Here is a 288,358-nt window from a genome sequence, read left to right as displayed (position 1 = left end):
GCAACTGTAAAGTCGATGCATGGCAACAGAGATGAGCATCTTATGACAGCAACTCGAAAAGCTTCGATATTATCTGCTGTACGGATGGTTCCCACAAGGCCTCCAGGTTTCTTTTTCATTGATGAACCAGAAGAAGAAGAAGAAACCAACTTCCATTTGTCTCATTTATTGTGCTGCAATATGAAAGTTTCCACGCTGTGCAATCGAATAGTACTTGTCACTGAAGGTTTAATATTAAACTTTTTAACTAAGCTTTTTTTCTTCGAAGGAAGGTTATTTTTATTTTTTGTTGGAACAAAAGGTGCATTTGGGTGTAGACATTACAGCATCGTTCACACAAATTACACTCCTGGAAATGGAAAAAAGAACACATTGACACCGGTGTGTCAGACCCACCATACTTGCTCCGGACACTGCGAGAGGGCTGTACAAGCAATGATCACACGCACGGCACAGCGGACACACCAGGAACCGCGGTGTTGGCCGTCGAATGGCGCTAGCTGCGCAGCATTTGTGCACCGCCGCCGTCAGTGTCAGCCAGTTTGCCGTGGCATACGGAGCTCCATCGCAGTCTTTAACACTGGTAGCATGCCGCGACAGCGTGGACGTGAACCGTATGTGCAGTTGACGGACTTTGAGCGAGGGCGTATAGTGGGCATGCGGGAGGCCGGGTGGACGTACCGCCGAATTGCTCAACACGTGGGGCGTGAGGTCTCCACAGTACATCGATGTTGTCGCCAGTGGTCGGCGGAAGGTGCACGTGCCCGTCGACCTGGGACCGGACCGCAGCGACGCACGGATGCACGCCAAGACCGTAGGATCCTACGCAGTGCCGTAGGGGACCGCACCGCCACTTCCCAGCAAATTAGGGACACTGTTGCTCCTGGGGTATCGGCGAGGACCATTCGCAACCGTCTCCATGAAGCTGGGCTACGGTCCCGCACACCGTTAGGCCGTCTTCCGCTCACGCCCCAACATCGTGCAGCCCGCCTCCAGTGGTGTCGCGACAGGCGTGAATGGAGGGACGAATGGAGACGTGTCGTCTTCAGCGATGAGAGTCGCTTCTGCCTTGGTGCCAATGATGGTCGTATGCGTGTTTGGCGCCGTGCAGGTGAGCGCCACAATCAGGACTGCATACGACCGAGGCACACAGGGCCAACACCCGGCATCATGGTGTGGGGAGCGATCTCCTACACTGGCCGTACACCACTGGTGATCGTCGAGGGGACACTGAATAGTGCACGGTACATCCAAACCGTCATCGAACCCATCGTTCTACCATTCCTAGACCGGCAAGGGAACTTGCTGTTCCAACAGGACAATGCACGTCCGCATGTATCCCGTGCCACCCAACGTGCTCTAGAAGGTGTAAGTCAACTACCCTGGCCAGCAAGATCTCCGGATCTGTCCCCCATTGAGCATGTTTGGGACTGGATGAAGCGTCGTCTCACGCGGTCTGCACGTCCAGCACGAACGCTGGTCCAACTGAGGCGCCAGGTGGAAATGGGATGGCAAGCCGTTCCACAGGACTACATCCAGCATCTCTACGATCGTCTCCATGGGAGAATAGCAGCCTGCGAAAGGTGGATATACACTGTACTAGTGCCGACATTGTGCATGCTCTGTTGCCTGTGTCTATGTGCCTGTGGTTCTGTCAGTGTGATCATGTGATGCATCTGAGCCCAGGAATGTGTCAATAAAGTTTCCCCTTCCTGGGACAATGAATTCACGGTGTTCTTATTTCAATTTCCAGGAGTGTAGAACACACTACATGAACTGCCAACAAGATTACGTAAACTTTGTAGTCTGTCTTCTCTGCCCACAGAAACCGCTAAAATGTTATAAGAATAAGTGGGATAAGAGTCGATCCAGCACATCTCACTGCAATAAACTGCAAAAATTATTTGCTTTTTAAATTAGAAAGACAGTGTCAAGAATATTCAGAACATATTTGCATGCCAGCTAAAATTCCGGCGACGCGGGAAACAGAAGCCAAAAAAGGAACTGTCCCCTTTTCTTTACGAGACGAATTCCAGCCGGCAGGTGTGCTTTTACTGTTCACTGACAACAGAGAAACAGGCGAGAATGAAATTAAATTATTCTGCAGTGTCATTCTTACATAGCACAGTTACGTCGAGTAATCCGAGTTGGTCAGTTCATCGCTCCGTGTTTAAAGGAAAAATCTTTATGTTCGTGCGCCGTGTTTAAAGTAAAAACCATTGTGCTTATGTGCGGTGTAGTACGATTGGGACTGGATACAGTCTTTTTTTCTTTCCTTTTACATTTTTTTCTTTTGTTTTGACTATTGGTTGACAATTTTGTAAGTGCCTTAACATGACTAAGAGTGAAAAAAGCAAGGGTGCAAAATTACGAGGGGTGGCATTTCGGAAATTGTCGAAGGAAAGGCGAGAACGAGAAGCCAGTGTTCTAAAAACGCTTGGCAAAGTAGATAAGTTTTTCGCAAAAAACGTTACTGTTTCGACTTCGAGTTCAAGTAGTACAGATGATATTTCTGGTACTGTAACTGTTGTAAAATAAGTGAATAAGGACGAAAGAAAAGTTAAAAATGAAGAAAAGCAAATTGTTCCTGATTTCGAGTTTCACGAAAAACTAAGCGTCGAGTCAGACATTACAAAAAGAAATAACCCCGTTAGTGATGATCCTGCGGAATGGTGTGTCAATTAATCAACAATCGACAGTCTCTTACAACGTGGCATTAATCAACATTGTAACGGTGATTTTTCTAATTCAAGAAGATCAGTACGCGATAAAACCAGATATTTGAACAAAAATGTATTTTACTGTAAACTTTTAAATGGTGAATCAACTTTGAGTGGTTTTCTAGTATACTCCTGTAGCACCGGTGCTGTTTTTTGTGCATTATGTAAATTGTTCAGATTGCTGCTAATGGTATTGCAGATTGGAAAAATATTTCTGATATTTTATCTCATCATGAGAATTCACTTGAACACAAAAATTCTGAGTTATCATTCTTAACAAGAAAAAAGTCGCTTGGAACAATAAATAACCATTTCGAGTCATCTGTTGAGACAAAAAAAATGTACTGGCGCAGTGTGTTGAAAAGGATGTTTGCACTAGTGAAGAAGCTAACAAGTCGTGGACTTCCCTTACGTGGACATGTTGAAAGATTCCATTAATTATATAATGGTCAATTTATGATGTCTCTTGAACTTATAGCCGAGTTTGAGTCTTTTCTCGCAGAGCACATTGAACGATATGGAAATCCAAGGCAGGGACATACAAGTTATCTTTCTTCAACAATCTGTGGTGAAATAATAGAGCTTCTTTCTGAACGAATAGAATGAATTATCATAAGTGAAATGAAACAGGCCAAATATTTCTCTATAATAATAGGTTCTACAGCGGACATTTCAGATATTGATCAATTATCTTTCATATTAAGATACGTGAACGAGAATGGTGAACCTGTTGAACGTTTTCTTCCGTTGTTACCAAACTCGGGACAGAAGTCGGAAAACTTAGCTGAGCCATACTAAAAGGCCTGTCTACAAATTCCGTTGATATTACTCACTCTAGAGGCCAAACAATATGTCAGGAACCTACACTAGTTTGCAGGCACGCATTAAAGAACGAAATCCGAAAGCGCATTATGTGCTTTGTGCAACACTTTCTTCAAAATTCAGTCGGCACTAGTGCTGCAAGCTGTTGTCGGGAAGCATATTAATTTTTCAATGTAGTGCAAAACCTTTATCATTTTTTCTCTGCTTCGACATAGCGCTGGGATAAACTTCTTTCTTTCATGAAACCAGGGTGCAAAACAGTAAAAAGTTTATCAAAAACACGTTGGTCAGCAAGAGAAGAAGCGTGTGTAAGTATATGATAACTGAGAGGGCGTTGTCAATGCCCTCACACATATTGCCAATAATAAATTTGAAAAACCACTTGTGCGAAATGAGACTTCAGCTTTGTTGAATCAACGCAGAAACAGCAATCATGATGACTAGAAACAGTATTCATGATGACAGTTTGGATGGACATACTCCAGAGATTTAATAATGTAAATCTGAAATTGCAAAGTGTAAATATTGGTACTAAAATGGTGCATGAATTATATGAATCACTTGTAGGATTTATTGCATCTATTCGTGGCATGTTCGACTACTATGAAAATAAATCCACGCAGATTGTGACTGATATAGACTATATGAATGCAACTATAAAAGATCACGAAAACGCAAACTTCATGATGACGAAGAAGCGGACTCTAAAGAAGTTTTTCTGACTGGAAGGGAAAAATTTAGGGTCCAAACATTTCTCCCAGTACCCGACAGCCTGTACGCCGAATTAGTGAGGAGGAAGGAAAGCTATAGAACACTGTTGGACTCCTTCAGTTTTCAGTAACCTTAGAAACTGTTCACCTGACGATATTACTGAACGTGCAGCAAAACTCCAAGCGTCATATAACACAGATTTAGAGCCTTCCTGCCCTACTGAATGTGTACATTTCGCGGAACTTCTGAAATCTTCTGAGATTAGTGATATACCAGTCGAAATGAGTAAATTTTTACGAAAAGAGAGGTTGCAGCCTGTGTTAACATTGCTCTTCGAATATTTCAATGTATGGCACTTACAAATTGTTCAGTAGAACGCTCGTTTTCGGCTCTTAAAAGACTGGAATCGTATCTACGTTGTCTGAGGAGAGATTGAACGCCTTGTCCATTCTTCACATTGAAGCCGACGTCCTAACTGATAACCGTCTGAACTATGAAGATATGGTCGACGAGTTTTCTGCTATCAGAGCCAGGCACAAACTTTGCTGACTGGAGAGTTTGTTTGCTTATTCATATTAGTTTCAAAAACTAAGATTATAATGTGATTTTCACACAGATCAAAAAAACTTTTGCATCACCTCGGTTCCGAGATTTCATGAACCTGTATAGAAAATTGGAATAGAGATCAATATAAACATCATTTCCACCCTTTTTATTGCTCAGGAAAACCACACACTGCATGTTGCACCACCATACAGCGAGATCTTCAGAGGGGGTGGTCCAGATTACTGTACACACCGGTACCTCTAATGCCTAGTATCATGTCCTCTTGCATTGGTGCATGTTTGTATTCGTCGTGGCAGACTATCTACAAGTAAATCAAGGCACTGTTGGTCCAGATTGTCCCACTCCTCAACGGCGATTCGGCGTAGATCCCTCAGAGTCCATAAACAACCCTTTTCAATCCATCCCACGAATGTTCGATAGGGTTCATGACCGGAGAACATGCTGGCCACTCTATTGGAGCGACGTCGTTTTTCTGAAGGAAGCGACTCACAAGATGTGCACGAGGGGGATGCGAATTGTCGCCCATGAAGACGAATGCCTCGCCAATATGCTGCCGATATGGTTGCACTGTCAGTCGGGGGATGGCATTCACGTATCGTAGTGTCGTTACGGCAACTTCCATGACCACCAGCGGCGTACGTCGGCCCCATATAATGCTACCCCAAAACAGCATGGAACCTCCACCTTGCTGCACTCGTTGGACAGTGTGTCTAAGGCTTTCAGCCTGACCGGGTTGCCTCCGGACACGTCTCAGACGATTGTCTGGTTGAAGGCATATGCGACACTCATCGGTGAAGAGAACGTGATGCCAATCCTGAGCTGTCCATTTGGCATGTTGTTGGGCCCATCTGTACCGCGCTGCATGGTGTCGTGGTTGCAAAGATAGACATCGCTATGAACCTCGGGAGTGAAGCTGCGCATCATGCAGCCTATTGCGCACAGTTTGAGTCGTAACACGACGTTCTGTGGCTACATGAAAAGCATTATGCAACATGGTGGCGTTGCTGTCAGGGTTCCTCCGAGCCATAATCCGTAGGTAGTGGCCATCCATTTCAATAGTCTCCCTTTGGCGACTTTAGCGAGGCATGTCATCGACAGTTCCTGTCTCTCTGTATCTCCTTCATGTCCAAACAACATAGCTTTGATTCACTCCGAGTCGCCTGGACATTCCCTTGTCGAGAGCCTTTCCTCGCACAAAGTAACAATGCGGATGCGATCGAACCGCGGGTATTGGCCGTCTACGCATGGTTGAACTACAGACAACACGAGCCGCGTACCTCCTTCCTGGTGGAATGACTGGAACTGATCGGCTGTCGGACCCCTCCGTCTAATAGGCGCTCCTCATGCATGGTTGTTTACAACTTTGGGCGGGTTTAGTGACATCTCTGAACAGTCAAAGGGACTGTGTCTGTGATAAAATATCCACAATCAACGTCTATCTTCAGGAGTTCTGCCAACTGGAACGATGCAAAACTTTTTTTGATGTGAGTGTTATAACTTGGAGCACATTCATTGGATTTACAAACTACATATACATAAACCTCGTTTATGTGCAGCCGTGACCGAAGGCGCCCGACAATGCTAAACAATACCCGAATGACCCAGGCCGCTCGGCGCTGTACAGGCAAGTCATACTGATACTGTAGTATGTTACAACTGATGCATATTTTTGGCGTCAGCTGAAATATATTAATATCGCGGAAATATACGTTATCGGAGAGTACGTTCAGATGAAAAAGTGTTAATAAATAACGTAGCTCAGTTCAGTCGATAAATACGTAAAAGCTTTGCTAATACCGTTAGAAAGAGCTGTGATGAGAGCAGCAGCTGCAGCGCAAAACTATTCAGCCCTTACATGGATTAAAGGTATTATGCACACTTATTATGCAGCTTCTAACTACACAGACCCTAATGCTTTACACATTAAATATTATATTATAAAACAAATTAGATTTTTCCACACTCGTCTTTAAATTATGTAATACCAAATCCAGTTCTGTGTTTGCTCGTCTGTGTTTAGTTATTAGTTCGTGCACCGAAATCTCTATTTCATTTACATTTCTTACGCTTTCCTATAGATTCACGTATTAATACCGAACGTGTTTTTTTCATGTGCTACACATTCAACTTAGTAGATCGTAAAATGACAGTTTAATTCTGATCTTGAACGCATCTCTGTAAAAGTACGTATTAATTTCTATGTTTGACACGTTCGCTTCAATTTTTAAATCGTAACACAAATTTTTTATTTTCATTTTCAACGGTTTCGTGTAAATGAACACATTAAAAGTGAATGTATAGCAAAAATCCGTTGTCTCCTACACGCTCTACTGAATTTTTAGGCCATAAAAGAAAAGTTATTTTCCTTGTATTCGTTTCTGTTGTCTTTCGACAGAAGAATGTGTTAACACAATGCAGTTTTAAGTTTGTTTTAACCACTGCCGTAGACCAAGTACAGTTCAGGAACCATATTACATTTTGATTGAGCGCGACTAGACAGCTCACGTGTCCTTCAGAACAACGAATAGCAGAGTACGGTAACAGCTCACAGCGGTGCCACCCAAAATTGTGAAGTGATTGGGTAATAGTTATTATTTAAAACATGTTTTTTTGGGGGGGGGGGCATATAATATGGTGTGCGTAGGGGCGCAAAATTTTTAAATCCGCCATTGTTTGCTCTGCATTACAGGCTTCTTTGGCAGCGTGGATGACATAACCTGTTTTATAGCTACTGAAATGAGTACGTCAGTCTGTGTGGACATGGTAACTCTTTGCAATAGTTCTTCCACTAATGTCGCAAATGGTGTTACTTGGGTTTGCGGGATTTGCATTTTGTGTATTTTGCTATGGGAAAGCTGTTCTAGTCCCGGCTTCTATTGAGATCCTCAAGGACCAAGATCTACAAGAAAGTAACACAACCTGTAGTCTTATATGGAGTAGAGACCTGGACCATCACCCAAAACATGGAGAGAAAACTCCTAACATTTGAGAATGCCATCCTCAGACAGATTTTTGGGCCAGTGAAGGATGGAGATGAATGGAGAAAAAGAAAGAACTATGACTTGCAGGAGCTATACAAGTCGATGGACGTCGTGGCAGTGATCAAAGAAAGAAGACTGAAGTGGTATGGAGACGTTATACACCGAGAAGGCCAGGTCACCAGGCAGGTAGTGGAGGAAGATATTAGAGGCAAAAGACCACGGGGAAGACCACGACTCCGATGGATTGATCAGGTCAGAGGGGATTGAGTACGCTGGGGCTGTCTGAAGAAGAATACGTGGACCGAGGACGCTGGAGGAGGCTGATTGGAGAAACCAAAGACCGACTGCGGTTTGTGTGGTCAACGCAGTAAGTATATTTTTTCGCATCACGATGAGGCACTAAGTTTGTGCTTTCATTTCCTTGGAATTTCTTCTCCTCAGAGTAAATGGGACACTCTCGACTCCACGCAGCGTAGATTTCCACCATAATTTACTCATAAGAGCAGATATGTGAGTGAGGCGACAAGTTCATGAGCAGCTTTGTCCCGATTTCCGCATGTTTTCTGATCAGTGTAATGTGTTTGAAATGGTGGCATTTAAAGCACATTGAAGGGTTTGATATGTAGGATCAGGCTGTTAAGTGGATAATCCCTGCTATGATGTATTCAAGAAGAGCAGCCGTATTAGAGGTCAAAATAAATACAGCTGTCTTTTGCAGTCTCCTATTGACTTTTTTCATGATGTTACAAACATCACTGACTTCATCAGCCTCCTTTTAATTCGTTTGTGTCTACATGCATTATGCCCCTGTAAGTCATAACAATTTTGCTACAATTTAGGATACTATGCAGCTCCATCATGATTGCATAGCCATCAAATGATGATTGACTTGAAGAGCAATTTCCCATGACATTCTAACACTGTCCCATTTCGCACACACTTAAATGATTTCAGTGCCTCTGCTATTCCCTAAAACGCGTCCGTACATAGAATGGTGACAACTTTTCTAATATAATGTTTTCTCTCTGATTAGAAACGTGTTCTGGGAGTTGATCAGTATTGTTTTGTTGTTGTCTGGACTCATCTTAGCTTGTTTGTATACAGGTTGCTGAACTCCCGGCTTCTCTTAATGGATTCGCTGTTATTGCTACTCAATGTCCCATCTGAACTGATGTGAGCGTGTTTTGAATATTGTAAGTTTTATGGACGTTTCATTGGTGTGTGGCAGGCGTCCCAGAGGTTGCCCACTAAATACTGTTCCATCTCAACAGCCAAACTTTCCATTATCACATCGCACACCTTGAGAGTTAGCTATTTTTGTAGAGATTTCTACCATCCTCGTTGTTTGGGCTGTTAGCCACAGTACCTGCTCCATGTCTTGCACACTGTTCCACAGTCGCATCATACAGCGGCCGCTAAACAATGCATAGCTCCTGCGGTTGCAGAGGAATGGTCTCGCAGGTTCCCCAAACCCCTAACCCACCAAGGATGATTGAGCTCGCTAAAGTTCTTGCTGTTTGGCACGGCGCAGAAGGGATGTGGGGCATATCGAATGCCAGTGACATGGCGAACGTTGTCCGCTTTGTTTGTAGATGGCTAATTTGTAAACTGCTATACCAGCACTCTTTTCCTGGTGTTATAGACTAGTAAACATTCAATGGCTCACGACAAAACAGTCGATGGTATAGGAATATGTTTCTCTTCATTCAGAAGTTTTCTAGTCATTCTGAGACTCTGAAATATTGGCTAACAATAATATTCAAGCACAGGTCACTTCGGACTTTTTCAGACACACATGCGGTCTTTGTGTGTGTACAGAAACTAATTTGTACACATTACGTTTGATTTGCATAGATTGTTAAACATCTCATCTGGAATACCTCCTCCTCTTCCCACTTACGAATTCACTGATATCTGTAAGGAAATGATACTAACCCCATTAAACCTAACTTCATCATGGCGGTGAAATCGGAACAATAGATTTATGCACGGAATTCGTGATAGCAATTAACCCTTGGAAAACTAAATGGACTGGCAAAATATATTGCGGCCTGTCGTGTTAACTGGACAGCTAACTCAGTTTCCAATGTGCGATTTTCGCCTTGTATACGTTCTGTCGCGTGTAATCGTGGTGTGAAATTGCTCAGAGTTTATCAGATATATACAGAAAAACCGCAGCATTAAAAATTGTTGTGAAATGGAGGAGGAACTAGAGAGTATTAGACTATATTATGTGGAACAATCTCAAGAAAACTATCTAAGGAAATGAGGAAGGGGCCGAAATGATATTTTATAAATTAATAGCTGCGTTAGTTTTGCTGGATAGATTTAGAAATGGCAATGTACAGAAATAAATAAGCCTTTTTAAAATGATGACAAAATTAAATAAAATAACGAAAGATGTCTGTTAAACCAGAACAAGAAAGGTGAATATCAAAAGAACTTTTATCATATAGACCAAATGGAGATGATAAACATAGAGCCCAAGAAAATATTGGTGAAACGACCTCTGTAACTGGAACACTGGGATGGTTTGTTTGTTGAAAGAAGAAGATGTCTGTGATATGGATAGGAAATTTTCAGAGAAAGACTGCACACTTTGGAATTTATTTGTTTGATCATCAAAAGACTGTACCAGAAGTGTAAGAAAAATACGGGAAATAACCTGTTTCTCAAATCTGACTAAGATTTGTCGCAAGGCACATTAAGAAACTGTGACACTCTCTCATATATTGTAAACCTTACATACTGATCAGTGGCCGCAATCACACAGAAAACAGAGACCACAGATCATGTGATCCGTACGGATATACAACGGACAAAAACATGGAAACACGAAATAAACAAAAATTACCATGCCTAATATGATGAACGAAAACAGTTGGCATCCAAAACAGATTCCTGTCTTCTTGGAAGTGATAAATACAGCTCCTATATGGTGTTCAAGAGAATCTTACACCATTCTTCCTGTGAAATAGCGGCAATTTCAGGGAATGGTGATGGGGAAAGACGCATCGTTATCTCCAAATTAGACCGTTAATGCTGAGTAACATTGAGATCCGGCGACTGTGGTGACCAAGAGAGATGCAACAATTCATCCTTGCATCCTTGTGCTCAAAAAACCAGTCCTGGACAATTTGAGCTGTGTGAATGGTATCACTCTTGTCCTGGAAATTAGCATCACTATTTCAGAACAAATAATGCACCACACAGAACGATATATATATATATATATATATATATATATATATATATATATATATATATATATATTTCGAAACAAAAACGTCAAATAAAGATGGGCTCTAAAACGCATACCGTAAGAGCTGCGAGCAATTTTTGATTTTCGATAGTGTGAAACAAATCTCTTCTACTGCAAGCTCTTTGCTTTCAATATTTTGGGATGTGGTAGTATGGTCCAAAACAAAGAAACAATGTCCGGTAAACATGTGCTCAAAAATACATACCTTAAAAGTTATGAGCACTTATTCATTAGAAGAGTTGTGTTTCAAAGTAGCGAAGATGAACAAGTGCTCATAGCTCTTAAGGTATGCATTTTAGAGCACATGTTTATTGGACATTTTTTCCTTGCTTCGGTCCATACTACCACTTCCTTAAATATGGAAAGCAAAGAGGTTGCTGTAGGAGAGACTTGTTTCGCAGTATCGAAGATCAAGAATTGCTGATAGCTCTTGGGGCATGCAGTTTAGCGCCCATGTTTACTTGATTTTTTGTTTCGAATGATCATTTCTATCCCTGAATACTGACCACCACGTCTGAAACACCCTGTATATGGTTTGTATGGTAATTGACTGATCACCTGATTTCGTACGGAATAATCGATTGAGGTGAGCCAGTGGCGCAGTTAGGGATTTAATCTCAAGGTTAATTAAACATATCTCCATCATCCTCTAATTCTCCTTGCTCGGCGATAAATAATTTACATTTAACAAGCAGAGGATAAGCCTCTATTGCCAATGGTTTGTGCGCATTCAGATACTGGTTTTTCTGGATGTAGGGCTGATTGAAAGTAGTCGACTCACAGTTTAAATCTATCATTACTGGAACAATCAATCTCTTGCACTTTATAAAATGAATCTTTACTTAATAAGAAAATAAGAGAGTGGGCCTGTGTACATTGCACAAGGAAAAACGATGTAGGATGTATCCTATAAAACAGAAACTGGGATGTGTGGGCTAAATCACTAGCAGTAACAGTGAAATTCAATTGTAAATGGACTTAACATTTATTCTATTCAGACAGTTAGAAAAACATGACACATCTACATGAAAACATATGGTATGGTGCCTGGTGCCTGCTTTGGATAACTGACTGACTCCAAAAAATAACGAGAATCCTGTCCTGATGGACATATAAATCATTAGATACTAATAAAATAGGAATAATTTTATGCTAGGGGAATCACATACACCTTTCACATTCATACTAACACCATACAGAACAAGGAAAAGAAACTAGAAGGAGTATGTACCACAATCACATACAATCGGCAAAGGTTTCCTCCACCTACCTAACACTTCAACGATGAAGACCTAAAATCCATACCATAGAACTGAGTTAAAATTACGACACAAAATGTTATTTAGATTGGAAATGGAGACTCAATAACGCAAAGAAATATGGATAAACCTAATGAACCAGGAAAGAACCATGTGGCCCAATCCACGTAAATCCAGAGCAAGAGAAAATATAAAATTTCTGAAAATCATTTATTCTGGTGAAACAATTACCTACATATACGAAATAATAGCAAGAGGAAACAGATTCTGAGAAGTGAAGCCTCTCTAAACCATACTGTAGCACGTGAATTAAGAACATAAGAAACTAAAGTGCAGGCACATTCACACTGAGAAAAACGAATTCTAACTGATACCAATCATAGTTTTTACACCACCCTCCCACATTCTTAATTCCTGACTGAACAAACTAACTACCTATTAATTCGAACGATAACACAAACCCCGTCACTTCAGATGCCAAATAAAATATTCTGCATAACTATTAATATCTGGAGCTGTAAAATAAATGGGTCAACATTTCAGCTAAGCTGAAACTTATACAGACTCACTTACCATACTCTTCTACTGCAAACGAGCTTCCATAAGCAACTTCATTCACCAAAATCCCAGGAAGAGTAAAGAACACCCTAAGAAAATCAGTGTCCACACAGGTAACGGAAGTGGTTAGAGAAAACCCTTTCAGCACCCTGTCAACTTGAGCGCAATAGCGCCTCGACAAGAAGGAAGCAACCCTCTTTGTCTCACTGTAAGCAAAACTGGCACAGTAGTTGACGAGAAGTTTACACAGCACCCAACACTATGCAAACCTAATACACAGACGTGTTCACTCGCCCTTTCATTCAAGGAGAGGAAGAGAGGGAAAGAATGGCGGGAGTGCAACATTAATACATTATAATCAACTGTGAGGAAGGTAGCGGAAACACAGACACTTAAAAGGACGACATATTTGCGTGTAAAACAGATACAGAATAAACCGAATTCAGATACTGGATGGAGTTGTGGCTGATAGGGACATACTCAGCTGCTGGCGTGCTTCATTAAATACACCGAGAATATGAGGTGGCAAAGGCATTACAAATGAATTTAAAATTTAGTGAAACGTTATGAAATGGCTCATATACAGACCTGCCAGTGGGATGGACCTGCTTATCCAAAATGGTCACATGATCCTTGGCAGTAATGCGACACTGCAGAGTAACTATGGGGCCCATAAGATACCACGATGTGAGTGACGAATGCATCACCATCCCTGGCATTTTTCACTCCTGGCAGCAATCAGTCTGCATCATAGGCCTGGGACGCGTATGCCAAACATAAACTCCATCGGGAGCTGGAAACAGTGCAAAACAATACTCATCTGATCAAATTACTCTCTTCCATTGCTCCATTGGTCAGGTTTTATGGCTTCAGTACCACACTTTCCTGTTATGGACTTCTGAATCACCGATGTGTGATTTTGAAATTCCAGTTCGCCCTACAGTTCCCAGCTATCGGAGCTCTCTATGTGTTATTTGGTGCTGACAGGGTTCCTGAGTGCGACATTTAGCTCTGCATTGACCTTTGCGTCTTTTCTTCTCGCATTTTCCGTCACAATACTGTTCAATGAATGTCTTTCACGATCACTCAATACACACTTTCGTCTGTGTTGTGACTTAGTGGATGCTGTTTTTCATCTTTTTCTGTATGCGGTATAAATCTTCGATATGGTGTCTTTTGAAATATCAAATCCCTCGGCTCCCTTAGTTACGGATGCACCCAAAATTCGAGCACCAACAATTTGCTCACTTTGGAATTCATTTAGCTGTGGCATAGTCCACTAACAATACGCAGAACACTGTTCAGACCACGGCTGACGCTTGTAACATATTGAGGGCATTGCACAGGTACCGTTGGTGGTCAAATACAATAGCGACGTCAGCATTTTGCTCAAGCATTCATTTCTTGCATTTTTTCCATATTCTTGATCTCTATACTACCTCGACGCGAATCATGGCTGTGAGAGCACTCTGTCCAAAGATCCTCTCGTTTCTTGACTAACAACAAGACGGTGGCTATGAAGTGCAAGTAGAACACAAAAGGAAATATTTCTGCGTACACACAAGACCATTACAGCAATAGTTCTAGATATCTGCAGAAGGATTAAATGAGCTACTTGAGCAAAACTTTTTGTGATGACGCTCTTGCATTAAATATCCTCAGACTACTCAGTGCATAAATTCTGGATAAAACTTCACGTTTTCAATTATTGCCACCGTCGTCTTCGTCATGAACAACTGACTGTTGTGACTGATACTGTGGTGGCTTTATAGAGCGCGTGGACTGCTTCTGATTGATCGGTAATTATGTCATGCTGCCTTGGATAGTGTCAACGTCTGCGCTGGTGTTGCCACCGGTCCCATAAACAATGTGGCAAATTTCTGTGTGTCTTCTCAGCGTCGAGAGCTCGCTTCCACGTAGCACTAAGATTATATGAAGACCTCCGCTGTAGACAATGGTAAGTGACATTTTGGCTGCTTCGAGAAATTGCGCAGTAAAGTTTGAATCAAATCTCATAAGTAAGATATTGCATGTACATCCAAAGTGATTTTTTTATCCAGATATGCCATTGTTTTCACATATATCCACTGTGGAAACGTATTTTTAAAATGATAAATTCTACCCACAATTTTATTCTTAAAATTTCATCAGTAGATACTTAACAATGTTTACTAGCAAACGGAATCCGCTTAAGGGGACTTGTATATGAATAACTGTCAAAAAATCGGTTTTTAAATTTTTGTCTAAAAAATTCTCTGTGGTTTTCTGAACGAGGGAAAGTTTACTTCCAGGAAAATGGTCCGCAGAAAGTACCAAAATTAAAGGAATTTAAAAGTGGCTGCACGCATCACGACGTTCCCATGCACACAATCAGCTCCATTAAAAATAAAGTTCTGCTCTCATTTGTTTCGTTTTTATGGCTTTTTAGGCCCTTAAGTTGGCTAACCTGCGAAAGTTTTACAGTTGCTTATCTTTTGTTTGTACAGCTAGTTTTTCATTGTTTGCTGTTGTTTTGGCGCGAATATTTTGTTTACAGCGAAGTAATTGCGTGCATGAGTTTTTTATTCCACTTGAAAGCAATGGGAAGAATTAAGAACTTCAGCGTTAAAGAACGTAAATTTTATTGTAATCGCTTCACCAAACAGATTAACTCTGCTAATACTGAAATAAAACTTGATACAACACGCTTCGAAGCTCAAACTGAAATATTTGGACAATGGGATTGACAGTATTAATGCTGATAATATAGAGGTTGTGTTATTGTTGAACTCTCTGCTCCATCTGAATTAATAAATAGAGTTTTGCAGTATAAGGAATGTGGCAATAATGGTGTGGAGGTAGTTGAAGAGATACGTACAACAAGTGCGTGTGCATCAAAATTAAGAGTTGTTTGTAATTGTTGTGTTTTAAGTGAATGTGGTTATACTTGTGGCATAACTAAACAGAGAGTGTATACCACAAATATTAAACCTGCTTATGCCATGAGGTGTATAGGCAAAGGGTACAGAAGTGCACAAATTTTCTATGCTCTTGTGGACATACCTTCCCCTACAAGGTTTGACAGGTACAATAAAATTATTCTACAGACTTTAGAAGCAGTAGCAAATGATAGTATGGAAAATGCTATTCAGGAAAGTGTAGACATGAATGACAGCAGTACATATATGTGTGCAGCCCTGGATGCATACTGGCAACAAAGAGGCTGTAGTTCCCTAAATGGTATAGTGATAGGTACCTACTTGGAAAATGGTAAAATCATTGATGTGGAATGTATTACCAAGTACTGTCATGGCTGTACAAGTGGAACCGAAAATCATAAATGTTTGATCAATTTTAGTGGTTATAGTGGAGGGATGGAATCTGAAGGTGCTGTGAAGATATTTCACAGGACAGTGTAGAAATATGGTGTGATGTATCTCTTACCGATGAGATGGACACTCAAAAGGATACCAAAACGTTTTTGAACCCAAACCATATGCTGACACAAAAATTGAAAAACATGGAATGTGTTGAACTTGTCTAGAAAAGGTTAGGTACAAGATTGAGGAACTTGAAGAGGAATTTGAAGGGAAAGAAATTAGCTGATGGTAAGTGCATTAGTGGACATGGTCGGCTTGCAGACAAAGAAATAGACAGGTTGCAGTATTATTATGGACAAGCCATAAGACAAAATAAAAATGACCTCGAGGAATGAAAATGCAGTATGGATTACCTTCTATCATAAATCCTCCACAGATGACAATCCATATCATGCACTCTGCTCACCTGGCAGTGATTATAAAACTTATTATAGTGATCTTAGTTACATAAGATTATTAGAGAAATGTTTACACAATAGGACTCAAAATCTAAATGGTAAATTCAACAATTGTATATGGGAACGGATACCAAAAACTATTCTAGTAGGTCTAAATACACTGAAAATAGGTGTGCTAGATGCTGTCCCATGTTCCAATGATGGTACAGTGTCAAGGCTTAATGTTATGGAACTGATTCGGGTGCCTGATTGACTAAATATACATAGAGCTCTAATAACCATTCACTGAAGCAGACTCTTCGAAGAAGAAAAATCAGTGTTGGACGCCACCAAAGAAGCAAGACAGAAGAAGTGTGAGAAAGAGCAGGGAGGACGAACAACACAGGAAACAAGATGAATATAGACCTGGGATGCATTAGAAAGCAAGTTTTAACTTTAACTTAAGCTTCTCGAAAGTTAAATTATTTCATGTTATGGTAAATTATTAAAGATAGGCAGCTGAAATTCTGTATACTGTGTTAAAACATACTTAACTACAAAGTAGACTACTCTTGCGACTTAACTTTGAAAATAAAATGTTTTTTTTAAAGATAAACCCTGAATTCACTTCCAAAATTTTTGATAATCATATTAAAAATTTTTTTGGACCACAATTTTTGACAGCACCATCTTTTCAATAGTCTGCTTTAAAGATAATAGTTTAAAAAAACTTACAGGAAAAAAATAAACCTTCTCCTTTGTTTGTATTTCGATTAACGTTTCTCTATGATGTACATAAATAATTAGCATGATTTATTTCAGTTGCAGCAAAAAATTCAGTTAAGAAAAATGTGAGAGCTAAAGCTCATACAGAGAAATATTCCAAAAAGACATCTTGAAATATTGTTAGCGTGGTATGGGCCTACAAATCTTATTTTTTCAGTTACACTGTTTAAAAACTGACAGTTTTTTCAAGGTTTCTCCTGGTATTGACAGACCAGTTCCCTTAACGTCAGTTACAATTGACCTACACTGTTTACTTCCTGAGCGAGTTAACAAAACATTACTGTGAATCCTCTCCAAATTTCAAATTTAAATGGTCATTTTACAGAAAACACTTTTTGATCATAAACAGCATTTCACAACACACACCGTGAGTATTGGGACAAAGCTTAGCCACCCTACTCTCCATTCTTTCCAGATGTATCCAAGATGGCGGCGATGACATCATCCAAGATAGCGGATTTTGGCGGGAATATAGGTCAATTGGGCTACCTCCACTAATCTAACCCCCCTCCCCTCCCCTTCCCCAGAAAAATGGCGGGAAATACAAATTCCAACGGGAAAATTGCGGGAAGATAGGTCACTTGGGCTACCTCCACTAATCTAAATCATCCGACTGCCACCTCATCCTAGGAACTGGTGCCAAGTTTGAATGTTGGTGGGAAGATAGGTCAATTGGGCTATCTCTACTAACCTAAGAAAATGGAGGGAAAGAAACGGCATTTGGGCCACATTCATTAATCTAAGTCACCTGGCCGCCACCTCCTCCTAGGGATTTGCAGGAAATGGACTCAACCTGTGCTGGATGTAAGTCTTTATTTTCAGTCTTTATTTAAACAATCTGATGCACTACCAACATCCAGGGTGTTCACCATGAGCTCTGGACTCCAACTGACCTAGTACACAGTACCACTGTCAGAGTGTGGACTCATCCATGACATAATCCAAGATGGCGGTCATGATATAAGCTGATGACGTAAGTACCGTTATCCAAGATGGCAGGAAACAGTGTGTTCACCACGAGGTCTTGACCTAGTACACAGTACACCACCAGAGAGTGCTGTCATCCATTCCCTGATGTACTTCAAGATGGTGGGGGGAAATGGCAGGAAACAGTGTGGTTGTCATAGGGTCCAGAGTCCAGCTAACCTAGTACACAGTACTGCCACCAGAGGGTGTTGTCATCCATTCCGTGACGTAACCCAAGATGGCGGTCTGGAGAGGGGGGAAATGGTGGGAAAACCACTCTGCCTGTGCTGGGCATAAGTCTTTATTTCGTAGGCAGTGTCTCCACCACCAGATCTAGACTCCAACAGACCTAATACACAGTACAGCCACCAGAGAGTGCTGTCATCCCTCCTGCGATGTAATCCAAGATTTGTGGTCTGGAGCAGGAAAATGGCGCGTAAATGACTTAGCCTGTGCTGGGTTGCTGGAGAGAGTAAGGAAGCGGTGGACTTTATTTATTTTTGAACAATTTATTTAGGGATGGATTTTGAGAGCTAGTATATTTATCACACTGATACAAAAGACAGGCTCTGACATGCTTGGAGTCTCGCCACACATCCCACAGATCTGTAAACTATTCCTAAATAACGCTCTGCAGACACGCAGACAACTCCTAAATGACCAAAATAATTTCAGTACAGACATGCAGACTCCTCCTAAATAATGCAGTACACTGATGTGCAGACACGAAATCAACTTGTAAACTGTCCAAATAATGCATAGCGCAGCCCACAGACCCATTCACAAAATAATGTAACATACATGCAAACAACATACGCAGACACTGCCCGCTGCCCTCTCTCCATTGGACCGTACAGGAGGCTATCGCACATGCTCTCAGAATTCGGGATGCACTGACACCCTCTGTGAAGTGACGCACAGATGTCCGTTCAGGTCCCACACGCATGAGGTGGCGTCATCCCTTTCATACTTGCTACCTGAGAAATTCCTCTCCAAATATGTGTTCACCTAGGCACCATTGCTGATTCGACTGGACAGGAGTGAAGACCTATTTGCAGAGCGCGTCGCCACCACTGTTAGCCACTGCTGGATGCAAGCCAGCGTTAGCCATCACTCTCATGCCACTGCTACCTGCAGCGAGCAGGTGAAAGTTGCTTCTATTTTCCGGTATACACGTAGAGACCTCTGAGTGTTATACTGACGTCACAGAACTCCAACGCATGCTCAGACTGGTCCCGTATGTGAGGCACCTCTGGGCAGCACAGGTGTTTTACCATTGCTGATGCAATACTTGCGGATACTAACATTACCGAATAGCACAGGGTGCATTGTTCCTAGCGTGACATGCGAGATGTGTCTAACCATGCTTAACGGCCCAGTGTGACTCACGCAACACCACGAATTGTGCACGCATAGCTACATACCATAGCAAGCGCAGTAGACCCGAGTTACCATTCCAGTGTGTATCCGCCGTGCATTATATCGGAGCGATGTTGGGATGCAGATCGACAATATGCTGTGCACGGAATAGGGTTTGAAGGTGGATCTGCCACACACAAAGCACGGAGCGGTGTTGGGATGCAGATCCACGATATACCACACCTGAGTGCAGGTGAACCAATCACGCATTACATACAAATATGTGCTCTATGTTCGAAGTTGGGTCCATTAGCGGGAGGACTGGGTCCTCGAAGCCTTCTGCAACACACGCACATACACAGACATACAGAAAACAGATCAAACAGTCTGCAAATGTGGAGGTGACTGAATACAATCGAGTTCAGTGCTATACCGCACCTCCCAATCAGAAAAAATAGTGAACTCGCGCTAGGTATCGGCAGCTGTACTACATTTACAAGCAGTTTTAGAACACGGAGCGAGAGGTTATGTCATGATTGTACGGGTAGAAGTGTCATAAAAATCGACAGAATTTCGGAAAATAAGTATATATTGAAGGAAAATACTCTGAAACCCAGGGAAATTGAAGAAGTACATGCGTGCCTTCTGCTTGATGCAGAACAATTTGTATATGGGGGTAAGTATTTGACAGCAAGAGAAATCCAGGAAAACGTCGACATGGAAGCGATCTAAAGCAGGGAATGAGTCACTTTTTCTTGTATTGAGGCGGCATTCAACTGTACGTCTATTGAGGTAACAGTGATACATGTGAGTTGACTGCTGTATTTGACGATGGTATACATCTTTGGAAAGCTATATTGTCCATGTATCACACAGAGCTGGTGTTTTCAGTTTGTTACCATAGTTTATCGTAGAGAAACCTGCAAGATGGATGTATGTCATGTGCAGGAAATATTTTTCTTAGACTAGAATATTAACAGCGCTGCGTTCCACATGACTGATAGATCAGAAACGCAAGCGATCTAACAACATGTAGTTGATTTACGTGAAATGCTTCGAACTCCATTTGTCTGTAGCTCCATCATGCATAAAAATCACCCATTTCTTGTTCTTCTTAACCTTGGGCTATTTCATCACAGCACTTTCGAATCTGTTAGTATACACCGATAAGGGATGCTAACCTCCTCGACATGGATGCATCTGGGTAAATCTTGTGTACTTGGATGGGTGAGGACTCGGCAGACACCACTCATTCACGAGATGTGGAATGTAGGTGTCTATTTCTGGTCAGCTGCAGATTAAATCAGTAATGGTGCTGCAGGGCGAGCTGGTCAAAGACAGTGCAGTGAGGCATTGCAGTCTCTAATTTTATCCTAAGATTCCAAGAATGCTCTATGACTCCCATCCACAGAGAGATAGATCATAAATTATGCACTATGCTTGAGGTTTAGAAATATGTAGAGTGCTGTCTGGTATACATTGATGATTTATGTGTTTGACAATTAACAATGAATGGACGTACTGCACAGTCATCTATCTTCATTCGCAATGATACTCGCAAAGTAGAGAAAGGGTGGTTTAGTTATGATACTGAAATTGGGAGAACATGCTGTCACATCATTGACCGGTGTTGAAATTACTGTAATGTTGCTAAAATTGTTCACACTATCAACTGTGATGCTTATTATTACGGCACATCGGCTGTGCCTTTTCTGGGGGTTGCTGCCACTGCAACAGGCATCGTGTAAAAGGTTCAAATGGCTCTGAGCACTATGGGACTTAACATCTGAGGTCATCAGGGAACATGGATTGTGGTGTGTGAATCTAGCAGGTGAAAGACATGTTTGCCAGTTCTCTAGACATGAGAAACACCTTAGTTGACCTTGTAAATTATATTGATGATTTGCAATCTGCTACATCATTAACATTGGTATTCGCAAGTGGAAGTATCAGTTTCCTGTATTTGTTTCGAGTTCCCACGCAAAGGTCTTCACAGAAGGGATATGCGCTAAAGTTTTGGGTTTGTAGAGAAATAATTTCAAGTCTATATCTTTGGAATTATGTTGCATGAGCGTTCGGTAGGATACTGCTGTGTGCCTGATATCGAGAAGTACCTTGAAAATGGTATAATATTATCGCAAACCATGCGAAAATACATGTGTTCTTGTAATCCTAGAGTCTGGAGAAGCATGTAGAAAAGCAAGCAAGGAAGCAGGTTCAGACCAGAAACATTAACGCGTTTGTGCCGAGGGTGAATGAGCCCGAATTTGTAGAACAGTTCTGACAGTGACTTCAGTCCGCTGAGGACGTTCTGGTCACCCAACGGGCGTGGATGACTGCCGACCTCACAGGGAAATATCTAGTGCTAAAAGGGGTATATACAGCGCTGTCTGTCTTCGCGGTATATGTACAAGTGATGTAAAAGGGATGATTTTGTATGACGCAGGATACGAATTGTATGTTTACTACATCGAGATGGTAGGTGGTGATATTTTGCTGGATTGGAGATAGGTTTCACGCTCTAATATTCAAGCACCTGTCCTCAGTGGGAGAGCAGTGTAATTGAGTAAGAGTCTTTCCGTATTTGAAGATATGTAGTGGCACTCAGCACCGTTTAATTGTCGATACAATACGGAAATCTGTGTAAAATAGTTTTTTTGCCTCTGAAAACCCCATCTGCAGAAAGAAAGAAAAGGCAGATGGTGCTACCACACCAGCGGCATCAGTAATTTGGAGAGTAAGTTCGATAAGAGCCAAACATAATGCTCGATTCATTCACAAGACATCCTTTGAGCTGGGATATAGGAGTTTCTACGTTGTGGTGAGAACGTTTGCGTATGTTGAGAGCATTAAGGGTAACACATAATGGATGGGGTACTACATTAGGACCGCGAGGAAGAATGCATTCGACGTTATTATGAAATATTTTCGTAAACAGGTTCAGTTAGGACGAGAATTTCTATGCAGAGAAGCTGAAACATCAAGAAAGTGGATGTTAAGTATTTCTGGGGCACTATACAATTTCCGAGAGTTCGACTTGGTTCTTATTTTAGATAGTTACGTGGTTTGAGTATACCATTGAGAACGTTGCTAGATGCACTTGCAATGGTATGTAGTAACGCTCTCACAATTCGCGGCGTTGCGTCAGTCACGCTGGGCAGTTAAGCACTGTTAGACATGTCTCGCTAGGAACAATGCACCCTGTGCTATTCGGTGACGTCATTATCCCCACGTATCGTATCAGCAATGGAAAACACATGTGCTGCCCAGAGATGTCTCGTATATGGGATCGGTGTGAGCATGCATTGGAGTTCTGTGACGCCCGTACAACACTCAGAGGTCTCTAACTGTATACCCGAAATTGAAGCAACTTTCATCTGCTTGCTACAGATAGCAGTGGCAAGAGAGCAATGACTAACGCTGGCTTGCATCCAGCAGTGGCTTGCAGTGGCATCGGTGTGCTCTGTGAAAAGGTCTTCCCTCTCATCTGGTTGCATCAACAATGGTGCCTGGGTGAACACATATTTCGAGAGGAATTTCTCAGGTAGCAAGTATGAAAAGGATATCGCCGTCTCATGTGTCCGGGACCTGGATGGGTATCTGTGCGTCACTAGACTGGGGTGTTGGTGCATCCCGACTTCTGAGAGCGTGTGTGATAGCTTCCTGTGTGGTCCAATGGAGAGAGGGCAGCGGGCGGTGTCTGTGTACGTTGTTTGCATGTCTGTTACATTATTTTGCGAATGGGTCTGTGGGCTGCGCTATGCATTATTTGGACAGTTTACAAGTTGATTTCGTGTCTGCACATCAGTGTACTGCATTATTTAGGAGGAGTCTGCATGTCTGTACTGAAATTATTTTGGTCATTTAGGAGTACTTTGCGTGTCTGCAGAGCATTATTTAGGAATAGTTTACAGATCTGTGGGATGTGTGGCGTGACTCCAAGCATGTCAGAGCCTGTCTTTTGTATCAGTGTGATAAATATTCTAGCTCTAATATCCATCCCTAAATAAATTGTTCCAAAATAAATAAAGTCCACCACTTCCTTACTCTCTCCAGCAACCCAGCACAGGCCAAGTCATTTACGCGCCATTTTCCTGCTCCAGACCACAAATCTTGGATTACATCGCAGGAGGGATGACAGCACTCTCTGGTGGCTGTACTGTGTACTAGGTCTGTTGGAGTCTAGATCTGGTGGTGGAGACACTGCCTACGAAATAAAGACTTATGCCCAGCACAGGCAGAGTGGTTTTCCCACCATTTCCCCCCTCTCCAGACCGCCATCTTGGGTTATGTCATGGAATGGACGTCAACACCCTCTGGTGGCAGTACTGTGTACTAGGTTAGTTGGACTCCAGACCCCCTGGCAACGACACTGTTTCCCGCCATTTCCCCCCCCCCCCCTCATCTTGGAGTACATCATAGAATGGAGAACGGCACTCTCTGGTGGTGTACTGTGTACTAGGTCAAGACCTCATGGTGAACACACTGTTTCCCGCCGTCTTGGATAACGGTACTTGCGTCATCAGCTTGTGTCATAACCGCCATCTTGAATTACGTCACAGATGAGAGTGGCCTCTGGCGGTGGTACTGTATACTATGTCAGTTGGAGTCTGGACCTCATGGTGGACACACTTGATGGTGGTACTGCATCAAATTGTTTACATAAAGACTGAAAATAAAGACTTATGTCTAGCACAGGTCGAGTCCATTTCCCACGAATCCCTAGGAGGAGGTGACAGTTGGGTGACTTGGGTTAGTGGAGGTGGCCCAACTGCCCTTTCTTTGCTGCCATATTCTTAGGTTAGTGGAGCCCAATTGACCTATCTTCCCGCCAAAATTCAAACTTGGCACCAGTTCCTAGGATGAGGCTGCAGTCAGATGCTTACGATTAGCGGAGGCAGCCCAAGTGACCTATCTGCACCTGATTTTGTTAGGTTGGTAGAGATAACCGTGGTGTGACGCATTATCCTGTTGGAATTTGAACTTTCCGCCATTTTTCTGGGGAAGGAGAGGGGATGATGTCATCGCCGCCATCATGCATACATCTGGCAACAATGTTGAGTGGGGTGGGAAACAGATTTGTCCCAATACTCCCGCTGGCCTCTCTATGTTCTATGCTCTTTCCTTCTTTTCTTTTTTTCTTTATTTATTTCTGGATACTTCCACGTTCTACCCTCTTCCAACATCTCTTTCGACTCTGCTCATCATTTACATCAACCGTATCTCTTTGTAGAACGTCAGGACCTCGTACATCTTTGGAAGGAAACACTTATGTGATGTTACTGTGAACCTACAAAAATTCGGAGCTATTAACATTCTCATATTTCACAATAATTTTATGCACAAAAACAAAATACATCCTCTTATAGTTTCTATTATGTACCTGTTAGCACCCTCAAATATACGCCAAATATACATGCAACACAGGCCTCATCGAATATATAAATGTAGTAATAACAGTGTGCATAAGCGGGTGGATAAATAATGGACTTTGGTTTGTATGATTTTCCAAGTATATATACAGACATAGATAATGCAAGCACCTTACTACAGCATGTCAACATCTTTATTAAGGATGATGCTTAATTTGCCTACCATCCCACTGCCAAGTAAATGCACGTTAGCTATGCTAAGTGATTTAACTGAATATTATTTACTTGCTTCACGAAATACAGGGCGTTTCAAAAAGAAAGAGCAGATTTCAAACATTTATTTCTCAAAAACTACAAATGATAGAAACACAATTCAAACGTTTCTTGTCAGAGAAAGGTTCAAAGTTTTTCAATGGTCCGCGCAGAAGTTCCATGCAAATCCGCAGTGGCGCTGGCGTTTGTTTGTAGGAAAATGGCGACGACACCACAGGAACGATCATTTTGTGTGCTGCAATTTGCAAAGTTAGAGTCCATTGTTGGTGTGCAACGTGCATTCCGCCGTCAATTCAACAAACAGCCGCCTCGTCATAAGCAAATTTATGAGTGGCATCACAGATTCGTAGAAGATGGTTGCATCTGCAAGCGAAAAAGCACGGGTCGTCCACGCACATCGGATGAAAATGTCGAGCGTGTCCGTGCAGCTTACGAAAGGAGCCCTAGAAAATCCACGACACGGGCAAGTCACGAACTAAACATGTCTAAAACAACGGTATGGCGCGTTCTGAGTAACCGTCTGCACATGAAGCCGTACAAACTGCAGTTATTGCAAGCATTGCGTCCTGACGACCACAACAAAAGGTTCGAATTTTCAACTGCAATTCTACAGGACATGGAAGAGGACAATTTTGCCGAACGATTAATTTTTTCAGATGAATCAACGTTTCACATTTCTGGTAAAGTTAATCGGCATAACGTACGAATTTGGGCGAGTGAAACTCCGAGGGACGTTATTCAACATGAAAGAGACTCACCAAAGGTTAACGTCTTTTGTGCAATTTCGGTAAACAAAGTTTATGGACCTTTCTTTTTCATGGAGAAAACTATCACAGGAACCATTTACCTGGACATGTTAGAAAACTGGCTATTTCCTCAACTTCAGGAAGATTCAAATCACTTCATCTTCATGCAAGATGGCGCCCCACCACACTTCTCTGAACCTGTACGACGGTACCTAAATAACACCATTCCAGGACGGTGGATTGGAAGAGCAGGAGCACAAGATCAATGTCATCGTCTGTGGCCTCCCAGGTCACCAGACCTTACTCCCTGCGATTTTTATTTGTGGGGGTACATAAAGGACTGTGTTTATGTCCCACCTATGCCCGCTACTCTTCAAGAGGTACGACATCGAATTGTTGCGGCCGTGAATTCGGTAACTAAAGACCAGTTGCGTCGTGTGTGGCAAGAAATGAGATACCGGTTTGATATTTGTCGTGTAACAAATGGTGCTCATATTGAGGTACAGTTTTGATATTTGTTGTGTAACATTTGGTACTCATATTGAGTGAAGGACCGTTGGAATTGTGTTTCTATCATTTGTAGTTTTTGAGAAATAAATGTTTGAAATCTGCTCTTTCTTTTTGAAACACCCTGTATGCAAGTTTACCTGATTAGTAACACTTTTTCAAGCTCATTCCCTTTCAGCGACATATACAGGTTCTTTATCGTAGCCGTACATATCCACATCATCCTCTGATTTGTACAGGTCGCTTATGGGAAATATTTTCTTGGCACAACCACAGCACACGTAATGACTATAGACAGCAAGTTGGAAGCACTTACCATTGTTTACATGCACACATCCTGCCACTAGCTAGAATCTGATTTTCGAGACAGAGCTGTTATGTCTCAGATAACTGTGGAACTTTCAACTAAAAGGAAAACCACATCACTTACTATGTTTTGCATGCAATAACTCGGTTTCACATGGAATGTCACTTACTACTGTTACAGCCATGGTCTTCATATCCACTGTCCTGGTTACAGCTGTTCTTACACATTCTTATTGCTACCACCTCTTTAGTAACATAAACCCAGTATGTAGAATTCTAATGCAAAACTTTGTTTCGCGGAACAGTACTTTTGTTTATTTGTGAGACTGTGCTCAGCAACTCCTGATTCCTCAGGTTTCCAATCTTCCTAATACGTCTGTGATGTTCTGCACAGTGGTCGGAGATGGAATGGATGGACTGACTGATGTAGTTGCTTCTTCACTCGAGGTGGATATTATAAATCATAGGGACCTTATGGCCAAGTCTGTCCTTAACTAGGAACGCCATGTCTGTCATCTTCTTAGACTGTCAAAACTAGGTAATATTTCTCACCTTCCTGGGATATCTAAAAATGGCAACATTTCTTCTCACTATGTCTCGACAGTGAACTGGAGGTTTGGGTGGATACTGTTCATGTGTTCAAGGAACCGTTCAACGATATCGACGCTTGATGGCCAAAACATAAACACGTTGTCAACATGGGTATAAAGTGAAGATGTGAGAAATGGAGACAAATTTAACGCACAGTCCTCAGAATGTTCTGTTGGCTACTGCTGGAGACAATGGGGAACCTGTAGCCATTCTGTCTGTCGTTTCATAAAATCTGCCGCCATATAAGAAGTAGGAGATTGTCATAGCATGCCAGAACAACTTCTACTTCTACATCTACATCTACGTGATTACTCTGCTGTTCACAGTAAAGTGTCTGGCAGAGGCTTCAATGACTACCTTCAAACTGTCTCCCTACCGTTCCACTCTCTAACAGTGCGGGGGAAAAAGAGCACTTAATTTTTTCTGTGAGAGCCCTGATTTCTCTTATTTTATCGTGATGATCATTTCTCCCTACGTAGGTGGGTGCCAACAGAATGTTTTCGCAATCGGAGGAGAAAACTGGTGATTGAAATTTCATACAGATATCTTATCTAAATCATTCTACAATTCGTTTTGTTCATCTGATGACTTTAACAAGACGGTAACTGACAGCATCATCTGCAAACAATCTAATAGGGATACTCAGATAGGGCTATGTCGTTAATATAGATTAGGAACAATAGATGGCCTATAATACTTCCCTTGGGGAAAGCCAGATATTGCTTCTGTTCGAATCGATGACTTTCCATTTATTACTACGAACTGTGACCTTTCTGACAGCAAATCACGAATCCAGCCGGCTAATGTGGGCGAGCGGTTCTAGGCGCTTCAGTCTGGAACCGCGCGGCCTCTACGGTCGCAGGTTCGAATCCTGCCTCGGTCATGGATGTGTGTGATGTCTTTAGGTTAGTTAGGTTTAAGTAGTTCTACGTTCTAGGGGACTGATGACCTCAGATGTTAAGTCCCATAGTGCTCAGAGCCATTTGAACCAAATCACGAGTCCAGTCGCACAACTGAGGCGATATTCCATAGGCACGCAGTTTGGTTAGAGGACGCTTGTGAGGAACGGTGTTGAAAGCCTTCTGGAAATCTAAAAATATGGGATCAATTTGACATCCCCTGACGATAGCAGTCATTACTTCATGAATAGAAAGAGCTAGTTGTGTTTCGCAAGACCGATATTTTCTGAATCCGTGCTATGTGTCAATAAAGCGTTTTCTTCGAGGTAATTTGTAATGTTCTAAATCAGTGTATGTTCCAAAACCCTACTGCAAATCGACATTAGTGATATGGGCCTGTAATTCGGCGAATTACTCCTACTTCCCTTTTTGGGTATTGGTGTGACTTGAGCAATTTTCCAGTCTTTAGGTGCGGATCTTTCTGTGAGCGAGCGGTTGTATAGATTTGCTAAATGTGGAGCTATTGTATCACCATACTCTGAAAGGAACCTGACTGGTATACAATCTGGACCAGAGGCTTTGCCTTTATTCAGTGATATAAAAGCTGCTTTGCTACACCGAGGATATCTACTTCTATGTTTCTCATCTTGGCAGTTGTTCTTGATTGGAATTCAGGAATATTTACTTCGTCTTATTTGGTGAATTAATTTCGGAAAACCGTGTTTAATAACTCTACTTTAGTGGCACTGTCATCAGTGACTTCACCGTTGTTATCGCGCAGTGAAGGTATTGATTGCGTCTTGCCACTGATGTGCTTTATGTATGACCAGAATCTCTTTGGGTTTTCTGCCAGTTTCCGAGACATAGTTTCGCTGTGGAAATTATTAAAAGCATTGAAGTTCGCGTTATATTTTGAACTTCTGCAAATCTTTGCCAATCTTGGGATTCTGCGTTCTTTTAAATTTGGCATGCTTTTTTCGTCGCTTCTGCAACAGCGATCTGACCCGTTTTGTGTACCACGGGGGATCAGTTTCATCACTTACTAATTTATGTGGTATATGTCTCACAATTGGCCGGCCCGTTTGGCCGAGCGGTTCTAGGCGCTACAGTCTGGAGCCGCGCGACCGCTACGGTCGCAGGTTCGAATCCTGCCTCGGGCATGGATGTGTGTGATGCCCTTAGGTTAGTCAGGTTTAGTAGTTCTAACAAGAGAACCTCCCCATCGCACCTCCCTCAGATTTAGTTATAAGTTGGCACAGTGGATAGGTCTTGAAAAACTGAACACAGATCAATCGAGAAAACAGGAAGAAGTTGTGTGGAACTATGAAAAAAATAAGCAAAATGTACAAACTGAGGAGTCCATGTGCAAGATAGGTAACATCAAAGAGGGTATGAGCTCAGGAGCGCCGTGGTCCCGTGGTTTGCGTGAGCAGCTGCGGGACGAGAGATCCTTGGTTCAAGTCTTCCCTCGACTGAAAAGTTTATTTTCGTTGTTTTCGCAAAGTTATGATCTGTCCGTTCGTTCATTGACGTCTCTGTTCACTGTAATAAGTTTAGTGTTTGTGTTTTGCGACCGCACCGCAAAACCGTGCGATTAGTAGACGAAAGGACGTGCCTCTCCAATGCAAACCCAAAACATTTGATCGCAAGGTCATAGGTTAACCGATTCCTCCACAGGAAAACACGTCTGACATATTCTATACGACACTATTGACGGCATGTGCGTCACATGACAGGAATATCTTGTCGACCCACCTAACTTGTACACTTGGCGAATGGGTAAAAAGATTCTTCTACCTTGCCCGATTTACGTTTTCTTGTGGATGTGATAATCACTCCCAAAAAAGTGATGAAAACATAAGAGTTTGTCACATAAACTGCAACAAATGAATGCAACAGTTTCACAGTCGCACGGTTTTCCCTGTGCTCTGTCAGAACATATGTTTTTAGCGTTTTCAAATTTTTCCGTGTGTAGACCGTCAAATCCTGCATATGTACAAGCAAATCTGAACATGTCCTGGAATTCTGGAGAGCGAAGTTGATTATGTGTAAGTGCCTGAATTTTCATGATTGTCTGAAAATAAAAAATTAAACTTTTCACTCGAGGGAAGACCAAGGATCTCTCGTTCCGTCGCTGCTCACGCTAACCACGGGACAACGGCGCTTCTAGGCTCGCACCCTCCTTGATGTTGCCTATGTTACACGTGGACTACTCAGTTTGTATATTTTGCTTATTTTTTTTCGTAGTTCCACACAACTTCTTCCTGTTTTCTCGATTGATCTGTGTTCAGTTTTTCAAGGACTATCCACTGTGTCAACTTATAACTAAATCTGAGGGGGGTGCGATGGAGAAATTCCCTTGTAAGTTCAAGGAGATTGATGACCACAGATGTTAAGTCCCATAGTGCTCTGAGCCATTTGAACCATTTTGTCTCACAATTGTCGTCGATACTATCTCTTCGAAATCATTCCACATCTTTTCTACGCTTACGTGATCAGATCGGAAGGAGTGGAGACTGTCTCTTAAAAAGGCGTTAAGAGCATTTTATCAGCTTTTTTAAGTAGATTTACTTTGCGTTTCTTTTTTATGGTTGTTGGTGTTACGGTATCCAGCCTAGCAGCAACTGCCTTGTGGTCGCTGATCCCTGTATTCGTCATGATACTACCTATTTGTCAAGGATTATTTGTTGCTAAGGGATCAAGTATGATTTCGCAGCCATTTACGATTCGAGTGGGCTCATGAACTAATTGTTCAAAATAATTTTCTGAGAAAGGATTCAGTACAATTTCTGCCTGCCGCCGGCTTTAAACGTATAATTTTTCCAGCATATCGAGGGTAGATTGAAGTCACCACTATAAGTGTATGAGTGGGGTACCTATTTGAAATGAGACTCAAGTTTTCTTTGAACTTCATTGCTTCAATAGGAAACTGCTCTGTCAGCAGTTTCAGTGTGTCCTCCACAGGGAATTTTGCATATAAAGAGACTGAATCCAGGCTGACTAAAGTATCATTTGGGCCAACTCTAATTTGTTTGATTTCCTCAGTGAACTTCTAAGAGCTTTAATGGATTTTCGCAGTGGCCAGCTGTTGAAGTCATTAACTTGATTGGATATTTAAGTGATAAGAGTCATGGGATACCTCCTAATATCGTGTCGGTGTTCTTTTGCCTGACATAGTGCAGCAACACGACGTGGCATAGACTCATAAAAGTCGTGAGAAGTCCCCTGTAGAAATATTGACCCACGCTGCCTCTGTAGCCATCCATAATTGCGAAAGTGTTGCCGGTGCAAGATGTTAGGTACGAACTGACCTATCGATTATGTTCCACAAATGTTTGATAGGATTCATGTCGGTAGATCTGGGTGGCTAAATCATTCGCTCGAACAGTGTAGAATGTTTTTCAAACCAATCGCGAACAGTTGCGCACCAATGACATAATGTTGTTGTTTGGGAACATGAAGCCCATGAATGGTTGCAAATGATCTCCAGGTAGCCAAACACAACCATTGCCAGTCAATGATCGGTTCAGTTGGACCAGAGGAACCAGTCCATTCCATGTAAAAGCAGCGCGCACCAGTATGGAACCGACAACAGCTTGTGCAGTGCCTTGTTGACAACTTGGGTCTATGGCTTCGTGGGGCCTGCACCACACTCGAACCGTGGAATCCGCTCTTACCAATGAAAGCGGGATTCATCTGAGCAGCGCGCGGTTTTTCAGTCGTCTGGAGTCCAACCGCTATGGTCACGAGTCCAGGAAAGGTGTTGCAGGTGATGTCATGCTGTTGGCATGGGCACTCTCGTCGGTCGTTTGCTGCCATAGTCAATTAATGACATACTTCGCCAAACTGTCGTAAAGGATATGTTTGTTGCACATTCCACATTGATTTCTGTGGCTATTTCACTTAGTGTTACTTGTCTTCTAGCACTGACAACTCTACACAAAGGCCACTACTCTTGGTCACTAAGTGAAGGCCGTCGGGCACTATTTTGGTGAGAGATAATGCCTGAAATCTGGTATTCTCAACACACTCTTGATACTGTGGATCTCGGAATATCGAATTCACTAAGGATTTCTGAAACTGAATGTCCCATGCGTCTAGCTGCAACTACCTTTCCGCGTTCAAAGTCTGTTAATTCCGTGCGGCCATAATCACGTCGGAAACCTTGTCACATGAATCACTTGCGTACAAATGACAGTTCTGCCAACGTGCTGTCCTTTTATAGCTTGAGTACACGATACTGCCACCATTTATATACGTGTATATCGCTATCCCATGACTTTTGTTATCTCAATGTAATCTACGTCTCAGGTGGGAGAACAAATAGCAATAACGATAGTCCTTTTTGGCAAGCCTTCTTTGTGGGCTTTGGGTTACCATACAGACTGGGAGCTCCAGGAGCTCGAGCTCTGATATTTTTCGTTCAAATGGTTCAAATGGTTCTGAGCACTATGGGACTTAACTTCTGAGGTCATCAGTCCCCTAGAACTTAGAACTACTTAAACCTAACTAACCTAAGGACATCACACACATCCATGCCCGAGGCAGGATTCGAACCTGCGACCGTAGCGGTCGCGCGGTTCCAGACTGTAGCGCCTAGAACCGCTCGGCCACTTCGGCCGGCTGATATTTTTCGTGATATTGTCTAATGTACCAAAATTCTACAGCAGCTACACCATTTTTCTGATGTGTGAAACACCAATGTCCCCTTTTATGCATTTGTACACGTTATACTTTTGTATGATGTTCAGTAGCACTAAGAATAACAATGGCATTTGCCTTGTCAGTCCGAAGCATAACTAGATCTTCATCTCTTCACAATGCATGAAGTCCTCTCTCTCTCTCTCTGTTCTGCTGATACTTGACTTGCGAGGCTGGGCCGTGTTTGAGATGTGAGAGGTGGCAAGGCTTACCTCATTCGCATCGTGCACCTTAGCCACATACAAGCCTCCCAAGTCAAGCATCAGCAGAGAAGAGAGAAAGGGATTTGTGCATTCCAGAGAGATGATGATCTAAAACGATATTGCAGTGCCTTTGTTATTCTGAATTACGATGCCAAGTTCCTGTGGACATGCATGTGTGTCCAAAGGAAGAGGCACTGCGGCGACTGCGACTGCAGCCGTTATGAAATACCTTAAATATATTCTCAGTTGCGAATATGGACAACCATCATCTGTAGAATGGAATGACAACAATGAAAATCTCTGCCAGACCGGGAGCCGAACCTGGATTTCCCGATTATCGCGAGCAGCCGCCTCACCATTTGGCTCTCCGTGCACGTCTCACGGCCAGACCCAAACTTCATAAGTCAGCAAACATGGCGTCTACAACATGTATTATACAGCCATTATGTATATTCCCGTACAGGTGAGACATTTTACTTGAAAGTCGCTTGCTTGGTGTCAGCGGATAAATACGATATTCCAGTGCCTGCGTTATTCTGAATTACAATGCAAAGTTCCTTTGGACACACATGCATATCCAACGGAACAGCCACTGCGCTGACTGCAGCACCTACGAAATACGTGAAATGTATTCACAGTTGCGAATGTGGACAACCATCAGCTTTAGAATGGAATGACAACAAAGAAAATCTGTGCCGGATCGGGGTTGGAACCCAGATTTCCCCTCTTATCGCGAGCGGTCGCCTCAATACATTTTTTAAGCAATGAAAAAAACTTTCGTATCTTCTCCTGATAATAAAAACAATTTCATGTAACTGCTTCTTCGCAAACGGAATTAAAATTTTCTTCAGCAGTGAAAAGAACTGAAGTAGGTGGAACTTCTTTAATTGCAAGTAAAATGCCTTTTGTTCCCTCTTGTTACTTTTCTTTTACATTTTAATGACATTGTATTGCTACCCTCGTAGCTTCTATGGCTAATCTACGCCTTGCTTTTTAAAGATTATATCCATCATATTTCCAACTGTTTATTTAAGGTTCTGGTTCAAAATGGTTCAAATGGCTCTGAGCACTATGGGACTCAACATCTGAGGTCATCAGTCCCCTAGAACTTAGAACTACTTAAACCTAACTAACCTAAGGACATCACACACATCCATGCCCGAGGCAGGATTCGAACCTGCGACCGTACGGTCTCGCGGTTCCAGGCTGTAGCGCCTAGAACCGCACGGCCACTCCGGCCGGCTAAGGTTCTGGAGCTGTTTTACATTCTAGTATGCTGTCTGCATGTAAGCCATGAAACTGAAGAAGTTGTCTTCTTCCTGTCTTGTGATGTTGTAATGTATATAATTTCCTAACAGCCAGATCACCGTATTATTCTTTGTAATCGGGCAGAATTCTTCTTCTGTCTTCGTGAGTATCGCGGTGGTGTAGTTAGATACCGAGCTCCTTGACAATAAGGCAAGTTTTTCTTTCATCCATCGCTAGTTGTGAACATGACCGCAGCACGTGAAGCGGTGAGATAATGTGTCAACGGGACCGCACTTCTGAGACATATCGGTGGTCTGTATTCCTATTTCATTTGTAAAACCGAACTTAGACGTATGCTCCTGTGCTTTGACCTGCGACGAAAATATAGAAATTTTAACTATTGAGCTACATTTATGTACTGTAACATCCGTGTACAAACCACCCAGTGCGAGGTTCAAATTTACGGAGCCTGGAAATTTCCATTCAAAAAACATTAAAGTTGTACTAGGAGATTTTAACTGTCACGGTCTCGCATGGGGCTATAAAGAGACAAATGACGATGGCGAAATGCTGGAGATCTGGGCAGACCAGGCTAAACTGAAATTGATACATGACCCAAAGTTGCCTGCATCATTTAACAGCGGAAGATGGAAACGAGGATATAATCCAGATAACATCTCTGTCTCCGACAAGGTATCCCTGCAAACTGTAAAGCAAATCGAGGACCCAATTCTAAGATCGCAACACTGAGCAATAACTTGCTGCATTACGGCTGTAATCAAATCAGGTGGAATGTCCTTCAAGAGATGCTTCAACTTCAAAAAAGCTCATTGGGAACTCTTCACAGAGGACATTGATAAGGAGGTCTTGGAAATTAAACCAGAAGTACAATCATATGAAACTTTTATAGACCTCATCAAGAAAATCTCTCGACGGCGCATACCTCTCTGAAAAAGTATGAAGAACTTTACAATAAGGACCCCTTCTCAGAGGAAACGATCCAGGCAGGTGAGGTACTGATGTCTGGTATCTCCGAAGCGAGAAAGGAAAAGTGGTGCAACCTCCTACAAGAGACGGACGTGAAGCACAGCAGTAGGAAAGCATGGAAACTGCTCAGAAGTCTCAGCAACGACCCAACAGAACCACAAGCAAATTACAGTGAAGTTACACCTGATCAGATAGTTCACCAACTGCTCATGAACGGAAAAACTAAAAGAAAGATCAGAAATGGCAAAATCAAAAGAAAATTGAACGAGGAGATTAGCTTCCTAGCTCGCCCGTTCTTCATTCAGGAGCTACAAGACGCCATCAACGATTTGAAAAAACAATAAGGCCGCTGGCCTCGACGATCTGAGATCTGAGCAAATTAAACATTTTGGACCGAGAGTACAAGCATGGATCCTAGAGCTAATGAATAACTGTATTATAATAATGCAAATCCCTAAACTGTGGAGGAAAGCTCGGGTTGTTGCGTTACTAAAACCAAGGAAAAACCCAGCTGAAGCTAAAAATTTCTGGCCTGTCTCTCTGCTTTGTCATCTATTTAAAGTGCTGGAGCGAATGATCCTCAAACGCATAGCTGATTATGTGGACAAAGCCCTCATTAACGAACAAGCTGGATTTCTACCAGGAAAATCATGCTGTGGCCAAATCCTTAATCTCACACTGTACATCGAAGACTGCTTTAAGAGAGGAGAAGTAACTGGGGTCGCATTCCTGGATCTCAGTGCCGCATATGACACAGTTAACCATGAGTTGCTTACCCAGAAAGTGTATAATGTCACTAAGGACTACACCCTTTCTATGTTCGTGCAATGCGTGCTACAGAACAGACGCTACTATGTAACCTTACAATCTAAAAACAGCCGATGGAGGACACAGAAAAATGGAATTGCATAGGGTAGTGTCTTGGCTCCAATATTATTTAACATCTATACGAATGACCTTCCCATCAGCCACAGACAGGAATGTTCATTTATGCCGATGATACAGCAATGGCCACACAGGATAAAACCTTTGAACAAGTGGAGGAGAATCTCACAGGAGCCTTAGAAAAACTTGCTTCCTATTGCGAAGGCAATAATCTCAAATCAAACCCTAGTAAATCTCAAGTATCCGCCTTCCATCTTTGGAACAAACAAGCCAAACGGGAACTCCGAGTCATGTGGCAAGGGGAAGAGCTGAAGCATACAAACAGCCCAAAATATCTGGGACAGAGCGCTTACTTTTAAGCAGCACTGTCACAACACTAAAAACAAGGTCTGTGCCTGGAACAACATACTGCGGAAGCTAACGGGTCCATCGTGGGGAGCTCAACCACACGTTTTGCGCACCACGGGTCTGGCGCTGAGTATCTTAGCAGCGGAATACGCGGCGCCAGTTTGGAGGAACTCTGCTCACACTAAGCAAGTTGACGTCGACGTAAACGAAACTGTACGTATTGCCACAGGATGCCTCAAAACAACTCCCAAAGACAAAATTTATCTCATCATATGCATAGCACCACCCACTATCCGCAGACAAGTAGCCGCTGAGATATAAAGATCAAACCAAAGAATGATCCTCGACACCCGATGCATATGCACCGAAAACAACGTGTTTGGCAGAAATCCCGCAGGAGTTTCATTGAAACTACTGAAGAGCTCGCTACCAAGCCCGTCGCAAGGCGGCTATCTCTTTGGGAAGAAATGGTGCCACACTCCACAATGGAACTAGTTGAAGAGGGATCTGCAGGATTTCAACTACCTTTTACAACTTGGAGGTCATTAAACCGGCTGCGCACTGGAGTAACTGGATGCAAATTAAACCTATGTAAATGGGGCTACAGTGATAGTGATAGGTGTGAATGCGGAGCAATACAGGACTTGGACCACCTATTGATTTGCCCAGATATGTCTATAACATGCACTAAAGACGATATTTTGAAAGTAAATGGCAAAGCAACCTACGTTGCTAATTACTGGGAATGGAAGATATAATTGGTGCATCCGGATACGGAAGAAGAAGAGTTCCTATTCTATATAATTTTTCATTCGTAGCTATCGTGTTGTGTACCACATGGTATCACGTTGACGCTACTTCCATTCTGTGGATCTTCAGGCTCACGTCCTTCCGTACTACCTTCCAGTGCCAAGACGGATACTTCGTTTGAACTGTCCGGGGGTTATTTCTCCTAGGGCATTTCTGTGTTATGTCATTGGTGATTAAAAAGGGGTTTCCGCAGCAGGGCTTCATCTACGTCACTTGCTTCAATGTAAAGTTTACGAACGTACTTGAGTTGCAATCTTATTGTGTGTAAATCGACTGGCGGTTTCGTACTTTCTGGACGGATTATCTGGAAGAGCATTGCAGTTATGTTTCGTTGAATATTGTATATTATTTGTGAGGTTCGTTTCAGGGAAAGAGTAATGGCCTTTTTTTGTATTCAACTCCAACCCTTCCGATCTTGATTTTGTTAGTGTGCTGGGGTCCAGTTAAAAATATTTCCCTTCCACGGGAACCTGCTCGCTAGTGTCATCTTTCTAGCCTGTCATAAGCTTTTGGAAATAATACGTGTATTAATAATCTTCATTTTTTCAATCAAGGACACGGCTCGCCAGTTGCCTTCTACGAGGAGAACCTGCATGCTTGCTGTTATTGCTTTCCAATTTGCGGCCGCCATCTTTAGTGAACGCCTGTCAATTATAGAGCCAAGGGTTTTAACATTCTCGACTTTCTGGGCGCAAAGAAACTAATGTACTTTTCCCTTCATTAATTATAGCACATGATGCCGTGCAGTATATGTCAATCTCCATTTTAGTAGTTTCTTAGTCATCTTCACCGCATATCAGGACAGCAACAATCAAAGGTTTTAACATTCTCGACTTTCTGGGCGCAAAGAAACTAATGTACTTTTCCCTTCATTAATTATAGCACATGATGCCGTGCAGTATATGTCAATCTCCATTTTAATAGTTTCTTAGTCATCTTCACCGCGTATCAGGACAGCAGCACTCTGATAGCGAAACATGCACCCGATGAAAATACGCCCGTTAATTTACACAGCAGTCTCAAGAGAAAGGGTTCCAACGAGAAAGCGAAGAGCATCGTTGAGGGTGGTATCACTCTCTTGAGTGGTATTGCTCTCGTTATTTTCTCGCTAACGACAATCCTTGCTGTGATACCCAGGAAATGTTCTGGAGTACGTGAACTGCTTTGTGTTCCAGACCAACCCTTTGCATGGCTTGCATAAGATACGACTGACTGTATCAAACGCTTGAGAAAAATCGACAAACAGTAAGACATCTGTAATAGTGGTTGATGTAGCGATCGATACAATACACCTGATTTCTGTCATCGTGGACATAGTAGTCGTGCCTGGAAGACATGACTTGTGGTTTTGGATGACTTTTTTTGCTCTAAGCTTCAGTCCACTTTTAACTGCCCTGGCTATAGTATTACAATCAAAATACAATAACATTATGGGCTGGAAGTTGTCAGTGGTGTAATGACCTCTCTATTTCGGTACGAGTACTACCTTAACCTCTTTCAGCCATGTTAGTTCACGCCCACATATAATTTCATTTAACATGTCTGCAAATACGGGGCTGGTAATATGCCAGAATTTGTAATAAAGCTCTTTAGGAAGACCATCTGGTCCAGGGGATTTGTTTGCTGGCGACTGAATGATTAATTTTAAAACGCCAGCAACATCAATGTCTACCAAAAATTCCACGTTCACCTCTGCTGTAGCGTCAAAATTTAGTGTCTGAATCAGTTCCGCCGCCATAGTGTTGCCGGTTGGGACTTTAGAATATACATTTTCAAAGTAATAGTGAAATTCCTGCAGGATGTCGTTTTGAAACACAACTTGCTTACCAGTTTCAGCAGCAATCACCTCGTCAATGAATGAGTGTACACAACTGGCACGATGTATGATAAGATGGAATAAGGATGCATGCATGTCCAAAGGAACATTGCATCGTATTTTAGAATAACGCAGGCACTGCATATCGAATTTATCCGCCGAAACCGGGCAAGCAACGTTGTACGGGAATATATGTAAGTGATGTACGGGTACAGGTTGTAGACGCATGGTTGACGATATATGGAAGTAGGGTCCGGCTGTGAGTCGTGCACCGATAGCCAAATGGTAAGGCGACCGATCGCGGTAAGCGGGAAATCCGGATTCAAGTCCCGGCCCGGAACAAAAATAATTGTCATCATTCCCTTCTACAGCTGATGGCTGTCCATATTCGCAACTGGGAATGCATTTAATGTATAAGATGAGAATATATTTGAGTTTTTGGCTGACAAGGGAAATATCATGATTGTTCTTAATGCTATTTAGTATCATAATAAAGTAATGTCGCTGTTGGAGGATGATAAGTACAAATGCATAAAACTAGCACCTACACTGTCATGCAATAGAAAAGCGGTAGAGCTGCTGAAGAATTCGGGTCTGCCATATGTTGTCGTAAAACATCTCAGAATTCAACTTCCTGTAGTTCTGCAAAGAAGGTCTATACCTCTACAAAGGAGGCCTGCTGTTGTAACCTTTCGTTAATGCTACTGGTTCTCCCACCGACAGACTAGCCAAATATTTAACTAAGTTAATGACTAAGACAGTTTGTCACTGCAAATATCACATTCAAAAAGCCAAAGTACTCATAGAGAAAATGAAACAAACTAGTATTGGCCCAAAAGATATTTTACTCAGACTGGGTGAGGTGTTTCTGCTCAAAATGTTCAAATGTGTGTGTGAATTTCTAAGAGACCAAACTACTGAGGTCATCGGTCCCTAGACTTATGCACTATTTTAACTAACTTGTGCTAAGAACAACACACACACCCATGCCCGAGGGAGGACTCGAACCTCCGGTGGGAGGGGCAGCGCAATCCGCGACATGACGCCTCATACCACTCGGCCACTCCACGCGGTGAAGTGTCTTTGTATATGAGAGCATGCTGGAAAGTAATAACTCAGAATTTTTATCTGAAAACTCTGAAAGCTTTTTAAATAAAGCTAACATTATTACATTCCACATCTTTATTCTTCATGTCTATGCACATGCAGAGCTCTGCCACTAGAGGCCTCGAAACTGTTGCATGTACAATGGCGGTATGTAACATAACAATGGTGATGCGAGAGAAGCAGCATACTATAATCGAATTTCCATCCACACATAGGGTATCCTCTACTTCAGCATGAAAATGCCGATAACTCGCTGACCACTGTAGGCACTGAGATGATGGATACATAAGAGTGCCCAGGATACAAACAAAGAGAGCGTATGATACCCTGGAATTGCTGGAGAAGATTTGATCTGCATAAAAAGCTTAGCAGACAATTACAAATATACTTATACACGACGAACACCAACAGGTTCTTGGACAAAGCACAGACACAAACTGTCCAGGCCTCACACAGACTCAGTCATCACAAGCAAGTGAATCGGTTGTGGGGCCACTTTTATGACAACTTTGGAATGCAGAAAAATGTCAGAACTATGTGCTGGATTCATTGTGGCCAACGCTGGGAACAGCCATGACAGAGAACACCTGAGAAAATTCCAGATTCCCGAGTTACAGACCAGCCAATACAAGATTGTAAATTTCCACCTTGCAATGGGAGATGTGGTCATCCCATTCGGATGCTCATTGTCAGTTTATGACTTATTATTTTCCTTCTCCATGTTGAGTTGATGAATCAGTGTCGATCAGTGCTCGGGACTTCAGCATGTCTGCACATTGCAGTTTCTTTCTCTGACATCTGCCTCACAACACTGCCGCAACGCTACTTCTGTGAAACAACCACAGTGGCCAGCTGATGCGAAAACAGTCCCATACCTTGCCAAAAAGCTGTAGAACACGGAAAGTGCAATCTCCCAACTAAAAAATTACCTCCCCACAGCTATGAGACGGTCTGCACGCTGTACCGACCTTGCATCTACTATACATGGTGCCATGCAATGAATGACTACAAAGAATGGAGAGGTGATTGAGCCCCCCTCCTGTATCTCAATAACTGAGGCTTCTCAGCGCCCAGTCAAAATAGCCCTGAAATTTGTCTTTGTATAAAGATATTTTAATGAATGTAAATACTCAATGTCTTAACCCTTTAATTAATCTGTTTGATTTGAATATCAATTCTTAGTATTCACAGCATTTTTGTGCCCAATGTGGGGCGATCTCATTAGTGATTTGTTGATTTACTATCAACTGTTTTTAGTGAGAAGCATCTGGACTCAAAAAGTAATCATCTGAAGAACATGTCCCAAAGGAATGGCTATGACTCACATGATATAAAGTCAGCACTCTCCAAGAAACGGAAAAATGAAAATATTGAACAATCACATGATGAACCACCGATTGTGTTCCGTTCATTCTGTGGTGCTAAATCTAAAAAAATAGTCAGAGTCCTGTGTAAAATATCTATTTGCGAACAGAAAAGAAGATGAAGGAGATGCTGAGGCTGGTTAAGTCTCAGCTCCTGGATTCCTGGATTTATAACATCACCTGTGAGTGCAGAGGCAACTACATCAGTTGGTCCATCTATACCGTTTACAAAAGCTATGTAGACTATCAAGGACACAATAGAAACTGGGAATTTGAGAAATCAGATGTTGCTGAGCACAGTCTCACAAATAAGTACAAAATACTGTCTGATGGAAGAAAAGTTTTTCCCCAGGATTATATAAAGTGGGATTACGTTATTTTCAGCCATAATGGCTATGTTTCTGGACCATGACTGTGTGGGATAATTATTTATTTCAAGATTCTGCTACCAGTCACTTTTTATTTTATTTTATGCTTAATCTAACATAACATAACGCGTTTCGAACATGTTCTGTTCATTTTCAAGCGTTAATACATACATAGAGAAATTTTACTTAAAAATAAACAGTCTTAAACTAGATTAGTCTAAGCACTTTGTCGATTGTTTTTTAATTTTGTTAATGTAGCTGCTGGTGTGGCATTTGGGGGGGAAGGAGGGGGGCAGTGTATACATAGAAATCGAAATCACTGATGTCCTCCGCTGGTTTTCTTCTATGTTGTTGACTATGTATATTACAGCAATTTCATTGTCTTGCTGCTTCACTTGCATCACTGGTGTAATGGCGGATTACGTTATTCAAGAGATCATAGAATTAAGAATGTGCAAGAACAGCTTCACCTGGGGAAATGCAGATATAATCTTAGTCATGGATGGAAGTGATGTCTCGATACTGAGAAGAAACAGCGTAATTTGTGTCTTTTTTTAACGCTCCTACTGGAATGGTGGCGCCACCAACACAGACGTTAGCACCATCTATGGCACTGTGACGTAACTGCTGGCAAATTGCAGTCCGTCCATGGGCTACACCAGGCTACGACAGAAGCAACCATGAGTCAGTTGCTACCAATAAAGGCTGTGGTAGTAATCGTTGACAACCTGAGGTCTTACCTAAAACTGAAGTGGCAAAAAGTCCAAAATATTTTATACAGCAAAATGAATTCTTATAAAACAGGTGCAAGAAACTGTGTGAGTTCTGCTTAGAATTTCAAAATTCTACTGTGATCCAGACATTCCCAGCTTGAGCTGAAATTGATTCTGCTTCATTTCACTAATGCTTTAATCATACATTACCTTATCATTCAGAATAATCTCGTGAGATGCAGCAGAAATGGTTAAATTATTACTATGTTAGTAAAAACCTTTAGGCACATGTAATTTGTAACATAAAGTAACATGAACAATGGAGACACCTCTTCAACATTGCTTGTTCAAACATGCCACTATTAATGACAAAATTATGGATGAACTAAATTATTACTCAGTAAGTGTAAAATGGTATTAAAATCTGCAAGGACAGTATCTTCTCAATCAAAATGAAATACAGCTTGACATCTTAAATGATGTATTTTGTATTAGCATTTATGTTGCCATTCACTGTTGTAGAGTGGAAACTTCAAATGAAACAAAGTATTTATCTCAACAGTACATTTTATATAGAGTTTTCAAGAAGGGTATCTGCACTTCTGGGAGCTCCATGTGATCTATTTTGACAACAGGCAACAATGTGACAGGTAATGAATTTCGTCAATAACATTAAAAACCCTGTCTCTTTACTGTAGGGTACACACAGGAAAAAAGCAAAGAATATGAAATATTTCTGTAGTACCATAAAATGGTGTGAACAGAAACAGTGGGATGAACAGAAGCGAAACTGCCAAAAAGGTTCTATGCTATGTTGTCAGAAGTAAAATGGGAATGTCATTCAAAGATTTGTTTGTCTACATTCTTAGTGAACCGGTCTAACTCAAATTACGAGTTTCAAGCTTGATTGACAGTGCTGTTTCGTTAACCCTACAACAAACATCTGATGGGGTACCGACTTTGCTTACTTCAAAATGTATTTATAAGTACCAATATTAATTGTGTTGTTTTAATTTAAGTGCATAATAAGCAAATTTGCAATCTCATATAATTAATCAAACTTTTAGTGTTAATGTGTAGTTTAATTTGATGTTTAAAAGGCAAATGTTATGTTGGTATTTTCTAAAAAAACAAGGCCAATTAAATATGTTTATTTTAACACATAAGAAGTCATTTTTTAGTCAAGATATTCGAATTCTCTTTATTACTTACAGGGATATGAACTGTAGATTCAAAGACATCATGTTAAAACATGATGTTGGTGACTTAATATATTAACAAACAAATCAAGTTCATCAATTTAATGTTACAATATAGTAATTAGAAATATAACAGTTTTCATTTGGAAAACAGAGTAACAAACCACAACTGATGCAATGTTTTTTGTTTTTGTACTGAATAAAAATTTTTGGAGACAGATAAATTTCGTTCCTTACTCTCCTAGATTCAAAACAGGTTTTCAGACATCCCTATTTACCCCAAAGACCAATAAAAAAGAAAAATAGTAAGATTAACACGTGTTTCTGTTAGCCCTTCTCTGCAGGGTGAATGGAAACACAGAATTGTTATTTTTTATGTTATAAAAGTGTGATCTACGTCCAAAATCTATTTATGAGTTTGAAGTTTGGCACAATTCCTATAGTTCCATATAATTTTGATTTCAATATTTCCTTTTAAGCTTATCAGTTTATCCTTTTCAAGTTAAAAACCATTTCCATTCACCCCATTTTATAGTACTAAATTTTCTGTTTCCATTTGCAGGAACAAAACCGCAAGAGTGACTGTAAAATTCATGGATTATGTGAAGAAAAGAAGTATTCCTCTACTCAATTAAGAGCAGTTCACACTAGATGTTAATGGAGCATCATGTCACGTGACTGTCACATCATGGTGTATTCACACTGGACGCATGATAAACCATGTCACATCACATTGCCTCAGTGCGCTTAAGCCCAGTACCAAACGCCGAAAATGAGGCTATAAGGTACATCTGTGGTACATGAAATTTGACTGTAATATTGGAATTGAAGAACTAACAGTGATAAGATTTATTAATGGCCACAGCAAACTTCATAATCTATGCTCTTGATCAGTATTGTGTCATAATCTCCTGAGAAGTGAAACAACATTTCAAAACATCATATATTTGCTAGCAAAAATATATATTGACTTTATTACCAGTTTTTTTTTTCATTCACCATCCATGGCAGGACAAACAGCATCAATTTTATAATAATATTACCACATTAAAATTAATAAAAATTTCAATTTGAACTATGATACTGTGGCGGCAGCACCGTCCAACGCACGAAGGGCTGAACTACGGCACTGCCGACACAAGTAGGGGCAGCTGTACCGTTACGCAGAATTTCGGCAACGGCGCGTCGCACACCGGACCGCACGGGAACAAAGCAGGCGGCCAGTGCGAGCTAGTCGACGCGACGCGAAACACGTCTCCTACGTTCGTCACAGCTCCTGGACCCGCGTTCGCGTCGTTTACCTCCGCCGCGTCGGGCGTTGAGGCCGGATCGGCATCCGCGCCGCTTACCGCATTCGCTTCTCCGTCGAGCTCCGGACATCGCGCTCCACTCCGCCCGGCTTGTCCGTAGTAGCTCCCGGACCCGCGTTCGAGTTCCGACGGCAACGCACTCGCGCAAGCGCCTTCGAGACGTCACCACCAATGACCTGCAACGCGCGCCTTCACGCGCATCGCTACGGACAGTCGCAGCCAGTGCCTGCTGCCGCTGTCACTAGCCGCCAGCGCGAGTACACACCCACCGCACGCTCGCCGGTCCGGCGCGCTGACGTCTCGGGCCGCCACCAAAGCTGCCGCACTGCCATCACGCAGCGCGCGAACTTTAAACACACGCGCGCCACCTAACGATCGCCGCGTTTTCGCAGCTACGGAGCTTCACTCTCCAAGGGGGGATCTGTGTGGCGGCAGCACCGTCCAACGCACGAAGGGCTGAACTACGGCACTGCCGACGCAAGTAGGGGCAGCTGTACCGTTACGCAGAATTTCGGCAACGGTGCGTCGCACACCGGACCGCACGGGAACAAAGCAGGCGGCCAGTGCGAGCTAGTCGACGCGACGCGAAACACGTCTCCCAGTTCTTCCGCCGCGGACCACGTGCGTCGAGTCAACGTGACTCCGCCGTAAATGCGTACGCGCGGTCGTAAGCGTAGTCGCCGTTAAAGTGTCTTCTGCTCCTTCGCGGACGTTACGGCGCCTCCGGTCGCGCCAGGAGCAGAACATTCTGTGAAGCAGCCTTTTGTCGCGCTCGGTCCACGCGGTCGCGCCACGGCTCGTCACTGGAGTGTACACCCTCCGGGATCGATGATCGAGCAGTGCCGCCAGTGCAACGCACCTGTATAGACGGACATTAGCGAAGAATGTTATTTGTCATTTATTGGAACGGTAGGAAAAATGAATGCGTCCTGTCCCGAAACCGCTCTAGTCGTTTATTGCCACAAAGCCTCTCCCTTGAGCATAGTGCGTAGGCGCGGCGATAAAGCCGGTTCACTGCACATGAGCGATTGTAAGCAGAGAAACAACACGTTCCCGCTTCAATACTAAAGTAGGTACTATAAAAGATATATTTAACAAATAGATTACAATACGCATTACAGTAACAGTACAATCATGTAATTAAACAGCCGAGTTGCTGCTGTTGTCATTGGTACTGAATTGTAACTCAGATAGACACTGTTCTGTCATCAGAGAAGTATTCTTTTACACTGTACTAAGGTTGCTCTGTTAGTATACACGAAATTTTAGTCCTAAATTGTTTAATTGGTAGTGACTGTATATTCTTAAGCAGAACATTAAATAATTTTAGGGCCATCATTGGGAAGCTGTTCTGCATCTTAGTTAATCAACATCTTGGCCTGTCTATACTGTCATTATAGATAGTGCTGTGTTGATGAACTTTATCGCTCTTTCTGTAGAGCCCATGATTTGTCTTTGTGTGAACAAGGTAGATGAAAATATACTGGCTGAAAACAGTCAGCACTCCTAACAGTCCATTATAATTTTTGTGCAATACTCACATCTCCATCAATAACTTTCTTTTTAAGATTTATAGATTTTCTTTACATCTTGTAACTGGACTCTAATAGTTTAATTGTCTTATTTATACTGGGGTTAGCTAGTGAAACCACATGAATATTGACAACTGACATTTCCAAAACTGCTTCACACACAATCCAGAGAGCTACTTAACAATAAATAAGCCTGACATAAAAATATATTTAACCAAACAACTCTTAATACATTACTTAGCCTACACTGCCACTGTTGCAGGGTCTGAAGACTTCAGTCCATTTCTTTATGAAACATTACAAATACGTGACAACATGCAAATAAATTACACTTACTAATCAATCTGATTCTACCCACAGCACTTTTTCAACTGCAAGTTGCATCCATATTGCAATGTATTTCATGTCATTTATTATAAAATTATAAATCTTGACAAAAGAAATAACTAATGAACATCAAACAACTGATATCTGCCATGAAAACCACTATCAATAGAAATATGCTGATGTGTGCATGATGATGTATCAGGAGGAAATGAACTTGTGAGTTACATGATTAACAGTGGATAGATGACATCCACGGCCAACTCCAGGGGCTGGCAACCCAGCCATTTGTCCTGGACAACAAAATTTAAGAGTGCCATTTTGGCTGTCAGTGTGAGAAAAATATTGATGTGTTAAATACTCAATACCAGGAAAATATTACTGTATGCAAGCATAAAATAGAAGTAGTAGTCATGCAAGTGGTTTCCATTCTGTCTGTTATCTACACTTTCATTATTATGGTGATGTCACCCATTGCACAATCGGAGTGTCCGTATGATCTTTGTTGTGTCCTGAGGTGGCGAAGCTTCTCTGATGCACCACTGTCATGGTTGTGTGGCCTATATTGATATGTGACTCATGCTAAAGTGAGTGACAGATGTATGTCATTGATGATATGGAACTCTCAGAGCATGAGTCCTATTCACACTTACCCATTTTTTTTATAAGCTAAGTGCATCTATACTTTGATAGATATTAGTTTGCCTTAAATCGATTATCGAATTGAAACAATTGGACTTTTAAAATAAAACAAATATTTAATTTATACAGAGAAACTGTTTATTGAATGAATAAACTATTGCATAGAATTTGAATGTGCTCATTATGTATAATTACTTATATTTTTGTTTTATAAAAATAATTCTTGAATCAACAGTATAAGAAATTTATTAAGTTCACAGCTTTGATAAAACACGGTTTACAGTAATATATTTGATTAATGAACTAAATGAAATCCGAAAACCAAGAATTATAAAATTGTTTTTAATGACTATTATCTGCTGAAATATTTGTTATTATAAAATACACATTTAATAACACTAGATTTTCTTTAGATTCACAGGATATGAAAAAATTTATGTAGGCCATAAATATATTTCTGTTGATTTTTTGATTATAATTTTGAAGTTATGTTAATTACCGTTTTAGCTTATTTAGAAGAAAGAAAAATTATGATTTCTTATATTTCTTACAGCTTCCATTGTTTATGTGTGTGCCTTATCCAGAATGCCTAGAGATCAGAGAAAACTCTGGTAACCCATACATAAAAAGGGGGCTGTAAAATGAACCCAAAAGTCAAAAACAAATAAACAGATTAACAAATTATATCCAGAGTTGTCCTAAAACAAATGACAACTCTGAGAAACAAACATAAAGCACGGTTATAAAAGAAAGTACAGAACAGTGAAAGGATGAAAATGACCAACAAATGTTTGAAGTTTCTAAATCAATTGGAACTTATGAGATTCTTACTCAGTGATCACCAAATGAAAACACTGAAAAAGTTCACAGAAAGCATTCTACAAACTTTGAGTACAGATGCATCATTGTGGTCAAGAGTTTTAGAAGACTTCCAAATAAGTTTTCAAGTGAGACAAGGTCCACCAAAACCATTGTATGATTACTAATTTCTTTCTAAAGACACTGGTTGACATTTTAGAGCAAATTATTATACATGAATTTAAGCAATGCAGAGCAAGTTTTACAAGAATGACTAGTGTACACACTTTCACAAAACTGCATTTACTGTTTCTGTTGCAAAATACTGGGCTGTATAGTTAGTACTCTTTCAAAGATAGGTTTTATAAGTTGGAAGCACGTCGGCGAAACTTTAAAAGAGCACGAAGAAATTCTAAAATCATAGTGTGACCTAAAAATCGTGGCTAGTAGTAAACCGAAGGATAAAGTGTTGTAAAACTACAGATGCAGACTCTCAAAGAATTATTAATGTAGAAATAAATCGTTGGAATGAAGTTCTTCTGAGAATCATAGCAATTACTAAAATGCTTGGTGAAAGTGGTCTGGCTTTTCAACGTGCAAGTGACAAGTGGTTCGAGTATAATAATGGTGATTTCTTAAAAACAGTTGAGTTGCTATATGACTTTGGTCCCATTATAGAAGAGCACATCCGTATACTGCTAAAGAAAGAAGAGAATGAAGCTCACTCACTACCTTCAGAAAAATATACAAAAAGAGATAATAAATCCGCTGCATCGAAACGCAACGTGTCATATTTCTGACGAAATAAAAAAATTCGAATATTTTTCCAAGACTTTTAACTGTACTCCTGACATTAGTAAGATCGAGCTGATGACTCTTGCAATCATATGTATGTTTCAGGCAATAAAATTTAAGCTGATGTTGAAATTACAATTAATGAAAACTTTTTGGGTTTCTCATCAGACGAAAGATCCACAGGAAAACAAATATCTGATATTACAACTGAAGAATTTAATGACTTGGTTCAGATTTGCAGAGGGTAGAGTTACTACAATGGGTCCAATATGAGGGACGATATAGCAGGAGTACATTACAGAATTGAACAATATAACTCCTAAAGATTATGTTCTCTATTTTGTTATTAACAATGCCGCAAAAGCATCCGTGGATGACGCTAATTTCTTCAACTTTTCTGTTTCAAAAATATGTATTTATTTTTCTCCACAAATGGGCGGCAATTTGTTTTTTGAAATAACTACTATACGGACCCTGATAACTTTACAACTTTCTTCTCCAGAAACCTTGATTGTGCCATGATTTGATAGGACAGTCAGTGTGAATGCCGTCATTTGAAATGCATTCCAAAATGTTTTGTCAAGATATGACGTGACATGACAGCCAGTGTGAATTGGCCTTTAGGTTCCTACCAATTCACATACCCGGAAATCGCTGCATATTCGGAAATAAACAGCCAAATATTATTTCATCCTTTGTTTTCTAACCAGGTGGAAATGTAAATAACATGAATATTGAAGAACATACGATTACTTGTATTACATTAATATATTAAACGTTAAGATGGAAAATAAAATGAGCGTATAGCGGAATGTGAATAAACATCATTCGACTCTGCGATTCACGACATTATTTGTTATGCTATACCAATGGTATGAACATTTTTGTCGTTTATCTCGGTTATTATAGTATCTCTGGAAAGGTTATATAGTTAATGCACCTTCGACTCACAGTTAATGATAAGGGTAAGGTGTTTGTGCCAAATCTTCGATGCAACATTGTCTTGAAACGGCCTACTGAAAATTATAATACAAAACAGCTTAATACGCCAAAACGAATAATGCTTTTGTCGCATCGAGTCAAAGACGGTACTAGTATGATGTAAAAGTCTGTGGCCCAAAACGGAAGCGGTATAATTCTGCCGTTGCGTATATTAGCGTGACGTGACGCCCAATGTGAATTGGCCTTTCAAGACTCTGTCCTGCACAACCACGCGAGTTTATTAGGAAGGTTCTTCGCCATGTACTCTATGACCCCATGAAGACTAGTGTCTGTGTGCAGAACAATTTTTTTTAATTTTTTTATCCGCTCTGATGACTAAAATTCTTAGTAATGCCAGAGGTAATTTTACCGTAGTTCATACGTTGGCTACCCTGTCATATCAGCTGGCGGTGACATTTGTTTGTGATGGAGGTGTAATGTTGTTGTTTGGTTCGTATGTACAGAACCCGATGAATGTGTCATTTTGTTCCGAAATATGAGTGTGAAAGCATTTGAGTGTACCTCTGTCATAGACTCCTTTCACGGCCCGGGAGACAGCGAAATTTCAAAGGTAGTGTGTCTGCAATCTGTCTGTCAGTATGGTAGAAATTTCAAAATGCTGTAAGAAACATTGTTCTTAATCAGGAGAGGGGCGATTGCTACAGTTAATGCAGTTTTTAGTTTGAAACAGCCATTAGTGTATGCGGTTACTGTTCATTCAGAATACGCTTCAGCTGATTCCATTTGGAGATGTGAAAAATTTCTGCGTCTTTCGCTGCAGCTTTTGTAGTACACGGCCTTAAAATTAGTCTACAAGCCATGTATGGAAACCTTTCTCACGAAATTGATAGTATTTGTTTATAAATGTATTACCTCATTAAGGTGAAGAGAAGTTAACCGATTTAGGTGGTAAAGTCGTGAAGTTCTGACGCATAGATATATATTGTGTTTATGTATATTTTGAGCAACTTCTTTTTGTTGTATTAAGTTGACAGTTCCTATAACATTGTTGAGGTGATCCCTGGATTAGTAAATAAAACCTATTTTTTGACTTCCACCTTCCTGTCCTAATTCTTATTTTCTTAGCTCTCCTTAGTCACTTGAAGCAAGTGCTAAGGTGCCACTTCAGTTATTTTCCTTAATGATCAAACTTGAATATCACATCTTCAGTAATACTGCTGAGTGTGTAAATTTACTAGGATAGATATTAAGTGGAGAGGTTGTTCTCTTTATAAATTTGTCCACCCATGGGTAAATAATTAGGTGTTAGAACCTTAACAGAAATGTACCATGGAAAAATATTAAAAGTGCAGAATTTTGCTGCGCTATTGTTCCATAAATGGAATGAACACACAATTGCTAAGCTGGTAATGGCTGTTACATTATCCCTAAAATTAGAAAAATCAAAAGAGGAAAGCAATTTCTGGGCTTAGCAAACAATGCTATACTGTGCTGGTGGATGTCTCAACGTAGCAGGGTTATTTAATGTCAAATTAACAAGTGCTACAACCTGACCCTCTTAAATTTATTTTATGTTAAATATGTGGGTAGTATTAGTAGATGGTAAACAAACCAGTTGAATTTTTGAATTGCAGAACTGTATTGATTCGTTCACAACTTCTAATCAAGCTATAACAGTGAAACTGAGCTCATGCAAAAGTTCTGTTAAAGAGCTTTCATATTATATAAAACGTAATTGGTCGAATATAACTATACAGTTTTTTGTAAAAACATCATTTGAATTTACTGAATTTTGAAAAACTGTGTTTTTAAAATTCTCAAGTATATGTGAAATATACTGTTTTCCACCACATGTCCAGAAAGCCTCAACTTTCAATGAGCATGGGATCACTATCAAAAGTAATTTTATATTTGTTATGATTCTGTTAAATGTCAGTTATTTTACTACCCATAACAATTTTACAAATTCATAGTTGGATTTATTACTTTTGCTACAAAATTGTTCTTTTCATAGAAATAACTGTCTTTTAATGTGTAGCACTAGCTAAATTAATAACTCAAAATTAATAAATGGACCTACATATTTAAAATATATATTCTAATATGAGCAAAAAAAAAAAGGAGGCTGTATACAAAAGCCTAGTAAAGGAAAGGGTTTGGTGAAGGCCAACAGTGTTTTGTCGTCTCCCACACAAGAACCTGGCAAGACTCTTAGACAATGTTTGTTTGTTTGTTTGTTTTACTCAACAAAAGTTCAAACTTGTGTGGATTGGGTGTAACATTCCTCTGCTCACAGAAGAATGATACTCCAATAAGACCTTACAAAGATGGCATTGCAAGAGGTGTGTGTAACCTTTCATTGCATGTTTGCCACATTTTGATGAATGTTGGTTCTGTCCAGGAACAGAAACACTTAAAAAGTCTTGTAAAGACTTGTTAGATGCTGGTAACAGCCAGATAACATACAAACAATGGGTCTCTATTGATTGTACATCTCTATAAACCATCAAAAAATCATCAGATGACTTCTTTTTAGAAATTAAAATGATTTACACGGCTTTTCTTTGTGGTCAGTCAGCAATCAACCCCCCAAAAATATTGAAAAATGAACTTACAGAACATGAGTTCTTGGGTTACCATTGGCCCAACACACAAGCAACAATTCATACCTTTGTAGCTTATTACAAAGATGGCGACAAACTAGAGCGTGTCTTATCGTGTCTGAATGCCTCACACGACGCTTGCTTTGCCTGTGTTCCAGTCATACTTGATCGACTTTGAGCAACCAAATTTAACAGATAACCAAGTAAAATATATCACTTCACTGGCGGAGTGTCAGTTCCATATGAACATAGAAATAAATTCATCAACCTAAGTTGTTCTAAAGACTTCCACGTTAAAGCCCAGTGGCACTTTCAGCCACCTCTTGTGGTAATGGAGCTAATTGTGATGGTGGTGGAACAGTCAAGTGACTGGCTGCCCAAGCAAGTCTGCAACACCCATACACTGATCAAATCATGACACCCAAACAGCTTTTATTTTTTAATCCAACGCTGGTAAGGCAAATACAGTTTTTTCACCTGTTAAAGCTATTTATTTTGATGTCCGTGTAGATATATGTGATAACACACAGCTGAAGAGAATTAAACCTAATATTTAAAACAAATTAATTTTTGAAATTGTTTTACAGCACAATCTTAAACATAAAATTACTTTTAATAGTGATCGCATACTCGTGCCAAGATGAAAGTTTCAGAATATGTGGAGAAAAACAGTATCTTTCACACATATTTTTCTTTGAGAATTTTAAAAATCCAGCTTTTAAAAGTTAAATAATGATGTATTTATTTAAGAAGTGTATATTTATATACAACTAATTATATTTTATCATATGAGAGCCATTTAAAAGAGCTTTTAAGTGAACTGTTTCATTGTTCTAGCTTAATTAGAAAAGAAGTTATAAACAAACCAATAATGTTGCGCAAGTCAAAATGTCGATTGTTTTTACATTTTTGAACACCCATTACTCAGTTACCGTTAATCACAAAAATGTGAAAAAAATTGTTGTGTTACTATTTATGAACGCTACATGGACATTTAATTTCAAATAAATCCAAGAGGGTAAGGTTGAAAATCACACTTTCATTTACGGTATTGATTTGATATAGACGTGAAGAACTGACAAATGGTTCACATCACTAACAACACGTAAACATTTGCAAAATAAAATTCAATGACCTAACGGAAATAGGGGTTTTGTGCATGGAAATGTATTTGCTATTAACATCTTCAAAAATATTTGGTGACTTATAAAATTGGACTGAAGTGGGAAAATTCAGGGTTGTAGATGTAACTATAGAATGTGTGATGTATATAAGAGGTATGTCACTACATATTCATTATTTTTCCAACTCACAATTAACATTCCCCTTGCAACCTCACTTAGACTGTGGACTAAACAACTGTTCAGTCTGTTGTGACAGCCTCACAAAATTAAAATATGTTAGTCTAGTTACAACACAATCCAAAATATTGTTCCTATCAGTGGATTGCCATCTCCACTAGACATATGTGGGTCTAGTAAACCACCATCTAAGCCACCAGACACAAGAAATGCTATTTTTAAACAAAACATAGAAACAAGAAGGTCCCAGATGCCATCTGTGTAATACATGACACTGAAATTTAAACAATTTACGAAGGGCTTTAATTGTTCACTAAACTCATTGATTATTTTCAAAACGAGTAGCCTATATGACAGCATGGGCTACACACGCTCTTTCTCATCAACAACCACCCAAGTATGACATCACTCTTTCCATACACTCATCAGTTTTCTACATTAACACAAAACTGACACTTTGCGATGGAAAGGTGCCAAACGGATGCAAATACTGAAATCTTTCAGATTCAAGTGGATGAACTTCCAGGGGACATTACAGCCAACAGTGCCATATGACATTTCCATTTCCATGCTTCAACCATAGCAGCTATGTACTGTATAGTGAAATCTTAGTTGCAGTGAACATTGGTCCCTTCAGTGATAAGAGGCTTTTGTAAACCAAGAATCCAAATATTTACTGCCACCGTTGTAAGAAAAGATGACAAAACTTTTTTTTTTTTACCCAGTGCTTCTGCAGTTTGTAACTAATTGACGTCTCCATTATTTGATAATGAATATTCCAGAATGGAAACAGAAAACAAAATTGAGGGAGGACAGCCCTTTATCTGCAGTTGGCTGGTGGGTGGTGATGCACAGAAAACACCTTGTAGTAACTGCGGGATTAACAGCTCATTCAAGATACAGTGATATTTGCTGAGGTGATATGTGTGCGCTATGCACTGCCTGTCAGTCAAGTGTGGGTGAGCAGTTTCCTACTAATCATCCATTCAATTTTTTAACTATACATTGTCATACCAAACAATCTACTAAGTTAATAGAATAGAAATTTAGAGCATAATTTGTATCTAACATTGCACCACAGTGCATGTGCGTGCACCCCCACACAGTCAATGTAGAGTATGCCCAATTGCTACTCACTATATAGCAGAGATGCTGAGTAACAGATAGGCACAACAAAAAGACTGTCTCAGATAAGTTTTCGGCCAGCAAGGCCTTCGTCAAAAACAAACACACACACACACACACACACACACACACACACACACACACACACACACACACACACACACGGCCAGCAAGGCCTTCGTCAAAAACACACAAACACACACACACACACAAAACAAAAAACAAAAACTGCAGCCTCTGGTAACTGAAGCCATACTGCGCCAGCACATGATGAGAGGAGCGACGGGGTGGGGGTAAGGAGGAGGCTGTGGTGGAAGGGGGAGGAATAGTAGGGTAGGGGTGGGGGACAGTGAAGTGCTGCTGGGGAGTGCACAGGGATGACATGAAGAGAGGCTAGGGCAGCTATGTGCAGTCGGGAAGTTGGACGGAGAAGTGGGGGGCGGTGGGGGTTGCAGAAAAGGAGAGAAGTAAAAAGATTGGATGCGATGGTGGAATGAAAGCTGTGTATTGCTGGAATGGGAACAGGGAAGGGGCTGGATGAGTGAGGACAATCACTAACAGAGGTTGAGGCCAGGAGGGTTATGGGAACAGCGGATATATTGCAGGGAAAGTTTCCACCTGCGCAATTCAGAAAAGCTGATTTTTGTGGGAAGGATTCATATGGCACAGGCTGTGAAGCAGTCATTGAAATGAAGGATGTTGTGTTGGGTAGGATGTTCAGCAACAGGGTGGTCCACTTGTTTCTTGGCCACAGCTTGTTGGTTATCGTGCCCACATAGAATACAGCACAGTGGTTGCAGCTTAGCTTGTAGATCACATGATTGGTTTCACAGGTAGCCCTCCCTTCGATGGGATAGGTGATGTTTGTGAGTAGACTGGAGGAGGTAGTTGGGGGAGGATGTATGGGACGGAGCTTGCATCTAGGTCTATTGCAGGGATATGAGCCATGAGATAAGGGGTTGGGAGCAGGGGTTGTGTAGATATGGATGAGTATATTCTGTAGGTTCGGCGGATGACGGAATACCACTGTGAGGTGGGGTGGGAAAGATAGCGGGCAGGAAATTTCTCATTTCAGGGCACGACGAGAGATAGTAAAACCCCTGGCAGAGAATGTAATTCAGTTGCTCCAGTCCTTGGTGGTACTGAGTTACAAGGGGAATGCTGGACAGTGAGACTTTGGTAGGTGGTGGGAGACTGGAAAGATAAGGCACGGGAGATTTGTTTCTGTACAGTTGTGAGGATAATTATGGTCTGTGAAGGCTTCAGTAAGACCCTCCATATATTTTGAGAGGAACTGCCCTACCCTCTCTCCACCTCAACCCTGTGTGCTTCCCAGCAGCACTTCACTGTCCCCCACCCCTACCCTACTATCCCTCCTCCTCCTTGTCCCAGCCTCCTCCCTACCCGCACCTAGTCGCCACTCCCGTCATTCACTGCTGTTCCTGCTCGCAATGTGGCTCCAGTTACCAGAGGCTGTAGTCATGTGGAAATACTGAACCATACAATGGCAACCAACTGTTTTGCCCCACTGTTTCTTCAAAATGGTGGTAATAAGCAAGGTCTAAATCCAGTATGCTGGTTGCGATGTCACAAACACAGTAAACATGTAACAGCAATTACACATTATTTATAACAAAATTATTCTGGCAGAGTGATTAAGAACCAGGCTACTGCCCCAAAGAGCTGGGATTTGATACTTGGACAATCCTAGGATGTTTATCTTTTACTTCTTTCACTTCTGGCAAAGTTTCTTGATGTGAAAAATGCCAAGCAGCACTGTGATTCAGAGTATATATTAAACCATAAATCCTTCTCGAATTGATTAGGTAAGTCAATTCAAAGATAGAAGTAAGTAAAGGGCATACCACCCCCAAAAATTAAACACCATTATTTCTTGAAAATAAATAACATTGAATGAAAAAAGAGACAGAACCAAATTAAATACACAAGGGAAGGCTGAAAATGGAACGAATAAATAGAAAGACTATACAAAGGAAATGGCTTAAAGGCGGGGAAAGTAAGAGGAAGTAGATGAAGATCACATGGTACATATGATACTGCAAGAAAAATTTGATTGACCACTGAAAGATCTAAATCATAAGAAGTCATAAAGAGCAGACAATGTTCCCTCAGAATTGTGGAGGTCCTTGGGAGAACATACTGTGGAAAAACTACCTCACTTTTTGTGTGCAAGATGAAAGAGACAGATGAAATACTCTGACATACAAGAAGATTATTATACTTCCAGTTCTAGTGAAAGCAGGTGCTACCAGGTGCAAATGTAACCAAACTATCAGTTTAATAAGCCATTGTTTGAAAATACTGACACACTATATTTGCGGAAGAATGGAACAACTTATGAGAGGTGACTTGGCAAAGATCAGTTTGGACTTACGAGAAATGTAGGAACACATGAAAAAATACTGACCCTGAAACTTACAATAGAAAACAGGCTGATAAAAGGCATGCCTATTTTTAAAGCATTTGTAGACTTAGAGAAAGCTCTTGATAATGTTGACTGGATAACTCTCTTTGAAATTCTAAAAGTAGCAGGAATAAAATACAGGGAGCAAAATGTTATTTACAACTTGTGGTGAAACTGACTGCAGTTATAAGACTCCAAATTCATGAAAGGGAAGTGGTAGTCTGGAGGGGAGTGAGACAGGGTTGCAGTCTATCCCCAGTGTTATTCAGTGTCGACATTGAACAAGCTGTGTAGGAAACCAAGGAGAAATTTGGAAAAGGAATTAAAGTTCAGGAAGAAGAAATAAAAAAGGTTTTAAGGATTGCCAATGACATTGTACATCTGTCAGGGACTGCAAAGGAGTTGTAAGGTCTTTTGAATGGAATTAATAATGTCTCGAAAAAAGTTATAAGATGAATACGAACAGGAGTAAAACAAGGGTAATGAAATGTAATTATATTAGATCAGGCAGTACTGAAGGAATTTAATTAGAAAATGGCTGTAGGTTGCAATAATTCTGCAGAGATGAATGGTCTTGCTCAGTATAGACTAGCGTGGAGACCTGCATCAAACCAGTCTTTGAACTGAAGAAGAAGAAGAAGAAGAAGAAGAAAGAAGCAGCAGCAGCAGCACTCTTCTTCCTCAGCTTGCCATCCTTAGTTTCATCACCCTCCTCTCCCCCTTCTAGAGTTGTACTTGGTGGAGATTTCAGCCTGTAAGCCCATGTCTAGTGCTTTGGCCCATATGGGTCAGAGGATAGCTTGTGTGGTGAGTTGAGTGCCACATACAGTGCCTGAGGCAGTGGGATATCATTCAAGCCTGTAAGCTTACCAGCCCACTGCACTGTGTGCTCTTCTTACATCATTTGCCACTTCAATCTGTTGCCCCGCCAGGATACCTCTTTTTTTGAGTACCTGCTTGGCCACCACAGGGCCTCAGCCTTTGCAGTGCTACTTCCCTTTCCTTGCTGCATGTCTGTCATTCTACTATCCTTTTTCCTACCTGCCTTTCCATTGTTGATGGTCTTTCTGCACTGATTGTGCTTGAATCTGATTTGTGATTTTGGACAATTATTTTCTCGCCTGCTGGCATTCAACAACTTTTTGTTCTTAGCTATATGGTCCCCTGGTTAGGTCTGACTTGCTACTCCTTTCCAAAATTTAACGGAAGTGCAGATTGTGCAAGAAAGTTCACCCAGCATAGTGTATATTTCACATTTTGTGCCTTTCTCTCTTTGTACCTTTCCTTTCTTGCACCCAGCTCAGTTGTATAAGGTTTACTCAGGCACATGGGGCCCTGTGTGAGTGGACCCTTATTCCTTAGCTGCTCGTGGGACCAAGATGGAACCCTCGAAATCATCTTCTTATCCTCCCAGCGGGAAGGGAGTACTGCCTGGGAGTATTCACACCCATTCATACAAAAGAATGGGAGAGGCTAGTCCTCTTGATGATAAGAATACTTTGGACTGCAGTAACAAGGATCATGGAGTCATGAACAACAATGTGTTTATGGTGATAATGAGGAAGGATTTCTCCTTTTTGATGAGTGTCCCCCATTTATATTCACAAGGGTTTGCAAGGCCTTGCTGTAACATTAAAATCTATAAAATGATAGCGTAATGGCTCACTGTTGGTCGAAACTAACAGGTCAAAGTAGGTAGACCTTCTTAAGAAATCGCAGAATCTGGATGACAATGATATCATCGTTGAGATGCACACCTCTCTCAACTCCAGTAAGGGCATGGTCACATTCCGAGATATCATGGACATGGACATAGCAGAACTGAAGCAAGAATGGACATCCCAGGGAATAGTCAATGTGGAGCAACTAACACGCAGGAATAATGGGGAAACTGAAAAGACTGCCAGTTTCATTGTCACATTCAATTCTCCAACACTGTCTGAACATCTCACAGTGGGTTTCCTTTGACTTTAATGTTTGGCCTTACATTACAAACCCTATGTGGTGCTATATATAAATGCCAGCATTTTGGCCATACAACCATGAGTTATGGAGGTGATGCGATATTTGGGAACTGTGGAAAAGCCGCTCATGATGCTGGGACTGACTGCATGTTCCCGGCGATCTGCATCGACTGCTCTGGGAACCACCCAGTCTGGAGCCAAGACTACCCAGATTTTGCTGAAGAACACAAAATACAGGAGATAAAAGTGACCAAGTGGATTTCCTATGCTGAAGCCAAAAAAGAATATAAGACAATGAAACCGCCGTCTTTACCACCTCATATTCTTCCATGGCGGATGCTTTGACACAGACGGCGCCTAGTATGCCTGTATCCACTAGAAGCACCTTTACTTGCATGTGTACATGTCAAAGGAAAAGAGTAAGGACAAAGCAATCCAGGCAGTTGCACCAGGAAACACCAACAACAGTACCACAGCAAGCGTCCAGAAGGTACAAGAAAAGCAGAGTGCCTCTCAGTGCCCCCATTCCCCCTCAGCCAGGAAAGGACAGGGTTCAGGGGAAAGCTCATAACATTCAGGTCAAAAGCTGTCCTGAGTGCCGTCAGATGTCATTCTTTCCCATCTGACTGATGAGGAGGATATCATGGAGTTAGATTCCTTGAATCCAGGCAGCCCCTCCACTCTCCCTTGCTCTTCAAGTGCTTCACCTCCTCGCTGCAAAGATAGGGGTAAATTAAAACCACACCAATGACATGGCTTCCATACTACAATGGAACATGAATGGGTTCAGGACTCATAGGGGAATTGAAACTCCAAGCATAGGCACGTCCCTTGTGCTTTTGTTTACAAGAAATGGATTTTAAAGATACAGGGATATACACTGTACCGCAAGGATGACCTATCAGGGGAAAGGGCCAAGGGCGGTGTCCCAGTGTTTGTCACTAATGCGCACCACTCCTCTGCCCTCTCCTTGGCTACTGACCTGCAAGCAGTTGCAGTTCAAAATCATGTGTGTCAAAGGATCACAGTTTGCTCACTGTGTTTACCTCTGCAAGATGCACTAGAGTCTGAGGCTCTCACGGATCTTATCTAGGCATGGCCTTCACCTCAACAGGAAGGGCAAGGGTAAATTGGCTGGGGAAATAGCAGGAAAGTTAAAGGGGTGAGGCACTGTCATGAGTGGTAAAATACCAGTGGTTATAGGATTCAGAAAAGACCCTTTTTTAGGGTAGGGAGGACAGAAAGAAAGCAAATTTTGAGAGAGGTTAGAACTGAGACAAACCTTCAGTTTGAGAAAGAAATCAAAAAACATAATTCCAGCTTATTACATCAGCATAAACAGCCATTGGTTAAGAAATTTAAACTGTCAGCAGATATTTTAACTACACCCAATTTTAACTCAGTCAATGTGAAATGTCAGCTATCTTTATTGCATCAAAATATTCGAGGACTGAGAAATAAAATTAATGAATTAACTATCGGCAAAGATGAATTAGAGTCTTCAAACCCAGCTGACATAATCTGCCTCTCTGAACATCATGTGACCACTGGTATAGAACTTTTAAGTGTTACAGGATTTAGGTTAGCATCTCACTTTTGTAGATCAGAAATGGAGAAAGGAGGAGTTGCCACATTCATCAGGAACTGTCTTAAATTTAAGAACATAGACGTTCATAAATTTTGCCTAGAACAGCATATGGAAGCATGTGCAACAGAATTAGAATTTCACAAAAAAATCCTTCATAATATTAAGTGTATATCGAGCACCTGCAGGTAACTTTAATCTGTTTGTAAACCACCTTGAGGCTGTACTGGCCCATTTAACAACCAAAAACAAAGAAGTAGTGGTTGCTGGTGATTTCAATGTAGATTTCCTTAAAGACTCTCCCAATAAGAACTTATTTGAGTTAGTAACACTATCATTCAACTTAATTCCCACTGTACAATTCCCCACTAGGATAGCCACTTGCTCACAAACAGCCATTGATAATATCTTTATAGAAAAGTCCAATGAACAAAATTATATTACAAAACCAATAGTCAATGGCCTCTCAGACCATGACATGCAGTTCCTTCTGTTAAATGTTAATACTGAACAGGATATAAAATCTGTTAAATCTGAGCTCAAGAGGGTAATCAGAAAGCCAAAAATTGATTATTTTAGGACACTCCTCAGAGACATTCACTGGACTGATGTTTACAGTGCTCATGGCATGAATGAAAAATATAACATTTTTGCTAATAACGTGCTTACCTTATTCGAACACTGCTTTCCCCCAAAACTTACCAAGGTTAGAGCAAAGTCTACAAAGAAGCCATGGATTACTCGAGGAATTAGGGGTATCTTGTAAAACAAAAAGATAACTGTATATGTCAATCTGAAACATTTCCAATGTTGATGCTATAGCACATTATAAGAAATACTGCAAAATATTAAATACTGTAATACGGATGTCAAAGCAAATATACACTCCTGGAAATTGAAATAAGAACACCGTGAATTCATTGTCCCAGGAAGGGGAAACTTTATTGACACATTCCTGGGGTCAGATACATCACATGATCACACTGACAGAACCACAGGCACATAGGCACAGGCAACAGAGCATGCACAATGTCGGCACTAGTACAGTGTATATCCACCTTTCGCAGCAATGCAGGCTGCTATTCTCCCATGGAGACGATCGTAGAGATGCTGGATGTAGTCCTGGGGAACGGCTTGCCATGCCATTTCCACCTGGCGCCTCAGTTGGACCAGCGTTCGTACTGGACGTGCAGACCGCGTGAGACGACGCTTCATCCAGTCCCAAACATGCTCAATGGGGGACAGATCCGGAGATCTTGCTGGCAAGGGTAGTTGACTTACACCTTCTAGAGCACGTTGGGTGGCACGGGATACATGCGGACGTGCATTGTCCTGTTGGAAGAGCAAGTTCCCTTGCCGGTCTAGGAATGGTAGAACGATGGGTTCGATGACGGTTTGGATGTACCGTGCACTATTCAGTGTCCCCTCGACGATCACCAGTGGTGTACGGCCAGTGTAGGAGATCGCTCCCCACACCATGATGCCGGGTGTTGGCCCTGTGTGCCTCGGTCGTATGCAGTCCTGATTGTGGCGCTCACCTGCACGGCGCCAAACACGCATACGACCATCATTGGCACCAAGGCAGAAGCGACTCTCATCGCTGAAGACGACACGTCTCCATTCGTCCCTCCATTCACGCCTGTCGCGACACCACTGGAGGCGGGCTGCACGATGTTGGGGCGTGAGCGGAAGACGGCCTAACGGTGTGCGGGACCGTAGCCCAGCTTCATGGAGACGGTTGCGAATGGTCCTCGCCGATACCCCAGGAGCAACAGTGTCCCTAATTTGCTGGGAAGTGGCGGTGCGGTCCCCTACGGCACTGCGTAGGATCCTACGGTCTTGGCGTGCATCCGTGCGTCGCTGCGGTCCGGTCCCAGGTCGACGGGCACGTGCACCTTCCGCCGACCACTGGCGACAACATCGATGTACTGTGGAGACCTCACGCCCCACGTGTTGAGCAATTCGGCGGTACGTCCACCCGGCCTCCCGCATGCCCACTATACGCCCTCGCTCAAAGTCCGTCAACTGTACATACGGTTCACGTCCACGCTGTCGCGGCATGCTACCAGTGTTAAAGACTGCGATGGAGCTCCGTATGCCACGGCAAACTGGCTGACACTGACGGCGGCGGTGCACAAATGCTGCGCAGCTAGCGCCATTCGACGGCCAACACCGCGGTTCCTGGTGTGTCCGCTGTGCCGTGCGTGTGATCATTGCTTGTACAGCCCTCTCGCAGTGTCCGGAGCAAGTATGGTGGGTCTGACACACCGGTGTCAATGTGTTCTTTTTTCCATTTCCAGGAGTGTATTACAAGGAAAAGATAGTCATATCAGATAACAAAATAAAGACAATATGGGATATAGTGAAGGAGGAGACCGGTAGAACCAGACATGAAGAGAAACAAATAGCGTTAGGAGTACATGATACATTGGTGACAGATGTGTATAGTGTTGCAGAACTTTTTAACAAACATTATGTCCATCATAAAATCTTTAAAATTAAAAGCATCTAGTGGGTATGATGAAATATCAACAAAGTTAATTAAAGAATGTGATTCTGAGCTAAGTAACATATTAAGCTATCTGTGTAACCAGTCGTTTATCAGTGGAATATTTTCTGAGTGGCTGAAATATGCTGAAGTTAAGCCACTGGTTAAGAAGGGAGATAAAGAAAAAGCATCAAATTTCCATCCAATTTCACTGTTGCCAGCATTCTCAAAAATTTTCGAAAAAGTAATGTACAGTCGTCTTTATAACCATCTTATCTCAAATAACATACTGTCAAAGTCACAGTTTGAATTTCTAAAAGGTTCTGATATTGAGAAGGCTATCTATACTTACAGTGAAAATGTGCTCAATTCATTAGACAAAAAATTGCAGGCAACTGGTGTATTTTGTGATCTGTCAAAGGCATTTGACTGTGTAAATCACAATATCCTTTTAAGTAAACTAGAATATTATAGTGTAATGGGAAATGCTGCAAAATGGTTCAAATCTTATATCTCTGGCAGGAAACAAAGGGTGTTATTAGGAAAGAGACATGTATCAAGCTATCAGGCATCATCCAACTGGAAACTAATTACATGTGGGGTCCCACAAGGTTCCATTTTGGGGCCCTTACTTTTTCTTGTGTATATCAATGACCTTTCATCAGTAACATTACCAGATGCCAAGTTTGTTTAGTTTGCCGATGATACAAACATTGCAATAAATAGCAAATCAAGTGTAGTCTTAGAAAGATCAGCCAATAAAATATTTGTGGACATTAATCACTGGTTCCTAGCCAATTCTTTGTCACTAAACTTTGAAAAAACACACTACATGCAGTTCAGGACTTGTAAGGGGTGTCCCAAGAGTATATGTCTAACATATGATGACAAGAAGATAGAAGAAGTGGACAATGTTAAATTCTTGGGATTACAGCTTGATAATAAATTCAACTGGAAGGAGCACACCACAGAACTGCTGAAGCGTCTTAACAAATCTCTGTTTGCAATGCGAATTTTGTCAGACATAGGGGATATAAAAATGAGAAAGCTGGCATAATATGCTTACTTTCATTCCATAATGTCATATGGGATTATTTTTTGGGGTAATTCATCAAGCCAAGCTAAAGTTTTCCGCGCACAAAAACGTGCAGTAAGAGTTATATGTGGTGTGAACTGAAGAACACCCTGCAGAAGCCTGTTTAGGGAACTAGGGATACTAACTACTGCTTCCCAATATATTTATTCCTTAATGAAATTTGTCATTAAAAATATATCACTTTTTCAAACCAACAGCTCAATTCATGGAATCAATACTAGAAATAATAATCTTCACAAGGATTTAAAGTCACTTAGTCTTGTACAAAAAGGTGTGCATTATTCAGGAACACACATTTTCAATAACTTTCCAGCAGCCATAAAAAGCTTAACAACCAATGAAATTCAGTTTAAGAGAAGCCTAAAGGATTCATCGGTGGCCAACTCCTTCTACTCCATTGATGAATTTCTTAGTAAAACCAACTGATTTGTATATAAGTACAACATAACTTCTGCACCATTTCAGTGCAGTAATGTGTTCATTGTAAATAAGTATTACAGTAGTTGTGTTACATGTTTATTACCTTATAAATAAATAAAAACTTTTATTTTAAATTCAGTGCATTAGTATTTGTAAAATGACTCTTAGTGTTCATTAAAAAATGACGATCATTCCACTTGGGACCTGCGGAATGGTACATTAGCTTACTTGTTTTAGTTGTAAATATTTGTCGTGTATTGTTGTTTTTCTGACATGTTCCACATCATGGAGGACCTCCTCACTACGGATCAATTTGGAATGAAAGTAAATCTAATCTAATCTAATTTAATCGAATCAACTCCCACAACCATTCCTCCTCCTAGGAGACTTCAATGCCCATCATGACCTGTGGGGCTTGACCAATACTTGCCCTCGGTGTTGGATTTTGAAGGGCCTCATGACGTCTCATGAGCTGTGCACCCTCAACACGGGTACTCTTCATTTAGACCTCTCTATATGTACTACCCAACTTGCATGTCGGTTTGAGTGGTATGCTCTTTCTGATACGTATTCAAGCGACCACTTCCCTTGTGTTATCCATCTCCTGCATCATACCCCATCTCCATGCTCAACTAGTTGGAACATCTCCAAAGCCGACTGGGGGCTCTTCTCTTCCAGGGCGACATTTCAGGATCAAAACTTCACAAGCTGTGATAGTCAGGTCGCACACCTCACGGAAGTCATTCTCACTGCTGCTGAATATTCCATCCCTCATACTACTTCTTCTCCACGTCATGTACCGGTCCCCTGGTGGACCACGGCATGTTGAGACTCTATAAGTGCTCGTTGACGTGCTTTACGCACCTTTAAACACCACCCTACGATGGCGAATTGTATTAATGATAAACGATTACGTGCGCAGTGTCATCCTGTTATTAAAGAAAGCAAGAAAGCCAGCTGGGCTGCTTTCACAAGCTCCTTCAACTGTTTTACTCCTTCTGTTGTCTGGGGTAGCCTGCGCCAGCTGTCTGGCACTAAGGTCCACTCACCAGTTTCTGGCTTGACGGTCGTGAATGACGTCCTTGTGGCCCTTGAGGATGTCTCCAATGCCTTCGGCTGATTTTTCGCAGAGGTTTTGAACTCTGCTCATTACTACCCTGCTTTCCTTCCCTGAAAACAGGCAGAGGAGGCAAGGCCACCTAACTTCCACTCCTCGAATCGTGAAAGTTATAATGCCCCATTCACCATGCGGGAACTCAAAAGTGCACTTGCCCGGTCACGGTCCTCCGCTCCGGAGCCTGATTCTATTCATATTCAGATGCCGAAGAACCTTTCTCCTGCGGGTAAAGGTTTTCTTCTTCATACTTATAAACGCATCTGGATTGAGGGTCATGTTCCCACATGCTGGCGCGAATCTATTGTTGTCCCGATTCCTAAGCTGGGTAATGACAAGCACTTGCCTTCCAGTTATCGACCCATTTCCCTTACCAGCTGTGTCTGTAAGGTGATGGAATGGATGGTTAACTCTCGTTTGGTTTGGCTGCTCAAATCTCGACGCCTACTTACCAATGTACAATGTGGATTTCGTAGGTGCCGCTCTGCTGTTGACCATCTGGTTACCTTGTCGACCTTCATTATGAATAACTTTTTGCAGAAGCACCAGACAGTGGCTGTGTTCTTTGATTTGGAGAAGGCTTAAGATACCTGTTGGAGGGCAGGCATTCTCCGCACCATGAATACGTGGGGCCTTCGCGGTCACCTCCCTGTTTTTATTCGTGCATTTTTAATGGATCGAAAGTTCAGGGTACGTGTGGGTTCTGTCCTGTCAGACGCCTTTCGCCAGGAGAATGGGGTGCCACAGGGCTCAGTTTTGAGCGTCGCTCTCTTCTCCATAGTGATCAATCCAATAATGGATTGCCTCTCAGCTGATGTATCAGGCTCCCTTTTCGTGGACGATTTTACCATCTACTGCAGCGCGCAGCATACACGTTTCCTGGAGCACTGTCTTCAGCATTGTCTTGACCGCCTTTACTCCTGGAGTGTTGCCAATGGCTTCCGTTTTTGTGCCGAGAAGACAGTCTGAATTAACTTCTGGCGCTACAAAGAGTTTCTACCACAGTCCTTACATCTTGGTCCCGTTGCTCTCCCATTCGTGGAGACAACAAAATTTTTAGGTCTTACATTTGACAGGAAACTTAGCTGGTCTCCACATGTCATATTTGGCTGCCCATTGTACCTGTTCCCTAAATGTCCTCCGTGTTCTCAGCGGTACGTCGTGGGGAGCGGATCGCATCGTCCTACTTCTCCTATATCGGTTGATCGTCCGCTCAAAGCTGGATTATGGGAGCTTTGTATTCTCCTCTGCACGGCTGTCCATCTTACGCCGCCTCAACTCTATATAACATCGGGGGTTATGTCTTGCGATCGGAGCATTCTATACTAGTCCCGTCGAGAGTCTTCATGCTGAAGCCAGTGAATTGCCACTAACCTACTGGCGCGATATACTGCTTTGTCGGCATGCCTGTTGGTTATTATCAATGCCTGACCACCCGTCTTATCGTTCCTTTTTTTATGACTCTCTCGACCGTCAATATGGGGTGTATGTATCTGCCCTGCTAGCCCCTGGAGTTTGCTTTCGTAGCCTCCTTCAGCACCTTGATTCTTCACTCCCTGCAACCTTTAGAGTGGGCGAGAGCCAAATGCCACCTTGGCTCCAGGTTCAGGTTTGCGTTCACCTTGACCTCCGCTCGCTCCCAAAGGAGGTTACCCCAGCTTCGGTATACCGCTCGCGGTTTGTCGAACTTCGTTCAAAGTTCAATAATATGATCTTCATTTATACAGATGGCTCTAAGACCAATGACGGTGTCAGGTGTTCTTTTATTCTTGGGGCACACAGTTTCAAATACTGGCTCCATGGCCATTGTTTGCTCTTCACAGATGAGCTCTTTGCCCTCTATCAGGCTGTTCTTGCTCTGATTACCCGAGTGCCATCCAGAGCCTCAGTGATCCGTATCCAGTTCACCCTTTCATGCACCGAATCCATCGCTCTCTTCAGCAGCTGGTGGATGACGGTTCTCCGGTTACCTTTATGTGGGTTCCTGGCCATGTCGGTATCCCTGGGAACGAAGCTGCAGATTCCGCGGCCAAGGCTGCGGTCCTCCAGCCTCGGACAGCTTGTTGTTGTGTGCCTTCATCTGATTTTAGCAGGATCATTTGTCGGCGCATTGTATCACTGTGGCATGCCGATTGGTGTACACTTACTGAAAACTAGCTTCAGGCCTTGAAACCTCTCCCCATGGCTTGGATGACCTCTTCTCGCCCTTCTCGGGGGGAGGAGGTTGTTTTGGCCCGGTTATGGATTGGACACTGCCGGTTCAGCCACCGCCAACTGCTGACAGCTGCGCAGGCGCCGTTCTGCCCATGTGGGCAAGTGCTGATGGTATGCCACATTTTAACATTCTGTCCAAATTTTAATACACTGCGCATTGATCTTGGCCTGCCATGTACTCTGGATGCAATTTTAGCTGATGACCCAGGAGCAGCTGCTTGCGTTCTTCGTTTTATCCACTTGACAAACCTGTCTAAGGACATTTGATTACGCTGTTTTCTTTTAATCCCTTGCCTGTTAATGTGCCTTTTATAGTGCTGTCCTTTTTAGTTGCTGTTTTAACATTGTGCCTCGCAGTGCATTCATAATTTAGTCTGGGATCTCTTTCTGTTCTCCTGCCCTCGCTGACTCTGTTCAGTGGGACTCATTGACAACCTTCATTCCAGTGACCACTTCCCAATCCGCCCTCACCTACTAAATGGCTCACCATTGAAGCTAAGCCCTCAAAATGGATGGTCAGCAGGGCTAACTGGACATGTTTTAGCAAGCTGGCTGTGTTCAAACACTGTGATGGCATCCAAGGATGGGTGGACCACATCACACTAGTGATTCATCATGCCGTTGACCTCTCCATCCCACCATCCTCAGGTCATCTTAGGAGATGGACAGATGGTGAACAGATGAGTGCTGTTCGTGATGCAGGAAAAGTGTGCGGCTCTTCAACATTTTAAATGCCAACCGACAGCAGGCAACCTTAGGGCCTTTCGAGTTATGAGGGTCAAGGCTCAATGTGTCATTAGGGAGACTAAGAAAAGGTCATGGCAAACGTTCCTGGACTCCATGAATTGTTCCACTTCTTCTATAAAGGTATGGGAAGCCATTCGGAGGATTTCTGGTAAATGCGGCAGTGCTGAAACAGGGGTGTCTCCAAACAACACCCAGAGACATTGCTCTGGCACTGGCCAAACATTTTGCACAAACTGCTGCCAATGCAAGCCAGGATCCGGCTTTTTGTCACTATCGTGCGACTGTAGAGAGGGAAAAGTTGGACTTCAGGTCCAACAGTTCTGAGGCCTACAACGCCCCTTTCTCGATGTGGGAGCTCGAATTGGCACTGACTGAGATTTGTGACACAGCACCTGATCACAACCAAATCCGGTACTACATGCTTCGACATTTGCCAGTGGCTTCAAAGGAAATCCTCCTCGAATGTTTCATTTTAATGTGGCGAACAGGCAACTTTCCCAACCCATGGAGGGAGGCAATTCTGATCCCTCTCCTAAACCAGTAAAGGGCTGAACATGTCCCAGTAGTTATCAGAGTATTGCCTTAAAAAGCTGTGTAGGAAAGACCCTGGAGTGAATGGTTAACCATCGTCTGATCTGGCTGTTAGAGACCAGGCAACTCCTTAGCCACTCTCGGTGTGGATTCCGAAGATTTTGGTCCACTGTCAACAGCCTTACCCTCTTACAGGTGGCTATTTGGCAGGCTTTCCTCTGTAAGTATCACTGTATCAGCATATTCTTCGATATGAGTAAGGCATACAATACTCCTTGTAGACACTGTGTTCTCACACAACTGCATCCATAGGGCTTTCGTCTCCACCTCCCCATCTTCATATGATTCTTCCTGTCTCAGCGGTGTTTTAGGACCTGAGTTGGTGACACACTGTTTAATCGATTTGAGCAGGAGAATGGTGTTTCTTAGGGCAGTGTTTTAAGTGTCATCCTCTTTGCCATAGCCATCAACAGTATCACATCTACTGTAAGGAGCCCTTTGCAGTTCTCTTTATTTGTAGACAATTTTGCTGTTTTCTGTTCCTCCTCCAGTGTTGGATTGGTGAGCCATCAGTTGCAACTTACAGTGCGGAGGTTAGACGAGTGAGCTGCAAAGATGGGTATCCAGTTTTCTGCATATAAGTGTGTGTGTGTTCATTTTAATCATTTTCATTGTCTTTTTATTTGGTCTGCCTTGACTATGGGGGACACCAACCTACATTTTAGATACACAGTGCGATTTCGGGGCCTCATTTTTGACTCCTGATTTTCATCGTTACCACACCTGCAAGACCTGAAATCCAGAACCCTGAAGGCACTAAATATCATCAAGTGCCTTAGCCACAAGTCTTGCGGAGCGAACAGGGTGCATCTCCTTCAGTTTTATAGGGCTTTTGTGCATTTACTGCTGGACTATGGTTGCACGATGTATGGGTCAGCGAGGTCCTCATACTTTCGGATTATTGGCACTGTCCATCATGAGTGGATTCGGCTGGCCACAGGTGCTGCAACCACAGCCAGCTTGCTGAACAGTGTCTTGTTAGCTTTGAGATGATCCACTTCAGCAACTTTCTTTCAAGGATTGCTCCATTCAGAAGGTGACTCGAGAGTCAGAAATAGTCACTGAAATGAAGGTCATCAGTAAATTCCCACTAAGAAGAGTCTGTGGGGTCAGTGGACCAGTAAAAGAGGTCTTTGGCTGAGTACGACGCAGCAGTAGTGGAGAAATGACTGGGATTGCCCGTGTTGTGGATGCATAGCTCCTCAGAGATTATCTTAAACTTGACTCCTGGAGTGAGGAGATTTCCCTAAATCACTTCAGGTGAATGCTAGGATGGTTCCTGTGACAGGCCATGGCTGACTTCCTTCCCCATCCTTTCCTAATCCAATGGGACCAATGACCTCGCTGTTTGGTCCCATCCCCTGAACCAACCAACCAGACAACCTGGAGCAAACCCCCTGCGGGTCCAGGGGTTAGAATAGGCCCGAGGTCTTCCTGCCTGTCGTAAGAGGCGACTAAAAGGAGTCCATCCCCCTCAAGGGGGTAGTTAGCGCCTGCGTCCGGAGACGGACGGTCCCACGACCTATATTTGTGGTCTTTATGGTTTTTCACTTCTCGTTTCTTCCTTCTTTGGTTGGTTCCTTTCTTTGTTCTTCTCCATCTCACTGTCTTCTTTACTCTTTCCCTTGCCTTCTTCTCGTTGCCTTCTTCTCGTTGCCTTCTTCTCGTTGCCTTCTTCTCGCTGCCTTCTTCTCGCTGCCTTCTTCTCGCTGCCTTCTTCTCGCTGCCTTCTTCTCGCTGCCTTCTTCTCGCTGCCTTCTTCTCGCTGCCTTCTTCTCGCTGCCTTCTTCTCGCTGCCTTCTTCTCGCTGCCTTCTTCTCGCTGCCTTCTTCTCGCTGCCTTCTTCTCGCTGCCTTCTTCTCGCTGCCTTCTTCTCGCTGCCTTCTTCTCGCTGCCTTCTTCTCGCTGCCTTCTTCTCGCTGCCTTCTTCTCGCTGCCTTCTTCTCGCTGCCTTCTTCTCGCTGCCTTCTTCTCGCTGCCTTCTTCTCGCTGCCTTCTTCTCGCTGCCTTCTTCTCGCTGCCTTCTTCTCGCTGCCTTCTTCTCGCTGCCTTCTTCTCGCTGCCTTCTTCTCGCTGCCTTCTTCTCGCTGCCTTCTTCTCGCTGCCTTCTTCTCGCTGCCTTCTTCTCGCTGCCTTCTTCTCGCTGCCTTCTTCTCGCTGCCTTCTTCTCGCTGCCTTCTTCTCGCTGCCTTCTTCTCGCTGCCTTCTTCTCGCTGCCTTCTTCTCGCTGCCTTCTTCTCGCTGCCTTCTTCTCGCTGCCTTCTTCTCGCTGCCTTCTTCTCGCTGCCTTCTTCTCGCTGCCTTCTTCTCGCTGCCTTCTTCTCGCTGCCTTCTTCTCGCTGCCTTCTTCTCGCTGCCTTCTTCTCGCTGCCTTCTTCTCGCTGCCTTCTTCTCGCTGCCTTCTTCTCGCTGCCTTCTTCTCGCTGCCTTCTTCTCGCTGCCTTCTTCTCGCTGCCTTCTTCTCGCTGCCTTCTTCTCGCTGCCTTCTTCTCGCTGCCTTCTTCTCGCTGCCTTCTTCTCGCTGCCTTCTTCTCGCTGCCTTCTTCTCGCTGCCTTCTTCTCGCTGCCTTCTTCTCGCTGCCTTCTTCTCGCTGCCTTCTTCTCGCTGCCTTCTTCTCGCTGCCTTCTTCTCGCTGCCTTCTTCTCGCTGCCTTCTTCTCGCTGCCTTCTTCTCGCTGCCTTCTTCTCGCTGCCTTCTTCTCGCTGCCTTCTTCTCGCTGCCTTCTTCTCGCTGCCTTCTTCTCGCTGCCTTCTTCTCGCTGCCTTCTTCTCGCTGCCTTCTTCTCGCTGCCTTCTTCTCGCTGCCTTCTTCTCGCTGCCTTCTTCTCGCTGCCTTCTTCTCGCTGCCTTCTTCTCGCTGCCTTCTTCTCGCTGCCTTCTTCTCGCTGCCTTCTTCTCGCTGCCTTCTTCTCGCTGCCTTCTTCTCGCTGCCTTCTTCTCGCTGCCTTCTTCTCGCTGCCTTCTTCTCGCTGCCTTCTTCTCGCTGCCTTCTTCTCGCTGCCTTCTTCTCGCTGCCTTCTTCTCGCTGCCTTCTTCTCGCTGCCTTCTTCTCGCTGCCTTCTTCTCGCTGCCTTCTTCTCGCTGCCTTCTTCTCGCTGCCTTCTTCTCGCTGCCTTCTTCTCGCTGCCTTCTTCTCGCTGCCTTCTTCTCGCTGCCTTCTTCTCGCTGCCTTCTTCTCGCTGCCTTCTTCTCGCTGCCTTCTTCTCGCTGCCTTCTTCTCGCTGCCTTCTTCTCGCTGCCTTCTTCTCGCTGCCTTCTTCTCGCTGCCTTCTTCTCGCTGCCTTCTTCTCGCTGCCTTCTTCTCGCTGCCTTCTTCTCGCTGCCTTCTTCTCGCTGCCTTCTTCTCGCTGCCTTCTTCTCGCTGCCTTCTTCTCGCTGCCTTCTTCTCGCTGCCTTCTTCTCGCTGCCTTCTTCTCGCTGCCTTCTTCTCGCTGCCTTCTTCTCGCTGCCTTCTTGTCGCTGCCTTCTTGTCGCTGCCTTCTTGTCGCTGCCTTCTTGTCGCTGCCTTCTTGTCGCTGCCTTCTTGTCGCTGCCTTCTTGTCGCTGCCTTCTTGTCGCTGCCTTCTTGTCGCTGCCTTCTTGTCGCTGCCTTCTTGTCGCTGCCTTCTTGTCGCTGCCTTCTTCTCGCTGCCTTCTTCTCGCTGCCTTCTTCTCCTTGCCTTCTCTGGTCTCCGCCTCGGTGTTTGAGTCAGTCTGTCATCTCTCTCTTCCTTTTCCTCTTCTTCCTTCCTCCCTGTGCGCGCCTGAAGGCCGACCCACGCGTTCGCACGTGTAGCCGGTGATGGGGTAACGCGTAATTCCCCACCCTGGGTAGACAAGTAAGGCACGCACGTACCCCCTGGTAAAGGCCAGGCCCAGGGAGGGGTGATTGCCTGAGCTGATACCTTCTGACCATGCCGATTGGTCCCTCCGTCTGTTTCTCGGGAGGTGTGACCTGAGGTGTAAACATTCACCTAAGGCGGGAGTGCCCTCTGAGAGGGTCCCCATAAGGAAGGAGCGCGCCATCGGAGATGCTGGCAATCATGGGGGATTCCTCCACAATGGATTTCTCTTCTTCTCTCTCGACTTCTGCCCACAAAAGGAAACATGACCAGCCCCCAGTGACAAAAGTACTACCGCCTACCCCACAGTTCCTCGTCATTTCTCGATCTGAGGACGGAAAGGATTTTTCCTCTGTCAACCCTTTCGTTATCCAGAAGGGCGTAGATGCCATAGCTGGTACTGTTAAGTCTTGTACGAGGTTGCGTAATGGTACCTTGTTACTAGAAACTGAGAGCGCCTTTCAGGCACAGAAACTGCTTCGAGCCACACTCCTGTACACGTTCCCTGTCCGGGTGGAGGCTCACCGAACTTTGAATTCGTCTCGTGGTGTGGTCTATACTAGATCCCTCGATGGATTTACTGACGAGGAGATACAGTCTTTCCTCGCTGAGCAGGGCGTGACGGCTGTCCATAGGGTCATGAAAAAGGTCAACAATGACCTTGTACTGACCCGGACACTTTTCTTGACCTTTGATAGTGTTAAGCTGCCATCGCGCATCAAAGCGGGCTACGAGGTTATTTCTGTTCGCCCCTATGTCCAGACACCTACGCGCTGCTACCAGTGTCAGCGTTTCAATCACACTCGACAGTCTTGTTCCAATGTGGCTAAATGTGTCACTTGTGGCAGGGATGCCCATGAGGGTGACTGTCCACCTCCGTCTCCTCGTTGTGTGAACTGTCAGGGTGACCATGCAGCATCCTCCCGCGACTGTCCCATCTATAAGGAAGAACGCTGTATCCAAGAAATTCGGGTCAAAGAGAAAGTGTCCACCTCGGCTGCTCGCAAGCTATTGGCTAGTAGGAAGCCCACGTTGCTCCCAGCGGGGAAATACAGTACTGTCCTCGCCTCTCCTCGGACTACCAGGGAGGTGGCAACCCAGACATGCGATCTGACCTTCAGCACCACGGTCGTCCGTTCGGCCAGTGCTAAGATCGCGCGGTCGACTTCTCCTCTTCCTCCCATCACCCCACAGACACCAGCCCCTTCATCAGCTTCTGCTAAGACGAAGACCCAGAAGTCAGATGCACGGGCCTTCAAGAAGGAACCGTCCCATGCAGACTTCCTACGTACCTCGACCTCCCAGCCATCAACCGGTACTTCCACCAAACGACCTTCCAAGAAGGCTCATAGGAAGCACAGTTCTCCTTCTCCGCCACGGCGCATTTCTTCTCCTGCGCCACCCAGCGGTTGCCGCCCCAGGCCATCATCCGTTTCGCCTGGCCGCACCGCTGGTAGCCGAACATCTGGCCGTTCACCGGCGGAGGAAGCTCCCCCTCCCGGCCATCTTACCAAGATGGCCGATGAACCTATAGAACCAATGGACGATGACTGTCCACTTACTGATAGCGGCGGCAGTGCTCGCTCGAAGCCAGGCGCTCAGCGGCCTTCGAGGTGACCCCTTCTTTCATCTTCCTTTTCTTCTTACAATGGCACTTATTCACTGGAATATTCACAGCATTTGCTCCAACTGAGAGGACTTGAAGTTGCTGCTCCGCTTGCACCGTCCGCTCGTCGTAGCCCTCCAGGAAACGAAGCTACGCCCATGCGATCAAATTGCCTTGGCACACTACACCTCTGTGCGTTTTGACCTACCCCCTGTGGTAGGTATCCCGGCTCATGGAGGGGTTATGTTGCTGGTCCGGGATGATATTTACTACGATCCCATCACATTGCACACCGGCCTGCAGCCAGTTGCCATCCGAATTACTCTCCCCACTTTTACATTTTCCATTTGTACCGTTTACACTCCATCGTCGTCTGCCGTTACCAGGGCAGACATGATGCAAATTATTGCTCATCTACCTGCACCATTTTTGTTAACTGGAGACTTCAATGCCCATCATCCCCTTTGGGGCTCTCCAGCATCCTGCCTGAGGGGCACTTCATGTGTGTTATCCATCTCCTGCAGCATACCCCCTCTCCGTGCTCATCTAGTTGGACCATCTCCAAAACAGACTGGGGGCTCTTCTCTTCCTGGGCGACCTTTCAGGATCAAACCTTCACAAGCTGCGATCGTCAGGTCGCACACCTCACGGAAGTCATTCTCACTGCTACTGAATATTCCATCCCTCACCCTACTTCTTCTCCGCGTCGCGTACCGGTCCCCTGGTGGACCGCAGCATGTAGAGATGCTTTACGTGCTCGTCGACGTGCTTTACGCACCTTTAAATGCCACCCTACAGTGGCGAATTGTATCAATTATAAACGATTACGTGCACAGTGTCGTCGTATTATTAAAGAAAGCAAGAAAGCCAGCTGGGATGCTTTCACAAGCACCTTCAACAGTTTTAATCCTTCTTCTGTTGTCTGGGGTAGCCTGCGCCAGCTATCTGGCACTAAGGTCCACTCACCAGTTTCTGGCTTGACGGTCGCGAATGACATCCTTGTGGCCCCTGAGGATGTCTCCAATGCCTTCGGCCGCTTTTTCGCAGAGGTTTCGAGCTCCGCTCATTACCACCCTGCCTTCCTCCTCCGCAAACAGGCAGAGGAGGCTAGGCCACCTAACTTCCGCTCCTCGAATCGTGAAAGTTATAATGCCCCATTCACCATGCGGGAACTCGAAAACGCACTTGGCCGGTCACGGTCCTCCGCTCCAGGGCCTGATTCTATTCATATTCAGATGCTGAAGAACCTTTCTCCTGCGGTTAAAGGTTTTCTTCTTCGTACTTACAATCGCATCTGGATTGAGGGACATGTTCCCGCATGCTGGCGCGAATCTATTGTTGTCCCGATCCCTAAGCCGGGGAAGGACAAGCACTTGCCTTCCACTTATTGAACCATCTCGCTTACCAGCTGTGTCTGTAAAGTGATGGAGCGAATGGTTAACTCTCGTTTGGTTTGGCTGCTCGAGTCTCGACGCCTACTTACCAATGTACAATGTGGATTTCATAGGCGTCGCTCTGCTGTTGACCATCTGGTTACCTTGTCGACCTTCATTATGAATAACTTCTTGCGGAAGCGCCCGACCGCGGCTGTGTTCTTTGATTTGGAGAAGGCTTACGACACCCGTTGGAGGGCAGGCATTCTCCGCACCATGCATACATGGGGCCTTCGCGGTCGCCTCCCTCTTTTTATTCGTTCCTTTTTAATGGATCGACAGTTCAGGGTACGTGTGGGTTCTGTCCTGTCAGACACCTTTCGCCAGGTGAATGGGGTGCCACAGGGCTCAGTTTTGAGTGTCGCTCTCTTCGCCATAGCGATCAATCCAATAATGGATTGCCTCCCAGCTGATGTATCAGGCTCCCTTTTCGTGGACGATTTTACCATCTATTGACCTCGCAGCGTACATGTTTCCTGGAGCGCTGTCTTCAGCGTTCTCTTGACCGTCTTTACTCCTGGAGTGTCGCCAATGGCTTCCGTTTTTCTGCTGAGAAGACGGTCTGTATTAACTTCTGGTGCTACAAAGAGTTTCTCCCACTGTCCTTACGACTCGGTCCCGTTGCTCTCCCATTCGTGGAGACAACAAAATTTTTAGGTCTTACATTTGACAGGAAACTTAGCTGGTCTCCACATGTGTCATATTTGGCTGCCCGTTGTACCCGTTCTCTAAATGTCCTCCGTGTTCTCAGTGGTATGTCGTGGGGAGCGGATCGAACCGTCCTACTTCGCCTATATTGGTCGATCGTCTGCTCCAAGCTGGATTATGGGAGCTTCGTATACTCCTCTGCACGGCCATCCATCTTACGCCGCCTCAACTCCATACAACATCGGGGTTTATGATTTGCGATCGGAGCGTTTTATACTAGTCCTGTCGAGAGTCTTCATGCTGACGCTGGTGAATTGCCACTCACCTACCGGCGCGATATACTGCTTTGTCGGTATGCCTGTCTGCTACTGGCAATGCCCGACCACCCGTCTTATCGTTCCTTTTTTGACGACTCTCTCGACCGTCAATACGGGTTGTATGTCTCTGCCTTGCTACCCCGTGGAGTTCGCTTTCGTCGCCTCCTTCAACACCTTAATTTTTCACTCCCTGCAACCTTTCGAGTGGGCGAGAGCCACACGCCACCTTGGCTCCAGACTCAGGTTCGCGTTCACCTTGACCTCAGCTCGCTCCCAAAGGAGGTTACCTCCGGTTCGGTCTACCACTCCCGTTTTGTCGAACTTCGTTCGAAGTTCATTAATATGACCTTCATTTATACAGATGGCTCTAAGACCAATGACTGGGTCAGGTGTTCTTTTATTGTCGGGGCACAAAGTTTCAAATACCGGCTCCATGGCCATTGTTCGGTCTTCACAGCTGAGCTCTTTGCCCTCTAGCAGGCTGTTCTTTACATCTGCCGCCACCGACTTTCTGCTTATGTCATCTGCTCCGATTCCCTGAGCGCCATCCAGAGCCTCAGTGATCCGTACCTGGTTCACCCTTTCGTGCACCGGATCCAACGCTCTTTTCAGCAGCTGGTGGACGTCGGTTCTCCGGTTAGCTTTATGTGGGTTCCTGGCCATGTCGGTATCCCTGGGAACGAAGCTGCAGATGCCGCGGCCAAGGCTGCGGTCCTCCAGCCTCGGACAGCTTCTTGTTGTGTCCCTTCGTCAGATTGTAGCAGGGTCATTTGTCGGCGCATTTTATCGCTGTGGCATGCTGATTGGGCTGCACTTACAGACAACAAGCTTCGGGCCTTGAAACCTCTTCCCGCGGCTTGGACGTCCTCCTCACACCCTTCTCGGCGGGAGGAGGTAGTTTTGGCCCGGTTACGAATTGGACACTGCCGGTTCAGCCATCGCCATCTGCTGACGGCTGCGCCGGCGCCGTTCTGCCCATGTGGGCAATTGCTGACAGTCCGCCACATTTTAACGTCCTGTCCGGATTTTAACACACTGCATCTTGATCTTGGCCTGCCATGTACTCTAGATGCCATTTTAGCGGATGACCCACGAGCAGCTGCTCGCGTTCTTCATTTTATCAACTTGACAACCCTCTCTAAGGACATTTGATTATGCTGTTTTTTTAATCTTATGCCTGTCAGTCTGTCTTTTATCGTGTTTTCCGTTTCGTTGCTGTTTTAAACTTGTGACTCGCGGTGCATTCCTAACGTAGTCTGGGCGCTAATGACCGTTGAAGTTGTGCGCCCTAAAACCAAAAAAAAAAAAAAAAAGAAAACCTGGAACAAGTAGAATGAAAGCCTCATAATGCATTATGGACATTGAGGTCTCCCAGTAGGATGAATGGCCCAGGCAGTTGACCCAAAAGATCTGTGAGGGCCTTGGAATCTACAGCTTTCTGAGATGGTAAATACAAAGTGCATACAGTGATCCTTTGATCTACATGAACATCAGTGGCAACTGCTTGCATGTTAGTAACTGGATTTAGAGCAGAGGAGTGGTATGTGTCATTGACAAACACAGCTACCCATCTCTTGGCCCCTTTCCCACTTGTCATCCTTGCAGTGGAGGGTGTAGCCTAGTAGTACAGGGGTGTCAGTTAGTTTAAAATGTGTTTCTTTTAAACACAAGCACAGGGGACATACCTGTGCTAGGAGTTTGGTCCTCCACACATGTCCAGAACCCATTGCTGTTCCACTGTAATATGGGAGCTATTTTATCAGTGAGATTTTTCTTCCGCCCCGTCTATCCATTGGTGTAGAGATCCTGCAGAGTATGGAGGCTTGGTCTGGGGGTTAGATGGTTATCCAAACAGACTTCATATTCCATTATATCTGAGACCAAATCATTAGAACCGTCAGAGGGAATGAGTTCTGTATGGTCTGACAGTTTATGACCTGTCTTCTTATTCTTCTTCTTCTTCTTCTTCTGCTGCCGATGCGGGCCATTTGGTTTCTTTTCCAGAGAAGACTACATAGGAACTTCTGCAGCAGTATTAGTAACAATGCTGCCCTGCTTACTAGAGTCTACCTTTTGAGGTGCTGGAAGCTCTACTATGTTGGCATCTGTGGCCTAGTCTTATGTTCTGGGAGAGCTATGGGCACCAGAATAACAGCACCTTTACAGCACTGACAAACACAGATGGCAGTGCCCACACTATCAACCTCTGTTTGTGCAGAGACATTGGCTTTTGGAATAGGCTTTGTTAGAGGTGAAGCAAATGAAGTAGTGAAAGTGGGAGGCTGCATGGCCTTACAGGACTTTTTGACATCATATGTGACATGCTTTGTTGCTGCGAGCTCCTGTATCTTCCTTCCCTTGAGGTAGATGCTGCAGTCTCTGCTACAGAAAGATGATTCCAAAGAGAATGACACACTTTGGAGAAGAGCAAACAATGCTTTTGTGGGCAGCCTTATCACATTTACCATAAGTGGCTTTTCCCTTACAAGCTACAGAGGTGTGCCCGTAGTGCTGGCATTCAAAACAGTACATTGGGTTTGGAACAGAATGCTGCACATTTAAATGAAGGAAGCCGGTCTTGACACACCCGATAAGTATTGGGCTACTAAAGGTAAGATTGAAGGGATCTGTTTTAACCAGTTCGCCATCTACCCATTTCATTATATTTTACATATCAGTGACACTTTTGTGAGCGCACTCATCTCTCAGTTCATTTGTGGCAATTTCAACAATATCTGTGCATGACAGAACACCTTCACTGTAGTTCAAGGTGTTGTGTAGCTCCATTTTGATAACATATTCCACAAGGCATTTAGCTTTCTGGAGTTTTGCCACTTGTTGGAAACTAGAAGTTTTAACCAACATTATCTCACTTCTCAATTGCTTAACAGAGTTTAAAGTGACCGAGCACCATCTCAACCCTTTTGAATGTAGAAAGGTGAAACTTTCTCAAAGCTGCCCTCTTTCCTTGTAACTGTTGAAACAGAATTCCAACAGCATGTATTCTGTTATTATACATGGAAACACCATGTGTTATGATGACTGTCTGCATGAGCCATCTTTTTAGGTTGGATATTGTTACCCACCAGCAATACACACATTCTGCTGGGAATTGAAAGGGATAAGTTCGAGGGTCCCATGTCAGTCCCATAAGCAGTTAGGGAAATAGGGGAGTCCACTCAGAGCAGGCCCGGTATGTCTGGTAGGAATTATACAATTGAGGTGTGGCATTTTACCCAGATGTTTCCCACTTATGACCATTCCACCTCTAGTTGAGTATCTCATCGACACACAGCACACTTTGAGACTCAGGGTTTTATATACATTTTGACCATACTTACAAACTAGATGGTTAAGCCAAGATCCCCATTCCATGTGACACACAAAATTTCACCATTGTGCCACATGGTGGTTGCTGAAGCAGGCTCAGAGCTTACAGGTACACAGGATTGGTGGTGCTCATCATTCTCTCCTAAGGAAACCAGGGTTTGCCAAACCCATACCTAGCAAATGATTGCTGGTGGGGTGCTCGCAATTTAGGACACCTTGGGGCCATGTGTGGCTTTATCACAAATAGCATGGATGCGGAAGGTGATTCAGTACAGCCTTAATGTGTGGTGCACCAGTCTCTTGCCTTACGTAGTAGTTTTTACTCTTCAGTGATTTCATAATTGCTTAAATTTCTTCCTTTCCTATTTCTTGTATCTCTATCGTGTAATTGTCTGTAACTCCAGTTTCTAAAAGTCCTGCATATTTGCATGCACAAATCAAATTTATACTTGGCGGTTCTGTAACTGGAATGTGCCTGTCCTACCTATTATAATACAGCTCCTGTTTCCTTTTGCATGGAATTAAACTGCATTTAGCTAACTGAACTGGCTGCTTATTACTATATCATTTATGACTGCAAAATTTGTCATGTAAATAGGCAGTCAAGTAAAATAATGAATGAATGGATGTATACATGTGTTACAATCATAGTAAAGGAGCTGAATTATTGGGCACAAAATGGCTTGGGTGGAATAAGCAAATAGATTATGTGAACACAAAATTATAGAAGAACTGTCAGTTGCTCCATGTTACGACCTCCTACAATAAGGAGTAAACTGTTGGTAGTAGTTACTATGCATAATGTTAGGCTCACTTAAAGTGTGAAATTACATTTAGTGTTAGCTGCAGTCATACCCTGGCATTCTATCATGAAGAATCATCACATACACAAGAATCATCAGACATGTGAAGTGTATTACACATACATGCCAAAATTAGATCACTGTTGGGTGAGATAAAAGTCAACAGTGTACAAAATAGTTTATAAATGCAGTGAGATGTATGGTTCATATCATAAGAACAATTTCTCTCCTACCTCAACATCAACTCCTCACCACCTCACTCTAGTCTGATTAATCTATTTACTAATTTACGCTGGTAAGAGTTTAATATACACTGCAGAACACAATCAAAGGGCCACTTTTTTTGAAACCCCACAACTGTCTCCCATTTTGACACCAAAGTTTGAAATTTGGCTCAAAGGTGCTTACAATCTTCCTCTGTAGTGGTGCAAAAGAATGGCACTCTGCAACATCATCCTCAGGCTTAGCAATGCTCCATACACCAGGATGTCGACATATGCGAAATAAAAGGCCAGAGCTCAGAAGTTCACGTGAGGTGAAGGTGAGTTAATAATGTCACATTGGCACCCTACAATTCAGCCTAATGCCACCATGAATGTGTTGCACAGCGGAAAAGTCATCACACCCTCTCATGCCCACATTTCACTCCTTCCTTTGGTGCCTATGTGATGGAGCTCAGGACTGCAACATCGAAATCATGCAATTTTTTATGGGTGGTAGGGGAAAACATTTCAGACATACCTGTGCTCAGAATCCCCATGAAAATGCCTCAGGAAATGACGTAAAGGACATCAGTGAAACTACCCCTTCCCTAGGGGCATTCATTCCCACACATTTCGTTATCAAAAATGACAATTTGCAGTGTGGTGCTTGACAACTTTGGACACTGCTGAGACCCCAGATGATTCAACCTTTTATTAGGAATGTTGTGGGGCTGGTTTCCCATTGGATGTGATCTGACCCTATTGGAGTGTAGTGCAGCCGAGGGTGTTGCTGAACTGAGTGCTCTTAGAAAGACCAGTGTGTCTGAAGTGTTTTCCTCGACCAGCCATGAGAAAACTGTGTGATTTCAAGGGTGGACGTTGTGATTCTGACTTGCATCACAGAGGCGTTGAAAAATGGGATGAAGTGTGTGTAAGAGGCGGTGTGATGATATTCCTATAGTGTGATGTTTGCAGTGGGTTTGGGTGTTCAACAGTGGTGAGATTTGGAGCCAATGTGACATCATTAATCCACCTTACACTTCACATGAACTTCTGAGCTCTTGCCCCTTTTTGTATGTGTCAGTACCTTGCTGTCTGAAGCATCGCTGATACCGAGCGTGACATCAGAGCTGCCACATATTTGTACCATTGCAGAGGAAGATTGTAGGCACATTTGAGCCAAATTTCAAACTTCTGCTTCACAGTGGGAGAGAATTATGGGATTTTGAAAAAGTAATCCTTTAATTGTGTTGTACAGTGTAGTGTACGGACCTGTCTTTATCAGAAATTGATGCATTGATAGCGAGTTGTGTGTGGCAGTGGAAAGTGAACCTGTGTTGGGACACACTGTCCAATGCCATGAATTGTGGAAGGACCTAAAAAGTCTACAGATACAATCATTCTAATTCCAAAATTTCTAGCAAATTAGTCATGAATATCTGACTTTTCACCTGACACTTTACCATTGGTGTACTCTAAGAAATGCTGAAAAATCACAAATGTTCAAATAATTTTGACAATTTAATGTTAAGAGAAGATGACAAGTACATTGTCACTTCCCTCATATGTATGTTCTAAGCCTGAGACATGGACAATGAAGTATGTAATTGTTTGGTACATAGTTTCTTTTCATTTTTTAATAACTTTTGATGCAAATGTGAAACTTCATATTATGGTGTATGATTCATGATTTAAATGTTATGGATTTCTCTAATTATACTCTTTAATTTAAAAGGTCCATAAGTGTGCTTGTAAAAGCATTTCATCACATATTGTGAAATGGATTACAAGAGATATTTTAATTTATTGCAAATTTGTACTGAGTGGGAAATATTCTTGTTGCCAAAATATTTGCATAAACATGTGGGGCAGTTGTTTATTGGTTTTATTTGTGAACTTCGTCATGCAAATGCTTCTATTGGACTTTTGAGATAATTATTGACCTCTTTATTTTGCAGATTGAATCCATAGAATGCTGTGGCAAAGATCTTTACTTGGGCACGACTGATAGGTAAGCAATAGATTTTCCGCATTTCAAACCTAGATTCTTCTTGTAACCTCTGCGCCAGTGTGAACAATTCATTACTAGTCCTCAGGTGTTTGAATTTAATGTATCTTAATAATTAATTACGTTATGTGATATGTATATTATGTATGAAATTTTCAGCTGCACAGGACTCATTCTACCTGTTAATGTAGTGAAGTGGTGGTGAGAAGTATTTGTGGTTGTAACAGGCAGAATACAGTACTGATTGAATGTCAGTCTCTGTTTTCCCTACCACTCTCTCCTCAGTGATCCAAAGTACAGAATTCTGGTATGTGATATTGTGGTTTTTAGATGATTTCTTACATTGGCTTCAAAAACATGGTACCATATCTTCATTTCTCCAAGATTTGTATATTTCAAAATAATCACATAAAGGAATTTTAAAACCTGCCAGAGTTAAACTGAGTGTTTTTATGTCTTACAGTAATAAAATTAGTGTGGAAGATCGCAGTTGGCTGGAATGCTTATGTATTATGGGCAAGTCTCCTCTCCTCCATCATGTTTACCATGTGCTTATTCTCAAACAGTCTTAATAACCCATTTTGTTAGTTTAAACTATTAGAACAACTTTTTTGTGAACTTCATACAATGTCAACCATGATAATTGATTGTTTAGCCTACATTTAAGAAAATGCAACATAATTTGAGCAAATAGCAAGAAGGTAGCATATAATTTAATTAAAGCATTATGATAAAACATTTAGCCAGTTACATTAATAAAACACCTTGGCATAACACAGCCATGAAAAGGTCAGTCACCATTTTGAAACTTAAAGAGATTGAAAGACAGCTGTCAGCCAACAGTGATCATTCAGATGTATGAAACTGACAGCTTACAATGTACTATCTTCCAATATTGTTAATTTCTGATTTGCGTCAAGTCATATAGACTGTAGTAGCCCAAAGAAGACTTTTGTATTCTGTGAAAAGCCATTTTTGAAATTCTGAGAACCTGCCTTCACTGAAGATTCTAATAGTCTGTTATTTCAACATGAACACATATTGTACATGGATCAAAATGACAATGAGAGGAATTAAGACACACACACAAGTATACAAGCTTTAGAGGAGAGAGAGGTGTTCACCACTCTGTTACATTTGATAATCGACACGTGTTCGTTAGATCGTACCAAATGGAAAGCATCCCAGTTAAAGTCCCCACATCAGCTTCAGCATTTACTGCTCCCCGCTGGCTCCACCAACTGTGCATCACTTGCCTAGCACATGTACCTCCCACCCCTCCACCCTGGATTCCTAGCTGGGAAACTGGCTGCCTCCATCTGAGCCACAATCCACCCATCCCCAATCCCTTTCCCTGCCTCCCACCTGTCTCGTCCTCTGTCCACCTCATTGCATTTTAAAAAAGCAAGAGGGACATTAGTAGGAGAAGGAAGGCAAAAGATGATTAAATATGCAAATGACAGAGCAATGTTCACAGAATCAGAGGAATGACTGCAATGTGTGATAGAGAGGACATTAAAAATGAGAAAAGACACTGGAATAAATGTAAGTACAGGAAAAACCAAAATGATGAAAATTAGCAAATATGAAGGTACCATCAAAGTATCATTCAAAGGAAAATCCTTGGAACAAGTGAAACTTTGAAGTATTTAGGAAATTTGGTGATGGAAAGTGTAAGCTGTGTGGTGGAAATGAACAGACTATCTATGGGCAGAAAGCTTTTGAAAAAGATGAAAGCTTTATTGACAGCAAAAAAGATTCCCATTGAACTATGAGACAGATTTGCAGAGTATTTTATTTGGAATGTGGTCAATCACAAACAATTGAAAAGAAGAAGAAAAATGCTTTGGTAACTCTGACTGCATTTCTGGAGAAAAATACATACAGTGAAGTAAGACAAGATTGGACGAGGAATGAAATACTTGAAAAGGGGGAAAGATAAGACAACGAGTGGAAATGATACGAAAGTGAAAATACATTGCCTCGGACATACAGTGTGAACAAATTGCCTGCAGTGAAGAGTCATCAAAGGTAAGAGGAGAGGAAGGAGGAGGCTGGACATCATCAAAAAGGAGTGGAACAGAGGACTGGAGAAGCAGAAGCTCATAGGAATGACTTTGTTAATACTTATTCAAATAAAAATTCTTCCAATGCTGTTTGTGTGTCATATCAAATTAACAATTTCCAAATGGGGCAAAGGGCTTTAGACACTCCACTGTGAGCTTTAACTCAAAAGCGTATATTTAACAGTAACAGAACACTATGTCTCTTAGAAAGTGTTCTTGATTATGGAATGAAACTTAATTCACCAGCAGAATGTGTGCTGATTTTAAAATTTGTGGCTGATTAAAACTGTGTGTCAGACTGGGCTGGAACTGGAGACAGGTGCTCTACCAACTGAGCTATCAAGGAATGATCCACAACCCACCCCACGGCACTACTTCTACCAGTACCTTGTCTCCTACCACCCAAACTTCTCAGATGCAGGATAGTTACTATGAGGTTTGGAAGGTAGGAGACGAGGTACTGGTGGAAGTAGCACTGTGAGGGAGGGTCGTGAGTTGTGCTTATCTGTGAAAGGCAGTGGTGTCAGGTTTGAGACCTGGTCTGTCACCCAATTTTAATCTGCCAAGAAGTTTCAAGTGTTCTGGATCTCATGACCAATGTATGAGCACAGGAAGTTGGAGTTCCTGTACATCACACACAGTGGCAAATGTAGGTTGTGTGACTTGTGGGGCTCTTTTTACTTTATTCATTTTTCTTTTTTCTCAAAATCCTGGCCACCAAAATCTCAAATAAGAGCTGGGAGAATGTATGACATTGTTAGTTGACTGATATCATCCAGGGTGATGGACCTGTTGTAACATGCAGCATTTGTAATGTCTCTGTCACAATTAATGCTAAGTGTCAAAGGCCTTTAGACAGCACATGGCAATCACTAAGGGTGCCAAGAATAAGAAACTACAATGCGGCAATGTGTGACAGTAGTTGATTGGTGAGACACAGGCATCTTAATGTTCAATAAGTAGAAATAATTCTTTTGACACAGTGGTGGCATTCCTACTATGTGGTATTTCCCTTCCAAGCTCAGCAATCTCATTATGAAATTGTATTTGTGGAGGTATGTCAGAAAGTCTGTTCCCTGTGAGATTACTTTAAGAAAATTGTATCTTCAACCTTTATATGTAAAAAAGTGTCACAAATCATCTGATGATCTGGTGTATTTTATTCTAGTTGAAACCACTTGCAAGCAGAATAGATATGTAATGAATATTTTAGTGGGACCCCTGAATGGACAAAAAGTCAAACCCATGTGTCTGTTAATTTGCCTTCATATAAAAACAGACAATACTACCTTATGAATGGTTCGTGTTGTGGCCTGGTGGAATAAAATATGATTGAGTATGATTAGTGCTTACATATCATCCTTCTTACCAATTGCTTGCGTTTTCAGTCTAAAGTCTGTGTTCTGTAAGTTAAAACACCTGACCTAATTGTCAAGTTTGCAAGATGTTAAAAGAAGATGACTCATTTGTGAACAAATTTGTATCTTTCATTGAGAAAATCATTATAAAGGAACCTACCAGAATACAAAAGTACATATGAATTAAAACACTTCCCTTAGCATCTTCCTATATCACATAAGCTTGGGGAAACTTAATTGGAATCAGTATTGTAGATCTGTAATATTATTCAGGCTATATGCAGATTTTTAGATGCTTTGTCAGATGATTCTTCAGCTGTAAGATAGATGATAGAACTAGTAGGAGTAAAAGAACTGCATGACGATTGTCATACACTAACACTCCTTCGTGACTTCAGCCATGAGAACAATGGAGGAGAATTTTGAGAAAGAATCCCAGTGAATCTTAGTGACAGTAATGAAGGATGTGCGTAAAGGTGTTGATAAACAGCAAATCTTCGGCAAAAATTGTGAAGGGGAAGATGTAGCAATTAACAAGAATAGTGCTTGCTGTTTAAAAACAAAATCCACATATATTGTGTCTGTTGATGTAAGACATACCTTTTCTATTTACAAATTGTTGAAGTGTCCAATTTTGTTTGTTTCAATAGTTTTTTGAGTGACTGATAGAAGTAAGTCAGTGTGTTCAGTGATGTGTTTCAACAGATTTTTCAATGCTTGAGTGAACTGTTTCAGGAGTTTTGTCATTCAGTTACTTGGAAAGTGGTAGCTGAGAAGGGAGTAAGACAGGGCTGTAGCTTATCCCCAATGTTATCCAATTTTTGCATTGAGTAAGCTGTAAAGGAAACGAAGGAATTTGAAAAGGGCTTTAAAGTTCAGGGAGAAAAAATAAAAACATAGAGGTATGTTAATGACATGGTAATTCTGTCAGAGGTGGCAAAGGACTTGGAAGAACGGTTGAACAGAATGGGTAGTGTCTTGAAAAAGATGATAAGCTGCATATTAATTACAGTAACTTAAGAGTAATGGAATGTAGTCAAATTAGATCAGGTGGTGCTTAGGCAATTAGATTAGGAAATGAGATACTAAAAGTAGACAAGTTTTGTTATTTTGGCAGCAAATAAGTGACCAAAGCCAAAGTAGAGAGGATATGAAATGCATACTGGCAATAGTAAGAAATCTGTTTCTGAAAAAGAGAAATTTATTTATGTTCAATTTAAATTTGAGTGATTCTTTCCTGAAGATATTTGCCTGGAATGTATCATTGTACATAAGTGACATATGGATGATAAACAGTTCAAACAGGAAGAGCTCTTGAAATGTAGTGCTACAGAAGAATGCTGAAGTTTAAATATGTTGTTGTTGTTGTTGTTGTTTTTGTTGTTGTGGTCTTCAATCCAGAGACTGTTTTGATGCAGCTCTCCATGCTACTCTATCCTCTGCAAGCTTCTTCATCTCCGAGTACCTACTGCAACCTACTTCCTTTTGAATCTGCTTAGTGTATTCATCTCTTGATCTCCCTCTACAGTTTTTACCTTCCACGCTGCCCTCCAATACTAAATTGGTGATCCCTTGATGCCTCAGAACATGTCCCACCAACCGATCCCTTCTTCTAGTCAAGTTGTGCCACAAACTTCTCTTCTCCCCAATCCTATTCAATACCTCCTCTATGTGATCTACCTTCTAATTTTCAGCATTCTTCTGTAGCACCACATTTTGAAAGCTTCTATTCTCTTCTTGCCCAAACTATTTATCATCCATGTTTCACTTCCATACATGGCTACACTCCATACAAATACTTTCAGAAACGACTTCCTGACACTTAAATCTATACTCGATGTTAACAAATTTCTCTTCTTCAGAAACGCTTTCCTTGCCATTGCCAGTCTACATTTTTATCCTCCCTACTTCAACCATCATCAGTTATTTTGCTCCCAAAATAGCAAAATTCCTTTACTACTTTAAGTGTGTCATTTCCTACTCTAATTCCCTCAGCATCACCCGACTTAATTTGACTACATTCCATTATCCTAGTTTTGCTTTTGTTGATGTTCATCTTATATCCTCCTCATCATAACAGTATCATAAGTTCATAAAAAAAAAGTCACGATGATGTCCAGAGTTCATTCACAGTAGATTAGCACTCACATGGTTTCACAATACCACTGAAATTAGTATTGCTTTTCTGATTCATCCCAGTTGCCATAAAATATTAAATGTTGTCCCATTTCATACGAAACTAATATAAATCAACAATTATTAATGTTCGCACCTAATTTCCTTCCTCCAATCTGTGATTATGCACATCACACTCTCCTGCAACTTATTCTGCAGCTTCCCTCAGACCAATACCAAAGTGCCAAATCAATAGGTGTCCACCCACTCCTATGCTCAGATGATGAGGCATTGCTGCGCAACCTGTGGGCTTAAGAACTGTATCAATATTTGTAATCTCACAAGTTGAGTGTGTGAAAACATTTTACAGCTGTTTACTCTAATGAATTACATCAATATAAATTGTTCGACTAATTTTTCTAATGAGCTTTGATTCTTGCTTTGTTTTCATTGTTATGTTGAGTGATTGTTATTGAAATTTTCCCATTTAACTCCTTTTGCAGTTGCATCATAAGTTACGTTTTGGAAGAAAAATACCAGGAAAATGGTAACATTGTGTACAACTGCAGGAAGGTGAAACATAGGAATCTTGAACAGGTTTGTATCAGCAACATTTTTAACACTTTCTGTTGATTAATTACTATTTATTTGCAAGCTTTACTATCAGTAGTGGGGTATTAATGTACTGTGATAAACTTTCCAAAACTTTCAGCTGTTTTGTGGCACAAAATATGGACCGTATTGTAGTATCAATTCTTAGGCCCATACTGTGACAGGTGCTTGAGAAATATGGAGACTACTTAAGCTTTGTGTGTGTGTGTGTGTGTGTGTGTGTGTGTGTGTGTGTGTGTGTGTGTGTGTGAGGAAGTGTAGCAAGAAATATGTTCAGTTTAAATGAGTAGAGACAGGTGGAAAGTAAAATGTTTCTGTTCAAGAGAAGGCACAGTATTCATCTTGGGACTGGCCAGAATGAAATTCACAAATAATGTTTTTGGACTGATCATTATCTCATCATTCAGAACAGTTTTCTACACCGGAAACAGCAATTTTGGGGGGGGGGGGGGGGCAGTGGTACCCATGACGATACTGTTGTGGTGGAAAGGTAGGTTGTATAAGAAGATGTAAAACTCTATGCTGCTATAAACCCTAACATTGTGGATATGGAACTTACAGAGGTGTGGATGGGGAAAGGGGTGGGGGGGGGGGGGGGGGTGAGGGAGGAAATGGAGATGTCAGTGCAAACAACATGAGATGGACTGAAATTGGTAAATTTGATTAGAGTCCATGGGCACATAATTTTGATTTTTATCTGTAAATGATGTCAGTATACCATTCATCAAGATATCTTTGTACTGAAACAGTAGGAATATCCTCTAGGACAAACACACTGTCCGTTAGTACAGCAGAACATGTACTGTTTGTTTGATGATCTGACAATGTAATGACTCAAATGTACAGACTATATAAATCTACGAACCTGGAGACGCCAGCTCATCATGCAAATCTGAGTATAACGGAGGACAGTTGTGCACACTTTTGAAGACATGTGAGTGAGTACAGACAATTGCAGCACCAGCTGTGCATGTGATACTCCACCTCGATGTGTAACATCCAGGGAAGTGGTTTATATGTGCCAGTCAGTTGTATGGAATCAGTGCAGTAAGGTGTGGAGCCATCACAGAATGAAGCTGTTATGTTTCAGACATGTCTATACCACACCACAAATGAAGTCACCTGATTTGTTAATGTATCAAAGTGAACTGTCCAGTTTGTATGAGGTATGGTGTACCACCAACTGCAGCAATTTAATGTGGCATAAGACTAGGTGCCTTAAAAAGATCCTAATCATCTGAGAGTGGATAAGAGTGTTACACTTTGTCAGGGACAGTTGGTTTCAAAGCTTATAGGAATTTTTGCTTTAAGTTGATGCATGTCCATCTCTGCTAGTGTCCAAGCTAACTTTGCGAAGGAAACTGCATGCGCTGGGCGTTCGGAGTCAGGTACATTAAGCTGCATGCCTTCAGTGCACAATACAACACAGAAACTGGGTGGTTACTGACTGGGAGCCAGTAGTGTGAAGTGAAGAGTTAAAATTTTGTTCCATTGCAAATGATACAGGGTGTCAAGTGCATCAGTGACCCAATAGATGTGGAAGGTGCAGTTCAGATCGGAGTCAGTTCTGTAATGTTTCTTGGGACCACCCATTCATGTTACCTTGAATATGAACCTGGCTGTTTATTTTAAATTCCTTGACTGCCAAGTGTTATCCTTTCTTGCACTCAAAGGAAAAGGTAATTATTACTTTCCTGAAACTGGCATGTCTGCTGTTTTGACTACATTACAGAAGTTTTGCTGGGAAGCTGTAAGAGCCGTCCATACAGTCCCAATCTCTCATGATGTGATTTCCACATTTTTTGAGCCTTGAAGAAAGACATTTGTAGCTGTAAGTTTGCTTAAGGTGGGGAAGTGTCTCTCTTCATACAACTGGGGTTCTTTATGCAACTGCAAACATTTTTCCACAAGGCATTAACAGTCGTGTCTCATAGTGGGCTAAATGTTTAAATGGTTATGGTGATTGCTTTCAGAGTAATAAACAATTTACTTACTTTTTTTCCATCTGCCTCATTTTTATTTGACTGCCCCTTATACATAAATGCAAATATTAAAAAGAAATGGTAAAATGCCCATGACGGAATATGATATACAATTTACAGAACAGTAGTTAACAATTGTAGGGCATGAGGTGAAAGATGAAAAAGTCAAAAACGTAATTTTTCAGGAAAGTCTAATAAGCCTTTATTTTTATTGTTATAGTACAAATTTATTTGAAAAGACTCTAATAGTTTACTAACAGGATTCAGTATATCTTTATAATACACATATATGAATGAGGACAGCTCTAGGTACTTTCAGTGTGGATGCACCCTGCAGAACTTCGTGAATGCTATGAGCAGTGGGGTTAATGGGAGGGGCACTACTTGCACATTATGGGTTAAATATTTGTGTCAGCTGTGAAGTGTGTCAGTATGGCTGAGGCAATTGAGACAGCCATTCTAGAGAAGCAGAACACCTGGGTTCGAGTCCAAGTCGGGCATAAATTTTCAACCTTCACCACCCATTTATATCAGTGCCCGTAGGCAGCTGAAGACCTGTTTCTCTTAAAATTGTATCTTTATGGCTACTGTATCACCAGTAGTGTCTGTTCTGTTGGACATGTTGGGCAGAGCAAACACCACATTTCAATATACACTCCTGGAAATTGAAATAAGAACACCGTGAATTCATTGTCCCAGGAAGGGGAAACTTTATTGACACATTCCTGGGGTCAGATACATCACATGATCACACTGACAGAACCACAGGCACATAGACACAGGCAACAGAGCATGCACAATGTCGGCACTAGTACAGTGTATATCCACCTTTCGCAGCAATGCAGGCTGCTATTCTCCCATGGAGACGATCGTAGAGATGCTGGATGTAGTCCTGTGGAACGGCTTGCCATGCCATTTCCACCTGGCGCCTCAGTTGGACCAGCGTTCGTGCTGGACGTGCAGACCGCTTGAGACGACGCTTCATCCAGTCCCAAACATGCTCAATGGGGGACAGATCCGGAGATCTTGCTGGCCAGGGTAGTTGACTTACACCTTCTAGAGCACGTTGGGTGGCACGGGATACATGCGGACGTGCATTGTCCTGTTGGAACAGCAAGTTCCCTTGCCGGTCTAGGAACGGTAGAACGATGGGTTCGATGACGGTTTGGATGTACCGTGCACTATTCAGTGTCCCCTCGACGATCACCAGTGGTGTACGGCCAGTGTAGGAGATCGCTCCCCACACCATGATGCCGGGTGTTGGCCCTGTGTGCCTCGGTCGTATGCAGTCCTGATTGTGGCGCTCACCTGCACGGCGCCAAACACGCATACGACCATCATTGGCACCAAGGCAGAAGCGACTCTCATCGCTGAAGACGACACGTCTCCATTCGTCCCTCCATTCACGCCTGTCGCGACACCACTGGAGGCGGGCTGCACGATGTTGGGGCGTGAGCGGAAGACGGCCTAACGGTGTGCGGGACCGTAGCCCAGCTTCATGGAGACGGTTGCGAATGGTCCTCGCCGATACCCCAGGAGCAACAGTGTCCCTAATTTGCTGGGAAGTGGCGGTGTGGTCCCCTACGGCACTGCGTAGGATCCTACGGTCTTGGCGTGCATCCGTGCGTCGCTGCGGTCCGGTCCCAGGTCGACGGGCACGTGCACCTTCCGCCGACCACTGGCGGCAACATCGATGTACTGTGGAGACCTCACGCCCCACGTGTTGAGCAATTCGGCGGTACGTCCACCCGACCTCCCGCATGCCCACTATACGCCCTCGCTCAAAGTCCGTCAACTGCACATACGGTTCACGTCCACGCTGTCGCGGCATGCTACCAGTGTTAAAGACTGCGATGGAGCTCTGTATGCCACGGCAAACTGGCTGACACTGACGGCGGCGGTGCACAAATGCTGCGCAGCTAGTGCCATTCGACGGCCAACACCGCGGTTCCTGGTGTGTCCGCTGTGCCGTGCGTGTGATCATTGCTTACAGCCCTCTCGCAGTGTCCGGAGCAAGTATGGTGGGTCTGACACACCGGTGTCAATGTGTTCTTTTTTCCATTTCCAGGAGTGTATAACTTGAAGTAACTTGCAACTAAAGAGCACTGTTCTCCCCTCAGTCACATACATAATTCTCAACAATACATGGGTACTTAAGTCACTTATGTAATATCTCAAAAATGCGTGGTATTTACAGTATTGATATAATTAATATTTTGTGTTATGTGCATGAAGAAAAATTCATAGAGAATTATTTATGCATGAAAGTGTGCTCAACAGAAAATGTGCATATTTGACATAAGTTGTTTCATAGTGTTAAAGTTTGTAAAATATGAATTATTAACAATTAGTTCTGAAATAATTTTCTATTAAACAATGTCCGCACCTAGTAGCTGAGTGGTCTGCACAATGGAATGTCATATCTAATGGCCCGGGTTCAATTCCTGGCTGGGTTGGAGGTTTTCTCCGCTCAGGGACTGGGTGTTGTGTTGTCCTTATCATCGTCATTTCATCCCCATCAACACACAAGTCGCTGAAGTGGTGTCAACTCGAAAGACTTGCAACAGGTTACCTGACAGGAGGCCCTAGCCACGCAGCATTTCCATTTCCATTTATTAAACAATGTAATTATTTTGATTACCAATAATTACAAATGTTTCTGCACAAGAATTACATTTTTTAGTTGTGGAAGTTACTTTGTACTTTATGTTATACATTACTAAACAGTCTTGATATTTCTATGCGGATGTGCTGGAACCTTTAAAATGATAATTTTATATGAAAATAATTGCATTACAAAATGGAGTTAATATTCCTTTAAATTTGACAGTTTGTTTTAGCCAAATGTAAACTTGTAGACATTATTAAAAATTATTAAAATTTGTGATTGTGTTGTGTTTAGAATGAGTCAACATATAATCTACAGTTCTTCCATACAACATTACATAATGAATAATAAATTTGAAATTTGGGCATACAGTAGTAAAATACTCAAAATCAAGAAATACATTAAAAGCTGTGTATCACACAGTCCAATATCATATTAAAGGCTGTTATGTTATACAGCATCCATCGCCTTTCACCATCATGGTGAAGTTAAAGCAAAACTAGATAGATTGTTAAGTATGAGAGTAATATCCTCATTTATTTATTTATTTATTTATTTATTTATTTATTTATTACTTGTCATTAGCCAACATTTGTTGAAATAGACAGTTTTGACATTACATTTGATAGTGCATCTAAAATTGGGAAACTATGTACATTCAGATTACATTACGTGAGGATAAAGAGTTATTCTCTACATTATAATTCCTTAACATCATAGTTACTCTCTACTACATTCCAGTTCCTTAACATCATAGTTACTCTCACTCTCTACTACATTCCAATTCCTTTACATCATAGATACACTTATCAGCTAACAATTTGTGCAGCTGCTTCTTGAAGGCATCACCTTGTAGGTCTTTCAGTGATGGTGGTAACCTGTTATATAATTTTAATCCTGTTTGCTTAAAGCTACTTTGGACCTTAGACAGCCTAGTAAAGTCTACATCAAGATTGTTTTTATATCTGGTATCATGTGAATGAACATCTGTTCTGGAAGGTAAGGTATGTATTTGTTTTTTTATGGAAAGAAGACACGTTTTTATATACTGAGAAGGTAATGTTAAGATGTTAAGTTCCTTAAAGTGCTTTCGACATGATTCTTGGCTTTTTGTTGTCTAGCCAATGAGCAACACCCATGGTAGTATCTTAAGAAGCCAAATAGATCACTTTGAATTTGTGACCACTTCAAGTCTTCCATTAATACTCAAGCTAATGTAGGTATTTATCTAATTTCTTGGACAGAGTATTTGTTGACAAAATTAGCTGGGGGCCCTTCTTTCTCCAAGACAGATCTCACTTATGCCTATTTACAATTACCTTTAGATGATCAGACAAGACAGTTTTTAGTGATTAAAACACAATTTTGCAGGTATTTTTATAAGAGACTTCCATTTGGGTTGCAAGTGCCCCACAATATTTCAGAGAGATCTTGAACAACTCATCTGAGGTATCCCTAATTGTGTTAATGATTTAAATGGCTTGTTAATTACTGGGGCCACTTGGGAGAAGCATCACCAAAACCTGTGAATGTTGTTTGAGCCCCTTCTGGTCTATTGTATGCATTGTTGCCCCTTTGAGCCAAGTGTAGAGTGCCTAGAACATACTTTTGGTAAAGAAGGGCTCATACCCACACAGGATCATCTGGATGCAATCAATAACTTAACAGCTCCAAAATAACTCAACTGCCATTATTCATAGGTAGAGTTCATTATTATGCAAAATTCATTCCCTTCATGGCCCAGATATAACTGCTTAACCAATTGTGTATAATAATAAAAAAAAAGGAAGAAATTAAATTCGTGTGGTCATAGGTGTGTGAGGAAGCTTTCTTACAATTTAAAAAGTGCCTTAAGTCTGCCCCCTGATGTCCGGGAGCAATGTTCAATCCAGGAAAATTCTCAACACTTTGCACTGATGACTCAAATTTTTTCATTGCTACAGTGCTGTCCCATAAAAAGGCCAATGGCATAGGAAAGCACATTGACTTTGCATCTAAAACATTAAATGTGGCACAGTGAAACTATTCGAAAATCAAGAAAGTGGCGTTGGCTATTGTATACAGCATCAAGAAGTTTCAGGTCTCTCTCTGTGGTACCAAGTTTCACCTAATCGCTGATCACAAGCCCTTCATTTCACTATTTGGCCCCCACTTAAAACTTCGTGATAAGATGCCACAGCAGGTACAATGGCCGCTGCTGCCACCACCCTCTCCCCCCCCCCCCCCCCCCCCCCCACCCCCTCCCCACCACCACCCTGGCAGCTACCATCTGTGCCACGTTCATCATATTTGCATTACAGAAGACATGTTCCACCATGGTTTCTGACAATGGCCCTCAGTTCAACGGTTCTGTGTTTCAGGATTTTTGTTAAGGTGATGTGTCTCTACACCTGACCACCACCTTCCCATCCAGTATCCAGTCCAGAAGGTGAACTGATGGTCAGAACCTTCAAGCCATCCTGCAACATCTTTGATGTGCTGCACCTGACTCAGCAGGCCCAACACTGTTGCACTCCCCCTTTCCCCCTCAGTAGGTGATCGAGCATGTCTCGCACAACCATGCCCAGAACAAACCTCCCCAACAGCTTACTTACCTCTGTTACAACCTTTCCCCTCATTTTAAATGCTGATAAGGAGTTGACAATGACCATTGATGGGACCTGTTGGGGAAGGAATGCCGTCCACCCCCTAAGCCACTTACAGCTCTCACCAGCAGCATAGGCTCCTCACGAAACATCTGGGGAGGTTGAGCATTCTCAGACTGAGGTACTCATGGAGGCTGAACCTTTGTTCTCATCTGAATTACGTCTGGCACCCTGCAAGCAGGATTGAGCAGCACTCTGGAAACCATCGATTTGCTGGCATTTCCCACAGGCAGCACCGTCATCCGACCCATCCGACTGCGATGAGGAAATGACATGGGTGCCTTTTTTGGGGAATCCAGTGTGAAGTTGGCTCAGGCTAGCTTTCCGGCCCCATGTGCTAACTAAACCAGGTGAAGCGTTTGGTATCTAACAATGATTCAGAGTCCCTGCCCAGCCCAAATATCGATATGAAAGAGACCATGGAGATACTTGTGCTTCGTACCATAGCTGCAGCTTACTTCCACTGAGGGCACCATTTCCACCATGTGTATATCATGTGGGCTCATCCATTTGTGTGACATAGTCTAATAATGCTGTGCCCCACACTTGTGTGCCAGTTTTCGCATTTCTCTGAAGCCTTCAGTATGCACCAATACAGTAACTGACCTTCCCTTTGTTTACATTTTTCGAATCGGATCACTCCCTCAGCTTTTCCTTTTTTTTTCCCCCCTCCCACACTTATGACGACTTGTGTTATGTTGTGGACTGTGCTTCTGGCTGGCCACTCACTGTGGGAGCTCTGCTGTCATCAACATACAGGGTGAATCATAATTAATGGCATAAATGCATAGAGTTGAAAGTACACAATAGTAGAAGCAAAAAAGTCTCAATAAACATAGGGTCAAAAATGCATACCTTAAGAGCTACGAGCAATTTTTCATCTTCGATACTGTGAAGCAAATCTCTCCTACTGTGGGCTCTTTGCTTTCCATATGTTGGGAAATAGTAGTATGCACCAAAACAAGAAAAAAGAGCCCAGTAAACATTTGCTCTAAAATGCATATCTTAAGAGCTATGAGCACGTGCTCATCTTCGCTACTTGGAAACAGATCTCTTTTAATGAAAAATTGCTCATAATTTTTAAGGTATGCACTTTAGAGCAAATGTTTATTGGGATTTTTTTTCTCGTTTTGGTTCATACTACTACTCCCCAACATGTGGAATGCAAAGAGCTTGCAGTAGAAGAGATTTGCTTCACAGTATCGAAGACGAAAAATTGCTTGTATCTCTTAAGGTATGCATTTTTGACCCTATGTTTACTGAGACTTTTTTGCTTCTAGTATCGTGTACTTTCAGCTGTATGTGTTTGTACTATTAATTATGATACACCCTGTATCAGTCATATGTTTGGTCCCTGTCTCTGCATCACCACCAGTGCAGGTTAACATAAACTGTGTTACCAAGAGAGGTGGCGCAGTGGCTAGCACACTGGACTTGCATTCGGGAGGATGATGGTTCAATCCCATGTTCGGCTATCCTGATTAGGTTTTCTGTGGTTTCGCTAAATTGTCCCAGACGAATTCTCTTTTTGTAGTCTCTTAGTGTTGCATACACAGTGTGGCTGTAAAATAATGTGACTGATGCCGTCACAGAGTAAGTACACATGTGCCAAAGATGAATGACCAATAGCTGTGAAGCCTTATCAGTCAAATGCAGTATCTCTGGTGTCTGTAGACAGATCACTGTGGCAGTGGCCTTCATCTGTGTAAGATCTGCTGTTATTTTTTGCTAGAAAAATGGCAAGTGTAATAATAGAGCAACAAATTGTCATTAAGTTTCACGTGAAACTTGGAAAAACTGCTACCGAAACCTATCTGTTACTAAAAGATGTGTAGGGCAAAAACTATTTATCCCATAGTGACTTTTTGAGTGGTTTAGCATTTCCAAGATGGCCGAGAAGATGTTGAAGATGACTCCTGCATGGGATGCCCTTCAGCATCCAAAACAGATGGAAATATCAGAAAAGTGGGTAATCTGAGTCATCTGACAATTGGTTAAGTATTCGGTTGATTGCTGAAACTGTAGGACTTGACAAAAAATGCATAGGGCAAATTTTGCATGACAGGTTTAACATGAGAAACATTTGTGCGAAACTGGTGCTGAAAATTCTCATCATTGAACAAAGAAAAGCTTATGAAAATGTTTGTACTGACTCCCTGAATACCACTGAAAATGATCCTGATTTCTTCAGAATAGTAGTAACATTTGTAACATGTGATGAATCTTGGTTTTTCACCTATGGTCCAGAACCCAAGCACCAATCCATGCATTGGAAGGTCCCAACTTCATTAAACGATGATGATTGTTTTATTTTTTCATTATTTGTGGAATTGTCTCTTCACTGGGTTCCTGAAGGTCAAACTAATAATCAACATTACTGCCTTGAGGTTCTTGCTCAATCCGTGATGGGTGGGGGGGGGGGGGGGGGGGGAGGCGGAGAAACCTGAACTGTGGAAGAACAAGTACTGCATTTTTCAGTTCAGAGGTTTCTAGCAAAGTAAAACATCCCAGTGTTGGACCACCCACCTTATTCACCTGACCTAGCACCATGTGATTTTATCTATTTCCCTAGGGCAAAAAACAAGATTTCAGTCTGTTGAAGTAGTGAAAGAAAACGCAGGACAAGTCATCATGACTTCCAGCACTGTTTCCATCAATGGAAAATTTGTATGGAGCATTGTAGGGATGGAAGAGGGGAGAGGGGGTGTATATTGAGGGTGATTATAACTAAATATGTATGTTTTTTAAATAAAATGTTTTGCACCAACAGTGCCCTTATTTTATAGCCACATCTCATATACTCGTCTCTTAACCACCCTGCGCGCGCGCACACACGCACACACGCACACGCACACACACACACACACACACACACACACACACACACACACACACACACACACAGAATGAACCATAGACAAACCATTTTCCCAAAGATTTGTTATTTTACTCATTCCAAATCTCACAGACAGTGAAAATTTCTCGCTTTGATGCTGGTGAGTTGTAATTGCACTTGCTTTTGTGTTTCCATTTCATTTTTATGACACTTCATTGATGGAATGTGTGCAGGCACTGAGCTATTGGGCCATGTATTACAGGGTGTTGCTGGGGCTATAAGTATGTAGCATCTCTGCAATATCAATCACTTATTGCTGAGTCATTGTTCTGCAACCTTTGCGTTTGGATTAATTTGGGACATTCTTTGTGAATGTTGTGATTAGTGTATTTACAATATTTTCATGTAATTCTTGATAATAGGTTTGGGTTGTTTGGGGAAGGAGACAAGACAGCGAGGTCATCAGTCTCATCGGATTAGGGAAGGATGGGGAAGGAAGTCGGCCGTGCCCTTTCAGAGGAACCATCCTGGCATTTGCCTGGACTGATTTAGGGAAATCACAGAAAACCTAAATCAGAATGGCCGGACACGGGATTGAACCATCGTCCTCCCGAATGCGAGTCCAGTTTGATAATAGGAAATAATTGATAGAAATGATGTGAAATAAATTGATTTGTTTTGTGACATGTAAGAACCAATACCAGAAACTTTCATAAATAGATACGTTGCAAATGTTAGCGCTATTGCCATTTACTTGGCTCTCTTATTTTATTTCTCTTTTTCCTTCCATTTTGAGCCTTCACATCATTTTATTTGCTGTAATGGGCAGCCACAATAAAATGGCATATTAAAACTTATTTGTTTTAGTCTTTGTATGATAGGTATTTAAAGTTTCAAAGAGAGGTATTGCACATAGTTTGGAATTTATATGTAAATTTTGTTAACAGTGAACACCTGTGATTCAGTGTGCCTTAAATCTTCATTCAAAATTGCTTTTGTATGTACGCCATTATTGATAGTAAATGTGGTTTTCTTGATTTCAGAGGAAGCCAATACATTGCATTAAATCACTATCAGCAATAAATAGACTGCTTGTTCAATGTGATACCTCTCTGCTACTCTTTAATGTTCCTGAATTGGATATCATTGGCAATGGGCCAAGGATTCGAAGTGTAACAACATTTTGTATGAACCAGAACCCAACATCTTGTCCATTTCCACTGGTACAGGTATGTTTTAGTCTATACTACTTGAAACTGGTATCAAAGTTAACTGAATGTGCATTGAGAATATTTAAGTATTTCAAAGAATTCCTGTGAACCAGACCCAAGCCAGTTAGCTTGGCACACTAACTGTTATTGCTGGTGTTCTAGAAATGTGTTTGAAATTTATAGAGAACTATTTGGTCAAGCTGTTGTTTTTTTTCTTCTTTCTTCTTTCATTTGCTTCATTTTTATACACTGCAAGCATAATTTGTTTCTTTGCATATGTGATCATTTTAATAAAAGTTTTAATTGGCGGCAAAGAGTAGTGAATAAAATAGATTCCAGTTAAAAGTTTCAAAAGCAATCAGCTCTTGGTATGGTTACTACAACTGTTCAAAATGGAAAATTAACTTTGAATTGGGGCCACAATAGTGGTAGAGAATGTGCTAAAAATAGACTGGAAAAAGTTGTAACTGTGCCAAGATGACAACTTAGTTGACTCTAAGCTTTTTATGTTTAGTATCTCCTTCAGTTTGGAAGAGTTAAATGGTAACATGCAAAAAGTACTCATAATTATTAGTGGTAATAGCAACAATATAGTGATTGGAATGGATAGGTTATTAATGTCAAAAGTATGTAGAAGTGAGAGCATTAATTCCAAATAGAATATACACTGAAGCACCAAAGAAACTGGTATAGGCATGCATAGTCAAATACAGATATATGTAAACAGGCAGAATACGGCACTGCTGTCGGCAACACCTATATAAAACAACAAGTGTCCGGCACAGTTGTTAGATTGGTTACTGCTGATACAATATCAGGTTATCAAGATTTAAGGGAGTTTGATTGTGATGTCATAGTCAGCGCATGAGCGATGGGACACAGCATCTCTGAGGTAGCGATGAAGAGGGGATTTTCCCATATAACCATTTCACGAGTGTACTGTGAATATCAGGAGTCTGGTAAAACATTAAATCTCCAACATTGCTGCAGCCAGAAAAACATCCTGCAAGAATGGGACCAGTGCCGACTGAAGAGAATTATTCAACATGATGGAAGTGCAACTCTTCTGCAAATTGCTGCAGATTTCAATGCTGGGCCATCAACAAGTGTCAGAATGCGAACCATTCAATGAAGCATCATCGATATGGGCTTTCAGAGCTTGATGACTGCATAACACAAAACTTTACGCCTTACCTGGGGCCGTCAACACTGATATTAGACTGTTGATTACTGGAAACATGTTGCCTGGTCGGACGAGTATCATTTCAAATTGTATCGAGCAGATGAACATGTATGGGTATGGAGACAACCTCATGAATCCATGGACCCTGCATGTCAACAGGGGACTGCTCAAGCTGGTGGAGGCTCTATAATGGTTGGAGCGTGTGCAGTTGGAGTGGTATGGGACCTCTGATATCTCTAGATATGACTCTGCAGGTGACATGTACGTAAGCACCCTGTCCGATCACCTGCATTTATTCGTGTCCAATGTGCATTCCGACGTACTTGGGCAATTCCAGAAAGACAATGCAACACTCCACGCGTCCAGAATTTCTGCAGAGTGGTGCCAGGAACACTCTTCTGAGTTTAAACTCTTCCGGTGGCCACCAAACCCCCCTGACATGATCATTATTGAGCATACCTGGGATGGTTTACAATGTGCTGTTCAGAAGAGATCTCCACCCCCTCATACGCTTACAGATTTATGGACAGCTGTGCGGGATTCATGGTGTCAGTTTTCTCTGGTACTACTTCAGACATAAGTCAGGTCCTTGCCATGTCATGTTGCAGTACTTCTGCGAACTCGCAGGGGCCATATGCCACATTAGGCAGGTGTACCAGTTTCTTTGGCTCTTCAGTGAATATCAGAAAGATATACTGTTGTGCTGTTGAATGGGGTACATATACTACAGTTTTTCTTAATTGTCGACAGATGTGTGTGGCACGAAAACGCCAGTTGCAGGTTTTCAACTTGGCAGATGACAGGCTGGCTCTTGTGAAAGAGATAAATGTATCTGAACCAGTGCAAAAGATGGCAATGATTGGTCCATACATATGTACAGCTCTGCAGAGTCAGTATTTGTTGTATAACTTTGAGACAAATGATATGCAGCAACTGTTCACATATGGTGGAGATAATTTTCTTCCACTTATTTGCTCAATATCACAGGTAATACACTTAACAATAATTTCTGAAATCTCAAATGTTTTGTCAAGTAGAAATTATCTTACACCCAGTAGCTATTATTTGTATTTGTATAAAATTTGGTATGTTCTACATTGCTTGGTTTCAAATTTTTGTAGTTATGATTTCTTTCTGTAGGATGAATTTCTTGTTAGTGCACGTGAGGACTTAGGAATGTTTGTGACGACTAAAGGTATGTCAGAACGTCCTCCCGTGAGATGGCCATGCCCTCCTATATCTCTGACATACTATCATCCTTACATTCTTGGCTTGAATGAGGAAGTGATTGTCGTATATAGGTACGTAAATGCTGAAGAACTAATGTGTGTTTTTATGTAAATCATATGTAAAAGAATTTCATGTATAATTTTAATAACTGCTTTATTTAATATTAAGAGCTTTTGTCTTGGGGTGAGACAGTAAAGACTACCAAAGAAGAGTAAACTTTTAATTTGCATTGAGATTAACTATTTTAACCCTTTTGTTTCCATTATGTAAGATATCGTCAGTTTCATTTTTTTAGCATCTGAAGAGAGTGATAATTTGCAGCACCTTGAAGAATGTCTTGATACAGATTTTCAGAGGGAACTCAAAGAGGTCTTTAAACTGAACTGAAGTAAAATTTTTGATAACTAGGCATACAATGACAAGCTCTGACATGTTGCTTCATGTCCACTGTTTCACTTAAGGTTGCATGTCCAATACTGCTGCTGTATCTTTTAATGTGTATAGAAATTTAAAACTATTGAAAGCATGTTAACAGAAAAGTGAGAGAGCTATCAATCAAACGAGAAGAAGAAAGGATCACTCATCTGACTTTGAAGTTATAAGAGATGGAAGGGAGAACTGAGTGGGATCTTATTGATGAACTATGCAAGTATTTGCCTGTAGTGATTTAAGGAACCTGCAAAAAATTTAATTCAGGGTAGTTCTTATGGGGATTTAATCTTCCCTCCTTCCAAATCTTACTCTAGTAGCTTAACCACTTCTTTATCTTGTTCCCTTGGACAAATGAAGATAATTTCAAATTGTCTAGAATTTCTTCGTGAAATTATGGTATCAGCAAAAGATAGGAAAAAATATTTTTTGATATCATATAGTCCAAATTTTTACTATGTAATTGTTCTTTGTAAGAGATAAATTGAAAACAATTTACAGTGCAACATAAAATCCTCAACAAACAGTATGTTTGTCTCCCTGTCATTCTGACTAACCAATAGACCATAGCTTCCAAAAAGATTTACAGTAACCAGCAACAGGCTGTAAAATTTCTCCAGTTCATTGTTGTTTAATGTAGTAATGCTGTAAGAAAACCCAGAAATATGAAACACTTTGTAGAGGGTGGTTAGTTATGCTTAATTGTTCCATAGATAATATACATTATAAATGTGTTATTGGAAAAAATGGAAATGCCAGTATAACTCCTATGTTGTTATGAAGCTGAACAGGTGGAGAAAATGCTATATTGTAGATAGTTTGTGAACAAGCATGATGCAGTAATTTAGATGATTAGTGCAATGTTACACTTTTTTACACTCATGAAACTAATTAGGGGTCATTCTTAGTAGCTAGATTGTTTTCCTGAAGTGTATCATTACAGTTGAGCTTCTAAACAATTGCATTGTTTAAAACTAAACTAATTTGGGAGGATGATGGTACAGACCTGTGATCAGCAATTTTGTAGAGAGGAGTATTTATCCCACTAAGAATATTGCTGCCAGCTGTGCTGCATGCTTTGTAGAGTAATGGTGCTGCAGATAACCAGTTCAGATGTGACCACCAGCAAATATTTGTTATTTAGTATTTATCATTTCTGTACGGTTTTAAAAATTTCTTATGTTTTTAAAATTTGTATATTCTGGAATAGTCTACATTTGTATAAATAGCAGCACTTTCCATACAAGAGTTCAGTTCTGTTCTGTTTGCATGTTGGTGTCTGCAATAAACATGCTTCAAGTGCAACGTGTTGTACTCAGTTGAGAACACTGGTTTTGGATTTGGGCTTGATTGTTTGGTGGAGGCCCAGGGTACTTCAAAAGTCTTACATCACCATGGCTCCAATTAGACAACATAAAAGCCATCACCTGCATGGACAGGAATTGGAATAAGTGTTTTTTAAATGGTTCATTTGCTGATACGAGTTAAGTGACTTGAGTAAAATAGCTTTTTAATGTAGAATAAGCTCTGTTTAATTGCGTATGAGGTATTATTTGTGTGGGTGATTGTCGGTCACAGATATGTAAACTGCTCAACTCTCTCAAATTATAATTGCCCAAAGTCATTGAGAGTGCCATGTTCTCCTTACATCTCTCCCAGGAACCATATATTTTGTTTTATGTAGTTACATATTTGATTAGAGATTACTAATGGTCTGTGCAAGTGCAATGAATGTCTCTTCCATTGCCTCCAGAGTTCTTGCAAATATATCCATATCAGTGTCATAAATGAGAATCTGTACTGCTTAGGTCTCCATCCCTCATAACCTTCTCCAAGGCAACATTAAAAAAGACATGCCAGCACATCTCTTTGCCTTACACCATCTTGTGTATGTGATGGATCAGACATCAATCCTCCCATTCTTATACTACTCTGTACCTCGTTCATTGTAATTCTCACAAGTCATAACAATTATCCAGGAGTTTCTAGTGCAGCCAAAGCACACTACAGTTGCTCTCTGTCTGTGCAATCATATGCTGCCTTGAGTAAATTTTCTCATGAGTAGACCAAAGGAGTGATCTCTTGTACTTGTTTTTTGCAATGTGCTGTGTTGTAGTCAATAAAGAGGCAATGCATTCCAATCCCATATATAACTGTCTTTCCTAAAATTTACTTTAGGGTGAAGATCTGATCTACAGCTGATTTCCCTGGAAGAAATCCACACTGCTGTGTGTCAGTCTTTTTCTAAACAATTGGGACAGTCGAACACCATGATAGAGAATGCTTGATATCCGAAGTTCAACACCAAAATTCCTTGATAGTTGCTATGGTCCAGCATATCTCCTTTCTTGTATGCAGGGAATATAATTCCTTGTCTCCATTATTGGAACATTTCATATTGAAATGTCCAGCTTTAGGAGCTTGAAACAGTTCTGCTTGAATATTATCTATTTCTGGTGACTTATTGTTGTTCAGTTTATTCAAAGCAGTTCTCATCTCTTCCAAAGTTGGTGAGCCAGGAATTTTATGAGTGATTCTTTCCGTACACTCGTATGAGATCTCTTGGTATCATTCTGGAGTAGAGGAGTTTATCAAAATGTTAGCACAATCTCTTACAGATCTCTTTCCCCACCCCTTACAATTTTCCCTATTTTATTCTTTACCAAGCTAGTTTCCACACTGAAGGGATTTTGAGCAGGATTTACTGTGCTATAAATTTCTATATCACAATTTTATACCTCAGAAGTTCCAGTTCTTTGAAGTTTCCTTTCATCCCCCCCCCCCCCTCTCTCTCTCTCTCTCTCTCTCTCTCTCTCTCTCTCTCTCTCTCTTTCTTTCTTTCGTTCTTTCTTTCTCCCTTTGTGGTTGATGTATCCTCTTTTCAGTCCTCCATTTTTCTTTATAAACTTCCTCCAGTCCTCATGTACAGTTTGATTATATGATTATTTTGTATGCCTCCTTCTTTTCCACGTGTTGTCTCATGCACAGTATCAAACCATGGGAGATCTTATGCTCCTAGTTCACTCGAGCCCTTTCAAGAATTTCCTGGTATTGGTTCCTAATTTAAGATGATTCCAGGGCTGTTATGTTGTATTTGTGTTTGTTTATTTGGATTCCTTTTGATGGATTGGATGTTCTAGCCCTCGCCCATGCCCATACCAAAAAGTGGTCTGAATCTAAGCTCACCAGCCAAAAAAATCAGTCGCCCCTAGAAAAATTATTACAAGAATAATTTAACACTATGCAGTTCTGCCCCTGGAATTCATAATTGCCTTGATTCAATTAGGTTGCAAGTCCACAAGGTTGTGCAGGTATTTCACATCCACATTAAGCAACTCACGGAAGAGTTGATTGTGCAATTCCATCAAATTGCGGGGATGTGGATGTCAGCGTTTTACATACTGTTCCTAGATTCCCCATAGATTTTGTATGGGGCTCAGGTCAGGTTATTTTATAGGCCATTCAGGATGTAATAGGATGGTGCAGTGTTCTCTTCCAGCTTGATGAACTGTGCCGTCATCATCCTTCTGTGTTTGTGTGAGTAATGGCCTCTCATGAAGTGACCAACTCCAAACGTTCATTGCATGCAGTTCCCATCACAATGTTCTCCCACTAACGGGTTGGAATGGACTTTTATTGACAGTCTTCAGCAATTCCTGTTTGTTTGTAAGTGATTTTGATTCACAAGCGGTGAAATGAATCTCCCGACCCTCTCAGTCAGTATCTTTTTCTTACCACAATTCTGACATTGTGTTTCGTGCCCACGTGTGCTACACCACTGCTTGTAGACATGTTGAACAGCCCACCATGAATAACCAACAAATCCAGTAACTTCACACACCATATGGCCATGGGCACGGTCAAATGCAGTTGCACCTTGTTGCATCCTTGCATTTACCCATGTTTATGTACAGTGTCCACTTGCAACATAAAAGTCTCACTGATTTCTACTACCTTGTGCTCACATAGAGACAGTGCACATGTGGTTGAGTATGTGACTTCATTGCTGCACCATCTGTAAAAGTTTAATGATTCATCTGTGAGTGCACTCTAGTGTGACTAATTTTTTGTCCAGTGAGCTTACACTTGTGTTTCTGCAGCTCTTCACCTTCAAGAGATCCAACTTGTGCCTTGCATCATTCAAGTCTGACAATTGGTCTGACAGTGGTATGGAGTGGGTCAACATGTAATTATTACAATGTTGTTGTCAAGATCACTGTGTGTTGTTTGAATAAATTTTGTTTTGATACAGTGAAACCTCACTAGTTTGGAGTAATTGGGGGCAAGTTCCAGACTAAATTATGAAAAGCTTGAATTATACATAGGTTTACTAAAATATTTACCTGAACATTAGTTAGGAATATAACCCATATTGTACGATGGGGTTAAATAAAAACTGGATGAACAAATAAAAACTTGATGAACAATAGGATTAAAAAAATTTAAAGTTGCAATACATATTCAAAGATTATATTACTATATAAGTTTAAAAAAATGTGTATCAGCACTTTACTGGAAATTTATATGGTGTGTTAACTGAAGGATGATGATTGCTTTACCAGTTATTTGCTGCTGTCATCTGGATCTATAATAATATGGTAAATAGCAGCCAAAGATGCACTATTACCTGGTGTTGATGCTATAGCAGTATGTTCAGCCACAATATCTCTTGATAATGGCATAAATAACACGTACACAGCATTGTCATTGGTTGCAGTTTTGGCTCACATGCCTGTTTTTTTCCCCAACTAGTTTATCTTGTTTTAGTATAAAGTCTGAAGTTTTGATGTGATTTTCTGTAATGTCATAAGAAGTAGACTTGTTAACCCATTAATGCCCATTGTCCTCAGTTGATGACAGTCCATTTTTCTGTCACTATTACAATGTGTGCTACTCCAAACCAACAGTGGGCTTTTGTTGTTGTAAATCAAGCTTTCTGTCAACAATGGATACCATTGTTATCTCTCTACTACAGTTATTCAGTTGAAGACTGTTAACAGAAGTGGAGCATTTTTGCAGAGCCTGCTGGTTATTTCTATTTCTGTTTTAGTGTCTGCAGCTAAGGTAATGAAAAATCTCACTTTCTGGCTGCTGCATAATTTAATACTGTGAAATGATTTGGTACTTATGAAGGCAAAATAGTTTATTACATTTTGTGTCCCAGTGCATGAAAACTTGCTGTCCTTGTTTGAGGGCACTGGGCATTTCCATGGTAAATGTTAGATTTTTCGGTCTTTTCAGATTTCTTTTCCATGGCTTGCCATGTTTTTTATAACTGTTTTCTGAGGAAATAGGAGCAGAAACACTCACTCTATCTCCAGATGTAGAGGAGCAGACCGACGAGGAAAATATTGAAGATGATCTGTTGGGAAATATGTATTTAAGCGATATTGCAGGTACTACTGAAATTTCACGTGAGAGAGACAACAAAGACATTCCTCATGTTTCTTCTAAAAGAGGAAGTTAAATGGCATGATCAGGTTCAGAAATTTTCATTTCCTGACTTTGGAGAGAAAGCTTCTTGTTTGTCGCATGAACTGAAAGAAAAGTTGTAAGGTCTGTCACGTGTAGGTTTTTGAAGAACTCTCTGCAGAAGAAATTGTAAGCATGGTTGTAGAGGAAACTGAGGCATATGCTAGGGAATGTAAAAACAAATAAATTTTTCAGTTTTACCTGATGAAATTGGTGCATTTGTTGGGTTCTTGATCTTTACTGGGTACCATAAATTGTCCATTGAAAGAGTTTATTGGTCTGAAGAGGACAATCTCGGTGTTCAGATAGTGAAAGATGCAATGACTCATAACAGTTATCTTGAAATGAAATCTGTAATACATTTCAGTTATAATAAAAACGCAAATGAAAACAATAGTGACATATCTTTCAAAATAGAACCATTAGCAGAGGCTCCAGTAAAAAAAAATTATCAAAAATGGAGAGCCTTTGAGGAAAATCTGGCAGTTGATGACATGATTGTGAGATACTATTGACATCATCCTATAAAGCAGTTTATCAGACTTAAGACCACAACAACAACAACAACAACAGACTGAAGCCCATACACTTCGGATATAAACTTTGGGCCTTACGTGGTACTGATAGCTACTGTTAAAATTACTGACTGTATTGCAGGAAGGTCCAGAATGATGATGATGGAAAATCTACCATTAGGTTCCAAAGTAGTTTTGAAAATGTTGTCTATTATTGATGAGCCAAACAGTTACGAGGTGCATTCAAGTTCTAAGGCCTCCAATTTTTTTTCTAATTAACTACTCACCTGAAATCGATGAAACTGGCGTTACTTCTCGACGTAATCGCCCTGCAGACGTACACATTTTTCCCAACGCTGACGCCATGATTCCATGGCAGCAGCGAAGGCTTCTTTAGAAGTCTGTTTTTCGACACATCCATAACTCCATCACCACGTGTCTCCTTCAACGGTCGATGAATTTCAATTGGTTTCACACCACGCAAATTCAGAAAACGAATGATTGCACGCTGTTCAAGTAAGGAAAACGTCGCCATTTTAAGTATTTAAAACAGTTCTCATTCTCGCCGCTGGCGGTAAAATTCCATCTGCCATACGATGCTGCCATCTCTGGGATGTATTGACAATGAACGCGGCCTCATTTTAAAACAATGTGCATGTTTCTATCTCTTTCCAGTCCAGAGAAAAAAAATCGGTGGCCTCAGAACTTGAATGCACCTCGTACAAAGTATTTTTTGGCAATTACTTTATTAGTCGTAACCTGCTAGTTCAACTGGAGGAACTGGGATTCTGTGCAAGTGGACCTATAAGAGAAAGCAGAACAAATAAGTGCCCCTGTCACCAGATAATGTTATGAAAAAGAAAGAAAGGGGACATTTTGAGTTCAGATTTGGCAGAGAGTAGGAAGTTTAGATTATAAAATGGAATGACAACAGGTGTGTTACACTAGCAACTAATTTTGACACTGTGCTTGCTACTGTCAAAAGTCCAATGTTGGAAGTTATCCTAAAAATAAAGGAAAGGTCAGTGTTCTACAACCACATGCATTGAATATATACAAGAATCTCATAGGAGTCATCGATGTTCTTATGTTACAAAATTATCTGTCAGATTCTTGTAGAAACATACCACTTCAGTGCTTGTTAAAAAGTGGTACTAGTGTCTTTGTACAAGGATGCTAAATTTGACTGTTGTGAATGCATACTTGGCTTTCAAAATATGCAATGAAGGAGATTCTCTTTTGGTGAAAGAATTCAGATGACGGATTGTGAGAACATACCTGAAGAAAGGTCTTGAAATGATGTCAGCTAAGGGAAGACCAACAAAGCTCATCTCATCTTCCAGGGGTAATGTACCAGATCTACAGTATGACCAGAAGCCGCATGTCATCCAGAAGCGTGAAAAGTGAAGACAGTGCCAGTATGAGAACTGCAAAGGAAAGCTGAGAACATATTGTGAGAAGTACAATGTTATGCTCTGTATGGAATGCTTTCCCAAATATCATATCAGGCCTTAATGAAATTTCAGTTTTGGAGAGTAGGTTAAAACTTCCGTAAATGTTACTTATTGTAAAATAAATAATAGTTTTGGAATGTTATTTAAGGTTTATTACTACAAATTTCTTTATCCCTTGTTGTTTTTCATAGTAAGCAGTGTAATGACAAAACAACTGCCAAGTGCCCAACATCCTCAAATGGGAACGGCCAAAAATTTCACATTTAGGCAACAAGTGAACAAAATTTCTTCATATTTCCATAAACTGGATTGTCAGGATAAAGTTTTCCAGAAATACAGAATATACGTTAACTAAAAATAAATTGGGCACTAATGGGTTAATGCTGAACTCAGTCATAGCACTGTGGGCAGAAATTTTGGATTGGTTTTTATAAAGCATTCTCAGTTTATCTTCTAAAATTAATGATTTATGTTTCCTCCTAACACTCTTGTTGGTTACTGTATTTTAGTTTACAACACTTTAACACACTTTCAAACGATCACAGAAATGGATTTTAACATGACTTGTGTTGTGGGCTTCACCAAGCAAACAGAGCAGTTTTTGACTTTGTGGTTGTGACCAATAATGATACTTACATTGCTGTTACTCATTATTGGCCACACATGAAGGAAATGGGAAGGGTGAGGATGCAGTCAACATCTTACAACTAATGAGCTAGGTGCAAATTGTGTCAGGTATAGTAAGGCAGTGTTTCACTTCTCCTGAAATAGAAAAGTCTTAATTATTGCAAATTCTGAATTAGTGAGGGCTTACTGTTGTAACTGCTATAGCAAAAAGTAAGAACTCTAATTTGGTTTATTGTGTGACACCTTCCCAATCACAGCATGTATGTAGTAAAATGTTACTCAATTACTTATCAGTGACTGAAATAATTTGTTATAAAATTATCTGTCAGATTCTTGTAGAAACAAACTGCATAATCATTTTTATGTAGTAAATTCTAGCAGGAGGCAGATTTAGCCTGTAAATATAAAAACAGCATAATAATAATTCAATTTAGGATCATAGTAAGCAGTTTTTTTTTTTTTTTTTACGTTTCAGTATTCTTGATCAACAACAGAAGCAAGTGATACCTTTTAGTGGTGGCAGGACTATTGGTAATTTTGATGGTAGACTCTATGTTAGTTCTGTCACTTCAGTTAATGCCCTAATTGCAATATCATGGGAAGAACAAGTTGAGGTAAGTCATGTTCTGCATAATTTTCTAGTGTGTGCACGGTTAATATTTGCTGGTACTATCCCCCTTGGTAATTATCAGCACTGAAGTACATTAGACTCTCAACACACACACACACACACACACACACACACACACACACACACACGACTATACAGTAGTTCTTACCTCCTCATTCCCTTTCAAATTTCCACATAATGCTTCTAAAGAATTATCATCATTTGAGAGCTATAGTGTTTGCAAAAGGTTCAAAAGCATGTCATTAGTGGTTCTGTGCAGAGACAATTATATTAATGCATAACATACCTGTGCAATGAAAAAATTGTTTTCGCATTGTGAGAGACAGAAAGTTTCTCTAAGAAACCTCAGAATGCAGTACACTTTGAGGACTGTGAAACTGTGTTTTGTTGCTTGAACTAGTACAGATTCTAAATTAATATGGGTCCAAATACTTCACCACTTCTGCACCTAACTGTAGAATATGTGATTATGCAGTCTTTCTACAACTTTTCAGTGATGCGGAATTGCTTGTGTGCTTCAGTGTCTCGTCAGTATTTTTCACTTCGTCACACGTCTAGGTTAATGTGGAAAAAGTCTTAGTAAATTAATTTTCTGAAATTACGTAGACAGCAAATTTATCCTCATTTAGTAGCAATGAATGACATAGTTTCCTTTTAAAATAATATTTAAAGCGTAGGTATAAAGTGAGCTTTCATTAGGACAGACACTGAACTGAAGTTATCATCTGCAGTATCACAGATATAGATGCATGGTGAATAACATAGCGCAGTTATTTTCAGTAAGGTACCTGTATAAAATATTAAATTTTTTGGGAAACTAAACTAACATATTTTGTACACTGAAATGAAAGAAAAAAATCTTCAGGAGCATGTGTATTCCACGTCGAAATCATTTACATTCCATGATTTAGAAACCTGCATATATTTACATCTATCAAATTATCATTGTTGTGTACATTAAATTGAATAACAATTTCCACTATTCACATAATAAAATAAATAAAAATTATTGGCTCCATACCTATCATTTAAAGTTAGTCTCAGCCACTCCCTCCTCCACCCAAAAATATTGAGATGAAAATCTATAACACATTAAAAAGTATTCTAAACCTAGGTCCACTGAAAAAATGGAGGAGATATGCATGATACCCTGCCTTAGAGATGTAAAGACTCGCAGAAGAGTTCATGAGGGATGAATTGATGATTTGTGCAGGATGTGCAGTGCAACATTAGACTGTATTGAGTAGACAATGAAAATTACACTAATATTAAAATACTGCCACCTCTTATTACTTGTATCTGTAGGCCATGAAGTTATGTTATATATTTGGAGTCTCTCCTGTACCCTGATCAAACAATTTGTAAACATAAGTGGATGAATAAATCAGAATTCACTGTTCAAATCAGAGGAAAACTTGATATTTAGAAATATAGAAAATCTGATGCTTAAAAAGTGATGAATAAAAATACAGGCATTTTAACTTTATAAAAGTCCAGGTACTCGCATATTTTACCATTTTACTCAGATTTTGAAAGACTACACTTATTTTTTATGAATGTTTCAGTTTTTTTCTGTGGACTCTATACCCTCAAACTTTGATAACCACAACCTTTTAATACCATCCCTTAAGACACTTTTACTATCAAAAATTTGCTATAACTATTTGGCTTTATTGTACCATACATGCATTTAATTCTTTGTGGGCTGAAAAGGACAGAGCACTGTAATATCTGACAAGTGAGAGCTCTCACCTTCCCTTATTGTAAGTTTGTGAAAATGAAGCTGAAAATTTGAGACTTAAACACAGATGGTATGACCTGCTCACAAGACAAGAGTGCACTTACTCATCTCATGTGTAATCCTACCAGATGAAGTTTGTGAACTTTGTTTGAGGAGAGACCCTATGGAGAATACCTGCATCTAATCCTCAAGCTGCAGTGGCTGATGACAGATAAGAAGGTCCTGCTGCAGCAATGACTGCAACAGGAGGCTTCCCAGTGTGTCATCTGTCCAATCCAGTGCTGCATCTACATGGAGGTGACAATAGGAGATTAGAGTTAAATGTCCTGTTGACAGTGTGGTCATTAGAGATGGAGCAAAAATGCAGGTTAGGAAAGGATGGAGAAGGTAAGCAGTCACGCCATTTTGAAGGAACCATACCAACATTTGTCTTAAATGATTAGGGTAATGGATGTGGGTTTAAACCTTCATCCTCCTAAATGTAAGTTCAGTGTGCATTTCCATGGAGCTCCTGTCAAAGGGCATGAGAGAGATGGTTATGCTCATGATATCATTTCTGCATTTCCAATAGCAGCAGATGCGCGTGCAGATTCAGTATCATCTGTGGATAACCCCCCTATATCCACATGAAGTGGAATGTGGTGAACATGTTAAACTGGCAAGTATAAAAATCACAAAATGGTGAAATGCAGTGAAAATCAGAATTTCCTGTCTAATACAAAAATATTTCCAGCATTTGGAGCCCTACTAAAAATGATGTTCAATTATGAGCTGACTAACTTCCAAATTATCAAAAAGTTTTTATGTCCGGTTGGAGGATACCATTACTCTTAAACACCTTATCAGAGAGCTAAGCATCGTATAGGGAAATACCGAGCAAGGTGTCGGTGGTTATCACACTGGACAGTTGAAATCCCCATCTAGCCATCCAAATTAGGTTTTATGTGATTTCCCTAAATCACTTCAGGCAAATGCTGGGCTGGTTCCCATGAAAAGGGTATAGCTGATATCCTCCCCCATCCTTGACACTGTCTGCGCTTGGGCTCCATCTCTATGATCTTACTGTCGATGGGATATTAAACAATAATTCCCATTCTCTTCCTCCTCCTCCTCCTCCTCCTAAAGGGAAATCTGTTATGCATCCCACAACTGAGGCATCAGATAGAATTAATTTGAGAGTGAATAACTGTCAACAGAGTTTAAACCATCATGTGATCTTCAACAGGTGTTCACAAGAAGAAATTAGCCATTCAGCAACAAGCAATTATATGTGGATTTTGTAAAAGAATATGGATGTGTGTATTTTGCCCCAGCTTTCTCCTCTCCAAAGTGCTTTGTTCACACTCAGTACACATAAAGGGATAAATATACTACAGATGCATGACTGAAATACAGAAACTAATATGGTTGACAAGCTGGTGTTGATGTAGTCTGTTTGTGAGAACCATATTGTAGAAACAATAGGCTCCCACAATTTCCTGCATATATTTTAACAATTATTGGCCATAATGAGACAGTGCCAGTCATTGTCATTACAAATAGGAAGTTCACTGTGATTAAATTCAGGGTGTTAGCTCTGTATGGACATTGCGTGTGCCTCCTTGTGGCAACAAATGTGAATGCAAAATCCTCTCTGTGGCACAGCAGGCAAACTGATGAATGAGATACTAGAGGATGCAGTACAGGAACTGCACTTACTTTTTAAATGTAGAGGACCAACTGAGTACATTTGAGGGACAAGCAGATGTTGCCACTAATATAGCTGTCACTTTAGCAAACCAGATGGCAGCATCTAAGATTAATAGCTGGCAATTGCTTTGGTACCTGACAGCCAGTGACCATAATGCAGTTGTCATCAAAGAAGAAAGTGGCAACAATAGAGGGAGACAAGCGGAGGAAAGCACGAGTGAATTAGATATCAGGAAAATGAACTGGCGTAGCTCAATTGCTTACATTTTAGCATTTCCAATGAAATAGCTACTGTTACATGTAGACTTGGGTGTGCAGCTACTAACTGAACTCCTGAAAAGAGTACAAGACATTTATAGCCCAAAGAAAAAGCCAGCTGCGGTGGCCGAGCAGTTCTAGGCGCTTCAGTCCTGAACCGTGCGACTGCTGTGGTCGCAGGTTCAAATCCTGCCTCGGGCATGGATGTGTGTGATGTCCGTAGGTTAGTTCGGTTTAAGCAATTCTAAGTTCTAGGGGACTGATGACCTCAGATGTTAAGTCCCATAATGCTCAGAGCCATTTGAACAAAAAAAAAAAAGATAAATAGTTAGACTACAATTTCATGGTGTTCAGAACTTTCCATGCTGAGGCAATGTTCTAGGTAAAGAAGAGGAGCTTATCAATATGACAATATGTCTGCACTGTGAAGCTCCATGAATATAAGGCAGTTCAGATGCACTATAAAACATTGATTCAGGAAATCAATAAAATGCACTGGGAAAAGTTTCTATGAAGACAACTGCAATTTGACATTTGGAGAAGACTATATAAGGTGTTGATTGAAAAGGTTAAGGGACCTACTGTCATGCCTATATTTTGTAGAGGGGATGAGAATATTTGCTAACTGCGCTACTTCCTGATAATGACACAAACACAGATACTGAAATACACATACAACTGTCACAAAAACTGGAAGGACACCATGTTGAGATGGTGTCTACCCAGATGTCATGCAGATGATAGGTCCACTGACAGTGCCTTATTTGACAGTATTTGTAAATGAGCTATTGGTAATAGAATCCCAGCAATCTGGAAAACATTTAGGGCAGTAGTGATTAAAAAGGGAAAGGATAAAGACCTGGCCTCACCAAAAAACTGTAGATCTATTTGCTTATTAAATGTCTTGCCCAAGGCTTAGGATGGTCTGCTTTGTGACTGGTTGGAGGCATACATGGAGCTCTTGAGTCCGAATGAATGCCAATATAGATTCAGAATAGGGGAGTCTATAGAGAGTGCAGTTAACAGAGCTCTTCAGGTGGTAGAAAATTTGATTCCAAGGCATACAGTTGTGCTGATGATTGGCATCACAGGTGCTTTTGATAATATTCGGTGGCTTGCGATGTGCACAGATGGCTGCACAAGAGCTTTGTTGATTACTTTAGTGGACATAGTGACCAGTGGCTTGCGGGGAAGAGAAAAGTAATCAAAAAGATTACAAAGGTCTGTCCCGAAGGCTCTAAAGTGGTCCATTGTTCTTGATTCTTAGTATTGGACACCTAATACATCTCTTAGACATGGAAGATACTGTTGAAGGCAGTGTTGCATAAGGTAGTTTTGTCTGTGGACACCAGGACGAGACTTGAGGAAAATTGGTCAGATGCAGCAGTTGTGCATGGGCAACGGACTGACTGTAGCTGTTCATAAAACTGCATACATACTTGTGAAGGGAAGACTTTCTCTCACCAAAATTCCTTCCCCGGGGCTTGATAGAATCCCTATAAAATGCAGCACTGTTTGCAGGTGTCTAGGCATCCTTCTAGATGAAAAAAGCAACTTTCTGGAACTTGTAAAACCGGTTACTCATAAATCAGCTACAATTACACACAAGGTTGCCTGTCCCGGCACTGGTGATCACCATTATATGTTGTACAGTCGTATCACGAAGCTATCTTCAGTGCTGTTCTGAGCTTTGCAGCCAGTGTCTTGATGCATCATCTTTGACTGGAGAGCTACAGAACAATACAATGATGATTTTAGTGGAGCAAAGTTCTCAGGCTTACTGGTACATTTTGCACTACACCTTTTGAGGGTTTACAGTGATTCTTGGGATCTATATGATAGGACAGCATTGTATTGGTTGGGGTGTGAACAATATGCTTGTGTGTATGAAATGACAGGACCTAATATTACTGATAAGACATTTATGAAGCTAGAAGCTGGATGAATTGCAGTCTGACTGGGTCAATAGAGAGACTGCCAGGTAATACAGCATATTACTGAGCATCAGAAGTGGCCCGGATTGAGTGACATTTCCCCTACCCGATGTATGATGCACCTATTAACAGCGCATGGTTTATACCCTGTACCAAGTGGATTGTAGTAACACACCAATCTGTGAATATGGAGAGGAAGGTATTGTGAGCAGAGTCTGACATGGTGCAGAAAAATTCAAGAACCAGCAGAAACAGGTCAGTCAATCGAGGGCTGACAACAAGAAGTCGCCAAGTGTGGATAGGAGGACAATGAGAGGAAGATGGACAGTGGAGATGGCACAACGAGAATACCTAGTCAGAGCAAGTATGAAGAATGAAAACCTAAGGTGTAGTGATCCAGAGAGTAAACAATATGACACATGAGCACAGCTAGCTTTATAATGCAGCCATGAGCACCAGTTGGCCGGCAAGATAGTGTGTATCTGCAGCTGGCACTGCTGTGCAAGGCTAGTGCTCACAGATGCACAGATGCAGCAGTCATTGGTTCTGTGCTGTCTGGCGAGCTTTCAGAATCGGTGGGCCACAATACCAGATTCCTCCTTAAATGGGCGCACAAGGCCAGAAGTGCACTGAATGATGTTTTGGAAGGCAAACTGGTGGCACTGTTGGTGTTCCAGCACTTAAGCCCACTGGCTGGTCTCTCTCTGGGGAGCCGAGAGTGGAGAGGGTGTCTCGAGACCACCACATCCACGGAAACTGCTGCATATGTCCTGGAGCACAAGTTATACTCGTGCGGACGTGGGACTGGCAATGTCGAACATTCCATTTCTGATTGAGCTGTCGACAGAGGTGCAGTCGGCAGAGTTGGTTGATACTGTGGCACTAGAAACTCCTTGGACCATCAAATGTTGTAAGCTGCTGCCTACAGTTTGCTCCTCCCTTGTTTGTATATGCTCAAGGTCCTCTCTTAACTCAACCTGATATGGGTTACATATTCTTGACTAATATTTAAGTATGGGCCATACAAGTGTTCTGAATGAAATCTGTTTTGTAGACAAACTGCACTTCCCAGGCAACGTACCAATTTATTACAGCATGCTGTTTGCTTTGCCTATAACAGAGCCTAAGTGATTATACATACCTCTTCACATTTCTACACACTGTATTTCTCAAATACTGTATGACATGGTTGTCCTTAGATGAGATCCATTAATCTGTCTTCAATTATAATGACATATGACACAATAATACCAAGCTTTTACATTTTGTGGAGTGCAGAACTTCGCATTTCCCTAAATTATGATCTTTTTATCAATCTTTGTACCAGATACTATTTTTTTCAGGATTGAAATGGATGCTACTGCAAGTTTTAGTAGAAAGAACTTCCCCATAGATGAATGCATCATTCATGAAAAGTCTGAGATTTGGACTTACACAGTTTTATACGTCATTAATGTGTAAATGAACAACCACCCCACTCCCCAATTACTTTCATGGGGCAAACCAGATATTGTAGGCAACTACGCCGGCTCTCTGGTGGTCTCGTGTGTGTGTGTGTGTGTGTGTGTGTGTGTGTGTGTGTGTGTGTGTGTGTGTGTTTTTTTTTTTTACTGATGGAATGCTGTGGCCAAAAGCTATATGTAAGTATCTTATAGTTGTGCCTGTCTACAACTTGCCGTGGCTTCTTTACCATAAGTGGCAATCTGTTTCTTTGGTGCAGTGTTGTGTTTTGTTTAGAATGTGTTGATGTGGTATTGAACCAAAAGCTTTTTGAAAGTCTAGTAATACTGAATCAACTTTTTTCCTGTATCTGTGGCACTGAGAGTGTTAGTTGAGTTCTGTGTTATTGATGTTTTTGGAACCTGTGCTGATTTCCAAGAAAAAAGTTGTTACGTTCCAGATAGGTCACAAATTTTAACTCAGAAGGTGCTCTAGGATTCCACTATAAATGGCTGGCAGTGATACAATATGCTGTTTCTATGAATCAGTATTACTAAATGTCCCCACCCAACACTTTTTAGATGGCTTTGACCTGGGTTTCCAATCATGATAATCATAGCTTTGCTCAAGAGATTGAGCAAGATGTTGCAGCTTTTGAGACATTGGACTCAAATTCAGAAGGGCAGTGGTTAAAATACTTGTCCAGCCACCTGAATTTGTTTTCTTTTTCTTTCTTTCATTTTTTAATGTTTCCAAAAATACTTAGGCCTTAAGGCAAAGCTGGCACGGTTTCATTGAAAAGGACAAGGCCAATTTCCATCTCATTCTTCCCCAGCTCCATCTCTAATGAGCTTGTCATTTGCAGGACTATGGACACTTAGTTTTCTTTCTTTTGCTCAAAGAAATTTCACAGGAAATCATGAACAAGAGTGAAGCTAATGTAGTCATGAATTCTCCATAGAACTTGACAGGGTCTCTATTGTACCATGAGATCTTATTGAATTTTGGCAGTTTAAACTGTTTCTTGATACTTTTCTTACTGATTACATTGTAGCTCATCTTGGCGGTATTACTGTTAAATGATCATGACATTAATTGAGTTCACTGTGTAAAGGAACATTTGAAGACAGATTTCAAATTTTGTTTTGCTATTTCATATTTCAGCTCCTGTTGTGTATAAAAATGTCTGGATGTTGTTTCTTGTCCCACTGACAGACTTATACAATAAAAAATTTTTGGAATTTTGGGCCTGGTTCTCCAATAATATTTTACTATAGCAGTTATTGAAGGATTAGTTTATAAAAGGTAATGTCTTGTTCACAAGCTACTTTGTTATTGAGGCTTCATGTGAACCCTTGAGGTATGTGTTGTCAGTGATGCTGTCCTTTCATATCCGTATTTTATACTCCAGTGTACATGTGTAGTGTGTGGCTTAGTGTGCACAGTGCTGCACTTGATAGAGCTCATGCTTGCACTCTGGGTTCAGCCTCAGGAATATCCATTACCATGAGGTTATAGTTGTTGTGACAGTTGCTTTTGGTCAGTTAAATTTGTATGTGTAGTAGAGAATGAAAAATTAAATATATGTTATAAATTCACACAGTAGTATTCTCAAGAGAGGTGCACCCTGTAAGATGCACAATGTAAGTAAATTCAATGGTCTCAGTTTTTATGCCTCATTCTGTTATCCATTACTGTGTGTTTGACAGCTTAAGATGGAATGTCATAAAGCTTATCATTTGCTTAATTACGAAACAAATATAATCATTGGTGGCTGCTGTGTAAGAGCACATGAACACCCTGACTTTTGACAGCTTGTGGGCTTATTAGTTATTTTTCTTTGAATTCTGTTAAATGTAACATAGATGCTGCAATCTGAGAGATATGGCACTACTGCGCTACTGCTCCTCTAGATTCAGTGAAACTTGGCAACAGGGTTGCGAGCACACCTCCAGCTGTGCATGTTTTAAGGAGCTTTTGCACATGTGCAGCTTGCGTGACAATTGCCTTATGGGCCAAATACATACTGATTGGTAAATAATGTCCATGGTTCACTACATGCACAACTGGCCCTTGCCACTCAACTGGAAGTTTCCGTCAGTGCCACCAGGTGATAGCACACTACAGCAGACTTTTATCCCCGTTCTCTCAGCATAAATCCTGCTAGTTGCTAGCAGACTCCTCAGATGTGCTAATTTACTCACTGTGTACTGTGGAGAAATTAGATTGGACTTCAGTATATGTGAAAGTTGTACTGACAGTAAACCTATTTCATGAGTTTCTGAATGAGTTGTAGTATGTTAAGTTATGGATTTTGTCATACAGTAATCCATTGGAGGTGCTGAGAATCATAAGGGTCTAAAGCACATCACTGTCGATTGTGAGACTATAGCATTTATTTATGCTTCTGAAATCTGTTGATCTTATGGTGAGTCACGTTTATCTGTGCTGTAGACCCACACTGCATATGTGAAAATTCACGAAAAGCTGTATCACTAGTTTCTCTGAAATTTACTTAAATGTGCGATCAACGATGGTGTGCTTTAGGCCTTTATGGATCTTGACCCCTCATTTGTATTCTATACAAGTGACCATGTTTGTAGACATTACTACTTGAGTTTAATCATTTCCACAAAAGGTACTTTGTATTTGAAGTTGGTTGGTTACTGTGCAGGTATCGGCTTTCACGTGCAGTGTAAACATGAACTGTGTTGAATCTATTTTGAATGCTAGCAGAAAAGTAAAGCTGCGAGGACAGGTTGTAAGTCATGCTTGGGTAGCTCAGTCGCTAGAGCTCTTTCCCATGAAAGACAAAGGCCCCGAGTTCGAGTCTCGGTCCGGCACACAGCATTAATCTGCCAGGAAGTTTCATACCTGCAGACACTGCACTGCAGAGTGAAAATCTCAACCTGGGAACAGGAAAATAAATTACCAGGAAAAATTAGCTGCAAAGGAACTAGAGCCTACGAGAATAGATCCTTTGATTGAGAGAGTGACGAAATCAAATAAGTGTGACTACAAGCGAACATTTAACAAGGAAGTGTACAGCCATTACAAGTTGTGGGGCTGCAACATAAGAATATATGATTTTCAGCCCAGAAGGAAATTCGTGAACTAATACTCTCTGAGCAATCTTGTACCAGGTGTACCGGTATGAAATGTGTCGATAGAGAACATTTGTTGTGAATGAGCCTTAATTTTTTTTTTTTTTTTGTTTGGTTGGTATGACATCTGTCAAAGATATTTAGTATACATCAAGTCATGGAACAAACATCATCATATGTTTTCATTGTGTTAACAATGTCAAATTTTGTACCAGAAAGTGATGGTTTGCAGAAAGCATTAATTTTTTGTTTTCATTTGAAAAAAAGTGCTGCAGCGTTGCATCGAATGCTTGTCGAGGCATATGGTGATCGTGCTCTATCAGAAGCAACATGCAAAAGATGGTTTCAACGGTTCAGAAGTAATGATTTTGATGTAAGAAATGAAGAACATAGAAGACCACCATAAAAGTTCGAAGCCGCCGAATTGCAAGCAATATTGGATGAAGATGATGAGTCAGAAGCAAATGACAGCAATGCTAAATGTTGCACAACAAACAATTCCTGACCATTTGAAAGCTGTGGGAAAGATCCAAAAGTGCGGAAAACGGGTGCCACATGAATTGAATGAAAGACAGATGGAAAACCGAAAAACCATTTGTCAAATTTTGCTTCAAAGACATGAAAGAAAGTAAATTTTGCATCAAATTGTTACTGGCGATGAAAAATGGATTTATTTTAAGAATCCTAAATGGGAAAAATCGTGGGTTAATTTGGGACAACCATCAATATCGACTGCAAAACCAGAGCGATTCGGCAAGAAGACAATGCTCTGTGTTTGGTGGGATCAGAAAGGTGTGGTGTATCATGAGCTTCTAAAACCAGGTGAAACTGTGAATACTAATTGCTACAGACAACAAATGATCAATTTGAACTATGCATTGATCGAAAGAAGACCAGAATGGGCCAGAAGACATGGCAAAGTAATTTTTTTACACGACAATGCACCTGCACACAAAGCAAAACTGGTTCAGGATACAATCAAAACACTTGGCTGGGAGCTGCTACCCCACCCGCCGTATTCACCAGACTTGGCCCCTTCTGACTGCCATTTGTTTTCATCAATGGGACACGCATTGGCTGAGGAACACTTAGTCCTACAAAGAAGTCGAAAATTGGGTGTCTGATTGGTTTTCTTCAAAAGACGAACGTTTCTATTGGCGTGGTGTCCACAAATTGCCAGAAAGGTGGTCAAAATGTATAGAAAGCAATGGTCAGTGCTTTGAATCAAATGTTTTTACTTTTCAATTCAAAATTAGTGTTTCATTTTCACAAAAAAACTCTCATTTCATACTGGTACACCTGGTACATATGTCTGAGAAAACGGAAGAGCATGAAAACTGTCACTTACACAAAAATGTGAAATGGAGTTTCAAACGCTTACACATTATTTCATTACTGGCCTAAACTGTATCTAATTATGCACAAAACAACAAAATTCCACAGAAACAATTCCTTCGTGTGTCAGATAAGTTATGCATATTATTATTATTATTATTGTTATTATTGGCAGTGGCTGTAATTGTATAAATTTGTTGATAAGTGTAACTTTTATAGAGCATATGGTATTAATTTCACACTCTCAAATTTATTTTTATTTATTAGCGAACACTCAGAATGTTTACTCACGAGGTGCCACTGAATATAGTTATTAAAATATTTTAATAATTGCATATGATGTACATAACTCCCCCTATCCTCTCCCCTCTTGTCCCACCAATTCCTTTGATTCATAGTTCAATGCAGTTCATTACTCCACGTCTGCATTTTTCCTAGTTTCCCCTGAAAATTAATAACATGGAACTTCAACTTCTGTTTGTGTTCTAGAGCCTTCATATTAGAACAGTGGGCACCCAAGCTGTGGCTGCAATACTGCTGCTGCTCTGGTTAATTATGTTTTATTGCTGTTTCAGGGGTTGTTGCAGGATTCAAGAGTTAATGAAGCCCTCCAGCTAGCACAGAATTCTAACATGAGTGGAATGACAAAGGAAATGTTTCAGATGAAGCTAAGGAAAATTGAGCAGAAATGTGGATTTATTTATTTTGCTAACTCTGAGTTTGATAAAGCTAGAGAAATGTTTGATAGTGGTGGTATCGATGTGCGAGAGGTTATATCGTTATTTCCTGGATTCTTACCATCATCATCCAATTTCATAAGATCTGTGCCGCCTCTTCATGGGATAGCAGATGTCAACCAGTTGTTTCATGGAAATGAACAGAAACTGAAGACTGCTAAGTCGTTTTTACTGCATTTTTTGCGAGATCTTCGTGATTCTTCATCTACTAAACATGCTCTGGTAAGAAATTATTTTCCAAACTTCATGCAATGAGGGCCCCGCACCCACACTAGCGTGTACACACACACACACACACACACACACACACACACAAGATGACAACATTGAATCTACAATAAACTGTAATGTGACGTATAAAGACTACAAATCTTTTTATTAGTCTATGTGTTACACAAGACTGCATGAGAGTGTTGCCAGATAAACTACATAGAAAGCAAATGTTCACATTTGAGATGTAATTGTGGACAGCCAACCAAGGAGCAGCTAGCTGCTTTGAAATGTTTGGAATAGAAATATTGTTTTATAACTAATAGTATCTGATATCTTCAAGAACTCCTGTCTGTACAAAGGCGTGAGTTCAGTTTTATCTTTCCCACTTAGATTTCCATTAGTTTATTGCAGTACGTGCTGTATTGGGTTTTTTACACTGCAGATATAATCCAGTTCAATATTTATGTTAGCAAGTCTGCAATGACTTTACTTCTAAAAGCAAAAGTAATTTCTCACAAATAAAAGAGAAGTATAAATCTGTTGTTTGTCCATTACACAGAGTCCGACATGGATAGTATAGTAATATGCATTCCTGGTGTAGAGAAACAACTGAAAAAGCTCAAAACAAATAAGTTTTCAGTTTCAGATGGAATTCCAATTCAGTTTTACAAAGAGTACTTCACGGCATTGAATTTTTACTTAGCTTGCATTTATTGCAAATCTAATGCCTAGTGCAAGATCCCAAGCGACTGGTGAACAGTGCAAATGGTTCCTGTGTATAAGAAGGGTGAGAGAATGGACCTACAAAATTACAGACCATTATCTTAACATCATTTTGCTGAAGAACTCTAGAACATATTTTGAGTTCTAATATAATAAATTTCCTAGAGACCAAAAAGCTTATGTTCATGAATCAGCACAGTTTTAGAAAGCATTGCTTATATCAAACTCAGCTGGCCCTTTTCTCACATGATATACTGTTAACTATGGATGAACATGTTATAGCAAGAACTAACATTGTGTATGGAACATAGTACTTTATAGAGCCAACATAAGATACAATGAAGTAAAAGCTGTGCATGGGCGCTGAATACATTGAATGGACAACAGTAATATAGGTTATAGAGTAGGCTGAGCACTTGTTTGTGATTGCTTAAATAATACTGTTTCTTTGGTGGCTCATTAGAGTGCACCAGGGGCCAACCCAGGTGCCCCTTATAAGCAGATCTGTGAACTGTATGGACATGCAATCATGCGCGTCATGAGTGACGGTACGTCATTTCTCCCATCTAGGAGGTAGGAAAACCACATAAATATATAAAAACAATAGACGCGGAAAAAAGCCTGGTACAGAAAAATGGTGTGGCACAGAAAAAATGCATGGTGCAGAAAAAAGCATTGACTTCACAAGGCACTGAGATTACTAGTAATGGAAAACATCAATGATGGCACTGATGTCCATTTCATCGCCCAACAATGGCAGCTGCTGCAGCGTGTGGCGGGCAGGCACTGGCGAGTAGGGGCGGAAGTGATGAGGGGACAATTTGACACGCTGTCCGGTCTTTTGTGATAGCCATAGAGCAGGAATGTGTGTGGCATCTCCATAGGGATGTTCTTGTCGAGGTCAGTGGGGAGCATCAGAGCCGACAGCCGCACAGGACCCAGCAAGGTAGGTGGCGGTGGCTGCAATGTCAGGTGCAGTGGGGGCAGCACTAGCAAAGGTAGTCGAGGAGTGGGGGTGGAAGCAGGGATCCCAGACAGTGACCTGCCAGGCAGCAATCCCTGCTGCAGGTGAGGGAGGTGGTGAGCCCATGGGAACAGACCCCATTGTGTATGGCTGCAGCTGGTCAAAGTGATGGGACATCTGCCCTTCAGAAGTGTGGACAAAGCTCAGTCGCCGGCCCCGGCAACTCTCAATGATGGCAGGAACCCAGTTCTTTTGGTGGCCAAAACCACGAGCCCAGACAGGTGCACCTTGCCAGAACCAGTGACACCAGTGGACGTTGTGTTGCATGCAGCAGAGGAAGGAGGGTCCGTGGGTGGCACCCCTGTAGCAGTGTGACTGGGCTCTTGTACATCACTGGAGTGGGACAGTGCAAACCCAAAAAATGGTCTAAAGCAGTTCCAGGGGACCTACCAGATACATACTTGTGCATCTGAGTTTTAAATATCCAACCCATGTGTTTGGCCTCAACATCAGATTGAGGATGAAACGAGGGAGCTGTGAAATGGCGAACACCACTAGCCTGAAAAAAAGATGCAAATTCTCGAGAATGAAACTGGAGGCCAATATTGGTAATCGTGGAATGTGCAAGTTCCTCAACTGCGAAAATCTTAGACAGGGCTAAAATACTGGCTACCACAGACATGGACAGACAACTGGCTACGTAGGGAAAGTTGGAATAGGCATCCAGTACAGTGAGCCAAAACTGAATTAGGAAGGGCCCAGCAAAATAGACATGTAGACACTCCCATGGGCATTGCAAAGTCAGCCAGGGGGAGAAAGACACCTACAAAGCTGCATGTTGCTGAACACAGTGAGTGCAAGCAGTGATAAGCAAATAATGTCCTCATCTATGCCCAGCCAATACACATGCCATCAGGCCAAAGCTTTGGTGCAAGAGGTCCTCCAATGACTGACATGCAGAAGCTGCAGTACAGTACACTACTGCATGAGGAAGCAGCAATCACAACCAAGGGAGCAGTGTCCTCTGTTCCTAAAAAAAGAACCCCACGAACACAGAAAGGTGGTGCTGGAGGGAGAAGTAATTACATAAGGGATCTAAGCACGGCCTGGGGGTTTTTCCGGCCAACCGTGCTGCACAGAAGAGAGGACCTGACTAAGTACAGGTCCATGGCAACAGCTGATGCTATTGTGGCACTAGTGAAAGAAAACTGTTGACTGCATTCTGGCTCTCAGTATCTAAATAAAAACAAAGCAACTTGTCCTGATCGAACGCTGATTGAAAGGCAAGATAGGGCATTGGTGTTGGCATGTCCCATTGTCGGCCGGTAATGGATCTAATAATAATGGGAGAGGAAGAGAGCCCTTTGCTGCCTTGTCTGACATGGAAGCCAAAGGGTTAAAAAGAACAACCATTAGCTTGTGATCCTTGATTAAATGGAACTTAGAACCATACAAGAAGCTGTGAAATTTCTTGAGAGCTAACACAGTCCCTAAAGACTCCTTTCCAATCTGAGAACACCACTGCTGAGCAGGAGTTAAAGTCTCAGAAGCATAAGCAGTGGGTCGTTCAGACCCATCCACGTATTTGTGCGCCAACATCGTGCCAAGACTGTGCTGAGAGCCAACACAAGATGCTGACCTGACTGAAAAGTGGCCAGACATGGGGCAGATTGAAGCTTAGATTTAAGCAAACGAAGGCTGGGTCACAAGTAGGGCACCAGAAAAAGGGCAGATATTTGTGCAAAACCACATGCAGAGGCTGAGCAACAGTGAAAGCATCTGGTGAAAACTTATGGTAGTACGCAACGTCACCTAGAAACACCTGCAGTTCCTTAACGGAGGTCTGCCGCAGCAAAGCCGCGATTGTGTCAACATAGTGACACAAGGCCTGATCCTTGTGCAACAAACATCAAAATCTAGGTACTCAATTGATGGCTGAATAAATTGAGATTTTGTAAGATTGTACTTGAGACTTGAAAGTCTACAAAACAGAAAACAACGCTTGGAGATTGCTAACGTGGTTGTCGGTAGGAGAAGCCGAAATAACAGTATCATTGAGGTAACTGATGCAGCCAGGCTCAGAAGATCTCAGCTGTTCTAAAAGATGCTGAAAAATTTCAGGTCCCACTCCCCCCCCCCCCCCCCTCGCCCCCTCAGCCCCCTCTCCTCCCTCTCCAGGGGGCTAGGGGGCTCACAGTTATTTTGTGAGTTCATGCATGGTGCACACGGGGTCCTGAGCTATTGCAGCCCAGTCTTCCTTCCCTAGCTGCATTTCCTTCACTCTTCCCCTCCCTCTCTATCCTCACTCCTTTCCCCCTGTCCCCTGCTTCCCCTCTATTGGTGTTCTGATTTATGTCGACCTGGCTACCCACCAGGTTCCATGTATTTCTTGCAGTTTTGTTCCTTCTGCCTGTTCTCTTTCATCGTTTATGGTGTTCACATCCCCACTTGAGGTTTGACCTTTGTTTCTAAATTTTCTGCTTTTAGTGTGAGCCATTTTGGGAAGAACTCCCTCCCCAGTGTCTATGGTGTGGATTCCTCTCCCCCCTTCCTTCCCCATCGTAGCCCTTCTCTACTCTGCTAGGTCTTCAGCATGTGTAGCCAGTTCGTGTGGTGGGGCTGTTACATACCCATCTGGCTGACTCCTTCACAACACAGGAATCGTGGTACTGATACCTGAGCTGTTCCCTCCCCCTGTAGGCCCCAAGGAGTGGCTGCCTGTCTTTCTGGAGCATCAGAACTCCTGGCAGTGGCCGCCGTGCCAGGTGGCCCGTGCTGTGGCTGAGTGGCGCCCGTGGGGAGAGCCCCTGATTGGAGTGGGTGGTATCAGGGCAGATGCTTGGTGCATGAAGCATATCAAGCTGCAAAAATCTGGTTGTTCTCAAATGTCCATCTCTTCAAATGGTGAAGGATCATTGAATGCAGCATCATATGACCTGGCAGCCTTCCCTTCCCCGGCTACACCCTGGGAGGAGGGCCAGGCTTGCCATCTTGGGACTAAACACTTCCCCACTACCTCATCTGTACTAGGATGGGCGGGTACACATTTACTGCCACAAAGCTATTGTCTTTTGTGGAGAATGTCAAGGACAAGTTTAGTGAAGTGGAGTCTCTCAGTAATATGCTGTTGGTCACCCTGTTGTTCAAAGTTTCTTCAGCTGCCCAATTGGCAGATCTTCGTGATTGTGATTGTCTTGGCAATGTCTCAGTGACTATTACCCCTCACCAGTCTTTGAATGTGGTCCAGGGAGTGACTTTTCATAGGGATCTCATCCTGCATCCGGGCTAATCTGGAGTGATGCAGCATTCATTTTGTTCAATGAGTGCAGAAGGGTCATAAAGACAACTGCTCCGATACTGGCACCTTCATTCTGGCTTTTGAGGGGGGATACTCTTCCAGAGAAGGTCAATGTTATGTGCTACAGATGTGACATGAAGCCGTATGTCTCACCATCTGTGAGGTGCTTTTGGTGTTTGTGTTTTGGGCATATGTCTTCTTGCTGTATGGCGGACCCTCTGTGTGGTGACTGTGGACACCCACTCCATGAGGGATGCATCTGTGTTCCGCCACCTGTGTGTGTGTGTCAATAGTCATGACTACCACTCTCCTCACTTGCCAGATTGCCCAGCTTACAAGAGAGAATAGAAGATATGAGACGCAAGTCGCTTGATCGCCTGTCTTATGTTGAGGCTCGCCAAAAATGAGACACTCCATCCGGGGTCACTTTCTTCAACTTTTACCTCTGTTACATCCTTTCCCCTCCCCTAACTTTTCCTTACACCGGCCTCATCCCCTTTTCTCCTTCCCGTCCTCTGCAGTTCCTATTTCCTCCTGACTAGGAGCCACTCCCCCTCCCTGGCCAAAGAAGTGCCCTCCGTGTTTGGCACCTGCCAGTGATTGGGCTCCCTCCTGGGACCCTTCTCCCCAGCGTCTCTCAGGCCAGAAGACTCCTATCACCACTTGGCTACGAGATGCACCATCGGTGTGCCCCACGGTTGCGCACTGTTTTGGGTTTCAGGACAAAGCCTCCCCAGTGCCCCTGGAGGTGCCATCTCTCTCCTCGCAACCTGAGTCCGACATATTATTTATGGCTGTCCACCCCCCCCCCCCTCCCCCCTTGTCAGTGATGACCACTGAGCGAGTGACATGATCTGCTCTCGGCTTCTGTATGTGTAACCTGGACTCTCGCCACACGATAATCCAGTGGAATTGAGATGGATACTATTGTCACCCACCGGAAATACAGTGTCATGTTTCCTCCTACCTTGTGTTCTGTGTAGTTCTTCAAGAGTACTGTGTCAATCACCATTTGCAGTGTCTGCCTCACTCCAGGTAGGCCACTTTCTTATGTTGAACTGTCTATCTTAATATAGCAACTCCCACTCTTATTTCTCCTCCTCTGGGACTTTAGTGCACACCATCTCATGTGAGGGAGTGCCATTTCAATAGGTAGTGGTCTCCTTACTGAACAACTTATTACAAACTCCGATTTGTGTCTCCTCAATGATGGTTCCCCTATCCACTACAGTGCCGCTCCTGGCACCTTTACTGCTATCTATCTATCGTACGATCTCCTCCCATGCTCTTGTGGCTTCCCTACATTCATTGCCCCATGATGATCTTTGAGACAGTACCACTTTCCAGTGATTCTGTTGTTACCCTGCTGCTGTCAGGGAGACAGGCCCCCACGGTGGGCATTCTGCAGGGCCAATCGGCCTTTATATGCGTGTACTTTGCACTTCAACACCTCTCTCTCGAATTGCATTGATGCGGTTGTGCAGGGCATATCTGCCACTATTCTTCATACTGCTGGCACTGCTGTCGCCTTATCCACAGGCCCCCTTGTCATTGACCAGTACCGTGATGGACTGAAGACGTAGTAGCGATTTCTATCCAGGACCGCCTATGGGCACTGCAGCAGTTTAAATGACACCCTTCACAGACCAACTTCCTTGCTTTTAAGCATTTCCATGCTGAGATGCTGAGGCAGAGTGAAAAGTAACACTGGGAGCGCTATGTCCACCCCACCCCCCACCCCCCTCCCAGGGGATTTATGCCTCTTCCTTGCATGTTTGGTCCAAGCTCTGTAGCCTTCTGGGCTGCCAATGACCGTCAACTGTCCAGGGTCTTATCCTCCAAGGTTGTCTGTGTATAGATTCATTGTTCCTTGCAGAACACCTTGCAATGCACTTTGCAACTGCATCAGCATCCTCTTCCTATTCCACTACCTTTCTCCGGCATAAATGCGGAGTTGAACAGACCCCCTCTGTTTCATCCTGCATCATGTTGAGCCCTATAATAAACCCTCCACTGAATGGGAATTCTTGCAGGATCTTAGCTCTTCATGAGACACAGCCTCAGGCTCAAATTCCATCCACAGCCAGATGATCCAACACTTGGACGTTACGCAGAGGCTACATCTACTCAACGACTTCAACCACATTTGGCTCCCGGTTGTTTTGCCATTACAATGGTGAGACAGTATAGTTATCCCCGTCCTTAAGCCCAGGAAGAACCCAATGTCTCTTGACATCTACTACCTAATTGGCCTTACGAACGTACTTTGTAAACTGCCCGAGAGGATCATTAGCGTCCAATTATGTTAGGTACTTGAATGGCGGAGCCTTTTGCCTCAGTCAGTGTGGTTGCCAGGAAGGATGACCTTCAGGTGACTATTTACACAAATTGGAAACAGCAATCTGACAGGATTTTACTTACCTCCGGTACCTTGTTGCAGTCTTCTTTATAAGACACGGCTTGGTGTCATGATGCAGGCTTACAGGGGCCCCTTCCAACTTTTATCTGCAAGTTTTTATCCAAACGTCCTTTCCGTGTTCAAGTTGACACTTCACTCAGCACCCCTCAGATTCAGGAGAACGGTATCCCGCAGGGTTCTTTGTTAAGTGTTACTCTTTCTCATAACCATCAATGGGCTTGTAACCCCTGTTGGCCTGTGTTTACCCTGTCATTGTACGTCAATGATTTTTGCTTCTGGTGCAGCTCCCACTCAGTAGCATCTGCCTAGCTTTGGACCCAAGGTGCCATCTGATGGACCTCTGTATGGACCATCTCCCATGGCTTCCAGTCAGTTTTCTCCCTGCAAAGTGCGGGTTATGCATTTTGTCGTTGACTCACAATATGTCCTGATTCAGAACTTTATTTAGGTGACCAGCTCATAGATGTTGCATGGAGAGCTGCATCAAACCAGTCTCAGGACTGAAGACCACAACAACAACTCATAGATGTTGTAGAACAGTCTCGTTTCTTGGGCCTTATTTTTAATAAAAAGCTGACATGGTTGCCCCATATTCGCCACCTGAAGACTACAGGCGTGTGGAAGCTTAATGCTCTCCACCTCCTGGCCCACACATCTTGGGGTGCAGACCATACCACTCTTCTCCATCTTTACTGTGCTCTGGTCTTGTCGAGACTAGATATGGTAGTCAGGTTTATGGTTCAGTGGCTCCTTCCACTCTGAAAATACTTGAACCTGTTCACCATTGTGGGGAGCACCTTGCTATTGGTGCCTCCCTCCTGATAACCGCCCATGGGTGGCATTGTTGGTTGCAATGCATCTCACTTCCCTCTGTCAGGATCTCCATCTCCACTCATTGGAATGCATCCCATGTATTTTCCAACCCCCCCCCCCCCCCCCCTGCCGCCCTCCCCAGGATCGTAAGGTCTCTGTCACCGCCATGGTCTTCCAGCGTCTTGTACATTCTGTCCTTGAAGAGTTCCAGGGTGCCACCATCTACTACACTGATAGTTCTAAGATGATAGATAAGACAGGATACACTTTCACGTATCCTACTGGCTTAGAACACAGTTTATTGTCAGGATCATGCAGTGTGTTCACAGCAGAGCTTCTAGCCATTCACAGAGCCCTCCATTAATGTTTGCCTGAAAACCAGTAGTACATCTGAGCGCAGGGGAAAACAGTGCTGAAAACTCAGAGCAGAGGGATTCCAGTTGCTGATGTGGAACTTGATCTGAAACTAAATTTACCTCATTGGCACTGGAGAAACTGAAAGCATTAAATGCATCTAACCTAAACAGGTCTGCAGTACGGAAATGATCCACAACAAGGAAGGTGAGAGGGCAAACAACAGATTTGTAAGATACAGGAGTGGGGAACTGACCTAGGATTGGAATTTGCTGTTTATTGTAGCTAACCAACTTCCGTGAAATCTGTGTGAGGGTAGGGGAGCCCAAGTCCACGTATGTTTGCACATTTGCTAAAGTCACTGCAGCTCGTGTGTCCGCTTATATTTGTTGTGGTTTATTAAACACACACAAGTCAGTAATCAATTTGTTTGGCAAGACAGTCATTGTAGAGATACAGTTTGTGTCCATCGGTACCACTGTGTCCACCACATTTGAAGAGTTACACACCGATGCAATGTGCCCTTTCTTTCAACATTTGTTGCAGGCAGCCCAATGCTTAGGGCACACAGCATGCTCATGCTGGACAAAGCAGTATGGGCAAGAGAGAAGGGGGGCATGCAGCTGCTGTTGTGACGTGGCCTGTTGCTGCTGTGGTCATAACCGACACTGCTCCATACGACGCTGAGTCTAAAGTTATACTGCTGCAATGGCTTCCCCTTCATCCTGAACACTTGCATCAGGCCTAAAAGGGATTGACTGAGCAATTTCCGATACCTCCTGCCACACAGTAATCTGATCACCTGCGGCTCTTGATACTTCAAAGGACTGCTATATTCAGCACATCCGTAAGTGTTGGATTCTCACATTGAAGTGGTTTTTTGTGGACTCCTCTATCTGGGACCAGATGAATAATATCATCACGCACCATGTGATCAATGTAGGATTTGTGATGGGTACTTGTGATAGATTAAGATGACAGTTCAATCTGTGTAATTCTGCTGCCAAGGCTTTGTAAGATTGGTTTGGATTTTTCTGACAATTCTAAAATTCTACACACATTGCAGTGACATGGGTTCTGTCACAGTAATAGGTTGAGAGGAGCTTGCAGATTTCGTCAGATGATAAGCTGGCAGGTTCTTGCAAAGGCACAAGTTGGCACAACTTACAAATACACGGTGAAAGTCAGGAAAGAAAGAAAGCCTTACACAGGCTTGCAATGTCTATGCAAAAAACATGGAAATGTTGGTGTAACTATGTCTTATAGGAGTCCCAATCTTCAACTGATTCATCACATGCCAGAAAGGGCAGCAGTTGCAATGATGGAAGAGTAACTTGCCGCTAACACGCAGATGCCACTTGATTGAGAATGGTGGTGAGAGCGTACTGCTGTTCTGCGAAAACTTGCTGCTGGGTAATGATACGGCAGAGTATTTCTTCTGTCGAGATATTTGTCGGGTGGCCTAGCACTGACTCTTAACACACAGAGAAAACGTAACCCTCACTTGTCGTCAAGTTTGTTATAGCAAGAACAAATGCAATTTATCGAACATATTATGTTATAGAGCCAACGTAAAATACAATGAAGTACACCTGCATAGCACTGAACACATTGAATGGACAACAGTAACACAGGTTACAGAATAGGCCAAGCACTCATTTGCGATCACATAAATAATACTGTCTCTTTGGCGGCTCACCAGTTTGCGTCATAAGTGGGCCTACAAACTGTATGGACGCAGGACCTCTAAAATCGTGTGCATCATGAGTGAAGGTACATCAGAATGACAACAGGCAGATTTCATATTTCTACCTTTTCTGAAAAGCATTTGACACAGTACCCCCCTGCAGGCTGTTAATGAGGGTACAAGCATACGGAATAGATTACCAGATGAGTGATAGGCACAAAGACATCTTAAATAGTGGAACCCAGTATGTTGTTCTCGATGGTGAGTGTTCATCAGAGTCAAGAGTATTGTCAAGTGCCCAGGGAAGTGTGATAGGACTATTATTATTTTCTGTGTACATAAATGATCTGGTGGACAAGGTGGGTAGCAATCTGCTGTTGTTTGCTAATGATGATGAGGTGTACGGAAAGGTGTCGAAGATAAGTGACTGTATGATGATACCAGATAACTTGGACAAAATTTCTAGTTGGTGTGACGAATGGCAGCTGATTCTAAATGTAGAAAAATGTGAGTTAATGCAGATGAGTAGGAAAGACCAACCTGCAATGTTCAGATACAGCATTAGTAGTGTCCTGCTTAACAGAGTCACTTTGTTTAAATATCTGTGCATAATGTTGCAAAGTGATATGAAATGGAAGGAGTATGTGAGGATTGTGATGGGACAGGCGAATGGTTGGGTTTCGTGTATTGGGAGAATTTTAGGAAAGTGTGGTTCGTCTGTATATAGAAGGCTAGTGCAACCTATTGTTCAGTGCTGCTCGACTTTTTGGGATCTTCACCAGGTCTGATTAAGAAAGACATAAAATCAGTTCAGAGGTGGGCTGCTAGATGTGTTACTGGTAGCTTCGAACAACACACAAGGGTTATGGAGCTGCTTTGGGAACTCAAGTGGGAGTCCCTGGATGGAAGGCAATGTTCATTTCGAGGAACACTATTGAGAAAATTTAGAGAACTGTCATTTGAAACTGGTTGCAAAACAGTACTACTGCCACCAACATACATTTTGTGTAAGGACTATGAAGAGAAGGTAAGAGAAATTATGGCTCATTTGGAAGCATATGGAAAATTGTTTTTCTCTCATTCTATCTGCAAGTGGAACTGGAAAGGAAATGACTAGTTGTAATACAGGGTACCCTCCATCAGGCACCATATGGTGACATGCAGAGTATGTATGTAGATGCAGAAATACAAATCCAGCTCTATCTCACTTTATGGTCATAGTGACAAGTAGATGTATTTTGTAATTTCGAGAGGGGTAGTTTGAACCACAGTATCAGTAAGAACTACTTCAGGGATTTGTTTCTGTAAAAGGTGTAGTTTTCAAGCACAAATAAAAAGTGTTTGCTGTTGACTATCTGAAAGTAAAAAAGCATCATTCTTACAGAACTGTTGTTGACAACAGCATAAGCTGATGTATTAATATTCCTTGTGGGCAGTTTCATATAAATTTCAGCAACTGTAAAAGCAGATTTTTTTTCCCCCAATTATAAAACTGGGGGAAAAGCTACTTGCTCAACAGTGGTGCGTGCACCCCCCACCCTCCACACACACACACACACACACACACACACACACACACACACACACACACACACACACACACACCCTCAGAGTATTGGAAGAAACAGGAAGTTTGGTCATACATAAAATCAGCTAACAGGGTGATATTACATATTTGTTCAGCTGTTGACTATACAGGGTGATTCAGAAGGAATGTCACATAATTTGTGAGGTGGTTCTACATGTGGAAAAAAAAGTTCTATGAACATGTGTCAGATTTTTTATCATTATGGAACTGTAAATTCAGAACACTACCCTGTGTACACATAACATCAGAATGTGAGGCTCTCCAGTCAGTTGAGGAAAAAGAAGACATTATTGCAATGGTGCAATGGAGTCCCACCACCAGTAAATGCTGCATTAACCATCAGCTCAATATTCTACATTCTAGGGACTTGTGCCGATTCCATGTACAGCTTGTGCAACATCTGCCTACAGGTGACTCAGTATGCAAACAACAATTTTGCAAATGGTTGGCTGTACACAGAAACGTTGTGCAATACATTTTATTTACAGATGAAGCTACATTTACATGCATTGGTATCATAAACACCAGAAGTTCTCATACATAGTTGATGGAGAATCCACGACTCCAGAGAAACAAGATTCCAAGTTAGGTCCTAAGTAATCATTGGTGTGGTATGATTGATGACCTGGTGATAGGGCCTGTGTTCCTGCCAAATTGAGTGACAGCTGCAGCATATCTACGTTTCGTGCTAGACGGCCTACCTGCACTTTTGGAAGACGTGACATTAGAGCAATGAAGGCAAATGTAACTGCAGCATAATGGATCACTGATTCACTGTACCAGACAAGTATCCCAGTAACTGAATAACACATTTCCTCAGTGCTGGATTGGCCGCTGCAGACTCATTAACCAGACTGCCAGATCACCCAACTAAATCCCATTAGACTGTTTTTGGGGCTGGTTAAAGGGGGTGTACGTATACTACCCGCCAACGTGTTGATAAGTACATTTGAGATTGCGGGGGCGGGGGGGACTTTTAGAACACCTCTTTTAGGATGACTCAGTCATCTATCCTGCCATTATTCTGTCAACCACAGCACCTACACTGCATTTCAGTAAGTAATAGTTACACTTGTTTTCATAATCATTCATGGTTGTGTGTAGTCTTCAACCTGCTCCAGTTGCATAACAGCGAAAATCAGACACATGTTCATAGGACTTTTTTGTTTTATTTTCACATGTAGAATCACCACACAAATTGAGATATTCCTCCTGAATCACCCTTTATAATCACAGAGATGGAAGAGGGTTGAAATTTTGAATTATGTCTTCTGGAAAGGTATCATTTAATAATGTAATACTGGAGCCCATGCTCTTTGATCATAGCATCGACATGAAAATGAGAGAGAGAGAGGGGTAAATGATTGGTCTTGGCCACTCGATAGTGGCAAGGACACTGAATCTAATAGAATACCAGTTTCATTGTATGATATTTAATATAACATAACTGGTCTTTTCTAGAAACAGTTTGCCAAAAGTTCTAGCAGCAACAAAGCATCCAGTGTAATTAGGAAGGAGCAGATGATGTTTATGTTTTTGTGTAGTATCATAGAATGGATGCTCAAAAATACAGACCAATATGAATCTGAATTTGTTTTATTGTTGCGGAATACATTTTGTGGTTGTGAAACAAAGCCTCAGACACAACCAGTAGAAGGCCATTATACAGTTCCAATTGCTGTGTAGTAAACAAAACATATGCCTAAGTCACTGGATTTAGAACTTGCTGGTAGATAGGATCCAATATGTCTCGCTCAGTGGAGATACCTTCATAAAAAAAGTGCCATTTGGTATGTATAAAGGAAGTGCAATAGGACTGTTGATTTTCACAGTCACTCTTAGCTGTCTCAGGAGAGTGAGACAACCTAGAAGCATGTTTATCATTTTTCAAAGTTTTTAATTTAGGTTATAATGTCTATTTTAGATCTCATTAGTGTGTTCTGTGTCACTAAACTTGTTGCATTGTTAGAGAAATTAACATGAAAATTCCGCATTTCATTTTGTTATGTACAAACTAAACGTATTGCTTGTATTTTAATTTGTTAGTCTGATATTTCTTGCCATTATTCCTATGTGAGTTCAATCATTTAGTATAACTTGGGGATGTAAGCTTATAGATCGAATTAGAAATACCCTATTGTAATTCCAGTTTCCAGGCATGGGGTAGGCAGGAATTTGTGTGTAGCTGAAAGCTTCTTTGACCAGTGTCAAGCAACTGAAACTTGCTGCAGATGGTTATGATAACACTTAACTCAGAAAAGTACATGAAATACCAACAATACCTCAAATACTGTCCAATCCCATAGATATGGATTTTTCTGCAGGAAAAAAGGAAAAAAACTTGGCCTGCAAACTGTGCATCTTTCTGATTGTAAGAGATATGTTAGTGGCAGGCCTTGGCACTTTGCATAGCAGAAGCAGGGTACTAGGGCAGGGGATGGTGGTAGAGGGGTGGGTAAGAAGGGGAAGACATCAGGACACTATACTCATCACCTTTACCAAGCACTGATTGAAATGGAGAATATAATGTACTTATTCTGTTTGACAGCCTACATCATATTGTGCCAGGTCAAAGTAGTTTACAGAGGGCCAGTAATTGGTGGTAGTTGTTACGATGTAGCACTGAAACTCATAATGAGTAGGATCACATATAGAATTGGCTATAAACATCTGGTTTTACCCAAGTGCTAAACCTCAGCCAGAGACTCAGGCAGTTCTGTGATGACTTATGGTTTGTGATTTCCTCGACTTGAATCATAGGATAGAAAGATTTAAAGTCCCACTAAATTGCTCAGGGGTGCATTTCACACCAGGGGAAGCTACCAATGTAGCTGATTGCTTATGGAATCTACACAAGGGTGGTTTCGACAAGGTCTCTATCAAGAGAGGGTTATTATTGTGTCAGACAGCTCTAAAATTCTCATATCCAATTTCAAGTAATGGTCCCAAAAGTAGAGAATATTGAGACAAAAGTGATCAACTGCAGAAACATTCTCAGAAAATTGCTAGTTTGAAGCACTGTTGAAAAGCTATAGGTCTGACATAGTACTTGCTAACAATAGTTCGTGAGAACTGGGAATTGATATAGTGAAATCTTTGGGATGAAGCCAGATTTTTCCTGAACGGGCAGGCTCAGTGAGAGGGGAGGTGGTGTCTTCACAGCAGTAGGTCAGCATCTTAAAATAAATTGTGAGAGAAATTGAATCAGCTTGTGAAATTGTTCGTACAAGAACAGCTTTCAAGGACAGGATAAAGGTTTTGGTTCAGTCAATAAACTGGCCTCCATTCTAATCTACAGAAGTAACTGAGAACTTCAGATAAACCCTCAGTTCAGTAACAGTAACATAGCGAAAATTACAAACTCATTGTAATGGGCAGAACATAACTTCCTGCAAAACAGCTATCAAAGATTTCTGTTAAAATTGCACAGATCAAATATTTTGGACCACTACCCATGATAGAAATACATTAGGTTTGTAATCAATGAGACTTGGACCTATGGAGGATGTTAACATGGAGCCAGGTACCAGTGATCATGAGTTGGTTGAAGTAACAGTGATCTCTAAAGTTCAAATAAGAACAGAATTAGAAGAGAAGTCTGCATGTTCTGTAAAATGTATATGGAAGGATGTACCCCATTTCAGCGAGGAAAATGTGGATATTCTTCAGACTTGTACATACCAGTACCATAGAGGTTGCGATGATAAAATTATACTAATTACAACTCACACAGAGGTATTCAATCAATCATTCTTGCTCTGTGACATCTGGAATAATAAGAAGCCATAACATGTGGTACAATGGGAAATATCCTTTGCCATACAGTCCGTAGTGAGTTGCAGAGTATAAATGTAGAAGTACATTTATGTATGTAGATAAACGACAAAGCCAGCAACATTACTGCTACTGAGACCATATGGCGGTGATCTGTTTAATACAGAGAGTTGGCATAATGAGAACTTTGTTTCTAACCAAGGAAGTCTTGTGTATGATCAGAACTTAGCAGCTTACCCTCAATGCAAGCAGCTCTAGACACAGTACAAATAGGTTCTGTGTTTTGGCTCTATTACTTGAATGCACCATTGCTGATATGTGATTCTTCAGAGCAGTCAAATGTTTAGAGGCTAAACGCAATTACAGATTGAACAACTATAAAGTGTAGTTACTGATGATCCATGCAGAGTTTTTGTATTATTAGAAACTATAACTTGTCTGTGAAGGATATCATTTACAAAATGTTTGTCTGCTCCATTGATGATGATTGTTGCTCTGGTTGGGATTCATATCAAATTGAAAGACAGAAACAGTGGTGGGTCACCTCAGAAAAAATCTGTGGAACTGATCGAAGATTTGTTCAGTGTGAAAGTATTACAAATTTGCTTGACTCTAGTGGAAGACTCCAAAACAAAGGTGATGAATTCTGTGAATCCCCATTCTGAGAGGAGATGAGTAATGTATTGTAACTTTCTACTCACATATCATATAATAATGATGGCATATTTAGAAATATTATGACTTTCTGAGAGCTATAATACAAAGGTTATTCAGAAACTAAGGCTACAAGGCATGTAGCTTTGTTATGGAATGTTTGTGGGGCAAGTTGGTACCACTGTTGTGTAGCTGAAGCCAGTGGAAGGAGCAAGTATTCCCAGTAATCAGTAGCTCATCAATTAGTGTTGTTGTGACTGATATAAATGAGCATCCTCATTCTGGTTCCCACCAAGAGCAAAGCACGTGCTGTAATTCGCTACCTAAATGCTAAGGGCATGAATGCCGATGTTTTTCATCTGGAATTTGTTTCAGTTTATAGAGAGGACTTAATGTCAAAGCAGCATGTGATGAGTATGGAATTTCAATTTTGGAAAGACAGAAATTCATGAGGGAGACGGAAATGGAAGGCTGTTTGTCTTGACTGCTGATGTGGTGCAGAAAATTGAAGAACTTCTTCTCTGTCACCACTGTTCGGCAACTGATGACCTGCATGCAGTTTGTCCAAACATTTCATAAACTGTTGTTGATGAAATCGTAACTGATTGACTAAATTATCCCAAGTTGTGTGCGTGGTGGGTGCCCAAGATGTTCACCAAAGCACACAAAATGAACAGATTCAGTGCTGCTCATGAATTTGTCAACCGTTTTGAGACTGAAGGTGAGACTTTTCTCAACTCTATAGTGACAGGAAATGAAACTTGGACTTACCACCATACTCCAGAGAGCAAATGACAATCAATGCAGTGACAACAAAAAATTCAAAACTCTGCAAACAGTGAGGAAAACGATGATTTCAGTGTTTTGGGACAGAAAAGGGGTTCTGTTTGTTGATGTTGAAACAATAAATGCTGCAAGGTATTGACAGACCATGAAGAAACATTGCAGATCCATACAAAACAAATGTAGTGGAATGCTAACAATGGGAGTCTGTCTCCTTCTTGACAATGCACACCCGCACACTGCTCATGCAAAACAAGAGTTGTTGATTTCATTTGGTTGTGATGCTTTAAACAACCCCTCTCACAGCCCCAATCTTTCACCTAGTGACCATCATCTGTTCACTAAATTGAAGGAACGCCTTCATGGAAAACAGTTTTCCAGTAACAAAAAGGTGAAAATTGAAGTGAAGAACTGGCTGAAAAAGGTGTCGGGAGGTGTCTATGACACAGGAATGAAAAAACAAGTCACACGGATGACAACATGTATTGAGGTAAACGGTGATTATGTGGAAAAATAATGCAAGACCTATACTACAGTGCGTGTAAATTTTATTAAAATAAATTCATTTTTTGTACTTCAAAAAATTCTTGTAACTTTACTTCCCTGGCAAGCCTCATAGTAATTATTCTTGCTGAAAACCATTTGCAAATGTAGCAGAAAAGTGGCTTGTGATACTTCTGCAAAATGGCCTTTGTCCATGCATTCAGTGGTGGCTTGTGCATTATGTAGATGTATAATCAGGGATTAAGTAAGAAAATCAGTATCTTTCTTGACCTATGTCCTAATTCTTCATTCCTCATTTTTCCTCTTTTTTTGTCGGGTTGGGGGGAGGGAGGGGGGGACTTCTAGTTCTGAAACCTAGCATCCATGATGCATGACACACTTTTCCTGTCTGTCTGTATGCTGCTGCAGGACATAACTTGACAGTAGTAACAGCTTAGAAATCCTTTTCTGCAGTTAAATACATATTGAGCATGACCATGACAATGAAATCAACAGGCTCATAAGTAGGGGCTGCCTGACTTAGTTAGGCACAAGCTGCTTTTCATTCTTTCTCATTCTCAAATCATACTCAAAGTTTGAAACATCAAATAATTTTTTCTTGTAAATAGTAACAGTTGCATAATCAGTAACCTGACTAAACAAGGTAGTGTGTTATTTAGGGCACTGAATTCATATTCAAGAGGACCAGGATTTAAATCTGCATACAGCCATCCAGATTTTGGTATTCCCTGGTTTCCCCAAATTGCTTCAAATCAATGGCAGAATGGATTCCAGACAGTTTCTTCCTTCATTGCACTAATTACACTAGATCAGGAAGACCAATGTGTTCAGTATGTATGGGTTTAGGGTACATTGTTTGGGTACAATGAATTGCTGCATGGAAATGGCCAATTGTCAATAAAGTGAATGAACATTGTCTCAAAACAGTGTGTAGAATTGAGTATTGCATTTCACTGTGAAGTTCATAAATAAGAGTATAAGGTTTCACGTAATTTAAGCAATATTATAGTGACTTTAACAATTTGTCATAACCTGCAGCATCCATGAGAACTACTAAATGATAAAGATCAGTGATTCAAAGTAAATAAATAGGAAGTTTTTTTGAGACAACTAGTACATAACTACACAAATAATAAATCTAAGATTGTTTTTCAGTTGTTATTCTTAGTAATTAGAAGAACATTTTGCTAATAATAATTACTTTTTCAGGAGGTTGACACAGCTCTGTTAAAACTGTATTCAGAATTAAATGCTGCAGAACTTGAAGCCTTTATTGTTGCGGGAGAAATTACTTGTGATGTGAAAGACTGCAGCAGTTGGCTAGAGCGTCATAAATGTTACCATGCACTTGCTCTACTGTACCGTCACTCTCAGGATCATGAAAAAGCTCTCTCAGTATGGCTTAAAATTATTTGTGGGGAATACCAGGACAGCAGTTTCCCAGGACTTCAGTTTTTTGTGGAGTGTTTAGCAAAGTAAGATTTGATTTTCAGCATTGAATTTTATTTTTTTGTCTTTGATTAAGTGCAGTACTTCTGTAATTCAGTTGCAAGGCAGATGAAACATGGTGTCACTTTGAATGATCTATATTTTTCGAGCTCCTATGACAGTTCAAAATAATACAAAATAATATTTGTTAAGCTTCTCTGTATAAAAGAACTATTCATAGTAAAATATCCAAGTTTCACTAGCAGGATTAATGACCTGTATTCTTTTCAGGTATAATTTTTCAGCTGATCACAATGGGAGAAAAGAAAGTCAATCATTCAACAATAATGTGAAGTAGGAAAAACTGAATAGTGCATACTTTTCCAAGTTTTAAGAATATTTTGTTTTAATTATGGGTGGTAATGACTGACATACACACTTTAACACATTGAATGACATAATGAGACAAGTTGAGTGGTTACCTAGGAGTAGGAGATGGATAAGGGACATTAAAATGATGCAATCGGGATCGAGTGTGTAATAAAGTGGTTAGGGAGGACTAAGTAGGAGGAGGTGGGGTGGTAGCCAGATATCGGTGTGCATGTTGGAGTTCTGGAAGACATGGAGGAATGCAGGGAAGTGCCAGGCAGGAGAGTCACTGTGGTAGGCAAATGAAATGCGACAGAGAAACTGCAGACACAAGACAACAGACCAGGAGAAGGACAAAAAGTCTCTGACGGTTTTATGAGAAGGGTGGGTTTTTAAAGGCAAATTACACATAAAAGTCACAGAGATTACTGAATGCTCCTCAGAGCAGTGCAAAGTATTGTAGGTAACTGTTTCAGTCAAAATCCAGTTCACACAGTATCAGAGTTCTGCCGATAATGAACAGAGTCCAAAAGATAAACGCCATAAACGAAACCAATAGCACACAAGGTGCACACGTCAGTGATCACGTTACAATTGTCTTAGACTGGTTGTTGGCTGGCTTATATGCAGGATTTTTGCATGGTCTAATCAAAGGGTATTCCCGGCAACAAGTGCCATCAGAGTAGTAGTGCCATGGTGATTGACAGTAATTTTGTACTAGCAGCTTGGTTTCCATGGTGACACAGGTTGACACAACTATGGTTGAAGAAGGTACACTGATCAGCTAGAACATTATATCTGCCGACCTACTATCAGTATAAACCCATCAAAGTGACATCAGTGTCACCTGGTGAAGAATGACTGCTAGTGAGACATGCATGGTGCATGTAGTGTCAGTGAGTTTACTGTTTGTGTGTAGAATGGGGAAGGCACGTGATCTATCTGAGTTTGACTGATGGCAGATTGTGATGGCCCCAAGGCCTGGCATGAGCATTTTGGAAACTGCTCAACTTGTCGGGTGTTCGAGGAGAGCTGTGATGAGTGTCTTTAAAATGTGATGAAACCAAGGTGAAACAATGTGCAGATGTCATGGGATTGGGCAGCCACATCTCATTACAGATTTTGGATATTGTAGGGTGGGCATACTGGTAAAACAGGACAGGTGGTGAACTGTGGTGGAACTAAAATTAGACTTCAATGCTGGGTAGAGTATAGGTGTGTCTGAACACACAGTGCACTGAACACTCCTAACGATGGGCCTCTGCAGCTGATGACCCGTGCATGTGCCAATGTTAACACCACAACATCGGCAACTATGACTCAAATGGACACATGACCATCAGCACTGGGCATTGGCGCAGTGGCAGAGTGTTGTGTGGTCTGATGACTCCAGAAACCTTCTTCATCATGCTGATGGGAGGGTGCGAATCCGGCATCTTCAAGGGGAACAGCTCCTTGGCACCTATACTGTGGTATGGAGACAAGTTGTTGGTGGCTCCATTATGCTCGGGGGAACATTCGAACATTCACATGGGCATTCATGGGTACAGTGAAGGTCGTGCAGGGCATCATGATGGCCAAGGAGTTTTGTACATTGGTTGCAGACCATGTACATCCCTTCATGACAATTATGTTCCCTGATAGCAGTGGCATGGTTCAACAAGATAATGCACCATGTCACAAGGCCAGGAATGTGACGGAGTGGTTCGAGTAACACAGTGGTAAGTTCCAGTTGATGTGCTAGCCCCCCAACTCTCCAGATCTGAACCCAATAGAACACATCTGCTATGTGATTGAAATCGGCATCAGAGCTCATCGCCCCCCCCCCCCCCCCTTTCCCCAGAATTTACTGGAATTAGATGACTTGTGTGTGTGTGCAGACCTTCAGAGACCTATTAAGGCCTCATTGCTTCCATGCCATGAAGCGTCACTGTTGTTATCTGTGCCAAAGGTGGACAACTATTAGGTAGGTAGTCATAAATGTTGGATGATCAGTGCAAATTGCCAAGCACATTGTTGTGTGTGAATCGGTTGTACATATGTTGAGCTGCTGCTTATTCAGGAAGCAAATTTGTTGTATTAATGTATACTATGACGCAACAAATGCAGCATCTTTGTCTGATGACACTGATATTTTCACAAGACTGTCTAAGTTTGATTGAATGGATGATACTTGTTATAACAAGTGCAGTTGGTGTCGGAAATGTAAATTGCTAGGATATAAAATGAGAAAGCATACAACCTCGGGTTACAACATAGTGGAGTGCCAGCATATTTCAGTATTAACGTGTGAATATAGGCGATTGTGGACTTTGGGAAACTGGAGAGATTGAGTGAGAATATGGTTAGAATATTCACTTGATGTAATGTCCCATGATTTCTTTCTTTGGGGGGGGGGGGGGGGGGGGGGGAGGAGAGTTGCATTTCGAGATTATGGTGTACATTAATACAATTGACAATGTAGCTGAACTCATTGTCTGAATCAGCTGTGCATTTCAAGAAGTGAAACAGAATCCTACCATGCCCAACAGAGTTAGACTGTCATTGCTGCAAAGGGATCAGGTGTGTAATGAGGATCAGGGCTGGCTATTTGAACATGTGTGTAATAAAATATAATTTGTGTTAAGTTGCTGACGCTTAATTTCAGTTCCTTACTTGACATATCATATGCTTGATATATAAAAAGTGGGTTAAAAGAATGTGTTCCTTAACAATAAATGATCTACTGTATGTGACATGATGTTCCTCAAACTTCACTGGAGATATCCTGACAAATGCTGAATTTACACAATATAGGAGACAGTTGAATTCATAACAGAAGAGATCACTGAATACTTAAAGATTTCTGAAGTTGGTTCACTGTGCTTACTGTGGTCTAATCAAGGACACATTGAAATAATACAGGAGATTTTGTTTGTAGCTAGGCAGTTCATGTATTTTTAATATTTGAAAGATGGTTATGACCATTACAGTCTGCCTAAGATATTCCTTGTACTTGGATGAATGTCTGCATTGAGGGAACACCAACTAATTCAGAAGAAAACACAGTATGTTAAATTTTTTTGGCTGGTGTAGCTAGATGGTCTGCATCATGGAGCAATTTCCACTTATAAGTGTGATATTAAACCCTAATTGTCATTATTTGTTTCATTGTGAAATGTAGAGTGATGTAAACTGAAACATACAGTAAGATTCAGCTGTTGCTAGAGCCTGAGATATGTCTTCTGGTGTAGATGACATCAGTTGCTGCAGATTATGTGAAAAAATTGTTGGTGTTAATTTGCTATGAAAAGAAAATTTAGCAACATAGTCTGTCACTGAGGTGACAAAAGCCATGGGTTACACCTAGATCATGTTGGAACTCCTTTTGCCCAGTGTAGTGCAGCAACTCAATGTGGCATAGACTCAACAAATAGTTGGAAGTCCCCTGCAGAAATATTGTCATGCTGCATCTATAGCCAGTCATAACTGCGAAAGTGTTGCCACTGCAGGAATATCGTGCATGAACTGAGCCCTCAATTATGCCCCATCAATTTTTGATGGGATTCATGTTGGGTGATCAGGGTGAACAAATCATTGACTCAAATTGTCCAGAATGTTCCTCAAACCAGTTGGGAACAATTGTGGCCCAGTGACATGACACCATTGATCAGAAACATGATGTCTATGAATAATTGCAAATGGTCTCCAAGTTGCTGAACATAACTATTACCAGTCAACGATTGGTCGATTGGTTCATTTGGATCAGAGGACTCAGTCCATATCATGTAAACATCCCCCCCCACCCCTACACACACACACACACACACACACACACACACACACACACACACACACACACACACACACCATTATGGAGCCATCAACTGCTTGTACAGTGCCTTGTTGACAACTTGGGTCCATGACATTGTGGGATCTGTGCCACACTCGAACTCTATCATCAGCTCTTACCAACTGAAATCGGAACTCATATGACCATGCCACAGTTTGCAAGTCATCTAGGGTCCAACTGATACAGTCATGAGCCCAGGAGAGATGCAGCAGTCAATGTTGTGCTGTTAGCAAAGAAACTCATGTCAGTCATCTACTGCCACAGCCCAGTAATGCCAAATTTCGGTGCACTGTCCTGACGAATATGTTCGTGATATGTCCGACATTGATTTCTATAGTTTTTTCATGCACCATTGCTTGTCTGTTCGCACTGGCAACTGTACACAAACACTGCTACTCTTGGTCATTAAGTGAAGGCTGCTGGCCACTGCGTTGTCCATGGTGAGGGATAATGCCTGAAATTTGATATTCTCGGCACACTTTTGACACTGTGAATGTTGGAATATTGAATTCCCAGATAATTTCTGAAGTGAAATGTCCCATGCATCTAGCTCGAACTACCTTTCTGCATTCAGAGTCTGTTAATTCCCACTGTGCAGCCATAATTATATTGGAAACCTTTTCACTTGGATCACCTGAGTACAAATGACAGATCCGCCAATCCTCTGCCCTCTTATACTTTTTGTATGCACTTCTACCACCACCTGTATTGTGCATATCGCTATCCTGTGACTTTTGTCACCTTAGTGTATAGTGTCTGTGAATAGGAGGTACAATAATTACCAAAGAGAGACCAAGGAGAAAATGGAGTCTGTGCACATTAGTGAGAACACATTTTATGTAGGGAGCTGAGTATGATGGTAAATGGGTATGAATGTTTCCAGTTTCTTGTCAAAACATTGTTCTTAGCACTGAACTATTGAAGTCTGATTAACTGAATTTTAGTTGACATGTGGAGACAAGGACAATCAAAGTTGACTATGTGATGGGACAAGTATTCCACAATGACCACAGATATGAGGAAATATTTATATCTATGTGCGATTGTAAGTGCGGTGCTTGTTCAGAAGGGTTTTTGTGTCAGTTACATCGCCAGATATGGAACTTAAAATAATAGAAAGTTTCCTTTAAACACAAAGTATATACTATTGAAGAGTGACTTGCTTAAGAAAAGTGAGGTTAACTCTGATGTTAGAAACTCCCATTAAAAAAATCCTGGAGGATATTTGCATGAAACTGAAAGAGAATTTTGCAACTGTTTTATGTAATTTGACACAAAGTTTAAGTTTAAACACATCTATCAGGTAGATAGAAAACTACTGGAACAGCTTTACAGTTTAAATTCCATTGTGAATTTAGAGGACAAAAATGAAGAGAGATTTGTTATATGTGGAAAGGGTGTACAAGGTGTTTGAGAAGGCAGTTCCATCATTTATATGTCACACATGTTTTTATCACATCAGTATCGAATTCTGTTTGGGGAATTAAGAGAAGTAGCAAACATATCAAGTTATTAAACTTTTCTCCTCCTCCTCCTCCTCCTCCATCTTAATCTTTTGTGGCTTTACAGCTTCTTGTAAGATTTGGCTTCTTAAACAGTTTCCCACCATTTATGTCAGCCCATTGTAAGAGCTCTGCAATTTCTGTAACCCATTTTCCAGAGATCCTCACTGACTCCATCCTTGAATTTGATCCTTGGCTGACCAGACTATCTCTGTCCTCCTGGATTTTCTTGTAATACCTTTCTGGGTACTTCAGCATCACCGATCTGGGCTATATGCCCAGCCCACCTCATTATGGATGATTTCACTATTCTTCTGGTATGTGGGCATTTGTAAATGATGTACAACTCATGAGTGTATCTTTTCATCCATATTTCTTTTTCACAAATTGGGCCATTGATGCTTTGAAGAATCTCTCTTTCGAACGTGTGCAGTATTTTGATGTCGTTTGCAGTTGGGTCCAAGTTACGGAGGTATATGGAAGCACTGGTCTTATAAGAGTTTTGTAGGTGAGTAACTTGGAAGTACAGGTCAGGAGCCTTGATGATAAGAATCTTGTTAGTGTAAAATATTAGTCTCTGTTTGATTTTGTAGGCAGTGTCATATGAATAGGTGACTGTTGAACACAGATACTTGAACTGCTCAACTAACTCAAATGTGTAGTTTTCCACTGTTATTGAGACTGATATGTTCCCCTTGTGTACCTCTCTGGCACCCATGTATATTGTGTTCTGCTGGTTGATGTTTAATCCAGTGTTCCTACTAGTCCATTCAAGGGCAATAAAAGTCTCTTATATTACCTTTTGGGTTCTTCCCATTGTATCTATATCACCTGTGTAAGTGAGCATTTGCTCTGATTTATGGGAGATTATCCCTCAGCTCAAAATGTTTGCATCTCTCACCATCTTCTCCAGGGCAGCATTAAAAAGGAAACAGGCCAGTGCGTCACCTTGCTGTACCCTGTTTTCGATGTTCAGTGTATCTGAGACAACATTCTTCCAGTTCTTATGCTACTTTGTGCCTCGCTCATTGTCAGTCTCACTAGCCTCACTGTTTTGCTGGGGATTCCCAATTCAGCCAGGGCATGATATAATTGCTCTCTATCTATATTATCATATGTAGCTTTAATGTCTATAAAGAGCTGATCTGTGCCAATCCTGAATTTGATCATCTTCTCTAGGATTTACTTTAGAGTATAGATATGATATACAGTTGACTTTCAATGGAGAAATCCACACTGATACGTCTCTATCTCTCTTTGAATTGTAGGAGGAAATAGTCAAATACTATATTGGAGAAGAAGTCTTCATACTCCAAGTTAAGTAATGTGATCCCCCAACAGTTACGCATTCTAACTGATCTTCTTTCTTATACATGGGACATATTATTCCTTCTTTCCATTGCTGAGGCATTTTCTCCTCTTCCCATACTGAAGTAGCCATCTTTAAGAAGAGCCATTCTAATTTGCTACCTCCTTGGTGTCCTGCTGTGATGCAGTCTGTTCCTGCTCTCATGTTGTTTTTCAGTTTCTTCATGGCAGTTCTTATTCCTCATAGGTTTGGTGGATCTATGCCATAAGCATCTTTTTCTCCATGTACCCCTGTTGGGCTTCTTGATGCTAGTATTCTGGAATGAGTAGTTTGTCAAAGTGTTGGAACCATCTTTCACGCCGGCCGCGGTGGCCGTGCGGTTCTAGGCGCTCCAGTCCGGAGCCGCGCTGCTGCTACGGTCGCAGATTCGAATCCTGCCTCGGGCATGGGTGTGTGTGATGTCCTTAGGTTAGTTAGGTTTAAGTAGTTCTAAGTTCTAGAGGACTGATGACAACAGCAGTTGAGTCCCATAGTGCTCAGAGCCATTTGAACCATATTTCACATATTACTTTCCACTCACTTAAAAATTTTCATCTTTTATCAGGCTTGTTTTACAACCAAAAGGTTTCTATACTACATTTACTTCTCTGTAAAACTCCGTTGCCTCATCCTTATTCCTCAGAAACTATATTTCTTCTCTGGGGAGTCTTCTTTCCAGTCCTCCAATTTTCTTTGTAATCTTCCACATCCTTCATACACTGTGATTGGTGCCCTTTTGTATGCCTTGTTTGTTTCTTCCATTACTATTCTGCATTTGGCATTGAACTGTGAGGGTCTTGTGTACCTTGCTTCACTTCCTAGCATTTCATTTGCTGATACCTTGTATGTGTCTTTAATTATTCTCCATTGGTATTTGATTTTACTGCATTCTCCAACATTTTTGAGTATCTGTGTTATCCTCTTGTGGTACTCTTCTCTAATTTCAGCTGATTCAAAAGCTGATATATTGAGGCATACTGGCTAATGTTCCTTGCACTGCATCGGAGATTGTAGCCCCCCCCCCCCCCCCCACTCGAGCCTGTACCAAAAAATGATCTGAATCTATATTTGGGTCTCTACGGCTCCTCACATTTGACAAATCTGATTTTTACCTTGCGTCTTGCAGCACGTGATCAGTTTGATGTGATGTTTTCCATGTTCCTTTATGTATGTCTTGATGTGGGAACGGTGTTGGGCCTGCCACCGTGCTTATGAAGTGAAGTCCATTTTTTGGTTTGGAGAGCTGTTCTTTCCCCAGTTGAGCATTTAGGTCAAAAACTGTTATTTTAATGGTGTATTGTGGACAGCCATTGTATGAACTTTCCAAAAGTTCTTTCTCTTCTTCTTTGGATTCTTCTGTTTGATGCATGGATGTTAATTGTAATTAAATTTTCACTTACCACTTCAGTCTACATACATAAAATCATATATGTGTGAGACCAATAAAGTCTTCAGAGACTTTTCTGTTCTCACACAGATATGATTTTATGTATGTAGATTAATGTGGTGAGTGAAAATTTGTACTAAGGCCGGTAATCGAGCCTGGGTCTTCTGCTTACTAGGCAGGTGGCAACTAAGCCACCTTGGCACAGCAGTTCACACAACTGCATGGATTACCCTGGCATGCCTTGCTCCTCGATCCTAATTCTTACTGCCAACCCAGTCACTGCCACCTTGCCCCTAGTAAGCAGGAGACCTGAGTTTGATTCCTGGCCTCGGTACAAATTTTTTCTCACTTCTTAAGTCTATATTCGTAAAATCATATCTGTATGTGACCAGTAAAGTCTCTGAAACTGTAACATTTCATTTATGTAACTAACAGCATCTGGGTTTCAGGCTGGATCCACCATTTACATTTGATGCGGAGATACTATTCCAGAACATGGAGAGCCTCGGCAGTGTTCTGTTCGTGTGTAAGGGGAATTTAAAGTAGACTGGTGTGGCACTGAGAATGTGGATCGAGGAGGGAGGTGTGTCAGAGTAATCTGTGCAGTTGTGGGAACCGCTGTGCCAAAGATGGCTTGGAGGCTAATACACCTGCTTAATAAGCAGATCAGTGTTTGCCTCATGGACTTGGTACAAATTTTCACTCCCTGCTTTGGTCTATATACGTAAAACTGATTACCAAATGTTTTAGTTGTTGTTGGACCATGAACCATGTGCCAGACTCATGCTTTCTCTCACTGCAGCTGTAAAATGTTAGTTTCTTTCTTTTCTAGATTCAACCTTCCAGTCCACCTTACTTCTTGCAGCACTGTGATGCTCTGAGTCAGTTTCATTGTTCAATCAAGCAACTCTCTCAAGGTTCCTGGATGACATGTAGATCTCACATTACAGGTTCCCATATATAAATCTGACTTACACTTTGTGTGCCTTTTTTTTCTTCCCCAAGTCATTTGTCCATTGCTGTCAGTCCTTTCCATGCTTAGTCCATCTTCCTTAATCTGTCAGGCTTTCCTTTGTTGAAGTTTCACAACAGATTTTTTTGCAAAGCAGGTTGTCCAACTTCTGCCACAGGACGGGGGTGATTTTTAATCACGGTATTCTTCCCTTAGCCTCTGGAGAACAAACCACAGAATCTAAAATGCATCAGCTTGTCTCTTTATTAACCCCAGCGGCCTTTCTAAAGTACTTCTTTCCCACCAAAGCTGCCATTGGGATCTTCACCTTGTTCCTGGCTAGGGGCCCTTATAAGGTATTATCATGCGGGTCAGTTGATCAAAGTTTTTTTAACATGGTGTTACTCCACTAGCTCCTTCTTCCCCACTCCTTGCAGGTCCTCAGGCTTGCCACCCGTTTACCAGAGTTCTTAAATTTTTCACAGTCATCAAAGTGTTAACTCATTTGTGTCTGATTAATTTTGGAGGCTGCTGATGTGTTTACATGATTGGTGAAAGAACTCTTGCTTACTGACTCGCTCTTCATGTTAAGTTTTTACAGTTAATTCAAGTTTTGGTTTTTGTGGTGACTACCGTGATGTGTCGCAGAAGAAAATATACAGACAAGAATATCGCTTTGCTGTATCTGTCAGTAGCTGGATGTCAGCACATATGTTGGAACCCAGGAGAGAAATAAGTGAAGCCGCAATGAGGATGGGTCACCTTTGGAAGAGAACATGACACAAAGCAATAGCCAACCTAACCACGGCTGACTGATGGTGGATGGGACACAGACAAGGACAAGATCAAAGCAACCTATATAAGAACAAGATGTAAAGGGAAAACCTTCACCACAACAATGCCAACAGGCCAGGAAAAAAAAAAAAAAGAAAAGAGAAACAATCCAAATCGTGACCAGAGGGGGGGTGGGGTGGAGAGAGAGAGAGAGAGAGAGAGAGAGAGAGAGAGAGAGAGCCAGGCAAGGTTGTTATCAAATAATCTGTAATACAGTGATAATAGTAATGACAATATGAGACATGAGTATGGAAATGATTGACCATTAGCTGGACAGTTGTATTTATACCGGCTGCGAGAAACACTGTTGGCTGGTTTATACATGTGGTGAGATGTGTGGTATGCTCACTGTGCGAGCACAGTGCTGCTGCAATACTATGCCATCTGACAGCCTCCTAGGTCCATTTCCTACCACGGAGCCGAATGCCAGACCTTTTTATGATAATTAGCAGTGAATCTATTGTTTCTTAATATGCTGAAGTTCGTGGAGATCAGTTAGCTTTTTTAAGGTTTGATTCCACAGTAAGTAGAAATTATTTCAAATGCTACATTACTTCTACTTGGACTAAATATTTTGTCAATAATAGTGTTTATTTGTTCTAGTATTGGTCGGTTTTGGCTGTAGAGCAATTACCAAGTTGATTTGACTGTACAATATCATGAATACAAGTCATGTGGAAATCTCATGTTGATTGTAACTAATCATGGGCCCACTCATGCAGGTGAAGGATGGGATCCTATCTTTAGAACTTCTTTTCATCTTCCTTTTTTGTATTTGAAAAGTTAATCTGAATATGTAGAGATTGAGATCCAGGAATGTTTACGTGGTTCTTTTGAAAGCCCATTAGGTGAAAAAAATTAGTTTTCAAAATCACACACAGTCATGAGTGATAGGTATACACAAATAAGAGGCAAAACAGAAAACTACTGTGATTATATCATTTCCAATTAATAACTTCAGTTCTTAAGTACATTGCATGCAGTAACATAAACCCAGACACCTTGAAAGTTAGTTTTAGTTTTTTCATGTTCTGTGAATCATATTCATGACAAATCATCATTACACAGAATGTATCAATAGGTTCATAAATAAAATATGTTTTCTCTGTGAAAGCATGGCTACATGCTGGCCATTTACAGAACTAGATTTCTCGCTTTCAAAATTTGAGACACACAACCCAACCACATGTATAGAGATTAGACAAAAATATGGAAACGCTGTGAGAAATGCGTGCCTGAACATAAATGAAATGTTATTCAAGCCTGCATATTGTGCTGTTGTATTTGACCATGAAATGCACCTGTGGAATGTATTAGTCATGGTCAGAATAGTGTTGTATGTAGTTGTGAGTGGATTGTATTGGAGCTAAGTGAATTAGAATGTGGACAAATTGTTGCTGCTCATATTGTGGGTGCTTTCATAACCAAGATAGCCGATGTGTTTGGCATTTCAAGAAGCGTCATGTTAAAGGTTTATACTGCATACAGAGAAAGCAGAACAACATAATCTGCCAAGTCACAATGCAGACATAAGTGTGTGTTGCTTGACTGTGATGGACAATTGTTGAAGAGGATAGTGACAGAAAATCTCCATAAGTTAGGAATTGCAAGGTGAGCTGGAATTCCAAAATGACACATCAGCTATGGAAGTGCCCATTTCAGGAAAACATACGGAAGCCATAACACCTGGACTATGGAGCACTGGATAAAAGTCATTTGTTTGGATGAGTCTTGTTTCACACTGTTTCCAATTTCTGGCTGAGTTTATGTCTGGGGTAGGTTGCCCCAAGCGTGCAGTGCAGGCTGCTTGCTGCCAAGAGTGAAACGTGGTTTGTGTTTAGTGATGACTTTGGCAGTCATATTATAGCATTCCTTGGGCTCCATGGTTATCCTGCAAGGTCACATTACTGCCAAGGATTATTTGACCATTTTGCGTGATCAGGTTCATCCCACGATACAATATGTGTTCCAAGACGAGTGGGCCCCTGCTCACACTACTGTCATGATCCAAGACTGGTTATGTCAGCACAAAGACACCACAGTCACCAGATATCAATAACATTGAGCTTTTGTGGTCTACTTAGGCAGGAAGGTTGCACAGTCACTATCTGCGTCCATCATTGTTACCTGAACTTGCCACAATTTTGCTGGTAGAATGGTATAAGAAATACAGAATGTGTGTGTATCCATTCTGAGACAACAGGAAGCTGTTTTCATTGCCAACAGTTTTCTTGGATTATATAAGGCATGGTAATGTGTTGTGTATTTGATCTGTCCATATCTTTATCCACCCCTTGTGTACTATCTACTCATAAATTAATATATGGGATAGAAGGAGGTGTCAAGCAGAAATGATTTGAATTTGTTTTTAAAACTTTCATTATATTCCAGTACCTATAATTAACTAGTGAGTTGATTAAATGTTTTTATGGCTGCATACTTTGCTTCTTTATGTGCAAGAGTGAGGTTATGTTGTGTTTGTTATATTTAACTTGAAGGAAGACAACTTGTGAGTGAAGATTGTATTTGCAAAACCTTTATTTACAATGACTGGTTTTGCTAAAACAGAGTTACCGTCATCTGATCTTGGTATAGGTTAATGCAAGCACCCAGTTAGCTCTATAAATGTACTCCATATCTTAATTAGCTGGATAGTTGATGTAAGATGCGTTGGCATATCTAAGTTGAAACCAGTATTTATAATATGTTTTGCCAAGTGCATCTGTCCCATATTACAAGCCACAGAGTACACCACTGATACAAGAGCACTGTTGAACAGTTCAGCGGTGCTCTTGTATGAACCACAGAGCATATCTGTTATAATGTATTTATGTATGCCACATTTTCTTTTTTTTTCCTTTTTTTCTTTCTTTTTTTTTTTCAAATAATGCCTAATTCTTCACAACACTTTCATAAAAAAGATTAAAGTATTGTGAGGCTGTTGTTAGAATGCCAGAGTTTTTAAACAGTTGCCCAAATGAAGTTCGAGGATGGACAGTAGATATTATCCTTACAGCATGCTTCCATGTAATGCGTACTGTGGAAGTGCCCCATACGATTTGTCCGTATCTCATCAAAGAATGAAATAATGCAAAGCAGCCCAATTTTCTGGTGGTTTCATCACCAAAACCAGCAATTACACATAGAGCAAATGTTGCTGAACTTAAGTGTTTGAGAATACCTATAATATGTGATTTCCAGTTCAAATTACGATCAGTATGCACACCCATAAATTTTGAACATTCTGTTTCAAACGTGTCTTTAAAAATTTCATGTGTTGTCTGTTCTGTTGGGTGTGATTATGATGCTTGTATCATAAGCAAGGAGCAAAATTCTGCTTTATCATTGTGAGATGGGAGGTCATTTATATATAGCAAGACCAAAACTGAACCTTTGAATTGCCAGTTATAAGTTGCCCCCACCCAGAAGAAGATTCATCATGAGAGCTGAGGTAGCTATGTAATATGCCCCTCTGCTTCATATTAGTTAACCAAATGAGGTGATGCAGTAGCTAGCACACTGGACATGCATTTGAGAAGACAGTGGTTCAAATCCGTGTCTGGCCACGCAGATGTAGTTTTTCCATTATTTCCCTAAATCACTTAAGGCAAATGCTGGCATACTTCCTATGAAAGGGCATGGCTGATTTCCTTCCCCATCCAGCCCTAATCTGAGCTTGTGCTCCATCTCTAATGGCCTTGTCAACGGGATGTTAAACACGGATCTTCCTTCTTCCTTTCCTATCAGCTGAATATAAAGTGAAAGACTTACACATTATACCTTGAAAGTTATGAGCTTTTAAGTTTCTTTGAAAGAATGTTGTGATTTGCACAATAAAATACATTAGACAAATCACAAAAAATCAATGTAGGTGAATCTTGTCATGTAGATATTTTAATAGATAGACAGTGAAAAGCTGGAAGGAAAGTTTAGTGGAGAGGCTGTTCTTTATATCAAATTGCGACTGACTCAGATTATTATATTTGAAGATATGCCCAACTATACTTAAAGACATTATCTTTTCCATAATTTTTGAGAGGGAAGTTAATAATTATATGGTTGATGGGTTTTAATATCTGTCCTTACTACCTTTCTGAAAATAGAGATCTTATAATGGCATACTTTACTCTGTGTGTAAATATACCCTGTGAAAGTGGTGCATTAAATTTATGATTGTTAACCCTTGAGTGGGTTGCGCAGTGTACTTTCTACACATATAAAGAATAGCTATCTTTATGTTACCAAGGTAAATGTGTATGAGCATAATCACAGTTTAATCATAGTTGAATTAAAAATGATAAAATAAACTTTGTTATATGAGCTAAATCACTGTTTAATTAAGCAGTAATAAAATTAACTTTTGCTGTATCACTCTCTTGCCACATACATGTGTTACCTTGGGCCATTAAACAGCATAATTGCATCAGATACCTGCCAAAAGCTTATTTGATTACTAATTGCCTCAGAGACAACTACCTCATTGTGGGACTGCGCTGCTAGCCCAGAATCTGGGTCATTTTCTTGCACAGATTGTAAATGTTTTCTACCTAACTCACTGTTTCTTTTATATTACTGCTGCTCGCTTGGACATGTGACAAGACAGCTTATCACTGTGTTAGCTGAAGCAATGATGAGAGAATAGGTACGAGCTCACATTGTCGAACAACATCAGTACAGTACAAGACAATGTTATTTGAGATTGGCACAATTTATACATCGGCGTGCCCATTAGAGTGTTAAAGAGGCTTGTTACAAGTTTGGTGTTGTGGACCATTTGGTCATTACCTTTAATTCAAAGAAAACTATGGTAATTACTTAATGAAAATTCAGAAACATAGCAAATACTAAATTAATTATGCTACAGTGATACAAAAACATTCTATGTGATGCAATTGGGCAACTGGGGAACATTCTGCTTTTCTTGTGCTGGGCTGTGATGCAGTCTTGATAGTTGAACAGTCTAAAATCAACCTAATGGCACTGCACTGATTATGTTTGAAGAAGTGAACATTCTTAAACTTCAGGAATGATAAAATATTTAGGCTACATATTATTGACATTTCCACTGGTTTTATCACTGGTAGACATTGATAGCTGTGCACCAATGCACACTAAGATATCACCACTTACTTGTGACCTTACATAAGTAGAATTGTATTTTTACTTTGTTCAGTTGAACCATAATACCCACAATATGTGTTATGTTATATAACGTCATTATACATTTAGTTGGCTGTAAGTATTAAACAAAAGTAAATGTGGAAAATTTACATCCAAATAAAGGAGAAATTATGTCACTTGTGCAGCTGCGGACTCCAGTTTAAAGAAATTGGTAAAAAATCTCTCATAGTTTTTTTTGGGAATGATTCCATGTTGTTTTATTGAAATAATCAATGTAATCAATACCAACAAAGAAAAATTTTTTTGTTAGATATTTTTCGAGGAATTCTGTCTTCCTCCCTCTCCCCCATCTCCCCCCTCTGCCACCCCTCTGTCCCCCCCTCTGCCTGCTCTCACTGTCTTTCAAACAAATTGATCAAATAAAATGATTTTGTGGCCAAGATGATAGACTTGATTTCAGAGGAGTGGGCTTCAAATCTCAGTATGGCCATCCAGATTTAGCTTTTCCATCATTAATATAAACTGATAAAGGTGATGGCTAGGATGGTTCCTTTGAAAAGGATACAGCCAATTTCCTTCCCCACCCTGATCTGATCCAAGTTTGTGCTCAGTCTCTAATGGCCTTGTCATCACGTGAAAGATAAACTTCTATCTCTCTTTTTCTTTGACATATTAAAAAATTGTGAACACGATATCTTTTGGGTGTTGTATGTTTGAGACCTGTCTATATAGGCTTGTTTGTGTTTAATATTCAACAACAGAAATGCATCAGTTCTATTAGTTTGTAGCAATTATCCACTGTAAATAATCTATCATGAAAACACGGAATTCTTCCTTAATAATTACATCTTTATCTCATAACACAGGTTAATATTGGAACCATAATGTTTTACCTGCTGGCACATTGTTTTCCAAGGGCACAAGCACTTGAACTTGATTAAATTATTCCAGTGAATCCATTAGCAGTGTAGGAGAGGGAGAAGACAGCACACTTTGCAGCGAATTTTATTGTCCCTCATTTGCAGCATGACAAGACTGTTAAAGACTGATTTGTTTGCACCCTTAGTCTTACATCAGGCACAGGTTACATTTACTGTATTGTGTAACATTATGTTCCCTCATATTTATAATAAAAATATATTAAATGATATATATTATGATTTCATTCAAAGGTGCATGCTCTTTTTGCTAGTACTGGTGTTTTTAATGTTGTTTCATACTTGTAGTATAGCTTTTATTTAATAAAATTCAGAATTAAAATCACATAAAAAAGAAAATTATATTTAAAGAGTAACTACTGTGTTTTTTTTTACAGTCTTAAAGATACTGATCTTATATGGAGGTATGCAGACTATGTCTTAAGCCAAGATGAAGAAATTGGTGTTGGTGCTTTCACACTGCGTTCACAAGATACTCACCAGGATGGAGCTCTGAAGCCTGATGTGGTGGTAGAATATCTTTACCGTTACCCAAAAGCAGTAATAAAGTACCTCGAATATATAGTACTAGACAAGAATTTGCAGGTAACTACAACACCACGTATCTGATGATTCATGGCAGTCACAAAATAGTCAAAGTGAGGCTTTGCTGTAATGCAGTGGAAGATCAGTCATATTTTGTCCCTTTAACTAGTATACTGTTTATTTTTCAGGTTGAAAAGTTTCACACTCAGTTAGCTATTTTGTATTTAGAAAACATTGCAAAGCTCCAAAAAGATGGAACTTCACTGGAAAATATTAAAACTATTAGACTGAAACTTCAGACATTGCTTCAGACTTCCAACCTTTGTCGCACGCAGCTCTTGTTGGGGAAAATGCTTAACAGCAACCTGCATGAGGAATGTGCAGTATTGTATGGAAAGGTATTTCATTACTTAAATATTGTGTTGTTAATTTTTACAATTCCTTATATGCTCAGCCTTGCACCCCTAATAAGGAACTATACAACATCCTTTCAATGCCAGTACTAAAAAGTAGATAACTAGACTGACATAAAAAGCAGCAGTTCACAACAATGGCTCCTTGTTGTATAAATGTTCTATCTCCAATAATAGCATTACTTAAGATGATTTTACATAGAAATTTTGAAATATTCCACAAGAGAGCTAGGTTCAGATCTTGTTCTGAGTGTCTTGGTTCAAGTTTCCTGCATTTCCCTCCTCTTAACTTAAGGATAATGTACTGGAAAACTTTCTTCACGTTAACATTCCAGTGCAAAAAGTTTGACTGTTTTGAAGCGTTTGGACTGTCCTTCGATACAGTGCACTATTTTGAGAGTTTTGTTGAAGCAACTGAGTTTCATTATGAGGTGCATTCAAATGAAACCCAGTCACTAGTGTAAGGTAACAGTCATGATTTTATTGACTCAAAAATGTGTTTATGTACTGTACACATACTCAAAAATAGTTGCCAAAACTGTTGGCCCATTTATCCCATTGCAACACTAGCCAGTCGATTCCATCCTTGAAGAAGCTAGTAGGCTGCTGTCTGATCCAGGCCTGGACCCAGTCACACACTTCATCATCTGTTGTGAATCGGCCGCTAATAGTTTGTTTTAGAGGTCCAAACAAATGAGTCACACGGTGGAAGGTCGGGCCTGTATGGTGGATGTTCCAGCATTTCGCACTGAAACTGCTGCAGTGTTGTCGTCACCGCATTGGCCGTGTGTAGGCGAGCATTATCATGCAGGAGGACAAAAACATTGAACAACATGCCTCGGTGTTTTGGCTTGATGGCTCATGTAAGGTTCCTTAAAGTGGCTTGATAACGCTGATCATTGATGGTGGTTCCCTGTTCCAGGAACTCGACAGGCAGTGGGCCCTTACGGTCAAAAAAGGAGGACATCATGACCTTACCAGAGCTGGTGTGCATGTTGTTTGTTTTCTTTGGAGGTGGTGAAGTAGCGTGCTTCCACTGCTTGCTCTGACGCTTGCTTTCCAGTTCAAAATGGTGACACCATGTTTCAGCACCTGTGACAATATGCGAAAGAAAGCCGTATTTCTCCTCATGATAATGTTGCAGATGACTCAAAGACAGCACCATTTGAGTATTGTGCTGTTCAGCAGTCAGTTGGTGGGGAATCCACTGCGCACAGATTTTTTGAAAGTTCAAGTGTTGATGCATTATGGTGTGGGCAGTGCTCATGCTAATATGCTGTAACCGATGGATCTTGTCCATGGTGATTCTGCGGTTGTCCAAGACTAAAGCATTCACTTCCACAACCATTTTCAGTGTGATGACACGATGAGTCTGTCCAGGACGAGCATCATCTTCCAGTGACTCACATCCCTCAAGGAATCATTGGCGCCATTCCACAACACTTGAATGACTCAGACTGTACTCACTGTACGCAGCCTTCATCTGTCGATACATTTCACGGCCTCCAACTCCCTCCGCCGCCAAAAATTGAATGACTCCTTGTTGTTCCTACTTACTCACATGTTTGGTAGTGGACGATAACATGTGTGAGCACCTTCTCTTCGGTGTGAAACCACACTGGTGGTATGCAACATCAAATGGTGTGCACACTTCAGTCTCTCTACCAATAGATGGCGCCACCATACCCACAATTATGTGATGCCACCTTATGTGTAAGACAAAGGTAGATGCACTGACCTGGTTTCATTTGAAAGAACCTCATAGATAAAATGTTATGTGGGTGTTTTGATTTTGTGTCTAGTGTATTCCATCTAATATTCTGTAATTGGTTTAAAAGGAAGAAAAAAGATTTTGGTAAGTGATAGTTCCCAAAGGGACAAGTATTTTGCAGTCTATCGGATATTGACAACTTTTTATGTAAATAAACATTAGAGCAAATATTTTTTTATGTAGTTATGGGCTTTTCTTCCATTAACACTGTAGAGTGATAGAAAGAATGATTACAGTGATATAAGTTGCCTATGTTTTACTCTTAACTTTGGGCAGAATGTGTGCTGATTGTACCTGTAATGTCGGGATTGCTAGAATAGTGTCATTTAACCTCCAAACATAGAATAACATGACAGAAATTGAGAAACTGTGCTCTCAGGAGATGCTGTTTGCAGACATTCATGAAACACAGTTGTGTTGTTGTTGTTGTTGTGGTGGTGGTGGTGGTGGTTATCAGTCCTGAGACTGGTTTGATGCCGCTCTCCATGCTACTCTATCCTGTGCGAGCTTTATCATCATCCAATACCTACTGCAACCTACATCCTTCTGAATCTGCTTAGTGTATTCATCTCTTGGTCTCTCTCTACTACGGTTTTTACCCTCCACACTGCCCTCCAATACTAAATTGGTGATCCCTTGATTCCTCAGAACATGTCCTACCAACTGATCCCTTGTTCTAGTCAAGTAGTGCCACAAACTCCTCTTCTCCCCAGTTCTATTCAGTACCTCCTCATTAATTATGTGATCTACCCATCTAATCTTCAGCATTCTTCTGTAGCACCACATTTCGAAAGCTTCTATTCTCTTCTTGTCCAAACTATTTATCATCCATGTTTCACTTCCATACATGGCTACACTCCATACAAATACTTTCAGAAACGACTTCCTGACACTTAAATCTATACTCGATGTTAACAAATTTCTCTTCTTCAGAAACACTTCCCTTGCCATTGCCAGTCTCCAGTTTATATCCCCTCTACTTCGACCATCATCAGTTGTTTTGCTCCCCAAATTGCAAAACTCCTTTAGTACTTTAAGTGTCTCATTTCCTAATCTAATTCCCTCAACATCTCCCGACTTAATTCGACTACATTCCATTATCCTCGTTTTGCTTCTGTTGATATTCATCTTATATCCTCCTCTCAAGACACTGTCCAATCCGTTCAACTGCTCTTCCAAGTCCTTTGCTGTCTCTGGCAGAATTACAATGTCATTGGCGAACCACCAAGTTTTCATTTCTTCTCCATGGATTTTAATACCTACTCTGAATTTTTCTTTTGTTTGCTTTACTGCTTGCTCAATTACAGATTGAATAACATCGGGGAGAGGCTACAACCCTGTCTCACTCCCTTCCGAACTAATGCTTCCCTTTCATGCCCCTCGACTCTTATAACTGACATCTGGTTTCTGTACAAATTGTTAATAGCATTTCGCTCCCTGTATTTTACTCCTGCCACCTTCAGAATTTGAGAGAGAGTATTCCAGTCAACATTCTGAAAAGATTTCTCTAAGTCTACAAATGCTAGAAACGTAGGTTTGCCTTTCCTTACTCTTTCTTCTAAGATAAGTCGTAGGGTCAGTATTGCCTCACGTGTTCCAATATTTCTACAGAATTCGAACTGATCTTCCCCGAGGTTGGCTTCTAATAGTTTTTCCATTTGTCTGTAAAGAATTCGCATTAATATTTTGCAGCTGTGACTTATTAAACTGATAGTTCGGTAATTTTCACATCTGTCAACACCTGCTTTCTTTGGGATTGGAATTATTAATTCTTCTTGAAGTTTGAGGGTATTTTTCCTGTCTCATACATCTTGCTCACCAGACGGTAGAGTTTTGTCAGGGCTGGCTCTTCCAAGGCTGTCAATAGTTCTAATGGAATGTTGTCTACTCCTGGGGCCTTGTTTCGACTCAGGTCTTTCAGTGTTCTGTCAAAGTCTTCAAGCAGTATCATATCTCCCATTTCATCTTCATCCACCTCCTCTTCCATTTCCATAATATTGTCCTCAAGTACATCACCCTTGTATAGACCCTCTGTATACTCCTTTCACCATTCTGCTTTTCCTTCCTTGCTTAGGGCTGGGTTTCCATTGGAGCTCTTGATATTCATACAAGTGGGTCTCTTTTCTCCAAAGGGCTCTTTAATTTTCCTGTAGGCAGTATCTATCTTACCCCTAGTGAGCTAAGCCTCGACATCCTTACATTTGTCCTCTAGCCATTCCTGCTTAGCCATTTTGCACTTCCTGTCAATCTAATTTTTGAGATGTTTGTATTCCTTTTTGCCTGCTTCATTTACTGAATTTTTTGTATTTTCTCCTTTCGTCAATTAAATTCAATATTTCTTCTGTTACCAAAGGATTTCTACTAGCCCTCGTCTTTTTACCTACTTGATCCTCTGCTGCCTTCACTACTTCATCCTTCAAAGCTACCCATTCTTCTTCTACTGTATTTCTTTCCCCATTCCTGTCAGTTGTTTCCTTATGCTTTTCCTGAAACTCTGTACAACCTCTGGTTTAGTCAGTTTATCCAGGTCCCATCTCCTTAAATTCCCACCTTTTTGCAGTTTCTTCGGTTTTAATCTACAGTTAATAACCAATAGATTGTGGTCAGAGTCCACATCTGCCCCTGGAAATGTCTGACAATTTAAAACCTGGTTCCTAAATCTCTGTCTTACCATTATATAGTCTATCTGATACCTTCTAGTATACACAGTTATAAAATGAAATACCCTTCTTCAGACACAGAGCTTACTATTTAAAAGCTGGACAAAAAAGAAAGAAAATGAAGGAAATCAGGACAAATTGGAACATACAAAATTCTGATTGATGGTATGGATACATTATGTGTCTTCAAGTTTTAAATTTTTATTTCACAGTGATCTCATTTATCCACAGTTGCTCCATATTTGAATTCATTTGTAATAAATACGATATCATTTGAACTAATGACGGAATTTCTTGTGCACTGATCGGAACATAAAAGAATTTGAGTAATATGGACATTTTGTTAAGAGGCATAATGTTGTTATTTCCATCTGAGAAGTCTGCCAGCATTAAGACTGTGAAGCAATTTCATGAGTGGTGCACACAGAGTGCTACTTAAGAGCTGAATCTGACTAACAAGGGGAGGCCGCCAATTGTGACATAAGGTGACAGTTATTTCCACGAATTATGCTGGTGCAGTAAGTTGGGATAAATGTAAATGTGGAACATGAACAAATTGTTCTTTTAAGGAAGAGACGAAAGACAGGACTGAACAGGGCATGACATCACATATAGCCAGGTGCCATGAGAATATTGTGACATTTGAAACAGTTGTAAAGGTACAAAATATGACACACAACTGAGCATAGATTATGGGTTACTTTTACCGAACAGTAGGTCATTTCACTAGTGGAATACAAAACTTCAGCACAGGGTGCTATCTCCTCAAATGACAATAAGATACCTGCCAACATCCAATATTATGGGTAAGACAATCCAGCATCTGCCTGTACCGAGCAAGGTGGCGAAATGGTTAGCACACTAGACTCACATTCGGGATGACGGCAGTTCAATCCCACGTCTGGCCATCCTGATTTAGGTTTTCTGTGATTTCCCTAAATTGCTTCAGGCAAATGCCGGGATGATTCCTTTGAAAGGGCATGGCCGACTTTCTTCCCCTTCCCTATCCGATGAGATCGATGACTTCGCAGTTTGGTCTCCTCCCCCCAAATCAACTCAACTCAACCCAACCCCATCTGCCTGCAGTCTAGGTTTGGGCTGGTGAGGGTAGTGCATGTCTGTGAAGATCTTAGTAAGACTTTCAGAATACTGAGCATAGGGTTTCTCATCAGTGCAGCTGCACCGTCCACAGGTGACCAGACTATATGGGAGTGACTTTGTCTAGTGGAAGGAATGGCAGGTGCCAAAATCCAGTTACTGCTGATGGGTTTGATATGGATGGAGGTTTGTTTGTATGGAGCCATCAGAAAGGCAGAGGTCATTATCTAGGTAGATGTCACACTGGGCTGAGGAGGACCAGGTGAAGCAGAGGGGTAAGAAGGTGCTGAGACTACGGAGAAATAAAGACCAGCAAAAAATGCTACTGTCAGACCACAAAAAGGTGAATAGTTCCTCTTAAAAAAAGTCTGACAGAAAAGTGGGTAACCAGCTGCCTCAACCCCCATTCTGCCATCCTCACCAAATTTTTGGCATGCAAAGATATTCAAATTCTTTCGACACAGAAAATTGTAAATCATTTACCAAATCTGTCTTTGTAATAAAGCCTTCATACTCAGCATCTCCCTCCACTGTCACTGTCAATATTTCTTTCGTTCTCCACTGTCTCTTTTTCTCCCACTGACACTTTCTCCTGTCGGTCTCCCACTGTCAGTGTCACCATTCCTTTCTTGGGCTCTCCCTTACCACTGTGTCCTCTGCCACTTTCACTGTGTCTCTGCCCCACTAACATTCCCTTTGTCCTGTTCTTTTTCTCTCCCATTGTCATTGTCTCTTTCTTGCTGTCTTACAGTCTGCTGTGCTTCTCTTCAACCACCATTGTCTCCTCTCCACCCGTGCCCTTGGCGAGGGTGTGCATGGGGTTGTGACCCCTAGACAAGGAAATTTCAGTGAATGAGTATTCTCTTTTAGTGCCATTGTCTCTCACCATCACTATCTCCACTCTCTCTTTGCCTTCCACTTCTATCGACTTCATCCATCTCTCTTTCTTTTTCACTGCCATTTTCTCCCCGCTACACCATCTCCTTTCTCTTCCACTGTCACTGCCTGTCTGCTACTATCTGAAGCATTAAAAAAGTGCAAATATGTTCGCATGTTAAAATTTTTGGTGAGGAAGGTGGAATGAGGATTGAGGCAGCTGGTTCCTCACTTTTCTGTCAGTGTCTTTTAAAGAGGAACATACTTGCCTTTTTTGTGGTCAGGCAGGAGCATTTTTCCACTGGTTCCCTCCTTTTCCCCACTACAGCAAGATGTACTGATGATATAAAATGAAGTCAATACACATTCATGTACTTTGACACACACAAACAAATAAATAGATATGCATATTAGGTGAACACAGAATGCAGGATGGTTCTTTTTGCACAAATGGGAATTGCCATTTGTTTCATCCGAATACAAAATATTGAGTCCTAAGTTACATTCAATGAAATGTTGAAACTGCTGTCTGAGAAATAAAAACAAAAGGTTTTAAAGCATTACAACAAAGGTACCATGTAAAGTGACAACACATAAAATATGTGCATCATATAGTTTAAAGTGAGTGCAGGACTTTCATTCAACACATGTTCACTTTATACTGAAACTTTTCTTTATACTATTTTACATATAAATACACAACATTTTAGGGTACAATTACAGTATACAAAAAAATGTGGTGTTTGATTCGCAAGTACAAAGAGTTTTATGTGACAAAATTTTATGTAAATATTATGAAAAGGATAGATTTCTACTCACCACATAGCGGAGATGTTGAGTCACAGGCAGGCACAACAAAAACACTACTAAACATATAAAGTTTCAGCCAGAACGCTTTCTTCTGAAATAGACAAAACACACACACACACACACACACACACACACACACACACACACACACACACATTCACATTCACATTCACAAAAACACAGCTCACACACATGACCACTGTCTCTGGCTGCGGGGTCTGGCCCTGAGAGAGAGAGAGAGAGAGAGAGAGAGAGAGAGAGAGAGAGAGAGAGAGAGAGAGGGGGGGGCGGCATGGCACATTGTCTATTTTGGAAGGAGGTCTTCTGCCTATATAGGCATGAAGTGCTCATTATACAGACACAGCAAGCCATAAAGTTTTATTCGTGAAAAAATGGCAACTAAAAACATGGTTTGATGACCTCAGAACCTCAGCGATGACCCCAGAACCCTTGCCATTGTTCACAATGTCAGTTAAAACTAAATTTACCCCTCAGACTGAATATTACTTGCATGATAAATTTGAAGCTATGGATCTCAGTAATGGATGGTGATGTAAAAAAAGGTTTAAAGGGTCTCTGAGAAAATAATCTTAAGAGCATATGGTAAAAATTTTGGCGATTTTCAGTGAATGAAAATGATAGATGTGGCCATCCCCACAATTGGTACTTTTGGTACCCAAAAATTGTGGTTTTTATGGTATGCTTTGATAATGAATACAGATAGAAAATGCGTAAATGGCATTTCTATATGAATGTCTAAAGAATGAACAGTTAAAATTTAAGCCATTTGGTATCACATTTCTATGCACCCCTTTTTGGAACATATTGCTACTGTGTGCTGTTGTGCACAGACCGATAGAGTTTCTTGCCCTGGGTGCAGGTCACGAAGGTATTGTTAGCGAACCTGAATCAGTAAGGGGTTTGGAATTTTGGGTGGTTAGGAAGGTTTCCTATAGATAGCCTGCAAACAGTTTGGCACAAAGGGGATGCCATGGCAGACCATGGATTTGTTTGTAAATATTCCACTCAAAGGAAAAGTAATTATGTGTGAGGGTGTAGTTAGTTAGTTATTTATTCAAGGAATAAGGTGGAAGGTGACCAGGTGGTAGTTAGATGGTGCTAGGGGTTGGTAATGGTAGGATGAAAGTATGAACTGGGCAACCAGTGTTCAGTGTTGGATTTTGGATGGCTTTGGTTGGAGGGATTAGTGGAAAAAAGTGTTTTGTCTGTAGAGTTCAGGAGAATGAGAGTAGGTCTTTGATAAGTCCAGCATGGTTGTAACTGGGTGTAGGGCAGATGGTGAGGGCTTTGGATAGGACTGAAACTTCTGTAGGTTTCAGGTTTTTCGTAGACAGATTGACAACAGTGTTTTGGGTTTCTTTAGGTAATGGGTTTTGTGGGCTGTTGGGAGGGAATTTTTTGAGAATATGGCTGCTGGAAAAGGTCAGCAAGGCATAGTCTGGATGCTATGAGAGATGGACTTGGGGGTTCACTGGGGGCAGGTATCAGTGGACAGTGGTGCCCTGTGGCCAGTGGTGGCTGATACCACACAATATAAAATATTTTCTGTGATTGTTTGAAAGAAAATATTAAGTGTATACTCATAGCATTTTAGTTTCTGACCCTAAGTGAAACAGGCAAAAAGGAATACAAACGTCTCAAAAATGAGATCGACAGGAAGTGCAAAATGGCTAAGCAGGGATGGCTAGAGGACAAATGTAAGGATGTAGAGGCCTGTCTCACTAGGGGTAAGATAGATACCGCCTACAGGAAAATTAAAGAGACCTTTGGAGATAAGAGAACGACTTGTATGAATATCAAGAGCTCAGATGAAAACCCAGTTCTAAGCAAAGAAGGGAAAGCAGAAAGGTGGAAGGAGTATATAGAGGGTCTATACAAGGGCGATGTACTTGAGGACAATATTATGGAAATGGAAGAGGATGTAGATGAAGATGAAATGGGAGATATGATACTGCGTGAAGAGTTTGACAGAGCACTGAAAGACCTGAGTCGAAACAAGGCCCCCGGAGTAGACAATATTCCATTGGAACTACTGACGGCCGTGGGAGAGCCAGTCCTGACAAAAATCTACCATCTGGTGAGCAAGATGTATGAAACAGGCGAAATACCCTCAGACTTCAAGAAGAATATAATAATTCCAATCCCAAAGAAAGCAGGTGTTGACAGATGTGAAAATTACCGAACTATCAGCTTAATAAGTCACAGCTGCAAAATACTAACACGAATTCTTTACAGACGAATGGAAAAACTAGTAGAAGCCAACCTCGGGGAAGATCAGTTTGGATTCCGTAGAAACACTGGAACACGTGAGGCAATACTGACCTTACGACTTATCTTAGAAGAAAGATTAAGGAAAGGCAAACCTACGTTTCTAGCATTTGTAGACTTAGAGAAAGCTTTTGACAATGTTGACTGGAATACTCTCTTCCAAATTCTGAAGGTGGCAGGGGTAAAATACAGGGAGCGAAAGGCTATTTACAATTTGTACAGAAACCAGATGGCAGTTATAAGAGTCGAGGGACATGAAAGGGAAGCAGTGGTTGGGAAGGGAGTAAGACAGGGTTGTAGCCTCTCCCCGATGTTGTTCAATCTGTATATTGAGCAAGCAGTAAAGGAAACAAAAGAAAAATTCGGAGTAGGTATTAAAATTCATGGAGAAGAAGTAAAAACTTTGAGGTTTGCCGATGACATTGTAATTCTGTCAGAGACAGCAAAGGACTTGGAAGAGCAGTTGAATGGAATGGACAGTGTCTTGAAAGGAGGATATAAGATGAACATCAACAAAAGCAAAACAAGGATAATGGAATGTAGTCTAATTAAGTTGGGTGATGCTGAGGGAATTAGATTAGAAAATGAGGCACTTAAAGTAGTAAAGGAGTTTTGCTATTTGGGGAGCAAAATAACTGATGATGGTCGAAGTAGAGAGGATATAAAATGTAGGCTGGCAATGGCAAGGAAAGCGTTTCTGAAGAAGAGAAATTTGTTAACATCCAGTATTGATTTAAGTGTCAGGAAGTCATTTCTGAAAGTATTCGTATGGAGTGTAGCCATGTATGGAAGTGAAACATGGACGATAAATAGTTTGGACAAGAAGAGAATAGAAGCTTTCGAAATGTGGTGCTACAGAAGAATGCTGAAGATTAGATGGGTAGATCACATAACTAATGAGGAAGTATTGAATAGGATTGGGGAGAAGAGAAGTTTGTGGCACAACTTGACCAGAAGAAGGGATCGGTTGGTAGGACATGTTCTGAGGCATCAAGGGATCACCAATTTAGTATTGGAGGGCAGCGTGGAGGGTAAAAATCGTAGAGGGAGACCAAGAGATGAATACACTAAGCAGATTCAGAAGGATGTAGGTTGCAGTAGGTACTGGGAGATGAAAAAGCTTGCACAGGATAGAGTAGCATGGAGAGCTGCATCAAACCAGTCTCAGGACTGAAGACCACAACAACAACAACTATTTTGCTACCCGAAATGCAGGTTTAACCATGCACAATGCAAAAGCACCACCACCACCACCAGAAATGCCTTGACACTAGAATCTGCATTCCATGGAAAGCATTGTCAAAATGTTCATATATGCAAAATCCCCATAGCTGTGTTGTCATTATATGAAGATAAAAATTAAAACAAAGGGTATAAAAATTTTGTGATCACTTGTCTTGTAACCTTGTCCTCATCTTAAAATGCAACCTGTCAGTAACTGTAGTTCAGAGAAAATAAATTGGCATATGCGGATTGTGAATCTCGTTAGTGTCACAGAGATAGTCATTTGTGTACACAGTCTCTTTTCCTCCAGGAAATGCACATCCTGATTTAAACAGATACGTGACATGACCTTGAACGTCTTGTGCACATAATCAAGGATTCGGACACTTCCACTAAGTATCAATGATATCAAACACAGTGTATGGAAATTACTGAGATTCTTAATTATGTCACATACACTTCATGCCTCAAAGGCACCCTTATCACTAATATAACTGGTATTTGTAACAGTTCCACAAAATTGGAAAAAATGTTATTTCCATTGTGCTTAAACTTTGTCCTGGGAAAGATAATAACATGGAAGGAATCCATGAAAGGAGGAGTGGAAGAGATTTGCTTTGCTCCAAAGAAACGGGTTTTGAAGATGGAGTGGGTAAATACTCAATGATTTTGGCATTGTTAGCCAACAGTAGAGAACAAGCTCTAATAATGCTGACAAAACTACATGAGATAGCAGAAAGAACAGGACTCATGATATTTTATGAAAAAATGGAATACAAGGAGTACAAACACGATGGAGAAATCCATCTGAATGCAAGGTTCGGAAAAATCAAGAAAACAGATACAGTCAAGTATCTTGGTGAATGAATCCAACTGAATGGGCTTGATAAAGAAGCAAAGGATGAGCCAGAAAGATACACTATCATACAGGTTATTACAGAATAGATATGACAAAAGAACCATTTCCTGCAATGCAAAGATTTGACACATCATCATGGTTATTAAGCCAAAAGCACTTTACAGTGTAGAATGCCTGATATTGAATAAGAAAGGTGAAATGGAAGCACCAGAGGATGATGAAAGAAAAATGTTTGGAAGATCCTCAGACAGAAAAAAAAGAAATGATGATACATGGAAGAAGATGAGAAATTGATCTGTATAAACAAGTGGAGGCGATCACAGACACTGTATGCAAGGCTGATGTTTTATGGCTACCTCTTCAGAATGAGTGAATGTAGATTGACAAATAAAATCAATTGCATCATCAAACTGAAAGCCACTTTAAAATGAATTGAGGAAAGAAGACAGAAAATGGAGAAATTTGGGCTCAATCAGAAAGAACTCTGGGATAAAGATGTGTTTCAAATGAAGGTTGAAAGCTTCAAGGGGTTCCATTAAAAACAAAGTACAAAGACCAAGACCATCTAGACAGAGGAGAGCAGGAGGAACCTGAGCAAAAGAATGAAGAGATTCTGAGAGGAGAAAAAAAGACTAAACGGCAAACTGGATGTTTCCCATAATCTGCTTTAGGCTGAAGTTGAGGGAGGGGGATGTTCATTTAATATATTTTTATTTTTTGCACTTTGCACTGTAATTTCCAGTTGTTTTAACACATACAGTTTCCTAAAATTATTTCACACATGCAAGATTGTGAAACCCTCTTCAGTTCCCAACAAAGCGTGGCCAGTTACAGAAATGTACAAGGACACAGGTATCTTTTGCAAATTATTGAGCTGAAATGCATTCTTGTGTGAACTTTATTCTGTTTTGAAGGACCTGCCAGTTTGACCATTTTAATTTACATGACAAGTGTTGCACTGAATTTTGCAGTCACCTGCTTTCTTAATCTGATCAGTTTTCTGTTTTAAGAGTTTATATGATAACACATTGTTCATATCAAATACAACTTGAATCTTAAACTGCTTAAAATGTTATCTGCCTTCTGTAACAAGTTACTAAAATATGGAATTAGAATTCTCTTAACATTGAGTTTAGCGTTCCTGTTTTGTGCTTTGCATCTTACATATTAATTAATTCACCATGTTTTCTTGGTGTCCACTTCCTTTGGATAACTGTAGTAATATTCAGGCCCATATTCTTTACCCATAAAAATTCTGAGTTCTCTGTCTACTAGACAATAACAAAGGGCAGATTGTTTTCCATTGGATGAAAAGATTTATTGTGTATCAAAATATCCATTGTTGTTGACTTCCATACACTCTATATGTGCCTACTTTCTTGATTCTCAGTATTGGTACAAATGGCTCTGAGCACTATGGGACTTAACATCTATGGTCATCAGTCCCCTAGAACTTAGAACTACTTAAACCTAACTAACCTAAGGACATCACACACATCCATGCCCGAGGCAGGATTCGAACCTGCGACCGTAGCAGTCGCGCGGCTCCGGACTGAGCGCCTAGAACCGCTAGACCACCGCACTCTCAGTATTCAGATCAAGGAATTACAGTTCACCATTATTTTCATATTCAGTGGTAAATTCAGTTTTATCATGCAAAATACACACTAAGGCGAGAGATAGATAGATAGATAGATGAGAGAGAGAGAGAGAGAGAGAGAGAGAGAGAGAGAGAGAGAGAGAGAGAGAGAGAGAGAGACTATGAAGGACTATACAAGTGGGATGGAAATCGGTAGACGTGACATACATGTACAGACAAACAACTGATTATAGTTTCAGAAAAATTGAATGATTTATTCAGGAGAAAGAGCATCACAAATTGAGCAAGTCTACAATGTAGTCTACAAAGGAGTTATTCAGTTTGGCATTGATTGACAGAGTTGTTGGATGTCCTCCTGAAGGATCTTGTGCCAAATTCAGTCCAACTGATGCATTAGAGTTCAAAATCCTAGCTGGTTGGATGGCCTTGCCCTTGGAGGGCCTAGCCCATAATGGTTCAAACATTCTCAGTTGGGGAGAAATGCAGTGATGTTTCTGGTATAGGTAGGGTTTGACAAGCATGAAAACAAGCAGTAGAAACTCTTGCTGTGTGCAGGTGGGTGTTATGTTGCTGAAATGTATGCCCAGGATGGCTTGTCATGGAGAGCAACAAAATGGGGCATAGAATATCGTTTATGTACTGTTGTGCTGTAAGAGTGCCACAGATGGCAACCAAAGGGGTCCTGCTATGAAATGAAATAGCACCCCTGACCATCACGACAAGTTGTCAGGCCGTTTGGCAGGTGAGTGTCTGGTTGGTATCTCGCTACTGTCCGGGGCATCACCAGACATGTCATCGCTGGTTATTAGAGCCTGGAATCTCATTGACTGGAGTAAAATTGTGTTCAGTGATGAGTCCCACTTCGAATTGAGCCCCAATGACGAGCGAAGACATGTCTGGAGACACCCTGTACAGTAGTGGGCTACCAACCTAACTCTCACTCACGATATGGTCCAACAAGCAGGAATATGGTCTGGGGTACCATTTTATTTCATAGCAGGACCCCTTTTGCTGCCATCTGTAGCACCCTTACAGCACAGTGGTATGTCAATGACATTCTTTGCTCCATTTTGTTGCCCTTCGTGGCAAGCCATGCTGGGCTTAAATTTCAGCAAGATGATGCTCTTGTGTACATGGCGAGAGTTTCTACTGCTTGTCTTCATCCTTGGAAAACCCTATTTTGTCTAGAAAGGTCACCAGATCTCTCCCTAATTGAGAATGTTTGGAGCATTATGGGCACGGCCCTCCAGTCAACTCAGGATTTTGATGATCTAACATTCCAATTGGACAGAATTTGGCAGGATATCCCTCAGAAGGACATCCGACAACTCTATAAATGCTTGCCAAGCTAAATAGCTGCTTACATAAAGGTCAAAAGTGGGCCAGTGCATTGTAGACTTGCTCAATTTATGTTCTTTCTCTCGAATAAAACATCCAATTTTTCTGAAATTGTAATCATTTGTTTGTCTGCTCATGTATGTTACATTTACCAATTTCTGTCACATTTGGATAGTTCCTTCATGGTGTGTCACTTCTTTTGTCTTAGAGTGTATTAAATTTGTTAACAATCTCCATAATATATCATTCCCTGCCATCTACTAACAACAGAGTATTGTCTACAGAGTGCTTGTCTCCTTTTGTCTTAGAGTGTATTAAATTTGTTAACAATCTCCATAATTTATCATTCCCTGCCATCTACTAACAACAGAGTATTGTCTACAGAGTGCTTGTAGTACCGTCAAACGGGGTGATTTTGGACACTGGGGCTAATTCGGACAGTATGGCTTATTTGCTCTTTGTTACTGCATAGAAACAAAGAGTTACTTGTTTTTACATCCATGCACCAGTTATTTTAAGCACAAGATTGCATTTATCACTTTCCACAACTTTTATTTTGTGTCAATTGTTTCCGTAGGTGAATAAATGACGAACAGTCTCAGTGCTAAAGATCCATGCATTTTCGTGAAGTGGAAACTTTCTATTGTTGCGCCAAATGGGAAGTTACTGTATCCATAATTGTTGACATGCTCAGTGGCTAACAGCATTGAGACAACTTCTGTACAAGTTTGTAGAGTTTCTCGTGCAAGGTTATCAAATAACAACGGTTTTTGTAATACTGTGTACTGTGTGGGGTGATTTCGGACAATGCCAAGAATGTATAAGAGCAGGAGAGGTGCTACAGTATGGTGTAATTATGACCTGGAACTTTTAGATAAAGCTGTTCGTGATATTCAGAGTGGTAAATTATTGTACAGAAAAGCATGTGATTTGTATTGTATACCTGAATCAACCCTACAAAATAAAGTGCAGGAAGCACATCCAAAAAAAATGGGAGGACAGCCAGTGCTAAATAAAGAAGAAGAAGAAGAAGAAGAAGAAGAAGAAGAAGAAGAAGAAATGATGTTGAAGCAAGGTATCTTGAGGGCTGCATATTGGGGATTTCCCTTCACTAAATTGGATATTAGATATTTAGTTAAAGGCTACCTTGATAAATCTAGCTGAAAAGAGAGGAAATTTCATAATAATTAGCCAGGAGAAGAAAGGGTGCATTTATTCCTCAAACAACACTCAGAAGATCTTTCTGTTCGCGCAAAAATATTAAATGAGCCCATGCAGAAGTGAACAAAGAGACTCTTTATTTAAATTCTTGCAAAATAAAAACTTATCTGTAATATATAAAATTCATTATATCATTCCATATCACTTATTCGTAACAAAAGGCTGCCTTAAAAATGTATAAAATGTCACCAAAATCAAATAAAAATCATGTAGAATTTTAAAAAAATGCAGTAACTATCTGAATTCGCCCTCTATATACAGTAACTTCGGACAGAGATTTAAAAAACACGTGTGTCCGAAATCACCCCAATCCATGAGGTGACTTTGGACACTTTATTTAACTGTCTCAGATAAATATACCTACACATACACTTTCTGGTTCTGGGATATTTTATTTGTTACACTTATACCCTACCACTTCCATAACAATCAATTTAATCTAACAATATATGCAAAAGTTACAATCAAAATAATGACAAAACCATCCGAAATCACCCTATTTGACAGTACAAAATTTTACTGACCAAATTTAGCGCACTCATCAAAATGATTATGAAATGCGTGAAAATTAATGTTTTTGCATTGTGAGGTGTGGAACATACATTTCAATTTGCAAATTGAATACAGCCATGACATCACATTTAATTATGGATAAAGTCAAACTTACAATTGGCATTGCAATTTTGTGGTCCGGTGGTAACCCACAGCCCATTTCTTTTCATGTTGGAGTTACTTGTCACTTAACTGGAAGATGGAGTGATGAAAAATTTCTTAGGTTTTTGCTCTATTGCCAATATTGATAGGTTTGTTTTCTTTAGGACAGACCTCAGGAACATACATCTGAATTAACATCAACCAGCATTTAATGGTTCGTCCATCCCTCTATCATAGCACTGTAGCCACATAACTTATAAAAAATTTTCTCATTAGTTTACAGAAAAAGGCACATAAAAGACATTACAATACAAATTATTTACTTTCAGTAAGTTTCTTAAGACTACATTTAAGCTCACAAATCTGTGGTACATGTATGAGACCTGTGAGACTACCCAGTCTAGCAAATGAATGGGAAGGTATGGCTGCAGCTGCTTTTGTCAACACTTGTCAACTATCTAAATTTGTTTCAAAGAATAAATAAAAATTTGTTTCTGAAAGAAGAAAAATTTGAGCTTAATGCAATCACAAATATGTGTTGGTATGATATCATTACCTTAACTCATCATATTTGAACAGAATAGCTACTCAGACTGGTGACACTAATGTACATTTTGTGCAGCTATTTCAGCATCATGATAGGCCTCATCTTAATGTGGCTGGAGAAGGCACTGATGGCATAGGGCATGGGTCACATTGCAGTGGTGCCAGTTAAATCTACCAGTAGATCGGGTTTCACAAGTCATGGCCTGCACTTCAATAGGTATCGGAAAGGGGAGGCTGGCAAATCTTATAGGTGACAGTGTAGTGGGTGGTAGTATGTTAACCCATGGGAAAATTCCTGTAGTAGTTAGTGTTAGAGCTGCACGTTTTTTAGATTGAAGTCAGCTGATAGGTATGCCTGCTTAAAGAAGTCCTTCTAACTAAGGAATCACCTTCAGGGGTGGTCAGGTATCCAAGTAGAGAAGGAATTAGCATATTTCATCAAATTATAAGAGGTATTAGAGATAAAGTTAGTGAACTGCTTGTAGATGTTAACTCTGAAATTATTGTTATATTGGAGCACCACTTAAATAATTTGACAATTCAGAGTCTTCCTCTACCAGGATACAGATTAGCTGGCTGTTTTTCAAGAGTTTCTTGCGGGGTGGGAGAGTGGCTATGTACGGAGAGAGGGAAAAAAAAAAACAAAAAAAACTGTATTCCATTTGAGCCCGTAGACGTATCATGGCACTGCAATGAACAGATATTTGAATGTTATCCTGGGGCAGTTGAAGTTAGTGAAACTAAAGTCCTAATTATTGTTGTTGTTTATAGGTCCCCTAACTCTGACTTCAGAGCATTTCTGCTCTAGCTAGAGAGGATTCTTTGTCCACTTTATAGGAAGTATCAGAAATTAGTTATCTGTGGTGACTTCAGTATTAATTTTGTATACGGTTGTGCAAGAAAAAGGATGCTGGTAGATCTCCTAAGCTCATATGATCTGATGCAGACTGTTTTTTCTCCAGCTATGGTTCAGGTGAAAATAGCACAGCTGTAGACAATATTTTTACTCATTCCTCATTACTGGGTGGACATTCTGTTAGTAAAAAGGTGAATGGCCTTTCAGATCATGATGCACAAATTTTAACACTAAAAGGCTTTTGTACTCAAACAAATGTCACATATAATGACAAACTGTGTAGGAAAGCTAATCCAATAGCAATTGAGAGTTTTTTAAACCTCATTAAGGAACAAGATTGGCAGGATGTTTATAGTGCCAATAACATAGAAGACAAATATAATGCTTTCCTTAACACATTTCTCATGCGTTTTGAGAGTTGCTTTCCATTAGAACATTCTAAATGGGGCACTGGCAGTAAAAGGCAGCCTGGCTGGCTGACTAGTGGGATAAGGATATCGTGTAGAACAAAGCAGGAATTATATCAAAATGTTAGAAGTAGTCACAATCAAGCTACAGTAGCCCATTACAAACAGTACTGTAAGTTGCTTAAAAATGTTATTAGGAAGGCAAAGAGTATGTGGTTAGAATTGCTAATTCACAGGATAAAATTAAAACCATATGGCCAGTTGTGTGTCTGGCAGCAGCACAAGGTCGATGATATAAAGTCAGATTGTAGTAAAAATGTTTCTGTTACTGATAAGTCAGATATATGTACAGTATTTAACAATCATTTTCTGAGCATTGCTTGTGAATTAAATAAAAACTTAGTTTCTACAGGGAATCATATAACTATCTTGGAAAATGCCTTTCCAAAATTGATGTCTGAAATACTCCTCTGTGATACTGACAAAGGGAAGATTGAATCAGTAATTAGATCACTGAAAACCAAGGACTGTCATGGATATAATGGAGTGCCTAATAGAATATTAAAGTACTGTGCTGCACAAGTTGGCCCTGCACTTAGCCATATTTGTAATTTTTCCTTTAAGAATGGTCAGTTTCCTGAAGATTAAAGGACCCGGTAGTAAAACTGCTTTATAAAAAGGGAGAAAGAGATAATGTAGACAATTTTCGAACTATTTCTATGCCATCGGTGTTTGCTAAAGTTATTGAAAAGGCTGTGTATATAAGGATAATTGATCATTTTATATGATGTAATTTGCTATCAAATGTAGAGTCATTTAATACCTGAAAATGCTATATTCTATTTTCTCTATGAGGTATTGTATGGATTAAACAAAAAGTTTCTGTGCTAGGCATCTTTTTTTTATGTAACTAAGGCATTTGATTATGTTGATCATGAAATATTGCTCCAGAAGTTTGACCATTACGGAATTTGGGGAGTAGCTCACAATTGGTTCACCTTTTTTACTTTAACAACTGACAGCAAAAGGTTATTATTCACAGTGTTGAGAGTGGCTGTGATATGGGGGCTGAGTGGGGTATGTTCTAATGGGGAGTGCCCCATTAGTGAAACTAAAGTTCTAATTGTTGTTGTTTATAGGTCCCCTAATTCTGACTTCAGAGCATTTCTGCTCTAGCTAGAGAGGGTTCTTTGTCCACTACTGTTCCTGATTTATATAAATGATATGCCATCTAGTATTATGGGTACTCTAAAATATTTCTGTTTGCTGATGACACTAGCTCAGTAGTAAAGGATGTTGTGTGCGACATTGGCTCTGTTTCAAATAGTGCAGTTCATGGCATACGTTCATGGTTTGTAGAAAATAAACTAACCCTAAATCACAGTAAGACTCAGTTTTTACAGCTTCTAACACACTATTAAAAAAAAAATTTAATTTCACGCAATGGGCAAACTGAACAGTTCACATTTCTAGGTGTTCAGACAGATAGTAAACTGTCATGGAAAGCCCACATTCAGGATCTTGTTCAGAGACTTAATGCTGCCATTTTCACTATTCGAATGGTATCTGAAGTGAGTGACTGTTTTAAACAAAAATAAGTTTACTTTGCTTATTTTAATTCACTTATGTCTATGGTATTATATGTTGGGGTAACTCTACCCATTCTAAATGGATATTTCTGACTCAGAAATGGGCAGTTCGGGAAAAGGTGTACGTTCACGAACCTCTTGTCAACCCCTGTCCACTAGTCTGGGTACTTTGACGTTGCTCTCTCAATGTATATATTCTTTACTGTCATTTCTTGTTAACAGCATCAGCTTACTCCCAAGAGTTAGCCACTTTCCCTCAGTTAATACTTGGCACAAATCCAGTCTGCATTTTGATTGAATTTCCTTAACTCTTGTGCAGAAAGGTGTGCAGTATACTGCTGCATTAATTTTTAATAAACTATCACAAGAATTAAACAATATTAGCAATAATCCATGCACTTTCAAATCGAAACTGAAGAGTTTCCTCATGGATCACTCCTTCTATTCTGTTGAGGAGTTCCTTGTAAAATTAAGCTGATTGTTGTTATATTGTTGACTGGGTTTACTTAAACTTGAAGCTTGACTTTTTTGGGTTCATAAACATTTTACTTTATCTGTTATTACTTTTATGTTGTAATTTCCTGGAGTGACACATTCCATGATCTTGGAGATTTTCTCCTCAATTTGGTCCTATGGAACTAGACATTTAAATAAATAAATAAATATCTTTTATGTTCAGCTGTTTTACTTGTGGCTATATATTTGGTCCTATGGAACTAGACATTTAAATAAATAAATAAATGAATATCTTTTATGTTCAGCTGTTTTACTTGTGGCTATATATACTTATCATTCAGTGCACTCTACCTTCGTGTGCTGTCTCTGATCTGTTTTTTACTGTGGGCTGATATTTTATGTAGCTTCCCACTTAAAATAAATTTTTGTTTTTTCACTTTATTTTGTGCATTCTCCTAATTTCTTTCTACATCATGTGTGTATGGAGGATTAATCCTTATTACTGTACCTCAGTATTTTGCTCGTGGAAGTTGGCATCATAAAATGTCACTTGTGGGGTAGTTTTCCCCACAATCAAGCAAAATGTATGATCATGAATTTCTGCTTCTTTCACCTTTATGTGCCTCTTGTGATAACCATCATTAATATGCAAACTAGAGAAAAACTAGGCACCACTAGGAAACATTAAGCTAATAACATTTAATACTTTATAAAGACTTCCTGTCTTCCTTTATATACAGCTCAACTTATTCATCGATTAGAACCTGTAGAGCTACCAATTTGCAGGATGTTGATTGGTATATTTTACCCACTGTTCCAAATAGTCTCTCAAATTTTCAGTGTGGGATTGGGTGTTTTAGTGGTCCAGTCAAGGTGGAATAGGGTGCCTGAGTGTTGGTCAAACCAGAAAAATATGTATGCAGTCCTTTGAACACAGTTGTTATCCTGGAAGACAGGAGTATCTACAGCATACTAATAATGAAGATGTAGAAGAAAAGGTAATGCTCAGTCACCAAGAAAGTTTGAATAAATGTCCTGGCTCATGTTAACAGTAACCTAAATAAGTGCACCCAAATTATGGTACGAGAAACACCCCCAAAACATCACTAAACCACCTCTTGCCTGAACTAGACTTTCCACATACTGTGGGTTAAATGTGTCATTGGGCTGCCAGTGCACTCAGTGATATGCACAAACTTTGTAACCACTGACTGCTACACCCATTGAATGAGCTTCCATCAAGCTGTGCTTGGGTACAAGTTTACAACTACTGAACACCAGTGTATTAGCTGCCAGATGTAAGGGTTATATTCAGAGTTCTTATCTGCCTGGAGATGGAGTTGGTGACTTTACATGAGAAGTTTCAACACAATTATTCTGTAAACACAGAAAAGTCTGTCAGCAAGAGAATGCAAGCCACTCAAAAAATACAATACAAAATCCAAATTCGCTGGGCTTGTGTAGCATGTACCAAACAGCTTCATATACTTGAGTGATTTATTCTGGTGTACATTATGCTGGACTTTATAGACCACTTGATGCCAGAGAGTTTGTCCTACATAGTTAACATATGCAGTGGCTTCTTGTTCTGCCCACAGTCTCTACACTGTGCAGATCGTATCAATATCTTCACCTGATGGTAGTTCAAACATATGTGTCTTTGTCACTGGTGGATCAGTATACCATATTCCTCTTTCATTTAACTGGCACATAGGACAAAAATTGTTCAAACAGTGCTTTGCTGGTGATGCTGGTAATGCCACTAACAGCTCTGCTGTCATGAGAGGAGAGACAAGATAGTGATATCATCTACCATGTTTAAGTGAGATAGCAGGGGCAGCACATTTTCTGTGTAGTCAGTGCTGGTGCCTGCCTCCACAAGTTTAACTGGCTTTCCGAGGTGTGTGCAGGGACTGAGATCATAGGGCAGTGTAGGGTGCGGTTCAACCCTCATAGGTTTGCTTCATGTGGGTTGTGGTTACAGTGCTGGAGAAGCATGAGAACAGAAGTCTTGTTGCCATATAGGTGGAGATCGGGATGATGGCTGGCTGCAGCTAAGCGCTCAGTGATCAAAGGGCTTATGTTGCTGTTAGGGGGTGTGGTGGTGTCCTGTTGCGGCCACGGGTGTTGATGGTGGCAGACCAGTTGGTTTTGCCCAGCCTGGATTTCGAAAAATGAGTGTCCCCTTTGTTCACAATGGTGCCTATGGTCCACACCAAGTTGCAGCCAAATATATGAGCCCTTAAATGGGAGCCCACATGATAATACAGTGCTGTTCTGGGCTCTATGGGTTGGCTGCAAAAGATCTAACAGTGGTACAGGTGTTATGTTATTTGTTATGTGATTTATTCATCTCATTATATACAATTTTCAAATAATTTTGATTTGATGTACAGGAGACATGTCAAGGTTTACAAAAAGAGACTTTTTCCTCTTTTTTAAGAGCAATACAGAAGTTTACATTTCTAAGTTACAGCTACACAAGCACATAAACTAATACGTGTAATACAATCCCTGTGTTCAGACTGTGAAGCTGTCCGCAATGAATTCTTTGATGGAATAACAAGACTTTTCCATCCGAAGAGTAAAGAGCAATCTTTTCAATGAACCAAGCCCCATCTTAAATATATTACTGCCTTTTATTTTATTGAAAATTTTTAACCCCAAATACTCTGGCATTTGGGCATAAAGTTTTAAACGATGTGTTGGAAGTTTGAAATTATCTCTGTGGCAAGTGCTGTAGTTGTGATCAAAACAGAAAGTGTCTAGTTTATGTTGATTTTTATATAAGAACACCACCACCTCATATATGTAGAGTGAGGGGATAGATAGTATTTTTAAATTTCTTAACAATGGTTGACAGGATTCCCATTTTTTAGCAACATACATGTTTCTAATTATCTTCTTTTGTAATACTAGGAGCCTAATGACATTTGCTGAATTTCACAAGAAGATTATGCCATAATGAATAACTGACTCAAAGTAGCAGTGATAAACTATCTTTTTGGTATCCATGTTTGTGGCACCTGACAAAATATACATTGCAAATGGCAAGGTGTTCAGTTTATTTGCTAAGTAATCTATGTGTACCTTCCAATTTAAATTTTTATCAAGATTTAGGCCTAAGAACTTCATGTGATTTGCTTCTGTGATATCCTGATCATTGCAAGTTATCTTTATTTCAGTCCTTTCTACCAATTTAGCTTCAAACTGTGTCATTTTGGTTTTAGTTACATTTAGTTTTAGTCTGTTTTGATGGAGCCAAGATTCGAGTTTTTCTAAAGTATTTTTGGCTTTTTCTGGAATACTTTCAGATACCCCATTTTCAATTAGAATTGCTGTATCCTCAGCAAATAACACTGAATGAACATCAATAGAAAGTGGTAGATCATTTACATAAAAAAGAAACAGGTAGGGACCCAATATCGAACCTTGTGGGACTCCTTGGGGAACTGTTTTCCAGTCTGAGGAATAATTGGTTCCATTTGAAGTTAAAATGACTCTTTGTTTCCTGTCCGACAGGTAAGAGCTAAACCATTTTAAAGCCTGTGTTGCAGTTCTGCTGGACTATGACCATTGATGAGGGCTGACCACCACCTCATGAGGAAACTTATTTAGATTTCGTAGGAACTAAGTTTGCATTGCCTTTCTTATCTAAGTTTTAAATACCCTGACTGGCCAATTTGATGCTAGTTGGAAAGGAGCAAGTGTCATGTTGAATAATATGTTCCTCTGGCAGTAATTTTTGAACCCAGATGAAGGGTTTACATTGAGAATATCTGGCCATATTTGGGAAATGGAAGAGAGCGCCACCAACAGCCACATTGCACCTTTGAACAGTCCAGAATAACCTGTGGGTGTTCTGGGATAAGTGTTCAGCAGTGCCTGGCTGATTTTGGGCACAGGCGTGACAAGTGCAGACCATTATTTAGATTTCCTTACCTATGCCTGGCCAGTTGCACTAATGATTTGATGCAGCTCATGCCCCAGTGTAACTGATGGAAGCAACTTTAGAATTCTTGGTTGGAGAATGAGAAGAATGATGACAAGACATTCTGTAGTCTCTATGGCCAACAAAAAACCATCCTTGGCAATAAGGTGGTCTCGGAGGGAGAAGTAGGTGTGAAATGTTGGTCTGCTCCTTTTGATAACTGTCTTAACCACCAATGTTGAACTGGCAATGGTACCCTGTGAAGAAGCATATCCCACTCTCTTTCTGTGGGAAGATGGGGAAATCATTTAATGTTTGCTGCATATGGTTGTCAAGTTGAAAACGTAGTGCCTCCTATGTATTAAACTCTTTGGTTGACACCATAGTTAGTTGGGACAATGCATCCATGTTAGTATGCTTAGAGGTGAGCATATAATGGTACTGGCTAAGAATAGTGCCCACTTCGATAGTCGCTGTGTTGTCTTTTCTGGGAGCTTTGAGTGGGGGGATGAATAAGGAAATCAGTGGCATATGGTCCATGATAAAATGAAATTTGGTGCCATAATTGGTTGCCACATGCTGTCAGTATTTTTGTGGGATAGTACTGCTGTGGTTCCATATTGCGATGTGTCAATTACTAGCATCGGCTAGTTTGTAAAGCAGTGAGCAGATTGTAAGTACCTTTTTAATTGTTGAAAAGTTGTGTTGGAGACCATTTAAAACTAACACCCTTTTTGCATAACTGGATTAATGGGTGAGCTACTTGAACCATATGGTGTATGAATTTGCCATCACATGATACTTCCCATAGGAATAATTGTAATTCTTTCAGATTTTTGACAGCAGGTGGATTATTTATTTCTTCAACATGCTTAGCTGTTAGTTTTACCTTAACTTTACTTGATATGTGCCCTAAATTCATGACAACGTTTAAGGAAAAACAACATTTATCCAGATACTTGTTTGACTGGAGTCTACCAAAAATACTTGTAGATTTTGAAGATGTTGCTCTCTTATGGCCCTTGGGATGCTAATGTCATCCAGGTAATTTATACGTTGAGGAATTCTCTGGACGAGTTATTGCAAGTATCTCTGAAATAAGGCGGGTGCACTTGTGACACCTAAAGGTGATCTATTGTACCTGTATATTTCATACACTATAATTGCCACTAAGAGGTTCGGGAACTTAACATCTAATGGTAACTGGAAATATGCATCCAATAAATGTATTTTCCAAAAGTTTTGCCAGTAACTTATTTGGCTTTCGAATAGCATAGAAGTCAGTATTGTCTGAACATTGATAGTAGCCTTAAAATTGACACAAATACACACAAACCCTGTAGGTTTGCCCATTGACTATATGTAATGGGTTTAATAACCCCTACTCCTTGTAACATGTCTAGTTTTGCCTTTATCTGTTCATGCAGGATGAACGGAATCGAATGAGCTCTGCAAAACTGCAGCTGAGCCAAGAATTTGAGTGATGGATGAGCTACAAATTTGTTTTCACCATCTGGATCAGTTCAAACAATTGCTTATATTTACAGAATGAAAGTCCACAGCAAAGTTGTCATCATGTAGCTAGTATGACATCTTCTGCACAGCATCATAGAGTAGAGTGATCTGTTGTGCTGTACAGTGTGGTGGACTTTATCAGCACTGTGATGTCAGAGGGTTGTTAAGTGCAGTTGGCATCTGCAGCTGCCTCTAGTTCTGTATATGACCTATGTTAGGCTCTACCTCCGAATAACATATCTTATGCTGACCATATTGATATCCTCATCCAGTGGTAGATAAAAAAATTTGGCATATTCGGGATTTATGCACGAGGATACAACAAAAATAGTCAAAATGCTTCCTATCAGCTACTGTCCAGTTTCTGCATTGCTTGGTCCATAAAATACATGCAACTCTATGTGCTGCTGTGAGCAGTGGCTGTTTGCAAAGTGCAAGAATCCATTGCATGCAGTTCCATTTGCAATGTTCACTTGGGAACTGTTTGAGCAGGACCTATATTTGTTGGCCTATGTTTGTTGGGTTTGAAACTGATTGTAATTGACAATGCACGACACTCATCTGTACCCTGTTGGGTAAGGTCTTCTTACAACCACTGTTCTTACACTGTGTTACCTGGCTGAGAATGGTACACCATCCATGTAGATACATTGGACAGTCTGCATCGATACACCAACAGATTAGATGATTTCATTCATTATGTGGTCATTGGCAAATCCAAAGACGATAGCTCCTTTCTGCCCTTGTCATGTCTCCACACCTTACTGGACTAATTCCTTACAAGCAGCTGCCACAAACACACTACTTCACTGCCACATCTTACATCAGTGAAGGGCAATGGAGGGTCACATGACCATCTGGAGTCTGTTCTATATCAGTATGCTCTTTTAAGTGGGTGACAAATATCTGGACTAGTGATGTTAAATGGTTAATAAACATTGTCACAACCCCTGTGGCTTCAGTACATTAAATTAATAATGCTATTACAGTATACATATCACTGTGAGTCCACGTGTCACTAACTGCCCCCCCCCCCCCCCCCCCCACACACACACACAATTTGACAAATTAACAAGAACCCTCAGAAGAAAACTTATTATTTCCAGTTTTTTTCTTTACTTTTCTACTGCTGCATGTCTCTCTCTCTCTCTCTCTCTCTCTCTCTCTCTCTCTCTCTCTCTCTCTCTCTCTCTCTCTCTCCCTCCCCCTCCTCTCTGTCAAGTAACACAGTTCCTTTACGTGCACCTCTGGCAGTACTTGTAATCAGAAGTTTCCACACAAAGGACACCATGTAAAACATTGCAACTTCTTACCCAATTTTGCCACTAGATCTGTAGTGGTATTTGTTGAGTGGTAACCTAGATTGTAGCCTACAGGGCATGTCGTATTGGATCAAATGTAACTTCTAAATATGATTCACAGTCTGCTACTGTGTCAGTGAGTGACCACTCAACTGGCATTCCTCAGTAGATATTGTACATCCCTCCAATCTGAATGCTACAGGACCTTGATATGTGTTACTTCAGAAGTAGGCTATGGCATATGACTATTGCAAAATAGTAATGAAGTCACTGGGGCAGCACATACTTTATTGCAACAATTCAAAAAAAGCATGAAAACAGTTGCACTCAGCACAACAACAAATAATTTAAAAAAGTGGCTTCTCCATACGTGGCATCACGTCACATCTTTCCAAGAATGTAGTTCAATTCAGTAAATCAACAACCAAATTACTTTCTGTCATCAGTCAAGCATTTTGATGTCCACTTTTCTTCAACATTGTAAACTTCAAACATTTTCATCATGAAATTCACACTGGATCATACTGTTCAATATGAATGGCCTTCCTCACTAAGCACTGTGATCACAGGCTGTCTTTACCTGAAAAGTCACTTGCAGCTTCAAATGTCAGTGCTGACTATCTGCAGCAAATACATCTTGTAGATCCCATGCTAAGTATCGAACTCGTGAAGTGGGCCAAGTCAAGCTTCTAGCTATTCACAGATTCCCTCTGCACCTGCACACAAGAAGTGCAGTCCCTAGGTAAATGAAATTCTAAAACAGAAATAATTAAGCATTTGGAAGATTTAAAAGAACAAAAACTGTTTAACCTGATATAAGAGTTTACAAAACTGTCAATCTGCAATTCTACATCTACATCGCTACATTAATACATATGGCAGTTAAAAGGAGCTCAAACTGGCTGATCTGCTGTACTCGAAAGGTAAAAAGTCCACAGCCTGACACAGTGATGATTTTGATATCAGTGAAATTTTCTTATGTTGGTACATGTGTAATAATGTGTGTCTAAGTGCCAACTTTACCTATGGAGTGTTTTTGTTTATTTAGTCACATTGTGTGTGTTTCATTCAAATGGACATCCTGGAAATACATGCTACCATAAAATTCTTTGCTTGATTTCATTGATTGCCAACGTAAAGTCACCTAAAACTGATAAAGATCTGTAAGAAATTTGCTTATTTATTTTTAACAGTTGACAAATGGGTTGCTGAATTTGAAAGTGGAAGATCTCATAAAACTGCAACCACAGATGAAAATGAAAATAAAGTCCACGACTTGGTATTGGCCAAACAGCCACTCAAGGTTTATGAAATAGCTGATGCTACAGGCACAGCAGAAAAAAACTTTTAAATAAGAGTTAACTATGAGAAAGCTTCATGCTAAATTGATGCAACTATTGTTGAACAGTAGTCAAAATGATATGCAAACAAAGATTTCGCAGGAATTATTGGAACCATTTTGAAAAGCCTTAAACATAGTTTCGCACCAGTATTTCATTATGTACAAGATTTGGTCTGTACCTCAAACTAATCACTAATCAAAGCAGAGGATGGAAAATTATGGCCCTTTACCAAAAAGGTGATTTTATTTCATCTGCTGGAAAGTTTGTGAACAGTGTTGTCCAAGATGCAAAACAGGCTCTTGTTAGTGTAAAACTTAAAAAAATAAACTGCATAAAAGCATACATACAACATGGCTCTGTTTGTGAAAGAAAACAAGTCTTGCATCTAATCTCCATCTACTACCATAGCCAATAAAATTTATAGCTGGAAAACAGTTTTAGTTGACTAGCTGGAAAACAGTTTTAGTTGTCTAAAAAGGTCTTGACATCCATACTTCAGGGCTGGAGTCTACTTGATGGGAAAAAATTGAGTGTGTGCACTTATGCCAAAAATGTGCTTTTTGGCCCAAAAAGCACATTGTTCAGTTTCCAGTCCCAGAAATTTTCACCATGCCATTTTACTGAGATCATAACATGTGACTAGTTGTTGTAAGCATACAAATAAGGGAATAAGACAAGCTGTGGAAAACAAACTATCCAAAACACCCCTGCTACAGAAATCCTAGGAAATGAGAAGTAGCCTAACTGGTCTCACTGAAAATGCACAAACCAATAAAGAAATTAACAACTGATCACAAACTAAAGCTAGTACCTGTTCATTTACACATGGAATCATGTAATAAAGAAGCTAAACTAAACCCATTGCACAAACAAAGTACAATTGATGTTGTTAGTGGTGTTACTAATTATGGCCAGCTGTGAGAACTGGCACACTACTGTATGTACTGCCAGCAGACACACATAAAAGCAGAAACAACTATCCTAATTTTTGGAACTGTTCAATTCCTTCCTCAGTGAGAAAAGGGGGATATATTGGTGGGGATTGGGTTGTTCGGGCCTCATCTTTGGTGGGTACCACTTGTGAAGATGAGGGGAGGCAAAGATGAAGTGGAGGTAGGAGAGAGAGGAGGGATGAGCAAAAGAGTGAGAGTAACAGAGTAAATAAATAGAGATTACCAAAACAATTACTTTGTGATTGAACCTCCCCGTTCCCAAAAATGTGTGATATTAATTCTTTCACAAGATTTTTGCAATGGTTAATTAAAAATATCACTTTAAGTGAAACATTTCTATTTTGAAAGAATACGATAAGATGAGGTTCTAGGCGATTTCATGTGCTGTTCAGTGAGTTTATGGAGAACTGTTCTGTTCAGCTGTTTGACTTTCATTTATTAATGGAAATACAAGGAAAGTGTGGAATAATGTTCACCTATGATCACTTCTGGGTCACTTGAGTTTGAGAAGTGTCATATTCCTTCAGTGCCAGCAGTTTGTCATTGTTAGGGCTTATGTCTTGTGGGAAAATTGTTACTATTCAGTTATTGTGTTACCATGTCAAAATGTTTGGAGCCATCACTCCATAGTGCACTCATTTACATCTAAAGTACTGATGCGGTTTCTTCTTCTTCTTCTTCTTCTTCTTCTTCTTCTTCTGTGAGTACCTATAGACGTTTGGGCATGGTTTAAATTTACAAATAAATAGTAGCCATTCTTCATTTGATTCTGAGTATGAGTATAATTATGATGTGCAAAAGAATTGAGTCTTTACCTGCTCGCATGTAGTAGTACATGTATGCCTCATTACAGCTCCTCATCCGCATCTACTGGCATTTGAGAACGCTTAATGTCTTCATGAAATTGACATTTCTTGTGGAACGTTGTAATATGCCAGTAATTGTAAAACAAATTCACACATTTAACCTTTTTTTAAAGCCTTTCTTCCTCTTTTTTGTGTTACAGATTGAAGAGCACGAGAAAGCTCTTGATATTTTGGTGAACCAATTAAAGGATTTTAAAGCTGCAGAACTGTATTGTGAGAATAATGCACAAGGAAAGGAACAGAAGTATCGAAATGATATTTTTTATACTCTTTTGAGTATTTATCTAAACCCTAAAATAGAGTAAGTATTGTGTATGTAAAAGCTAATGTAAATTGTAACATTGTATAGTCAGGCTTAGCACTCTATTTTGCTTTGGGCTCCTTGCTCCTTTGTCTTTGATCATGTTTGCTAAACTGTAAGTTCTGAAGTTCTAATCCTAAACATTAGTTCTGAAGTTCTAATCCTAAACATTCTCATTTGTAACATCTCTCGTACTAAATATGTACCAACTAGCTGAATCCATAGGAGAGATGCACGAAGATGATTGCAGGAGGACAGTGTATATGAAAATTGGAAATAAGTGACAAAAATTAAATTAACGTTAATATTTGTAAGATTTCTGTTCTGAGAGAAATATTTTATTGGAGAACTAACTGTACAGTCTTAACACCCATCAGCTACCATTATGCTGCCATAGAGTTGTGTGATGTGTTACGTCATTTAGTAAGCCGGCCGTTGTGGCCCAGTGGTTCTAGGCACTTCAGTCCAGAACCGCACTGCTGCTACGGTCGCAGGTTCGAATCCTGCCTCAGCCATAGATGTGTATGATGTCCTTTGGTTAGTTAGGTTTAAGTAGTTCTAAGTTCTAGGGGACTGATGACCTCAGATGTTAAGTCCCATAGTGCTCAGAGCCATTTTTGAACTGTCATTTAGTAATAGACTTGGAAACAGAAGTCTGTAGCAGCAATATGTTGTGAAAGCACACATTCTGAAACAGATATTTTAGTTGTTCATGAACTTTAATTAAAAATTTGATAAATGGAACCCTTAAAAGAATTAGATACAAAAGTTGTGCATTAGAAGTAATAAAATTCAGTATACATGTGAGAATGTTATGATATTCTTGTTTCAGTGACCAGTGATTTAGTTACAAGGAATGAGCAATCAGTTGCTGAGGAGATTGCCTTCATATTGCATTATATTAAAAAACAAAGAAACTTATCTATTTATAGCTCCATTTATGTATGGGCATATATTCTTTTTTTCTGTTTGATATTTAACAACCATTGAATGCTGACTTCTTTGAAAATGGAAGATTTGTTCAACTGAGCAAAAACAAAGAAATAAGTAAGTTTTGCTATTGCAGAAGGAACAATTTGAGCATTTGCTGTTGAAAGTATAGCTGAAATTAAACAGCATAACAAGTACCTGTTGGTTTGATATTTTGAGTCATTAGTTTGGAGTATCAGCAAGAATATGTCTGTTATTGTGGACTTCAGACTGAAGACTGGTTTGATACAGATCTCCATGCTACTCTATACTGTGCAAGCCTCTTCATCTCAGAGTAACTGCTGCAACCTACATGCTTCTAAATCTGCGTACTGTATTCATCTCTTGTTCTCGCTCTGTGGCTCTTCCCCCAGTATCTTGTTTCCTAATCTAATTCCCTCAGCATGACCTGATTTAATTTGATTTCATTTCATTATCGTCATTTTGCTTTTGTTGATGTTCATGTTATATCCACTATGTCCATTCCATTCAACTGCTCTCCCAAGTCCATTGCTGCCTCTGACAGAATTACAATGTCATTAGCAAATCTCAAAACTTTTATTTCTTTTCCATGGACTTTAATTCCCACTCCAAATTTTCCTTTTATTTCTTTTGCTGCTTGCTTAGTATACAGATTGAATAATATTGAGGATAATCTACAACCCTGTCTCACTTACTTCTTAACCACTGCATCCGTTTCATGCCCCTCAACTCGTATAACTGCTGTCTGGATTCTTTACAAATTATAAATAGCCTTTCACTCCCAGTATTTTATCCTTGCCACCTTTAGAACTTGGAACAGAGTATTCCAGTAACATTGTCAAAATATTTTCTTTAAGTTTACAACTGCTATAAACATAGATCTTCCTTTCTTTAACCTATCTTCTATAAAAATTTGTTGGCTCCGTATTGCCTCTTGTGTTCTTGCATTTCTCCATAATCCAAACTGATCTTTCCCGATGTTAGCTTCCACCAGTTTTTCCATTCTTCTTCTGTAAAGAATTCGTGTTAGTGTTTTGCAACCGTGACTTACTAAACTGATAGGTTGGTAATCTTCACACCTGTCAGCACTTGCTTCCTTTGGAATTGGAATTATTGTATTCTTCTTGAAGTCTGATGGTATTTCGTGTGTCTCGTACATCTTTCTCACCAGATGGAAGACTTTTGTCATGGCTGGCTCTCGCAAGGCTATCAATAGTTCGAATGGAATGTTGTCTTCTCCCAGGGTCTTGTTTTGACTTGGGTCTTTCAGTGCTATGTCAAATTCTTCACGAAGTATCATATCTCCCATCTCATCTTCATCTATGTATTTAATATTTCCCTCATGTACATCTCCCTTGTATAGACCCTCTATATACTCCTTCCACCTTTCTGCTTTCCTTTCTTTGCTTAGGACTGGTTTTCCAACTGAGCTATTGATATTTGTACAGTAGGTTCTCTTTTCTCCAAAGGTCTCTTTAATTTTCCTGTAGGTAGCATCTATCTTTTCCCTAGTGATGTCTGCTTCTAAATCCTTACAGTTTTCCTCTAGCCATTCCTGCTTAGCCATTTTGAACTTCCTATCTATCTCATTTTTTGGACGTTTGTATTCCTTCTTGCCTGCTTTATTTTCTGCATTTTTATATTTTCTCCTTTGATTAATTAAATTCAGTATCCCTTGTGTTACCCAGGGATCTCTTCTACCCCTCATCTTTTTAATTACTTGATCCTCTGCAGATTTCACTATTTCATCTCTCGGAGCTACCCATTCTTCTTCTACTGTATTCCTTTCCCCTGTTCTTGTCAATCATTCCCTGATGTTCCCTCTGAAACACTCTACAACCTCTGGTTCTTTCAGTTTATTCAGGTCCTATCTCCTTAAATTCCTACTTTTTTGCAGTTTCTTCAATTTTAATCTTCAGTTAATAACCAATAATTGTGATCAGAGTCCACATCTACCCATAGAAATGTCTTACAATTTAAAATCTGTTCCACAAATCTCTGTCTTCCCATTATACACAAATAAAAAAAGTTTTGCATCACCTGGGTTCTAAGAGTTCTGGAACCTGTGCAGAAAATTGGAATAAAGATCAACATAAGGATCATTTCTGCCCCTTTTATTGCTCATGAAAACCACACATTGCATGTTGTACCACCATACAGCAAGACCTTCAGTGGTGATGGTCCATATTGCTGTACACACTGGTACCTCTGATACCCTGTAGCATGTCCTCCTACTTTGATGCATGCATGTATTCATTGTGGCATACTATCCCCGAGCTCATCAAGGCACTGTTGGTCCAGATTGTCCCACTCCTCATTGATGATTCGGCGTAGATCCCTCAGAGTGGTTGGTGGGTCACATCGTCCATAAGCAGCCCTTTTCAGTCTATCCCAGGCTTGTTCGATAGGGTTGCACTATCGGTCGTAGGATAGCATTCAAGTATCGTACAACCATTTCGGTGCCTTCCATGACCACCAGCATTGTACATCAGCTCCATATAATGCCAGGCTGAAACAGCAGGGAACCTCCACCTTGCTGCACTCGCTGGACTGTGTGTCTAAGGCATTCAGCCTGACAAGGTTGCCTCCAAACACGTCTCTGACAATTGTCTGGTTGAAGGCATATGCAACACTCATCGGTGAAGAGAATGCGATGCCAATCCTGAGCGGTCCATTTGGCATATTGTTGGGCCCATCTGTACCACTCTGCATGATGTCATGGTTGCAAAGATGGACCTTGCCATGTACGTCGGGAGTGAAGTAGCGCATCATGCAGCCTATTGCGCACAGTTTCAGTCATAACATGACATCCTGTGGCTGCACAGAAAGCGTTACTTAACGTGGTGGCATTGCTGTCAGGGTTCCTCCAAGCCATAATCAGTAGGTAGCAGTCATCCACTGCAGCAGTAGCCCTTGGGCAGCCTGAGTGATGCATGTCATCGACAGTTCCTGTCTCTCTGTCTCTCCTCCATGTTCGAACAACATCGCTTTGGTTTATTCTGAGACACCTGGACACTTCCCTTGTTGAGAGCCCTTCCTGACACAAAGTAACACTGCGGATGCAATCAAACCGCGGTATTGACCGTCTAGGCATGGTTGAACTACAGACAACACGAGCCATGTTCCACATGACTGGAACTGATCAGCTGTTGGACCCCCTCCGTCTAGTAGGCACTGCTCATGCATGGTTGTTTACATGTTTGGGCGGGTTTAGTGACATCTCTGAACAGTCAAGGGGACTGTCTCTGTGATACAGTATCCACAGTCAACATCTATCTTCAGGAGTTCTGGGAACTGGGGTGATGCAAAACTTTTTTTTTATGTGTGTATAATCAGTCTGAAACCTTCTGTTGTCTCTAGGTATATTCCATGTGTACAACCATCTTTCAAGATTCTTAAACCAAGTGTTGGCTATAATTAAGTTACGATCTGTGCAAAATTCTACCATGCGGCTTCCTGTTTTATTCCTTTCCTCCAGTCTGTATTCACCTACTATTTTTCCTCCTCTTCCTTTTCCTACTAATGAATTCCAGTCCCTCATGACTATTAAACATTCATCTCCTTTAACTATCTGAATAATTTGTTTTATTTCAGCATCTATTTCTTCAATGTCTTCATCATCCGTGGATCTAGTTGGCATATAAACTTGTACTTCTGGGGTGGGTGTGGCCTTCATGTCTATTTTGGCTATAATAATGCGTTCAGTATGTTGTTCATAATAGCTTATCCACAGTCCCTTTTTTTTATTCATTATGAAACCTATTCCTGCATTACTCCTATTTGATTTTGTATATATAACCCTGTATTCACCTGACCAGAAGCCCTGTTCCTCCTGTCACTGAAATTCACTAACTGCCACTATATCTGGCTTTAAACCATCCATTTCCCTGTTAAATTTCCTAATCTACCTGCTTGATTAAGGGATCTAACATTTCACGCTCTGATCTGTAGAATGTTGGTTTTGGTTCTCCTGATAACAACGTCCTCCTGGGTATTCCCTGCCCAGAGATCTGAATGAGGGAGCATTTTATCTCCAGAATATTTTACCCAAAATGATGCCATAATCATTTAACCATACAGTAGAGCTGCATGCCCTCAGGGAAAAATTATGACTGTAGATTTCCCGTGCTTTCAGCTGTTTGCAGTACCAGCACAGCAATGCTGGTTTGTTTGATGTTATAAGGCCAGATCAGTCAGTCATCCAGACTGTTTGCCCCTGCAATTACTGAAAAGCCTGCTGCCTCTCTTCAGGAACCACATGTTTGTCTAGCCTCTCAACAGATACCCCTCCATTGTGGTTGCACCTATGGTACAGCTATCTGTATTGTTGAGACACGCAAGCCTCTCCACCAGTGGCGAGGTCCCTGGTTTATGTTGATTAAAAATATTTCCTACGTCTGGTATCGGGCACTGCAGAGTTTGAATGCCCATCAGAGGAGATAGATTTAGTCATTATGGGCACCACAACCACACAGTGCTGTGCTCACATGGTGAGAGCACCACTGTCTCGCCACATGAATAAAGCAGCTGGTAGCACTCCATGCCGCTAGTATTTAGGCAGCTGCACAATTACAGCTCATCAGTTCAGTGCTTGTGCTTGGTATTGTTGGTTCTATCTACGCTGTACTGGGATTGCTTTATAGTTACTTTGTTGGTCACCTGGTTACGTTCTTTGGTCACATTTTGGATTTCTCTCTCCGCTGTCTGGGCCTTGTCGTCATTGTTGTGGCGAAGGCTCCACGTAGCACCTCATTTTAATCTGTGTTGCTTGACCTTGTTCTTGTCCTGATCTGTTGTTTTGACTGCAATCTCTCTCTTGTGTTTCACTCACCTTCTGTTAGTTTGGTTTACTCTCCTGCCTGGCAGCTTCCTCCATTTCTTCATTTCTTACGGAATTCTCACACACACACACACACACACACACACACACACACACACACACACACACACACACCAATACCAATATCCAGCTACCCACGGATATAGCATTGGCAATCTGGAAAAAGGATGTTATTTAGTAACATGGATGCCCAACTGGTTTGCCTTCTGGAGCAACAGCAAAGTTAATTCTGCAACAGCAGCTTCAGGTGAACAAACTCTGAGTACACAAGGCTCAATTGCACCAGGTCTGAGCGCCTTTTGCCACTGGCTCCCCAAAACATCTTCTGTCGTTTCCACCTTTCAGTGATGATAAAGGAGCACTGGGACACACACTTGCATCGTCCAAAACAGCATTTCACAGTGTTTCACACCATGCATGATTCATTGCAGTGATCACTGTTTTTGTCTTGAGCTGTACCAGATGCATCCTTTCTGCTCTGGAAGTTGGCCTCTCTGTCAGACCCTGTCACACTCTCCTCTCAGGGGATATGCATTGTTTTGACTAAGAACTATTCCCAGAGATACCATCTGGTTTAAGCCCCTAGCACAACATTCCAACTCTGATGCTTTGTCGTGTCTACCCACTAGCTGTATTCTGATCTCAACCAAGAGAAGGTCCTCTGCTTCCACATTTATACTGCAAATCAACATAAGTTGGTCAGTTCCCCATTACGGCTGCAAAGTGTGCACCTGGCACCAAGCTTCATCCCCTCAATCATTTGTACCCTGGCCTACACCCCATCCATGGGACCATATTCACCTTTATTTTGCAGGTCCACTTTTGGGATCAATGGTATTGTGTATACCTACTCAGAGTACTCATGTGTGTTACATATTGCATCCACCATGACTGGCGTCACCCTCACTGCCTTGGCCCAGGTTTTGGCTGTCAAAGGGTTACCTCATGTTTCAGTCTCTGGTACTGGGCTTCAATTCACAGTGTCTGATTTTGAAGAGTTGTGTGGGGCCAATGGCATAAAACATATTCTCAGCCCTCTGTTCCATCCTTCCTACTATGGGGAAGCAGAATGTCTTGTTCAGACATTTAAGCAGAAAATGAAGATGGGTGCCAAAACCTCTGCCACTGCATTGGCCTTTACCCTCTTTTTGAGCATATATTGCACAATGCCGATTCTAGCCCTACGGAGCTGCTCCACAGGTGGCAACCGCAGACCCTACTTAAACTTTTGGTGTTGCCTCCTTTTGCACCCTGCTCTTGGCCATCCCAGCATTGCACACCGGGCGTGGCTGTGTGGATCTGCTCCTATGGGGATACTATGACTTGGATGCTTGTGACGGTAGTAGAATCCCACAGGCAAAGAGTTACACACATGCAGACACAGAAAGGACTCGCATGCCACCACCACAGCCAGCTCCGGCCTCGAGCAGAGGCATCAGACCTGGCACTACCTCCTCTCCCTCATATTTTGTTCTTTGGTGACCATGAGGCCCCAGAGCCAGTACCACTGGTAATTGCTGTCAACTCCCCACAGGTACACCAGCACTACTTTCTGCAATGTCATGATGGACACCACGACCACTCTCACCATCCAGTACGTTTCTGCCTGTACGTGTTTGTTTAAGGGGGGGAGGGATCTGCTATCGGGCGAGGCGGATTTTGAATGCCTCTCAGAGGACGACGACTTAGATGGTCGTTAGGGGCCACCATGCCCACACAGCGCTGTGCTCATAGAGTGAGAGCGCCACCATGTTGCCACATGAATACGGTGGCCAATAGTGTTCAGTGAGGTCAGTATACATGCAGCCGCCCAGTGCATGGCTGGTCAGTTCAATGCCCATGCTAGATATTGTTGGTTCTTTCTTTGCTGTACTAGGATTGCTTGATAATTACCTCACTTGTTACCTGGTTACTCTTTTTGGTTGCATTTCGGATTTCTCTCTCCACTGCTCTGCTCCTTATCATCATTGTGGTGGAGGCTTCACTTAGCACCTTGTTGTTGTCTAGATTGTTTGTCCTTGTCCTTATCTCTGTCCTGGTCTATTGCTTTGCCCACAGTCTCACTGTCGTGTTTTGCTTGCCTATGGTTAGTCTGGATATCTTTATCACAGGCACGTCTCCAGCCTGGTGGCTTCCTCCATTTCTTCAGGAGCTCCAACATGTGCACCGATATCCGGCTACTTGCAGATGTAGTAATTATTGTTTTTTTATACTGTTATTTTATTTGGTAAGGCTTGAGTCATGAGATCTCATTTTATGTCAAGCCATATGTGATCGTAATTGCATTGGACATTGCATATATGATATTAATTGTAATTTAAAGCAAATGTGGCAGTACACTGTTATATGATGAAATGTAAGAATAAAAATATTAATTAATTAATTAAAAGAGCCAAAATATAATTATAATGGCAAAAAGGTTATTACGATTAAAGTTACATTGTCCATAGCACACTAGTTACATCGAAAGAGAGAAAAAGTTAATACAAAGAACAAAGTAATATGTGGACAAAAGTATTACATAAAGATACAGAAAAAAGGACGCAAGAGGGTAATATAGAGAGCAGAAAGAAAGTAATAAAAGAAGAAAATGGTACGTAGGAGGAAAAAATAAAATCACACCTGTAAATACTGGACAAAAAGCGGATATTAGTATCTTTAAGTAAGAGATTATTATTTTTGCACATGGTCTTGTGTATTTCTAAATGTGTCAAATTTGCCACAATGTTAAGTATGAAGTAATTTCTGTTTATATGTCCCACCATTTCATTATTTCAACTGAGGAAAATGGCACAGCTGTTGAGTCACTGCACTTCCATTTCGAGGGGGTAGAGTTCAAATCTCCAACCAACCACATTTTTAAAATTTTTCTAAGTTACTATAGGAAAATTGTTTGAGATTGGCACATTAGTCATACTTCTTAACTTAATATGGATTCTGGTACTGCTTTTTACCATTAAATGGAGTGTAATATGACAAATAATTGGCAGTACTACAAGAAGTAATGTAATATAAGCCTCAGTTTTTGTGTGTAGGTAGCTGTTTTATGTAAAGGATTATCAGTTTAGTTGTAGAAATGTGAAGGTTTTACTATATATACATAACAGCTGGATGTAAATTGGAAAATCTGAAACTTTTCTACTAATTAAGATTTTTTAAAATAAATTTAAATGTTCTGGAATGTGGGCATCCCCTTCCTGAATAACATAAACGGACTAACAACAAAGAAGTTAACTGTTGGCCTAGCTTAACTTTGTTTGCAGCTTGTGGTCTAGTGGTTAGCGTTGCAGCCTCTGGATCACAGGGTCCCAGGTTCGATTCCGAGCTGGATTGGGGATTTTCTCTGCCTGGCGACTGGGTGTTTGTGTTGTCCTCAGCATATCATCATCATCATCATCATCATCATCATCATTTGCTATAGTGGCTAGATTGGACTGTGTAAAAATTGGGACTTTGTACAGGCGCTTGATGACTGCCCCACAAAGCAAACATTATAGTCTAGCTTAACTTCACTAGTTTTTCACTCATTTCATCTATCGAAAATTTCACAATTATACTGAGACCTGTATAACATTATTCGTGAGTTAGTGAATGTGGGTTTTGTATCCTTGATAATCAAAGGAATTGCTTGCCCCAAGGGCAGGAGGCTGTAGCTGAGGAGGGTTGGATTTTGCATGTTATTTGATGATGGTCAAAAGTCAATAGTGATGTATGATATGAGTAAAGAGGTATCCCTAGGCTTGTGTTTCAGTAAAACTGAAGATGATTGATAAATGAACTTAATTTACATGATGTATACATAGCAGATAAAGTTGCTAATATACAGATGAAATAATAGAGCAGTAACAGTGGTCTGTGCAATTTAGAAAATAATATGCTTCAAAGATGACTTAAGTTCATAGAATACTGTTTTATCTGTCTGTAAGGTGGTTCTTGAACTACTTTGGCTTGCTGATGTAAAAGACTGAGCTTGTTAATCTTTAAAGAACCATGTTTTAAAGTTGACAACATCATGTACATATGATTGCTGTTACAAAAACCTGATTGATACTTACCTTAAAAGTTTAAGATGCTCAGGTGGTCCACCAACTGCCCTTGAACAGTATGGATCAAAACTTTGAGCAGAACAGCTAGAATACTCATTTTGCTGTCAGTTGTAGAGCCGGTGCTCATCTCACTTGCACAGAATAAATATAAATGTATTTGCCATGGAGAGTTGTGAACTTATAACGAAGCTATTGAACAATTAGTCAAATACAACTTTGAAAGCAGCACACTGTTATGCAGTAACGGGAGGTGCCACCAAGAAATGTTAAGAGTACCTCAGCCACACATCAGTAGCGATGCAACCCATTGCTGAGATAAACAGTGCTTCACTGCCACAGGCCAGCAGTTTAGCTCACGCCAAGGATGCCAGACAGTTATGCATAGGGTTGGATTATTGACAGTGACTTGGTTGTTGTTTTAGGGCTCTGATGAATTGTATACTTGAATTTGTTGTGCATTTTCATTGTGGATGTTGGTTGTGGACTGGATGGAATAATTGGCTGGCATTGAAAGACAGATCAGTCATTGTTAAGAAATCAACTAGAGGTGGAATTGTGTATGTATGAATTTGTAATGGTCAAAATACAAAATTGTTGACAAGTTGCTTCGAACTCTGTTGTGCAATAGAAGTTCCAGAGTGCATCACCATGGATCCAGTTTTTGCAGTATCTTGAGAAGAAGGGGAAACATTTTGAGAAGCAAGAGAAACAGTTGGAGAAGATAAGTGAATGTTACCAGTAGCAAACTGCACATTTTCCAAAAACAGCACCAAGAGCAACTACACACATTACTGCCATTCCTGCAACAGCACCAACTAGTACAAGTGTTCCCCAGAAGTTTGTCCATGCAACCAACAGAGCTACCACCATTATTCAGATCCTTCCTGGAAGATAAGGAGGACTGGGACAGTTATGAGAAATGGCTTCCTCACCATCTTCAAGGGTACTGGGTACTGGACCCATAAGCTCAAAAATCTCTCTTTCTTACTCCATTCTCAAAATCTACAGCTCATACGGAATTTCTCTCCACTCATCAATCTGTTAGTGCTGACATTTGATAAAATTTTTAACCTTTTGTGTAGTCATTACCATGTTCAGGCCCATATGGTGGCTTCCTGCTTGCAACTATATTCCTGACACCGAAATAAATTCTATTGTCCATACATCATCAATCTAAAAGGATTAAGTCAGGTTGTGATTTAACATGTGATGGCTATTAGAAATCTTAAGCAGGTTCTCTTATATAGGACATTGTTGTCCAGATTTGCTCATGACCCAGAGATTTGGTGAAATACACTTAAGCTTTCTATCCCCTCATTAGCAGAAGTCCTCCAGACTACTCCTGCTTTTGAAATGGTGCACTTGGTCAACTTACATCTACCAGAGTGTCCCAGTCCATATGAAGTTACTGGCATTCAACTGACACCTTGTATGCCAGCACAACCCCAGTCACATGTCCCCAGTTGTCAACAGTTTTCTCCCTTTACAGGCAACAAACATGAACCACTGTCTGATGGACATGGCAATTAAGGAAATACTATTGTACTTCCCAGCATTGGAGTGTGTATCCAGTTTTTCCAGATCTTTTTCTAGGACCACCGCAAATCCCAATGCCCATACTGCATCAAAACCTGCCTAGGTTGACATGGTGGAAGGTAAACCACGAGCCCATGACGTTGACATGCCAGTGGATGTCCATGCCATTACACCAATGATGTGTCCAGAATCAGATACTCCTGTGCAATTTTTTTTTCTGCAACTTGAAATTAACAAGCAGCAGTGCATTTCCAGAGTGATACAGGTGCAGTCGTTTCTCTCATTAATCTCAAGATGTAGAATGGCATGGTTTGCTCACTACAGTGGTACACACCTCTTAAGCTTGTTGCATATCACAAACAAACCATTGTCATGCAAGGCATGATTGTTGCACAAGTGACATACCAAAAGGTCCGAGGCCCCTTGGATCTGATACTTATTGAAACCCCAGCAGCTGCAGATATGTTTGGACTAGATGCATTTTTGCTCTTTGGTTTCTATATCTCGGACCTTATTAACTTGGTGTCTGACATCATTCCATAAAAAAAATATTTAGGAGAGCTGTTGAAAATATGCATTTCTTTTTGAATCTTGGTTGGGCTCCACTAATGATGCCCTAGCCCTAAATTGGAGATTACTGTGGATTTGGAAAAAACACACAATAATCTCCAAATTTCTTTCTGTGGGAGCAGAACTCTTCAAGCTTAAACCTATTCTTAAAGCTGAACTTTACCGCTTCCAGGCATTTGACGTAATTGAATCCATCACCGCTAGCCCTTGGGCTACACTTGTCATGGTGATAAGGTCAGAAAAACTTTGGGTGGATTGCACCTATGTGGGGATTTTAAGGCCACCATTAATATTCAAGCCATCATCAATTCGTATCATATCCTGTGGCATGAGGAGCTGCATCCAAAGTTGGAATCGGGGAAATACTTTACTATGGTACAGGCAGATGCTTACCTACAACTTCTGCTGGACTTAACGTCTCATCTTATTGTTCTGAGTGCACCTTTTGAATTATGTCACTATAAGCACCTTCTTTCTGAAACAAATTATCAGAGACATTCAAAAAATCTTCATGTTATGTTTTTTATTTATTTATTTATTTTTATCTGCAGGCTGCTGTCTTTCACTGTAACCTGCAACTCTCTCTCCCTCTCTCTCTCTCTCTCTCTCTCTCTCTCTCTCTCTCTCTCTCTCTCTCTCTGTGTGTGTGTGTGTGTGTGTGTGTGTGTGTGTGTGTGTGTGTGTGTGTGTGTGTGTGTGTGTGTTGGGTGGAGTGGGGGTTACAAAACTGCATTGAATACCTGGACAATTTCCTCATGAAATAAGTCATTACACTGACAGGTCATCATGTCATCATCTCAGTGCTGTGGACCATATAAAATGATCTACCAGCTCTTTACGGCTGCAGTCCATTTTGGAGAAGGTTAAGTTTTATGACAAATTGATCCCCAGCGCAGCTCAGATCGCATACCCATTAAATCAACTTCAATGAAAAGAAGTTAATTTTGAGTGGCTTGCAGTGTGTAAGCAAACTTTCCAAGCACCGAAGTAAGGCCGTGGACTCTGCTGTGCTTAGTACATTTCATGGCAAATCACCCAGCTATGACTGCAGTGGGTATGTCAGAGTACAGCATCAGTGCTATTATTTTTCATTGCTGTGTAAATGACATGGGACATCAAATCACATTCATCTCCAAAACTTTAATAGAGGCACAACACAAATGAACTCAGATTGAGAGAGTCACTTGGTATAATGTTTGCTGTCACTAAGTTTTGGCAGTAAATTAGTGGCCCCTGTTTTCAATGCTTCACAGACCCCAAAGCTGTTGTGATGACTTTTGATCTATGCAACAACCTATCTGAATGCGCAGGTCAGAGATTACAACATTGGGCCTTATATTTAAGCATCTACTACTAAGAGACTCACTATCACAGTACTGAACAGTATGCAATGCAGACGTATTATTTTTCGTTCCATGTGGGTCCTAAGCATCATTCAATGAGAAAGAGATCTTGTACCTCTGCATAAAAGAGTAATTCTGATAAATCCATGATGATTTTCTACATGCTGCAACAACAGGTGCCAAAGCAGTACAGGCTTTACCCCTTTGTATCAACAGTTTTAATCTCTGTACGGCATGGGTGGTTTGCATGCATGCTATTGTCAGCATCTGCACATCCATTCTTCATCAATCAACACCATTTTTGAAGGCTTTATAGCATTCCCCTTTTCACCACAGAAATAGAAATTATGTGTGTAATGGTTCCTACTGTGCCCCAGCAGAAAGTTTTGCAGCTATTAAATCCATCCCACTGTGACACTGTGCATACTGGTCTGCTGTCATCTCTACTGGCCTGCCATCTATGATGATTTGGAAGTCATAGTTCACAACTGGCCCCAGTGCACTACACATGAGGCCACACTGCTGCCTCAGTGTTTTGCACCATGGTGCTACAAATTCAGCCATGGAAATGTTATCTGTCTGAACTTTGATGGAGCATTCTTCAAACACATGACTGATCATCACTGAAGCTATTTCAAATTTTCCAGGTGTAATCCCAATGTTGTCTACAACCATTGAAGCTATATTGAAGGTGCTAGTCAAAATACTCCTCCATTGAAGCTCTTCCCAAAGTCATCATCTCAGACAATGGACCATAATTTACTTCAAAGAAATTCCAGGAAATCTACCAACACAGTGGCATTCCATCCTCAAAGTAATGGGGAGGCTGAAGATATCATCATCATCATCATCATCATCATCATCATCATCATTGTTGTCTTCATGGGTTGGGCCTTTTGACCTGTTTCGCCTCAGAACTGTTCATGCCATCGTTTTAATAGATGTTCAGTGCTCCTCTTGCCAGTTGGGTTATGTTGTGTTGCCAATTTAGTTATTCTATCATTAGACATATGTTCGGCACGGTCTTTCCAGTTCAGATGATATTTTTCAGTTATGTTTGTAACATTTAGTTCTCCTCTAATAATGGCATTTCTTTTATGGTCCAGCAATGAATATCCTGCTACAAAACACAGGAACTTCATTGCTGATAATTCGATTCATCGCAGTTGATTAGATGTTAGGTTCTAACATTCACTGCCATACAGAAGCAAAGGCTATGCTGTTTATGGAAAGAGTTTAATGTTTGTTTATATTTTGATGTACATTGTATAGTTCCACAAAAATGTCTGAATCTGCCCAGTTTGAGCTCTGCATTATCTGAGTTGGGAAGTTTTAAAGCTGCATCATAAATATTTAAATCCTGTTACTTGTTCAGTTATTTTTGCATCTATAACAATTTTGGCTCTTGTGAGTTTCAGTCCTTGAAATTGCATCACTTTTGTTCCATCTGTTGATTTTCTCAGTCAGTTTTTAGCAGCAATTTGACTCAATTTGTCTACTGAAATTTGAACCTTTCTTCAGATTTCCCAATTATAATCTAATCATCAGCAAATAGCATCATCATACAACTAAAATTATCACTTCTTAATGTTTTATTTAATCAATGTAAACATTAAAAAGAGTGGAGGACAGTGGGTGGCCTTGTCTGACTTCTTGATTGATATTGGCAGATTCCGTCCCATTTTGGACAGTATGGATCCTTATTATTATTATTATTATTATTATAATATAATGACTGAATTGCTGTAGTCAGATATGCTGCAACTCCCAATTTCTTAAGTGATTTCCATAGCATTTACCTTGTCAAACATCTTTTCATAGTCAGTAAAAACATGGTAAGTCGGCAATGTAAATTCCAAACATTTTTATTGGCTGAGATCCAGCAACCGTACGTTATTTTGTTACAGGATGTGTATATAGCCACGCTAGTTGCACAAAATTTTTGTCAAAATATTGCTTGTTACTATTCTGATGAAGAGTGCCCTATGCAGTCGAAGCCGTGGTCAGTTTGACAAAAATTTTGTGCAACTGATGTGGCTATATATACATCCTGTAGCAATCTACATTCCCTTATTTTCTCAGTTACTTGTGCCAAAGTGAAAGGACAACCAAAACATGATTTACCTGTTCTAAAACCATGTTGCACCTGTAACATATGCACTTCGATTATTGGTACAGATCTCTTGTTTATAATTTCAGCATACAGTTTGTGGCAGGAATTTAGTAGACTTATTCCTTGGTAATTTATGCATTGTAATTTATTGCCTTTCTTGTAAATAGGGCATACCAAAACTTCATTCCATTCGTTTGGCACATGTCCGTTCAGCCAGCAAACATTCATAAAATTTAAGAGTCTATGCTTTGGATGATCAGATCCATATATAATCAGCTCCATGTTTATACTATAACTGCCAGTTGACTTTTTGTTTTTTTTATCACATTTTGCAGCTCTTCCATTGTTATCAGATATTATCAGAGCCAGTTGACTTTTTCTGTTTTGTTTGTTTGACCACATTTTGTAGTTCTTCCATTGTTACCAGATCTACAGAGTTGATAGTATTGGTGGTTATTTCTGCCTCTCCTTCATTATCAGTCCATAGACATCTGAAGTATTTTAACTATTCCTTTTTGGATATAAAATTTAATATTAAAGTATCTCATTCTTGTTTGTTCAAGTGCTTCATAATTTTGAGAGGTATGTTTTGTCTTCCTTGAATGTTGTGTTTTATATCACTCACATATCAATCCCAAGTCAGAGGGTTCTTATGATGGGCACCAGAGTGATTATGTAAAGGCTCCATTTTTACTGATTGGGCTACAGAACCTTAAAAAGAAATATTCTGATGGAATATGAAGATAGCTGAGAGAAACCACAGAAAATGTTTCCCGGAAGTGAGATGATTGTGTACTGTGGTTAGGTTAACTGAGTTGGTCACGAGAGAGAGAGAGAGAGAGAGAGAGAGAGAGAGAGAGAGAGAGAGAGAGAGAGACTCATGTCTCGTGATGGCAAAATTATAGTTTCATGAATTGAGAAAATGTGTGTTGAGTGCACTGTGCAATAATCACAGCAAGTGGAGGTAATTTTCTTCATGTCTGTGTTATTCAATAAACTCTCCACATCCCAGGAATCATGCCAAATAGCACACCTGTAAGGGAACTCTGCTAGTTGGGTGCTGTTTAGCACTGCCAGACATCTATAGTAAATACTCCACATGACTTAGTGACCACTGCTTGACATCACTGAACATTCTATTTCCCTGGGAGTAAGCCCAGATTGTGAGGATGGTACAAACCTCAATTTTAAAACATAATCCAACTAAAAGTGAGTTACATACCAATGGGTGTGGATGGGTGTTGAACGCTTGCCCTGGTATGTGGAGCTCTGTTTGAGTTAACATGTATACCCCTAGATGATCTTGGGACTGAGATGGATTCTTTTAAATTTTCTGTCACAATCACGTGTGCCGCTGGTGAGTGAAAACTACAAAACCAACTAGAGAATGCGTCAATAAAAATGTTGCTCATAAAAGTGGCATAATTTTTCTTGTAGAGTAAAATTAAGTGATATTGTGGAGTTAAAAAGTAAGGTAGTTCTATTTGGGTAAAAAATGAAGTTGATGTCTTTATCTTGGTGATTAATAAGGTTAAGGCATATTGATCATCAATATATAAGCCTTTTGTGACCTCAACAAGAGAGCAAAAGTTTATTAGAACCTTTGTTATACCAAATGATATTTGCGATGAAAATGTTAGGTTACTCAGTCTGTAGACGGAGTATTAGTATGTCATGCATTCTATTAAAATTTGCCGTTGAACTCATAATCCACTTACCTTTTTATAATCTAATGCTTTTAGGTCTCCAAAGAGGGAAGAATTTGCAGTTAATGCAATAGAATTGTTGTGTACAAGAGCTGTCGACTTCGATGCTACCCAGGTTTTACAGACAATCCCATCTGCATGGTCTATTGCTGGTGTTGAAATGTTTCTTACATCCAGCATAAGAGGTTCTATGCACAAGGTTAGTTCTCTCTCTCTCTCTCTCTCTCTCTCTCTCTCTCTCTCTCTGTGTGTGTGTGTGTGTGTGTGTGTGTGTGTGTGTGTGTGTGTGTGTGTGTGTGTGTGGTTTTATTTCAAAAGCAAACTAAAAATATTTTGTTTTTCCTTCTAGTATCGCATGAGAAAGGTGGAATCATCACTAGCACGTGGTGAAAATTTATGTAAAGCATTTGCAAGATACGATGTAGAACGAACATCATGTGTATTGCAGGAGACAAGGTGAGTAATAATATTTCCTGAAATGCTAAAAAATATACATTTACTTGACTTTGCATCATCATAAATTTTAATTGCAGTATACTTGTTACTTATTAGCCAACCAATGTACTACTTTATTTCATATTGTGTAAACCATAATTATTAGAAAACTTTGATCATGCAGTAGAACAACAAAATATTTAGAAATTTCAAAGGATGGCAGAGATGCATTTAATATTCACATACGTAAATATCTGTAGCCCTAATTTTACACCCCTCCTTGAACCCTGTGTTTACGTCATAAAACTGTTGTGGAATTACTCTACTACAGAAGTACCATATGTCAACGGATGGATATTAGTTTTGGTTCCTCCTAATGTAACTCCTCTTTTGTGTGTTACAAAGTACTGTTGTGATTATAAATGCCACAGATTACAATGAATAGAGGCTTTTAGTTAAGTACATATGAACAAAAAACCTTGCATAAAATTTGTACAAAAAATTAAGTTATTGATATTGTTATTTCTTACAACTAAGAGTAACAAATACTTTGTTTTGCAGTTACTGTTGTGTGTGTAAGAAACCATTCACAGACAGTACTTTTGCGAGACATCCAGACAGTGTTCTTACTCACATTTCATGTGATAGAAAAGATAATGATAGTTCTATCACAAGCAAGCATCATAATATCCTCGAAAGCAGATGACTTCTGTGTGTGTTAGAAGTCCTGCAGTAAGCATACCTAGTCAGTGCAACTGTATATGTCAAGATGTTTTTGTAAGTATCCTCTGTAATTGTACCAGAGCTGTTATTCAAGATGCACTTTGTATCTTATACTATTACTGAATTTTCATCTGTTAATACAGTGTTAGTACATATACTGCATCTACTGCTATGAAAATGAAAAATCGTAGTACTTTATATGTAGGAGATTTGATGATGGATAAAGTGAGAATTGAGAAACACAATTCACCCTACTGTAAATGTGAATTTTTGTTTGTTTATGTTGACAGCAATGTTGTTGTTATAAGAGGCTTCTCTTAGTTTATTCATTGGTTTCTGTGGACTTAAGAGATGTGCTCATCTGCCAGCAAGATGTCATTTCATTTTATGAGTTAATATATTTGTTTAACTGGACTTCAGCATTAGCTTATTTTATTTTTTGAAAAAAAAATAGTATTTTTGAATGTGGGATGATCTATTAATACATAGACTCCTGTAACCATTATGTAACTGGCAAGGCTGCACGCCAGGCAATCTGAACATTGAGATATGTTACAGTTTTCTTTGTTTCTTGTGGTGAAGATAGATATGTTGCAAATTGAGTATATTATCTTTTCCAGTATTACTGGAATATGTTTTGCTCAAGTGTTTTGGATTATGGGATGTAACTTTGGACAAGAGAAGTGGGCTTTTGATGTTTTTTGTCTCATAATGGCAAAAAGCCATTAATTGGCACTTTCTTCAGAGTAAAATTGTTATTTTAAATGTGACATAATTGGTACAAAAAATGTATGGACATTTTATTAGAAGCTTGTGATTTCCACCATAGATACTCAGTAAGCTCACCAGACAAAAACATTAATCACCTAGTGTGTCAAAGTCAACATGTGAAAAGTCGTCCTCTAAAGAAAGTGTACCACAGCACAATCTCTTAGAGGTTTACCAGTATGTAGCAGACATAGCCTACTAATCTATATGGGATTCACATCAGACTTGCAGCCAAAATACTATCATGGTGCACTGGGACTGATTGTCGTAAAATGAAATCGTGGTGAACTGGGACTGATTGGTTGTGTTCTGGTTTGAGGCTAGAAATCTTTGCAATGAGCTGGAAGTATGTGCAGGACATCAACACAAATCCTTCTCAACCTTTTTGTGAACAAACACACTGTGTGAAGTCACCATGTATGAACATTTGAAACATTGTTTTGAGCAAGAGGCCTTTGCTCTCTTCCACCAACAGTGTTGCTTCTTTTGCAGTGGGTGAAGATATAGCAACAATGATGTGGAGGACTGAAATTGTATCTGTTCAAATGACTCACTCTTTTGCCTATATCTCAACTGTATTTGACATTGTGTTCATCACAACTCAAGAGTAGCCTGTGTCTGCTACATATTGGTAAACCTGTATGGCACTGCTCATTAAGCTAAAATGTTTCTTTCTAGATATCTTGAATCAGAATTACAACACAAAGCTCCCAGACAACCAGGTTTTCTTGTTTGTACATTATCTTAATGAGGACTGCAAAGTTTGATTCACAGTGGACGTCAGGTCATATAATAAAATGTCATGTCAGAACATACCTAATGTATATCAAATGGAGTCAATCACACCAACCTCTCAGGTTTTCATGGTTTGATTGATTGGTGGTGTGCTTCTGGACATTTAGCTGAGTTGTTTACATTTTATGCACAATAAATAAACATGTCAGAAAACCTAATAAACAGGGATGAAGATTTCAGTTTAAATAAAGTTTGGGGTCAGGAACTCAATTTATTAAGATCTCACCATGTGTCACATCAGCTGTAGCTGGGAAATGCTGAGATAATGTGCATTTCACAGAACACATGAGCAGGCTCTGAAAAACAAAAGAGCATCAGAGGGTTTAGTGGGCAACATTAACAAACTCGGCTGTAAACAGCCACATGAGACCAACGAAAGTTCAGTCTGGTTGGAGTCCATGCTGTGAGTACACCCAACAGCGCAATTCGAAGCACCTGGTTGTCGAAATATTGCACATAAACTGGAAACAACAACTTGGCTGAACACCCAGAAGCACCACATTAATTAACACCAACTGTCAATATAATGGAAAGGGATGCCAACAGCTGAAACTTCATGATTCTATAGAATAATGTCTTTATATTGTTGGGACAGTGGATCACATGACTCCTTGGTTCTTTGCCTAGATCTGATGTTAACCTATTTTCACTGCACTTACGTATGTGAAATCTTCATTACTTTATTCACACTTGCACAGTAAATACGTATTGCCATAACTAGTTTAGACTATGTATGTCAACTTAAAATAGGCCCAAAACCAAAGGAAGTCTATGGTAAACATGTATCATTTACGACATCTTGGGTTGTCGGGTGTTCTGCCGGATATCAGCATCGTACTTGCAAGAATACAACAATGCTCAGAAGATAATACAGTACACTGAGAATCCCAGAGAGCATCCCAGAGTGCAAAGAAGAACCCAGAGAGCATCCCAGAGTGCACCGGAGAACGCAGAAAGCATCCCAGAGTGACCCAGGGAGCTACAACACTAAGAAGAATCGCTTCTCGGCTTTTGGCAAGATCAGTGTGTAGTTGTGTACTAACAATAGAAATCATAATCTAAATTATAATTAGATAAGCAGTCTCAGGTCGCACCTGATGAAGGTCACGAGCTACGTGACCGAAATATCGTGCAAGTACGATGCTGATATCCGGCAGAACACCCGACAACCCAGGATGTCATTAGATCTCCGGGAAAGCCTGAAGAGTTACATGTATCATTTAGATTTTTACTGTTTTATAATGGAACCTGATGTGTAATTTTGTGCTTTTACGCAGTATTGGAAAACTAGTATTGTGTGTTACTATACATGTAAGTTTCCTGAAACAGCACTAAGTAGCAGTAATAGGAGGTTCTCTTTTATGAATATTAGCCCCATATGGGTGAAGAGTAACCTTATCTGTCAGTTGGTGTGAAGCAGAAGTAGTATGAAGACATTTGTGATTATGAGAGACATGGTGTATAAGCTGAAAAGCACATTAGTTGTGATTTGAGGTACACATTTATTTATGTTGTTTCCTGAGACTTCCTTTATCTCTAGGGGTATAAGAAGACATTGTATTTATAGTGAAAACAAGTTTAACATAAACTATCACTTGCTATGTTCTTTCTTTGCCAATCATAGCAAACATGAACAAGCACTTACTTATATTAAGATGTGGATTTTGTACTTCTTAAACTTTGCTTGCCCCCACCTCTCCACAGCCCTTGGACACGTTTTATGAGGGGTGAATGTTTTTTTCTAATAGATAGTCCTAATTATTGAAAAAGGAATCTTATTTAGATTTTACTATACATAGCCTATTAAAAAGTCCACCTATGTCTAAATAAAATCATAAATAAACATCCTGCAAAGCAATCTTCATCACAGTGTTTTAGCACTAACAGACAGAAGGGAAAATAATGTAAAACAAGCCTATATTTGACTGTTAGAAGAAAATAAGATGCAAAGGATAAAGTAAAAGGATACTGTTATGAACACTTGTATAAATTTTCACAGTTAATATTTTAGGGTTGATGTCTCACCGTGTTTTTAAGACCTATTCTGTTGGTTTCAGTCCCCTAAAGTGTGTAGAATTTATCACATAAGCTTTGTCGAAAACATTCATTGTAAGTTTTGTTTAGTCTTAGGTTGGTTGACTTCTGGGAGGGGCTTTGTTTTGTCTTACATAAATGTGACTGCTATCATTTAGGCTAGTTACTTAATTCTGAGACTATCTCATGACTTTTCAGAAGGTGGACAGTTCTCCATAACCTAACTTTCACTGTTCAGAACTGGGCTATGTGGCATGATGCTGATATTTTGTGCAGTGTGAACGAAATTGCCATTTGAGGGCTGTTGTCATTATGTAATATGACATCCATTGTGAACAACCTGAAAGTTACCAACCACGTCTCCCTTTGGGCAAAGCCTGTATGGCACGAGGAACACTGAGCAGTGGTGGCACATCTGAAATTCTGGAACTGTGTGTCAAATATCACAAATGGCAACCTTGCAGTCTGGCTTACCTGTGAGTGTTGTGGCACGTTTGTTGAACATTGATACCTTATAGGTTCAGGAATATGTACCATCCTTATGATACTGAGTCACAGGTGTTACTGATTTGCATGAAGCCATTGGATTATTAAGATGAAGGTGACCAATTTTTGTGTGGCGAGCTTTTTATTTAATGTGCTATCTGAAATATCTCCTTACAAAGACTTCAGTTACAATTGTGCTGTCATTATTCTTCAGTATTAAACTACCCAAAAAACAGGAAAATGTACACAGAATATAATTATTTAATTGTTGAATGTTTCAGCTGTATAAAAGTTTTTACATTTTATGAGAATTCTGAAACTGACTTGTTGAAAAATAAATGAGTACTGAAAGAAATGCAGTTTATGTATTGCATGATATTTCATAACTCGTGCACTAAAATAATTTGATATGAAAAGTTAATCTTCAGTGCTGTATGCAATAGGACTATTGCAAAGATTCTGTAGTTTTGTTTATTTTATAAACTCAGTGACAATGTAGGTCAAATAAGAAACAGCTGAATCTTTTTTTCAAATCAGTGTTGTGTTTATATCCTCATTTCAGTTTTCACTATTGTCAGTCACCATAAAGTATAAGTGCAACTAATCTTTACCAAATATGTCACTTTTACCTTTAAACAAAATTGCCATTATTAGTAGGGTACCTGAAATACAGAAACAGTGTAAAAGAAAGATTAAATAATGGATGGTTAATACTACTGTGATGAACTACAGGTATGTACTGTAGTGAAACTTACTACACTGGAAAGTACTGTATGATTAAGAGCTCAAGCCATCACTTTTTAAACGCAAGATTAAATGCCAGTGACGGGACTATAAACTGTGTTCATATTTAATGAGCATTCGACATAGTTTCTTTTATAAAGGTGCTCAGAGAAAATTAATACTGTATTTCTCTTTTTCCTGTAACAAATGTAAGTCATGATGCTACCTTTCTAAGTTTGTATCAAGCTGTATGTGACTGCATGAATTGGGAAATGTTTTCCTTGCTGCAGATATTGTACTAATGTTTATTTTGAAACTTCCTGGCAGATTAAAATTGTGTGCCATACTGAGACTCGAACTCGGGTCTTTTGCCTTTTGCGGGTAAATGCTCTAGAGCAATGTCCCAAGTTGGAGTCTCGGTACAGCACACAGTTTTAATCTGCCAGGAAGTTTCATATCAGCGCGCACTCTGCTGCAGAGTGAAAATCTCATTCAGGAATGTTTATTTTGTTCTCTCAAAAATAGCAGTTGAGACTGAATTTCTGAAGCTGTTCTGTCTCCTCTTCTCCCTTCCCCCGCAAAAAAAGAGTCATTGGAAAACTGTGAAATTAAGCACATACATCAATAATTATGGTACAAGTAAATATTGTAGTTTCATGTTACTGGCATTTGTGATGCTACTGTGAGCTGTTACAAGACTTTCTGTACATTACAGGTAGGCCATACTTCAGCTATTGATGAGAGAACTGGCAAATGTACATAGAGTATTATAAGATATTACAATAAGTTGCAGGAGCTCAAGTCTTTCGGCATACTCCTGGTCTGGCTCTGTCACGTTGTGACCATAATGCATGATGCACCTCTACTACGCAGAATATTAGTTCTTCACCCACACAAATGAAGCAGCTATTAAAATCACATGAGTTAAAGGTCACTTGGCAACTGTACCATCAGTGCCATTTAGTTGTAGACTCTACTTGAAATTATAATTGGAACATTACTTTATAAATGCTGAATAAATCACTAGCTAAAATGTCATCAGCTGGTGAATGAGAATGAATGACTTAATATTATGTATTTCAGTATAATCCATCATCAGATGTCAGGTACATCAAGTTGTAAAGATGAACTGAAGTTACATGCTACATACATAACTGTCAGAGGCAGGCTGCTTCCTCGAGACTTTTTGTCACACCTCCAACTACTTGTAATTGCCTGGCAAATGCTGCCACTTATTTGATTCTTTGATACAACAAATACCAGATAATCTTTGGCTTGTAACAAAAACTAATTTTTTAGTTGGAATATAGTTGTAGTAATACGCTGAGGTGACAAAAGTCATGGGATACCTCATAATATCATGCCGGACCTCCTTTTGCCTGGCACAGTGCTGCAGCTGGATGTGGCATATACTGAACAAGCCACTGGAAGTCCCCTGCAGAAATATTCAGCCTTGCCGCCTCTATAGCCATCCATAATTGCAAAAGGTCAGTGCAGGATTTTGTTCACAAACTGACGAACTGACCTCTCAATTATGCCACATAAATGTTCGATGGAATCATGTTGGGTAAACTGTGTGGCGAAATTGTTCACTTCAATTGTCCATAATGTTCTTCAAATTAATTGTGAACAATTGTGGCTTGGTGAATTGCTGCATTGTCATCCCTAAAAATTGCATCATTGTTTGGGAACATGAAGTGCATGAATGGCTGGCTGCAAATGGCCTCCAAGTAACTGAACATAACCATTTCCAGTCAATGATTGGTTCAGTTGGACCAGAGGATGCAATCCATTCCATGTAAACAGAGCCCATGCCATTATGGAGCCAACATCAGCTTGCACAGTGCGTTGTTGACAACTTGGGTCCATGGCTTTGTGGGGTCTGTGCCACACTTGAACTGTACCATCAGCTCTTACAAACTGAAATTGGGACTCATCTGACCACGTCACAGTGTTCCAACTGTCTAGTGACCATCCGATATGGTCACGACCCCAGGAGAGGCACTTCAGGTGATTTCGTGCTGTTAGCAATGGCACCTGCGTCAGTCATCCGCCACAATAGCCCATTAACCCCAAATTTTACTGCACTGTCCTAACGGATAAATTTGTCCTACATTCCACATTGATTTCTATGGTTATTTCATGCACTGTCACTTGTCTGTTAGTACTGACATCTCTACACGAACGCCGCTGCTGTCAGTTGTTAAGTGAAGATCATCATCCACTGTGTTGTCCATGATGAGAGGTAATGCCTGAGACTTGGTATTCTTGGCACACTCTTGACCCTGTGGATCTCAGAATATTGAACTCCCTAACACCTTCCGAAATGGAATGTCCCATGCATTTAGCTCCAACTACCACTCTGCATTCAAATTCTTTTAATTAACATCATGCGGCCATAATCACATCAGAAATCTTTTCACATGAATCACCTGAGTACAAATGACAGCTCTGCGAATGCAACACCCTTTTATACCTTGTGTATGCAATACTACTGCCATCTGGATATGTTCATATTGCTATCCCATGCCTTTTGTTACCTCATTGCATGAACCATCTATTGCAAATATTCATTTATATAAATATTAGTCATAACTAGAATGAAATACAAGATTTTCTAAGTGCTTCTTTCTAAATTCTACAGTTTATTTTTCCAGCACTTGGCTTTTTGAACTTTTAATGGACAAGTTACGTTTAATGATAAGATGCTACCATGTTGGTACTTTGTGTTGATAAAGTGCCTTACCTCAAATATCCAGTTGTGTATTTCCATGAAGATAGGAACATAAACAAGAACTGTAACACTGTAGCCCAACTTTCAAATTTGCATTCTTCTGAGCGCGCGCGCGCGCCCACACACACACACACACACACACACACACACACACACACACACAGACAGAGTGAGAGTGAGTGTGTGTGTGTGTGTGTGTGGGGGGGGGGGGGGGGGAGGGGCACCTGCCTATCATGAAACATCTGCATATAGAGAACAGAGAACATCAATTAAAGTAGTGAAGAGCTTAACAGATTCACTTGTAGTCTTTGAAAGTGTATCAGAAAGATTACCACTTCTCCACTAAGGTTGTGGAAATAAGATGTATAATTTAATTAGTATTCAACCCCCAGTAAATGAATGTTGGCAAGAAGGGAGTTAAAGTTTTGGGAAGAGTTACGGTAGAGGCCCTTTACCAAAGTACTGAGAGGAGTATTAGGCTGCCAGTGGGTCATTTAGTAAAAGTAAGGAAATACAGAAATAATGGGACACTACACAGAGCACATAACTAAAAAGAGGCTAGCACAATGTGTCAGGTTTCGGAATTCCAATTGATGATAACAAATTACAAAGAAAATAAGACCTATGGGGATCTGCCAGTCCTGTCTTGAAGAATATAAGCTGATTGTGTGGCAATTTACAGAGAAGCAAAGGCGAAAATGCATGAAGGTGGGAAATAGTAAGGGGCGCAGAAGTACGCACCAGTTGGGTCTTCATTAACCCTCGCATTACCAAGCGGGGTATTCTGACTACCCCAGGTTGATTTTTTCCCTATAATAATGTTATCTGAAGGGCCACATGCCTTTGGTTTCATGACTTTGTACTAAAATGATTGACGTTGTATTCACACTCACGACTGTTTAATTTTTTTGGCTTTATCATTGTTATTCAAGTCAAGACTACCCCGCTTGGTATGAAACATCTTATTTTCTTATTTGTAGAAAAAGAAGGTTTTGGGAAATATATTTGTCATTCATCATCTTTATTGAGTTTTGCCATAGATCCAATGTTTGTTATTGTTGCTGGTTACTATTGTTGAGTTGAATTTGACGTTCACTGTTGAGCTGACATTACATGAGTCAGTATTTCATCTGCAAGTAAGGATGTCCAAAGGACTTTCTAGCAAAGAGATAATGGAAATTCTATACAATTCTGATGTCAGTGACAATGAAAATGAATGGGACATTGATAATGAACTGAATGAATATATGGAACCTCTTGACAAAGACCGTACCATAGCATCAGATGAAGCTGATGATGAAATATCAGAAGACACTACACATTCATGTGAAGAGGAAGAAGAAGAAGAAGAAGAAGAAGACACTGGAGATTTGTTTGCTTCTAGAAGTGGACTACAATTTTCTAGTGAACCACCAAAAGGTGTGCGGCATGTCGCAACATTTTGAACGTTAACACCTGGCCCAGTGAATGATTGAACAACAATCAAAACAATAACAGAGAAATTTTTATTATTTATCTCACCAGAAATCATGAGCATCATTGTAGAAGTAGCAATTCTAATAGAAGCTGGTCAAACTCATGGACATAGCACAACTGCCTCTGATATGTGGGGAGGTAATGTTGCCTTTCAGCAACCATTATTTTCTGCTGCCATGTCAAGAATCTGATTTTTGTCTATACTGAAATTCTTGCGATTGGATAACAGAGACACAAGAGCACATAGAACTGAAGAAACCAAGGACAAGCTACAAGCCATCAGGGTAGTGTTCAACAAATTTCAATCTAACTTGTGCAAGAACTTCTATCCTTATGAATATGTGACTATTGATGAACGAATAGCAACGTACTGAGGAAACTGCCCTTTTTGGGTTTATATGAAGAGCAAGCCTGGCAAGTATGGCATTAAAATTTGGGTCTGTCCTGATGTGAAGACATCTTACTTATTACGGATCCAAATTTACTCAGGAATGGTGGAAAATACTTGGGAAGTGAATCAAGGACAGAGAGTTGTTTTGGATCTGATGGAACCATTTCTGAATAATGGTCATAGTGTAACAACTGATAATATATTCACCAGTTTTCCATTGGCTGCTGAACTACTAAAATGAAACACGACATTGGTTGGTACCTTGCGTTCCAATAAGAAAGAGATTCCGAAGGAGTTCTTGCCAAACAGAAAGAGAGAATTTCACTCTTCAATGTTTGATTTCACCAATGATTTGACCCTAGTTTCCTATATTCCAAAGAAAGGAAAGGCCGTAAAACTACTCTCTACTCAGCATAATACGAGACAAGTGTGTGGTGAAGAAAGTGAACACAAACCCGAAATCATACTGCACTATGACAAAACCAAAGGTGCTGTAGGTGATGGGGACAAAATGACAAGAGAATACAGTTGTGTTAAAGGAATGAGGTGGTGGCCACTAAGAATCTTCATGGAAATGATAGATATTACAGCACTGAATGCATATATTCTGTACACTCAAAGATTTCATGAATGGCAGAAGAATAACCAAAGCCGACGTAAACTCTTCACAACTGAACTGGCATTTGGACTCAGCAAAGGCAACATGGAAGAAGGGGCCAAAAATATCAACGGTCTTCATAAAGATGTACAAGATACACTGAAAGCTTGTGGAATTGCAATTCCTACAGCAGTGATCCAGACCCAGTGTTCCAAGTTACCAATGCCACAATGATGTCAAGATTGCAAGAGAAACGAAGATCTGAAAATGAGTGTAACTGTGTAATGTGCAAGAAACCTTTTTGTAATATACACAGAGAAGAAACTGTTACTGTGAAGTGCATGCAGTGCAAAAATGTACCTGACTGAAAAGTTAAAAAAAGTCTTGTGTTATTTTACTGCAGTGACTGTTGAGGTACATCGATTATTAATTTTCTGTTCGTTGAGTACTGAATTTAGTGAAAAAATATATATAAAAAAATTGTAATTTGTATCTGTGATCTGATTAAATACTTCTAATAACCTGAAAAGCTGCTTTTCGACACTAAATAAACCCATGCAATGGAAATAATGAAATCTGAGAACAAATATTACAATAAAACACAAAACTCTTTTGGGGTAGTCCAAATACCCCACTTGGTAAAATAGAGGTGTGAAAAAGTTTGGTAACGGGAAGGTTAAAGTCAAAATTACATTTATGCTCACAATAAAAAGATGGAAATGCAAAAATATCTGGCGATATGATGAGACAAGTTGTTAATTTATGGGAGAGAACATTTCTGAAGCAATTGTACTAATGGTGTCAATCTGCACTAGACACACTGGACATGACTGGGAAAATTTAGATGGGAGGAACAGAAAGAACTGACTCACAACTGACAGACACAGATCACCAATCAATTTTAAGAGTGTTTTAGTGAAAGTAGACAGAAAAAAATGTGATTTGGAAGTAAAAATTTACTTATCAGTATCTGCGTAAAAGAAAGACTTATGGGCAGAGGCTTGAAGTAAACAGGGAAGAAATGGCCAAACAAGAAGAAACAGAACTAATTTGCATAAGAATGAAAAGTTATCTCATATCAAAAGGAAAGGCATAAATGATGGAGAAAATGCACAAAACTGTGAAATGAGTTCCTTAATATGTTGAACTAAGAAGAAGTATCTTTGTAAATTTGAGAATGGGAAGTCATGAGTGGAAGGAGTAAAGAAAACATCTCACTGTATAGTTGAGCAGTTGATAAACAAATAAACAAGACTGAAAGCATTACTAAGTGTTCAGACGATGTCATCCTTCAGTGCTTCTCTCTCTCTCTCTCTCTCTCTCTCTCTCTCTCTCTCTCTCTCTCTCTCTCTCTCTCTCTCTCTCTCTCTCTCTCTCGTAGTATTAAGCTCTGAACAAGTACATAGTTTGAATGCTTAGCAGTGTTTTCAGTCTTTCTTAATGTGCCTGTCAACCTTTCAGAGTTTCAATATTTCTTTGTTCTTACTCAAATATAACAATGACATTTGGGTCAGGACTGCAGGAGATAAAAAGTTCCATACAGAGTATCTTCTGTCACAATGGAGAAAATAATACAGCATCCAAACTGTAAAAACAAAGCATCCACCGTGGAAAACTATCAAAACCCATTGTCTATGTCACTGTCATCTTGTTACCAGTTGCTCCAGTTTTTTGATTGTCATGTAGACTTTCACATGGTTCAGATACAGTGTCATGTTAGCAAAACAGCTATAGCTGGCACAGGGTAACTGATGTAAAATGCCATCTATCCACTGCTGTGAGCTTCAACATATAAGTCAACTCATTTGAAATCCATCCCATGTTCCTCCAGGGTTTTGGAAGACAACTGCACCATAACTACGAGATAGACAGAAAAGTTAAACGTGTCAGTGAATAGAGCATATCTCCAAGTTTTAATCTGTAATATGCACCATGGTATGGTTTCAGGGTGTATCACTGGGGGCAGCCATGTCAGAACATGTACACACATCATCTGCTCAATATTGTCACATTGGATTCGTTCACACATGGAAGTGAGCAACCCAATGAACAGATTTCTAAAGTGGATTGTTGCTGTTGTGCGCGAGCGCACCCACGTACCCACCCACAGCTGCACCTGCACCTGTGTATAATTTCCCGAGTCACAAATAATGATCACATTGAGCACCTGCAATGAGAGGTAAAACTGGGAGAGATTCTACTGACATGTGTCTACTCAGAGACACAAAATTATGTTGAATGTTTCTTCTTTAGGTTAAGAAGTCACATGGTGCCAAGCATGGGGAATAGATCAGGTGTGGAACTGTTGTGAAGCACAAATCCTGTAACGTTGACCTTCTAACAGCCAATTAGCAGCACTAGCTAGCAGCAACTAAACCTCTGTGGTCCTAATCTTAGTTGCTTCCACTTACGTTTATTAACCCACTGTAGAGAAACTTGGATCCATCACTAAACTGCAGTCAAGACCCTTAAATAACAACACCAAAAGTCCTCTTAATTATGATTTACACAAATCAAAAAAAGTTTTGCATCACCTCAGTTCCGAGACTTCTGGAACCTGTACAGAAAATTGGAATAGATATAAACATAAACGTCACTTCCACGCTTTCTATTGCTCATGAAGATCACACAGCGCATGTTTTACCACTATACAACGAGACCTTCAGAGGTGGTGGTCCAGATCGTGTATTCGTTGTGGTATTCTGTCCACAAGTTGATCAAGGCACTGTTGATCCAGATTGTCCCCTTCCTCAACAACGATTCAGTGCAGATCCCTCAGAGTGGACCGAGCGAAGTGGCGCAGTGGTTAGCACACTGGACTCGCATTCGGGAGGACGACGGTTCAATCCCGTCTCCAGCCATCCTGATTTAGGTTTTCCGTGATTTCCCTAAATCGTTTCAGGCAAATGCCGGGATGGTTCCTTTGAACGGGCACGGCCGATTTCCTTCCCAATCCTTCCCTAACCCGAGCTTGCGCTCCGTCTCTAATGACCTCGTTGTCGACGGGACGTTAAACACTAACCACCACCACCTCAGAGTGGTTGGTGGATCATGTTGTCCATAAACAGCCCTTTTCAATCTATCCCAGGCATTTTCGATAGGGTTCAAAATAGGGTTCATGTCTGGAGAACAAGCTGGCCACGCTAGTTGAGCAATGTTGGTATCCTGAAGGAAGTCATTCACAAGATCTGCATGATGGGGGCACGAATTGTTGTCCATGAAGACGAATGCCTTGTCAATATGCTGCCGATATGGTTGCACTATCGCTTGGAAGATGGCATTCACATATGATACAGCCATTACGGTGCCTTCCAGGACCACCTGCAGTGTACATCGGCCCCACATAATGCAGCCCCAAGACAGCAGGGAACCTCCAACTTATTGCACTAGCTGAACAGTGTGTCTAAGGCATTCAGCCTCACCAGGTTGCCTCCATACATGTCTCCAGCGATTGTCTGGTTGAAGGCATATGTGACACTCATCTGTAAAGAGAATGTGATGCCAATCCTGAGTGGTCCATTTGGCATGTTGTTGGGCCCATCTGTACCATGCTGCGTGATGTTGTGGTTGCAAAGATGAACCTTTCTATGGATGTCGGGAGTGAAGTTGCGCATCATGCAGCCTATTGTGCACAGTTTGAGTCATAAAACGACATCCTATGGCTGCACAGAAAGCGTTATTCAACATGGTGGCGTTGCTCTCAGGGTTCCTCCGAGCCATAATCCATAGGTAGCGGTCATCCACTGCAGTAGTAGCCCGTGGGTGGCCTGAGCAAGGCATGTTATCAACAGTTCCTGTCTCTCTGTATCTCCTCCATGTTCAAACAACATCGCTTTGGTTCACTCCAAGACACCTGGACACTTTCCTTGTTGAGAGCCCTTCCTGGCACAAAATAACAATGCGGACATGATCAAACCGTGGTATTGACAGTCTAGGCATGGTTGAACTACAGACATACAGACAACATGAGCTGTGTACCTCCTTCCTGGTGGAATGACTGGAACTGATCGGCTGTCAGACCCCCTCCATCTAATAGGCGCTGCTCATGCATGGTTATTTACATCCTTTGGTGGGTTTAGTGACACTCTGAATAGTCAAAGGGACTGTGTCTGTGATAAAATATCCACAGTCAAAGTCTGTCTTCAGGAGTTCTGGGAACCGGGGTGATGCAAAACTTTTTTTGATGTGTGTACATTTTCCAAACACTATGTCAAAATGTCTTTTTCTGTACTCGACAAAGGCAGCACCCATCATGCATTCAGCTTCTTTCTGGGTATTAAGTATCCATTCACATGATGTGCTGTAGCTTCAAGTCTCTATAATGACGACATGTATTATATTGACCATTTCATCATCAGATATCTGAATCTTGAATACAGAAAATCTGCAGTACTCACACTACCAAGTTAAATTCATTTCTCCAGTAATAAATGATCTTTAGTGATGGTGCAATATTCTCATCAACTTTTATCAGCTGATTTTGTGACTAATTAAAGAATAAATAACCAAATGACACTTGAATCTACCTATTTCTATGAAATCTGTGACACCGATCCACTAACAGTAGCTGCAAAGAAACACCTGCATCTCACACCTGTTTCATATTTTAAGCAATAACATTATAAAAATTTCATGCAGTAAGTAAGTTACATAATTTAACAAAAAATTTCACTATTTCTAAATATATGACACATTTTAATTCACTCAAGTGTGTGTTATTCATACCTCCCACCAATCCTTAGTGTGTGCTGGCACTTTTTAGGACCATGGCATAGTGATAGTGATAAATATTTAACTGACTGTCCATTCTAAATTGTTCTTCACTCAAAAAGCTAACTTTTACTATGAGACAGAATGGTACCCAAACCTCTGTGGGAGAATGAAGATTTGAGCAGGTAAACTAGACATTCTGAGTTGTACAATTACATTGTTGCTGTTGCGGACTTAAGTCGGAGACAGGTTTTATATGGTTCTCCACCCTAGTTTATCCAATAACTACTGCAAACTACATGAGATTTGAACTTGCTTACTATAGTCAAGCCTCGGTCTCCCTCTAGAGTTTTACCCCTATTTCCCCACACCTGCCTGCATTACCAAACCGACTATTTCTTGATGTTTCAGGATGTCGTGTCAAGTGATCGTTTCTTTACGTCCAGTTGTGCCATAAATTTCTTCTCCCCCAATTCAGTCAACTGCCTCCTCCTTATTTATGCATTTAGTCATCAGCATTCTTTTGCACTACCAATTGTCAAAAGCTTCTATTCTCTTCTTGTCTGGTATGTTTATCATTAATGTTTCACTATTTCCAGTCTGCATTTTATATCCTCTCTACCTCATCCATTATCAGTCATTTTGCTGCTACTACTTTTAATGCCATATTTCCTAATATAATTCCCTCTGTGTCACCTAATTTAATTAAACTACACTCCACTACCCTTTATTTAATTTTGTTGATGTTCATCTTATAACCTGGTTTTGAGACCTTATCAATGTCATTCAACTGCTCTTCCACATCCTTTGCCATCCCTTATAGAATTACAATGTCACTGGCAAACATTAACATTTTTATTTCATATAACAGAAATGTAATTCCCATCCCAGATTTTTCCTTGGTTTCCTTCACAGCTTGTTTGAAATACGGATTGAATAATAATGGGGATAGGCTAGAACTTTGTCATATCACTCACTTGTAAACTACTTCCTCTTAGCTGCAATCTGGTTTCTGTACAAATTGTAAATAACCTTTACTACCTGTATTTTTTTCATGATACCTCCTGAATTTCAATATGTCTTCCAGTCAAAAGCTTTCTGTTGAACTACAAATTCTATAAACATAGGTTTGCATTTGTTCAGTCTTATCTTCTAGGATAAGTGGTAGGGCCAGTATTGCCTTAAGTGTTCCAATATTTCTCCAGAGCCAAACTGGTTTCTCCCAGGGCTGGCTTTTATCAGTTCTTTTTTTCATCATTCTGTAAATAATTTGTATTAGTGTTTTTTCAACTATGGCTCTGATGGGTTGCTGGTATTCACACCTGTCTACCTTGGAACTGGAATTATTACGTTCTTCTTGAAGTCTTAGGGTATTTTGCCTGCATCATATATCTTTCACACTAGATGGGACAGTTTTGCCATGGTTGGTTCCCCACAAGGATCTCCGTAATTCTGAGGGAATGTTGTCTACTCCAAGTACCTTGTTTTGATGTAAGTCTTTCAGTACTCAGTCAAATTCTTCTGCCAGTATCATATCTCCCACCTCATCACCGAGCGAGGTGGCACAGTGGCAGCACACTGGACTTGCATTCAGGAGGACAATGGTTCAAACCCATGTCTGTCCATCAAGATTTAGGTTTTCTGTGCTTTCCCTAAATTGCTTCAGGTAAATGCCGGGGTGGTTCCTTTCAAACGGCACAGCTGATTTCCTTCTCCTTCCTTCCCTAACCTGAGCTTGTGCTCCGTCTCTAATCGCCTCGTTGTCGACAGGATGTTAAACACTAATCTCCTCTTCCTCCTCCTCCTCCTCCTCCTCCTCCCCCACCTCATCTTTGCCTGCTGCTTCTTCACTTTCTGTCTTAAAGCCTGTTTTCCTTGTGTAGTGCTACTAGATATTCGATCCATCTTACAGCAGTCCCTTCTTTACTTAATAATGGCTTGCTGTATGAACTTTTAATATTCATATAGGTTCTTCTCTTTTCACCAAAGGTCACTTTAATTTTCCTGTATGCATCACCTGTGTTCCCTATAGTCAAGCACATTTCTACAGCTCTGCATTTCTCTTTGTCCGTAATCTCAATTTTTAGATGTCTGTATTCCCTGACTCGTTTCGTTAGTGGAAATGGACTCGTACCGTTGCATACAGACAGTTTTTTGTTCTCACTCTGTTTATGGGTGAAACAGGAAACAGAATGACTGCATAGTGGCACAGGGTATTCTCCATCACACACACATGATTACTTGCAGAATATTGCACAATGTGCTGCCCACATGTAGGCCAAAACTCAGCACATCTTGACTTTGCTCAGTCCTCCTCAGCACAGCACGATATTTCATATAGCAATGTGATGGAACACTTTCTACCAGCATTTAGTGCAAGTTATTTTGGCCGGCACAACTTTGTTGAGTTCAGCAGAATCATGGTTTAAATGCTGTTTATGCTTCACTGTTTGCTTGTGGTATAAAGGAAGATCACAGGTCCAAAGGCTGTTTGCACAAAGGGGGACGTTTAATGATCTATCATCACAATTCTTTAAAAATGAATGAGAATCACAGAGGACAAGGATGAGAACTCTCAATATCTATTACATAGTCACATAACTGACAGGTAGTACAAATTTTCTATGAAACGGAATTCCAACATCATGCAGAAAGAATTTAAAAATTTAATTGGTGACAAAAAAGCTAAAAATTGTAACAGTCAACAGAGGATTTGTACGGGGTTCCTTGTTCTATACATAAAACAGCACAGTGTTAAATATGCAGGCATAGAACATGTGGTGGAAATGGTGGTGTGAATTGTTAAGTTTTTGAAGTCATACATATTATTACATCATCAGTACAACAATTTTTAATGGAACTGAAAGAAGAGTATGGAGACTTTATAAATTACTGCAAAGTACATTGGTTAAGTCAAAGGACATGCCTGGAATAAGTTTTTGGTTTCAGACTTGCTATTGTTGAATTTATGAAGGAAGAAGGAAAGCAAGAATGAAAATTAGAAAATCCAGAATGGACTGTACACCTTGCATTTTAAATAGAATTGACTGCAGACTGCCCTCAGTGAAATAGTGCTAGGTGATAAGCAACTTATTTCTAATCTCATGGTCAAAGTGGATGCATCTAAAAAGAAAATCGGATTGTGGAAGCAACAACATCCGACAAACACCGTCCATTTCTGTAAGTTCACTGGTTTAAAGAACATGTGAATTTTGAGCAATCCATTGTGACATTCAAAGAATTCCAGGAATAGCTCTCTAAATGTTTGAGAAAGCTGCAAATGTTACATCTGTTTTTGAGATGGTTTTCCATTTCAGTTGAAAGTGTCTGTGTACATCTGCAGATGGAACTAGTCAATATGCAATGTAATTCCCATTTAAAAGACAAAATCTATTATGTTACAACTGCCCAGTAGTTCTAGACTGTTTTCCTGGAGAATAATTTCCATGTCTCCATAATGAGGTAGAAAATGTGATACTAATATTTCAATCAACATATGTGTGTGAAAGACTTTTTTTGATTAGGAAACTAAATAATCACAATTACATGGCAAGATGAGTGACAAAAATCTATGAAAGTGTGTGCACATGGGCACTGGGAGCGGGGTGCAAGGAGATGCACTTGCAGCCCCCCCCCCCCCCCCCCATTTACCTGTCTTCGAAGAAAATACACACAGGAAAAGATGAGAAAATAAAAAATTTATTATTATATTATTTAAAGAAATTATTTCAGTGTAAGCTTTGGAGACAATTACCATGCGACTAGAAACTTGAAGTGTGTAGGCTGTTGTCCAAAATTGTTTAACATCTTGTCAGTGAATTCTATGTTCTCCTTCACACTTCTCCTGTGTACAATGAGCATGCACAGACCACTGAGTCTAATGTCTCCCATCGTAGACCAATTCCACATCTGGAAATGTCACAATGTACTAAATGAATGTTCAGTACTACATGTTGTCACTCAAATAGTCAGGTCAATCCTGACTGCCTCACAAACAGCCCAGTAAAACTGAGTGGCTAGATCAATCAAAACTGTGTATTCTGTGGATTTATTTAAGGTTATATCACTCACGTCATGTGCCTTAAACATTTTGTACCAAGTGGTAGCCTCAGGAATAAAATACCATAAAAAACCTCCACAAAAGTTCTGTATGTCTTCTGCAATGGATAAAAATGAGGAGTTGTCTAAGTTTGTTCTATTTTCAGGATGGAGCTGCACAAGCAAAAATGCCTTTTTGTGTGTAGAAGAAAACTGATCTCTCAGAGAGGAAGTTACAGTGTCTAATTATGGGATGAAGACAGATATACTGATAAATCCTTCTACATCTTCAGAAGGTTGATTTGCTCTGTAGGTCTGTCATGCCATTACTCACAGACATTTAAATTCAACATCTAGTTCTTCACAAGTTGTTTTAGCTTTGTTGAAGATGACCCTGAAATCTGCCAAGGCATTATGATGGTGTGGTTGAAGCATGTCTTTTAATTTATTTGTGTGGTCATGAACTGTCTTTACGTTTATATTTACTTGTTTACAATTGTGTCAATATAATAGAGGGAAACATTCCACGTGGGAAAAATTATATATAAAAACAAAGATGAGGTGACTTACCGAACGAAAGCGCTGGCAGGTCAATAGACCGCCCCCGGTGCAAAACCTGTCCCATGCACCCTCCCACCACCACCTACTCCAGTCCTGTAACCCGGAAGGTGTACACGATCAAAGGCAGAGCCACGTGTGAAAGCACCCACGTGATTTACCAACTGACCTGCCTACACTGTGATGCATTCTATGTGGGAATGACCAGCAACAAACTGTCCATTCACATGAATGGACACAGGCAGACAGTGTTTGTTGGTAATGAGGATCACCCTGTGGCTAAACATGCCTTGGTGCACAGCCAGCACATCTTGGCACAGTGTTACACTGTCCGGGTTATCTGGATACTTCCGAACAACACCAACCTATCCGAACTCCGGAGATGGGAACTTGCCCTTCAGTATATCCTCTCTTCTCGTTATCCGCCAGGCCTCAATCTCCGCTAATTTCAAGTTGCCGCCACTCATACCTCACCTGTCTTTCAACAACTTCTTTGCCTCTACAGTTCCGCCTCGACTGACATCTCTGCCCAAACTCTTTGTCTTTAAATATGTCTGCTTGTGTCTGTATGTGTGGATGGATATGTGTGTGTGTGCGAGTGTATACCTGTCCTTTTTTCCCCCTAAGGTAAGTCTTTCCGCTCCCGGGATTGGAATGACTCCTTACACTCTCCCTTAAAACCCACATCCTTTCATCTTTCCCTCTCCTTCCCTCTTTCCTGATGAGGCAACCGTTGGTTGCGAAAGCTAGAATTTTGTGTGTATGTTTGTGTTAGTTTGTGTGTCTATCGACCTGCCAGCTTGTTTATAATTGGTTGCACATGGAACCATCGTCAACTTCCCTGTGAAGCGAAATATCGTGGTGTCTGAAAATAATATTGTTGATACAAGTGACCAAAGTTTCATGCGGTTTTCTTAAACTTCATTGTGATATGCTGTATTTAAGCATTCATGAACACTCAGTCCCAGTTTGCCCATGACCATTTCAAATGTTTTTGAAGAAGCCAACATGTCACAATGCCACTTCTTTAGCCCATGAGCCTGTGCAGCTTCATGAAACTTTTGAAATTTAAGACAAGGAAAAATGATGAACTGTTCTTGTTGGCCACATTGTACTGGAGGTCTTAACAGAATTCACATTCGACAGCAAGGTCTTTCAGCTATATCTTATCAGGCCAACAACAGCTAGATTGTAAGCTATTCAGATTGAAAGGCTCATTTATTAACAACACATACATCATTTTTAAAATGGTACATTTTACTGGGTGTTGAAGGAATTCTTAACAACTTCAAGTCTGTAGTTGTGTTGCTGCTTGCGAGATCAAGCAATGTATATTGTAGAATATTTTTACTAGTACCAATAAGCAAAAGAAGAGTGTGCTTACACTCTTAAAATTGAACTAGTGAGTTTTCATCAGAAATTAGTGAATATTCTCAATCTGTTATTGATAAGTTTGTAAAGTTAATCCTATTTCAGTGTTTTACAGAATGCAGTCTGTGCAACTCACCATATCCCACTCTCACTTTTTAAATTAGAAACAATATATGGGTAAACTGAACACGACACTAACAAACAATCGATATGTGTGAGATGTATTTCATGCAAAATTTATGTTACATAGCAATAATTTCAGTAATTCACTTTCAGAGAGTGACAAGATTAAGGTATGTAGAGACAACAAAAGACAGGAATTAATTTGCGTACAAATACAAAAATAACATACCTGGACTGGATACTATAATATGAGAAGTATCATCATCATAATTGATGTTGATCTAGTGTCTTTTGCACAGAAAACTTCGTATGTGATGCATAATTTAAGAAAACACACAATTACTCAACTACACACACACACACACACTCTCTCTCTCTCTCTCTCTCTCTCTCTCTCTCTCTCTCTCGCACAAGTCAATAGCAGAGACGTATTTCAGAAGTGCAGATTCAAATAAAGGCATGAGATGCCTATTTAGATTCATATTTGATTACAGTGTGATTTAAACTTAGCATAAATGCCCAATTTAATCTAAGTAGGTTGACCTACTTAGATAGTGTAATGTGTAGATTGAGAAGCCCCCCCCCCCCCCCCCCCAAAAAAAGGAATCCTTGGTGGCATCCTCGTGTCTGTGTCTTTCTGTATGCTGACAGTTTGTAAAATGTAAACACCACTCATGGATTAGGTCTGTTTCGAATGCTGCCTACAAAGCAGTACTATGAGTGATCCCTCCAGCTGTTATTGCCAGAGGATGAATTCTGATGATGCCACTGCTTTTTTATTCCACCAGCTGCTCATTAGGCCTCACAAGGGCTTATTGGACCTCATACCAGACCTCCCTACTTCAAAGAGAGGGAAACAAAAGTCCGAGTACGTATGTGAAATCAAACCCTGGTCCTTTGGCACCGGAGGTAGTGAAGCTAATCACTTGGTTATGAAGGCTGCCCTGCCAATAATGGATCAAGTAGGTAAAAAAAACGAGGGCTAGTAGAAATCCTTGGGTAACAGAAGAGCTACTGAATTTAATTGATGAAAGGAGAAAATACAAAAATGCAGTAAGTGAAGCAGGCAAAAAGGAATACAAACGTCTCAAAAATGAGATCGACAGGAAGTGCAAAATGGCTAAGCAGGGATGGCTAGAGGGCAAATGTAAGGATGTAGAGGCTTATCTCACGAGGGGTAAGATGGATACTGCATACAGGAAAATTAAAGAGACCTTTAGAGAAAAGAGAACCACTTGCATGAGTATCAAGAGCTCAGATGGAAACCCAGTTCTAAGCAAAGAAGGGAAAGCATAAAGGAGGAAGGAGTATATAGAGGGTCTATACAGGGGACAATTTTATGGATATGGAAGAGGAGGTAGATGAAGATGAAATGGGATATATGATACTGCGTGAAGAGTTCGACAGAGCACTGACAGAAAAAGTCGAAACAAGGTCCCGGGAGTAGACAACATTCCATTAGAACTACAGACAGCCTTGGGAGAGCCAGTCATGACAAAACTCTACCATCTGGTGAGCAAGATGTATGAGACAGGCAAAATTCCCTCAGACTTCAAGAAGAATATAATAATTCCAATCCCAAAGAAAGCAGGTTTTGACAGATGTGAAAATTACCGAACTATCAGTTTAATAAGTCACAGCTGCAAAATACTAACGGGAATTCTTTACAGACGAATGGAAGAACTGGTAGAAGCCGACCTCGGGGAAGATCAGTTTGGTTTCCGTAGAAATGTTGGAACACGTGAGGCAATACTGACCCTACGACTTATCGTAGAAGAAAGATTAAGGAAAGGCAAACCTAATTTTCTAGCATTTGTAGATTTAGAGAAAGCTTTTGACAATGTTGACTGGAATACTCTCTTTCAAATTCTGAAGGTGGCAGGGGTAAAACACTGGGAGCGAAAGGCTATTTGCAATTTGTACAGAAAGCAGATGGCAGTTATAAGAGTCGAGGGACATGAAAGGGAAGCAGTGGTTGGGAAGGGAGTGAGACAGGGTTGTAGCTTCTCCCTGATGCTATTCAATCTGTATATTGAGCAAGCAGTAAAGGAAACAAAAGAAAAGTTCGGAGTAGGTATTAAAATCCATGGAGAAGAAATAAAAACTTTGAGGTTCGCCGATGACATTGTAATTCTGTCAGAGACAGCAAAGTACTTGGAAGAGCAGTTGAACAGTATGGACAGTGTCTTGAAAGGTGGATATAAGATGAACATCAACAAAAGCAAAACGAGGCTAATGGAATGTAGTCAAATTAAGTCGGGGTGATGCTTAGGGAATTAGATTAGGAAATGAGACACTTAAAGTAGTAAAGGAGTTTTGCTATTTGGGGAGCAAAACAACTTATGATGGTCAAAGTAGAGAGGATATAAAATGTAGACTGGCAATGGCAAGGAAAGCGTTTCTGAAGAAGAGAAATTTGTTAACATCGAGCATTGATTTAAGTGTCAAGAAGTCATTTCTGAAAGTATTTGTATGGAGTGTAGCCATGTATGGAAGTGAAACATGTACAATAAATAGTTTAGACAAGAAGAGAATAGAAGCTTTCAAAGTGTGGTGCTACAGAAGAATGCTGAAGATTAGATGGGTAGATCACGTAACTAATGAGGAGGTATTGAATAGAATTGGGGAGAAGATGAGTTGGTGGCACAACTTGATTAGAAGAAGGGATCAGTTGGTAAGACGTGTTCCGAGGTATCAAGGGATCACCAATTTAGCACTGGAGGGCAGTGTGGAGGGTAAAAATCGTAGAGGGAGACCAAGAGATGAATACACTAAGCAGATTCAGAAGGATGTAGGCTGCAGTAGGTACTGGGAGATGAAGAAGCTTGCAGAGGATAGAGTAGCATGGAGAGCTGCATCAAACCAGTCTCAGGACTGAAGACCACAACAACAACAACATCAGCAGCCAAAAATAATTAAATACACACATGAGTGGAGTTGTTGACCATCCCTGATATTGACAGACATAAGAAACAACAGAGGATCAAAAATAGAATCGTGTATGATTGTTTCATATTGTGAATGACTATTGTTTTCTGCTATCTGCTTCCTTGTCCCACGGATAAGAACCATGAATGGGAGAGGGAGAGTGAAGTGGGAGGCAAGGAGAGGGATTGGGGGTGGGTGGCTAGTAGCTGTGAGGGAGGCAGCCAGTTTGCCAGCACGGAATGCAGGAGAGAGAGGTAAACAGTCTAGCTACAATATGCATGGTTGTCAGAGCCTGTGGAGATTGGTGCATGCTGAAGTTGACTTGGGGGCTGGAATTTGGAGGCAATGACAGGAAGGAGGAAGGGCAACTGTTGGGTGAAGGGTGCAAGGACAGCAGGTTGTTAGATATTCAGGCCAGGGCTATTACGGGAACGAAGGATGTGTTGCAAGGATAACTGCTATCTGTGTAGTTCACAGAAGCTGGTGGTGGAGGAAAGGATCCAGATGGCCCAGGTGATGAAGGTGATTCACCCTGGTGGACAGTTAGTCAGTGGAGGTACTGACATAAAAAGCTGTGCAGTGTTTGCAACAGAGTTGCTATATGACATAGCAGCCTTCACAGGTGACATTGCCTCTGATGGGATAGGATAAGCCCCTGACAGGACGGGGAGTAATAAGTACTTGGTGGGTAAATTGGGCATGTCTTGCACCGTGGTTTACCCTTCTGACAAGGATTTGGGAGTGGGAATGGCATAGGGATAGACTCTTTTTTTTTTTCCTATTGGGTGGGTGATAGATCTGGATCTACATGCATCACTTTTGATGCCATCACTGTCCCTCATACCCATGCCCTTGCCACTACCAAACACTGCCTCTCCCAATGTTCTTCCATCTCCAAATCCGCACCTCATTCCTTATACACTTTACAAACTATAGATGGTCTCTCAACTACTTTTCCTTTGAAGGGAAGTTATACAAACAAATCTGCAGCACAGACATGTGCACCCGCTTGACACCTTCCTATGCCAACCTATTTATGGGCCATGTAGAGGAAACCTTCCTAGCTTCCCAGAAATCACTCCCAATCCCTAGTCTGGTTCAGGTTTATTGATAATATCTTGTTGATCTGGATCCAGGGGCAAGACACCCTGTCCACATTCCTTCAAAGCCTCAACACCTTCTCCCCTATGCACTTCATCTGGTGCTCTCAACCAAACATGCAACTTTCTTGCACATTGTACATTGACATCCACCTCTCTGTGGCTCCATCCACACCTCTGTCCATATGAAACGCACTAACCGCCAGTGGTATCTGCATTTTGACAGCTGCCATCTGAGTGAACCACACCAAAAGATCTCTCGCACACAGACTAGCTACCTGTGGATGACATAATTGCAGTGGCAAGAACTCCTTGCCCTGTAAGCTGAAGATCTCGCGAAGGTCTTCACAGACAGGCACTACCCCCAAACCTAGTTCACAAACAGATTTTCCATGCTATATCCTCACACACCTATAACCACCTCACTACTCAAAAGAACCAGGTAGAAATGAGTACTGCATCCTCATCACCCAGAAGTGGAGCAACTGAACCATATCCACCATCATGGCTTTGATTATGTCTCATCATGCCCTGAAATGAGGGAATATGACCCAAGATCCTCTCCACTCCTCCCCCCATGCCACTCCCACTCCCACTCTCAACCCCTTGTCACAGGGGTGATATCACTGCAGTAGACCACGGTCCAAGACCTGTCCAATCTACCCACCCAGCACTGCCTACTCGTTGACGCAAGCTTATCCTACCCCATCAGAGGCTGGGCCACCTGTGAAAGCAGCTATGTCATATACCAACTCTGTTTTAAGTACTGCACAGCTGCCAACCAGTTGTCCACCAGGATGGAAGGCCAATGCCAAACCGACACTTATAACCAAGTTGACCACTTGACGGCACAACATGGAACTGAGCACAACTTGCTCAGTTTCAATGGCTGCTTCACAACCCTGGGCATCTGGATCATTCCCTCCACCACCAGGTTCTCTGAACTATGAAGACAGGAGACATCCTTGCAACATATCCTTCATTCCCTTAATCACCCTGGCCTCAATCTCTGGTAGTCTGCTGTCTCCACACCCTCCACCCAACAGTTTCCCCTTCCTACATCCTATCAGCTCCTCCCAATTCAGTCCCCATGTCACCTTCAACGTATGTCACTCCCCACCAGCTCTGAGAATTGTGCATCACATGTCTAGCCCATGTATCTGCCACCACTCCCTCCCACATTCCTAGCCAGCAACTAGGTGCCCACCCTCAATCCCTCGCTCTGCCTCCTATCTCTGTCTTCGTCTATCCACCCTACTTGACACAAAGGCTAGCAAGTTTCCTTTCTTTTTGTGTGCACCTATCAACAACTCGACGTTTATCCTTTTCGGTAAGTGGTCTTAATAGATCCTTAACTGTAGGAAATACACTGACTTTGCGGTCTCAGTGTATCTTTACAAATGTTGTCAATACCAGTGCTGCTGGTTATCTTAACTCTTTTTGCAAATTATATTGGAGAAGTTAGGTGCAGTGTACAGAGAGAGGATGGGGCAAGTACGTGGTGTGTGTAGGAAATGGGCAAAGTCCACTAGAGCAAAGTGTTCGTGCTATGAATAGCATCAAATATGTCATCTTCATGATCAAGGTATTGATGCAATGGATCTTTTACAACTTGTAAATGTTTAGCAGTGATGAAAATATTGAGTGCATTCACTATAATTGTAAAAGAAATATGGCATATTAGACAGTGAAGGAAATGTGTGCCAATTTAGAATGGCGAGGTGTACATTTTGTTTGGCGCGTCCACTGGGATGAAAGGGACAATCAGGTTGCAACCGGTGTCTTCATCTTGGCCTTCTAGGGTGATACATTAAGAATGTCAAGGTGATGGTCTACCGCTGTTGTGTGAAACCCTATATCCCTCTCCCAATGCGGTGCTTTTAATGTTGGAAGTTCGGTCATATGTCTTCCTGCTGTACTTACAGTGTCATGTGTCGAGATTGCGGACGCCCATCACATCCCAATACTCTATGTGCCCCGCCTCCCATCTGTGTCAACTGTGGAGAGCACCGTTCGCCTTGCTTGCCAGACTGCAGGATTCTCCAGAAAGAAAGGAAAGTCATGGAGTACAAGACCCTGGTCCGACTGACCTACACTGAGGCAAAGAGGAAATTTGAGCGCCTACATCCTGCACACATGACACCATCTTATGCCGCCACTACAACAGTTCTTGCCCCATCGGCTCCGCCAACCACAGTCACCTCTCAGAGCCAAAAGACTACACCTGCCCCCTTGATGTTGGGGGCACTTTGCTCCCTGTTGCTCCTGCACCACATACTTCAGGAGCAACACCCCCCAGCCATCGGCAACATCTGTCCCCACTTCCAAGCCAGAGAAGTGTACAACTTCTTCAGCTGCTCTCGCTAGGAAGGGGTCCCTTGGGTCACTCCCTTCCCAGGTTTCTGCTAGTTGGAAAGATTACACCTGCCAGTGACTCAAGAGCCCAAAAGCAGCTGGTTGCAGGGCTTCACACTCATCCTCAATGCTGGCGACTGAATCAGTGAAGTCCTCCCAGTCAGGGAAACCCAAGGACCAGCTAGAGAAATACAAAAAGAAGGTCCCCAAGACCAAGGGAATTGCGGTGACACCCACACCACCGCTGCCTCCAAGCTTTGCATCTGTAGATGAGGTGGAGATTTTGGCATCTGCTGAAGACCTACATCTCGCCAGACCCTCAGACAAAATGGATAGAGACTGCTCAGGCAAAAGGTCAGTGGCAGCAGGTGACCCTGAGGCGTAAACTGCCTCATTGAATGTTCCATGCCTTCCTAGTCTCACAATGACGTCATCCTCCATTGGAATTGCAGTGGTTTTTCCTTTCGCCTGGCTGAGCTGTGGCAGCTGTTAAGCTTTATACCTGCTTTCTGCTTTGCCCTCCAGGAAACCTGGTTCCCAGCAATGGGGACCCCTGCCCTCCGCAGCTATAAGGGATACTATAGGAACCGTAGTGACTGTTATCGAGTGTGAGGTGGGGTTTGCGTTTATGTCCTAACTCAGTCTGTAGTGAACCTGTGCCACTTCAAAGCTTGAAGCTGTGGCTGTCGGAATAAGGAAGACAGAGGAAATGCAATGTATGTCTTCCTCCAGATGGTGTAGTATCCTGGAATGTATTAACTGCACTGATTGATCAACTCCCTAAACCTTTCCTACTTTTGGGAGATTTTAACACCCATAACCTCTTGAGGAGTGGCACCGTTCTTACTTATCGAGGCAGAGATGTTGAAACTTTACTGTCTCAGTTCGGCCTCTGCCTCTTAAATACTGGGGCCGCCACACATTTCAGTGCGGCTCAAGGCAGTTACTCGGCCATTGATTTATCAATTTTCAGCCCAGGACTTCTGCCATCTGACCACTGGAAAGCGCATGACAATCTGTCTGGTAATGACCAGTTCCCCATCTTCTTGTCACTGCCCCATCGTCAAGCCCACGGACGCCTGCCCAGATGGGCTTTAAACAAGGTGGACTGGGAAACTTTCTCCTCTGTGGTCACTGTTGAATCTCCCTCACACGGTAACATCAATGTGATGGTTGAGCAGGTGACTACAACAATTGTTTCTGTGGCAGAAAACACGATCCCTCACTCTTTAGGGTGCCCCCAGCGAAAAACAGTCCCTTGGTGGTCACCGGAAGTCACTGCAGCAATTAAGAAGCATTGGCGAGCTCTACAGTGGCACCCTTCGCTGGAGTACCTCATAGCCTTTAAATGGCTCTGTGCTCGCGTTCGCCAACTTATCGAATGATGGAAGCAGGAGTATTGCGAGAGATATGTCTTCACTATTGGGTGCCATACGTCACCTTCCCGAATCTGGGCGAAGATCAAACGTGTATTTGGGTACCAGACCCCAACAGGTGTTCCTGGAATTAACAGAAATGTGTTATCTACCGATGAAAACACGATTGCCGAGCACTGTGCTCGAGCCTCTGCATTGGAGAGTTACACCCCCCCCCCCCCCCCAGCCTTTCACACTCTCAAACGGCAGCTGGAAGGGAATGTCCTCTTGTTTACTACACGCCACAGTGAATCCTATGAGGCCCCATTTACAGAGTGGGAGCTCCTCAGTGCCCTTGTACATTGCCCTGACACAGCTCCTGGACGGGATCAGATCCATAGTCAGATGATTAAACATCTCTCATCAGACTCCAAGTGACATTTCCTCGTCATCTTCAACCAAATCTGGTGCAATGGCGTCTTTCCATCACAATGGCTGGAGAGCACCATCATTCCGGTGCTCAAATCCGGTAATAACCCACGAGGGTCACTCTACCACCGATAATCTTGTGTCCCCAGAGTCTGCCATCCGAACAGCCTTTTCCAGACGCCAACACCTGGTTGCCGCCTTTTTTGATTTGCGACAAGTGTATGACATGACATGGTGACATCAAAGCCTTGCCACATTATACGAGTGGGGTCTCTGAAGCCCACTCCCGATTTTTATCCAGAATTTCCTGTCGCTTCGTACTTTTCATGTCCAAGTTGGTGCCTCCCATAGTTCCCCTCATATCCAGGAGAATGGGGTCCCGCAGGGCTCTGTATTGAGTCTCTCTATTCTTAGTGGCCATTAATGGTCTAGCAGCAGCTGTAGGGCCGTCTGTCTCACCTTCCCTGTATGCAAACGTCTTCTGCATTTCATACTGCTCCACCAGTACTGTTGTTGCTGAGCAGCACCTACAGGGAGTCATCCACAAGGCGCAGTCATGGGCTCTAGACCACGGTTTCCAGTTTTCAGCTGCAAAGTCGTGTGTTATGCACTTCTGTCGACATTGTACCGTTCATCCAGAACCAGAACTTTACCTTAATGATGATCCACTCACTGTAGTGGAGAAATATTGATTCTTAGGACCGGTTTTCGACACCTGATTGACTGGGCTTCCTCACCTTCGTCAGCTTAAGCGGAAGTGCCTGCAGCACCTCATACCCTCTGCCTGAGCAACACCAACTGCAGTGCAAATCATTCTACGCTGCTGCAGCTCTACAGAGCCCATGTACAATCCCGCCTTGACTATGGGGATCTGGTTTATGGTTCGGTGGTGTCCTCAGCATTGTGTTTACTCGACTCAGTGCACCACTGTGGTGTTCGCCTAGTGGCAGGAGCTTTTAGGACAAGTCCGGTGACCAGCTTCCTTGTGGAAGCCAGAGTACTTCCATTTGCAGGTTAGGCATGCACAACTGCTGGCCCGTTTCGTAGCACATGTTCATGTTCATAGTTCTCCTGTGCATCCAAATCACTGTCTCCTCTTCCCATCCACGGTGGTTCATCTCTCACATCGACGGCCCAGGTCAGGGCTTCAAGTTGCAGTTCGTGTCCGATCCCTTCTTTCTGAACTGGAGTCCTTGCCTTTACCACCTATACTTGAGGTCCATTCACGTACACCTCAATGGTGTACACCTAGGCTGCAGCTTCACCTGGACCTTTCACATGGCCCTAAGGACTCAGTTAACCCCATGGCTCTCCGCTGCTACTTCCTCTCAATTGTTGACAAGTACCGAGGCCGCGAAGTGGTTTACACCAATGGCTTGATGGCTGATGCTCACGTCTGCTTCACGTACGTTCATGGAGGATTTATTCAACAGCATTCCTTGCCCAATGGCTATAGTGTTTTCACTGCTGAGCTGGTGGCTATATCTAGTGCTCTTGAGCACATCCGTTCCTGCCCTGGGGAGGTGTTTCTTCTGCATACTGACTCCTTGAGCAGCCTACAAGCTCTCAACCAGTGCTACTGTCATCATCCTACGACAGCAACCATCCAGGAGTCCATCATTGCTCTGGAATGGTCCGGTCATTCAGTGGTGTTTGTCTGGACCCCGGGTCACGTCGGAATCCCAGGCAACGAACTGGCCAAACAGGCTATGCGGAAACCGCTTATGGAGATCAGCTTCTCTGCCACTGACCTGTGTTCAGTACTATGCCGCAAGGTTTTGCAGCTTTGGGAGATGAAATGGCATAACCTCAGCGTGCACAATAAACTGTGTGTCTTTAAGGAGACTACGAATGTGTGGCAGTCCTCCATGTGGGCCTCTCGCAGGGACTCTGTGGTTCCCTGCCGGCTCCACATTGGCCATGCTTGGGTGACACAGGGCTACCTCCTGCACCGTGGTGACCCACCTCAGTGTCGTTGCAGCACCTGGCTGACAGTGGCCCATATCTTGATGAGCTGTCCTCCTTTGGCTGCCCTGCGACAGACTCTTCAGCTACCAGACTTGACACCATTAATTTTACCTGACAACACCACATCGGCTAATTTAGTTTTACGTTTTATATGCGGTGGTGGGTTTTATCATTCTATACAGGGTGTTACAAAAAGGTATGGCCAAACTTCCTCACACACAAAGAAAGGAAATATGTTATGTGGACATGTGTCCGGAAACGCTTAATTTCCATGTTAGAGCTCATTTTAGTTTCGTCAGTATGTACTGTACTTCCTCGATTCACCTCCAGTTGGCCCAATTGAAGGAAGGCGTTCGAAGCAATTGATCAGCGTCTTAGGGAGCACGGAACATTCCAGCCTATGACTCGCGACTGGGGAAGACCTAGATTGACGAGGACACCTGCAATGGACGAGGCAATTCTTCGTGCAGTTGATGAGAACCCTAATGTCAGCATCAGAGAAGTTGCTGCTGTACAAGGTAACGTTGACCACATCACTGTATGGAGAGTGCTACGGGAGAACCAGTTGTTTCCGTACCATGTACAGCGTGTGCAGGCACTATCAGCAGCTGATTGGCCTCCACGGGTACACTTCTGCAAATGGTTCATCCAACAATGTGTCAATCCTCATTTCAGTGCAAATGTGTGTGAGGAATGTTTCCTGAAAGTTTGGCCGTGCCTTTTTGTGACACCCTGTATAAGTTTTAGCGCATGTCCTTTGTCCCTTTGTGTTCTCCACTCTAATGCTTTTAGGGTGGATGTTTTAATGTGTCGCAGAGTGGTTGGCTTTTCCTTTTTCTTCTCATGGTTGGCTAGTGACGCTCATCTGCTCCCTTGTTCTTACCCGTTCTACCTGTTTCTTGCTTCTCTCTATGGTTTTCTTTTCCTGTTCTTGTCCATAATAGTATTGGTTGTCCTTCTGGTTCTTCCTTTCTCTTGTTATTGTGCTGTATGTCTCCTTTCTTTTCTTCTTTCCGTTGTGTAATTATTTTACTGGGAACAAGGGACTGATGACCTTGCAGTTTGGTCCCTTCCTTCCCCCCCCCCCCTTCCTCTTTTAAACAAACCAACTAACCAACCAATTCCTGAAATTCATCGCCTGTGGCCTCTGGCCTGCCGAGGAGCACTGCAGTCCTCTGTCCACGGACAAACCACGAATATCCACTGCATTACGCCACACACAAATAGACCCGGCCTGTGGACTGATCAGTGAGACTAGATCCGATGGGCAGGGCCTGCACATTGGTGGGAAATGAATGGCTTCATGATCAGCAGGCCCAATCCATTGCAAATACCTGCAGAAACGGCCTGCTGTTTTGGCCTGTCATAGAAATCCATTTGTGTGGCCAGCTATTCACGAGCCACAGACAGCATGTCGATGAAATGAGACTGCGGTGATCAATCCGTGCAACAGATAACTTGTTCAAATACGCTGAGAATCAATAATAGTGAGGATAGGTAGCAACTCACTGTAAAGATGATTGGTGAGCCACATACAGGCTCATAGAAAAGACAGTCACCCTCTCACAACTAAATTTTCTGCCCTAGCTTTACACACACACACACACACACACACACACACACACACACACACACACACACACACCAGCTGCTAGGCTAGTGACAAGAAATGGCGGCAGCACTGACTGCAAGCTGAGGGGAGTGGTAGGAAGGGGAGAAGTGGTAAGAATGAGGGAGAAGGGAAACAGTACATGTACTCAGCTGCATCCAGCCAGTGATGATGCATGACACCTCAATAAACAAACCATTTCATCTACTGAGACAAAAAATGAGATTTTTCCAGTTTTTTTTTCATATTTCCCTGATGTGTTTGAAATTCCCTGATTTCCAGAACTTGAGGCAACTCTGGTGATAAACATATAGGATGTATGATGAAATCTCACACTGATCTACTTTTTCGAAGCAATCTACATATTAGAAATAAACAACGGATTTGTTTAGAGAAACAGGTTCTACTTACACAGTTGCATGGACAGCCTACCTCATCTGATAGTGATTTTACAAAGAACTCTGTTTTGTATTGGTTACAGGGAACAAACTACAGGTACTTGAATTTCAACATTTCGTCCAGAAATAGTGCAACATTCCCTATGAGTTCACTCCATGGAAGAATAATCTTGCTATGTTGACACATCACCTATATGTATTTCTTCTGATAAGACAATGGATGCTTTAGGCTGTTTCATTGCTAATCTAATTGTGGGCAAGTTGGACTCTGAGGCTACAGCTAAACCCTATTTAATTTATTGTAAACCTTTTGAGGCAACAAATAGTTATAGAATTGCTAGATTGATTAATGATGGACTTAAGGTACTATGGTTAGATGGTGTAGAGAAAAGAGGATCCTATTTATGTACACAGATGCCCCTCCATATACGTTGAGAGCAGGGAAATTGCTCAACATATTTTCTCCAAACTTAGTGCATGTTACACGTATGGCTCATGCATTGCAACAAGTGACAGAGTGAGTTACACATTTCCCAGAAATAAATATACTGATAGCTACAGTGGTGATTTTCTTGAAATGTCCTTATCATGTACAATGCTGCAAGCAGCAGCTACCTGTTGTACCTCTGCCTCTGGAGCCAGTGGTAACGAGGTGGATAACATGAATTGTATTTGTGATTTTCTACAGTAAGCACTTTGAGCCTCTGAAGTCAGTGATGGAGAACTTTCCTTCTGATCCTGCAGTGTCTGTGAGTGAATCCCTATCAGCATTCAATAGTTCTAAGGTGATCTGTTCAATTTCATGTATCGCAAGTCACTTCATGACTGTATCAAGGAACTGGAAACTTCAAATATGCCTCTCCATGAGGCTGTGGGAATAATGGAAGATGCAGTTTGCATTATCAGTGTTGTACCAGGTCAGCAGGTGGTGTCACTTTGGCATCACCACTGGTCCTCCCTTCATGGGAACAAGCTCCGGGGAATTAAGCCTCTCGGCCCTCTCACCGTGAGGACATCATTTTAGCTATGTTGTGTTGGGCACTGTCTTTTTAGCCATCGCTATTTGTTAAGTGGTGCTCCCCCACCACTTTAAGCTCATTGCCCTCAACCTCTGACAGTTCGTCATTTTCTGATGGAATGCCTTTTTTTTTTTTTTGTTTTTTTAACCATTTACATTCTCATTTATGTTTCCAGTCTTGAGTTATCAGCAATTTTAGCAAACGACGCACGGGCTGTCGACCGTGTTTTACTTTTTATCCTTTGTAGCACTATGGCAAAGGACATTTAATCTTTAGTTCATGACCTCTGTTCTCTGTGGTGCATTTTATGGACCTTTTTCCGAGTCCCTGTTTTTAGCTATCTTTCCTTCCATCGATTGGGCTTAATGTGTAGTAGTTTAACTTCCCCCCCCCCCCCCCCCCCCTTCCTTTGTGTTCTATGGTTCTGACATGGGTGTGTGCATCTGAGCCTAGTTGTCTTTGAGCCCTAAAACAAAATGAATGTTGTACGAGGTGAAGTGGGTGGTGCGGTTTCCACTAAACTGCAATCTGTACTCAAATTCTTGTAATTCTGTCTCACTTATTTAATGGTGAAATTGTAAAAGGCCCTGAGAATATTATTCCTTGCACAATCCCTTTGTATAAATATGCAATGTTGACTTTTTGCAAAGGTGAGTGATTTTTCTCTATTTATAAAAACATATTGTCAGACAGAAGACTGTGCATGGCAACAGAACATTTGGAAAGGTAAATTATAATTACTTATGCATCCCCTTACAGTGTGGCTTGAATAGCAGACACATGTACTTAAGCACTTCGTAGTGGAAGTGAACTGATTAAGAATTAATGTATATATTTTGACTAGCCTACCTGTGAATTTACGTTTTTTAGAAAAAATATAAAATTTTGGATTTTATGTATCAGTGTTTCATTACATATTTCATCAATTTGTAAAATCACTCCAAATTTTAAGGGTATCGAAGTTTTCTTAAATATAGGTGACAAGTATTTCTTGCTCGATACCAGACCTTCACTAACTCAATGCTGTGGTATATCCACTCTCATACTACGACTACAAGATTTGTAGGATGCAGTTCACCTATTTTGTTGCAATAAGTTTATTTTCCTTTTTATCTTTGTCAGATTTAGTCACTACTACTAATAGCCCATATCTGAGTTTACACTTCCCACCTGTTACTATAAGGATACCCTCCTGTGTGGCAATGTCCTCCCTCCCCCCTCCAGAAAGATTCTGCTATCGATCCAGCCAATGTTGCTTTCCTATTGAGATGTAGGCCACAAGTCATAAACCCTATCTGATAATAGAATTACCAACAGAAACCAAATTAATGTTTGAGTAAATAACTGATATAAGCAGTCAATGTTGATATGACACACACAACTTTCCAGCTGAGGCTGGTAACATCTCAAAAGTGGAACAATCTCAACATTTGTATAGTTTGTTGCCAAAATTTATTTTCACAAGATCACTCTCAATATTGTAGTGCTGATACGTCTCAATACTTTTTCCTGCACCATTATTTAACTGAAGTTACGAAACCATTTATTTCAGTTAACACGTGTATAAATTAAAAGATTTTACTCATGAAGTTCAACACCACCTATTACAGATCAAATAATATTTGCTCCTACAGATGTGCTCTCTGCATTCTGTACTGAGGGCAGCTTTTTATTTTTTATGGCTGTATAGCTTGCTAAATGCTGGTGCCTGAGCTGATAGATGCTGTTCCATCTGGTATGAAATACTTATGACCTGATTTTTCAGAGACCTATGTGAAAATTTTTTTTTTTTTTTTTGCAGATTTTACAGTATTATCTTTGCTCATAAAAACTGAATATATTTTTGTTATCCTTCATACTTGCTGTGCTGCATCAAATTAAGAAAAACATTTTAAAGATTTTGCAGAGATAAAAATGTACTGCGTAAACTTTGTGTATCGTTGATTTAGCTCATACATTGCAATAAATGAAATGTAGCTCATATACCTAAATTTTATTTAAAATTGAGAACAGAACGATATCTCACTCCATTCTTGAGTTACTGGGTTTTATATCCAGCCCATGTCCGTGCGCATCGCAAATTGTGTGGTCATACCTCAAGCGATTCAAGATACAGAAATGAAGTGGTTTGCTAATGATAGCGTGCAACGAGGCACTTACGTATTCTGATAAACACTCAAAACTTATTTTATTCACCAAGATATGGAAGTAACTCATCCACAGCAGTAAGATGTTGGCAGCTCAAGACGTATACTGACATCCACAGCAATATAGGAAAACCCAAGGGTGCACGTATAGATGACCACAGCACCTGGGGAATGGTGTAGTACGACGTCTATGCACACCCGTAGCAGCGAAAGGCTTAAGCCAAATTTCTTTGTCAAGTTATGTAGAATGTAAATTTTCACTCTCCACAGCCAATCTTCAGTAGTGAAATGGAACAGTATGTAATTTTGAAGCAGGAGAAAGTGTTTATTGTAGGATTTTTTTCTTAGGCTATAAGGCAAATTAGTGTATGTGGTTTGCTAAATATTGTGATCTGATATTAGACTGAATTGCTCTGTGTTATTTTAACACACCCCCTACTGTCAGAGCAATTTTTCCGTATGTCACTGTGTATATGTTTCAATGTTATCCCCTTCCAGTTAGAAAGAGATAGCATTTATTATAAATGAATTTCAGCATTGCATGTTGTAGTGATATGAAAATTTTATTTTAATGATTATATATAAATATATTTTTTGTTTAACGTCAAATATTACAAGTTTGAAAATATGGTATTGCTTTATTTTTCTGATTCTTCTGGCCTCCTGTAAGGAAATAACTTGAACAAACTCACTTTGTCACACACACAGCAGAAAACAAAATAAAATTCTCAAGACTCAGTTGCATTCTACTTTCATCACAGACATATTAATGTGAGTTCTTTATATTAAAGCATATACAATAGTTCTGTGAGTACTTATGCATTTTAAAGTACTCTACAAAACTGACCATTAACATCAGTGTAACAACAGAACCCTAAAAACACACACACACACACACACACACACACACACACACACACACACACACACACACACACACACACACACACACACACACCCTTCTGAAATGGGAGGCCACACACTTTAGAAACCAGAGTACCACATAAATGCTCTTCAAAACTTCGAGATCATGTAATTCACAATGACCACTAGTTAGTTGCACACTATACTAGGTAATATAAATCAGCGAACTATGAACTCTGGAATAAATTTAAAAAAAGACAAAATGATAACAAGTGTTCCTGAAGTCATGCCTCACTTTCCTAAACACATTTTCTTTGGAAAGAAACGCCATGTACATAATACTGCACAGAGTTCTTAACTTAAATAATCTGTATAAAATTAGGCATCTAAGACATTGAGTTCTGTTAGCTTTCAAATCTCAACTTACACGAAACATTTGCAGGTACACTTCAGTACATGCCGATAAAATTGGCAACTCTGCCATACAGAGATGTAAGCATTTCCATAATTTAAACTGGTACAGCAATAACCCAGTTACAAATAAAAACGAGTTCTATTCCACAATTACAACCAAAGTTTTAAAGCAGTTTTGCTTCATTCTAAGTCAAACACCAGAACTGGAAATACCCTCAACATATTAACAGTATGGTGCTCCCCGCTGCTGATGTCTGGCTGCAGAGAGCAGATCTTTAAAAACATCTCACATTTAGTAAATTCTGCATGTAAAACTTAATATTTACAAATGTTAAAGGTACGAAATTATGAATGTGGTCCCTGAAATTTGTCAAAAATTTAATACATAGTTCTCTTAACAGTTGATAGCCTTCTAAGAAATCCAGTACAAGCTGAATTGTCCAAATGACTACTTTAAAATTATGAGCAAAATTGCTGGTCAGGAGGCATGTCCGTAATACTAACCTAGCTTTGAGAATTAATAGTTCCTTCCTTGAAGAGGTGATGTAGACTGTGGAACGTTAAAGAGGAAGGGCAGGTTAGTTACTCAGACCACGGGATGAGATGAACTGACATGCTGGCCAGCAACTCTGTTCCACAATTTTATAGTTCTCCTTTTCATCCAATAGCATACAGTTTATCAGTTACTGTCAGCTGTTAAAGCATTTCATCATCACTACTAAAGTCCTTCACAACAAATGCCAAAATTTAAAATTATCATTTTCTCTCATCTGGAACCTGTATCTACGCAGCTTTACCACTTTTTTTTATTATTATTAATCTTTCTTCTTTGAAACTGGTGTCAAGGCACCTCTGATTCTTGGTACCACTTCAGTGAATATGATTGTGCCTGAAAAGACTAGTATAGTTCCAATCCAGTGAATGAGGGTGAAGTCATTTTTGAAATAGATAATTGAAAATAACAGACTTATAAACTTTCGTAAAGTTACAACAAGGGTGACAGTAAGAGATGAGCATTCTGTAGTCAGGACGTAGACTGAGCTGATGCACATGTATCTGGTCAAACGTTAAGGATTTACTTAACACAATAATGTGAAACACTTAAGTTGTAATGCACAAGAAACTGAATTATATTTTGGATTCTCTAAATACTAATTCATGCTCCCTAGCAACATTTACACTCCACTTGCATTTTTTTTATAAGTTCAGCAACCAGAAATCACTAACACGTGAATGATTACATATAGACAACTGAGACTGTCACATTGCTGTGGTGGATAAAATATTATTTAACATTAAAAAAAATAATAATGATGCCCTGTGGATGTGCAAAGGGAGTAAAATCATTACACAGGTGAGATGTGTAGATATGACATGTCCAGTCTGCAAAGTAGTTATAAAATTTTATTGTAATCAAATAGATAACTTACAAGAACATCATTTTTCAACATAGTCTCCTTGCATTTCAACGCACTTGGTCCATCGTTTTACAAACTTCCTAATGCCCTCATAAAAGAAGGTTATCTGTTGAGCTGCGAGCCAGGAATGCACCCCTTCTCTTTCACTGCTTCGTCCGAGGCAAATTGATGGTCCCTTAATACCTCTTTGAGTGGACCAAACAAGTGATAGTCAGAAGGGGGCAAGATTGGGACAATATGGAGGATGATAAAGTACTTCAAATTTGAGTTTCTGGAGCATTTCAGCAGTGTGGACGGGCATTGTCGTGCAACAACACAGCACCTTTTGACAGCAATCCTCGGTGTTTGCTTTGAATTGCACGTTTTAGTCTGGAAGTAAGCATCTCACTGTAACATACACACTCTATTGCTGTGCTCCTTTCCCCATAATGTTCCAGTACTGGATCTTGTGCGTCCAAAAAACCATAAGCATCAGTTTTCCTGCAGACGGCTGGGTCTTGAACTTTTTGTTGCACAGCGAATTTGGATTTTCCATTCCATACTCTGCCGTTTACTCTCCAGCTCAAAATGATGGATCCATGTTTTGTGACCAGTAATGATGCTGTCTAAGAAGTTGTCCCGTTTGTTACCATAGCGAGATGTCCAAGAGCATTTGTTTACGCAACTGTGCAAGTTGTTTTGGGACCCATCTTGCACAAACTTTATCAAATCCAAGTCTGTTGTGGATGATTTCATAGGCAGAAACATGACTAATTTGCATACGATGTGCCACTTCGTCAATAGTCAATTGTCTGTCTACAAGAATCATTTCAGGTGAACGCTCAATGTCCCTTTATTTGTGACAGTAAACGATCGTCCGGCTCCTTTATCGTGCGTAACACTTGTGCAACCATTTCAGAATTTTTCCAATCCATTTATAGACACTCCGTTGTGGCAAAACACCGTTCTCGTTCTGTACCAAAAGTCTTCGATGAATTTCGGCCCCTGGTATGCCTTCTGCCCACAAAAAACGGATAGCTGAACATTGCTCTTCTTTTGTGCAAATAGACAGCAGAGCAGCCATGATTAACAGCACGGCAACGATAATGAAACTAGCCTAGCAGCTTGAAAATTGCAAATATGTAACAACAAATAAACAAAGCATGCATCATCTATGTAAAATGACAGTACTACCAAAATAAACAATGATATAACTAAATTGCAGATAATACTTGACTTAACCTTGTGCAATAAACTGTCTCATGAATGATCATGCAGCACTGGATTAGTATTTCAGAAAGGTCATTAGAGTATTGAAACCATGCTGTGCCTGCCCTAGCATCATAATTTAGAGCACAGGGTGCTTGAACACACTAAAGGTGGTTTTCACATTACTGAACTTGCAGTACCAGGGGCTATGCGGGTCAGAATTCCAATTGGTGTCTCTTCACTTCATTCCATGGTTGCTGACTGAAGAGAGAAATTACTACTCACATACTTTTCATAAGATAAGATAACTTTCTCTGGAAAAAATACATGTGACAAGATATAGGTGTACTGCATTCTGAAATTCAGAGAGCAGCAGTGCAGCCGTATTGGGAGTGCAAAGGTTTTCTACTTGGAAATTGCCTACAGGATTGCTGAGCCATTAAAACTGCCTACCATGCTTTGCATAAATCCACAGTTTCAGGTGCATACTGTCAGTCAGTCCTATGATTACTTTTTTTATCTCACCTCTGCAAGTTGTGTGTTAAAACAAAAAATGTTGAATTGGATCATGGTTTCGAGACCACTTGAAACTGTAGGTCCGCTTATAACTATCTGGTATGTCGATTCGAAGGTTAGAGGAAGGCAAGGGCCTCCAATAGGACTCTTGTGGTGATCAAACCAATTTCCAGCTTGATGTTTCTTCACTAACAAAAGTTGGAACAGTGCGCTACTCAGTATAGTGCAATGAGGATCAGGTTTGCGTTGCTTCTCCAGGGCAGCACCCGACTCATTACAATAATAGTGTAATTTCTTTGGCTGGTATGTAACAGAACATACACCCCCTCCCCCCCCCCCCCCTACATCCCATGATTTCCATCAACTTACATGTAAATTGTTGCAGCTATTAAGGTACATGCCTTATTTGTCCATTTTTACACTTAAGAAAATATGAGTGTTTTACTTTAACACATTTGGATTTCAGAACCCAGACATTGCAACAAGACTAAACATGTCAGATACAGATGGTGAACTGTCAAAGTATGAAAAATTGCAACATACAATGAATGTGCCACCTCCAGTGCTCAATTACTAAAACCTGGCACCTGGTAAATTTAATTTTTGTGTTGACTGCCTTGCTTTAATACTGGCATCTCATTATCTTACTAATTTTATGAAAACACAGATTCATAATTTGATGAGTACCACCGCACATACCTAGATTTGTTAAGATAAATTACACACAATCAGCACCAATAAAAGAAAAATAAGTATTTCACATGCAGCAAATTTGATGAAGGATACTGTGTCAGAACATTTCCAGCAAGATAAACAACCATCTTTGGTATAGCACCCACTATTGGAAGAACCATAGGAGCACTTTCAAAAACTGATATTATATGCTGATAAATATCATAGCCAACTATTAGGAATCCTGGCAGAGGTAACAAATGCTGAAAGAAGAAAAGAATGGATTGTGATTTCCTTTAGTTAACTGTACATAAGTCCATAAATATTTTATACATAAAATCTCTCTCTCTCACACACACACACACACACACACACACACACACACACACACACACACACACACACACACACAAAAAAACCATGGGAAGCAGCTAACTTAAAATACTGAAGACTAGATAAATGCACATGAATGACAACTTAAAAATGAAAAACACGTATAACCTACTTACCGTTAACAAAAAGTGGTTGAACCTGTGTAACATCCTTCCTAAATTCATAATGCTTGCCTCATTTTCACCTAAATCATACCGCACATTCCCTATACAACTCGAGGAAGTGTTAATCTGTCTATAATTTGATGTTGACGTGTGGCATAAGAGACAGCTGTGCAACAGTGGACAGTACCCTGTTGGCAGTGAGATTTCACCTTGATGGATGGCGAGAGTCAGAATTGTTTATCCACCTGTTCAGTTTCCCATTGAGACGTGGTCTTTTAGATACACAGTGTATTTTGCAACATACTCCATCGCATTCCTCTTTGGGCCCTGCCTTTGTTTTCTAGTTCCGCTGGACTCCCATCCCAGCTGCCCAGCAAAATGTAACTTCATTTCCTAGTACCAATGTCAATGAATGATCCCCTTTCTTTGAGATCCTAATGTGGTTAAACTGTGTAGTGGCATTTCACAGTACCCTGTGCGTGTTTTCCTTATGCATTATGAAAATAGATCTGACACAATCTGATTCTGGAAAAGTGGAATGAAGACAAGTTCATGCCAAATGATGGCATCTGTTTTACCAGACTAGTGACCACAAAGTAGTTGTAGCTACACTGAATACCATAATATCCAAACCCACCAGAAATATATGCAAGGCGCGTCCGTTTTTTTTTTAAAAAAAACCCCACAGATAAAAATTCACTTGACACCTTCCTAATAGACAGTCTCCATTCCTTCCAACCTGACTATGTAAGCGTAGACCAGATGTGGTTTAAATTCAAAGAAATAGTATCAATGGCAATTGAGAGATGTGTACAAAATAAAGCAATAAGAGATGGCATTGATACCTCCCCTCCCTGACTCTACACAAGGCAGGTCAGAACACTATTGCAGAAGCAATGAAAAAAGCATGCCAAATTTAAAAGAACGCAAAATCCCCAAGATTAGCAAAGATTTACAGACAAAATTTAGTGCGAACTTCAATGCAAGATGCTTTTAATAGATTCCACAACAAAACTCTGTCTCAAAATCTGGCAGAAAACCCAAAGAGATTATGGTTGTATGTAAAGTACATCAGTGGCAAGATGCAATCAATACCTGTGCGATAACAATGACGGTGATATTGATGACAACGCCACTTTAAGTAGAGTTACTAATACATTCGCAAAAAGAAAATGAAGTAAATATTGCAAAATTCTAATCAAGTAGATATCCTCAGTGTAGTGACGTAGCTTACAACACTTAAGAAAGGCAAGGCTTCCAGTCCAGATTGTCTATCAATCAGGTTCCTTTCACAGAATGCTGATACGATAGCTCTATACTTAGTAATCATACACAACTGCTCGCTTGTAGAAAGATCTGTATCCAAAGACCGGAAAGTTTCACAGGTCACACCAATAACCAAGGAAGGAAATAAGAGTAATCGACTGAATTACAGATCCATGTCACTAACATCAATTTGCAGTAGGATTTTGGAACATATACTGTTCTCGTACATAATGAGTCACCTCCAAGAAAACAATTTATTCACAAATAGCCAACATGGATTCAGAAAACATTGTTCCTGTGAAACACAATTAGCTCTTTATTCTCACGAAGTAATGGAGTGCTATCAACAGGGGATGTCAAATTGATTCCATATTTTTTTTTGAGTTCCAGAAGACCATCAATACATTTCCCCCATAAGTGACTTCTAATTACATTGTGTGCGTATCATCTCATCTGCGAGACTGGATTCGTGATTTCCTCTCAAAAATGTAACAGTCTGTACGCAATAAATGACCCCAACATCATCAAGTAAAACAGAAGTAATATGTGGCGTTCCCCACGAAAGTGTTGCAGATCCTCTATTGTTCCTGATCTACATAAATGATTTAGGAGACAATCTGAGCAGCCCTCTTAGATCGTTTGCAGATGATGCTGTCATTTATTGTCATGACAAGTCACCGGTCTTCGTATGGTGAAAAAAGTGGCAACTGACTCTAAATAATGAAAAGTGTGAAGTCATCCACATGAGCACTAAAAAGAATCCACTAAATTTCAGTTATATGGTAAATCACACAAATCTAAAGGCTGTAAACTCAACTAAATACGTAGCTATTACAATTATGAGTAACTTAAATTGAAACGATCACATAGATTATGTTCTGGGGAAAGCAAACCAAGGACTGTGATTTTTTGGCCGAACCCTTAGAAAATGTAATAGGTTTACTAAAGAGACTGCTCACATTATACTTGTCCGCCCTCCTTGGGAGTATTGCTGTGCAGTGTGGGATGCACATCAGATAGGACTGATGTAGGACATTGAAAAGGTCAAAGAAGAGTAGCTCATTTTGTATCATCACAAAATAAGAGGGAGAGTGTCATGGATATGATACACGAACGGGGGTGGCAGACATTAAAACAAACATGTTTTTTGCTGTGGCAGGACATTCTCATGAAATTTCGATCACAAACTTTCTCCTCCACCTCCTTAAATAGGGAGAGATGATGATCATCACAAAATAAGAGAAATCAGAGGTCACATGAAACGATTTATGTGTGTGTTTTTACTGCACGCTGTTCGAAAGTGGAACATTAAAGAAGTAGCGTAAAGGTGGTTCGATGAACCCTATTTCAGGCACTTAATCGTGAATTGCCGAGTAATCATGTACATGTAGACTGGATGAAAAGGTGGTACAAATTACCATTTGGAGATGTTGCAGGATTTTTTTTTTTTTTGGGGGGGGGGGAGGTGGTTTAAGAACATTCCTGAAACATTATCAAATTGATTAGCAGTTTTACTAGATCACGCTCAGTGTCAGACAATGACAAACCTGTTCATGAAAGACAGAAAGGGACCTACTATTGTATGACTTTAAAACAATGACATGGAGCTTCCATCTAATGCCAAATCTTATAATGAACGTATGAAAGCACTTCCACTGGAATATGTTGGACCCTATATGAAGTCATAAGAATTCCTTTCATTCAGTGTATTGCGTTCAACTGATAAACTGAATGGCTTCTGTTACCTGTGGCACATTGCGAATTCAACACTTATGAGCTTTTGTGGGCGTTTATGAAGGCACTTGACAACTGTGTCACTTCACTGCACAAAGTGTTCCCAAAGTATCTTTATTTGCACACAACTGAAATGCATATGCCAAAAGATATCTGACTTAACATGACAACAAACTGAGTGCTTATTATCTCCTGCAAAATTTGTTCTGGCTAATCATTACACATCAAATGTCAATTTGCCATATATGGTTAGAAAATGCATTATACATTTATTCATTTACTTACTGAAAGCTGCTTGTGTAGCTACAGTTCATCTACACCTACATCTAGGTGGATACTCTAAAAATCACAAGTAAGTACACGAGGGTTCATCAAACCACCTTCACAATAATTATCTATTTATTCTTCTCTCGAACAGTGCACTCAAGAAACTAACACCCATATCTTTCTGTGCAAGCTCCGATTTCCCTTTTTTTTTTTTTTTAATGATTTTTGTTTCTCCCTATGCTGGTCAGTATCAACAAAATATTTTTGCATTCAGAATAGATAGTTGGTGATAGAGATTTCGTGAGAAGGTCCCGCCGCAACGAGAAACACCTTTGATTTAATGATGTCCACCCCAAATCTTGTATCATGCTCATGACACTCTCTCCCCTATTTCTCGATAATACAAGACGTGCTGCACTTCTTTGAGCTTTTTCGATGTACTCCATTAAATCTATCGGGTAAGGATCCCACAGAGTGCCAGCACTACCCCAAAATAGGATGAACAAGTGTAGTGTAAATTGTAATGTCTAGGTATTTAGCTGAAATTAATGCCTTTAGATTTGATTGACTTATCATGTAACAGTAATTTCATGGATTACTTTCAGTACTCATCTGGATGATCTGACACTTTTCATTATTGAGGGTCAATTGCCAATTTGCACACTTAATTTTTTTGCAATTTGTTTCGATCTTGTGATGGCTTTACTAGATGATAAGTGACAGCATCATCTGTAACTACCCAAGACAGCTGCTCAGATTGTCTCATAAATCATTTATATAGGTAAGGAACAACAGAGGGTGCACAACTTTTCCATGGGGAATGCCAGAAATCATTTCTGTTTCACTTTGTAACTTTCCATTAATTACTATGAACTGTGACCTCTGACAAGAAATCACAAATCCAGTCGCATAACAGATGATATTCCATAAGCAAGCAATTTTATTACTGGCTGATTGTGAGGTATGGTGTCATAAGCCTTCCAGAAACCGGAACCAGTTTGAAATGCCTTGTCAACAGCAGTAACACTTCACCTGGCTAAAGGGCTATTGGTTTTTCGCAAGAACGACGTTTTCTAAATCTGCGTCGACTGTGCGTCAATAGACTGTTTTCTTTGAGGTAATTCATAATGTTCGAGCACAATACTTGTTCCAAAATCCTGCTGCATATCAAAGTCAATGATATGGGCCTGTAATTTAGTGGATTACTCCTATTGCCTTTCTCGAACATTGGCGAGATCTGTGTCACTTTCCAGTCCTTGAGTACAGATCTTTTTTCGAAAAAGCTGTTGTATGTGACTGAAGTATGGAACTATTGGATCAGCATACTCTGAATGGAATCTAATTGGTATACTGCCTCAACTGGAAGTCTTGCTTTTGTTAAGCGATTTCAACTGGTTCACTACTCCAAGGTTATCTACTTCTAAGTTACTCATTTTGGCAGCTGTTCTTGATTCAAATCCTGGAATATTTACTTCGTCGTCTTTGGTGAAGGAATTTCAAAAGGCTGTGTTTAGTAACTTGTTTTAGCAGCACTGTCATAGACAGTATTTCCACAGCTATCGTGCAAAGAAGGCATCATTGTGTCTTGCCACTAGAATACTTATATACTACAAGAATATCTCTGGATTTTCTGCTAAGTTTCAAGACAAAGTTTTGTTGCGGAAACTATTATAAGCATCTCACACTGAAGTCCACACTAAATTTCAAACTTCTGTAAAAGATCACCAATCTTGGTGATTTTGCATTCGTTTAGATTTGGCATGCCTTTTTTTCTGCAACAGTGTTCTGGCCCGTTTTGTGTACCAAGGGGGATCAGCTCATTGTTTTTTACTTTACTTGGTATAAATGTTCTTGAATTCATGCCGCATCTGGTCTACACTTACATTGTTAAATCGGAAGGAGTGGATATTGTCTCTCAGGAAGGCACCAAACAAATTTTTATCTGCTTTTTTGAACAGGTATATTTTCATTTATTTTTTAATGATTTGGGAGTTATGGTATTCAGTCTCTTACGACAACACTGTATTTACTAATCACTGTGTCTGTTTTGATGCTTGTTATTAGCTCAGGATTATTTGCTGCTAAGAGGTGAAGTGTGGTTTCACAACCACTTACTATATGAGTGGGCTTGTGAACTAATTGCTCAAAATAATTTTCAGAGAATGTATTTAGCACCATTTTGGATTATGTATTGTGAGTACCCCTGGATTTGAACGTGTATTTTTACCAACATATGAAGGATCCATTTAAGTCACCACCAACTATAATTAAACTGTATGAGTTGGGTACATTTTTGAAATTAGACTCAAGTTCTCTTTGTATCTTTCAGCAATTGTATTATCTGAATTGGGAAGTTGGTAAAAGGATCCAATTATTATTTCATTCCAGTCACCAAGAATGACTTCTACCCATACTAATTCACAGGAACTATCTACTTCAATTTTGCCACAACATAAACTACTACTACTACTACTACCAGCAACAAACACATTACTGTCACCTGTGTTTAGGCTATCCTTTCTGAAAACCATTAGGTCCTTCACAAAAATTTCAGCTGAACTTATCTCTGGCTGTAGCCAGCTTTCAATGCCTATAACAATTTGATCAGGACTTTCTATTAGCACTTGGAGCTCTGATACTTTCCCAACACAGCTGTGACAATGTACAACTGTTTTACCAATGGTTCCTAGATCTATGTTCTTCCTGTGTTCAACCTGCACCTTTTGAGGCAGAAGCCCTTTCTACATTGCCCCTGAGACCCTCTAACCTAAAAAACTGCCCAGCCCACACCTCACAACCCCTGCTACCCATGTAGCCACTTCGTGCATGTAGTGTACTCCTGATCTATTTAGCAGAATCCAAAACCCCACACCCTATAGTGCAAGTTGAGGAATCTGCAGCCTACACAGTCGCAGAACCGTCAACCTCTGATTCAGACCCTCCACTTGGCTCTGTACCACAGGTTCAATCCGTCCTGTCGACTATGCTGCAAATGGTGAGCTCTGCTTTCACCTCACAAGACTGGCAGCCTTTATCACTTTTGATAGCTACTCTAAACCAGAGAGAATCTATTTGGATCCAAAGTGACAGACATCATCGGTACTGATGTGAGCCAGCTAACTGCACCTTGTGCTCATCATGGCGTCTGGAAGCACCAGTTCCATGTCTGGAACGGCTCCACCCAGTGTGCACACAGAGTGCACATTGGCTTTCTTAGCCTCCTTGGTAGTTGTGTTACCAATCTGAAAGTTAAATTCTTGTTGAAGTGCCAAAGATTTAGACTCGCAGTGCTGCACTGAAGTTCAACAATGGAGTTGGTGTTGTTTGGGGCAGACTGCGTGCTTATCATAGCCGAAACATACTGATTCCACAACTATGCTGGATCACAGTGTTACACAGATTTTTGTCACCAAACAATTACTTTCCAAATATTCGTAAGTAAAGGTACGTGATTTTAGCAACAGCTGTAGTTTTCTACCCCAATACGCACTATATCAAGCAGAATCATAGCATTTTGCATTTGATTTTATTGATAAGAAATGTATGAAAACCTGCTAGTCAATAGAAAAGGGCTAAGCACAGGAGATAGATCACAAAAATACTGTCCAGTTTCTGTAACTTTCCAAAGCTAATGAGAGCAAGAGTGTTCTCACAAAGACTTCTGAACATGTCTTCCCCATTCTAAAAAAAGTATATTATTCACATTTAAAATGTAAAAAGAGCACAGCCATGGTCTTGGCACATGGATGCACATCATCCAATGACAGAATCTAAACAGGAGTTCAAAATGAGAGTCAATCATTATGAACAGCATGAGGGTATCATTAATATTTCTCATAGTTTCCTCCACTGGGTTCATCTGTTTCACAATCTGTATGAATAGATGGAGGAGAATTCACAATGCAAGCTAATAATACAGTGGAATATTCAGTGCCATCCTTCTGTTTAAAATGACCAATGTAACCTATAGTAAAGTTGTAGTATTAAAAATTAAGCAGAGTAATAAATCTTTTTTTTAATAGATGATTACGTAAGTTCTTTGAACTCAAGTAAATGTTGCCAAAAGAAAAATAAAGAAATTAACATGAAAAAAGAGGTAAAATGTGCTGATAAATCAGTCTGAATTGTCTATCATATGAGGTGAAGGTCACGGAATTAATAATGAACTAAAGATCAAGCACAAAATAAATGATTTCTTGTAATTGAGTGGTGAAATTCTACAGCAATAAATAGGTACAAATGGAAACATTGGATAAGGAAAGACAGAGAAAAAGAATGGACAACAATATTTGAGACAGGCAGTGGCAGACAACAGTGGTATTTCTTTGTGTGTGTGTGTGTGTGTGTGTGTGTGTGTGTGTGTGTGTGATGGGGCAGGGGGCGCGTGTGCGCTAGTTACAGTCACTAAAGCTAAAGTCATTGGACACCACCACCTATATGATGAATTTTCACACCATTACCATAAACATATCGCAAAAACGCATGTAAAATCGTTCAGTAATGCACCTGCCGATAATTTTACAGCTGACTTGAAAATATACTCACAGTGTAGAACAAAGCTTCCTTTGGGTGCTTCCCATATCTAGCATATAGGGTTTCTTGGTATATTCCCATCCTTGCAGACACAAAAAGGGCTACTGTCAGGAGAGTAATACCTGGAAAAGAAACATTACAGGTTTGTCACATTTCATTAACCATACTATTAAACTATGGACAATTTTCATTTGTACCTTCAGCTTTTTAAAAGCCTACAAGACTTTACTCTATAACAGCTAAAACTTCATATTTTGTACTGCATTTTATTGACACTGTAATAACATTTGATCACTCTTCCTAAATGTCATGTCATCTAAAAAGGGGGTCTTTGTGTGTGTATGCGGGCGTGCCATGCAGAGGGGGTGGGGGGTCAGATGCCAGGTATCCGTATGTAGTGCTGATGACAGCAGAATAGTTTCATTAACAACTAAATTCACTGTAGAGCATGTCGTACACTGTATCTGATAACAATCCTATATTCCATATCCGGTGAATTCTATTCTGTTTGTTGAAGAAACACCATGACATATCTAACCACTCCTCCATTCCCAGTATCCAACAGTGAAAAGAAGGGGATGGTCCAGGTGAATACAACAAGAATTATTCACACACCGCTTCACTTCTTACTTTTAAACCTCAGTGAAAACAGATCCCTTGGCCAAGCCAGCGCAGGCTCACTGATGTGGACTTGCACATGGTGCTGTACACGGGGGTTGGCACATGGGGTTGTCGCTGGTCATATGAAGTGCCACCACACAGAAACTTGGATGGCAACAAAATCAGTCCTAACAGCAAGCACTTAATGACTACACACTCCCCATAAGATGACATCAGGGCCAGGGTAACCACAGTAGATCATCACCACTGTCAGTTTTGAAGAAGAGCCAGCATAAGTTCACAACAATGCCCCTAATTACACAGTACATGATAGCTGTGGACAATCCTTAGACCCCTGCAAGTCCTAGGTACTAGCTCTGCCCACACAGAAAGTCCACCCCACAGAGCCACAGAGACCACCACTGGCAGACCGTAGTTCAGCTAAAGGTGGGAACTGGCAAAGGGATGACATTAGTGTGAATCATGGAAAGAGCCATTAGTATTTTACAGGAAATAAAGGCAGCAATACAGCAGTGTATTGGCAGACCGTATCTGGTTATGAAGCCTTTCTTCGCCAACATTCTGTTATTGATTCTGAACTTTCTTGGACCTGGGCTTGAGTATGGAACTACATATTTGGAGTTGTGATAAACATTTCTCAGCTCTGTACTATGAAGTAGATTGGGCTAGCAGCTGCATGCTTACCATCATCTGCTTTAAGGATGCTGGACTAGGCACTTACCACAGTTTTCTACACTTTCTTTCGATATTAATGGTGCTCTGTATTTTGTAGTGGCTTGAATGACAACATACTATGTATTAGATGGAATCCTCATGTTACAACTTGGGAAAAGAACAGTTTTGTGACGCATGTAGGACTTTACCTAGGATTATGTGGGGGTGGGTTGTGGGGCATGCATTTATAATGATTGTAAGAAATACTGAAGAATATCTTTTCCTATCAATGCTCTTACTGACTGAGGCTATTCAGGCTTTGATACAACACAAACTCACAGTTACTACATCAGGGAGAATCAAAACAATACACGTTATACTGCAGAGTTGAAGTGTCATGTCATTCTAAACAGGCATTATTAAACTCTTTCTTCCAGGAGTGACTCCATCAAGGTCTGCAGGAGAGCTTCTTTGGAAAGCAGGTGAGGAATAATGATAGAACTGAGATTGTGAAGTGAGTCCATGAGTTGTGTGTAGCTACTGCAATGGTCAGACCAACACATTCAAAAGGCGAGGGGTCACAATTTCGCACACAGTTTTAGAGGCAATAGAATTCACAATTTTAAATGTACTCACCTACTGTCCACCAGAAGAACACCTCTAAATGTGATGCTGGTACTTCTGGCTCTTTACCTACAGCATAGGTTGCTTTCTAAAGAACAATAAAAGTAATAAGAATATATTTTCAGGTGAATACAATATTATTATATACATACAGGTCATTCCAAGCCAAATGAACCAGTAGTTAACACATGTTCATCTACAACTTGAATGAAATTTTGCAGTTATGTTCCCTACAGAACCTACCGAATAAAACTAAGCTGGACAAAATGATTATATATATATATATATATATATATATATATATATATATATATATATATATATATGTTTATTTATTGATTCAAGGTTTTATGAGGTATTCAATGGAGGGCTGCAAACTGTTGTGTGAGCTCTAGCTAAGTTTTGGCCAAATTTCAGCTGGCAACTAATAGTAATGTGAGTTATGTGGATCAGATGCACAACATTTTGTGCTCTTCACAGTGTTAAAATATCAAGGCTGTGTCAGTCACTCTTTTCATGTTACACGAGGAAAAGTTGCAGGAAAAACAAAACCATGATATTTTTTAACTATTTTATGCCTGCAATAATATGTAAACAAAGTGTACTGAAGGCTCTTTAGTAGCTCCACAGAGAAGTTCCTGTTGTCAGTTCTACCAACCTGTAGCAATAATTTGCAAGTACTGTACTCAATTTATTGATACGTAAACATGCTAGTCACATATTTTGCATTTGATAATGTCATATTGCTAAATATTATCACCTATTGTTTTTTACTATTGTTTCACTACTAAGAGCAGATGGTTTGGACTTCATTTTGTAGATCCTTTGGACAAGGATTAAAAATATCTTGAAAATACTACCATCAAACATTTGGAAACCCATCACTTCAACATGTGCACTTTGTATAAGCTAAAAAGGTTAGTATAGTAGTTATATTCTTTAATCAGAGTATGACATACAGCTTTTGTTTTGTCTACTTAATGCATTCTCACAAAAATACACCATCTTTGAAGAAAGCAAAAACCCTGCCTTTTATGTCATCAGAAAGGATGTACCCATTCCTCTTGTGAGCACTGGTAGTCTATAGAGAGCCTCTGGTGACAATGCTGAATACATTCATCAAGGAATATCACAAGCAACACAAGGGAATTATTAATATTTAAGTCACTTGCAGGAATGCATGACTGGTATTAACATTTCCACCATCTCTCTACAATACAAATATGCTGGACTTCCGACACTGTTCACAGGTTACACAAATAAACATTAAAATATTTTTAAAAAAGTGTCAAAAGAGGTCCAAGTATACACCAAAACTACTTGGCAGTTTAAATGATTCATTCAGGAGGAGGCAGATGGTGCTACATTGAAGATTAGGGTGGCCATCAAGAAGAAAACTTCAAATCTGTCCTGTCACTGCCGCATAGGAGACAACTGTGCACCCCAAATCTGACTTACTAACATGGGGAAGAGAGAAGGGAGCTCATGGTTTAATCTCCTGTCACTGAAGGCTGATCACAAGCTTGGATTCGACAAAGACATAGAAGAAACTTGGTAGAGTCTTTTTCAAAGAACCATCCTGGAATTCATATGAAATGATTACATAAACCAAGGAAAATCAGATTTCAGTTGCTACATGGGGATTTGAACCTTGCCTCTCACAAATGCAAGTCCAATGTGTTGCATCATCATGCCAGCTCATTTATTCTGGAAAAGAGCTACATATCAAGGAGTAGCATTTTTTCAAGATCCGATACTATGCTGATGTGGTAAAGTGTACTAGGAGAATGATGAAGTATCCTCATGGGAATTAAGAAATTATGAATGGCACACTCAATTTGAGTGTGACTAGCATGGTAGAATGTTAGAATTACAGATTGGCTTGATTAACCACTTTAAATATATTGTATCTCATAAATCTGAAATCATCAATAAGGACTGCAACAGTAGTTACACCAAGGTGAACACATGATAGAAACAAACATTTAGGTGGAACTTACGACCTACTGGAGTCTCACTGGGCAATATGAGCTTCTGTTCTGATAAAAGTAAAAATCACAAAATGATCACACTACATGCATTGGTGACATCATCATTCATCTCTATGCCACTAGATTTCATAATGTTTAGGTACTTCAGTACCTGGTAGATCAAAAGGCCTATAATATGCTGTCAAAACTTGTTACAGTTCTGTTCTTGGTTATGTTATTCAATTTTTAGAACCAATTTACATATACTGGTATGGGGTTTACACAAAACTTTTGTAGAATTAGTTCATATAAGGTCAGATATAAGTGGAAAGAACCATCAATAAACTATAGTGCAGGTGATTAACTAACGACTGTGAATTCACAACAGGCATTCAGTCAGCAGAGAAATTGTAGAGCTTGTTATTTTTCACTTTTGTGGCAAAATTATTCAAGGAAGAACAGAACTGGACCTTCACAGACTGGCAGCCACAATAAGCTGGTATCCCTAGTTCATTCTCTGAACTTTTACATCTACATACATGCTCCACAAACCACCAAATGGCACTTGGTAGAAGGTGTCCTGTACCACTCACTAGCCATTCCCTTTCCTATTTCACTCACAAATGCATCAAGGGAAAAGGGCTGTCTATATGTCTCCATATGAGCCCTAATTTCACTCAGTAAGTCTTCATGGTCCTTAGGTGAAATGTCTGTTGTTGGCAGACGAAGTGTTCTGCAGTCAACCACAAATGTCACTTCTCAAAATTTTCTGAATAGTGTTTCGCAAAAAGAATGTTGTCTTCCCTTCATGGATTTCAATTTAAGTTCATAATACTCTTGTGTTGAATGAACCTACTGGTAAAAAATCTAGCAGCATGCCTCTGAATTGCTTTGAGGTCTTCCTTTAATTTGACCTGCAGCTATCCCAAATACTTTAGCACTACTCAAGAAGTGGTTGCAATAGTGTTCTATATGCAGTCTCCTTTACAGAGCAGTTACTCTTTCTTAAAATTCTCCCAACTGACCAAAGTCGACCATTCACTTCCCTATTACTAACCTCATGTGCTCATTTCATATTGCTTTGTAGTGTTATGCCTAAATATTTACTTGATGTGGCTGTGTCAAGCAGAACACTGCAAATGCCATATTCGAACACTACACAATTGCTTTTCCTACTCATTTATATCAACTTACATTTTTCTATGTTTAGAACTAGCTGCCATTCAAACACACCAAACAGAAATTCTGTCCTAGTCATCCGCTACAGTCATTCAATGACAACACTTTCCCGTACACTACAGTGTCATCAAAAATTCACAGATTGCTGCTCATCAATCTGTCAAATTGTTTATGTACAGGGTGGTTACATTTTAATTTTTGTAAGGGATCTTGGTGGCGACACAGTTTGGCACCATCAGTCAATGATTTGGTTTTCTCCAAATGTGTTACAGACTAATTGAGAGACTTCACGGGCTAAGTCAGGTGGAGCTCTATTGTGCATCAAAACAGTTGAGTGCAAAGCCCCTCTCTTCTGCAGAGGAGGGACCACACATTGGCAAAGCAGATCACAGTAACATTTGCCTTCGAGGTCCCAGTTCCTCAAAGAAAAATGGACCAGTAATGAACTATGCCATGAAGCCACACCACACAGTTGTTTGGTTTGAGGTATAAAGGGATCAAACTACAGGGTCATCAGTCCCTTTTTTCTGATGCAAGCAAGGCTCGAGGTACAAAAACACCCAACACCACACCTAAAAAGAAAATGAATGGAACGAACAAAAACGGGGAAACATACACCACAAGGAAAAGTAGAACAAGGTACTAAAAAACCATAGAGCATATGGTCTGGGCTGGATGATCACAATAATAAAAAGAGTATGAGCCAGCCACTCTGCGACACATTAAAATGTCCACCCCAAAAAGACAAGGTGAGCTGAACACATGTAGGGAAAAAGATGACCACAAAGACAAACAAATGCAAAGAAAGTGTGACAGAGTTTAAACGGAGGGAGGGCAGTGACCTCAGAGAGAAGGCTAAATGGTTGATTGATTGGTTGGTTTGTCTAAAAGGGGGGGGGGGGGGGGGGGGAGGGGACGGGACCAAACTTCGAGGTCATTGGTCCCTTGTTCCCGGTAAAATAATTACAAAAGGGAAAGAAGAAAAGAAAGGAGACAAACAGCACAATAACAGGAGAATGGAAGAACCCGAAGAATGACAGAAAGATGATCAACACTACTATGGACAAAACAGGAAAAGAAAACTGCACAGAGAGAAGCAAGAAACAGGTAGAGGAGGTAAAAACAAGAGAGCAGATGACTGTGGCTGGCCGACCATGAGCAGAAGAAGGAAAAGCCAGCCACTCTGTGACACATTAAAACATCCACCTTAAAAACATTAGAGTGGCAAACACAAAGGGACAAAGGACATGCGCTAAAACATACAGAATGATAAAATCCAGCATCACGTATAAAAGGTAAAACTAAATTATCTGATGACGTGTTGTCAGCTACAATTAATGGCAAAGAGTCAGGTATCTGAAGAGTCTGTCGCAGGGCAGCCAAAGAAGGACAGCTCACTAAAATAAGGGCCACTGTCAGCCAGGCGCCGCACCGACACTGAGGTGAGTCATCACGGCATAGGAGGTAGCCCCGTGTCACCCAAGCGTGGCCAATGCGGAGCCGGCAGAGAACCACTGAGTCCCTGCGAGAGGCCCGCATGGAGGTCTTCCTCACATTCATAGTCTCCTTAAGGGCACACAGTTTGTTGTGCACACTGAGATTATCCCAAAGCTGAAAAACCTTGGGTGTAATAATGATGGCAGGTCAGTTACAGGGATGCCGATCTCCATAAGCGGTTTCCGCATAGCCTGTTGGGCCAGCCTGTCGGCAAGTTCATTTCCTGGGATTCTGAAGTGGCCTGGGGTCCACACAAACATCATGGAACGACTGGACCATTCCAGGGCATCGATGGACTCCTAGATGGTCACTACCAAAGGATGGCGGGGGTAGCATTGGTCGATAGCTCGTAGGCTGCTCAAGGAGTCAGTACACAGAAGAAACAACTCGCCAGGGCATGAGCAGATGCGCTCAAGAGCACGAGAAACGGCAGTCAGCTCTGCAGTGAAAACACTGCAGCCATCTGGCAAGGAGTGCTGTTCAATATGCCCTCTATGAACATACACGAAGTCAACATGACCCTCAGCCATCGAGTCATCAGTGTAAACCACTTTATTGTGCCAGTACATGTCAAGAATCGAGAGGAAGTGACAGCAAGAGCCATGTGAAAGGTCCAGGCAAAGCTTTGGCCTAGGTGTACACCCTGTAGATGTACATGAATGGACCACAAGTATAGGTGGTAAAGGCAAGGACTCCACTTCATACAGAAGAGATTGGACGCAAACCACAATCTTAAGCCCTGACCTGGGCCTCCGATGTGGAAGATGAACCGCCATGGATGGGGAAAGGAGACAGTAATTCAGATGCTCAGGAGAACGATGAATGTGTGCAACATAACTGGTGAGCAGTTGTGCACGCCTGACCTTCAATGGAGGGACTCCGGTCCCCACCAGGACACTGGTCACCGGACTCATCCTAAAAGCTCCTGTTGCCAGTCGAACGCCACAGTGGTGCACTGGGTTGAGTAAATGCAATGCTAAGGGTGCCGCCGAACCATAAACCAGATTCGCATAGTTAAGCTGAGATTGAACAAGGGCTGTGTAGAGCCATCTGCACCCCAGTTGGTGTTGCTCAGGCAGTGGAGGGCACTGAGGTGCTGCCAGCACTTCCGCTTCAGCTGACGAAGATGAGGAAGCCATTTCAATCAGGTATCGAAAACCAATTCTAAGAATTGATATGTCTCCACTACAGTGAGTGAATTGTCATTAAGGTAAAGTTCTGGTTCTTGATGGACGGTATGACGCCAACAGAAATGAATGACACATGACTTCACGACTGAAAACTGCAACAGCTGCTGCTATACCGTTAATGGCCACTAAAAATAGACGTACACTCAATACAGAGCCCTGTGGGTCCCCATTCTCCTGGGTATGGGGGGGGGGGGGGAACTATGGGAGGCACCAACTTGGACACGGAAAGTAAGGAGTGATGGGAAATTCTAGGTAAAAATCAGGAGTGGGCCCTTGAGACCCCACTCATATAACATAGCAAGGATATGATGTCTCCAGTTGTGTCGTAGGCTTTTCGTAAATCAAAATAGACGGCAACCAGGTGTTGGCGTCTGGAAAAGGCTGTTTGGATGGCAGACTCAAGGGAAACTAGATTATAAACAGTAGAGCAACCCTGGCAGAAACTGCCCTGGCATGGAGCCAGTAGGCCATGTGACTCCAGCATCAAACAACTGCTGACTTACCATACATTCTAACAGCTTACAAAGAATGTTGGTGAGGCTGATGGTGCGATAGCTATCCAGATCAAGCGAGTTTTTACTGGGTTTGAGCACTGTAATGATGGTGCTCTCCCACCACTGTGCTGGAAAGATGCCATCGCACCAGATCTGGTTGAAGATGACGAGGAGACGTCACTTGCAGTTGGACGAGAGATGTCTGATCATTTGGCTCTGGATCCTATCTGGCCCAGGAGCTGTGTCAGGGCAGTGTGCAAGGACGCTGAGGAGCTCCCACTCTGTAAATGGAGCATTACTGGATTCACTGCAATGGTCGGTAAACAAGAGGGCTTTCCCTTCCATCCGCTGCTTGAGGGTGCGAAATGCTGGGGGTAATTCTCTGACGCAGAGGCCCGAGCATAGTGCTTGGCAATTGCTTTTGCGTCTGTAGATAACATGCCATTGATATCAATGCCAGTAACACACATGGAGTCTGGTACCTACAAACACATCTGATCTTTGTCCAGACTGTGGAAGGTGACATATGACACCCAATGGTTGAGACGTATCTCTCCCAACACACCTGTTTCTGTCTTTTTATAAGCTGGCGAACCTGGGCCTGGAGCCATTTAAAAGCTATTAGGTGCTCTAGGGAAGGGTGCCACTTGTGTCACTGTAGAGCTCGCCGATGCTCCTTAATGGCCTCCGCAATTTCAGGCGAGCACCAAGGTACTGACTTTGGCCGGTGGCACCCTACAGAACAAGAGATCGTGTTTTCCGCCGCAGAAATGATTGTCCTAGTGACCTGCTCAACTGCCACATCGATGGTACCATGTGGGGGAGATTCAATGGTGACAGCAGAGGTAAAAGCTTCCCAGTCTGCCTTGTCTAAAGCCCATCTTGGTAGACGTCCAGGGGAATGGTGCTGGGGGAGTGACAGGAAGATGGGAAAGCGGTAACTACCATGCAAGTCATCGTGGGCTCTCCAGTGGACGGATGGGAGAAGTCCTGGGCAGCAGAGGGATAAATCAATGGCTGAGTAAGTGCAATGAGCCATACTGAAATGTGTGGGGGTCCCAGTATTTAAGAGGCAGAGGTTGAGTTGAGACAGGAAAGTTTCAACGTCTCTACCTCGAGCAGTAAGCACAGTGCCACCCCTCAAGGGGTTATGGGCGTTAAAATCTCCCAGAAGTAAGAAAGGTTTAGGGAGTTGTTGAATCAGTGCAGCCAATGCATTCAGTGGTACTGCACCATCTGGAGGAAGATATACAGGGCTATTACAAATGATTGAAGCGATTTCATAAATTCACTGTAGCTCCATTCATTGACATATGGTCACGACACACTACAGATACGTAGAAAAACTCAAACTTTTGTTCGGCTGACTCGCACATCAGGTTTCTGCCGCCAGAGCGCTCGAGAGCGCAATGAGACAAAATGGCGACAGGAGCCGAGAAAGCGTATGTCGTGCTTGAAATGCACTCACATCAGTCAATCATAACAGTGCAACGACACTTCAGGACGAAGTTCAACAAAGATCCACCAACTGCTAACTCCATTCGGCGATGGTATGCGCAGTTTAAAGCTTCTGGATGCCTCTGTAAGGGGAAATCAATGGGTCGGCCTGCAGTGAGCGAAGAAACGGTTGAACGCGTGCGGGCAAGTTTAATGCGTAGCCCGCGGAAGTCGACGAATAAAGCAAGCAGGGAACTAAACGTACCACAGCCGACGGTTTGGAAAATCTTACGGAAAAGGCTAAAGCAGAAGCATTTCTTAAACAGGAAATTGGAAAACCGATGGATCGGTCGTGGTGGAGATCACGATCAACAATTCATGTCATGGCCTCCACGCTCTCCCGACTTAACCCCATGCGATTTCTTTCTGTGGGGTTATGTGAAAGATTCAGTGTTTAAACTTCCTCTACCATGAAACATGCCAGAACTGCGAGCTCGAATCAACGATGCTTTCGAACTCATTGATGGGGACATGCTGCGCCGAGTGTGGGAGGAACTTTATTATCGGCTTGATGTCTGCCGAATCACTAAAGGGGCACATATCGAACATTTGTGAATGCCTAAAAAAACTTTTTGAGTTTTTGCATGTGTGTGCAAAGCATTCTGAAAATATCTCAAATAATAAAGTTATTGTAGAGCTGTGAAATCGCTTCAATCATTTGTAATAACCCTGTACATTGCAGACAGTTATTTCTGCATCGTCCTTATCCTAATAGCCACAGCTTCAAGAGGGGTTTGAAGGGGCAAAGGTTCACTGCATACTGAGTTCAGGACATAGACACAAACCCCACCTGACGCCCTATTATAGTCGCTACAGTTCTTGTGATATCCCCTACAGCTGCAAAGGGCAAGGGGTCCACATTGCCGGGAACCAGGTTTCCTGGAGGGCAATGCAGAAAGGAGGTGTAAAGCTTATCAGTTGCCGTAGCTCAGCCAGGTGGTGTAAAAAACCGCAGCAATTCCACTGGATGATGACGTTATCGTGAAGCTGGGAAGGCATGAAGCATGTAAGTAGTCAGGTTACACCTCAGGGTCACCTCCTGCCACTGATTGAGTGTGTGTATCCATACCTATTGTGGATGAGACATCAGTGAGAACCAGGTCCTCAGGGGATGCTGAGATCTCCACCTCATGCACAATTGCAGAACTGGCAGGGAGCGGTGGTGCTGGGGCCACTGGAGGGTCCTTTTTCTTAGCAGATTTCTTTGTTTGCTTGCCCTCTTGCTTCCCTTTAGGGGCTTGCTGGGAGGACTTCTCTGAAGTAGCTTCAGGCATGGAGGAAGACCATGAAGCTCTTTGTCCAGCAGCTTTTGGCTCCTTTAGCCACTGGCAAGTGTCTGCTGTGGCACTAGTGGACCTTGGGAGAGAGGCATTACTGGACCTTGGGAGAGAGGGTCCCCAGGTACCCCTTCCGCACGAGAGGAGCCAGAGGAGGCTGCTGCTTTCTGTTGCTTCTCTGGCTACGGGGGGAGGGGGGCGGGTGCGGGGGGGGGGGGGGACTTAAGTCCTCTTTGTTTGGTGAGGGGGGGGGGGCAGGGGGGGAGGCCTTGCTCCTGAAGTACTCTGGGAGCAACGGAAGGAGATTTTCCCCTTACCACCAAGGGGGCAGAGGTATTCTGTAGGCCTGGGGTGCCCACTGTTTGTGGCACAGAGAGTGGTATGACTGGTACTTGTAATGGTGATGGTAATGTAGCTGCAGCGTATATGGACATCAACCGAAAGGGGTGCAATCGGGTAAGTCAACCAGTCCAGGGTCTTGTACTCCATGATTTTCCACTCCTTTTGGAGTACTGTGCAGTCTGGCGAGCAGAGGGAGTGCTGCTCCCCGCAATTGGTACAAGTGGGAGGAGGAGCACTGGGAGCATCTGGATGCAGTGTATGTCCGCAGTCTAGACATGTGGCACTGGAAGTGCAGCAAAAAGGTATGTGCCTGAATTTCCAGCACTTAAAGCACAGCATAGGGGGAGGGACGTATAGTTTAACGTCACAGCGGTAAACCATCACCTTGACCTTTCAGGCAATGAATCACCCCCAAAGGCCAAGATGAAGGCACCGGTACCAACCCCGTAGTCTTTGGGTCCCCTGTAAAGGCGCTGGATGAAATGACCACCCTGCCGTTCTAGATTGGCACAGAGCTCGTCATCAGACTGCAAGAGGAGGTAGCAATGGAAAATAATCCCCTGGACTATGTAGAGGTTTTTATGGGGAGTGACGGAAACAGGAATATCACCCAGCAGGTCACAAGCGAGTCACGCCCAGGATTGGGCTGGGGATGCTGTCTGGATCCAGATGGCACTGCTTCTCATCTTCGACAGTGCTGTCACTTCCCCAAACTTATCCTCAAGATGTTCAACAAAAATTTGAGGCTTCATAGGTAGAAAGGAGTCCCCGTCCATTCTACTACAGACTAAATACCAAGGTGAATACGGCTCTCATCATTCTGTAGCCCTACATTCGTCCCATGGTGTGGTGAAGGAGGGAAAGGAGTTAGGGTCATATCTGTCAGCATTGTACTTGATGTTGCCCTTCTTAGAGGCTACTGGCGTCGTACAGTCACCAGCAAGAAATGACTTACTCTGCTTCATTACGGGTCATCTGCCCTGATGCCACCCACTCTGATCAGGGGCTCTCCCCACGGGCGCCTAGCAACCACAGCAAAGGCTACCTTGGGTGATGGCTATTGCCGAGATTCTTGATGCCCCAGGAAGACAGGCATCTACTCTTTGGCATACATGGGGAGTTTACAGCTCAGGCATCAGCAGTGCGATCCCTGTGTTGTCAGGGGGCTACCACCAAATAGGTACATGAAAGCCCCACCACAACAGACTGGCTACTGTGCTGGGTATTGGGCACAGAGAAATACAATACTGTCATGGGGGCGAAAGAGGACAGGAGACAACGGAAGAAGATGACATACCCCAGAAAGTGTCCTTGCCCAAATACACTCCTGGAAATTGAAATAAGAACACCGTGAATTCATTGTCCCAGGAAGGGGAAACTTTATTGACACATTCCTGGGGTCAGATACATCACATGATCACACTGACAGAACCACAGGCACATAGACACAGGCAACAGAGCATGCACAATGTCGGCACTAGTACAGTGTATATCCAACTTTCGCATCAATGCAGGCTGCTATTCTCCCATGGAGACGATCGTAGAGATGCTGGATGTAGTCCTGTGGAACGGCTTGCCATGCCATTTCCACCTGGCGCCTCAGTTGGACCAGCGTTCGTGCTGGACGTGCAGACCGCGTGAGACGACGCTTCATCCAGTCCCAAACATGCTCAATGGGGGACAGATCCGGAGATCTTGCTGGCCAGGGTAGTTGACTTACACCTTCTAGAGCACGTTGGGTGGCACGGGATACATGCGGACGTGCATTGTCCTGTTGGAACAGCAAGTTCCCTTGCCGGTCTAGGAATGGTAGAACGATGGGTTCGATGACGGTTTGGATGTACCGTGCACTATTCAGTCTCCCCTCGACGATCACCAGTGGTGTACGGCCAGTGTAGGAGATCGCTCCCCACACCATGATGCCGGGTGTTGGCCCTGTGTGCCTCGGTCGTATGCAGTCCTGATTGTGGCGCTCACCTGCACGGCGCCAAACACGCATACGACCATCATTGGCACCAAGGCAGAAGCGACTCTCATCGCTGAAGACGACACGTCTCCATTCGTCCCTCCATTCACGCCTGTCGCGTCACCACTGGAGGCGGGCTGGACGATGTTGGGGCGTGAGCGGAAGACGGCCTAACGGTGTGCGGGACCGTAGCCCAGCTTCATGGAGACGGTTGCGATTGGTCCTCGCTGATACCCCAGGAGCAACAGTGTCCCTAATTTGCTGGGAAGTGGCGGTGTGGTCCCCTACGGCACTGCGTAGGATCCTACGGTCTTGGCGTGCATCCGTGCGTCGCTGCGGTCCGGTCCCAGGTCGACGGGCACGTGCACCTTCCGCCGACCACTGGCGACAACATCGATGTACTGTGGAGACCTCATGCCCCACGTGTTGAGCAATTCGGCGGTACGTCCACCCGGCCTCCTGCATGCCCACTATACGCCCTCGCTCAAAGTCCGTCAACTGCACATACGGTTCACGTCCACGCTGTCGCGGCATGCTACCAGTGTTAAAGACTGCGATGGAGCTCCGTATGCCACGGCCAACTGGCTGACACTGGCGGCGGCGGTGCACAAATGCTGCGCAGCTAGCGCCATTCGACGGCCAACACCGCGGTTCCTGGTGTGTCCGCTGTGCCGTGCGTGTGATCATTGCTTGTACAGCCCTCTCGCAGTGTCCGGAGCAAGTATGGTGGGTCTGACACACCGGTGTCAATGTGTTCTTTTTTCCATTTCCAGGAGTGTAGTTGAATTGCAGGTGGAGATGCAAAGCAATGACAAGGGGTTCAGAAGATTGAATCTAAGGGCACTGTGGATAACTCAAGCACCACGCAAGGTGTCGTACCCATATGGCCTGCACTTCTGTAGAATTTGGAAAGTGGCAGGTCAAACCATAAACTGGGACCTAAAGTTATAGGGTCCAAAAGTGTGAGACTCCTTTTAGTCGTCTCTTATGACAGGCAGGGATACCTTGAGCCTATTCTAACTCCCGGACCCGCAGAAGGATACCACACAGTGATACGTCCCTATGCAGAAGAACTTCATGAACGTTCATGGGCAGTGACGATCCCCCAATAAGACAATTGTGTGTGCTCTACCCCTGTGAGAATAATATGTGCTTCATCACTTCCCAAAATTTTCCAAAGCCACACGTCATCAACTTCAACTTCAGAGTCTTCTGGAATGTCTGTCACGTGGCAAAGGTTGGCGAGTAATGAGAAGTTTGTATGGATAACATTTCACAACTGTTTCCAGCACTTTTAGAATGGTGGACCACAGAATGTTCAGCTGTCAGGACAAAGCTAATGCACAGCTTGAAGATCGCATGTTACGCCCAGCATTCTCAGCCATGGCAATAGTGACTTTTTCAACAATTCATGGCACTGTTGGCTGACTGCCTCTTCCAGGGGCAATTTCCTAACCACCAATTAATTCACACTTCTGAATAGCATTCTTCAACTCCGCTGCAAAAAGAAGACCTTTCTGTATTCCTTTAATGCACCAATATTTGTGACGAGTGGCAGTCTGATAAAACAGCTTTAGGAGTAAAGCTCTGCTCACCTTGTCCAGACCGATGTTGACTGACTTCTTGTGTTTCAACCCAATCTCCCCACAGTAGTACCAGTGCCTAAAGGCACATCTTGACACTAACAATACTAACAAAGCAAATCTAGCAGTGAGTCTGGACATCATTCCCATAAAGCTGTGTACCCAAATGGTAAATAGTTTTCCGTCTAAAGTGGCTAACATAGTGCAAGTACAATTACTCATGCTCTGTACTGAGAACAAGAATGGTCCCATCACACTTTCCTGTGGCACTCCTGATGAAGTTCTTGTCTCTGATAATGTATAACTAATTCTTAAGTTGTGAAAAACAAGCCTACCACAGTCCAGTGCCCAAGAATAATCAATAAAATTCTGCTTATCTGGTATGCATACTACTCCCTAAACATTATTCCATGTGTCTTCTGGCTGCTGCACAGCTCAATTTTTTTAAACTGTTGCTTACTTTTTGACAGAGAGAGGAGGGGGTTGTGTGTGTCTTAATATCAATTACTTTTCAGAAACTAACGTGCTGGATGAACTACACATAATAAAATACAAGACATCAATCGGTGACAGAAAAACATCATAATGCAGTTAAAACACTGAAGGAGTTGATTAGAGAAAACACTACACAGATAAAGTACTGAGCGACACAAAATAATGAAGTGGTATAGGAAGACAGATGAAAACTGAATACCTAAAGGAAAGTAGTTCCTTGATACAGCTGTTTTGGAGTAACAATTACAAAATGAAACAACAAAAGATGATGAATGCTCCTAGTAAGGTAAAATAACCTGGGAATTACTGTTCTAAACAAACCCAACATGAAAAATCGAAAAAAAATCTACGTAGTACATGGTGAAGTAATCTACCAGTGAACAATAGCATTGCATTCAGCAGGAAATCTTTTGGCCATGCTAAGAATTTCTTATCCAAAGATGCACAAATCATTAATTTAATTTAAACTCTGCACATTATCACAATAATGGGTTATTTTGTAATATAAACAACTGTTACCTATTTTATTATTCCAATGAAAAATGTGTGGCTATAACTTTCTACAAAAAAATTACTTAAAACAGCAGAATATATACATAAACATTTATCTGTATAACAGGATGAAACTTACCACTTCCTTACCAGAAACCACTGTGCACATAACTATTCCAAACGTAATCATGAAGACCGACAGATATTTTGAAAATGTGTATTTTTTCTTCAAAATTATAATTCCCATAATCATGTTTGCTATCAGAGAGCCCTGTAATATGAAAAAAAAAAAACTATATAAGAATCCATGCATGAATGTAACAGTAATTACTAGGAAGGAAAAATCAAACAGTGACATTAATGAATTATGAATATAATCATCATTGAATCTTCACAGAAGAGAAATTTGAGGAGAGTGCAAATTTAATTTTAATAGGTATATTAAAAATGATGGATTTTTTTTATTTCAGCATTTAATTAACTGGAATATTGCAACAAAATATTAAAACTAAAGCTAAGGTCTGTCTTTACTTACAGCTCTAAATATCATGTGCAAAGGCATGGGAATGTTGAAATTAAACGCATAGTTGTTGCAGAGGTTGGCAATGAAAAACATTGCAACTAGAATACTGTAATCTCTGAAAGAAAAAAACAAAGCAATTAGAAAATCTAAGGTACCCTAACACTTAGAAAAGTAAACCAAGACTATAATCACAAACACCAACTGCTATACAAATGGTAACATTACACACACTAGTGATTTCTGTACATGATGTTGCCACATACAATACCACAGAATACTCATACCTTTCAATCTACTATGTGTGACAATGTATTCTATTCTATCTTCCAAAAGTGATCTTACAGGATGATCACTCTTAAGGCTCTGAAAAACTAATGAATCACAGGTAAGTTTCTGATCATACTGTTTTAATAGGGATAGACTTCAATTAACCAGCCACAAAATGGGAGTCGTGTGATTAAAAGTGGTACCAGAGGCAGTGATTCATGTGAGATTATTCTGAATATACTATTGTGAAGAATACTTCAAGCAACAAAGAACAAACCTGTAAGGGAAATATTTTTAACCCCCAATCAATAAACAGATCCACACTTTTGAATCAATTAACTGGAAGAGTATCAGTTGGCACAAAGCCATTGTAGCATTGATGACAAAGCGTTACAAGACAAGTTAAGACAGGTAGGAAAATATTTTTGCTAAGTAAGGAGAACAGGAAACAAATTGCAGAGTACCTGAGCAGTCAACATATAATATTCAGCTCTGGGGATGGAAGTGTGGAGCACAAATGGATGAAATTCAAAAGGATTGTACTATACATTTCAGATCAGTACATACTGAGCTAATGTTGGGAAACACCCACATTGGCTCAACAAGGGTGTTAGAAAGTTTCTACAAAAACAAAGAATGTAATCACAGATTTAATCAAAGTCAAAGTCTTTTTGGCAAACAAAAGTTGATCGCATAAGAAGTGTAAGAAGAGCAATTCTAATAAAAAAATCCTAAGAAGTTTTGGTCTCAAAAACAGCCAAAAAATGGATTAAAATAATCTATTCACCTCCTCAGTGTGCAGTTTGGTACCAAAATAGAAAACACATAGAAAACAAAAATCTTAAATTCGGTCTCCTAAAATTATTTTCATAAGGTTCCTCATTTAATCAGTGCATGGACACTGAAATGACATTTACTGAGATTAGTGATCACAAATTAGTAAATCAACTAAAACTGTTCAATAGAGCAAAGGGGTCTAGAGCTACCTGTATGGTTAGCAGGGTGCATTAATGCACCACTTGCATGACATGTGGAGGTGAGTCTGACCTGATTTGAATCCACTTCGCAGATTAACGATGAGGGTTGGTGAACTGGCCAGCCTGAATGTGCTTTTTAGGTAGTTTGCCACGTGCCAGGAGGTGAATAACAGGGTGGTACCCATATTATCCCTCTGGTACATGCTACACAAACATTTAGAAAATGTTCTCACACTTTCCAGAATGAATTTTCACTCTGCAGCTGAGTGTGCACTGATGTGAAACTTCCTGGCACATTAAAATTGTGTGCCAGGGCTCAACTGTGGGACATTTGCTTTTGCAGGCAAGTGCTCTACCAACTGAGCTACGCAAGCATGACTCCCAAACCCTCCTCACATATTTACTTTTGACAGTACCTCATCTACTACCTTCCAAATTTCACAGTTCTCTTCCATAACTTTCAGGACGCACTCCTGGAGGAAAAGATACTATGGAGACATGGTTTCGCCACAGTCTGGGAGAATGTTCCAGGGCACTTGCCTGTGAAAGACAAAGGTCCCATGTTCGAGTCCCAGACTGACACACAGTTTCAATATGCAAGGGAGTTTTATTCTCACACTTGCACATAGAATTTATTCTAGAAACAGAGATATGAGTACATCTATTTCACGCTGAAAAGGGGAGAGGGGGTGGGGAGGGCATTAACAGGAGACTGATGACCCTAGGTGTTTAGTATTCTTAAACCTATCAGCAGCAGCAGATCTGGAGTTGATTAAGTACCTGTAGGATTTGACAATACGTGTGGAAAAATTTAGTCCCTATAGCAGCAGTTTATGCCATCTTACAATCCTATGTGGCATTTGGCAAATTAAGTTTCCATGATAATGATGGCCAAAACTGGTTATGATGGTTATAATGTTGGGAAATACGGAAGCGTCCGATCCCGCCCGTCTGCTTTGACCCATGACGTCACAAATATGGCGGAAACGACCATAAACCACGATTCCAATATTGCGCATATAAAGTCGTTACGTACACATTATCAGGACAAAAATAAATCGAAAAACAACCATACACACGTTCCACAAAAAGCCTAATGACACTAACGGGACAAGCGTGGGAAATAGGGGGGTTTTGGCTGGGGGCAAACTAAATATAAACAAATTTAGACACCCACCCCCATACGAAACCACGCAAAACGACGAAAAAAACCGACATCACAAAACTCCCCAAATACCACTAAACACAATATCATCTGGAATTGGACACTTCCCTTGACCTATATAGCTCAACAGCAGCTCCCGATCCCATAAACTAGGGCCTAACACTTCCCTTGACCTATATAGCTCAAAAACATCTCCCGATACAGCCACACATTGGCATCGAACACTTCTCTTGCCCTGTTATTCTTACAACATCTCCACATACAGCCGTCCCTAGTCCGAGACGCTGGAACTTTAAGTAAGCCTCATTTCTTCACAGCATACTGAACACTTCATGACTTCATCCAAAAATTCGAATAGTTGAAGAAATTTTATTAGAGACAACGCACTGTCCCCCACCATAGCAGACAACCGAAAACTGTTGACCCTGTCAGTCATATCCATACCTACCAAAGACGTAAAAAAAGCAATTTACCAAAATTCACACACGACGCCACACTCGCAAACTAAACCAAAAACATCACCTAACACACCACCAGAGAGCACCACCGATCGCATCAAAACTACACCTACAAACACGCCACTCTCAAACTAAATTCCGCGTCGTCGTGACGTCACACACCATAACAGCCTTACGTCACGGGTCAAAGCCGACGGGTGGGATCGGACGCTTCGGTCGACCCTAATGTTGTGTGATTGTGTTCAATGTTGTCTAGAGTATGGTGCTGGACCTGGACCTTGCTTTCATCTCTTCCATTACATAAATGTCAACAGGAAAGATCTGAAAGCATGACTGCCAGCTATCCACATTGCCATATATGTGGAAAACTACCAAGTTCTATGTCATAAGAAGGAATTTCTTCTTTCTGAATAGGTAAAATTGATACCTTAATTAAGAAACACATTTATATAGAGAACTACAAGGAGCATTTTGGTGTATATTACCAGTAGGTTTATGCATACATCAATTACAGGAGACAGGTTTAAACACACATCTAGTAAACTACAATACATTATTCACTTACTTTAAACCAATACTTGGCTTCTTTGTACCACATCTTGATGTAAATATAAAACCTTCTAGAGCAATAAATAAGAACTGAGAAAATGTAATTATATTCCCAGAACTTGGATCCTCCCTGAAAAATAAGTAAAACGAAGAGTCATATTATGCATTCCAGTTGCTACCATTAAAAATCTATTAAAGCTGTCTGATCACAACATTTTTAAGACAAATGAAAAATTTGAACATTGATATAGCAGAATGATATTGAACAGTTATGGATCCATATTGGCAGAGATGTTACTTAGAAAATAAATTATCAAGAATATTGTTGTGACCTTCAGTCAAGCCTAATTTGGTGCAGCACTACAAGCTAGTACATCCCGCGCAAGACTTTGCATCTCTACACAACTGCTGAAACCTCCATCTACTTGAACCTGCTTGTTGTAGTCAAGCATTAGTCTCCCCCTACAATTTTTAACCCCAACACTTGCTTCTATTACCAAATTTACTACTGCCTATTCCTTGATACCTCAGGATGTGACCCACCAATTAATCCCTTATTTGAGTCAGGTTGTGTATCAAGTTTCTCTTCTCCCAAATTTGGTTCACAACCTCCACATCAGTAATGCAACCTACCCATCTAATCTTTCATATTCTTCTGTAACACATTTCAAAAGTTTCATTTTCTTTTTGTTTGAATTGTTTATTGTCCACAAACTTCCACTGAAGGCTACATTCAACACAAATATCTTCAGAAAAGACTTTCTAACACTTAAATTTCTGTTTGATGTTAGCAAACTCCTCTTTTTTAGAAATGTATTTCTTGCTATTTTATAGCATCATAAGTTACTTTACTGCAAAAATAACAAAACTTACCTACTACTTTGATTGGTGTCCTTCCTAACATAATTCCCTCAGCAGCAGCTGATTTAATTTTACTACATGCTGTTACCCTTGCTTTGTTTTTCATAATATTCATATTACATGCTTTTTGCACCCAACAGTCTATCCATTCTATTTACCTGCTCTTCCAAGTCCTTTGCACCTCTAAAAAAATTACAATGTCACTGGCAAACATCAAAGTATTTAATTGTGTTCCCTGAATGTTAATACCATTTGCAGATTCCTCCCTTCACAGATAGACTACAACACTGTTTCACTTCCTTTTCACCTTCTGCGCACCTTTCATGAACTTTACTTCTTATAACTGCTGTCTAGGGTCTGTAACAATTGTAAACAACATTTTACTCATGCTCCCTTCACAGTTTTAAAGAATTGTCAAAACCCTTCTCTAAAGCTAGAAATGCAGTAAAGGCAGGTTTCTCTTTCTTAATTCTTGAGGTTTTAATTGCGTGCTCAAAATAGGGCAGTTATTTCATAAAGAGAGAAGTGGAATCAACCAATACAATCTTAATGCTATTTGTGATATCAACAACATGAATAGAGGAAAACTTCTATGGGACAACTGTCAGACAGGCCAACTGAAAGGTACATCACAAATTGTCATCTGAAAATTGGTGCAGTGCTAAGAAAGTTATGAAATTGTTCATACAGGCACTGTTCCCTCAAATTAATGTTTTACAGGTGCCACAACTTTCTCAAGGCCAAACAATAGCAACTGCACTCATACATAAATATAGCATTACTCTATATCTTTTAGCATAATTGCCTTTTGTAACCCCACAGATATGCTTTCCCAGTAATCAGATTGTTTCTTTTTACGTGAGCTATATGCAATTAAATGTCAGTGCCTAAGTTGATAAGAAATATGTGACATACTACTAAATCACAGATTTTTTTGAGGTGGACACGGGTGGACGGAGGTAGCTTCATTTCAATTTTGAAATCAACGATACAAGGAAACGAATCGGGACAAATGAAAATAGTAATCACCTTTGATAAAACTTGTTTTATTAACTGTGAATCAGTTCGTAGAGTATGTCACAGAACTGTCTTTAGAGTTACCTTGTCCTCCACCAAATTAGAAATTAATTACAAAACTACAACCAAGAGAAGATTCGCGGGCTATGAAAATGCTCTCAGCAGCATAACCATCATCAAAGTGCCGGGGACAGTAGGGTTACTGGACAGTATTTTTGATTTGTACAAACAGGTTACCCCATGATAACAGCAACCAATTTTTCTATAATGTCAAAGCTTATTTACAACGTTTTATGAAAGCTAATCATCCCTTACAAACTGTAATGTGATTATGCTTACTTAATAAGAAGCTCCAAAAACACGACGTTACTACAGCAACCAATAAATACAAACAAAATTGCGAGTGCGGCTTTCATCTTCAATCTTAGTGCCAAAACACGCACACGTTAAGTACCACACGTCACATCTACACACCAAAACTCCACACAGCAGAACACACACGCCACGACTAGTTTAAACACAGCTGAACCATAGTGTCTATACCCATTGCCTTCTGTTGCGTAATTCATGCCAAAGATGTCAGTACTAACAATCACACAGTCTAACATTAGAGTTGGTCATACATTACATGTTTGTGCAAACAAAGTAAGAATTCTATTGTTCACATCAGAACCCAGATATTCTTACCCTGTAGGCCTGTATTCATTTGCTAAGAGATACTTGTGAAATCGTTGATTTTTGTCTTTAATGTTTATGGATTTATAAATAATACTGATGACTTGAATTAATGGTGCTTAATGGGCGATTCACACAGTACGTCAACAGAAAGTGAAGGAACAGCGAGCGAAGTTGCTGTAAAATGCCGGTGTGTTCAAAATAGACGAAACGTCAACACAACATCACTTTCCTTAGCCAATACCGAATGGTAAAAGTGAGGTTATAATATACTATCTGAGATAACAAAAATATCAGAACATAGATCAGGATTAAGGAACTAGCCATGACACAGTTTATTAATGGCTACATATTCTTGACAAAGTTTGTCGGGTACACTGCTGAGAAGTGAAGCTACAGGAAAAGTGCCGTACACACATTTCAAAACATCTACATTTGTTTGCCATGGAAAATATTTACTTATGAACACATTAAACAACGTTTAGAAGACAATACATAGAGCCTTTTTACCTTATTAATTGTATTTTTTCTTTCTAAGTAAAAAAAAACGCAAAAAACTATATTTTTCTCCTTGAATAGTGCTGAATTTTCACTGTCGAGAGGTAGTTCTTAGTCAAGATTGTTTCATCAATTTATATGCTTATTTGTGCACAGTCTAAACTTTTTTCTTTTTTCAGGTATTGTGAAAACCCAAATAGTTTTTTGCTTTCATTTATCTGGCCTTTTGTGGAAGAACATTCATCGGAAAATATCCAAGGCGTTATGGATAATTTTAAATGTGCCACGAAAACAAATCAATTAATAATTAAATCAAATGCTTAGAAGACACAAAAACACAAAATTCACTACTCTAATGTTAGTAGGCTCGACGAGAGGGGGTTAACTTCTGATATTACCAGACTTAGTTACCACCCTCCACTTTCCCAACCCCGTCACACCTCGCCAACGTCACCACTGTCTTGTCGATAAATCTTGACACTGACAAATTATTCTGGGCAATCTTGTTCTGTTCTGTCAAGAGTTAGCCGACTTTAAACAAACTCTCTGCTTAAAATTATATGTAATTACTGAACTGCTTATGATAATCAGAAATAATAAGTTGTGAAATATCAAGGATATACAAAATTATCTGAGGAACAGGTTTTCAGCAGGACAATACGGAATAGTTGAAGTAATATGAGCGTAAGATTCTGTTTTGTTGCAGCACAACTGCGAAATGAATTTCAACTAAGGACTTCGATACTTGGAACACGCTCACGTAAATGTGCTTAATTGTTTTTTTCTTATGCATTTAGATGTGAAGAGCACTGGATGTAGTGTAACACACTTGTCTAGAATGGAATATGCCTGTTATGTGGTGCAAGTATATAGGCAAAAGGTAGATGTATTGTGGTGAGACCCACCACCAATAAGACAAGAATTATAGGTATTACTACATTAAATTCAATAATTCCTCCATTGTAAGATTTGTAGCAAATAGAGTTAAATCAGTGTAAGAAATTTAGCACACATTTTGTTTATTTCGTGTGATTGTGGGTAATTGTGAAACATAAAAAGTAATTTCTGAATGAATTTTTCACTTTGCAGTGACATGTGCACTGGTATGAAACTTCCTGTCAGATTAAAGCTCTGAGCCAGACAGGCACGAACTTGGGACTTTTGCCTTTCATGGGAAAGTGCTCTAGAATCTGACCTACTGAGCACAATTCCTGGGTCATCTTCACAGCTTTACTTCCACCGTGAGTTTGGAAGATAGGAGATGAGGTACTGGCGGAAGTAAAACTCTGAGGATAGGTTGTGAATTGTACTCAGGTGGCTCAGATGGTAGAGCGCTTGTAGAAAGTGATATCCATTCATTGTAGTATATAACAGTGCATTTCAAAACCATAAATAGTAGCAGCCAAACACATGTATAAACAGTGGCAGCAAATAATGACAATCCACATGTGACAGAGAATAAGTGAACAATTTGCAAAACTCAGTTGGTTACAGATATTTGGGCAGACTTATCAATGGCACAACTCTTGTGCATGTACAACAACAGTAAATGTTTTCTGAACTTGAAATAGCCCCATAATGGAATATTATGCCGTGGAGCCATCATATTCACCATCAGACTTGCAGTAGTTACCATCACCATCAACCATCTGACATCTTCCACTAGAAGAATTCCTCCTTTAAGCTTTTCCATGGATTACTGACTTAAGCTGTATGCATCCATACTGTGTCTGCATCTTTTCTAATGTCAAACATCCTCTTTCCACTAGATTGTGGTGTTTGTGGTTTGGTATTTATTGGATCTCAACAAATAACTTCCTTGATCCATTTACCATACATTCATATGTCGGGGTATTTCATCTACCTCCACCTGATTTTCGTTATGGTCATAATCACATCTTCTTATCTAGTCTGTTCCCTGATTTTTTCTTTGTTTTACTGTCAGTTAGTTTCAATTTCAGTTTTTTTCGTGTTCCATGGATTTAAAACTCGCCATGATGTGAAACGAGCCAGCAACTTCACAAGTATAGTACATTTATTATGTAGAAATATAGCTCCAACCTTTCAATTACATTGTTTTGATATTTATCTAAAAAAATTGTCATACAAAACCAAAACACACACAAAATATTTCCTCAGAACTTCATTAATGGAGTAGAAGGAGTTGTCAAGTAGAAATTATTTCAATTTGTTTTTAAAAAGTTCATTAAGTGGAGGATACTGCTGTTCCTAGTTTTCTATTTATGAATGCTGCTATTTCTTTCAATTAAGAGTGGAGGCTGTTTCTTTCCCTAGAGTTATGCCGTATCAGGTCAAGTAATGTGAGAGTGTGAAGTAAGCTATTTTTCTGATGCTTTCATTGCCAAAATCAGCAGTTACACTTAAAGCAAATACCACTAAATTGGAGGCTGTTTTTGTTCCTAGAGTTATGCCATATGAGGTCAAGTAATGTGAGAATGTAAAGTAAGCCATTTTTCTGATGCTTTCATTACCAAAATCAGCAGTTACACTTAAAGCAAATGCCACTAAATTAAAGAAATTTGAAAACATCTGTAATATGTGAGTTTCAGTTCAGGTTATGTTCTATATTAATACCACTATGGAGACCCATGCTGTACTGTTGTTAATGGTGATATGTCATACCTTGTATAGAACCGAATGAATTGAATAGGACAAAAAATGACTGTATGAACAGGACAAAAAAATGAATACCAATGAAGATACCTAACATGAATAGGCGAAACTTGTCTGGTTCTCAAGAATTAATTCCAGCTGTAAACGACATAAGTTTTCTTACCTTTATTATAAAATATAATTGAAGCTACAATTAGCAACTAGGAAAAACGAATGCAAATATACTGAGGTGACAAAAGTCAGGGGACAGTGATACGTACATATACAGATGGCGGTGGTATTGCATACAAAAGGTACAAAAGAGTAGTGCATTGGCAGAACTGTCACGTGTACTCAGATGATTCATGTGAAAAGATTTCTGAATTGATTACTATGGTGTCACCGCCAAACACCACACTTGCTAGGTGGTAGCTTTAAATCGGCCGCAGTCCATTAGTACATGTCGGACCCGCGTGTCGCCACTGTGTGATCGCAGACCGAGCGCCACCACAAGGCAGGTCTCGAGATACGGACGAGCACTCGCCCCAGTTGTACGGACGACTTTGCTAGCGACTACACGGACGAAGCATTGCTCATTAGCCGAGCCAATAGTTAGAATAGCCTTCAGCTAAGTCAATGGCTACAACCTAGCAAGGCGCCATGTATCTAAAGAGTCTCACTTGTATCGCCACAATCTCCAGATGTACCAAGGATGGATTAAAGTTAAGTATTACAGAAGCTACGTACTTTTCTTTATAGCATTCATTACGTATCCTGTTTCAGACCTCACGCCATCCTGCTTTAACTTAGCGCGTGCCTTTCGGCTTCCTCTCATTGTGTCTAGGCTGTCTTGTCTAGACACAACAATTATGATCCCAAACAACAGGAATTAACAAACTCGTTGGAGTTAGATGCATGGGACAAAATGGGAGATACGTCAATGGTCCACATTCCACAGTGTCAGAATTGTGCTGAGAACACTACATTTCAAGCATTACCTCTCGCCTTAGACAACACAGTGGCCAACGGCCTTTACTTAACTACTGAGAGCAGTGGTGTTTGCATATAGTTGTCTGTGCTAACAGACAAGCAACACTTTGTGAAATAACCAAGAAATCAATGTGAGGCATACAACAAACGTACCCATTAGGACTATGGAACGAAATTTGGCTTTAATGGGTTATGTATGGCAGCTGATGGCCGATGCCAGTGCTTTTGCTAACAGCATGAAATTGTGTGCAGTGCCTCTCTTGGACTCATGACCATATTGGTTGGACCATAGACGACTGGAAAACTGTAGCCAGGTCAGTTGAGTCAGAATTTCAGTTGGTAAGGACTGATGGGAGGATTCGAGTGTCGTGCAGACTCCATAAATCCATGGACCAAAACTGTAAACAAGGCACTATGAAAGCTGGTGGTGGCTCCCTGATGTTGGAGGCCACGTTTAGGTGTAGTGGACTGGGTCCTCTGGTCCAGCTGAATGATCGTTGACTGGAAATGGTTATGTTCAGCTATTTAGAGACGATTTTCAGCGATACATAAACTTCATGTTACCAAAAAACGATGGAATTTTTATGGAAGACAATGGGCTATGACACTGGGACAAAATTGTTCGCAATAGGTTTGAAGAATATTCTGGACAATTCGAGCGAATGATTTGGCCACCCAGACCATCTGATATGAATCCCGCCGAACATTTATGGGACATAATCGAGAGCTCAGTTCGTGCACAAAAGTCTGCATCAACAACATCTTTGCAATTCAGAATGGCTACAGAGGCAGCATACCTCACTGTTTCTGCAGGGAGCTTCCATGCCACATCGAGTTGCTGTACTACACTGTGCAAAAAGGGGTGCAACTCGATATTGGGAGGTATCCCGACTTTTGTCACCTCAGTGTTTTAACAGTATGAATGAACAGGGTTTCTTCTGAGTTAAGTGACAGGCAATTTTACAAGAATCAGTCAGTACTACTATTAAGTGTTTCACATGTGAACATATATATATATATATATATATATATATATATATATATAGAGCAAAAAAGGCATGGTCCCAGATCTGATACCTGAGAAGTGGCATTAGTGGTTTGTCCCCATTCAGAAAAAGAGTCACCATGAGAGCTGCTAGAGCTATCTAACATGATCCTTTGTTTCTTATCAATTGAACTTTAAGTGAAGCACTTACTCATTACACCTTGAAAGCTACAATCTTTAAGTTTTTCCAAAAGAGTGTTGTTATTTGTACAGTTAATGGCTATCTTCAAGCAATTCCCATCATTCCATGCAGAGGAGTCCTCAGTTTTTAAACAAAAAGAAGTCCATGATTCACTGTCAAAAATTGAAACTGTAAACAAGGCACTATGAAAGCTGGTGGTGGCTCCCTGATGTTGGAGGCTGGTAATACAAAGTTCGAAGCTTAGTTTAGAAAGCTTTATTTAGATTTCCAAAAATACACCATAAATACTAAAACACAACTGATTCTATGAACTGAAAGTTAATTTGTACAATTTTCCTTTTGGTGGGTTGAATTTACGTTGTTTTTGTTGTATTTTAATTGATTTTCACGTGTGGTTTTAAATTTTCTCTCTTAAGTTTTTCCATAAAATGAAGATGGTTCATGTATGTAACATTAATGTACAGTCCTTGTCTGTTTATCATATCAACTCAGACTGTA

General features: G+C 40.9%; 2 protein-coding genes across 2 annotated transcripts; one reads left to right on the top strand and one right to left on the bottom strand.

The window, feature by feature from the left end:
* Positions 1-50,959: 50,959 nt before the first annotated feature.
* LOC124721639 (transforming growth factor-beta receptor-associated protein 1-like) lies at positions 50,960-213,874 on the top strand. The gene is made up of 15 exons (XM_047246702.1): positions 50,960-51,123; positions 84,306-84,358; positions 90,398-90,491; positions 101,621-101,806; positions 103,722-103,958; positions 104,112-104,272; positions 113,174-113,312; positions 125,406-125,789; positions 144,551-144,816; positions 161,430-161,637; positions 161,766-161,975; positions 192,294-192,454; positions 209,596-209,758; positions 209,909-210,015; positions 210,556-213,874. Exons 1-15 carry the CDS (start codon positions 51,049-51,051, stop codon positions 210,698-210,700), a joined length of 2,589 nt encoding a protein of 862 aa, XP_047102658.1. The 5' UTR covers positions 50,960-51,048; the 3' UTR covers positions 210,701-213,874.
* Positions 213,875-247,374: 33,500 nt separating this feature from the next.
* LOC124722375 (UDP-xylose and UDP-N-acetylglucosamine transporter) lies at positions 247,375-282,437 on the bottom strand. Its single transcript, XM_047247550.1, has 8 exons — positions 282,237-282,437; positions 280,036-280,149; positions 276,616-276,718; positions 276,220-276,351; positions 262,111-262,186; positions 260,212-260,321; positions 252,017-252,165; positions 247,375-249,164 (listed from the first exon to the last, which is right to left on the bottom strand). Exons 1-8 carry the CDS (start codon positions 282,311-282,313, stop codon positions 248,924-248,926), a joined length of 1,002 nt encoding a protein of 333 aa, XP_047103506.1. The 5' UTR covers positions 282,314-282,437; the 3' UTR covers positions 247,375-248,923.
* Between the last annotated feature and the right edge of the window lie 5,921 nt (positions 282,438-288,358).

This window comes from Schistocerca piceifrons, chromosome X, assembly GCF_021461385.2.
Source record: "Schistocerca piceifrons isolate TAMUIC-IGC-003096 chromosome X, iqSchPice1.1, whole genome shotgun sequence".
Taxonomy (NCBI): Eukaryota; Metazoa; Arthropoda; class Insecta; order Orthoptera; family Acrididae; genus Schistocerca; species Schistocerca piceifrons.
The sequence above is the reverse complement of the archived record's forward strand: the minus strand, read 5'-3'. Positions and strand labels throughout refer to the sequence as shown.

Excerpts from the sequence above, each read along its gene's own strand:
- LOC124722375 (XM_047247550.1), bottom strand. The coding sequence starts at position 282,313 with ATGAAAGCCGCACTCGCAATTTTGTTTGTATTTATTGGTTGCTGTAGT. Across the intron at positions 262,187-276,219 it reads TGGTTTCTGGTAAGGAAGTG|AAAGCAACCTATGCTGTAGG; the intron begins GTAAGTTTCATC and ends ATTGTTCTTTAG. Across the intron at positions 260,322-262,110 it reads GTTCTTCTGGTGGACAGTAG|GTATTACTCTCCTGACAGTA; the intron begins GTGAGTACATTT and ends TTTCTTTTCCAG.
- LOC124721639 (XM_047246702.1), top strand. The coding sequence starts at position 51,049 with ATGAGTGTGAAAGCATTTGAGTGTACCTCTGTCATAGACTCCTTTCAC. Across the intron at positions 104,273-113,173 it reads GAAGTGATTGTCGTATATAG|TATTCTTGATCAACAACAGA; the intron begins GTACGTAAATGC and ends TTTACGTTTCAG. Across the intron at positions 161,976-192,293 it reads GTGCAGTATTGTATGGAAAG|ATTGAAGAGCACGAGAAAGC; the intron begins GTATTTCATTAC and ends TTTGTGTTACAG.